The sequence below is a fragment of the Carassius auratus genome, chromosome 27, assembly GCF_003368295.1.
Source record: "Carassius auratus strain Wakin chromosome 27, ASM336829v1, whole genome shotgun sequence".
Lineage (NCBI taxonomy): Eukaryota > Metazoa > Chordata > Actinopteri > Cypriniformes > Cyprinidae > Carassius > Carassius auratus.
Window position 1 is genome coordinate 18,306,036 of NC_039269.1, and position 288,358 is coordinate 18,594,393.

Consider the following 288,358-nt stretch of genomic DNA (forward strand, 5'->3'; position numbering starts at 1 on the left):
TCCACTGCGTACAGTACCTGGTACTTTTTTCTTTTTTTTTTGTACCACCTCAGTTGAGGTTCCAAGTGAACTGTATCATTACCAAAACGTGATGTGTAAACTATGCTGATCACAGATTGGCGGGAGAGAATCGTCACTGAAATTGCAACACAAATACAAAAGAACCGCTAGATTTAAATCAGCACAGCCAACAAAGAATCAAAGCCAGCTGTTTTGAACAAATGCACCTTTTTTTAACAAGCAAATAGTTAAGTTGTCAATAGCGGAAGTACAGTCATTCCTCCCGTTGATAGCAGAGGAGCAGATCCAGCGAGAGCTTGATGGGTCGTCACGGAATGAAAAAAGTTTTCTTTGGAAACTTTTTTAGGAGATTATTCACACTATAACAACATGTGAAAAATTCCACCCACTTTAAAACGATACTAAACTGCATTGGAAACACAAACCGTACTGAGCCGAGCCATGCCGTACTGAGCTGTGCCGAGCTGTGCCGAGCTGAGTCATACCACACAGTGTAAAAGTGCCATTACTAACAACTGGGAAAGACAACACTTTCAGCTCAGAATTTCTCTGCTGCAGCTTATTTACAATGATCACATCTAGGGATGCATGCAAGCTTGTAGTTACTGGCAGAAAGTACCTACTTTTGCACTTGAATTAAGGCCCCTTCTTTCTCAATATTAAAGAATAGCGGAGTCCACACCAAAACTATAACGATAAAGGCACAGAGAAACTATATAGTTGGAATCACTTTCAGATCGATTTTTTTTCTGATGAACGATAAAAACATTGCCAACCAATCAGAATCAATCCTGCTGTAATGAGCTTGAGAATTTAAAGCAGCAGACGTGCGATCGCTTAGAATACACAGACAATATCGTTCGCTGGTGTGGATGCTAATATTGTTATATTTATAGTTATCTTTATAGTTATCGTTCTTGATGTGAACGGGCCTTTAGAGTTTAAATAGGAATCTTGCCATTTTATGAATTGTTTTTTTTTTTTTTTTTTTTTTTTTGAGAAGGGTTAAAGTAGCACAGGATGTGATTAAATATATGTAGTTTACCTCTAAACCAGCTGAGCTATGTTGAGATTCCTGCACATTATTTATTTAAAAAAAAACATGTAATAAACTAAATTAATTATAAAACTATAAAGTGTATTGATTTAAAAAAATTCAAATGTGATTTTAAACCATGCACAATACACAGCAAAGCTAACATGTTGTCCAAAATATGAATTAACTGATTCACATGTGCTTATTTGATGAAGATACATTTAATTCCAATCTGATCTGTTTCCTGTTCTAGAATGACAATTTATACAACTGAGCCAAATCCCCCGAAAGTGTATAGGCCAGGTGAAATCGCCTCAAAAATAATTATTGTCCCCCAGGCCTAATGAACCTAAAGCACATTTAATTTTGATGGTTTGTTACCCAATAATGGCAAATTATGTGCCTGTTCCTAAAAGGGTTAAATTACATTAAAAAATTAATTTAAAATAAAAAAATTAATTGTTAAATACTGAACAGAACTGATGAGCTGATGCACAGTTGGATATAAGGCACAAAACATTGCCCCATAAGACCCATAAACACAGTATGCGCTGCACCTGAGCCCTCAGGAATACTGCAGTACTGACAAGTATTGCACAACAGGAACAGTAAAAACTAACAGGCAACCACAGGATTATTCATGAATGATGTATGAATTATTCATGAGACTACATCTTCAAGGCAACAAGGTTCATTTTCTTGAATAATAAACCACACCTTAAACACCTGAGGTCACCTTCACATTCTGATACTAAGACAACAAAACGCAAAGAAAAACCGAGTAAAGCAGATTTATACATACAGAGAACTGAATTAAGGAAGACAAATGCTGTGATAAAAAGGATTGATATAGAGTGTCTAAATGGAAAAAGAAAAATAACACAAGAGCTGACCTTTGTGTGAACTGATTGTTGTCGCTGTGGCAGCAGCTGTTAATCTGCCCAGCTCTCTTTCAGCCTCAATGTGAATGCAGTTATTTTTAAAGAATCTCTTCAAAGTAACTGATTCTGTCCTCAACATCTCTGTGCTCGCTTTTTGGCACTGATGGGTAATCAGTCCCTGATGATAGGCCATACACTTTAAAGGAAGGGTTGAAAAAAATTAAAGGCAACTGAAAGTGTTGAAGGAGGCTGAGAGAAGAGTATACTTTCAAATCAGTGAGCCAGAACAACTAAGAAAGGCTAGGCTTAACAGACATTGTTAGAATCAGAAAAGATAATGCAATGGGCATTTGTATCGCTGTATTACTCAGTTGCTTACTGCAAAACTAATGAAGATATCATCTTAATCGCCTCATCAGATAGCAAAATAAAGTCCTATATAATAATAGTATAAGAATTCTTAATATATAAACAAACCGCTGTATATAGTCATAACACTGGAAATTGTGTAATTACTGTCCCAGAATAAAGTGAGCCAGGGTTCTTACCAGTGACCAGATTTGTGTACACTATAGGCTATATTTATTTTAGCTCCTGAAATTTTAGCACATGAGTTTTTATTATGGACCTGAGTTTTGCACCCCTGCAATAAATTATGATTTAACAGCACATACATTTTTTCCCCTTTACACATGATGTATTCGTGACGAGTGGGGTGGGGCAGAGGGCCGTGGGAATGAGGAGCGAGGCCGGTGGAGTGATTGGAGATGAGCGACACCTGCTCGACCCACTGGTCTCGAGTCCCACGGAGGAGATGGAAGGATATAAAACTGGAGTGACGACAGTGAAGGATGAGAGAGGACCAGGCCTGGGCTTTTAGTTGTGTTTGCTTTTTATTTGTGCACATCAGTTGTCCGTGAGGGGCTGATGCGCTGTTTTGTGTTTATTTTGATTATTAAAGTTTCGTTTTGATTGTCCGCCGGTTCCCGCCTCCTTCTTCCCGATGATTAGGAAGTTTTATTATTACAGTATTATTTGCTATATTTTTTTATTTTATTATGGCTTACATTTTGAGTTATGTATATAGGTGACATACTTGCATTTAAAAAATTAAGATAAATTACTATTTGTGTACATCCATTTGTAATTAAATTATGTTTTATTAACAAAGTATATTAACAAACATATAGTGCAAGAGAGAGCCGCTCTGCTGCACAAATGCGTACTACTACCATGTGTTGCAAGTTTTTATGTGTGGTTCGGTAACTTACAGTGATGGAGAAATGAGCTGTGTGTCATCTGAAAGTTTTTGATCCAGTCAGTTTTTCTTCACCGGGGTCTTTCCCTTCAGTTTTGTGTGCACAACTCAAATGCTCCACTCCCCATCCAAATATAAAAACTGCTGTCAGTTAATTAAGATCTGAAGGAGTATTCAAAATGCTACTGTAAGCTGCTGTGTGAACGGGGCAGTAAATGTAGTTGTCTAATTCCAAAAGCTGACAGGGTTAACGTAGCCTATGTCAGTCTGCTTGCTCTATCTGTTGCTGTACAGCTCGCTGGATATGGACATGTGCTTGATTCCAAACTGCCTCACTTCGCTGTATCCAATCACTAATGGATGGGACCTCTGAAATTCTCCAGACCAAAGAAATAGCAGAGATTGGAAAGGAACACACTGGAATGGAGTGAGACCAGTGGAACATAAATGATGACAGTCTAATGTTTTCCATAAAAAAGCATGTCAGTCTAGCCCCATACTGCCTGCCAATGCTGGCCTGTCCAACAGACAGAGCCATCGAACTAATTCTAGAAGTTTGTTATGGATGTTTGCAGTATATATTGTTATATTCATAATCGTTCATCATAACCCTGCACAATAAACTTTTCTCTGTTGATGTGTACACTGGCACAAGGCTGCGTAATATGGCTGTATAATCTGTCCCCACCAGCAACCTGGCTCACACGTTTTAGGAAGAAAAACTAATTTTAAGGTTGTTTTAAAAAATATGGATGCAATCAAGTTTCATTTCTTATTTCAATGTTTTTAGTGTTCTATAGCCCTAAACACACTGCACGATTTTCGACTATCCCAGACAAAAGATTGGCATCGTGAAACAATCGTGGCCATTTCTGTGACCATGGATCCTAATTGGTGGTCCTGTGTTGTATAGTGAGAAAGGTTCAAAGATGATCGTTGTTACGGTCTTGCGAGCAAAGATACAGCATGATCATTGCACAATGTCTTTGCTGGTATGATCCACATTAACTAACCAACCAATAAAAATGCAACATGAAATCAATGTGACATGACGCTAAAATATAAAACTGCTTACCTCAAGCTCTTATCCCTTCCACTTACACCGCTTCTAATTTTTTCAGCACACATAATAAATAAAGCTGTTAAAGTGTGATTTATCATGTCATTTTTTTTAGCACTAACGCATGCTGATGACATTTTACTCTTTTATAGTAACGTGCATCGTAGTGTACAATAGGTGCCAACATCGTACAGTTTACTCATATGTTGTAGCCAAGTTTATTAGATCCATGTCACACAGTGTGAAATGCAGTTATTTTATAGGATTGCTAAAATCGTGTGCTTTTAAATTTGGGCTTTTAACATTTTCCATACTATATTTAAATAGAGTGGGAAATGTAAAAAGATTTTGGGCCCTATCTTGCACCCAGCGCAATTGACTTTGTACACCGACGCATGTGTCATTCCTATTTTGCACCTGCGCAAAGCGCGCTTTTCCCTCCACAGAAGCACGTCGCTAAACTAGTGAATGAACTTGCGCTCCCTGGGCGGTTCAGCGCAAAAAAGGAGGCGTGTTCCGGCGCAAACAATCCCTGGTGCTATTTTGCTGTTCCATTAAACAATTGCGCCACTGACCAGAAAAAACCTAGTCTAAAGTCAGTGGCGCGTTGCGCTTTGTTTCTTATGCTATTTTAAGGGCGCATGCTTGACCATAATGTATAGCGTGCACAACGCGCATACACTTTGCTCGTGTAATCTACACAGATGCAACAGTTATTTTTGCAAATCATAAATTGTTACACTTAAAAAAATATTAACACATGAGATGACGGAAATCATTGTGGTGTGCCACGAAGATGTGAAAAAATAGGCATAAATCTAGCTCACAAATTATTCAGGCTAATTGTAGTAATTAAGGATCAGACCTGTTTGAGGTCATATATGTATATAAGGACATCTGACAAATTGGTTTGTCCGTCAAGAACCAGGAAAAAAAATCGATGAAACAATTGTGGCTATTTCCTCCCACGCCTGTTTAACCGACGCTATTTTGGGTAGGTTTCTCCCATCCCCATACAACACAACTTCTCTGTCTTTCATTGCTCTTACAAGAACATCAGTCTCCTCGGCTGTGAACCGCTCCTGGCGTGCGCCTGGTAAATACGCCATAATAATAGCAATCCATAATGGAACTTGCGCACCTGCTTTTAAAGGGAATGTTGGATGACGCTCTGATTGGTTTATTTCACGTTACGCCCAAACCACACCTATGAATAATGAAGCTACTTCAGACCAACCCATTTTAGATTTGCGCCGGGCGCAAGAGCCATTTATCCCGCCGGGAAAATAGCAACAGCGCCGAGACCCGCCCACAAAGTTACTTGCGCTTTGCGCTTTGACACTTGCGTTTCAGATCGTTAAAATAGGGCCCTTTACCTGCGTCTTAGACTTTTTCACATAAATCAAGTCAACTGGCCTTCAAAATATTTTACTAAAATGAGTGCACAGCTTGTGTAAAATAATTTAGCCTCATTACCTTTAGGATTATAACAAAGTGTCAGTAATTTCTTGAGCTGTCTTTGCATACCCTTGGCAATGTGCTGATTTTATACTCATTAATGTCAGTCACAGCTCATATTGCCTTGGCAAAACGGGACATTAAGACCCCATTGTGACAGGCAGTTCTGTTTACGGCAACCCTTCAGTCTGAAGGCAGCCGTTCAAATTGAGTTCATTACAGTTTTTTTTCAAATTGCTTACAATTTAAGAAACTATGGCTCCATTTCTCTAAACTCTAATTTAAAATAATTTGAACTCGATTTCTGTATAGTAACCACACATACAAACATCAAATTCATAGCCAAACTACTGTTCCAATGGGATCTGAAAAATGTAAAGCATTACACTGTGTCTTTTGCTTGTTCAGTGTGCAGTGGAGTGCACAGGAGTTTGTCATAGCACTCATACAAACATTTATGTACACAAATACACTGTATATACAGTATGCATATTCAGTATATAAGTTAACTGTTAACAGAAACACAGAGGGATTAATATTTTTCATTGTATTTGAATAAGGGATTAACAGTAACAGACAACAAAATACATTTGAAGACTATAAAAAATAGGCCTGTTACTGTAATGTAAAGAAAAAAATCTCCTGTTTGAGTCAGGCCACAAAACCTCATTAAAACCACATGCAATGTGCTCTCTAGCTAAACAACGGGGGAAGTAGCATCTGGAGTGGCATATTCATCCCTGGCAAGCTCCCTTGTCTGTAACCACAGGCCTCCTTCATTTGTATACCTTCCAATATCACACCAAAAGGAACTCGTCTATTGGGTTTAAAAATGGAGAATGTGGTGGCAGATCGTGCATCAAAAGTTGTGGATGGTCATTACACCAATTGTGGACCAGAGCAGCCCGGTCGGTGGAAACTTATGTTGTCCCAGATGTCCCAGCACGGTTGTTTCAACGCAAAACGTGAAATGTATCAATATGGACGTGAGCAGTGACTATGATCAAATCTCACATCTGGTCTCAACTCGTGTAGGCAAGTTTTTGAATTACCTGAACTTGCGCACAGCATAGTAAATACGGTGGAGAATTGTAGAATGACAGCATTTTTATTTTCCTGACCATAAAAGGAAGCTCATTTGTCGATCGTTAACCAGTAAGATTAGAATGTGTTCTCTTTTTTTTTTTTTTTTTTTTGGTTTTATACAGGGCTTTAGCTTTATATGCATGAATAACATAAAATATATAATAAACACTGTACCACAAGTATAGGCTACACTAGTTTTTGTGACACTATTAATGAATTGTATTTCATTTCTATATATCCTAATTTGATTCATTTAATCCATTTGATCGCACAGGCACCTCACTCACATACAAACAACAGAAGTTCTACAATTGCCTGACATTTCAGCCATTCATCATGAAACTAAAATGCAGTTAGCCAAACAGAAAAGTTACAAAGTTTATTTTAAAAGGTCCACTGTAAAACAAGCGTGCAGTGCCCTAACAAACATTTCTGCACACTTGAAGGATTTTACATGGATATTAGAACATGAGGGAAGTATAAAGCCATGTTTAGACTACATAATGAATAATAGTTATGCAAACAAATGTTACAAATATGGCAAAATGGAGACATTTGTATTCTTGTGGTATGAGAAATGCTGTTTCAGTTTTTTTGACATTTGTATACTGTTTATAATGAATCCCACAGTAGCCTAATTTGTGATTGGAGTAAGATCAATTTCTCTTTCATGAGATAACTTCCTCTTTTTGGCCGGGTTTCTTGTCATAAACTCTAGGACGAGGCTTCTAAACCAGGGTGTGTGTGTTTTTTTTTAATAAATAAAAGTCCAATCACAATATCAACAAAAGATACTTTAACTTCAAGCAAAAACAAAATCAGTGCAATTTTATGCATCAAGTAACAAATTAGTAAACAAAATAATTACATGGAATCTGTTACTGCAAATATAAGCAGATTTTCTCTACAGAGGTGCTATTGACAAACATTTCTATATACTAATGTTATTTTCCAACTTTTCAGATTTTGAGCTAGGAACATGTCAGTGTGCTCCTCTGTAAGTTGTGCCCTTTTTGCACTGCAAATGAGCCCTGATGTACTAAATACATGCTCTGAAGATGAACTTGAAGCAGAGATGCACGGATACTTCTTAGAAAACTGGGCAAGGTGTGGTAAAGTTATCCCATGTGTTCTCCACCATGTGAATTGGTCCTCTTCTGCAATGATTTCAGGCATCTTTTTATATACAGAGAACTCATTTTTGAGTTCCATTTCTGCAGCCCCATGTTCTTCTCTGGATGATGAATCCTCTCCCTGTTCACTCTTTTTCCCCCCTGCATGCTTTTTAACAGTCTCTTCAGAACTGATTTAGGTTTTTTTTGCTGGTTGTTGTTTGTCATCTGGAGATGATGTTTGCTGACTTTGGCCCCCTGCTTCTAGCAAATTGACACTAACCATAAGATTCTGTTTAGCCTCCTCTCTTATGGTTACAAAACTGTCCTTGAACCTTGGGTCAAGAAATGTGGCTGTTTTTAATATCAGCTGCAGGTGTTTTTATATCTCTGTCTGCGATATTCCTTGAGGTTGTCTTTAAGTTGACGTTTTAGGTTGCTATCCCCTATTCTAGAAATCTCTCCAGCATTTCATAGGCTGAGTACCAGTGTTTAGGCTCATCATAGATCATTCTGTGTTCAGGCAGTTGGAAATCTTTTAGTTTTTTCTTCAGCTGTCAACCTCGACAGTGATCCAGACACACGGTCTATACCCAGGCCCTTGTTAATGGCTAGATGCAAGTTATGCCCAAAGCAGGGGACCCATGTGAAGTCTTGATTAAATGTTTTCTTGCTTGCTGAAGCATTATCAGTGGTGATACCAGCCATGTATGACATGTCCAGCTTCCATGCTTCTTGTATAATCTCTTCCAATGCTTCCCTCAAGCATTCTGCTGTATGCTATGAGTGAGCTATGAGTGAGCCCAACACAGCCCAAATACCAGCTCTGCATGTACCAGGTTTCAGTGACAAATTGAAGAGTTACTGCCATGAATGTGGAAGTGGCCCTGCTTGCCCACAGATCAGTGGTGCATCAAAAACAAAAGGTTTTTCTTCCAAGATGGTTCATGGCTAAAAGTTCTGTGAAGGAAGGGTATACCTGTTGTTCAAATGTTCAAAAAGTTGTTTAAAGCCAGGTTTCTCAACAGTGTACACAGGGATCTGATCCATTCATACAGGTACATCTCAATAAATTAGAATGTCATGGAAAAATTTGTTTATTTCAGTAATTCACTCAAATTGTGAAATGTATGTATTAAATAAATTCAATGCACACATACTGACGTAGTATAAGTCTTTGGTTCTTTTAATTGTGATGAATTTGGCTCACATTTAACAAAAACTCACCAATTCACCATCTCAACAAATATGAATACTTCATAAGACCAATAAAAATAATATTTGTAAAAAATGTACATGTACTCAATACTTGGTAGGGGCTCATTTTGCTTTAATTACTGCCTCAATTCGGCATGGCATGAAGGTGATCAGTTTGTGGCACTGCTTAGGTGGTATGGAAGCTCTTTGAAAGTGGCCTTCAGCTCATCTGCTTTTTTTTGGTCTCTTGTTTCTCATTTTCCTCTTGACAATACGCCATAGATTCTTTGTGGGGTTTAGGTCTGGTGAGTTTGCTGGCCAGTCAAGCACACCAACACCAAGGTCATTTAACCAACTTTTGGTGCTTTTGGCAGTGCGGGCAGGTGCCAAATCCTGCTGGAAAATGAAATCAGCATCTTCAAAAAGCTGGTCAGCAGAAGGAAGCATGAAGTGCTCCAAAATTCCTTGGTAAACGGGTGCAGTGACTGGTTTTCAAAAAAACACAATGGACTAACACCAGCAGATGACATTGCACCCCAAATAATCACAGACTGTGGAAACTTAACACTGGAAGTCAAGCAACTTGGGCTATGAGCTCCTCCACCCTTCCTCCAGACTCTAGGAACTTGGTTTCCAAATGAAATACAAAATTTGCTCTGATCTGAAAAGAGGACTTTGGACCACTTAGGACTTTGGACTGTCCAGTTCTTCTCCTTAGCCGAGATGCCTCTGACATTGTCGATGGGTCAGGAGTGGCTTAACAAGAGGAAAATGACAACTGTAGCCAAATTCCTTGACACATCTGTATGCCTTGAAACCCAGCCTCAGTCCATTCCTTGTGAAGTTCACTCAAATTCTTGAATTTGTGCATCTTTTTTTTCCCCACTTTTTCCTTCCACTCAACTTTCTGTTAACATGCTTAGATACAGACCTCTGTGAACAACTTCATTTGAGTTTGCTTTATATATATATTTTTTTTTTTTTTTTTTTGCTGTTCAAATACAGCTGGAAGTGTAGGTTGTAAGTGCATTGTTTTTGTTGCATGTAGAGGCTCATTTTATTTCTGGTGCTACAAGAGAAAAACTTTTTTTTTATTTTTAGACCACACTTTTATAATGAACTGCACTATCTATCTTAGAACTTAAGTAAATGGTAATGGATATTTGTTAACATTAGTTAACATGAATAAACAATGAAAACCTTAGATAAAAGTTCATTTAAACTAACATTTACTAATACATGTAATAATTAAAACCCCAAATTCTATCTGTTAATATTTTTTTCATTGGACCAGATCTAACATGATCCGTTGTATTTTTATTACCTACTGTTATCAAAGATTAAAATATACTGTAACAAAAGCATTGCTCAACATTCATAAATGCTGGTTAATACATTAACATTATTTGATGAACAGATTTTAATGCCGGATTCACATATAATCACTTATCCATGGACGCAAATGTGCGTGCACCCAATGCGAAAACAATGCTCACTGGATCGACATGAAGACAAATTGCAGAATTCAAGTAAGAATTTTGTGTATAAAGTTAAATAAGCACAAGTTATTTTTATATTTGACCACAAGTATTTAATTGTCTTAGATTCCTCAGTAAGATTATATTAACTTTAAAGGCGTGCTATTATGCTTTCTCAACTTTAGTTAGTCTGTAATGTTACTGTTTGAGCATAAAAAGATCTGCAAAGTTACAAAGCTCAAAGTCCAATTCAAAAGCATACATTTTATTTAACAGAAATCACTTTTCAAAAACGTTTGGACTACGCGATAGCTTTCCCAAGACAGATTAACTTAGAGTGGTTACAGTCATCAAGGTTTAAATCGTGCTCAAATTTATTTGATTTTGACGCAATATTTACACTGAAGCTCGCAGCAGGCGGCTTTGGTAAGAGGCAGGGCATTTGCCGACCAGGCACCGAGTGCTTCCAATCACAACACAGATTGGCCCAGCTAACCAATAACAGCACATCTCATATTCCAGTAGGCAAGCCAGCCAGATATTCATGTCAGACTGGGGAGAGAGGTGTTGTAATAATGTAAAATGTGTGAAAAAAATATGTTTTTCAAAACAAGCTAGTATGTGAGACTGTTCGACTACAAAACAAAACCAAGACCTTGTAAAAGAGCATAATAGGACCCCTTTAAAAATTACAGTGAAAAAAAAACTAGACAAAACTCAAATCAGCAGCAGTACTAGGCTATCTTGGTTAATGTTTCAGCAATGTTAAAATGAGAACAGTTACCAACCTCTCGAAATTCTTTATATAGATCTGTCTTTCGGGGTGCTTTGTTAGCGCCTTTTGATAGGACTGCTCTGTAGCATCTCTTGCATATTGTCTTGCTTGTGTCCTTCCGCTTTCCATGTTCATTTGCTTCAAATCCAAAATATTGCCAATGAGCACTCCTGCTGTGTTCTTTATCAACCAAAGCCGGTCGCGGGGCACCTCAGTCGCCATCTTTCTATTCACTTCACTTTTGCTATTTAACCAGAGTGAATGAGATGAGACGGGCACTGCGGTCACTTGTGGTTTTTGTCAACGCGCCTTTGGAGAGAATTGAAAGTGACAGTTTGGCTAGTTATTGGTGAATCAATACTTCGGGAAATTATTGGTACTGTTCAGATATTTTAGTATCGATATTTATCGAAATATCTATATTTTTGACAACACTACCATGGACAGCTGAATTTTTTTATATTCTTCAATATTCTATGTGGTCCGATCACAGCAGTAATAGAAATTAATGATTTCTGTCAAGTTTTAAGAGCATTTTTACCTTTAAGTAATTTTTTTCTAAAAGTGTGCACCACATTTTAAGTCAGATTCTTGCATTTGGGTTGTTACCAAGTAAATTAAATAAGCATCAACAGAATTTATCTTTGCAATGCAGAGGAAACACAGAAGCTGCATTAAAAGTGTCATACTGTAGATGCATTTACACACTGTTTAATGCAGCTCAGAGGGACATGGAAAACCTTAACCTGCAGTTACAAATGCATGAATAATGTTTTGATATATTAAACGTAAAATATTGAAAACTGACTTTTGGAATAAAAAAAAAAAAAATGAAAAGATACCTTGTGAAATTAAAACCACCAAGTAGGCGGCAGTAAGTCACTGTTGATAAGTGAGTCATTACCACACAGACGCTAAGACAGAGCGTGCAATTGGCATGCTGATTTCAGGAATGTCTACCAGAGCTGTTGCCTGTGAATTGAATGTTATTTCTCTACCATAAGGCATCTCCAAAGGCGTTTCCGAGAATTTGGCAGTACATCCAACCGGCCTCACGAACACAGACCACGTGTAACCACAACAGCCCAGGATCTCCATGTCCAGCATGTTTTTGTTGCATTCATTGTCACAAACAAGAATGAAACTACACAGTTAAAAAAAAAAATCTAAAACAATTAAAAGAAACGCATAATATAGTTTATTTGAATTCTGGCACTCTCCCCGTGAAGGCTTGTGCCGTGCGCTGTGAAGCACCTATCATCTGATGGGAGCATAACTTAGCAATAAGGGTTTTTTTTGCACAAATAATGCTTTTTTTTTTTTCTTCAACATTTTTAATGTATGTGTCTGTGTTTTGTGGGAAATGTGGCTAAATCTGCATGATTACCATCTCTATGAGTGCAAATCATTGTGTGATTACTGTGTCTCTGACAGCTATCAGTGTAAATAAGTCTGAATAGAGTGTGATTACTGAAAACATGGCGCATCTGTATGACCAGATGTGAACCAAGATGCAGTGGGGGCCCCAGGCAAGATTAAAAGATGAGGCCCTTCTAAATGGTTATATATATATATACACATTACATATATAATATATTATACATATATAAAATTATTGTACAACAGGGGCGGTAGAGACAGAAAATACACTTCACAATAAAATCAAAAGACAAAGAGAGGGAATCTATGACATTTGCAATGTAATATTTCAGGTTGTTTTTATAGCTGTAATTAATTTGCATCATCACAAATATGTCATTACAGTGTATGGAGCATAATTTAATAGCATATTGCTACAACATAAAAATTTGGGGGGTGGGGGGTAGGCTTGTGTTTCGAGTATCGAGTATTGATTGGAACTGGGACTAGCTTTACGATTTTCCCGGAATCGTTCAAAAGTTAAAATTTCGATTCCTAGTCTGCCAACCGGAAGAAGAAGAAACCACTGAACACCAACAAAGAAGTTTCCACCGGAATATTGCCATAAAAGAGCGACATGGATAGCGTGCGTCGGCGGTCCTAAGAATGGCCTCACTTTCCTAAACAGAATGAAATCTCGGCAACATGCAACATTTGCATCAAGATTGTTTCATGCATAGGAGGTTGCATGTCGAACATGATAAAGCACCTCCAAGTTCATGGAGTAGAAATAAATATGTGCCCCCTCTTTGACTTGCTGTGCTGACCGTCCTCCGCTGCCTCTTCTTTCTCCTATTTATGCGTTCAAGCTTCTTCTTCTTTCTTCTTCCCAGCAAACGTGTTTTCTCCACAGCAGGAGATAATAATGTTATCTGTACAGAACGCTCACGCATTCTGCCTGAGAAGGCAGATATGATCATTTTCCTAAGCAAGAACGGTTTCTGATTTTATACTGTACCTGCTGCTAATCCTAGACTGGGTTTTATGAGTTTTTTTTTCTTATTGTAGGGCCCTATGATTTCTGTGATGCAGAAAACGTGTACGGAATCGTGGAATCCAGTCATAAAAACAGAATTTACAATTTAACGCGGAATGTCACAGAATTTGCCAAATTTTTTATGAATTATTCAAAAGTTTGTCATTTTGCTCTTACATAAAATCGTGATATGGAATTACATCTGTAAATATTAAGCCGGAAAAGTCTATTTAAATATGAATCCTGCATGTTCTGCATGTCTGTGTAAATGAATGGCGCAGAACCGTTTCTTCGGTCATTGTAAAATTTATGAAAAGTAAAAAGTTCATAGAATTAAAATTGATGGAGAAGGTCAGACTCTTTCCTTCAGAAAGACTGTTGTTTAGCTAGATCGTGTAAAATATCCTAAACTTTTTTTTGACCGTGCCTCTTCGGAATCGAGGATCGTTAGGAACCGGAATCGAAACAAGGAATCGAAATTGGAATCGTTCAAATTCAAACGATACCCCTCCCTAGTCGAGGTGGGGTATTTTATTTAAAAAAGTATTTTATTTGTATTTTATTTAAATATGATTGTTTCAAAGAACAGGAAAGAGAATTCAATAGCTGAGTTAGCTTGTGTGAGTCTCTGAACATGCTATCTATAATAGGCCATATGTGTTGATTAATCCAGAAGTGTAAAAATAAGGGAAAAAATAGTTTGTGACTTTCTATTGTCTTGTTAGGTCGTATTTGAATTTATATTCGGACGGGACTAGTTTTACAGGGGGTCGTTAGAGAAATATGTGTTTCACAGACGTACTTGGTGATTTTAATCCCGTCCGAATCTGCCACGTCTGTGTTTTTCTCACACAACCTCTGTGATAATTCCAGAGCAAATTACCTACTGTTTTTTTTAGCAAACTCAGTGATCCTCTGAGAAAAGTAATCCCGTCCGAATGCGAATGTCTGTGATTGCTGGTGATATTTTATTTCACAATGCGTTTCCTTGTGTGTTTTGGCCGACGTGAATTACCGTAGATGCTCTTACTGTGCGCATGTTTGATATATTTTCTTACCGGCAAAGAATTAATAATAAAAAATAATAATAAAAATAATAAAATCAAGAGCAAGATCACGTAAACTGTTAATACCGGCTATTGTAATATCAGCCTCAGGTAGATTACTCACGTTCATTTATGCACTCAGTTACATAATGTTTCAATTACATATGTACCTTTATGAAAATTAAACATACAGTAGGTTTAACCTACTACACACACACACACACACACACAAAGGAAAAACAAGTTAAACTAAAGGAACCACATATTAACATGGTTTGCTATACTAGCCATTTAGTATTTATTGTGTAATAATACTAAGGCAATCATTCTGAATGAATGCAATGCACGCATACAGAGCGCGTGATCTCTGTGACGCCCAGATCCACAAATCAGACCCTCCCACCTCTGTAATAAACACGGAGATGTTAGTCCCGTCTGAACTGGTACATGAAAATCGCAGACGTCAGGTGGTAAGAATCGAAACTCAAACGTAGTTTAGAAAACTAGTCCCATACGAATAGGGCTTATAATAGGCCCTATGTGTTGTTTAATCCAGAAGTGTAAAAATAAGGATAAAAATAGTTTGGGACTTTCTATTGTCTTGTTAGGTCGTATTTGAATTTAGATAGCAATAATTTGCAGTGTGGTTAGAAGTAACACAACATGTGTAACCGTATCTTCACCCTGTTTCCAGTTGGAGTGGGACCTGAAAAGTTAATTCATACAATCTATATTACAATGAGCTATATTACAATGAGCTATATTACAAAGTCTGTTACCACCTGCAAAAATCCAGCACAGCAAAAACAATTTCTCAGGGGTTCAGTGGGGGATTCTGCAAATAAGATGGTTTGTGCATGCTGTAATAATCAGTGTTGCAAGGCATTAATAATTTGCTGGGGGTGTTGGGACACTGAACAATAGCCCAGGACAGAAAGATGAATGGTCTAAGGCTCTGAGAACCTGATCAACGAGCAGCCAAAGCAGAATATTAAGAGAAGAAGAGACCTAGGAACAGACTGTCCTCTACAGATGCATTTTAAAGGCTTGTTTGATACTTCATGTGGGTCCTTGTGTTATATACAATAACAAAATCATACAAGTATTGACTCCTAAATCAATGCACAATATTCTTCATAAATATCAGTTTTTCCCTGAGGATCTGAAAAGTAATTTAAGATAAATGCCACAAAAATGTGAGCTTCGTATATTCTTTATTTCAGTCATCATTCAATCCATTTGTCTTAGTGATAAAGGAATAGTTCAACCAAAATTAAAATGTAAAAAAACTGTAAAATGTAAACTGCATTATTGCATAGCTCTGTTTACATAAAGTTGGATTTTAGAGGTGTCGCGATATACCAGTATTGACGATAGCACGTATTCAAAGCAACAATTATCGATATCATGTTAATTTAGTGTGTGACCGATATTAGCAATAACGCAATATTTAAAATGAACAGTTCTCTTATGATAACACCACATGTAAATACTCCATCGACAGTACCTGGTTGAGCTCCCAGGTGGCAGTCAGAAACATTGTATTAACCTTTTAACAGCGGTTTTCTATGTTCATATATTTAAGAAAAGGGTGATTATTTTAATAAGTACCACGTTTTCTTTACTCTTCTTATTTTTGTATTTGCAATCAATACGGCATGTGTTTAGTAACACTTTATTTTTTTTGTTCAAATCTATTAACAGTTACATGATTAAAATTGATCTTGAAAAACTGAGCAACCACATTGCTACATTAAACTTGTAAAATGTTAAGCTGGTCACAGTGCCATGCACTTAATGTCTCATCTGCGGTCATTCTTCAATACGTTTCATTAGTTAACATTAGTTAACATATATAATTAACAAACAATAAATAACAATATTTTTATTAATCTTAGTTCATGTTAATTTCACAATTTACTAATGCATTATTAAAATCACAAGCTGTGTTTGTAAACATGAATGCACTGTGAACTAACATGAACAATTAACTGTTTTTATTAATATTAACAAAGATTAATAAATTGTGTAATAAATGTGTTGTTCATTGTTCATTCATGTTAGTTAATGCATTACTGTTAACACATGACATCTTATTGTAAAGTGTTACCATTAATATTCAAATTGCAGAACTAGACAGTATTTTCCCTCGTTATATCATAGTAGCTTCAAAGAAGATGGAGAAAGCCAGAGTGTGGTGCCCTGCGTTTATCAGTACCCTTATGTTCGTTGGGTGAAAAAGAAAAACTCAATAAAGTAAAAAATCCATTGATATTGTGAATTCATTTGGCCACAATAACCGTGATATGAAAAAACTAATATCGTGACAGCACTATTGGATATATATATAGCTTTATCCTATAGTACACTCAGGTAAAGCGTTATACTACTATAAATAACAATGTCAACTTTTTTGTAACCATACCCAAATGGATGCACAAAGGAATTATTCTTCTCTACCACTTATTCTAAAATAACCAATTTGTATCATTTAACACACTAGTTCAGATATATGGGGTTGGGGGAAAGCAGTTTCTCCATTATGAACAACTAAAGTCCATAGTTAAATTAAAGATTAATACAAATACATCCCTGTCAGATAATGAAAGAGATAACGCAAATCACAACCTCTAGAAAATTAATAACCTAACTACATAAACGTACATCAAATACCGATGAAACAATAGCACCACGAATGCCCAAATGGGAAATAGTATTGGCTTTCTCCCCCAGTCTCAACCTCTGGAAGGAAATATGTTTTCTTCCTAATGGATCTGTAATTTTATATTTGACAACGATAAATATACCATCATTATGGGCTTTAAAATCTTCATCTATTTGTTCATTTGATGACAACATCATCTTTATCGCTAAAAGAATTCTGTTAAAAGTTCTGTTAAACTGGAAATTATATATAGAAAAAGAGAAAGATCTTCTGCCGCAGACCAGAGTTCGACACCCGAGCCACATGTGAGTGCCATCTCTTACCATGGAGTCAAGCTTGCCAACATGTCCATCCGAGAGCTAGAGCCAGATGCCACTTTAATCCCGAGGCCGAAGCTATCACTGGACCCCTTGGCTTCACTGCTGGATTCCAGTCCCCTGGCTCCACCTTGGCTCTGTGCTCCCTCAACTCAGCAGAAGTCCATTATCACTAAAGCTCCACCAGTCTCCCCTGTCCGTCTGGCTACACCTTGGGTTTCACCACAGACTTCTGGCTGCATCTCAGCTCTCCAACGGGATCCTCATTCCCTCTGATTCCACCTTTGTCCTCACGCCCTCTTGAGTTCCCCCATTCTGCCAGTACCCCATCACAGGTTGTTGCCTCTGCAGTTTGGCGGAGAATGCACCATGTCCCCTGTCAGTTCTTGGCTTGTATTAGTGAAGTGCAAGTATTTATTTTCCTTGAGGATATATATACAGTATATACAGTATATATATATATATATATATATATATATATATATATATATATATATATATATATATATATAATATCCTCTTCAAATGTTTACTGGTGTTAAATGTTAATGTTAAGATATAAAGACAGCTATAAATGTTAATGCAGAACCATTAACATTTATAGCAGTCTTTATATATTAACATGCGGATCATCATGCATTAACTCCTAAATAAATTAAAACCTTCCTAAAATGTTAGCTAAAACTACATGGTATTTGGCACTTCACCCCTGTAGGGTCTTTAAAAAAGCTTCACCAGACTGGGGAAACTCAATGTTTAAGAAGGAGAAAGAAAATATTAAGACTCAAAGATAAAAAAAAAAGATAAAAAAGAATAATTTTAATAAAAAATACATATATTTATATCATATACTGTAAATTGTGCATTATTACAGTTTCTTAAACATTTAGGATATCAAGGTTCTAATTGTAAAGCTATTCAGAGCAAACCTTTTGAGCACATAGACTAGACAGAAAAAAGAACTAATGAACATGAACAAGAACACATTGTTAATGGGCAACTCACTTCAGTTTTACTAAAACTATAACAGAATAAAGGAAAGACTAGGACTAGCTTCCACTCTGGGCTAAATCTTCAGATGGTTAGCATTGTAGCAGGATGGTGTTTGCCATTGTAACAAATACTTTAAGTCCCATTCTCAGATTGCTAGGATGCAGGAGAGGAGGGTAGACAGCATTCTATCATGAACACATGTTAGCACTGAGCATTCACAATGCTGCTAATAGTCAACACACACCACTATTGCACTGCTATTCAGTTGTACAGAGAAAAACATCCCTGTGGGTTCATTTGCATAAATTAGTCAGAATTGTGTTATTCATTGGTCATTTTTCAGGCAGATGTATTTATAAAGACAGGCAGGTTTAAAAAGAAAAAAAAAACTTACTGCAAAGTGTTATGCTACCAACAATGCCACATCACCACTGTACAACTTTATACTATTTGAGACTAGTGCTGTTCCAGAAAACAATGAAAATAACATGTTATAAGTTGTGCTTTGTGAAAAACAGTAAGTTGTCCAATTAAAAATAACATAAGTGCAAGAAGAAAAGGTTCACTTATCTAGCTTTGGTGGTATTTCGGATTGATTTTCAAGATTTTGACTTTACTTTAAGATTGGAAGCAGCATTGTGCAAATCAACATAAAACAGTTTTGTGACTTTACTGATAAATCCAGCAAAGTCAGTTGGCTTGTAAGGAGTGATTCATAGTGATTTGTGAGCAAAGTACAAAAGTTATAAAACCAAACATGGAAGAGAGAGGGTCTTAAGTATATGTCAAAATGGGTGACAAAGCTGATAGTACAACATGAAGTTTTTTTAAATATACATAATTTCAACATATATACAACATCTGAACTAGGTCAATAATTCTTACTGTTACAGGTGACCCACACAAAACAGATTAAATTAAAAAGGCAAATGTAAAACTGACAAATATCTGATAAAGACCAACTCAAATCAGATGCATATGTATAACCAAAACATCTGAAAATATATACATAGAGGCTTTCATTAGACTGTTTATTCACCTCTTGTTTGTAAAATTACAATGAAAAATCACAAGCAGCACCTTGTTTTCCATCTGTTGCTATCAACTGGAAAATAAAAAGCAGGTTTCTTTAAATGTTGACCTGTGAACTCTGTATTGCACCCTAGAGAAAGATTTCAGGAGCACAGTCACTGCCTCATGTATGGACACACACACACACACTCTCTCTCTCTCTCTCTCTCTCTCTCTCTCTCTCTCTCTCACACACACACAAACACACACATCAGATCTGGAGGTAAAATGTGATATGATAAAGTCCTGGTTGGCCCACCAAGTCATCTCAGTGCTCTCAACATTGTTTTAGGGTAAGGGGCTTTTACGATGCATCATTGTCTGCAAAAATGAAAAGAAAGAAAAGATGATTAGATACATAAAATTCATACAGCACTTGACAATAGGAAGCTAAACTAATACATACGACAGAATAAAAAACAGGAAACAGGAAAAATAGAAAAAGAAAAATGGAAAGATTTGCTTTATAATTAAAAGCTACACAAAAATGCCAGTAAAGCATCTTGAAATGCAGTCCTGCACAAGCAAATAGTGAAAGTATACAATTTTATACACATTTTTCACACAAGTTCTGACTTTGGAATAACATATACACACACGTCTACTTTTTTGCAGACTCAGCCCCATCTGGAATTTTTCTTATAGCAAAGTGTCTACAACAGATTGCAACTGAGCACAAGAACTAAAATTTATTTAAACTAAGGATGAGCATGCCCTGAGGCATAATCAGTATGTATATTGACTGAAATTAATTTTCATAAAAGGGGTCCTATTATGCTCTTTTACAAGGTCTTGATTTTGTTTTGGAGGTGTACTAGAACAGGCTCTCAAATTATTTTCCACATATTTCCAGTAGGGGGTGCACTGAACAGCATGACTTATAACAGTTTTTTCATAACAAAGAACAAACTATGTGGAATATGATTTTTCAACTCAATCAGATTATTTTAAATGAAATGATCACAGATAATAGTTTTGATGTCCCTGGCTAAAACCAAATAATTATATTGGTCTAAATGAGTCTACTCCACCAAACTACAAACACTTTGGCTACTGTTTATAGACCACCAGGGCCGTATAAAGAATTCCTAAAATAATTTGCAGATTTCCTCTCAGACCTATTAGTTACCGTTGATAAAGCGCAAATTTTGAGAGATTTTAACATTCACTTTGATAATACAAATTATGTGTTAGGACTTGCATTTACTGACCTAATAAACTCATGTCAAGCAAAATGTCACTGGGCCCACTCATCGTTTTAATCATACGCTAGATTTAGTTATATTGCATGGAATCGATTACTAATAAAGATATTGTACCTCAAAGTGATGATGTTACTGACCATTTCCTTGTATCAGGCAATCTGCGTATTACTGATTTTAACTATATGGCTCCGGTTTACCATCTGGGCAGAACTATTGTTCCAGTCACCAAAAACAGATTAGCAAATAACCTGCATGATTTATCTCAACTGCTCTGTATACCCATAAATATACATGAACTAGATGAAACTAGAGAAACTTCAGACCCGGATTGAAATACAGCAGACAGAAAATCCTGCCACTCCACAGAGCGCCATTCGCATAGTTTTCAATTAAATTACATTATATTTGCCCGAATCATTGTTAAATGTACATAATAAATTGTATATTGAGCATTTTCATCTAAACATTTTTCTTTCTGTGGCTCTAATATAGTCTGTATGCTTCATTTATAGAGCTTTAATATAGAACGCTCTTTCCATTTGCTCTGTATTTTTAACAGTGAACTTCAAGAATGAACAATGAGGCATAGGTAAGTTTGAAGTAATCTTGTGTCCATTTGGTGCATTAACAAACAGTTTTAGACCGCTGCTGGAGTTAAACGCAACGTGTCCGGAGGGTGTGTGATACCGGTGAGTTCTCCTAAACTCAGCGCTGCTCTTTTATTTTAATTATATCATATCACATGCACAGAATTGTAAAGGTATTCACGGCAACCCGTCAAAATAAAAGTCAGATTTTATTTGAAGTCTATTGTTCAATGTACATATCCTACTACTAAAACAAAAATTAAACAAACATAAAAGAAATAATCACACATTTCTTCCATGTTTTAATTTTAATAGTAAATACCCTTTGTTTACAAAAAGGTTTGCTTAATTTTTGAGAAATTAAAAGATAAATTAAATGAATTTTTCATGCCTTGATTTGACAACAACACAAATGTAAATACACAAAGATTTTTTGAGGGGAAAAAAATCATTAGGCTTCTTTAAGAAAAAAAATGAAGTTTTGTGTGTATAATAATTAGACATGGTAAAACAGAATTTGGTAACAACAAAAAAATATGGCGAGAAAAAAAATTAAACATTTCATAGGGCCCAAACGTAATTTGTAAATGTATTTTTTGTTAAACTTTTATTAAACTGATGTGAAAATGTATAAGTTTCATGATTTTAATTAATTAGACTTGCTTTATGCTGAATAAACTTTAATTTAACTATTGGAAAGGAGTGGATAAAAATTTAAAGGAAAAAAACTGAATCCAGAAAAATTAAATAACAGAATTTGGAAGTAAATAAAATGTCATTGGGCCCTATTAGAACATTTACTATTACTATTATTATTATTAATATTATTATTATTATTATTACTTTTACTATTACTACTGCTACAAGTAGGGTTGGTTCAGTACAGTTTTTTATATGTAAATAAATCACTATTTTAGTTTTTGTTCAGTATCCATTTTAAAAACTATCAGGTGATCGTTATCGGCCAGTATGGTCCAACCTAGCTATCGGTATCGGCAAAATCCACTATCGGTCAACCTCTAATACCCACTCTGTCAAGAAAGAAACTCGTAGTCTTGAGCGCAAATGGATCAAAACTAACTTGGATGTTTGTTTTTTTAGAATGGGCTAGTTGCACAAGATGGTGCCGGTGAGCTTCAGCGACGCGAGTGTGTGCGTACTTATTTCCGGTCTTGCGACGCTCGCATTGACTGTAAGGGAAACTTACATACGAAACTTGGCTAGATGTATATAATTAATGATTTTCAAATTTAACAGCCAATAGTGGTATATCAAAAACATGGGGAAACATCCTCCCTATATTTGTGGAAATTCATCAAGCTACAACGCGGAGATTGCTTTATTCTTTTGTGTTGATTATGCGGATCAGCGTCAGGTCCAGGACAGGGTTTTCTTTTTTCAAACACAAACCTCTCAAATATGCGATACTTTTCATTTTCGAAGAGCTGGTTTTGTTCTGTTATGTAAGATAAATGTTTCTGACTGTCAAAAGACGCACAGATGTCTGATAAAGCATGTTTTATTAACTTTATTTGATAACATAATTTATAACTAACTGTACAATTAAACGTAATATAATTATGGTAGGTTTGCCTTAAATAAAAGATCGCTGTTTGCATTCATGTGTGTTTTTATCTGTTTATTTGTTTTGTGAAAGATCTACAGCATAAATCATTATCTGTATATGAGCAGCCATGTATATTTTTATTTTTTTGCATTAATTATCAGATTAAACCGATATTAAAATTAGTCACGTATTTTTTACTGTGTAAAATAATAAAATATGTTGTGAAAATAACGATGAAACAGACTGATGTATGTGTACAATTGAGAAATGGATACTTCTGAAGATAAATCGCAGCCCACATCTCACGAGGTAAATATTTAATATAAAAAATAATAATAATAATGCAAACATTTTCGAGAAATAAGTAATTTGTACATTTACATATTTGGTAAGATAAACATACATTAGCTGTGTATACAAACCATGAGTTCAACTTTCATTTCGTGAACAGTAGTGAACATTAGTGTATTTAATTCATTCACCGGACCCAAACATTCACAAGTTTCAAATCCACAGGCTCAGTTAACATTTATAGTATAGTGATAATAGCAGTGTATATCTTATTTGCATATGAAGTGATATTATAAATCTCTGGTTCTCTGCACTTTAAGCACAATCGGAAATATTTACGGACACACTCACAAGACCGGAAATCCAAGATGGCGGAGATATGCAACTAGCCCATTGTGTGTACAGTATGTACAGCTATAGACAGGTTCTAAAAACTGCCAGGGCCGAGCATATCCACAAACTCATAGAAAATAACCAAAACAATCTAAGGTTTTTATTTAGCACAGTGGCTAAATTAACAAATAACCAGATGCCACCCAATCTAAATATTCCCTCACAATTAAATAGTAATGACTTTATGAATAGCTTCACTGATAAAATAGATTACATCAGAAATACAATAACAAATGTAGATTCTACAGATTCTAATACTTCAGTTTCATCCATCACACCCAAAGATAAACTGCAGTGCTTTACAACTACAGGACAGGAAGAGCAAAATAAACGTATCACTGTATCTAACCAAACAACGTTTATTACTGAAAGAGTTGTTATCTGTAGCAGAAGAACTGCTTCTCAATATTATTAACTTGTCGTTATCTTTAGATAATTGATATCAATAATAGACACTAAATCAGGTCATTACATCGTGCAATGTTTTCCACTAAAATTGCGTTATTTACAGGGGTTAGAGCAAAACAAAATCCTGAGCCTGAACTTTTTTAAGGGGGTTGAGGGTTGCGGGGTTGTCACATAAACAGGGTTATGTAGCAAACAAAAAAGACCATTATTTGATTATTTTCCTTGAAACTAACTAGTAACGTGTCTGCCACTGCCATTAGCTCATGAAAAGGCTTAGACTACAGATTATGGTGGGATATTTGAAACAGCAATTCCAAGAAAGTTTACTCATTACAATAAGGTGCAAACACATGTAACATTTAGGATGCTTTTGATATCAAGTTTCCTAGTTAGCTTTGTCCCTGACAGGGTAAAAAATGACCTACAATCTAAAACATGATATTTCTTAAACTGTTTGGTTCAAAAGAAAGATTGGTAAACTAAATACTAGGAAATGAATATAAAATAGTAAATATACAAAGACAGTTTACTACAGAAATCTACAGTTCAGAAAAAAAAAAACATTCAAATAGTCAAAGAACTAGTAACTTAAACAGGGGTCATACAGAAGATACCTCAAAATAAAATTCCAAGGACATGCACTACTTTTTTGGTTTTCAAGGACTAAAATCAGATCTTACTTATTGTAATTATCTTTCAATTTTTAATAAATAAACTAATAAAACAAAATGGCACACAAATAAAGTGCAGCACATGCAAAGAATGCAATGACTGTGGCAACTTCAACATTTGAAAGGATATTATGGCAAAGTTGGGGTGTGACAATGCACTTGGGTGAGACAAAATGCACATACTAGGTTCACTAGAACGAAGCAATACTTTTAAGAAATTTTCAAATGACAAAATATTTGTGCTTTAATGATCATTTGTTTTCTAATGATCATTTGGCTAATCAAGTAATCTACTGATTATTTTGACAAGTAAATAAGCTGATATTTTTTAGTAATACAAATAGAAATAAGTCAAAAACAGGCTTTAATATGACTATTTATATATAAAGTAACGATGAAGCAATAATAATTGGCCTCAAATAAAGTATCAAAACCAAGTACATGGTTTTACTGAACAACACTGTTAAATACACAATGTAATATTCCAATGCAGGTGCATCTCAATAAATTAAAATGTTGTGTAAACTCAAATTGTGAAACTTGTGTATCAAATAAATTCAATGCACACAGACTGAAGTAGTTTAAGTCTTTGGTTGTTTTAATTGTGATGATTCTGGCTCACATTTAACAAAAACCCACCAATTCACTATCTCAATAAATTAGAATATGGTGACATGCCAATCAGCCAAGCAACACAAAACACCTGCAAAGGTTTCCTGAGCCTTCAAAATGGTCTCTCAGTTTGGTTCACTAGGCTACACAATCATGGGGAAGACTGCTGATCTGACAGTTGTCCAGAAGAAAATCATTGACACACTTCACAAGGAGAGTAAATTGTAAGTTGTCTTCTTCCCACTCCCTTTCAGGCAGAATTCGATCCTCATATTTGAATACTGTATATTCTGTGTTTTTTTTTTTTTTTTACTATATTTGTCTACCTTGTACTTTTTGTGCCATTTCCTGGAATAAAAAAAAAAAAAAGTAAGCCACAAACATTAATCGCCAATGAAGCTGGCTGTTCACAGAGTTCTGTATCGAAACATGTTAACAGAAAGTTGAGTGGAAGGAAAAAGTGGGGAAGAAAAAGATGCACAACCAACCGAGAGAACCGCGCAGCCTTATGAGGATTGTCAAGCAAAATTGATTCAAGAATTTGAGTGAACTTTTTGAGTCCACAAGGAATGGACTGAGGCTGGGGTCAAGGCATACAGACGTGTCAAGCAATTTGTCTACAGTTGTCATACAGTTGTATGTTTTTGTTAAATGTGAGCCAAAATCATCGACTACTTCAGGCTGTGTGCACTGAATTTATTTAATACACAAGTTTCACAATTTAACTTGAATTACTGTAATAAATGAACTTTTCCACAACATTCTAATTTATTGAGATGCACCTGTAGATGTGTTTAGGAATCTTTAATATTAACTAGAATTAAAAGTTAGTGAACTAACTTTGATGTTGGCTTGGCCATCTTGGCCAAGGGGCAAAAGAGCCACAGTACTTGTGTGCCCAACATTCTTGAGTTGCCCCACTGCAAAAAATAAAAAATAATAATACCATAAAAAATACACCTGCAACAGTCTTTTTCCATGGTCCCTTGCTGTTTTCTTTTTTAATAAAAAGCCTAGGCTATGATAACAGCTACGACAGGGTTGTCTAGCGGAATGCGAAATAAGTCATGCAAAAACCATAATCTCCTAAATACCATTCAATTTAATGTTATTTTAATAGTACTGACAACATATTTTAAGTTATCACACTACTGAAAAATTAAAGAAGGGACAGTATATATAGTATACTTCGGTGAGTCAAGAGCTAAACAAAAAGTCCTGTTTCATTACAAAATACTGTAACTTTTATAAACGTTATACTATCACCACAAAATTTTAATTAATATTTATAAAAAAATAAATATTTCATAAACCTGAAACTTAAATATATTATTTCTATAGGCTATACAAAACAGAAAAGTAAAAAGACTAAATAATAAGGCTGAATAAGCTGATCTATAGCATGTTAAATGGTGGTTGCATGTCTATGAATGGTACACCCCTCTAAGCACACAGAAGTGGTTTGACCCAAGTCCTCAGCAGCCAATGACACTGACCTGTTCAAACTGATTTTTAAGGCATACTTCACGTGTATTTCATATGTATTTAACGTGTATTTAAAACGTGAAATACAAGTTAAATACACGCTGATTTTTCACGAGTAAACAACGCGTATTTAACGTGTATTTGACCCTCTTGGCCTTCCATACACATTAGAAGGGAGACGTGAAAAAAGGACATCGCGTACTTTATCACAGAATATTTGTTCGGCAGCACTTGTTTAGTTTAAAAGTAGACATGTCAAGCTTTCTATAGATATATCTCTCATGTCTCTTCGTTGAGTATTCATGGAGTTACAGTTCATTTTAATGACGTGTTTGTAAATGAAGATCAGCGCAGACAAGGTTGAAGACAGCACACCTTGTTTGTTATCTTTATTTTATAAGTGCACAAATTTTTGTTGTTATTATGTTTGTATCCAAAAAAAAGTAGACCCTTTACAGATTCGATTGATGTATTGCTCTTATCTGTACGATTAAAACTGAAAATGTAATTTAAGTAATTGTCAGGGTTATCAGCAGAAAATGACTCAAAACGCGTATATGCGTTAATCGACTCCAGAGTTAAAAGGCTGTCGTGACTTTTTTCCTTCCAGTATTCATAAGCTGTATCTCGCTGTCAAATTATATGTCATTTTGCACACATAAACATATCAAAAACACCTGAATTCTGCTCTTGTTGTGTTCTAATGGATTAGTGCTGTGATATTATTTTTGGAATCTCTTAAAAAATGCTGATGAAGTGCTCATTTCTCTCTCGTCTTTCTCTCTGTTCTTTGGTCAGAGACATAATTTATTAATGAGATAGCTGACCCGGTAATAATAACATATGTTGATTTAGGTTGTCAGTGGGAATGAAATGTGTAGCCTATTTATTTGTCTGATCTCGCCCTAAACGCGGCTGTCATGTGACTTTTTTTTTGTCAAATATTGCATTTTGCACACATACACGGCTCAAAAACCCCTGGATTTTTCTCTTAGTGTGTTCTAATGGGTGGATTGTGTGCATTCGCAGGAATATTTATTTTAAGAAGCTCTTAAAAAATATATATAAATGACTTTACCATGTTGTGACGATGGATAACAATTGATGTGAGGTTCAGCCTGACAGATAAAATCTCACAATTACATATAAACACTCATTTTCATGTGTATAATATATTCTTCTAATTGTTTTGTGCCGTTTCGCTGCAGTGTTTTAATGTGACAGGCTGTAATTCTCTTCAAGTGTTCAGAGAAATACATCGCGAGCTCGCGGGCAGTTGCGCTGCCGCGAATATATCATGTTATTACTTTAAACAGTTCAGAAACATCTGAATTTAGCTCTTGGTGTGTTCTAACGTGTGGATTGCGTGCAATCGCCGTTTTAAAAGGTCTTAAATAAGAATGAATTCGCTCGTTGTGAGCTCCGTGGAGACAGCAGCAGTGATTCTTCTCTCATCTATCTGACTGCTCTCTGCCCAGAAATCAATTATTAATGAGCCCTGACCCCTGTTATAATCAGATATGTTGGTTTAGCTTGTCAGTTTGAGGGAAATTGTATTATTTACTTGGTATTTTTAACCGGTTTAAAAGTGAAACGAAACCCGGCCGACTCCTCCCTTAATCTCGGGTATTGCAACTAGGGGCGCAATTTTTCTCAGATAATGTAAGTCTATGGGTAATGTTTTTGACATTTAAAAATTAATAAAAAAAAACTTTAAGTCTGATCCGTCTGAAAAGATATAGCAACCAGCACCGCTCTATCCCGCAGGTGTCTGCCGAGTTTGGGGCTTGTGGCTTTAAAGCCCTAGGAGGAGTAGCGTTCAGAATTTCTGTCAGAAAAATAATAATAAGAAAAAGAAGAAGTTTAAATAGCATAACAGTATGTTGGCTTGTTGCCAAGCCAACATAATAACAATAGAAGAGCAAGGCATTTTATGGACTACAGCTTTGTGAACCTAGGAGAGAAGGTAATTCTGACTGCTATGAAAATCTGGTGCTTCTGATCAGCTTCCGTAAGTATGTTTTGTTATTAGTTTAAGTATTTGCTATTGAATGTTCAAATGCAGAGTTTTGTGCATCGTGTGTGTGTGTGTGTGTGTGTGTGTATGTGTGTGTGTGAGAGAGAGAGCGAGAGAGAGAGAGAGAGAGAGAGAGAGACAGGGTCACACAGTGGAGTCAGCTGTCTTAACCGTCCGTGGCTTGTGTACTACAAACATATACAAGCTTCATCACTGTGTCTGTCACACCACTAAGTTCCCCTTTCGGGCTTGAACTGATGGTAAAACTAAGGACATTATTAACTGTCTTTACATTTATTTTGAAAGATGAAGCGTGTAATTATGGAAAGTCGCATTACATTTCCGATGGGTGCTTGCGATGTTTGGCCAATCACAATGGACTGGTTCAGTTGGCCATTCAGAGCAGACTGCCCATGTCTGAAGGAGGGACTTTGTAGAAAACTACACGTTTGAGAGAGGTGGGGCATAGAAGACCTACAATAATGTGTAGTATTTGAAAATAATTAGTGTTTTTTTTTTTTTTTTTTACATTAGACCATGTCAACATTTTCTGTTACACCAAATACACAAAATAATGCTCTTTTAAAAAGCATCATATGACCACTTTAAATGTTTAACCTAGACATCTGTGCAGAGAGTGGAAGCTGAAGCTGGCTCTGCAGGACATGGAGACACCAGCGTGATCACTTGCATTTTTTTCCTAATAGTGGAAACAACTTAATATGCAGTCATTTTTGCTTATAAAGGTAAGAGTAATACCTCATTCTAAACTGTAAAGGGGCTAGTTTTATTTTTTTGTGCACTCACACAATATCGACAAAACATTGTGCTTTTATAAAAAAATTGCCTCAAAAAAAAAATAATAATAATAATTAAAATAAAAAAATATATATATATATATATATATATATACACACACACACACACACACACACACACACACACAGTTCTCCATAAGTATTGGAACAGTAAAGGCAAAATTGCTTTCTCAGCTGCCAGAGGCAAATGTCAGAAGATCTAGCCGAGGTGAGGCTGCTCTCGTCGGATACATGATGACGGATCTCCGAGATCGGCGAAACACATTTTTTAAATAGACGCTGTCATTATAAATAAACTGCATATTTGAGTTTAAAACAACTACATTCTCGCCTGAAATACTTTAAAAACTACATTTCATGACACAATAACAGTAATATTTTGAAAATTATCCGAATAAAAATGGCGGTTGAAAATGCTGCGTGAACTCAGCTGGCAGAAGCCCCCCCATGACGCGAATTCGCGTCTGTTGTGAAGTTAATTTCACGCGCAAATGAAGCGAATGATCTCAAAATGGTCAAGCGGCAAACTAGACGCGGTAGACGCGAATTTGACGCTCTATTCGCGTTTGGTGCGAACACAGAATTACAGTACAGACATATACTGGTGTGCATTAGAGCCTTTAATTATCGTTCTGTATCAATGAGCTGCTTACTGACACACACTCATATCCGAAATCGCGCAGCTCACACATCCAGGAAAAATAAACTTGTCAACGCTGCCCCACGACTTTTACACTACATTATATTTTCCAGCGATAAAATAAATCGCTGTTTTTAAGTAAACTCACTCTAAGAAGATAAACACGCAGACGAAAAACACGCAACTTCAATTTCCATTTCTCTCTCTCTCTCTCGAATAGGCATTATTTGAGAAAATGGTTTAGCGATTTCTAATTATTGGGGGCATTAGCCCTCATCAATGTCTATGGCAGTTATCGCCCTGATCAGACATATGCTGTGGCACTATCACGCAGTCTGTAATGATATGACGTTAGCAAATATTGTGATTTTTTTGCAAACATTTCTTTGAGTAACATGACCGTTAATATGAACTCACAATTGAATGTAACAAAACAAATGATTACTCTTCGTCAAAATCTTTATTTATGCCAAAAAGCTCACATTTATGTGTCTTTTTGTTCACTGTAGCAGCCATGTTTCCGAGATAATTCATACCCCTTCATCTGAAGTGTGGTCCCATAAAATCTTTGTTTGAAGGGCTATCTGGCCCTTCCCTTACCCCTACCCCTCCAACCAAAAGAGAATCAAGACACCCCTACCCCTTCGTTTCACGCGTTTACATGAAGGGGTAGGGTGTCTCGATTCTCGAAAGGGGAAGGGCTAAGGGGTAAAATTGGAATTGGGCCTTAATGGCATGGCTGATTCAGTCAACAGAAATACGGGACACACACAGGCCTATGATAACAGCTGAAATGTTTGCAGGGCAAATCAGTCAGTCTGAGCGCTCATGGTACTCACAGTGCATACAGCCATATACCTGCAGGCGACACGGACTCGGATCGTGGTAATAAACACAGCAACCGTTCATGTGTCAGCGCTGTTCTAGGTTTTGTTATTTAGAGACTCTTCAGTCTAATTGGTTTCCTTTTTTTTTTTTTTAATCTAATTCTAACTCATGAGCAAATATGCATTTATGAATGTTAATTGTATAAGGAAATATTATTGTCTTAAAATCATGAATTGACATTTAAATACTCATCAAAAAAAATCATGATAGTATTTTTTGCCCAAATTGCACAGCCCTACTGTTATTCTAGCAGTAGGGGGACCAATGGAGACAAACTCAGCCTGTTCTGCATTAACCCTCTGGAGTCTAAGGGTATTTTTGGGGCCTTGAGAAGTTTTGTCATGCCCTGACATTTGTGCTTTTTTCAGTTTCTTATAAATATCTAAATGGGTAAAGTCTAATATCACTGTAATCAGCACAAACTGGGCTATAATAATATGTGAAATGCATGCATGTACATGATTGTATTTTTGAGAAAAAAAATGTTATGCATGGTTAGTGAAAAACTAAAAATGTTAAATCACTTGAATAAGGCAATAAAACACATACATAAAATTGGTTGCCGGAAAAGTTGAGAACTGGAGCTTGTAGCCTAGAATTTTTCTTTCTGAATGATGTGAAAATCATCTTGTTCACTCACTCACAGAAAACAATATATTGATTTAAATTTTCTAAAACACTTTTTGTTGGTAAAAGTCATATGCGAGTAGGCGTCAACTATCATGAATATCATTGTGATTTACACCTGAGAAGACAAAGGCCTGCATAATGAGCTGCATAATGAGCCTCCCATTCAACTGTGCCACTGTGAGGGAGGACTTACAAGAAAGAATGTGAGAACAAAATAAAAGTATATAATTTTATGTTTGTAGTTTATTAAGAATATATTTAATTATCCCACAACATAATTTAATATCCACTTGGGGGAGCAGTTAAACAGTTTATTAGGAACAATCAAAGCTGACTTTCAAATTTTTTGGCATCCTTTCTCTAGTCACACAATCCTTCAGAAATCCTTTTAACAATCTTATTTTCTACCAAATAAACCCCATTTATTATCATCATTATTATTATTATTATTATTATTAATGTTGAAAAGAGCTGATAATATTTTTCAGTTTTTTTTAGGGGGAATAAATCGAAAGAACTGCATTGTTTTTACATTTGTTAGAGTTATCTCTATTTGTCACATTTATATTATTTACATCAAGCTTTTGAATGGTATAGTATTGTATATTGTTATTGAAACTTCATAATGTTTCACTTGATTATACATTTAGTCAGGAATTATAGTTTGGAAAAAGTATTTGGAAAAAGTCTAACTAGTAAAATGTTTACACGTTATGTGAAAACTAGTACAAATAAATAAAAAGAGACTTACTCATGTTTATGATCTCTGCTGAATAAAGTGCTTCATTCTTTTTTCTGAGGAAATCCATTTCTCAAATCCTCAACCACATCACATCTTTTTGGGGTGAATTATGTCTTAGTCCTCTCATCGCGAAGCAAACAGTAAAATAAAATAAAAACTTGAAGAATAGTCTTGCTGCTTTTTCTTCTGTGTGGGCGTATTCAAGCCGCGCGCTTCATTTTGAATCTGAAAAGCGCGTTAAGCGCGGGGGCGTGGTCACATTAGATATAATGAGCGGAGATATGAAAAACAGACATTGCGTTGTTTTCATATGGATTACTTTATCTCAGAATATTTGTTTTCGGCAGCACTTGTTTAGTTTAAAAGTAGACATTCCAGGCTTTCTATAGATATCTCTCTCATGTCTCTTCGTTGAGTATTCACGGAGTTACAGTTCATTTTAATGAAATGTTTGTACATGACGATCAGCGGAGACAAAGACTGTAGACAGCGCACCTTGTTTGTTATATTTATTTTATGAGTGCACAAAGGTTTTTTGTTATTATGTCTGTATCCAAAAAAAACTACACCCTTTACAGATTCGATTGATGTATTGCTCTTATCTGTACGATTAAAACTGAGAGTGTAATTTAAGTTCTTTTCGGGGTTATCAGGTGAAAATGACTCAAAACGCATATATGCGTTAATCGACTCGAAAGGGTTAAACTAGAACTGTAACATTTGGAATCAAAAACGTAGAACTTGGAACTGAGAACAATATAAAACACAGCTTGAGTAGGTTGAAAATTAAAGAGTAATTAAAAATAATAATAATAACAATAATTTACATTATTTGTATTTTATTTACTTTTTTATAATACATATTCTTGGTGTCTTCAGTTTTATGATTCAGTTTTATGATTTTATGTGTCCTCCGTGTTTTCAGAATTCAATACTAAGGCCTGCAGTGTAAACATAGTTAAAGATCACCCTACCTCAGCTTCACTGAGCCATAGGAATCTAACAGTTGTGTGCTGGCTAACTCCAGATTCCAGTCACACATCTCCAGAATCTTATGACACTCCACCCTTGTCTTCAGCCCCAGGCAGAAGAGCTGCTCCACCTGGGCACCAAAAGAAGGGAAAATTAATAAAAGTAATTTAACTCATCAGGTCCACCAAGAACATTATGGACACACTTCAAGTCCCTGTATAATTAATGTGCTAAAAACAGAAGAATAAGATTTACAATGTATTTGTGTGTCTGATTACTTATTACAATTAGATTACCCCTAAACAGCCAGTGAATTATGATTACTGTGGTGACAATTACCTTTAAGTAGTGTACAGCCTTCTGTACATTCCAGCTGTGATTCTGTAAAGCCGTCTGACATTCTTCAATCGTTACTCCATGCACAGCCTCCTGCACCTAAATAGGGCAAATCCAATAACTATAAATCTATAGATGGACTTGAAGGAGTGGCTTTGGAATAATCAGAGATAGTGAGTTCTGCAGTGCAAATCAACAGTGTATTTAGCTTTTGATGTGACTGAATCAAGATAAAGTCTGTACAGGTATGCAAATACAATAACACTGTATATAGCCTCTTCCTAAATATAATTGTCATTATCTTCTGCCATATTGGATACATTTTCCCATGGAACTTATTACTATAAAATCAGGAATCATCTTCACCCAAAATGATTGTTTAGATCAAGCAAGTAAGCCTTCATAATGGAAAGTTTCTGCCCTTAATGGAGTTATCCATGTAGAAAAGGTAGGTTTTGGAAAAGTACTCTACTTTTGTAACCTCGGTTCCCTGAGATACGGGGGATACAGCATTAAATGCTTAAGGAAAAAAAAAACTCCTCTTCCTCTGAGGACTGAAGACTGAAGATTCAATCACGCAGTGTAACTGCACGCACATTGTTTCGTGCAGAGATTATTTAACAAACCAATGGCTTTGCAGTAGTACTGCACGAGCCAACGGCGGTGAAGCCCGCCAGAATGGGCAGGCCTATCTGGCTATATAAGCGGGCATTTGGCCATAGGATCTAAGGTCAATTTGACATAAGCGATGACACGGAGTCATTCAGTACTCATTCCTGTATTTCAGGGAACCGATTATGAAAGTAACTGAGTACTAAAGCTCCACGATTTATTGTTAAAAGATCACAATCTTGATTGGGACACCCACATGATGACAACAATTCCCACGAGTCTATTAAACCTTTGAAAAAGGATCATTCAAATCTATGTTTGCACTGCCATTGACACAGAGAGACTAGTTAACATGTTTTGTAAAGAAATATCATCTTCACAAACTGTCTTTTCAACTACACAGTATTATTTCTGTCTTACAGTCATTCAAATTATCACAGAAATACTGGGGTAAAGTTTATAGTTCAGATATAAACTCATGTCTACAGCAGCAATCAAAATAGAGCAGATCACCTTTTGAAGGTAACTGCAGTTCAAATAACGTTTGTGTAGATTGCATTGTTTCACCACTAGGTGGATACAAGTGACATAAAAACGTATTTATCAATGAATTAATTATTCATTTAAGAGTATCATTCAAAAACGCTGATTCAACCAGTAATTACATTTTTGAACATTTGAAATCATTAATTCAAACAACTTTTTCATCATTTTAATATTAAAAATGGGTGTATTAAATGTATTATATATACACAACCAGTAAAATATAAAACCAGTTTTTGAACCCTAAGATGTGTAATGCTTTTAAAGAAGTCTCAATTATTGGATCCAAAGTATAGCAAAAACAGAAAAATTGTGAATTATTTTTACAATTTAAAATAACCGCTTTCTATTTGAATGTATTTTAAAATGCTAATGTATAATAAAATGTAATTTATTCCTGTGATTTCAAAGCTACATTTTAAGAATCATTACTCCAGTCTTCAGTGTCACATTATCCTTCAGAAATCATTGTAATATGATGATTTGCTGTACATGAAAACATTTATTATTATTATGTTGAAAACAGTTGAGTAGATTTTTTCAGGTTTCTTTGACAAAGTTCAGAAGAACAGCATTTATGTAAAATAGAAATATTTTGTAATATATGTCTTTATCGTCACTTTTGATAAATTTAAAGGATCCTTGCTAAATAAAAGTATTAATTTATATGATCCCCCATCCCCACACTTTTCTGAAGGATCGTATGACTCTGAATAGAGGGAGTGATGCTGAAAATTCAGCATTGATCACAGGAATAAATTACATTTTAAAAATATATTCCAATAGAAATATATATATATATATATATATACAGTACAGACCAAAAGTTTGGGCACACCTTCTCATTCAAAGAGTTTTCTTTATTTTCATTACTATGTAAAATTGTAGAGTCACACTGAAAGCCAACAAGTGTAAACAACAAGTAAACAAGTGTAAGTGAAAAGGGCCAACAAGTGCTCTCGGGGAACTCCCTCAAGACTGTTGGAAGACCATTTCAGGTGACTACCTCTTGAAGCTCATCAAGAGAATGCCAAGAGTGTGCAAAGCAGTAATCAAAGCAAAAGGTGGGTAAGTCTTTGAGAAGGGGTTTATCAAGCCAGGTAATGCATTAGAAAAGGGGATCATCTCCTGTTTCCAAAATGCATCACAAAGTGCTTGAAAAAGCTGTAAACTAATTCCACATTGCACAAGGTGCAAACAACCTTACGCCTGTTTCATACATACTCCGTCTGCAGTGCGTATGCGTTGCATATTTTTTTACGCACCCATGTTGACGAATTTCAGTTGCGTTCCAGGAGCGTTGTGTCTGCAGCAGTGCAGCGATCGTTTACGTACCCAGTAGCGAACTGCAAACACGTCCTGTGTGAAAGCACATCGAGTCCGTGCTGCACCACATACGTAACGCACACGGACTGCAGACGGAGTATGTGTGAAACAGGCGTGAGCAGGGCCGTAGCTGGGGTCAGCGGGGCCCCGGTGTAGTTGTACCAGTGGGCCCTGTTTGAAATTGTTTCATTTGCATGTTCGTTTATTTTTATTTATTATTATTTACACAATGTTTAAGTTTTTTTCAAGTTTGTAGGTGTCAAGGTACAAAAACCAAACAATTAAATAATTAAATGTAAAATAGCACTGGGTAGTCTTCAATGTAAAAATGAAATATACAATCAAACCTACATTTATTCAGACACCTTCAACATTTCTCAAATTTTTACAGTTTTGCTATATATATATCAAAAATTAGATCTAGTGTCCGAATAATTTTTGGCTTGACTGTTAAAACTATACACATATATATATATATATATATATATATATATATATATACACAGTACAGACCAAAAGTTTGGACACCCCTTCTCATTCAAAGAGTTTTCTTTATTTTCATGACTATGAAAATTGTAGACTCACACTGAAAGCATCAAAACTATGAATTAACACATGTGGAATTATATATGGTATTATATACATAACAAAAAAGTGTGAAACAACTGAAAATATGTCATATTCTAGATTCTTCGAAGTAGCCACCTTTTGCTTTCATTACTGCTTTGCACACTCTTGGCATTCTCTTGATGAGCTTCAAGAGGTAGTCACCTGAAATGGTCTTCTAACAGTCTTGAAGGAGTTCCCCAAGAGATGCTTAGCACTTGTTGGCCCTTTTGCCGTCTGTCTGCGGTCCAGCTCACCCCTAAACCATCTCGTCTTTTTTTTTTTTTTAGATACTAATGGTGAAGCAATCAACACTCAGTGGCTTCTCTCTGTCCCAACAGAATGGTGTTTTCTAGTTTTGTCATGTGAGTAGAAGTGTTTTTGTACGTCATCATCGCGTCTACCTGTCTTTAAGTGTGCATACAGTCGTGAGTTTCTGCTGGATGTTGGCAGAAACGCATTTTTACATTTAAACTCTGCGCACACGGAACAGCTGCAGGATCACTGACTGCTCCGGAGGCCTATGCCATCATTGACCCCCACAACTGCATCTCGCACACAGCGGAGGTGCCACAAGCAGCGTGAGAGGAGGGGTAAGCGTGGAGGTGTCCAGGCTAGGCTAACGGCTTACCCACACAAGCCATCCATCCCCACCATCGTACTGGCTAACGTACGCTCTTTGGACAATGAAACTGGACTACATCCGATTACTACGTTCAACTCAAAGGACTGTAAGAGACTGTTTTGTTTTTGTGTTCACGGAAACATGGCTCAGCATCAGCATTCCAGACTGCGCTATTCAGCTTGACCAGCTGACGTGCTATCGAGCAGACAGAGCTTTCATTGCGGGAGGAAAAGCCCAGGGCAGAGGGCTTTGTGTTTACATCAGTGACGATGTTGATGTTGATGACGATCAATGCTGTTATTATCTGCAAACACTGCTCACCCCTGGTGGAGTTTATAATTATTAAGTGCCGGCCGTTCTATCTGCCAAGGGAATATACTGCTATACAGCTCGTTTCCGTTTACATTCCCCCGAACATCAACTACAACAGGAACGATGCACTAAATGAACTGTACCAGCACATCAGTGAGCAGCAGACAGCACACCCTGATGCTTTTCTCATCATAGCTGGGGATTTAAACCATGCTGACTTAAAGAGTGCATTTTATAATCACTGCACAAACCAATGGCTGTGTAGTCACACTGCGTCATTGAATAAGTCTTCAGTCCTCAGAGAAAAATGAGTTTTACCCCATAAGTGTCTACCAACTAGTACGAGTGAAGTATCAATAGAGAACTACGATAAGAATTATGGTTCGCCTGCATGCCACAATATAAATAAATTATAATTACTCTGGTCACAAAGCAAGTTCCTACAAATAAGACACCACAGTCAGCCCAAGCCACACTTGAATAATTCTGCCATAAAAAGTACATGAGAGCTTATATTGGAAACATACACAAGTTTCAAGAAAACAACCAGTAATAACATGGATCAGTTTAATATAAATCTCCAAATCTCTTACCAGTTTGACTTTGTCATGGTTGCTGGTGCTGTTAAATGAGCCACCAGGGCTTACTCGGCACAGGCTGAGAGAGTTCTTCAGCCCCCCTCTAAATCCAGAGCCCGTCAGACTGCTGTTGTTATTGGAGGAGAAATTGTACTTGAGTTCCCCTTGTTGATGAACCATGGGCTTGACAGTGGCTGTGTTTACCTGCTTCTTTTCCTCACCACTCTCTGCCTCTTTGAAGAACTTATCGAAGTGGTCAAGATATGGAGGCCTCTCAGGCAGGAGGTAGTAGTGCGTGTTGCTAACCTTCTTACCATCACGTACAATAGGCAGAATACAGGGCCCTTTGCCTGGCTCCTTATCTTTGCCCTGTGCCTGGATGACCTTGGGAGCAGCATATTTGGGATCGGAGGCAAAGCTCTGAGTGGTTGGCATTAGTTTAGCAGGTGAAGTGGAGAGGTAGGATGGGCCATAGATGGAAGAACCTGAGCAGAGGCTGCTGCGAGTCTGAGGGGAGCCCACGTGCGGACTTGGCGTGCGAGACCCTGTCTGAGAGAGGGGATCTCGAGGGGGAATCTGGGGTGGACGCTCCTTATCGTCCTCATTTCCAGAGATTGGAGAAAGCTCACCAGACCAGCGAGCATAATCGCCACCTGCACGTTTGACTGGACGGGGTGGTATGGGAATACGTGGTGGTATCTGTGGTTTGTCCTCAGAAAACGTTAAGACTATCTGGTGGTGTGGCTCCAGACTAGGGCTGGTACAGCTCACAGGTACATTGAGGTGCCTCATACACTCCTGCTGCAGCTCTTGGAAGATCTCAGCAGACTGAGAGAAGGTGCTGGCATTGCTCTGCCTACAGGGCAAAAATAAATTGTCTTCTACATGAGGCTTACACTCTCCAGTAGGAGTACAGGACATATGTGGAGAGCATAGTTCATCAGCTCCTCGTTCTGCACTGTTGATGGAGCTCACTTCAAAGTCATCCTCATCTTGTGCTACATCATCATAGGCTGGGGGTGGAGGGAGAGGCCGGGCATCCCAGTCCACCACAGGGGTAGGGTGAAGGGGGTGGGGAAGAGAGCGTGCGGGGCTCTGTGGAGGAGTTCTGTCTAAAATGTTCTCTGATTCAAGTGCCAGTTTAGCCAGGGTTGGGATCTGAAGCTCCACCACAGGAGAGGGTGAAGGTGTGGCCGATGGAAACTCTTCTCCAAAGTCTATAAGAGATACTTCTGTGGGAGTGCTGCCCCCTGGAGTCTGCACATTGTGTGTGGAGCAGTCACCTAATTTGGTAGCACAGACCCAGGCAGCTGGTTTGAGCTTAAGGCCCTTCTTCTTCAAAGATAGCGTCCGCCGAAGGCCTAATGAAGTTTGGTCCTCATCCTCTGAAACAGCATCGTAGGAAGATTCTAGTCAAATGATAAAAAAAAGGTAAACAAATGTTTGATGAAATGTCCGTTGAATGATATTTACTTTAATGACAGGAACTGTAAAACATAAGAAATATTTTGGGGGGTTTAAATATAAACCACTGAGCACACATTTATGGAAGCATATGGGTAGGAATATTCAATTTGGGATATAATATGCAAAATGACAATGCAATATGTAAAATAGCAATGCATTTCTGTATTTACATTTACATTTTCCAATACATTTGTGCAACGTTTGGTGCAAAATGAAAATGAAAATTAAGTTACATAATTTTCATTTGCCATTTAATACACCAGTTTTAATATGTAAAATGAATACTAATTTTAACACTTTATAAGTTGAAACATTCAAATGAAAATGTATTACAGAATGATTAGATATTCATAACATGTTCAAGCTAAAACTGTGGCAAAATTATCATTTAAATGCTATTTTTCTTAAATGCAATAACACTCACTTTCAAGACACTTACGATTGCATTTTCATTCAATGTTCCATAATGAATGTAGCAAAATACAATGTGCACATTGAAAATGCATTCCGAGCCGATCACGTGTCCGCCCCTCCCACCATGTCAATCACTGCGTGAACAAGGCGGGGCTTGCAGAAGGTCAAGAGAGTCAAATCTCAAGAAGAGGGTTCAAGTGAGAGAACATGGACAAGACAGTTGGACCGTGTACGTTTTAATCATTTCCGTTCATGGCTTCAATATTTCATTCGCACTTGTGGGCGGAGCTGAAACGCAGCTTTCATCTGATTGGTCGAATAGCTCCACCTTCAGCTCGGTCTTTTCAGCTCGGAATAAGAGTCAGTGCCAGTGAAGCACTGTAATGTCTGAAACCACCGCTCACTGTTAATTAGCATAATAATTGAATCAGATGTAGCTGGGCACATAATTCGTGCTGCCGTGACTTGCAAGTTAAATTATTTCTAGGTTATATTATTGTATAAATATTGTCACACTGATAAAAACGGTGCAAATAGTTCTGTCTCCTTGGATAACAGTGAAGTGGTAATAAATATAATTAAATTTATGAAATAAAATTAAATATGAATTTTTGGGAAGGTAAGTCTGGCAAATTAAATTAAATTATTTCTAGGTTATAGTATAGTATTGTATAAATATTGTCCTACTGATAAAAACAGTGCAAATAGTGCACGAGTCAGACGAGTCTGAAGATCTGAGCTGAATTTTTGTAACATTAAAGTTCTAGTCTATTGTCAATTACTCCCATAATAATTAATAATGATAATGTTACCCGTATTTTTCGGTATAAGTTGCATCAGTCCAAAAATATGTCATGACGAGGAAAAAAACATATATAAGTCGCACTGGACTATAAGTCGCATTTATTCAGAACCGAGAGAAAACATTACCGTCTACAGCCGCGAGAGGGTGCTCTGGGGTAGGCTACAGGAGCACTGAGCAGCATAGAGCTAATTTTATTATTTTTATTTCAGAAATGTAACTATATTAATTTTTACAATTATTTATTAATGTCAAACACACATACCTAGTGCCTTATGACTTAAAAGATGAGAGTGGTAAATGTTACAGACATGGAACTGTTCAGTCTATTATTGATTTTTATTTCCACTTCACTGTTATCCAAAGAGACAGAACTATTTGCACTGTATTTATCAGTGGGACAAAATTCATACAATACTACAACCTAGAAATAATTTGCAGGTCACAGCAGCACGAATTATGTGCCTAGCTACATCTGATTCAAATATTATGCTAATTAACAGTGAGCGGTGGTTTCAGACATTGCAGTGCTTCACTCGCACTGACTCTTATTCTGTCTGAAAGAATGAAAGGACCGAGCTGAAGGTTATGGAGGAATTATTGAGTCAGATTATAAACTAAAAGTCTAAAACTAAAATTTTTGATCATTTGATCCCAAATCATTTGACCCCAAATCCCCAATCCCCAATCCTAAATGGCTAAATGATTAAATGCCCAATCCTAAATACCGAATTCCAAATCCTAAATCCTAAATGGCTAAATGACCAAATGCCAAACCCTAAATAGAAAATGCCCTATCCTAAATACCAAATGCCCAATCCTAAATACCAAAAAAATGTTCGACTTGGACTTTAAGTTTCTAATTTAGATTTTTAGTTTTGTTTTAAGACTTTTAGTTTAAGATTTTTAGTTTATAATCTGACTCAATAATTCCTCCATAGAAGGTGGAGCGATTCGACCAATCAGATGAAAGCAGCATTTCAGCTCCGCCCACAAGTGAGAATGAAATATTGAAGCCATAAAACTAAATGATCAAAATGTACACGGACCGACTGTCTTGTCCATGTTCTCTCACTTGAATCCTCTTTCTTGAGATTTGAGTCTCTTGACCTTCTGCAAACCCCGCCTTGTTCACGCAGTGATTGACATGGTGGGAGGGGGCGGACACGTGATCGGCTCGGAATGCATTTTCAATGTGCACATTGAATTTTGCTACATTCATTGTGGGACATTGAATGAAAATGCAATCGTAAGTGTCTTGACTGTGAGTGGTAATGCATTTAAGAAAAATAGAAATTGAATGATAATTTTGACACAGTTTAAGCTTGAACATGTAACACTAATGAGCTGATGGTATTTCAGCCATCTGTTCCATATTAATGAATCCTGACTCTAACACATTCTCCACTCAAAGACCAGAACGTGAGTAAACAAGGACCTTCGTTGTTTACATAATTCACCATTTTGGGCGCCCTGAAGTCGGCCACATCCTGCCTTGAGTGACAGTTATTACACCTATTAAGAAATTCCAGAGTCACGTGGGCGAGCCTCAAAGGGGACATGAAAACCCCCACAGTTCATACACACATAAGCACACACACAAAAAGGAACCTTTCTTAAAGTTCTTTATCTTCGTCATTTTATTAATATGTATTTTGAATGTTTGTGTATTGCATAAAAATGGTTAATCCTGGTTAAATGGTTATAATTTTACTAGCTTATAAATTGGAAATGTTTCTCCTCATTTTAAATTTCTCAAATAGAGTCATGTTTTCTGTAACCCCACTCCTGACCAGGTCGTAAAACTTTATGATCCCACTGGGAAACAGGACAGGAATGCTATCTCGTATATGCTATACGTAGTCTAAAAGTATATAGTTTTGTTTTTGTTGGTGCATTGAGATGTTTCCCATATAAATTGGGACTATCTGCAATTTATTAGCATGTGTTAATCTTTAAATGTGTGTAATTCTGCATTTGAATGTAACTGTGTCTCTATCAGTTATATATGTACTGTTTGGTGTTTTTGGAATTGTCATGTTGTGACCCAACTATTCCCCTGTGTAAAATGTGTGTAAAATCTATTAATCTTGAATTACGAACTTGCTAGAATATCACTGATGAAATCTGATAAGCCCTAAATCATTAGGGTGGATGTTTCCACAGAGACAAAGGAACTTTTTCCCGCTTCAGATCGCGGACGTTCATTGGTTGTTCACGTGAACAGAGGTGTGAACCATCTCAAGCCATAAGAGCTGACCGAACAAGGTCCGCTCTCTCTTCGTTCTCTGACACGCTGCTCTCCAGTCGACCCTGGTCGCTTCCGCTCGTCCCTCCGAGCGGCCTCGGGCCGCTCTAACATCGCCGTCCCTCTCAGCAGGGAGGTGGAGAGGACAGCCATTCCCATGGCTCCTCCGGAAGCTTTTGTTTTCGTTGTTTTGTTTTGTTTTCTTTACTAAGTTTATTCACCTATTCGCCTCTCCACATGAGGAAGACGAATTCTGAAACACTGCCTTGTTAAACCTTTCGAATACCGCGCGATTCCGCAGCAGCCCCGGGCTGGAAGACAGAACAAAGACAGTTTTAAAAGACCAGCGCACAAAGCGTCACAAAAAGACCACGCTCACGCACACTGGACACTTTGCAAGTATAATTTTTCTATGGAGATTTAAATGCTGCTTTAAAGTTGGTCTATGATTTGATTCGTTTGGTGTCTTTCAAGTTTACTGTCTGTGAGTTTACATAACCGAGCTCATTCTGTGACCATGCTGTCTCTCTCTCACCTCCCCCCCTCCCCTCTCTAATTCATTCTCTCTCTCTTTCTCTCTCTCTCTCTCTCTCTCTCTCTCTCTCTCTCTCTCCCTTATTTGGATTCCGTTATGTCTTGTACAAAGTTTACTGTCTGTATTGTCATACACGTATTTACTTTGTGTGATTTGTAGTTTGATGTATTAGTTCAATTATTAAAAACCCATATATTCATGATTGCCTTTGCCTCCACACCGCTCACATTACGAGTCACTGAAGTGTCTGATCTTTAGCTACAAGCTTTATTTTGAGAAACTACATGTATCATAATGATAGGATAATGTTTTCATGGCCAGAGAATATTTTTCCTTGAATTATAAGAAGTGATAACTTTATTGAAAATTGATAAGTTAATCTTAAGGCCTTTTACTGGACAAACCACTGTTTGATTTGCAGTAATTTACAGTAAGAGATATCACAATAATTCATATGAAGAATGGAATATTGACATATTAATGAGTAAATAACAGTGCCCCGTAATGAGTTATTGATAAATGCAATTGAGCTATTTTTCATAATCAATAATATGAATGTAACTGTCATATGAGATATATATTAATCATATTCCTGATTAATTATTCAAATTCCCTATATATCATTTGAGTTATTTATTATGTACAACCCAATGTTGTTACAAACATGTTATACATATCTAATCATTTCTGTAATACATTTTCATTTTAATTTTGCAACTTAAAGCGTTCAAATTAGTATTAATTTTACATATTAAAACTGGTGTATTAAATGGCAAATGAAAATTATGTAATTTCATTTTCATTTTCATTTTGCACCAAAAGTTGCACAAATGTATTGGAAAATGTAAATGTAAATACAGAAATGCATTGCCATTTTACATATTGCATTATCATTTTGCATATTACATCCCAAATTGAATATTGCTACACATTAGAACAGTCATGTACTGTAGATGCAGTATATCTTGCATTTATCCAAAGAAACTATTGAACACTAACATGTCTCATAGTGTGTCTAAGTGATTTTATAAAGGTGAAGGTTGTGTAGGTTAATATGGTCTCACTGAGACAGGTAAACAACTGCCACTGATATTAACAGAAATGCTAACAGAGATCTTTAGCTTCTACATACAAAAATGGTGGTTCAGTCTATAACTACAAGGGTTTGTGAAACTGTTGCCGGTATCTACAGATTATTGTTTGATCTCAAACTAAATGTTTTTGTGAAAAATAAAAAAATAAAAAAATAAAGGAAAAACAAAATACTACAAAATGTATGGTAGGTCGCTAACCAAAATGCCTAATATTGCCGTGTGTACCACCGCTGTCACAGGGCCACAGCATTAACTGCAAGTCAGTTGCATGTTAAAGTCATTCACAACTACTGCCAGGTGGCACAAAGGGTCAGTTTGCAAACTGACTGGAATTATATTTTGTTTTGCAAACAGAGATCAAATAATGAAATAAAACAAAATAACATGAAAATATAGCATTCTTAAAAATCATTAGAAAATTTTGTTAACATTTATTTTTAGAAAGTAAATTTCAAAACGTGAGATACTCACATAGGCTTCAGACTAATGCATCAAAGAAAATAAATGAATGAATTTACACAGAGGCTCTTACTGCATGTTGTGGTTACTAAACAGTCATTATGAAAACCATTCAAACTACACTATTTCCTTATGTTGTGTTAAGGGGCTTTCATTTCGATCTACAAGCTAATGAAAGTTTTTGAACGAAAAATCCTGACCTTGGTTGTTGTTCCCTCTTTCCTTCACAAAAACCGATACAAAAAGATAGCTGACTTGGAATCACAGCTCCAGAATCTGACTAGATATAATCAACTCCAGGGTTTCCCCATTCATTGATTTATTTGTGGTGGGCCGCCACAATATCAAAACTGACCGCCACAAAATAGATTTTCCAAAAGGCTTTGACTTCATTGAATGAACAAAAACTGGTGCAGGTGTTTTTATATCACTGTATTTCAGAAGGTAACCGACTGTATGTAGAACATTTTCGATGTCATTTTCATTTTATCTTGCATGTAATGCCTGATAAAGCAGTGTGAGCTCCGCGCTGCTTTACAGCCATTAGCGGAGAAACCTCTATCTCTCCAACTCTCAAAGTGCCTCCTGCTGGCAGAAAATGAATTTGGATATGGGGGCCGGGGAGTACCGCCACAAATACAGTGTAAGGCTGTGGGAAACACTGAACGTTGTTTCTCAGACAATAAACTCAGCAAAATCATGGCAGTTAGGTCCAAACTCAATTCATTACGGAGATCCAGGGCAGAATAAAATATCTTGAGCGGAGGTCTTACGGGTTTGGAACGACACGTGAGTCATTAATGACATAATTTTCATTTTTGGATGAACTAGCCATTTAATATATGCTGCTTTGTACTATTTTCAGTTTTGCACAGGTTTAATTGTATGTGGCAACGCTGCAGTCATTTTACAATAAAAATGTAAAAAATATATTGCAGTTATAAGAAACTGTCCCAAGATATCATGTAGGCCTAATCATTTTTAGTTTCATTATTGGGCAGTTCCAGCATTAGTGACGTGACGGTCAAAATCTGAAATATAATATAGAAATCTGAAATAAATATAACCAATATAGTGAACCATCCTCTTTATATTTTTCTAAATCCCAGAGTCCTGTAATTTACAATGCACAAACCAGAAGCAACAATATCTGCAGAATGGAGGTTTGACTATTCTCAAAAAATAAAATATGCCTATAAATTTAATTAAAATATTTTGTGTTTCAGAGGAAAAATCAATGTTACGTTTTGGACCATTCTGAAAGAAGAATTTATGCAAACGTGTATAAAATGCTTTAAAAACTTCAACCGAGATGTCTACACTGTAAAACCGAACAGTGAAATTAATCAAATGAAATTAGTTAATTGCACTCAAATAATAATGAAACTTCATTGGACTTAATTTAAATAAGTTCTGTTAACTCAAAAATTTGTTGTAGTGAGGTGAACTTAAAATTATTGTGTTTTCTAGTTCCCAGCATGCTTTGCATCAGAAAACAAGGAAAATAAATTTAGAAATTAAGTGTTATTTTGTGTGTTTTTACACAAGATTAACATAGAGGGACATAAGTTAATACATAAATGTTGTGTTATATTAGATTGTACAAAGGTTTATGTTATGTTGGATTTGTAGTGTTACCGTTGTGGACAGGATGGACAGCAAAAGCCTAATTTTGAGTGTATTTCCCACATTATAGGAGTTTAAAAATAGATAAAATTATGAGTGAATTACTCCCTAATTATAAGTTTAGAAATATAATTAAGATAACTCTGAGATAATTTAAGGCAACTGGAATTAAATTTTTTAAGTTTATGTAAACTTAAAACATTTAAAAACATCACTTAAATGTTTTTGTGTAATCTGTTACAAAATATTTTTTGAGTTCTGTGAATTTATCAGGGTTTACGGTGTAGCAGGAATTTAATAAAGCTGCCCCCAGTGTTATATTTTTTTAATTACTAGTAGTGGTTCATTTAAGGCATTATTCAACTAATCATACATTTATATTAAATTAACACAATCTAATCCAGTGGTTCCCAACCTTTTTCAACTCGCGGCCCACACAACAAAACACATATGTTTGCGCGGCCCACTTCAAAAAAATTAACTGACCCCGCTATTGTTGGGTTAATAACTTAGTACTCAGAAGCTAGATTTTAAACTATATTTATTGAAAAACTAGGGCTGTGCGATATGGAAAAAAAAAAAAAAAAACTATCGCAATTTTTTTGATCAATTTTGCAATTGTGCTTTTACAGTCATAAATGCATTCAGGATTCATTTGAAACATATTTCCAAAAGAAAACCAATCAGAGCTTTATCAAAAAGTTGTAACATCTCTAGAACAGACATAAGTCAAAATTATCACTATAGTGAAGATGTAAAAAAATGTATAGACTTGTGGCAAAAAAAAAAAAAAAGAAAAAAAATCCTGTATACAGGGACTTTTTTTTCTTTTTTGCCATGCATTGTTCATAGAGCTCATTAATTGTAGCGGTGCCTCAGGTGTTTGCAGTGTGTATACAGTATGTGTATGCGGTCAGCAGTGAGAGCGCATAAATATAACGCGAAAGCACATTAAAATAATGCACGAGTGCGAATCTCTCTGTTCGCAGCAGATTTCATTTGCTCTGTCACAAAACCGGTCGTGCTTGCTCAGATACACGCTGCTCTGCGCGGAGAGAGTGTGCAAACTTAAAACGTGTCTCCTCTCACTTAAACTGCATCCTGTTCACTAACAAATTCACTCTATGCTCATGTGTTAGACATGAATTATTTTCGCACGTTTTTATTTCTAGCCTTTTACCGCAGTGAGAACGCTCTGATCCGTCAACATTGGCTCAGAAAAAAGGCGCATCACAGACAGTGTGTGAACCTGGAGTTAGGCATATGCGCACGATCAAATCGTGATTTTAGGACGTTTTCTTTTAATCGCACAGCCCTAGAATGGACTGGAAATGAACAGAAAATAATTGGCGGCCCACCTGCAATACCACTGGGCCGCGGACCACAGGTTGAAAACCACTGATCTAATCCATAATGAGCCATAATATATTCTGGGCTCAGGCACACACATTAAGTTTGCCACAAAGCAAAGGCAGAAGTAGCCTATTAATTGTGAAAAAGGAGACATTGTAATTATATATTAATAAACTGTTGTTTTCTTGTAGGCTGCAAGATGACATTCACGATGCTGACTCTCATCTCCACAGTAGCTTATACTCGACGTGCCTTTGGAGAGAAATGCAACCTTCACAGATTAAATAATAGTATTTGCTTTAGTTTTGAATTTGTTCATTTAAAAGTAGACATTTTAAGCTTTCTGTAGATATATTTCTCAAGTATGTGAGGCACCCCAATTTTAAGTTATTTTATTATCAGGAAAAAATCAAGTGGTCGCGTGGGCACCTCCCTGTCGGGCATGCGCATTAATAATTTTCACAATGAATAGAACACATTTCTTTTAGGTTACAGTATGGGATCCGCATTAAAAATACATCTTCACAGGTCTACAACCAAGACAGATGCAGTTATAATTTGTAAATTGAAGGCTATTTGATATATATACAAATTTTGCTACCTATATATATATATATATATATATAAAGGTAGCAAAATTTGCTACCTATATATATATATATATATATATATATATATATATATATATATATATATATATATATATATATATATATATATATATAGGTAGCAAAATGTGGCAATTGGCTATTTTATAGACTAACTTGAGGTGCTGTGCATTTAAGTTAGCCAAACAAATGTTTACATTTACATACTGATTTTTCCATATTTGGAATTATAAAAACAAGTAGAAAATATGTTGATTTCATTCTCATTTTTCCCAAAAGAAATCAACAGAATTTCTACGTAAGGTTAGAAAACCAGGGAGATTTTGCATTTATTTTAAATGACATGAACAACATTGATTCAACATGATTTTAGCATACATACCTGACGTAGATGGGGCAACAACCAGAGACGAGCTAGCTAGGCAATCGATACACATAATGCACTTTTGAAAGATGCTTTGACAGATTGCTTGTGTTTCCACCCTTACATGCAAATATTGTTTTGCACTTATGACAACGAGCGTTGTCAGCATTAACTCTAGTGGAGTATAACCACACTTTGGAACATTTTGCTCTCTCCGCCATCGTCACTCTTTGTATTAAGCGGGAGTTTTCATACTGTTATGCGTGTACCGCACTCGTTCATGTTGTGTGTGTGTGTGTGTGTGTGTGTGTGACTGACAGACAGCCTCCGCAGCGCGCATGCGAGTTCTTGCAGATCTCACAGACAAACGTCTTAATAATATCACAAATTAGAAATGTTTGGTAAGATAACATGTGCACGATAACATTAAGCAAATCTCTTCGCCATCGTCACACTTATTATTAAGCAGGAGTTTATGTACAGTTAAGGCATGTGCGTGCGCTCGTTGTGGTGTGTGTGTGTGAGTGTGTGACTGACAGACAGTCTCCGCGCCGTGCATGAGAGTTCACTCAGATATCACGGACAAACGTCTTAATATAATCGCACATTAGAAATGTTTGGCGAGATTAAATGTGCGCGACAACATTATTAAGCAAAAATACATAGCACATTATTTTTTTTCCTCCAGTACCGAAAGCAGAACCGATACCGTCAGATCTTACTGATACTACGGTCTTTCGTAATTTAGCCCTGGGGCCAGTTTAATACCGGGTTTCGGTACCCATCCCTCTTTTGTGAACTATCTCCTCATTGGTCACAATGTCTATTAACCATTTCTGTTCTGGGTTTTAGCTCATAGCAGCATTTACAAATTTGAGTGAGAAGAAACATTTCTTATCAATAAAACAGTTGTGTTGCCTAGTATTTTTGATGAATCTATGATAAATTTTTTTACATTACATTTCTTCAGGCCTAAAAAAACACAATTTTAAAATACTTTAACATTTCTAGTTTTTCTATGACCATGGGAAGCATGTTTAATAATGTTTGCACTTTAATAACTGAAAGGCATTTGCTCACTCTTAACACGTCCAGGGAGTTGAGTTGGTCTGGCAGAGTTCAGCTCCAGCCCCAGCACATCTGGAGGATCCATGGGATTCCCAAGATAAAGACTGCAAAAGAAACAGAATGACACAAAAGCATTTAACAGCCAATCAGTGTATATAAGAGACCATTTATTAAACCTTAGTTTTGAGAAAAACAGGCTCTGGAACTCTTGCCAGACTAAGATTTAATGACAGTGTATAACCAAAGTAGTAAAAAGACATTTCAGATTTTAACAGCAGCCCTTATATTTCACTGGATATTTATGGAGGTATTTACAGCTGTGATTTCAGTGGATGCAGCCAAGTATAGGGCAGAGATCAAGTGTAGTGTGTTCTGCTGCCACCTTGTGTTGATGGAGCAAAGTGCTTATATGCTGTCCTCGTGCAAAACTTGGGCCTTGGCTTCAAGTTAGTGAATGTAGCAATTTACTAATTGGCCATGACAGAAGTAACTGTCCATCCATTGGACAGGCCTACTAGTCTACACAGTTAAACTTTGCTTTTTAGTCCTCACTACAAACAAACTCAAGCCCGGCTCACACTGTGTGATTTTTTAAAAGTCTTTTAGGATTGTACTTGTCAGACTGTACGAACATGATGAGCATGTCACACTATAGGATCTCAGTTAAAAATGGGTACATGCATGAAAACTTGTCCAGAGTTCTACGTTCAGTGACTGCGAGCTGCAATGCACACAGGGTTGTAAAGTTGTTTGTCATTAAAAGTATATGAATGGTGGCAATACCGGTGTATTTATGCAGAATAGTGCAAGCAGCACTACACACCCACATAAAACTAAGGCACAGCCGGTGTTTATCAAAGCGAAGGCAACAAATCATATGAATTCTGTGAGCGACGAGAGCGCAGGAGTTTATGCGATTAGAATAAATGTCTAACATTAATTCTGATCATGGTATGTCTTTATGAATATGGCATTTATTAAAATGTGCTGTAGTTTTGTGAGCAGCTTATTAAGAGAGAAGCATGGTTCTGTGGGAGGTTAGCAGAACATAAACATGTTTTGTGAGATCACTGGTTACATACAGTAGGTGGGCAACCAGAATGGGTAATACTGCCGCATGTAACGCCACCGCAGGGCCACGGCGTTAACTGCAAGTCAGTTAGTTAGGTGTTAAAATTATTCGCTAAACTTCCGCCAGGTGATGCAAGTGACGGATTGCGTCTGAATGTTACTGAATTATAACTGAATGTATATTATAAAATGTTGGTTTGTAAACTGAGATGAAAGGAAGACATAAACCAACAATGACATCAAAATATAACATTGTAACATCCTTAAAAACCATAAAAAAATGTACAGTGAGTTAATTTCAAAGTCTTAGGCTACAGTCTACTCATAAAATTTTTTAAGAAAGACCTTTACACAAAGGCTCTTATGCATGCTATTGTTATTAAACAGTCATTACACATAAGGCCTATATATATATTTTATTATATTAAAAGCTAAATGTTTTCATTTCGGTTCATTCTTGGTTAAAAAAAATTCTCCTGGTTCCATTTGCAGAGCAAATAGTTATTATTCTTGATTTTTCAAACTGCTAACACTTTGAATTTTCTAAATTATGCCTTTACTGTGTGACTAAAAATGGAGTATTATCTGTTTCAGCTGTTTGATCGCGCTGGTGCCTCGCGCACAGATTCAATGGAAACAGCAGTCGTTCAACATGCCATTCGGCATGAGCAGCGGTCCACTTTGGCATATTTTTGCTCATTATGATTTTTTTCGTTGATTCTGAAACACGTGTGAACTACAAAGCCTATTTTACCTAATGAATAATAGTTAAGCTTCAAATGGACAACATCACGAATATGGAAACTTTAGGATTTGTCCCGATTGAGAGAGATAAGCCCAACCTTACCTCATGTTTAGACTTAAATTAATTAATAAATAATTTTTTGTTTGTTTATAGCTAAGCCTATATTATTATATACTGCAATTATATTGATCCATTAGAATTCTATATTTTAATTCTTGTTCTGTTCTGATAAATTTGTTAAATTTAAAGGATTTGTTGCAATGTGAAGGGAACTAAAAATATCCTGTGGGTACATTAGCCTATAACATTATTATGCCTACCGTTATTATTTCTAAATGTAATAAAATACAACTTATGCAAACTTTTTTATTGCCTCTGAAAATTACTTCAATGTGCATCACGTTCACTTCTCTGGCACAGAATCTGCCTCCAGAGTTTTATACAGGAATTGTTCATTTTAAAAAAAAAATCTAATTATATTGTTAGTTTTATGCTAACAGGCAATCAAGGTCTTCGGATACTATACAAGATAATTTAGGCTATTTAACGTGCATTGTAACATTTTACCCTTTCAACTAGGGCTCGCTGTGAAGCCCTTACGGACCATTTTGAAAGCAGAATTTATGCAAACACGTGTAAAATGCTTTAAAAACTTTAACAGAGATGTCTAGAGGGTATTTAATAGATCTGTCCCCCATGTATGATTTTTTTGTTTACTTGTCGCAGGTTTATATCAAATTTACATCTATAATCCATGATAATGAGCCTTAATATATTCCGCGCTCAAGCACATACATTAAGTTTGCCACAAAGCACAGGCAATAGTAGCCTAATAATTGTGAAAAGGGAGACATTTTAATTATTTATTAATAAACAAATGTTTTCTTGTCAACTGCAAGATGAAATCCACAGTGCTGACTCTCTCCAAATGGACACGCCTTAAAAGAGAAATGCAACCTTCACAGATTACATAATGCTTTTGTTTTGAATTGATTAGTTTAAAAGTAGACATTTAAACTAAAGCTTTCTGTAGATATATTTCTCATGTATGTGAGACACTCCAATTTCGTGATCGAGAGGGCGCCTCCCTGTCATGAATGCACATTAATAATTTTCACACATACACTTGAATATGAATAATAATTCACATTTTGCATATGCATTACGAAGTAAATATTTTTTTACATGCAATTATCCAAAATAAAACCAAACAATATTTGTAATGAAGATAAATATGTACACAAATAAGAACATACAAATGCAAGAATAATATATATATATTTTACTTTACTTAAATTGTATGAAAGCAAGTAAAGAAGGCTCCCTTTAAAATCACTGAAGTTGTTAATTAATGAAGCTCTTTTTTACAAGGTGTGCATTGTGTTGATTATAATGAGAGAACTTGAGTTTAAACGCAAGGACGTTTTATTAATCACTCCATTCTTTAGCATTTCAGTGATTTAGTTATATCGTGTAGGTTTAATTTATTCATTTCTTGTTTTAATTAGGCCTAAATAATGGGAGCGAAATTATACAGTGCCACACGTTTTACTAAAATAAAGGAAATCATTTATAAAACACACAACAATTTCTTAACCAGTGTACAGACAAATATCTTTTTCACAATAAGTTATCTGCCAAAATAAAGAACATGCAACGAATAAAGTAGTGCGTGACAAAAATGCATGTTGTTTTATTAAAGGAATTGTAAAATCTAAATTTAAATATAGGCTTCATATGTAAGAATATTGACATTTTGCATATAGATCCATGTATGTAGCCTAGCTCATTAAATAGGCTACCACTTTTAATGCTCCGATGCAAAGTAAACAACCATTTCTTTAGAATAATATAACACATAATTAATATTATATAAATACTACTGCACACCTGTTAAATGTTTTTAAAATCTAAAATATGGTGTAATACTGTGTAGCTTAGAGAAAATATAAGCACAGGCTCATAGGCAGGGCCGTAGCCAGGGTTTGTGGGGCCCCGGTGCAGGTCGTACCCGTGGACCCTGTTTGAAATTGTGTAAATAGCACGAATAAACAATAATAACAACATTTAAGAAATTCAATAAAGAACAGTGAGTGGTTTTCTCCTGTTTCATTTCTTGGGGATACTCGCAAAGACGAGTTTTTGTATGTGTCGTTTCAAGAGCAAGAAGTGACCAAACTCAATTCATTGTTCATGGACATGGACTGGTGGATCTCTGTGCGTGCTGTGATTTTTAAACTATTTTGTGTTTGTATGTTTAAACTGGTAAGGTGTATTTTTTTTTTCAGGCATGGTGTGAAGCGAAGAAGAGCTCAGTTCAATGTTTGCCACCAACATACAAATTGCCACTAGCATAAAAAAAAAAAACCTGGAGAACTGTCAATTAAAACTCATTATTTCAGAGAACACAATAAAAACTACAGAAATTACACAATGTACATTTGAGATTACATTTCAGACACTCACTCATCGATCCTGTCAGGAAAGCCCCAGCAGCGGTGAGGGTTACTGTCTCCATGGCCAGTGTGAATAAAGCTGTTCTTCAGTGGACGGCTTATGTCATGGGCAGAAAGACCTGCCACTGACGTGACTGTGTTCCTGGGAAACTGACCAACCTTCAGGGTACGCTTATTCTGACCTCTCCACCAGTAGTTCTCTGCCCTGCAGGACACACAGAGACCGTTTAAAGACAAAAACATAGCTTCTCTCTTATTTGGCTACTACTAAGGAGGGCTAGGAACTGAGAACTCATTTTTATTCGCTTTTTTTATTATTATAATTTTAACAGTTTTTGAACAGTTTTTGCAACCAGTACTGAATAAATCCAGAGGAGTGAATTATATGAGCATATTATTGTTAGTATATCAATAGCACTGAACCAAAAAATCAAGTCTCTATTTTATTCACATTTTGTCTTATTTTTATTATTTTAATTAACTCCTCAACAACTGTTTCCTTTGAAGAACTAGGATTTTCACATTTACTCATTTTCACATTACCTCATGTTCCCAACCCTAAATATCTTTCTTCTGTTGTGCACAGAAAATTATATTTTTAAGAATGCTGGTGAACAATAGTTGATGGTAGCCATTCAATTGTTTGGAAAGAAACCCATACAGGTTTGGAACTTGAGGGTGAGTAAATTATAATTTCTTTCTTTTTTCTTTAATTACTTTTGGATTAACTGTCCTTTTAAATTTAATGGCCATTTTTATGATGAACATAAATTTTTCTAATTATGCCAAACAGAATATTTTTTTTAGATAATTGTGAAAATTTTAAAATCCACATCCTTAACCGTTATATAATAAGTCATAAATGTGTGGCAAAATCATGTAAATTCACTGGTTAAAAAGATACAGAAGAACTTTCTGCCATTAAAGCGTATGGATTTCTTAAGTCAAAAAAAAAAGTCTTGATTTCCTTTGGATTCAGAAAGCTACTCCTAACCACTGGGGTAGACTGTTGTTTTCATCTTGTCTGTCCTAAAATCATTAGTCGCGTTTCCACTGTCACTTCCGGGGCTTGATCATGCCTCATCAGTGCTTCCTTGGGGCCAATGGCCCGGGTTTTTTGGCCTGACAAAAACCTTGGGCCAAAGAAGGCCAGCTGAGGCTAGAGGAGTGGTTATGAACAAAGGCAGAGTTTCTCCACATCTGGAGAGCATCAGTGCCATGGATCATTTCAGAGGGCTAACAGCTATAACACCAGCGTTAAAAACTTTTTAAAATAAGTTGAGCTAAAAACTCACTTCCAGTCAGTAGCAAATGTTTGAAATAACTTGATCCGGAGTGGATTATAAACAGCATACAAGGCAGAAATATTTAAAGCGATGCAAAAGACTATGCACGCTAGGCATTAATGTTACTGCAGTAAACATGGTAAATATGATCGCTGGAGAAATCAGCCGTTAGCTTCTTATTCTCGATCACAATCGTGTATTTATTTAGTCAAATATTTTATCTTTTATAAGTCTCGTCTCGAGAGTTTAGCTCCACTTAGCACGTCATCAAAATATAATAATGTTTTTTATTTGGGAGCTTTTATAAAAATACATAAATAATCATTCTTTATAAAGTGATGTATATAGGCTATTGTGACTTCAAATAAACAGAAACAGACTCGACTGAATAACATTTGTGTGACTAATTTTCAATTATGATAAGTGTATCACTTATTATAGTAAAACACTGATGCTTTTGGATTTAAATATTTAACAAAGCATGCAAACAACCAGCCGCTTTTATCATATTCGTTTTGTTATCATGTTCGTTAATTCCAATGACTTATTCCTCATTTGTTTTCTGATAACTTCTCTTTGTTCTGATAACTTCTCTTTGTTGGTGAAATGATGGGGTTGCATGACGTTGTTCCTGAGAGGTGTGGATTCCAGTGACACGGAGCTTTTGCCCGATGATGGAAACGCAGTGCTTTTTTGGCCTCGGTGCTACAGGTCCGAGGCTATTGGCCCCGCCCAACCCATTGTGAGCCCTGGCTCGCACTGGCCCGACAGCAGAAAAACGGCTATTCACTATAAAATAAAAGTGTCACATCAATCATGGAAGTCCCATTACATTCTATATAAAAGCTCACCTGCCCTCTATGATGGTAATGACATCATTCATCTGGATTTGAAGCTTGTCATGTTCATCAAAGTCTTGCAGGGCCCTCATGTCTGTAGGCATGGTCTCCACTAGAAATTCCCTTAGAGCAATGAAGGTGGGCCTGTCATCTGGTTTCTGAGCCCAGCACTGCATCATGACATTATAGATGTCCTGAGGACAGTCCTCGGGCTTAGGAAGCCTTTCACCCGCCTTGTCTATTTTGTGGAGGATCTGTCACAAACAAATTTTTTTTCCTCATGATTTTCTTAACCAGAAAGTGAACACAATCACTAATAGGCTCAAAATGTCTTGATTTTTGGGATTACAGTATTTTCCGGACTATAAGTCGCCCTGTTTTTCATAGTTTGGCTGGTCCTGCAACATATAGTCAGGTGCGACTTATCAAAATTAATTTGACATGAACCAAGAGAAATGAACCAAGAGAAAACATTACCTTCTCCAGCCACAAGATGGCACTCTATGCTGCTCAGTTCTCTTGTAGTCTACCACCGAGCAGGGTAGAGCGCCCTCTCGCGGCTGTAGACGGTAATGTTTTCTCTCAGTTCTTGGTTCTAATTAAATGCGACTTATAGTCCAGTGCGACTTATATGTTTTTTTCCTCATCCTGACGTTTTTTTGGACTGATGCGACTTATACTCAGGTGCGACTTATAGTCCGAAAAATACGGAACTGTTAAATATTTCATTTGGCAGATGTTTATGACTAAATGGAAGTTCAGAGTGGATGAGGAGGGGTACCTGACTACCATTTAGACCCAGCCATGGCTCCTGACCATAGGTAAACATTTCCCACAATGTCACACCAAACATCCATGTGTCTGTTGCGTGTGAAAACGTGCGTGTTTTCAAGCTTTCTGGGGCACACCTATGTAAGAAATAAAACAGCATGCAGAAAGTAGGTCAGTTAAATAAAATGCCTGTAAATAAACAATTAACCAAGGGAAAATGACACGAGGATCATGGACAGTTCAAGTAATCAAATCAAGTACCACAAACAATGACCTCATTCAAATTCAATTCGAATACTGAGTTCTGGCCTGTCACTGCATACAAACAAAACCAACCAAATTATTTAAAGCTCTCCGTATCCCTTATCAACAAATTCAAACCACATGCAAACAAACTTTTCAGTTGTAAATATATATCCAGTCACTCCAACCCTCTCCCTCACCAAGCAAATGGGACTTTGCGATGCTCTTGCATGACGTAATGGTCATCATTCTTAGGCAGCGCCCTCATCAGTCCAAAGTCACCGATTTTGATCTGCTCACTGGAAGCCAGGAGGATGTTTCTGGCGGCCAAGTCTCGGTGGATGAAGCGCTTGGACTCTAGGTAGGCCATGCCATTGGAAATCTGGATGGTGTACTGACACAAGGTGGAAATGAGGAAATGGCCCAGGGTCTTTCGCAAGCGATCCAGCATTGAGCCGAGAGGTGCAAGCTCAGTCACCTTAGAGAAAGAAGGGTAATAAAGAGGGTCATTTAGGGAAGGTAGCAGGGAAAGAAGAGAGGCATGATATTAAGTTTCATTTAATTTCACAACTGAAAAACTGGCAAGAAGCATCTTGCTGTCGGAGACAATGAACACTGCCAATCAGGAATAACTTGAGAAGTCAGTGTCAGAGTCTATGAGAGCACGCAAATGTCAAGCCTTATTTTAGCTCACCCCTCCCTTCTCAAGACCTTGATACTTTAGCACCATGTCTTTGCCACCAATTTGATGTAGACGTTAACACGCACACTCACTCACCATCTTCATGGGGTGTGTGAGGACGACTCCGTAGAGACGGATGAGGTTCTGGTGGTCAAGAGAATGCATGGCATTGACCTCACAGATGAAGTCATCCAGAGCATCTGGTTGGTTGAGCACGTCTGTCTTCAGACACTTCACTGCCACATTGAGCTGAGGAGGACATGTTGAAAGAACAACTCAGACAGGACATCAGCACAAATACATCACAAGTCCCTGCATGAGAACACATCTGCCTTTGCTGGGGAGAGCTTCCAGCAGCTGGACTAACCTGTACACATCACAATCCCACACACGATAATGACCCCCTCTGAGACCTGTGTCTACACTGTTGCTGGTCATCACTGAAGTTCAGAGCATAATCACAGAGCAACTTTATTCCCTGTGCTTAGCTTGAACTCTGGCTGAAGTTCCAACTTTTGGAAAGAAATCATGAAACATCTGCAATTACTCTGACTAAATTATGACCAGACCCATCTGCATTACTTCATTAGTTTAAATAGATTTTAAATGGTTAAACAGGTTTTCTATTTTCAGAAAGAACTAAATAGTGCAAACAAATTGCATCTTTCTGTATGCTATCCTTCTATAAGTTTAAAGCAGGTGTCAATCAAAAAATATTTTGGGAAACTACGTATGAATTGACCTGGTAGTGTCGTCAGTAATATGCATACATCGTTAGAATGTATTTCACACTTTATGTTGTCCAACAGTTGCTTCTGTTGTGTAGGATATTTTCTTCATCTGCTTATTTGCCTTGCATGTGAAAACTGATCAAGTCCAATTCAAGTCAGAAATGTAAAAGCTCTCTGCTCATATCAATTGAGGTGATAAACATGTACAGTGTAGAACACGAATGCAGGACAAGTATCGTACTGAGGGTCAGGGGTTTGTTCAAATCTTAATTTCTATGTTTGAAAAACAGTAATAGTGATGCTTGCCTTAATGCAGTGGTCTCAAACTCAATTCCCAGAGAGACACAGCTCTGCATAGTTTAGCCCCAACCCTAATCAAACGCACCTGATCTAGATAATAAACGTCTTCAGGATTACTAGAAACTTCCAAGCAGATGTGATTTGGAGTTGGTTGGAGCTAAACTCTGCAGAGCTATGGCCCTCCAAAAATTGAGTTAGAGACCACTGCCTTAAAAGCTATAATCATTAAGTTGGATGAGGGTGTTTGAATGTTACATGTATGAAAAGACCAGTTGACAAATCTCAGCTTGGTGCTCACACTTTTCTGTATAGTGCAATGAAGCAGTGTTTGATTTGTACAGATGGCCACAGGAAAGATGTTCCCACTCTAGTCCCATGTGGAAAGAACCCTTTGGTGTGCAATACACACTATCACTTCAGCCTCCGGCTCAGTTCACACGACATCTGACCCCTCATCAGGTCATTAGAGGCCCGTCTCTCCCACAAACCTCCTCTGGAGAACACAGCTGCTACATTGACACATAGAGATCAGTCCTGAAACAGGATATTCACATGGAGCCCTGGAACACCACATAAACAAAAGTATCTAAAAGCTATTCTTTTGTTGGTCTCATTTTCTGAATGTGACAAACAATGTTCCTGCCAAAATGTGCCATTTATGGCATTAATGGTCACACTTTATTTTAAGATCCAATTCTCACCATTAACAAACTATTGACTACAGCTTTTTCCTAAGAAAAAATTGTAAAAAAAAAATTGCAAGGTATTTGTTAAATTCAGGTATTGGGTAGGATTAGGGATGTAAAAAATTTCCAACAAGAATATGTGCTTTATAAGTACTAATAAACAGTCAATATGTTAATAACAGACATGCAAATACGTAACTAGTTAATGGTAAGACCTGGTGTTGGAGATAAAAAAAAAATAAGATTAACAGATAAACATATCACTAAACTGTCAATAATACAATCTGACTCCTCATCTTGAGTACATCCTAGTGCATGACTGAGATGGTGGCTGAATTCTAACTCTGCAAAGCTGGTATTTAAAAAAAAAAGCTCCATCTGTTTTTCCAAACACTTGAACCTTTCCCTCCTCCTCAACTCACCACTAGAACTCTGAATTATTCTGAATAAATTCATTTTTTTTTTGTGATTCTCCCATAATTCTGATGACAAAATGTAAATGACTAAATTTATAAATTGTATTTATTTATTTTTATTATTATTGAATGAAGGAGTCAATGTCTCATTTACAAAGACCTGCTTTTATTGGAGGAAGCAGCATTTGTGAATGAATCTCTGAATGAATGATTCCATGACAAATAAATGTTTTAGTCAAGTTGTTGGCACCTCCAGGCATACAACACAAATAATAAAAATAACTTTAAAAGATGATTGACTCTATTTTGACTTCTAAACTAAAATATTTTATCCCAGTACTTCTGTTATATTGTAACACTGAATTTTTTGTGTAATGTTTATAACACAGAAATAATGATAATGTGTACTATTTGTGAAGCTGTTTCACTCTATACATATTCATGGCAGCTGCTCTCTCCTGATCAACGGTAGCATGAACGACGATTTGAATGATTTCAATGTAGCATGAGAAGCACGTTAATAAATGACACTGGTGCAGATAGTGCGGTTTTAATTCTTTTAAAGGCAAGTTTATTTATATAGCACATTTTGTACACAATGGTAATTCAAAGTGATTTACATAAAATAAAGTAAAATAATAATTAAAAAAACAATAAAATAATCACAAAAATAAAACAAGGAATTAAAAAACTTTGAAAATGATTAAAAGAAGTTAAAATGAATTTAAGACCATGCAATCATTTCGAGTAGCATAAAATAAAGTGCAATTCATAAAATTCAATGAACTGAATTTCAATTCATGTTAACCCTCTTCATATTAATCAAAAATTAGCTTTTTGAAAGATCATTATTTTGTGTATTTGGTGTAACAGAATATGCTGGCATGCTTTAATGTAAAAAAAAAAAACACATTCTTTTTCAAATACTGTACATTATTGTAGGTCCTCTATGCACCGCCTCTCTTAAAGAGTCAGTAAGATGAAAATTCTAAGCTTCCTATCACTGTTTATAAGTCCTGTACAACAGATTTAAATCCATCCAAGGTTAAAAAACATTGTCATTTTGTCAAAATATCATTTTAAAATTACCTCAATTCTCAGAGATCCCCAAACGGTTCGCGAAAAGCTGTTCAAAAGATTCAGTTTCCTGAAACCCCACCTTTCGGGGGCATATTGTGTTCTGATCGGTCAACTGACATAGTCAGTTTTGATTGGTTGTTCCGCACATAACTTCACGTTAAACAATGCGTTAGCATCTTTTTGGGTTGAATTATGTCTTATTCCTCTCATCGCGAAGCAAACAGTAAAATAAAAAACTTGAACAGTCTCGCTGCTTTTTCTTCTGTGTGGGTGTATTCAAGCTGCGCGCTTCAGTTTGAATCTGAATAGCGCCTTCAGCGCGGGGGCGTGGTCACATATTGCGTCTTTTGCGCGCTCAAATTCGTTATTTCCAATGTAGGCGCATGGCATGGGCGTAGGTTTGGTCTCAGCTTTGGTGGGGACACCCCCATACACCCAGGAATTCTTTTGTTGTAAGATACCAGTGATTTAATGGTGATTTCCTTTTTTATTTCAGACTGTTGGCAATATAGAATATCAAAATACAGAAGTGAATCTACTTCATTTAATTATATTGTATCCTGACCCTGATATACCATCCTGTATACTGTCCCTAAAGAGCTAGTATAACTGTATAATCTCAAAAATGCACTCTCAAAAAATAAAAAATAAAAACCTGTAATGCTGAACAACCAAACGTTTTATTAGTCTATGGTCTTAACGGAGAGAGCGCGTCATTGTTGCTTAGCAACGGCAGACGCCTCAGGAGCGCTTCTGCCCGAGTGCTTTGGAAAGAAGGAGAAAGCGCCACGCCTAGCGTTTTCCACGCATTTTTAGGCGCAATATGTGAACGGCCTCTAATTCATTCATTAATTATTTTTTTGCTTGCATACATCTTCAAATATGCCGTAGAGAATCACAGAAAGTGACCAAATTAGGTTTTATTGTTTATGGTGTATATATTTTATTATTAGTTTTTTAATTCGAATATAATTTTTATTTATCGAATAATTAGAGCAAAACAAATATTCGAATGTTCGACTATCCGTGCACACCCCTAGTTACTCTCTATTAGTTTTATTGGATCTTAGTGCTGCATTTGACACAACTGACCACAACACTCTTTTGCATAGACTTGAACACTTTGTTGGCATTAATGGAAGTGCATTAGCATGGTTTAAATCGTACTTATATGACCACCATCAGTTCGTAGCAGTGAATGAAGATGTATTATATCGATCACAAGTGCAGTATGGAGTAACTCAAGGCTCAGTACTAGGGCCGCTACTCTTCATGTTTTATGTTAGCCTTGGGAGATATCATCAGGAAACATGGTGTTAGCTTTCACTGTTATGCTGATGATAATCAGCTTTATATTTCTTCGCGGCCTGGTGAAACACACCAATTTGAAAAACTAATGGAATGCATAGTCGATATAAAAAACTGGATGACGAGTAATTTCTTATTGCTAAATTCTGAAAAAAAAACAGAGGTGTTAATTATAGGACCTAAAAACTCTGCATGTAATAAACTAGAACACTGTCTAAGACTTGATGGCTGCTCTGTCAATTTTCCGTCATCAGTTAGGAACCTAGGTGTGCTATTTGATTGAAATCTTTCCGTAGAAAGCCACGTTTCTAGCATTTGTAAAACAGCATTTTTCCATCTCAAAAATATATCTAAATTATGGCCTATGCTCTCAATGTCAAATGCATGAATGTTAATCCATGCATTTATGACCTCACGGTTAAATTATTGTAATGCTTTATTGGGTGGTTGTTCTGCACGCTTAGTAAACAAACTACAGCTAGTCCAAAATGCAGCAGCAAGAGTTCTTACTAGAACCAGGAAGTATGACCATATTAGCCCGGTCCTGTCAACACTGCACTGGCTCCGTATCAAACAATGTATAGATTTTAAAATATTGCTTATTACTTATAAAGCCCTGAATGGTTAAGCACCTCAGTATTTGAATGAGCTCCTTTTACATTATAATCCTCTACGTCCGCTACGTTCTCAAAACTCAGGCAATTTGATAATACCTAGAATATCAAAATCAACTGCGTTTAATCCTAAACTCTGGAATAACCTACCTAACATTGTTCGGGAGGCAGACACACTCTTGCAGTTTAAATCTAGATTAAAAGACCCATCTCTTTAACCTGGCTTACACATAACATGCTACACATAATATGCTTTTAATATCCAAATCCGTTAAAGGATTTTTAGGCTGCATTAATTAGGTAAACCGGAAGTGGGAAAACTTCCCATACCACCCGATGTACTTGCTACATCATTAGAAGAATGGCATCGAAGCTAATATTAGTCTGTTTCTCTCTTATTCCAAGGTCACCGTAGCCACCAAATCGAGTCTGTCTCCAGATCAGAGGGTCACTGCAGTCACCCTGATCCAGTACGTATCCAGACCAGATGGTGGATCAGCACTTAGAAAGGATCTCTACATTCCTGAAAGACAGCGGAGACCAGGACAACTAGAGCCCCAGATACAGATCCCCTGTAAAGACCTTGTCTCATATGACCATCAGGACAAGACCACAGGAAACAGATGATTCTTCTGCAAAATCTAACTTTGCTGCAGCCTGGAATTGAACTACTGGTTTCGTCTGGTCAGAGGAGAACTGACCCCCAACTGAGCCTGGTTTCTCCCAAGGTTTTTTTCTCCATTCTGTCACCGATGGAGTTTCGGTTCCTTGCCGCTGTCACCTCTGGCTTGCTTAGTTGAGGTCACTTCATCTACAGCGATATCGTTGATTTGATTGCAAATAAATGCACAGACACTATTTAAACTGAACAGAGATGACATCACTGAATTCAATGATGAAATGCCTTTAACTGTCTTTTTGCATTATTGACACACTGTTTTGCTAATTGAATGTTGTTCAGTTGCTTTGACGCAATGTATTTTGTTTAAAGCACTATATAACTTAAGGTGACTTGACTTGACATGGCTTTAACTACACCTTCTTCCTTTGCATAAATATTTGGACGGCATTATGCAAATATTTCCACAAAGTAGACATGTGAGGGCATGTTTGAATGAGCCATTTTGGGGGATGTGGCAGAGTCTTAACTTTAATAAAAATAATATTTTGGGATTTGAGACTTAAGTCTTTGCAACTGTGTTACAAGAGTTTGTAACACTCCAAGTGCAAGTGTTTGAATCGAGATCGCAATCTTTTAACAATTAAGCATGCAGGTCTACTCACCACTTTTCCATTTGGCGTAAACCACTCTCCGCGCTTCACAACGCCGAAGGAGCCATCGCCCAGTTTCTCAAATAGGGTCAGGTCTTTCTCACTAATGAGACAGGTGAGGGCCTGCTGCTGGCCGTCCACTGGAGGAGGTGTGGTGGTGAGTTTTCTGAACGTACTTGCTGGCTGGGGACTGAAGTCTCCTTCTGGTCTCTTGCCACTGAACACCTGAGGGATAAACAACAACTAAGTAAACATCTAGAGGTAACAAGTAAAAGCCCTTAGCAACCTTTGTGTAAAAAACATTTTAATTGTGTGCAGACAAACTGCATCAAATGTGTACCAGGAACTTGAGGACTCCTTGGACAGTCTCTATCCCACTATGGTAATGATATGTGCTAAAAGGGAACATCCCAAAACCTAAAAGAAGGACAACAGTAGAAATCACAATAAAAGAAAGAAAGAGAAAGAGACAGAGAGAAAGAGAGAGAGAGAGAGAGAGAGAGAGAGAGAGAGAGTCCATGAAGAACTGCTCTCTCTAACTGCTTATCAGCTTTTGAGGCACTTTGTATGAGGGTTGGCCAAGGAGAGCTGAGCTATCGAGGACCAAAGTGTGGGCTGAGAGAAGTCAGGGGCTACAAACTCAAGGGACAAGGAAGATGGATGTGAACAGAAGGTGGAGGAATGAGAGGTGACCCTGATTTTAACCCATTAAAAACAGACAGAAAGATCAGTTTATAGAGAGTGGTGACACTGCAAAAAAAGAGAAAACGGAAATGGAGAAGGCCGGAACGCAATGTCTGTAGCCTTGAGAGTGAGAGCCTGGATTTGATGGACATGCTGAAAATAGATGAACTGAACTGGGACCAGAGTGAATATGAAGGTCTAGACAGAACCTTGAACCCCAGACTACTGTCTGATAACCATACACATAGCAAACATATATTACACACTGACAAATGCCTCAATGAGTAACAAATCCAAACTCATCTTTCCATCTCAGTTCTGGACTTTCCATATATATTTTTTTTTATTCTGAGCCAATTATATTTTTGTTTCCTGATCCTCACAATAGCTTTTTATAGTTTTACATCTTCATTAAGACATTAATTAGTATGCTTATTGAGCGTCAATTGTTCCTCTCCACAATACAGATGATTCAGGTTTTACTGTCTACATAGTAATTGCCACCAAAACTCTGTCACAAAACACATTCATTTCACACACAAAACTATATAGGCATCCACACATATTTGCATTAAAGCAACATTTGAAACAGGAGAACACTTACTAAGGACAAGTGTCAACTAAAGCATGCTCACACACACTAACAGTGGAGTGAGGAGGCAGATTACTCGGTCTGTTCTCGATGCCAGGAATGGAAACAAACAGGTGTAATTTTAGAAAGCTCTCATCCTCTCAGGCCACTTCCTGTAGGCCCAGGCCAAAGCTGAAACTAAAGCCTTCACACAAGGGAGGAAATAAGTCTTTGTATGTGTGTGTGTTGGTTTAATTATTTGACGTATGAAAGAGCAAAGAGGAGGCTAAGTAGATGGTCACGTATTGAACATCTATATCAAACTGTGTGCATGTATTTCATATGTGACTTTATAGAAGTAGTTAAATTAATCATGTACACTTTCAGATGTTGAAAATTTTACCTTTAACGATACAAAAGCCTGATGCTTTTTAGCATCAAAGGGACAACTCTATACATTATCTACACCTAAAGGTAATATTACTACTAACATGCACCTTTTAGGGTTAAATAAGGTACATTGTTGTCCCTTTAAGGACACCAATAGCAAGCTGCTGTACCCAAAAAGTTCATATTTGTATGCATTTTTCTTGACAGTTTATGGGAGTAGAGGATATCTGTGTGTGCTGCATTTAACACAAGTGTGCCATTTCTGGTGCCAAAGGTCAAGATGTCCTCATCCCACAGACAGAGGAATGTGCCCTACAAGCTGATGGTTTAGACAAGAGCAATCATTTGTCAATCCTGTGTGCAAATCACTCCCACATACACACTTCCTCTCAACACATATTGTAAAAGAGCACACATACATACACAGTCTATTATGTAAATATAAGTGAGAGTAGGAGATTAATGACGTGGCAAGTCAGATGGAGCTGGAAGAGCCAGATTCAATCTATGGTCTCTCTAATTCTAGCCTTGGCTCTTCTAACACTGTTAGGCAAACACAGAAACAAAACACTGTAGTGATATTTTAAATATTAAAAACAAAGTAGCACAGGCCAACATAAATATAAAGAAATTAATAAATGTGTCTGTCATACATCCAGCTCTATGAAAACAACTCTCACACTGAGGACACACCAGCCGTACAGAAACAGATCAAAGAAAAGTATACTTATGAATTGATTCAGGTCAGTTTATTTTATGCAATAAAAAATATTCTGGGGAAAACAAGCTGCTCCTTTTACACAGTCTAATATAGCTCCTATATATAGTTGTAGTCAAGACCAGCTCATTCGAGTCCGAGTCAAGATCGAGTTCAGAAAGGGTTGAGTCCAAGTCAAGACAGAGTTCAGAAAGGGTTGAGTGCGATTCAAGACCGAGACCAGAGAGATTGGATCTGAGACCAGACCTAAATGAATCTTCAATAGTGTGTAAAATGTTTGGTGGAAACAGTGAAATTGGTACCATACTCAAACAGTATATAAAATATAACATGGCATGTACACTGTATTTTATTTACTTGATATAGGTTTACAAAATATTATCAGTTAAGGGTAAAAAGGCCACGTATCACAGAATGTTTGTTCTTTTTTAGAGTCTTACTGCACACAGACTCTTGGTGGCTCTTATATGCAAACTGAATAATAGATTATGTAACCGACATTTAAAAAAGTTCATATGCTTTTGATATGATACTATGACAGTGTTTTAGTGCCACATTGAAAAAGAAAAAGGAAATCTAAGATTATGAGATTAAAGTTGTAATATTATGAGAATAAAGTCATAAAAGTACTAGAAATAAAGTCGAAATGTTTCTAGGATTTAAATAGTAGAAATTAAAGTTATAATATTTGGATTTTTTTGGATATATTAATATTTTGGAGTATGCCTTTATTGCGCATTCAAATGGGAGAGATTGAGAGAACCGGGATAAATTGCAGGCCACCGGGATTGATTTAAATGTTGTGTCCGAGCGGCAGCAGCATTTTACTGGGACTGGGAAGAGTCAATTTTAAGGTTTCGCGGAAACAGCTTAATATCAAGAATATGATATTTATTAACAGATTGAACAAGAACAACTTTTTAGCTTAACATCAGCTAACACACCCAATCTACATTCCTTCAGGGGGCGCTGTAGCTCTCTTATTTAATGCTTTTTTTTTATATACACTATAAATATATGTGGGATTATTAGCAGAAATCATACCAAGTGTCATATTCGCGGGGACAGTATGTCTGGAAATAATATTTCATATCTTCCATTGCATTCATTATCTGTAGTGTGCCGGCAACCCAATAGCAATAAGATTTGTGCTTTTGATAGACTTACTTTTAATGTTTCAGCTTTCAAAGTCAGTTTTATGGTTAAACACAAATTATCTAGAAAAAAATCTAACTAGCTTTCTAATCTTTTTGTATTCTATCTGTTTTCTTTTCATTTATTATACAATTAACAAAACCCCAAAAAAATAAATAAATAAATAAGACCTCTAACACTAGCTTGCTCTATTCTTTTTCTGTTCTATCAGTTTTCTTTTTATTTATTATATTATTTAAAAGCCCTTGCTAATTGTACTGTGTCTAAGCTAACTGAGATTTGTTATAGCACTTGTATACAGAGACGTCGGACTGGGGGTAAAACCAGTACTGATTACCAGGGCCCCACAAGAAGAGAGGGCCCTTGAAAAGTCTGGAAAATATTTTATTTTATCTGGATATTTTCATTTTCTAATTAAATTTCACAATGAATGTCAGATGAAACATACATTTTGTGTATTGGCAGAATAACTTGGTTGATTGACTGACGGTCTCATGATCCCACCCCCTCGCTAATGCGCCAAATGTTTTAGTCCATCTGCACACAGTTTATGTTAGTTGAGCATCTGGTGGAGCGTTGTAGACTTTTCTTTCTCAAAGAAAGCCAAATCAGGCCACCAAAAAAGAAAGGAAAGACAGGAGAAGGAAAGAAAACAAAATTAGGGGAAACAATTGGTTACGGACTTATTTTCAAAGAAAGGTGAGCACAAATTAGAATAAGAAATTTGTAGTGCTAAACTGCCTGAATATTCCCACGATTGTTAGTGCTTAAAATGAACTGAGACAACCCATTGAAAGAGCAGAACATACACTTTCAGATGGCAATTTGGTTATAAATGTAATCTCAGGTAAGGGCTACATAAACTAACAAGGCTAAATACACTAACAATACTGTTTGCATACAACACACCATTATAATAGCGTAATTTTTAAATGTTTAATTTTACATTAATAGGCTATAATATTTAAAATTAGCAATAGTAGGCTAATCAGTGTCATAGGTAGCTTGTTAGCTCATTGGTAGCTACAGGTGAAACTCAAACAATTAAAATATTGTGCAAAAGTTAATTTATTTCAGTAATTCTAATATATAATATAGTTAATATATTAATATACTGGTATAATGATATAACTTATATATTATATAGACTCAAAGTGAGATGATTATTTATGGCTTACAGCTTATGAAAACCCTAAATTCAAAATTAGAATATTGTGAAAAGGTTTTCATAGCTGTAAGCCATAATCATCAAAATTACAACAAATAAAGGCTTGCAGTATCTCACTTTGCAAGTAATGAGTCTATGTAATATATTAGTTTCACCTTTTAAGTTTAATTACTTTAATGAAAGTTTACATTATGTACACAAATGTTTACAAATTAACAACATTATATTTGTCAAATTTAGTAGAAGCAGATCTTAACATTGTGAAACACATTGCCCTCAGTTTCAGAAACTGTCACATCAGAGAGTGGAGTAGCAACAGACCCTACATCCTCTTCCTTGGTTTGCTTTCATTTTGAACTACATTAGCTCACCTTGTCTCAAATCCATGTTAAATCATTCCGACTGAAAGGTGTTAAGTGACACTAACATTGTAGTGTTTTATTATAATAGGTTATAATAAGGATAAGAGGTTAATATGAAATGTATCCTTCATGTAGAGAAAGATAGAGAAGAAGTGATTGAGGATGATGGTGGAAGTGAAGAGAGCAGGGAGCATGAGTGTTGCTCTGAGCACAGTGTGCAAATGAGAGATGGAAAGGGACTGGAAAGTAGGCAGAGCAATTCAGACCATTAAGATTTTTTTTTGGTTATCATATAGTACGCAGTTTGTTCATGTAGGGATTAAAAAACTAATACACTATGGGAGGGGCATGGGGTTCCATCAGGATTGCCTATGCATAGAGCCCGGGATCTTGTGCAACGCCTCTGCTTGTATATCATTGCTCTTATGTTGATTTTGATTGCTTCCATTGTCCTCATTTGTAAGTCACTTTGGATAAAAGCATCTGCTAAATGACTAAATGTAATGTAATTTGACTCCATGACATAATTTGTTTGATGCACAGTTAAACAATACAAAAACCAAATGTGGGTCAGTTTGCATATTGCTTATAATTATTGCATTTAAAAAAAGAATATATGAAGAACAAATGGTGGCATTTACCATGTTTACTATGCCATGCCGTAGCGTGCATAGTTAGTTTTATGAAATTATCTGTGGGGCTTTCACACTTCAGATGGAAGTGAGAAAATCTTCTTTTGTTCATAACCACTCCTTTAGCCCCAGCTGGCCCTCTTTGGCCCAAGATTTTCGCAGAGCCAAAAAACCCGGGCCGCTGGCCCCAAGAAAGCACCAACAAGCCATGATCAAGCCCTGGAAGTGACAATGGAAACACGAATGGCCCTGGCACGCACTAGCTCGCCCGCTTTTGGCCCAACAGTGGAAACTCAGCTAATGTATTTCAGCCTGGCCTACAGAATCAGCTATAAACTTCATTTCCTCTGCATTCCGAGTCTAACGTCAAACACACAAACTCTAGAGAATGGCATTGTGCCAATTTATTGCTTGCGACTGCACTGAAATTTTTGAAAGAATTTCAAAGAAAGAAGATTTCAGTCTTCCTGCAGCATTTGATGGACCATTAACCTGGTTAGTGCTTCAGAGAGGGAGCAGCAGGCCTGAGTCAACACTTCCTGCTTAGGCAGTCAGAGCAGACGTTTCAGTATTATGTGTAAAAGAGAGAAAATAAGTTGTTACATTTCAGAGGGGTGAATCAACAGGCCTCACTTAAATTTAGTTTCATTCACAAAATATGTTTGCTTACTCTACCTTTAAAGAAACTCAATTCTGAACTGCTCAGCTCCATGAACAGGGAGTTACCTTTTGAGAAGCATCACAACCTCGGTTTGATATTTAGGCTGTTTGAACAAAAGACGAAAGGCTGTGGAAATGGTCTAGGTCAAGTGCTTAAAATTTTAGTTCCTGATTTATTCCCTTCAGGTTCAATAAGGCACTTTGCAAGTTAGAGACTCTAAAGCACTCGAGGGAAAATGTGAGCTGAATGACCAAGGAACAAAGCAAAGCCCTTGTCTGGGTGCATGAGTATAGATGTGCTTGTGTGCAGGACCTTATCCTGGACTGGAAGCCTCATTAATCTGTCAGTGCATGCGAAGAAGGCTGATGACATACCTTGCTCATCCATGACTTGCGCTTGCACATGGTTTTCCTCCTCTTTACCACCTCCCACAGCCGTCTTTGCCCTGTCAAAAAAGCGAATGAGAGAAATATTATTACTTAATGAATTTTGCCGGTTAAAAACAAGTTCAGCTTTATCAACAGTGTCATCTGGAGCAAACCAATTTACTTGAATAAAAATTAAAATAAACATTTAAGTACTAGTGCAATAAAAATGCTTACTACCCATGTCAAAAGAAAACTGCAAACCATGGTAAACCTTGTAACTCTTATGATATGACAGGATGACAGAAAAGTACTCATTTTATAGAAAATAAAAAAACCTAGTTCCTAGGATAGCAAAGTCCACTAAAGGAGGTAGAGCTTTCTCACATTTGGCTCCCAAACTCTGGAATAGCCTTCCTGATAATGTTTGGGGTTCAGACACACTCTCTCTGTTTAAATCTAGATTAAAAACGCATCTCTTTAGCCAAGCATTTGAATAATGTATCTCTTAAATTGTGAGTGTAGTTGCATCTGATCAAATGTGCATTTTTATTCATTAGCTCGGGTTAAACTAATTTTACTTTGTTGGATCAGCAGCAATGCTAATGATGTCTCCATTTTGTTTCTATGTTTTGCCACAGGATTTACATCCCGTGGTAACTAGGATTTATACAAGCTCCAGTCTTGGATCCAGAACACCTGAGAAGAGATGATGCTGACCCTCAGAGGACCCCAGATGATGCTAACCTTGAACCAACAAACAGAACTAACAAATATTGCTACAAGTGTGACTGCATCATATAATAATGATTAATTAATAATTTTAATAATGTTCATCATCTGGCTGACTACGTCTTATTAATTTTTTCTAAAAATCCTGTCAAACATGCACAAACTGACAGTCACCACCATAAGCTACTACTAAATATTGTAGAAACACAATTTTCTGTAAAGTTGCTTTGTAACGATTTGTATTGTAAAAAGCGTTATACAAATAAACTTGAATTGAATTGAATTGAATAGAGAAAAACCCAACTAATCTAACTAGGGATGTGTATTGTTAAGGTTTTAATGGTTTTACTACTCATACCGACACGATTATCAATTTGGTACTTTAACGGTATTCTTATCGGTACTTTTAGTTATACATGAACAGAATCTATGAGCATATATATGTCTGCATCGGAAATTGTTGCAGTGCACACAAAATAAAATCCCAGACTTATAAGTGCATTACCATTACCTATCTCTCAAGTGGAGCATTGACACTCTAAAATCTTAGTTAGAACTGTCAATGGTCCACTTGAAATATAGGTGGTGGTAATGCACTTATAAGTCTGTGAATTTATTTTGTGCGCATTGCAACAATTTCCGAGCCAGACATCGCACATACACATGCTGAATTGAGTGCTGTGCCTGCTTGTGATGAGGAGATTTTGAATAAAAAAATAAATATTAGTAAAATGTAAAATTTGCATTTGAATGTTAGGAGTGTGTCTGGGAGCATCATCAGTGGCGTGCAGGATGCAGTGATGATGTAAGTGACGTTCCATTTTAATGTTTTGTTAGTCTATCTCACAAGTTGTGTCGTCACTGTGTTATGCATTCAAAATATTAGAGAAATTTAGAAGCTCAATGCAGAGAAGATCTTGATTAGGTGAATACCAAAACCAAGCCATTCACACAAAACACATATATTACTGTATTTTCCGGACTAAGTCACACTTTTTTTCATAGTTTGGCTTGGTCCTGCGACTTATAGTCAGGTGCGACTTATCAAAATTAATTTGACATGAACAAAGAGAAAAGAAACAAGAGAAAACACCATCTACAGCCCCAAGAGGGCGCTCTATGTTGCCAGAGATGCTGCTCAGTGCTCCTGTATCCTACACTGAGCAGCATAGAGCGCCCTCTTGCGTTTGTAGACGGTAATGTTTTCTCTTGGTTCTTCGTTCTAAATAAATGCGACTTAATAGTCCAGCGCGACTTACATATGTTTTTTTCCTCGTCATGACGTATTTTTGGACTGATGCGACTTATACTTAGGTGCGACTTATAGTACCAAAAAAATAGTAAGCGCATTTTAGATAAACAAATATGAACTCAAATCTCACACGAGATGTAGCCATGCAAAGTTAAAACAGTGTAAACTTTTAGAAAACATGTCGCAAATTTGACTCCAAATTTGGGACTCCATTCACCCTGCGTTAATAACATCACTTTTCTCTGTCACTGTTTGAATGAATGTTTGTGTGTTTTCGTTAGTTTAGTTTGTGTGTATTGGAGTAGTTCAATAAAGCCTTGGTTGATTTTACATACCAGTGTCTTGTACTGTGTGCTTACAAGTTACTGCCTTAAACTGTAGATTCTGTTAACTTGCTCATAATCAGTTATCATAATTTCATGATATTATTACTGTAGGCCACGGGATAATATTTTGTCCAGAATTGATAAAATACCCTAATCACAATTTATCGGTGGACGAATAGTTGATAAAGTGTTAAATATTAATTCTGAATAATTTGCATACTAATTCAGTTCTTATTCACTGTAATTCAATCCCCTTTGAGTTATATTGATCTTAATCCCCTTATTAATCTTACAGGTGTGATTTGAATCTCTGTATTAATACAAATCTATGATACGGTTTTGTTCATAATTGTTTATGCAATTAACAAAATAATTTGTTTTATATGAGTTAATTTAGATGTAATGCAGGTTGTTATAATAGACATTTATTTCCTTGCGCTGATTTACATGTAATGCGTTATTTTGCTCATTGCTCCCTCCTGTGGCCTCGAGAGACAAGACAAAAGTTTCCTTAAAGGGGGGGTGAAATGCTATTTCATGCATACTGAGTTTTTTACACTGTTAAAGAGTTGGATTCCCATGCTAAACATGGACAAAGTTTCAAAAATTAACTTGTATGTTTGAAGGAGTATTTTTGTTCCAAAAAAACCTCTTCCAGTTTGTCACAAGTTTCGGAAAGTTTTTTTCGAGTATGGTTCTGTGTGACGTTAGATGGAGCGGAATTTCCTTATATGGGTCCTAAGTGCACGCTCTTCCGGCAGAAGTATAGCAGAGCACTGAGAGGCTGAGCACAGCCTGATCAGAGCGAGAGCGTCGCGAAAAGTCACAAAAGAAGTGTGTTTTTGGTTGCCAGGGCAAGACAACCCTGCACAGATTACCAAAAGAGAAACAGCATTAAGGGACCAGTGGATGGAGTTTATTTTTACAGAGCATCAACAGAGTTGTGCAAGTGTTTTTGTTTGTTCCCAGCATTTCGGATTGCACATCGTTTATTTCTTAAGGATAATGCAGTCCCAACGTAAAAGGGTCACGATTGTGTGTTGGAACCACATGCAGTGAGTAAAACTGCTTCAAATATCTCTGTGTTGTTAACTTAGCTATCAGCGCGTAAGCACATCAAGTAAACAACATGCGATGTTGTCATCAAACTGCACTTTCCACATGTACAGCTTAAAAAAAAAAAAAAAAGACAACATAAATTGGAACTTAGTCATTTTCCAAAACCGCTAAGCAAATATATACAGTTTCAGTACATACCACATAGCATACCGCCTTTGCTGATGCTGCTCTTGTTAAATTTCAGCCTCTGGATCTGTGTCACAGCTTCCAAACGCTCTCAACTCAAAAGCCTACTGGCGCTCTTGATTCTTTAGCTCCGCCCACACGTAACACCTCTAGGCGCTCGTGTGTTTCCGGGAAAAATCGGTACAGACTATCTTTCTCTTATAAATAAAATAAAAATACAGACTTTTTGGAGTTATGAGGGATGCAGTACTACTCTATAGGTACTCAAGATTAACAGGATATTGAGTGAAAACGAGCATTTCACCCCCCCTTTAAGATCTATCTTATCTGCATATAAAACATTGGACATCAGATATGTTTAATTTTTTTTTGGGTGTTTGAATGTTAAAACAAACAAAAATATGTATTGTTTGTCTTAATAAATTTGGTTAATTAAAAAATACAGTGGTAAATATATATATATATTATATATATTTAATATATATATTATATATACATAATATATATATATTTTTGTTTGTAAGAAATATTTGATTAGATTTCACATCGCAATATATATCGCAGAAAAATAAAATATCGCAATGTCATTTTTTTTCCAATATCGTGCAGCCCTAATATATATATATATATATATATATATATATATATATATATATATATATATATATATGTCAACCCATTACTTTTCTAAATTAGTCCAGGGCTTATTTCATGTATTTTTATATCAAATAAAAAAATATTTAAGTGTGGTAAAAAAAATTTTTTTAAAACAAGGCACTTCAGTCTCTATAACTTTTAATATTTTTGAGCATTATCAAATCTGATAATATTAGATAAAGTCCAAAGGGTCTTAATATTTTCTAAATATTGTATTGTAATACAATAAAATTATATTGGTCTTCACCATTCCTCTGTTTATCACTATGTCAATTACCACAATTTAAATCAACAACATGATTTTTTTAATCTCTCTATGTATAAGCTGATGCTTTTCTTTGAGTACACTGCCTTTTGGAAAGCATTATATGTAATGAACCTACAAGCAAAACACCTTGGTTAGACTCACCAGGCCGGCCCATACCAATCTTCTCCAGGTCCTCATTCTTCACATAGTCAAAGTGAGAGAGTCGTGTAACGTTGAGCTCATCACGGATGCGCAGGAAATACTGCTGCAGTTGAACTTCCATCAGCAGCTCCAGCAGCCACTCAGTGCCCTCTTCACACTGCATACTGCTGCCCAACTTCTGCACAGACAGACACACACACCAATCAACTCCACAGAGCTATTCCCCATAGGAAACTCTCCCAAAACCCCAGAAGCAAGCATGTTCATGTTATTTCCAGAAAAATAAACTAACAAACAGTCAAAATCAAAAAGTAGTGTCCAACAAAACAGGACCTAGCGACCAAGTCCAAAAGTGTGATTGAACTGAATACATTTGATAGCATGCTAAATGTTCAGAATGTGCAGCCAAAATGAGGAAAAAAAAAAAAATACAGTTGGCTTTCACTGTTTAAACGTGGTCCACATCTGGTTAGCACACACACACACAGACCCAAACATGAACATGCACACCTGAAGTTCATAAAACACTGATGGCAATGGCCATGGCCCAGGCCACATGTACTAAGCTGCTCTCTAAATCTATTTAATTACTCCCAAAAGGAGCATCTCCAAACCTCAAAAACTAACCAGATTACATGGGCCTTACCTTTTCACGGAAGCTGCTGCATGTCTAATTCCATTTCGAACCCAATTTACAATGTTTTGACGTATCCATAAAAATCTAAATCCTCTTGTCCCAAAGTCCTTATCACGTTTCAAACAATGAACATCAATAGTCTCTTTATGCTTCAGTATAGCAATAAGAGGAACAGATGAATGGTGCAGCAAATGGATAGAAGAACACTGACACTGATGCTTGGAAGCTCTGGGACAAATAAAGTGTGCTACTGTTTTCCATGGTCTGCTTTTGTGCTTGTGTTTTTTTTCTTCTTCTATTGGAGCATATTGGACATCAGCTGCTTTCAATTTTCAATTTATCCCTCCCCCTGCACTCATTCACACTGGTGAGCTCTCTCTGACACACTTTCTTTCTCTGGAGGTCTTGTGGTAAGTCACTTCTTAACAACATTAAGGAAAAACCCGGGATGGTAAGGGGTAGGAGTTGGAGAGCATATCTTGCGATCAGAGAGATAGCAGTTTCAACTTGCCCTTTTGAATGGCACTGCGTGTTTGCATGCATCTGTGACTTAGCAACTTTTAAGCTTTTGTTTTTTTGTTCATGACACTTTCTTATGCAATGCATATGATGTGTGCTACTATAACAAGGCTGCTAAGGGTGCAAACTGCAATGCAACTACAGACATATGTTTGCGCTTTTAGTTTAATACTAAATTCCAAAGGGGAAAATTGTGCTTCAAACTCTGTTCAATCAGATGTAATCAATCAGTCTGCACTTCCAAAAAAAAAAAGTGATGAACAAGCAGCTGCGAGGAATTAAAGGGTAGAAGTTCCCCTTGATGTGTTGAAATTAGGGCTGTCAATTAGTTACAGACTGTACACAAATTATTTGGCCTGTATGTAAAATGAAATGTAAAAAATTTTTGTGATGGCAGATGCCATAGAAAGCAGGGTGTCTGCAAATTTTTTTTATATGCATCCTTCAGTCTCAGGAGACCATGGATCAGGCTGGATGAGTATCACCAGTACATCATTGGTTGTGACTCAAGTAGAATTTAGGACAAAACACATGCATACAGTAACAGGTTTAGGACTGTTATGGACAGCTGAATCCCCAAGCTTTTGATATTTTTTTCTATCTGTCAATATCTATTGATATCTGTGCTGTGTTGATTTTGCCACATTTGCCACATTTGCCACATTTGCCACATTTGCCACGGGGAAGTCGTGGCCTAATGGTTAGAGGGTTGGACTCCCAATCGAAGGGTTGTGAGTTCTAGTCTCGGGCCGGATGGAATTGTGGGTGGGGGGAGTGCATGTACAGTTCTCTTTCCACCTTCAATACCATGACTTAGGTGCCCTTGAGCAAGGCATCGAACCCCCAACTGCTCCCCAGGCGCCGCAGCATAAATGGCTGCCCACTGCTCCGGGTGTGTGCTCACAGTGTGTTCACTGCTCTGTGTGTGTGCATTTCGGATGGGTTAAATGCACAGCACAAATTCTGAGTATGGGTCACCATACTTGGCTGAATGAATGTCACTTCACTTTGACAGAAATGTACTTTTTTAATGTTTCCCTATTTTGGGAAATTGTAACTTTTTAAGCCCAATTTTTCCTAACCTAATTAAATACATGCATTAACGTGTTGAATTCTTACTTTTAAATCAAAGTCAATTCAAATAGTAAGACACTATGTAAACACTTTACTTTAAAATATACTTTAATTTTAAAATTAAAAATGCCAGTAAGTGGCAGCAAATGAGATACTGATTCACCTGATTCATTCAAATGGCTGATTCGTGCAGTAACAAACAAAAACAGTTCTGTTGTGGTTTTGTTTGAAACACTTTCGCTTGTGAAATAGCAAAAATGGGAGGTAATCTCTAAAATATAGGCCTAAGTTACTTAATATTAACTTCATGTTTATTTAACTTTAACAAATTTGCAGTTTTAGTGATATTTGGAGGGGGAAAAAACTTCAGTCTTTGTGAGATTTTCAGAGTATACTGAGTGGAGTGGAAACAACTCCGTGCTTCAAGTATTCATTAATCACCCCACTCCAGCTCCACTCTGGGTTCACCATTTCCCACTCACTGATATCAGAAACAGTGCTCCATCTTCATTTCCGGAGTTAAATTTACGGCTGAAGTGTTTCATTATGTTTTAAAATACAGCAGAGTTTCTCTTCATAACATACATTAACTTAAAATTAATTACAGTTGCTTAAAAGTGGCTTATTGGAACACTAGTGTGCGAACAATATTCCTGCTACATGCCAAGCTTATTACATGGTTGTCGCAAAAGGTATTATTGCTGCTTTATGCAGATTTATTTGGAGAAGAAAGAAAATAAGTATGTTTTCACCAGTTATATTGACTATGGATTGCTGCATTTTTTACAGATTTCTGCTACAGATGATGTAGCACTGTAAGATTAAATTGGTTTAAATGCATTATTGAGAGAGCTATTGCATGCTTGCATGCATGCTTTCACCCGAAAATATTCTGGAAGGAATGTCCATTACTGTTCTCATAACCTTCACATTCTTTCTGATTTGAGTAATCCATCTGCCAAACAGAAAAACTTATAACCAATAATAAAAATAAAAAAAAAAGTCAATTATCGGCCAAAGCCAATATATCAATCAGCCACTACACATAATAATATATCAACATTTGCTCAAACTAAGATAATTCAAAAGGCGTTTACATTACTGTGGAAGAAACACACATTCAATAGACCAAATATACACACACACACACACACGTTTGTTTTTGTGAACAGTGGGGACATCCCATAGGCGTAATGGTTTTTATATTGTACAAACTAGATATTCTATGGCCCTACACCAACCCTACACCTAACCCTCACAGGAAACTTTGTGCATTCTTACTTTCTCAAAAAAAAACTCATTCTGTATGGTTTATAAGCATTTTGAAAAATGGGGACATGGGTTGTGTCCTCATAAGTCACCCTCTACTTGTAATACCTGTGTCATACCCATGTCATTATACAGAGTTGTGTCCTGATGTGTCTCACACACACACACACAGAGACACACACACACACACACACACACACACACACACACACACACACACACATATAATTTTTTTTCTGTTCTGTCAGCTCCTTTTTAAATGGTTGGTCCCTGTTGAAGAGTTGTAAAAGTGGCAGAAGCTTGCTGAGATATTCATGTAAAACAAAGGGTTACAAAATGGACAGGTTTCTTTTCATGATGCAGAAATTGAAAAATCTGTCATAAAAATATTTTTAATGAATGCATTCAAGCATTTATTTGTTTATATAAATATAAAGTCTGCATCAAATTGAATGAGCTGTGGTGGTGATATAAATGATCATAACTGATTTGTATTCAATCATAAAATACAGAATCTAAAAAATTAATAAAAAATTAAACAGACAACATAATTTGGAGAAAAACCTGATTAAGTATGGTCTTATTATTTCAATGGCATTAAACTGTTAAAGTTTTAGAATTTTGAAAAAAATGTAACTACGTATAAAGCCTAATTATAGTGATGCATAGATAAGCAAATGCCACTGAAAGATTGATTTGCTATTGTTTGATATCAATTAAGTTTATATTGATAAAATAGTTATTTACATCTACAAATAGCCATATCCCTTCCCCCATACTGAACTTCCCAGCAACCTTTCACACTAAAACTGGGAACAGATCCAACATCATGTCCAAATATGTCTCAATAGTTCCAATCTAGCCTGCTGGCTTGCAAACTAAGTTTAGACACTGTATACCTCTGAACATACAGGAAACGTCTCTCCTGTGCAAAAAAGAGGAATGTGTGAAAAAGAACGAGAAACCCAGGCCTCTTCAGTGACTGATGATAGAGGAGGAAAACACTTGTCCAGTGGGTGAAATGAGCCAATGTGTGGTTGTATCAAGGAACATTAAATACTATCTACAGACAAATCAGTTACAGCTTTCTGTCTTTGATATGAAGGCTGGGGCTCACAGTCTGACAAATCTAACTACCAAAACAAGCAAGCGATCTGTCCTCACAACCACAGTGGAAAAGCATCCTTGACATGTCTGGCTCAATTGTGATCTTGATATGTGATGTGTTGAGGGAAGTCGTGGCCTAATGGTTAGAGGGTTGGACTCCCAATCGATGGGTTGTGGGTTCTAGTCTCGGGCCGGATGGAATTGTGGGTGGGGGGAGTGCATGTACAGTTCTCTCTCCACCTTCAATACCATGACTTAGGTGCCCTTGAGCAAGGTGTGTGTGCATTTCGTGAGTGCTCTGTGTGTGTGCATTTCGGATGGGTTAAATGCAGAGCACAAATTCTGAGTATGGGTCACCATACTTGGCTGAATGTCACTTCACTATTCTTGATAAACCTGATCCTCATGATATGTGGTCATGTATAGCGTGCATGCATCTTTTACAATGCTAAAAAGGAACTGCTTTTGGTCTTAATACAGTATGGTTCAATAAATTTGTAAGCCCTCCAAACAAATCAAGACCCTTCTATAATATATTTTAATATTTGGTACTTGACATTACGGTATTATTATTTGAAAAATATGGTGGTACTGGTAACAAGTATTACCAAAATGCAGGTATACTGAGCAATGTTGGAGGCAATGAGTGAAGCTTGTGCAATTTGAAGTAATGCTTATGGTGTTACAGGATTGTAGACTTTAAGCCCAATTGAACTATTGCCATGGCCCTTGGACAGAGTCCATGTGTTACAACTAAGAGTGGTTACACCCTTCAAGCAAATTTAAGAAAGAACATTACATTACATTAAGAAAGAACATTACAAATGAATTGCCATGATGAGGCACAACAAATCAGCTTCAAAGACTGGCAACAGTACGATAATAAATTCAACAAGAATGCATAAATGGACGCAACATAATACTATATAAATGGCAAATCACCTGACTTCTGACAATGTGTGAGAAATACATTGTTAGACATGATGCTCTCAAGTTATGCACTGTGAAGGTTTCATGTATTGTTAGGGTCAGGCTCTGGTATGGTCTGATGATATCCATGAACACAGCTAAGCTCTAACACGTGTATAAAAGCATGGTGCGGTTTCACACCAACACAGATGCTAACATGAACCAGCACACACACATATGCTCAAGCACAAGTCCGTCCTTAAATTCCCAGCTCTATTCCTCATACCAAAACCTAGCATGCGCTGCTCAAGAGAATGAAAAGCAGACTTACTCTGTAGACATGAAAATGAGCAAGAAATGGAAATGATTTTTTGAGCTTGTCAAAACGACGCATATTGAGTTCTAAGAGAAAATCCACAAAAAGACAAGTTCAGCCTAATCGTCTGAGACTCTTTTGCTGGAAAACAGGGTTTGAGATAGAGAGACAGCTCCAGAACTGTGAAGGTCTCCTCAGTTGGAAAGTTTCCTGAACTTGTACAGCTGACGTACTACATTCCATCGCTTGGCAATCCACATTAAGCTCCTTTAACCAAAGCTCAGCACTAGCATGGAGAACTTGTATGTGGAGGACTGTACAGGGCAAGGCGAGAAAACACCAGAGAGGGAGGTCTGCCAAAGGGAAATGTTCACTTGGCAGCTTAGTTAGAACATCCCAAAACAAAGTTCACACTGCGTGCACTGAAGAGATTCACAAGAACTGTGAGGTGATGTCCTCCTTGTTGTATGTCTGAAAAAGATTTTTCAGAATGTGTTTGAGTCATTTTCCTCAGTTTTCCATTCCTCTATCCATCCGCTCAGTCCAACGGCCAGCTATTAATAGAACAGTTTCTTCTATTCCCAATTCCCTCGCTCAGATGACAGCCACAGTGGAAGTGATAAGAGAACCAGAAGAGCTGCAATGTCCAGACAACATTGTCCCTTAGTGCTTCTGGGGTCTGCTGAGATGGTTTTTTTTTTTTTTTTTGGTCAGTGCGTGCATGTTTGTGTCAGAGGGGCCGTGTTATTCTGGAGCAGGAGGAGCGTCTAGGACTCTCTCTCCCCCTACTGCATGACTGTGTAATTCCTGCAACTCACAAACAGACTCTGGGGAAGTGCTCCTTTTCTTTCTTTCCCTCCCTCCTCTCTCTCTCTCTCTCCATCAGCCTGTGCCCGGGACAGAGACTCTATGGTATTCGGATGGAGGAGCATTTGATCATGAGCCAAAAGGTCAGATTTAACTGCAGGATGGAGAGCTCATTTCCTGTGTTCCTCCCATATGTTGGGCTCTTAACAAATCCCCCTCCTGCACAGCACCATATCCCCTCCTATCTCTGACTCTCACCACATCTTTCTTTTATATTCACTCTCTCTCTCCAACTCTGCTCTAAACTCCCACATGACCTGACTTTTCCTTCTTTATTTGGATTGCGGCATTATCCTTCCTCAATCACTCTACAAATGTTATCTCGACTTCTTGTAAACAAACGCATTCAAAATGTGTCCCCTTCCTCTTCCTCAGTCTCCTCTAAATGAAAAGGGGACATTTTGGCTTCATCACCCCTAGCAGGATAAAGCATGTTTTATTTACGTCCCTTCCCCTCCCTTATTCCCCACTGATTCATCAAGCCTACAGACTAAACCAGACGTGCGGCATTTTGAGTGATAAACAGAATGTACAATGTCGGTGGAGGCATGTGTTTTGATTTTTTTCCCCCTAGAGAAAGAGGGAAGATGAGGTGAGCAGGGACAGAGGCAGTAAAACAGGGCCCTGCGTGTCATGAACAGTCTGCCTCCAATTACTGCCCGACACAAAGAATTTCCAACGCTGTTTAAGACCAAGCAGCTAATGCAGCAGGAATGTTCCTGAGACTTATCGAAAAAAGGAGCTTTATTTAAGAGAATGAAAAAAAAAAATGGTTATACTAGCACAGCTGTGAATAAGGAGAAAATGCGGGTCCCTGTGACCGAGCTCAGATATTTGGCTGAACACTTAAACCAGCTGTGCACTGTAGACACTGTCGGTGCCGTAACGGTCTGGTTAATTCATTTTAGGAGTTCTTTCCATAGGGGGGTATCAAGGCAATATTTTATGTAAAGCAGGTATAAAAATATTGAGTTTTGACTTTACAAGCAATTCGATATGAGGCAATACCATTTATATCGATATGCAGTAATTTGATACTAGTGCATATTAAAATATAGCGGACGACACAGACTGAGCTGCAGTGGAGAAAGTGCATATTCCAATTTGTTCTAAACATGTGACAAGATTCATATTAAGGCCTTCAAAATCTGGTAAGACAATTTATAATTTCGTTTTGCATATTAGTTTAAGCGGCTGGGCCTATCATATGCTCTGACAGAAAGGCTGTGTGTGGTGCTGACAGAGACATTAGGCTACTTGCGCTGTTTAATGTTTTTGAGATGTGCCATCTTCCTGAATGAATAACTTAATTTCACAAGTATATTCTCCATCTGTAAATGTTAGAATGCCATGGAAATTTTAACATTTTTCAGTCAGAAGTGCATGAGTCTTTTGCTTTGGTATCCTCCGCTAAACTTCACAGACAGACTTAATTTAGAAAGAGCACCACCACGCGCATGCATGCCAAACAGACAGAGCTCAATTAAATAGGAGCGCAATAATTCTGACTAAAATATACAATTTCGCTGAAATATTTATAGTTTGTACAATAAATGTGACGTAGAATTGTAAACCCTACAGGTAAGTCTTTATGATAGCAATAGCACTGACTGTTAATGGGGTAATCAAAATAGCCTAACGCAACTCTGTGCTTTTGTTCTCATTTATTTTCTTTTTTAGTTTCGTGAATTTAACTTAATATATATATATATATATATATATATATATTAGGGGTGTAACGGTTCACAAAATTCACGGTTCGGTTCGATACGATACACTGATGTCGCGGTTCGGTTCGGTACGGTTCGGTACGTTTTAGATAAAGCAAAATGTAAAACATCTCAACTTTTCAGAATGCCGCAAGCGCACCGCGGATCATGTGACAAGAACAAACCAATCAGCTTCATCCTTTCCCATAACAACGTTGAAAGCTCAGCCAAGATGAAGGAACAGCTGATCATAGTTGTATATGGATTGCAATTTTGAAATAAATTTAGTAGCAGAGCTAGCCTACTGCAAGCGATTTTTAGAGCTGCAAATCCATTTATCCTTTGCTGAAATTTCTGCGTCTTTATGGAGAGAGCACGTCATTGTTGATTAGCAAAGGCAGATGCCTCAGGGGCGCTTCAGCCCGAGCGCTTTGGAAAGGAGGAGAAAGACACGCCTAGAGTTTTCCACACGTTTTAGGCGCGATATGTGAACGGCCCCTAAGGCGCTCACTCACTCAGCACACGCTAAAGGCTCGTTGCAAAATGCCTAATGCATTTAACAGACCAGAAATAGAAGATCCTCCAATAACCAACAGATCTGGTGTTTGGGAGCACTTTGGATTCCCTGTAAGCTATAATGGTGATGACAAAATGAATGGTAAATAGTAAGGTCTCATATCCACGGCTCTAATGTAAATGTAACGCAAACGTAGCCTACCAATCGTCGCGTTGATGTCTTTTGCCCTGTTTGAGTCAGTTGGAAATGTCTGTCTAAATGCTGCGGGGATAGTTTGTTGCGTGTATGTTTCTCCTTTTTTTCGTCTTTTCCCAGATACTGACACACTAAAGTTATGTCGGCGTAAATGAGTTGACATGTTTCAAGTATTTCCGCTGTTGTTGTTGTTGTTTTTTTTTTTTTGTTTTTTTTTATTCCCCGCTGGTGTACCCTATTGTCATGTAGCAGTATATTTCACTTTTTTATATATATATATATATATATATATATATATATTAGGGGTGTAACGGTTCACAAAATTCACGGTTCGGTTCGATACGATACACTGATGTCACGGTTCGGTTTGGTTCGGTTCGATACGTTTTAGATACAGCAAAATGTAAAAACATCTCAACTTTTCAGAATGCCGCAAGCGCACCGCGGGTCATGTGACAAGAACCAACCAATCAGCTTCATCCTTTCCCGTAACAACGTTGAGAGCTCAGCCAAGATGAAGGAACAGCTGATCATAGTTGTATATGGATTGCAATTTTGAAATAAATTCAGTAGCAGAGCTACTGCAAGCGATTTTTAGAGCTGCAAATCCATTTATCCTTCGCTGAAATTTCCGCGTCTCATGGAGAGAGCACGTCATTGTTGCTTAGCAAAGACAGACGCCTCAGGAGAAAGACGCGCTTAGTGTTTTCCATGCGTTTTTAGGCACGATATGTGAACGGCCCCTAAGGCGCTCGCTCACTCAGCACGCGCTGAAGGCTCGTTGCAAAATGTCTAATGCATTTAACAGACCAGAAATATAAGATCCTAAAATAACCAACAGGTCTGGTGTTTGGGTTGGATTCCCTGTAAGCTATAGTGTCTAAATGCTGCAGGGATAGTTTGCTGCGTGCATGTTTCTCCTTTTTTTCGTCTTTTCCCAGATAGTACTGACGCATATATCCCAGATATTCCCGCGGGTTTTTTTTTTTTTTTTTTTTAATCCCGCTGGTGTACCCTGTCATGTTGCAGATGCGACATACCGTTGTTTATTTATCCACCACTCTCTTGCCATCACCATTATAGCTTAAAGGGAATCCAAAGTGCACCCAAACACCAGACCTGTTGGTTATTGGAGGATCTTCTCATTTCTAGTCTGTTAAACGCATTGGCTATTTTGCAACGAGCCTTCAGCGTGTACTGAGTGAGCGAGCGCCTGCTGAGTAGCCTAACATAAACATATAAGATGGTGTTTTTTTCTTCTTCGGGAGTGTCAGGGGCGTTGCCTGTTACGTTGTTTGGGTTATTGGGCTACCTTGTTGAACGCATATCATTATATTTCTTTCTCTCTCTTTTTTTTTTTTTTCAAATATAATTAATTACTCCAACGAACCGTTCGGTATACATAATGCGTACCGCGTACCGAACCGAAAGCGTCGTACCGAACGGTTCAATACGAATACGCGTATCGTTACACCCCTAATATATATATATATATATATATATATATATATATATATATATATATATATATATATATATATATATATATATATATAATTCATTAGTCTAACGAACCATTCGGTACATAATGCGTACCGCGTACCGAACCGAAAGCCTCGTACCGAACGGTTCGATATGAATACGCGTATCGTTACACCCCTAATATATATATATATTAGTACAGATGTTTTTAATCCAAATACAGAAAAACGAAAATACCGATATATATATATAATGTATTTCACAAATTGGCCAAAAAATACAGAGATATTCATTTTTGCCCATATCGCCCAGCCCTAATAAAAATGCATGGACTGTGAACAGTGCTATACAAAATGACAACCTTTATCGATATACTGTAAACTAATTTATCATATACTGCACTGCACACAGATGAAAAAGGACTTGATTTAAAGAGATAGTTCATCCAAAATTGAAAATATATGAAATATGAGACTTCAGACAAGAACAAAACTAATTGGGTCCTATTCATCAAGCAGTAACATTTCAGCTTTCATGTACTGTAATATAAGTGCACTGTCCATGTGCATTGATCAATGTGTATATATACAAGCATAATTAAATCTGTTCAGACTTGGAATAAACCACTTCATTAATATGGATTACTTTTACAATATTTTTATGATATTTTAGAAGCTTGAAATGAAGGAATGGATAAAAATTAAAACAATATTAAAAATATCTTCATTTGTGTTCAGAATATAAACAATGCCTTATGGCTTTGGAACAACATGAGGGTGAGTAAATGATTTCAAGATTAAATAATTTAAACTGTAAAAAAAAAGCAATGGAGGTGTCATCAAGGAACAATTCTTTCTCTTTGCATTTGGTCACCTGTAGTTAGCACAACAGCTTTGCAGATTCAGACCGGATGAGCCAAGGTCACACTACACCTCCAAATGTAGCACCACATGGAGAAGACAAATCCACCCTCACTCTCATGTCTGCCTGCAGGATTCAATCAAGGTCTATGTCAAAAAGCACAAGTAGTCAAATCTGATTAATGAAATTCGAGATAACGTCATTAAACTCATGAGACGTTGGAAGTACAGTATATAGTCAGTTCATATATTTATAATTTTGTTTTTGTTTTTTGTATGCACTGTTCAGCTGGATCACTTTTTTCCCAGGCTGCGGTACTCTAATGAACCACCAGAGGGAAGCAGTCACACTAAAGTGCTTGTACCCAGTGGTATTTGAATGACACCTGGTATCATCCATATTCCAGGCCTAGAAGATACTGTACTTTACACTTACTCCAACAAAAATCATTTTTAACATTACAAATATAACAACAAAGTATGAAATCCTGCAGATAAAAAAGCCATAATCAAGTCTTCTCTCAAGTTCAGTGAGTGATTCCTAACACCTTTACTGATGGACAACAGCAGTAACAGTAACTGGATCTACTATTAAAGATCATCTGGAAATGTCATACAGACAAAAGACATGCTTGAACATGGCTTAAAAGACAACACGTGCTTCTGTTTAATAACAAATCACATGATTCTTTACAATGCAGCTTTGTAAGCGATACTGAATATGCAGCTAAATTCTTCAGCTTTCAAGATGTACAAGACCTTCATGAAACACATTTGTCTCATAACTTCTGTACAGTATTTCAAAGAGAAACATTATTCTGATGGAAATAATGTAGAGCAATACTTTATTTTATCCACTAGGATTTGTTCGAACTGAGCATGTATAGTGTATCAAGTGGCATGGCAAAAGAAACAAGTTCCCCTTTCAGAATTGATGTATTCAATGTATTTTTGCATTGTTTTGTTCATTTACACCGCCAGTGCTTTCCTGTGTTTTGTGCTTTCATTTACAAGCCTGGATTTCATATAAAGACACACTGACATCTAAGTACTCATCAAGAAGTGCTGCTCTTTCATTTTTGTGCTATCTCTAGGCTGAAATTAAAATTAAATTAAATTTATGCTTTTAGCAGACGCTTTTATCCAAAGCGACTTACAGTGCATTCAGGCTATACATTTTTACCTATCATGTGTTCCCGGGGAATCAAACCCCCAACCATGCGCTTGATAAGGCAATGCTCTACCAATTGAGCTACAGGAACAATTACAGGCTTATACTATTATATTGTGTAATGACTCACTCGTTTTCTCAATGCATTGATTACAAAGCCTGACCATTCATATGCATCAATCTTTAAACATGATTTTTGAATCGTGAATCACCAATCTCGGACAGTAATCGATTCAAAATGCTAAGAATTGAATGAATCGCAATTTCTATAGTGATTCAGTGCTTTCAAAATATATACACATTAAATTACTACACGCACAAATTAATGGAGACCTTGAAGAGTGTTCGTGAATCGTGCCTCTGATCTGTCCTTGATGCGCTCCAGTATTACCGCTTGAGACTGTCACAGGATTGTCATTAGGAAAAAATATCATTACAAATGATTGATTATTGTCCAACAGTGTAATGATTTCTTACAGCTAATTAAAAGTAATAAAAAAGAAGAGAATTCCTTGAAAAAAAAAAAAGTTTTAAACATTTCTAATAATTATAATAATACATAGGCGACATACATAAAATGATTGTATTTGACATTTCTGTCAATCCTGAAATGATGGCTACACACGCCCCTGGTGTGACAAAATGTTAGTCTATACATAATACTCTTAAAGCTCTTTTTTTAAATCTTGGCTTACATTTTTATGTATGCCAATTTTTCGGATCAGCAAGAACAGAAAAATATTTCAATTTAACTTGCTTTCCATTTATTACTTAAAGCAAAGTACTTCAATACCACAGCAAATACTACTAGATTAACTAAGCAAGTTTAAACATGATTAAAGATACAAGACAACAGCCAGTAAAAATAAGAACAAATAAACAAATTTTCAAGCATAGATAAATACAACACAATATGTTACGAATAAAATAAGGCTGGTAGTATCCAAATACAAATTTCCCTTTAAGACCTGATGCACAGATGCCATATAATGATAAACATCACATCCCATTTAATTCTCAGCTGTGTTCATTCATTTGAAACAAAAATGACTGCATTTACCTGATTTATTGTCGAGATGGGTATTTTGTCATAATTTTATGTGTACGTGTCTGTTCAGAGGATTCAGAAGAGGATTCAGTTCGGGGTTCGTGCGCCGTCTGAAAGGCATTTGCGTCTTCATGTGTGTGCGGCTGTAAGCCTAGAGAACAGCGCGCGAGTAACAAAGTTCCCTTTCGTATTTTCTCTCTTTAATTGGTTACAATTCACTTCCGTGTGTATAAAACAATTATAAACTTACTTTATTATGGTTAAATTTAGCAATTAATCCGCGGAGCATGGCACGCTTGTCCTGCAAATGTTGCAGTTCACTGTATTTTCCTTTTCGAAGTGTTCCCAATGATATTTCAAGCAATTTAAGATCATCATGGTGAACAGTGCGCATCTGAAGTGTCTCTGCAGGAAATAATGCATTATTTATCGGCTCTAAGATATCGACCAAATTCTCTTATTGGTTTGATAATGATAAAAGAAAAATGTACATTTATCGGCCGATATTGGTAGTGTTATGAACCCACATGTACATTTTATTTCTCTATTGTATTGTTTTATTTTGATTTGATTCTGTATTTTATTGTCATAAGGTCATCTATTTGTCTGATTAAGTACATGGCAATAACATAAAATAAGTAATACACAGTGGTAAAGATGTTATCGATGTTTAATCCTCTTATGCTTTGTTTGCATGGAGAGCAGAGTTTAAATAAACATAGAAAAGAGTTCATGAGCAGGTCAACGAGTTTGGATATGGTCAAATGGCTAGTGACCATCTCAGCATGTTTTGTGATTGGGTCATTCTTGTTCACACGCGATAGCGCGTGAATTCGCGGAGGAGAACATTCGGGAAGCGCGACTTCTGTGGGATGACGAACAAGCTTCGGATGCAGTCCGTTGTCGCGAGGGACATGGTTGGACCATATTTCTTCTCACTTTTTAGATCCCTTTCTTTGCACAGATCTCGTGGACTTTCTCGGGAGTGGATACCATATCTTTTGGATGTTTTCCAGGATTTTTGCGCCGTCACCCTTTTGAAACAGTGACAGAGACACTACGTGCATGCATGTGTGGTAGGATAGTCGAGATGGCCATGCTTAAAGGACAGTGAGATGTATCAACAGGCTACCAGTAATGTTAATATGTTTTGGGGGTGCTTTGAATGTGAACCTTTTTTTTTGTTTGAGATAAAAAAACGACTGTGATATAGTGAGCTGTAAATTTATTTCAAATGGGTTTCAGATAAATGCTTGAAACGGATTCATGACTCCATGCCTGTATTTGCTGCTGTCCTAGTACGTAACAAAAATTGGGGGCTGGGTCCGGGATATTTACCATTTTGACGAGTCATTTGCATTAAGTTAGCATTTATTGAATCCAAGTGATTGTTTTTTGTCCCTCTCGTAATTATGGCAGCAGCAGTAAAAGAGTTTTTGGAATTACCTACTGTTAAGGGTCTGCAGCAATTGAGAAAAACTGATTTATTGGAAGTTGCTAAGATGCTAAAATTAGCTGGTTTGAATGTAAGATACAGAAAAAAAAATGAATGTACAAGTGATAGCACAACATTATCATGATGAGGGTGTTTTTACAAGTGAAGACTTGGCTCAATTTGGAGCATCTGATGTGGAGCCTCAACCTAAAAGTGGCTCAGACATAGAGTTAAAAATATGACTGATTCAGTTGGAGAGAGAAAGAGAAAAAGAACGTGCTGATGAGAGAGAAAAAGAAAGACAGTTTGAACTAGATAAATTGAAATTGGAAAGAGACAGAGAAGATAGAGAAAGAGAAAGACAGGAACGAATGGAAAAGGAAAGGATGCTGATTGAAAGAGAAAGAATAGAGCTGGAAAGAGAAAAAAAAAACAGAAAAACAGCTTCAGTCAGCAAAGCTAGGAAAAGCAGATCCATTAAATACAAACGAATTCAGTGCTAGCAGAGAAGTGAGGTTAGTTCCTCCTTTTGATGAGCTGGAGGTTGACAAAAATTTCCAGCATTTTGAAAAAGTGGCTGAGAGTTTGAAGTGGCCCATTGAGTATTGGTCTTTGATGCTGCAAAGTGTTATAAAAGGAAAAGCTCAACAAGCTTATTCAGCTTTGTCTGTTGATGATGCTTCGAACTATGATGTGGTTAAGCAAGCTATTTTGTCAGCTTACGAGTTGGTTCCGGAAGCTTACAGACAGAAATTTAGGAGTCTCAGAAAGATTGATAGTCAGACATATGTTGAATTTGCTCATGATAAGGAGGTGTACTTTGAGCGTTGGTGTACATCTAGAGCAGTCAATAGTGATTTCAAGAAATTGAAAGACTTGATGTTGGTTGAAGAATTTAAGCGGTGTGTTAAGGATGATATTAAGTCTTACCTGGATGAGAAAGACGCATCCACACTACATGAAGCTGCTAAGTTGGCAGAGGAGTATTCACTCACTCATAAGTCTAAGTTTGGATCTCATGACAGGCCATATCCACCTAAAAAGAGTAGTGGAAAATTTAATTCAGCCCAGACCACAGAGGTTAAAGACAGAAGTGCTGATGTTAAGAAAAAGTTTGGTGATACCAAGAAGGAGGCACCTACGGGTCCTACGTGTCATTATTGCAAGAAACCAGGTCATGTCTTGTCGGAGTGCCTAATTCTTCAAAGAAAGAGAGAAAAGGGGCCCTCGCCTAATGCTTTGGTGAAGTCTGTCACAGAAATGCCTATTGAGTTTGGTTCACGTGAATCATTTTGTCCTTATGATGCTAAAAAGGCTGAGTCGTCTGATCTTCTGAGGGAAGAGTTCCTTCCTTTCGTGTCAAAGGGATTTGTTTCTCCAAGTGAAAATTCTCCTTCTCAACCCATTCGAATTCTCTGTGATACTGGGGCTTCCCAATCGCTTTTGTTAAAAGAGGCATTGCCCTCCTGTGGAACTGAAGACAAGGCGATAGGGGACTTTATTCTTGTTCAGGGTATTGAGGGGAAAATTGTGACCGTACCTTTGCACTCCGTGTTTCTGAAGTCAGACTTAGTAACAGGACAAGTTAAAGTGGGGCTTATGTCCAGTCTCCATGTCAAAGGGATATCTCTTTTACTCGGCAATGACTTAGCTGGTGGAAAAGTCGTTCCCTCTGTTCAGTTGACCTCTAAGCCAAGCATTGAAGATGATTCTAAGTTAGACTTGGAGTTTTTCCCTTCATGTGCAGTGACTCGAGCTATGGCCAACCAGGCAGGAGAAGAGGAGAACTCGGTACAATCTAGCACATTGCTGAAGCATGACCTTGATCGTTCAGGTCATGGGTTAGATAGTGGCTCTAGTAAGAGTTCATGTTTTAATGAGTTGTCAGATACTTTTCTTGGAGCAGTCTTTGATCACTACGTTATTAGTTTGCCACAAGAAGTTGGAAATGATTTGCATGTGTCTGATGGTTTATCTTTGTCAAGAAAGCAATTAATCACTGAGCAAAGCAGTGATCCTGAGATTGCTGAATTGAGAGAAAAAGCTCTTCCTGATGAGGAAATTGTCAAAGTGCCAGTTGGGTTTTACCTGAAAGACGGGGTTTTGATGCGGAAATGGCGTCCTCCTGATATTCCTGCCAATGAAGATTGGGCAGTTATTAACCAAGTTGTTGTACCTAAAGTTTATAGGAAGGACATACCATGGCGCATAACTTACCTCTAGGTGGTCATCTTGGTGTTAACAAGACTGTTAACAAGATCATGAAGCAATTCTTCTGGCCAGGTTTGCGCAAAGATGTTGCAAACTTCTGTCGCACATGCCACACTTGTCAGGTGGTGGGTAAACACCAGTTTGACCCTCCTGTGGCACAATTGAAACCTATGGTGTAACCTAACCTTTGGTGAGCCTTTCTCAAGGGTTATTGTGGATTGTGTGGGGCCTTTACCCAGGACAAGAACTGGAAATGAGTACATGGTGACTATCATGTGTGCTTCAACAAGGTTCCCTGAAGCAATTCCACTCAGAAATATTAAAGCAGCCACCGTTTCTAGGGCCTTGATAAAGTTTTTCACTTTGTTTGGGCTGCCAAAAGAGATACAATCGGATCAGTGTAGTAATTTTACCTCCGGATTATTCCAGCAGGTTGTTTACCAGTTGGGAATCAAGCAGATTACATCCAGTGCATATCATCCTGAGAGCCAAGGTGCTTTAGAAAGATTTTATTCCACCCTGAAAACCATGATTCGGACATACTGCTTTGGGAATGAGAAGGATTGGGATTAAGGTGTTCATTTGTTGTTGTTTGCGGCTAGAGAGTCGATCCAAGAGTCTCTGGGTTTCAGCCCTTTTGAGCTGCTTTTTGGACACCAGGTAAGAGGACTGTTAGCCCTGCTGGGTGAGCAGAGGACTAACAACGACATTCATGGTAATTTGTTGGATTATGTCCTTAATTTCATAGAGAGACTTAATAGAGCCTGTGCACTAGCCAAGGAGAATCTTGAGGGTACTCAAGGGAAGATGAAAACTTGGTACGACCGCAAGGCTAGGGCAAGAACATTTAAGCCAGGAGAGAGAGTGCTTGTTTTGTTCCCACTGCAGTCCAATCCCCTACAGGCTAGATTCCATGGACCTTATGAGATCCATTCCAAGGTTAATGATCTCAATTACATTGTGACAACTCCAGATAGGAGAAAGGCCAGACAGTTATGTCACATCAACATGTTGAAACCCTACCATAATAGGTCTGTGCAGATTGTCTCAGTTGTTAACCAGGGTGAAAGTGCTGTAGGTGATGATTGTCAGGAGGAGGCACCCTCCATCAAACCCGAAATCATTTCCTGTAAATTGGCCAATTCTGAGATACTGCAGAACCTTGATGTGAAAATGCCACATTTAGAGCTTTGGCAACAAGCTCAAATGATGGACTTGGTGCTTCAGCATCGAGATGTTTCCTGATGTTCCTAAAAGAACTCATGTAGCAGTTCATGATGTTGATGTAGGTAATGCTCAAACACTCAAACAACATCCGTATAGGATGAGTCCTGAGAAATGTAGGCTAGCTGAAGAGGAAGTGGCTTACAAGTTAGAGAACAACATCATTCAGCCATCACACTCCAATTGGAGCTCTCCGTGTGTGCTTGTACCCAAGCCTGATGGTAGTACAAGATTTTGTACAGACTATAGAAAAGTCAACGCTGTTAGCAAGACTGATGCTTTTCCAATCCCAAGGGTAGATGATTGTATTGACAAAGTGGGACAATCAAAGTTCCTCACTAAGATCGATTTGTTAAAAGGTTATTGGTGTGTTCCATTAACTGAACGAGGTAGAGAAATATCTGCTTTTGTAACACATTCTGGGCTGTATGAATATCAGGTTCTCCCATTTGGAATGAAAAATTCACCAGACACATTCCAAAGAATGATTCATGACTTCAAAGAAGTCATCTCCAAGATGTTGGCAGACTGAGAAATTTTCAGAAGCCAACCTAACAGTTAACTTGGCTAAGAGTGAATTTGGATGTGCTCATGTAACTTATCTGGGACATGTTATTGGTCAAGGTCAGGTAGCTCCAGTTGATGCTAAGGTCCAGGCAGTATTGGCCTTTCCTGTTCCCACCAATAAGAAAGCTTGAGGAGATTCTTGGAAATGGTGGGATATTATCGCAAGTTTTGCAAGAACTTTGCTGATGTCGGCTTACCCCTGACAAATTTACTTAAGAAAAGAGAGAAGTTTGTCTGGAGCGAATCCTGCCAAAAGGCATTTGACAAACTTAAGTCTATGTTATGTCATTACCCTGTGCTCCAGTCTCCTGATTTTAATAGACCATTTTCAGTGGCCGTAGATGCTAGCGATGATGCTGCTGGTGCAGTGTTGTTACAACAGGATGAAAGCGACAAAGTTGAGCACCCTGTGGCATATTTCTCAAAAAAGTTAAATCAGCATCAAAGAAACTATTCAACCATCGAGAAAGAGCTATCAGCTTTGATTCTAGCACTACAACAGTTTGATGTTTACTTATGTACATGTCAGAAACCCCTCATTGTTTATACTGATCATAATCCATAGTGTTTTTGAGTAAGATGAGGAACAAAAACAGAAGATTGTTAAACTGGAGTTTAATTTTGCAAGAGTATGACATGGTGATAAAGCATGTTAAGGGTAAAGATAATGTTATTGCTGATTGTCTATCTCGGTGTTAAAAAGTTATTGATAGACCTGTCTGAAAATTTTGATCCCATAGATCCCTTTTAAGGGGGAAGGTGTGATGAACCCACATGTACATTTTATTTCTCTATTGTATTATTTTATTTTGATTTGATTCTGTATTTTATTTTGTCATAAGGTCATCTAATTGTCTGATTAATAACATGGCAATAATATAAAAATAAGTAATACACAGTGGTAAAGATGTTATCGATGTTAAATCCTCTTATGCTTTGTTTGCATGGAGAGCAGAGTTTAAATAAACATAGAAAAGAGTTCATGAGCAGGTCAACGAGTTTGGATACGATCAAATGGCTAGTGATCATCTCAGCATGTTTTGTGATTGGGTCATTCTTGATCACACGCGATAGCGCGTGAATTCGTGGAGGAGAACATTCGGGAAGCGCGACTTCTGTGGGATGACGGACAAGCTTCGGATGCACTCTGTTGTCGCGAGGGACATGGTTGGACCATATTTCTTCTCACTTTTTGGATCCCTTTCTTTGCACAGATCTCGTGGACTTTCTCAGGAGTGGATACCATATCTTTTGGATGTTTTCCAGGATTTTCGTGCCGTCACCCTTTTGAAACAGTGACAGAGACACTACGTGCATGCATGTTTGGTAGGATAGTCGAGATGGCCATGCTTAAAGGACAGTGAGATGTATCAACAGGCTACTAGTAATGTTAATATGTTTTGGGGGTGCTTTGAGTGTGATATAGTGAGCTGTAAATTTATTTATATTTGGGTTTCAGATAAATGATTGAAACGGATTCATGACTCCATGCCTGTATTTGCTGCTGTCCTAGTACGTAACCGTATGGTGTGTCGGTTGCCCCCCGGGATCGCTAAATCAGTCGGCGCCAGACTGGGAATTTAACCACTCTCAAATCACTGGGGCTATCGATGCGGGGGTGGCCTCATTCTAAATTGGGCCATTAGCAAAAACAAAAGAGAGCTGAAAGCATCCCCGAATCTGATGCGGATTCGCTGCACCATTATGGAGATATGGCCATTCAAAGTTTCAATGGTTTTCCATTGACTTAAGCTTTAAAGTGTTTCATCCAGGTCACCAGTAGCAAACAATGGAGTGCGCTCTGCTGGACAAACTAATTATACCATTTCAAGCATTTTATCTGCGTTATATGTTCTGTAAAAGAAAAAAATAATAATTTCGGCGGCATATTGGCAGTTTAATCAGCCGATTATATAGGCAAAACGATATGTCGGTTGGGCGTTAATTTGAATTGGCCCAATTCATTTGAATGGATGGTGAGTAGTTCCCTGGTAATTATTTTGTCTGTATATAAACTTTCTTCTTCTTTGCTATTAAGATGATCACAACGAAACGCATCTTAAATAGAATAAAGCTCCTGTTCTGCTTAAACATGCATTCTGGAGTTAATCCAAGTAACATTATTCAAATTTTCTGAATTCCTACCTGCATTTACACAGAATGTATTCAAATAAAAATAGAGGTAAAAGACAGAAAAGAGGTCAGGGTGGCAATCCAGGGTAATAATTTAAAGAGAAATAACCAAAGACCAGTAAGTGTATTTAAATCCGAAAGACAGAGGGAAAAAAAAAGATACTGAGATAGTGAAGTGTGATGTCACTTTTGTTTCTGCAGGACTAAAACATTATCTGCATTTCTCAAGGGGTGGATGAGGTCACAAATGCCCGCTCTGCTATAAATTCATCATGAGTAAAATTAAGTTGCAATGGCAATGCCCCAGAGTTAGTTTAACTTTGTGTCACAAACTGTCAATTAAACATAAGGCCTAAATTTAAGTGAAATTAATTAAATAAAACTTAAATTAAAAAAAATAAATGCTACATAAAAAGGACTATAAAGGCCTATACACTAAATATATTTCACTTAAATCATTAATAGATTAACGAAACGAAAGAACGGAAAAGAAAGGTGTTTTCTTTCTTTTTTTGCAAAAGCGTTCCAATATTGAATTGCATTAGCAACTCATGCACGCTCATATTTTGCTAATTTGACATTGCAGCCCGTTCATTATCAAAATAAATTACAGTTAAATATATATAAAAAGTTACACTGCTCAATTTTAATAGTCCATACAGTCTGTGCCATTCAGCATAACCACTGCCTCACTATGCTGATATAGCATATGTAAAGGATGATGTTTTATGTCCAAAATGCGAGTGAAGAACAAAGCTTATGGTTTACATAATAAATAATATTTTAGCATTCAGATACGTTGTGAATATGGAAACATTTGGATTTGTGCAGAATGAGAAAGATAGGCTTTATTTTAGCTTTTAAATTAATTAGTTTTGGCTTACAACTTTAGAGGATTTGTTGTGGAGGGAAGGGAATTGTGATTGTAATGTTTGTAAATATTTTGCATTATATACCAGTGTTTTAGCCTACAATATTTCTGAATGATAATGGTAAAACAAAACATATATTAATAATTAATAGGGATGCATCGATTCTGATACTCGGGATCGGTATAGGCTACAATACTGACATTTTCTGCCGGATCAGGTATCGGCCAGACAAACTGATCCAAATCCGATATTGTGCGCATAATGTTCTGTGTTATTGTTGAGCCCCACAAAAGGCACAAAAACATTATAAAGCACCTAAACATTTTTGTGCACTATATTTCAAGTGATCTGAAGCTGTTACATACATCAATGTGAAGTACAGATGAATATTTAAGTCATTAAATTCAAGTTCACATAAACTCTTTATTCAGAAATTCTCCCTGCTGCGTCTTGTCTGTCATCCTCCATTCAACAATCAAACTGCATGTTGCGTTTGGTTACTATAGTCAAAATGGTGAAACTCTCTTTAAGAGTGCACAGTAACTGAGATTTAATACTTTTAAAAGAAAAGACTCAAACTAACGCATACATTTAATGCACTATGTATCAATATCTCTTCCCATCTTCCCCACTGTCCAATGAAAGATTATCAATAATAGTCTTTCTTGTTGTCCTACCTGTCATATGTTGCTGCCTTCATTACTGTGCTATACATTTAAAATAAATCTTTAAATTTTATAATATATATTTATATATAAATGCATTTACTTTACAAAAATACAAAGAGCAATGTGTAACATTTTACCCGATGTAGACTTATTCACTTTTATTTGTAAATAAAAATGTTTCACTCGATTTTATACAATTATTGTGCACCCATGATTTTTCTCGAGTATCTTTTGCTGCTAAATTATCCACTAACCTAGTTTATAATAGTATTTTTAGTCATACATTATTATATATATTTTTGATTTGTTATTTTTCATTCAAATTAAGTTGTAGTAGATTGTTTTTAACACAAAAGGGTGGCAATCAGCTCAACACAGATAAGTATAGCAATACTACATTGATTAAAAAAAAAAAAAAAAAAAAAAACCTGCACTGGTATCGGATTGGATCGTTATCGGCAGATACTCCGAATTTTCAGTATCAGATCAGATTGGTTCTGAAACATGGTATCGTTACATCCCTAATAATCAATTGCAATGTATAGCCTACTAATTTAGGCTGGGAATTTTCTCTCAAAACGCTTAGTTGACAGTATTTTATTTTGTTTAATACATTTAGTCAAAAGAAGAAAAAAAAGCTGCTGTATTGGCTATGACTAAGCACAAGATTTTTTTAAAAGTTTTTTTCTTTTCTTTTTGAGTGAAGAAAACGCTGTCCTTCATTATTATTATTATTATTATTATTATTATTATTATTATTATTATTAAGGCAAAGAAAACATTTTAAAAATAAAATTTTTAACCAGTATTTTTTTTTTTCACCGGTTTCAGAATGGTAATAATTAGAGATCGGCTGATATGGGATTTTCTATAGCCTATGCCGATGTTTAGAGGTCAGGGTCAGCCGATGGCCGATATGTGCTGCCGATTTTTAGGGCCGATATCTTGAAGTTTTCCACTTCATTTGCATGCTAAAATGAAACACTAATAATAAGTGGATGCACAACATTTCTAAACTTATGATTTATTGAGCACTGACTTGAACCATCTCTCGAATCTTAATTTTGTGCACTGCACGGTATTAATATAAAAAATGTATCCAAAGTTAACCAAACAAATCAATAAACTGACCAAGTATTAAATATATAAAACAGGTAATATATATATAGATCATTATTACTTATTTACTAGCATTTTATTCATACTAAAACCCCTTTAATTTGGGTGAGAAAGCTTTTTTTCCAAGTGGCTTTTGCACATAATAATAATACCGCTGCAGACGCATTTTGCAGCATTAAGGTTATTAATTGATCATTAATTTAAACGACGATCGATCATGGAAATTATCTAATATTGACATCCCTAAATACAAATGAGTTGGATGGAAAACTGGTTATATTGTCTGCATCCATGCTTCCAAACAAATATCATTCACCGTTCTGGGCAGCTCCAGGACAGCTGTCTCTCCGAACACGTGAGTAACGGAGCCCTCAATCACGCTTTAGTGTTTGTGAGAGCTGCCAACTTCTCCACTCCATTTACAGAGTGAAGTTCTCTGACTACCTTTATCTCCCAGGACTGTTGTTGAATCTTCCAAAAGTTTTGGCTTGGGGTGCTTCACATGCAGCAGCAGCACTTTCCACTGCACCAACAACACGGGGCTGCCCGCCAACGTGCCTGACTTGGAAAAGAAACTTGGTGGAAAAGAAACATTCAAATACCAACTCTGCTCAGAGTGAACCAATCAATTTAAATTTTTAACCCCTGCTTTACACAATTGACCAATATCGGTATTGGAATCGGCCAATAGTTTTTTGTTAAAATCTGCCAAAAACCTATAGGTGCATCCTTACTAAATGTGACACTGAAATGCCACCAAACACAGACAAACAGTGTTAACACACGCACACAGCTTACATGCTTACTAGGGATGGGAAGATTCCCCGATTCGCTCGGTGCATCGGCTTAAAAAGTTAAAGATGCGATGCATCTGTTTAAAAAGTGTGCATCGGATTCAAATTGGCTTTTGTATCGCGATGCATCGTTTCTAACATATCTGCATCGGTAAACCCAGATTTATTTCTTTATAATTATTAGTAGATAACTATACTTTCATTATTTTGAAAAGGAATAATATTTTTAGATTGTTTTCACCCTTCTAAACTGTTTTTCAAGCACGTCTCTCTTCACTGTTGATTGATGACGTAGCCTTTCACAACACCACAGAGACCGGGGCGTGTCAAGAAAGTCACATAGATTAACATGGCAGAGGTAGAGCAGCTGCATCCTCCACCAAGTAATTACAAATCCAGTGTGTGGAAACACTTTGGCTTTTATAAGAAAGCTGGAAATCTTGATAAAACCCATGCAATTTGTAAAATATGTCGTGCCGCTATTAAATATACAGGCAGCACGACAAATCTGACAACACACCTGAAGCGCCGACACGGTGTGAGTTTGGAGACGCCGGCCGCCTCCTCCTCCTCCTCCTCTCACTCGGATTTAGCTGAACCTGCCACTGCTAGCGGGACGCCGGGTGAGCAAACGATCAAAACTTTTTTTCAATCGAAGTTGCCTAACATTTCTGCTCGGATCAACTGATATTTCTTAAGAAAAACCTTAAAAGAGCTTATTTAAGTTAAATTTAATCTGATGAGTCTGGTTTACAGCAGCCTGTGACTGCCTATACTAGTTTTTTTTTTCATTATTTTTTTTTTTACATTTGAATACAGTTATGAAATAACTGACAATTTTTTTTTTTTTGGTACTTCATATTATTATTGTTTATGTCAAAATAGCACCTGTTTTCTGTTCACTGAGTAAGCCAGTCTGCTGAAAGCACATTCATCTGCTAGCATGTTATGGAACATTTCTTCAGTTTACCTCTGAGCAGCATCCTTAAATTGTTTCACTGTTAAATGTTTGAGCTTTTAAAAGTTTAAGTAGGGACAAAACAGGAAAAAAACATTTGGTTTTATTTAATATTTTTTTGCACTACCAAAGCCTATTTGTATAAGGGTCATGCACTACAAATCAGAAGGCACTTAAGTTAATTTATGATTTGTTGTCTGAAACAAAGAAATAAAAGTATCTGTAATATAATGAAATGCGTATCATGATTTGTTTCATTGCATCATACCGCATCGAATCGTGTTGAATCGAATCGAAATCGGATCGCACTGCATTGTAACAGAGGTGTATCGTATCGTATCGCATCGCTAGCTGCTTCATGTATATTTAATGTATCGTATCGTTGGCTATGCATCGAGATGCGTATCGCATCGGCCTCAGTTATGGAGATGCACATCCCTAATGCTTACCTAGCCTAAACAACTACTAACATATACCCTAAAGGCAGAGCTAAGATGACTCACAGAACCCCAGGGTGTCACGAAAAGATCTACAGACAACTCTAAAAACATTAAGTATTTTTATATGCATCTTAAAAAGATGTATTTAAATCAAACTAAAATATTCATTTATCATTTCATCATAAAATGTTGTGTACACTTTTTAGTCTAAATTAAATCATACCAGTCATAAATGAATAAATTACCAGTCATAAACCAATAATAAATTGAATCATACAGTCTTTTTACTTTAACCATTTTTGTGTTGCTTTAAACAAGGCTTCAAATGCTGTGTGGCGAAAAGAACCCCATACCACAGTGAAGCACATAAGGGAATTGTTTGGGAATGAGTGTCACATGATCCTTCAGAAATCATTCTAATTAGAAGGTGACGCAGGAGTGGACCTCTCCCATCCCACTCCCACAAAAAAATCCCATCATGTCCCAATCCCACAAAAAACCTGGGGGAAAATCCCATCTCGTCCCAATCCCAGAAGAAATACTCCAATTCCCTCCCACTCCCGTGTTGTGTTTTTTTACTGTGCCAGAATCTGTCACAGTAAAAAATAAATAGAGTGCAGATTACAGTATGCCCTCTTTAGTTAAAAGGAGGGTACAATGGTGTTTCGTGTAATCAGAGTTGTACACAATGTTAAAGAGATGGATTCTCATGCTAAACATGGCCAAAGTTGTAAAAAATTATTTAGAAGAATGAATGAGAATCTTACTTTCGGGTTGGTACAAGTTTCGGCTGTTTTTTTTTTCGATCATGGATCTAATGACGTAGACAAGAGCGGAACTCCTTATATGAGCATTCATGTAAGTACAATTGCATCAGATTTCTGTATTTTTTTGGAAATCAGCGCATAAGTGAAACAACTCGAAACATCAGTATTATAGCTCCAACTATGGCACGCCGCCAGGAGCTCGGCTTTCTGGATATATGAAGGTTGCAGTACTACTCTATAGGTACTCAAGATTAACATGAGATTAGGTGAAACTGTGTATGTTATGTACCCTTTAAATAAAAATCTAATTTGGTTTTTTGTTATTTTATTGCACTGAAAGCCAGCATAATCAATAGACAATTCACAGTGTGCATTGCACACACATTAAATTTCATGTAAATCATCCATGCTAACACACACGTTTTCGATTTGAATTTGGAAGTACACATTTCACTCTCTGTAAACATATTTATCACATGGAGTTTTGAAGTTTCTCGCTCAACTTCACAGAGGCCGAGATGGCAGAAAGTGCATCCTGTCTTCTTAAATTATTTTACAGAAGCCTAACGTTTCATTGTAATTCTGAGTGCACACAAATAAACGTAGAGTCTTTACAGATTCAAAAGATGTATTTATTTCTTTTATCTGTATGACCAAAAATAACGGAGTATTTTAAGAGCAAGTGAGTGCACTGGCACCTTCATCTGTCCCAAAGCGAGCGAGCTGTTGTTCAGCTTCCACAGACACTTGAATAGCACACATTTCTAAAGGTTAATATTAGATTGAGTGACCATGTAAAGTAATGTAAAGCCAAATACATTATTAGAAACCATGACACATTTTTACAGGATTCTTTGAATTATAAATTCAAAATAGCAATAGTAATTTGAAATCTGCTTGCTATCTATTGAAAAAGTCAATTTATTGTGGAATTTCTGAATAAAAGTAATTTCTTCACAAAATAAAAAAGCACTGCCCGCAAATTACATCAAGTCATAGCAAGCACAGTTGAGCACCATGTAAACACATATGCTGTTGATCAGACTTATGAATGACATTAACAGTAGAGCACAGGCTGGTTAATGTATGCAAAGTTTGAGGAAAATTAGTGCACCCGCTACCACCTAATCAGAGTACTACGTGATGATTCAACCACATGTGGGTTATTGTACCATCTTACAGACACACTGACACACTTACAGACTCACATTTCTGGCATGGTTACCAACCGATGAACATGTCACTATTACTGTACACAGACTGAATAAGCTATCTGTAATGGACATAAAATTTATGACCACAACACTAAACATTTGATAAAGATTAAAATAAGTTACACACCAACAAAACAGTGGTAAATTATCTGGATTGTCTGTAATACCTTATCCTCATCGCAATCGCTGGGCAGCCGCTGGTATTCTGCTGTGTCCCCCATTTTAAGGTCAAACGAAGAGTCCAGCTCCACTATGCAGTTCAAACAGACATGGATGTGGCCTGTTCTTCTGCACACAGGTGACACCGCTGATTTTTGCTCCTCATAACAAGCTGCTGCTCCTGGTTCTCTGATGGCTGGTCAGTGTGTATTTGTGTGATGCCACACTATTAGTTGAAGTCCATCACATCCATACGCATTTCCTAATTCTATTGTTGTACCAAAGAGATCACACATCCTCTCTCGCTGAGCTGCTTTTCAATCGTGCTCCTTCATCTGAGACACTCCATCCCTCCCTCTCTCCCTTTCACAAACATCTGTGTGCGGTGGGAGGTTATTTTTTTAATATACGGAGTCCTGATGGCTTGGCTGATGCCACAGGCTAATCCCTTGTTTTTGTTGTCATGTTTTTCCCTCTAATTTCTCCCTCTTTCCTTTTCCCTTGTTTTTTAAGTCCAGGCTGCCGGTCTCTGCTGCTGCAGTGAGTGGTTGCCCCCGACAACACAGTGGCTACCTCGTCAAGTGCACTCACCAGTGAGCTGCGGGCATGAGGCTCTAAGCCAATCAGAATGCTCACCAGCTCTGCTTGATGAAGAGGCTTTAATCCGGCAAGCAAGTGCATTTGAGAGAGAAAGAGAGAGAGAGACAAAAATCAGGGCCATCTGGGAGCCCATAGTCCATGCATTTAGATAAATGAATGCAAAGGGGTTAAACGGTAGTCTGTTTGCCACCTCGTGTCTCCTGATCTCTCCGTACTCTCTCTTAGCAGGCTTAATGTGTGGCCAATCTGCTGTTTTTCAGGCCACCCAACCAGTGGTCTTTGCTCTTCTGAGCCTGTGAGGCAAAGTCTTAACTAGGATACCAAAACAGCTGTGTCAGCTAGGGATGGCTCTATACAAGAATTCTGGCTTCAGTACGAAACCAGAATCGAATACCTCGCTACCGATATTAAATCAATTATTAAATTACACAAAAGTGCAATCTTCCTATGAAAAAATAACATGTTTACACATTAGGTAGAACAAGTGGCAGATCTATCACAGGAGAACACATCAATATATTTCTCATTATGCTAAACGTTCATGGCAATTTCAAAATAAGTGTTTAAACCCTCGCTCTGAGTTTACATGTTTGATGTCCACATATTTAAGAAATTACAGTCGCTGTAGCATTTCTGTCGTAAAGAAATGCCCAAATATTAAAGTTTAAGATGACATTTGAATAAAATAAAATGTTTACTCAATTTTAAACAAGGATTAGATTAAAATGAAAAAACCATCATCAGGCCGTTTCCGCCTTCTGCAGTCATTTGTTATAATGCCTAATGTACATTAGCTCTATTGTTTATAATACATTATGCATTTAACAAATTTTTCAATAAAACCATATGATTACTTGCGTTTGATACTTTATTTGAACTTAATTTGTTATTGCCTAATTTTAAAGGCAGTTGTTTGCTTGGGTATTTTTTTGTTGCCACAGAAAAACTTTATTAGAATAACCTGATAACTAAATTTATCATCAGAATAATCGCTTGATTACTTAATTACCAAAATAATCCTTAGTAACAGCCCTAGACAGATGTGTATGACAGTTGCACTTGTCTCGTGTCTTTTGCACCATCTCGCGCATGAGTGTTGGATTAGACTAGGCTTGATGCTATGGTTGTTGTTTGCCTACCGAGGCACCAAACCCCCAATGTTTATATTTTTTATAGTAATAAAAATAATGTAGTACAGTTAGAGAACAGACACGACAATTAAAAAACTGAATGTGACTGCTCAGTGCATCGTGCAGTGAGAAAGACAAGACTATGGCAGAAATTTAGTTTTGAAATGAAATGCAGTGCTTGTTTTTCAATATTATGAATTTTGAAAAGCCTGCTGACTTTTGCGGTTTATCTAAGGAGACTGAAAGTTTTTTTTTGTTTGTTTGTTTTTTACTTTTTAAAATTAGGCTTATAGCATGGTGTAAATTTTTATTTCTTGGTTAATAAAAGTTCTATGAGATTGATGTATTTTGTTGTTGCTTGGATTGAATCAATGCCGAATTGCTGCTAATTTGAAAGTGAAAGCAAAATGTGCACGGTGCTTTTAAAAGATATTTAAAAGTGAAGCAATGTGTGGAAAAGAGGTAAAACTCACAAGAACAATTGCTTGATGCCGAACTGCTGCTAATTTAAATACAACCTATTTAACCTGTTAGCCAGCTCCCCCCATTTTGGGACTCACAGCTGAAAGTGCTCTACCTAACTTATAATTGTAACAGTTTCCTACTTCAGTGTGTTACAAACATAATTTTGATGTCTTTGGAAAGAAAACACTTTAGGCTTTACTTTTCATCAACCAGATTTGATAGTGCTCAAAAACATTAAAAGTTATAGACACTGAAGTGCCTTGAATTTGTTTTTACCACACTTAAATATTTTTTTATTTGATATAAAAATACATGGAATGAGTCCTGGAGCAATCTAGAAAAGTAATGGGTTGAAAGCCACATGTCTTATGAGTTTCTATTTCAAATCTGAATAAGATAACATGAAAAATGAGATTGAAAATATATTTCCCAATAGTATTGAAGGCTTCTACAAACTATTAAGTCAGTAAACATACCACTGCATAGTTTTTTTTTTTCAATTATAAAACACTAGACAGAAACTTAGACATCATATAAGTGATTTATTTGAGCACTAGAAAAATACAATAAGAATAATTTGAGTAAGAAAAATAAGAATAAGAAAAAAAAAAAGATTTAACTTTGTTTGCCAATTACAGAAAATCCTGAGATTGCTAGAAATGCAGCATTTGCAATGAATTGTGATGCAAATAAGTGCTGATGTGACCACTTATACAAGTGGTAATAACACAAATGTGCCATAAAGTATATAATCCACTCTCTCTATTCATATAGACGTGTTCACTTTGATAGCCGTGATCATGCAGTAATTATGATCCATATAACAACGTTTTTGCTTCATTGGACCAAACATGCTCCATGAGATTTCATTCAGTGGACCCTTACCTTTCTTACTAAACCGGGATTTACAGCTGTGGATGTGTTTATGACTCGTTATTATGACGGAACTGTTTATAAGCAGTATATATTTATAAACACTGACACGTGCAAGTTGAGAGGCGTTCAGGACGAGGGCGTCAGCGTGCTGACTAAAAGGTTGAAAGAGAAGGAAACGTACATGTACACGCACGTACTTTATAACAATTTTTTTTCCATTCGCTCTGATTTAAAAAAAATTTTTTCTGTGCATTTTTATTAGTCTGGTGGGTTTCTTTGCACAAATTGTGTTATACATTAAATTATGTAACATTTGTGCAGATTTAGCACAAATACTTAACTTGTGAGTCATCATGATATAGGGTATACATACCTAAGCTAACGTACACATTAAGCACTCTGTCATTTTTGAACTCAGATTATAAAAATAAAAAAATAAGTTTAATTATCCTACTTGATGTCTTAACCAACTGATATGTTTGTTTCTATATACATCCTACAATTTCAAGTCAATCAGATCATTGCACACTGATATATGAGTCTCCATGTGTTCACACTAGGGATGTCAACGATGATCGATTAACTGTCAATAAGAGATGGTCAGTTAACCTATTTAATACTGGGCTGCGTGCGGTTCGTGCGCAAAACACGTGCGAGCGGCTTTGAGTGACGGAATATAAATGCATCATCATTATTCATAATGTACAATTTAAGCTTTTAATGTGTTGTAAACCTCAAAAGTACATTAAAATAGAAACAGTGCAAAGTTCTTCAACATGGAAAGCAATAGAAATGTAGTAACTAAGTAATTTCACCAGATAATTATATTATTTTATAATATTTTGTTAGTTAGTTCCTACAATATTAATTTGTGGCAACTGTTCATGTTTCATTAATTTTATTTCTTTAAGTGAATTGAGGAAACATCGAATAAATTCTATATGATGTTTTGCTCCTAACAAAACTATTGGTTCCACATAGTGTTGTCTATTGTTGCTCGCTGCACCGATACTTCAAAAGTATCGCGATTCTCGGAAATTAAAAATGTCACGTTTCCTAAATGTATTAGTATCGATACTTCAAAGAATGACTGCGTTCCAGATTTGTAAGAGACTTATTTCATTTTGGTGTGTGCAACGCACGCTTCCAGTGCCTCCCTATGGACGTCTGTGTGTTTTTTCCTCATGCACGGAGCAAAAAAGCACTATAGCGAGATGGCTGCATTAGTGGCTTTACTAAACTGATTTGGCTTTACTAAAATGTGTGCATAATCGCATTAAATAGTTTAAATAAGTTGTTCAGATGAACAAAGCACAAGGTTTTCTTGCATAATTAACATTTTAATTGTTTGGTCAGACAGTTCATATATAATATTCACATTAATCTGGGATTAAACGTGGAGTTATGTTCTGTATGCTAAATATGAAAATGAGCGTATCTGCACAGCACCTATAACTGCGCTTTGTATCTGCTGATTGCTGATCGAGATTTACATGCTTGGCTCACTGACCCTGTATACTCATTCATTTCATTCAAACGAGATGTATCAGTTCATTCAACTCTTTCATGAATGAGAAGATCTCTCGATCTCGTTTAACAAATCACATGCTCCGTCACATTTTGTGTAACTCTTCGACAGGATGAAACAGTTCACAGAGCTGTTCACGAGCTGCACATGCGCTGCTAATAGCACTGTGCTCGCGCGCTGCTGTGAACTTCAGTGAACGAGAAATGTGAAAATAAATGTTACTTTATTTGCGGGCTGGGACGGACCAAATAATTTCATAAAAGCGGGACCCGCGCATCACTAGGCTGCATGAGCGAGCACAAATGTTACTGTGGCTGCCGGTCCACAACTGGTAGAAAAAGATGACGCTTAATAAAGATGACGTTCATTAAGGCTCACTGGCTGAATTTTCTCCTCTTAAAAAGAAAAGGTTGCACAACTGACAGAATAAGTTACAATTTCTGAGATATTGGTGATAAATTTTATTTGCTTTTTTTTTTTTTTTACTTGAATGCAATTGCTTAAATTGATATTTATCTTTTTACATTTAATCTTCTGAGTTCAGAAACATTGTTTAATATAATCGCTGTTCATATTTTAATTCAAAGTTCAGAGACAAGATAAATTTATTACTCTTATGTTTCTTGTGATAACTGAGATAATGCTGCTAAATGTATTCTTTCTTTACCTTGAATGTCATTGCTCTAATTTATTTTTTATATATTTTGATATTTCATATTTTGTTCAAATGTTTAATATATCTGCTGTTCATATGTTCATTTATTAGTGTGTGTAATATGATCAGAATGCTGTCCCGGGTTTAAAATAAAGCACAGCAATGATATTTGAGAGCGTATTTTCCCTTTTCAGGAAAAGTATCGAAACCGCAATTCTTGTCTAGGTATCGGTATCAAAACAATAATTTTGGTGTCATGACAACACTAGTGTTGTCAAAAGACCCGGTACTTCGGTACCAAGTAGGTACTAAAAAAATGAAAATGTACCAGGTTTATTTAAGTACCGGTGGTACTGAGGACACGGTCAACCCAGTTCTTGACGCATACAGCGCTATGATTTCCGCGAAGCAGAAAACGCGGATGGAATCTCAAAATCCAGTCTTGATAATGAAACTTACATTTTAATATGGACAGTCATGGAATTTGTCAAAGTTAGCATAAATTAATCAAATCAAATCTCCGTATGGACCAGTATCTGTAAATGTTAAGCAGCAAAAGTTGGTTGAAATATGAATCCTGCATGTTCTTCGCGTCTCTGAGTGAATGAATGAATGGTTTGTTTACTACATAGACTGAAGCGCGTGCCGCTTGCAGTAATTTCAGCATCTGCCGTCTCAATAAGGACATAGATACATAAACAACATAAACAGAACTGTTCTGAGTCACTTCACAAGCATTTTACCGTTTCATTTGATTAAAACCAGTGTCAAAATAAAAGTAGCCCGTCAAAATAAAAGTAAATTTTTACATAAAGGCATTGTGCTAGAAATATTACTATTATTTAGTAGAATGTATGTACTGCTACTACTGTTGAAAAAATTAATAAAACTTTTTTTAAAGAAATAAATCACACAATATTTCTTTCATTTTTAAATTTTAATAGCAATTCCCTTTTATTTATAAAAAAATAAAATAAAATGTTTACATTTCATTAATTAAAAGACGAATTAAATTTGGGTGAAACTTGTTTACTTTTTTTCATAATTATATTGCTTGTAGAAAAACTTTAAACATAATTGTAAATAAGCATAAAGAATGTTATTGTTTTATTTTTAGAGAAGTTTTTTTTTGTTTTTTTGTTTTTTAGAATATTTTTGTGTTTTGCTTTGGTACCGAAATCCGAGAACCGAGAATCCGAGAACCGTGGATTGTCACTGGTATCGTACCGAATACTGAAATTTTGGTACTGTGACAACACTAGTTCCACGTGAACACTACAGTCTCTGTGCTAAGAGAAATATTTTCCATCCAGGTGTGAACACAAGACAGTACACTCGGTTTCTCTGACAACCACCACAGTCACAGTGCCAAGCCATTCTCTCTCGCTTATGTTCCCTCTTTCTCTCTCATCCATCCAGAAGTTTTCATATGCAAATATCTGGGCCCTGCCTTTCCCAGGAAAGCTCAGTTGAAACCACCCCAACTATCCATTCAACAAATGGGCAACAGGATGCAAGTAAGTGCTTTTCAATGGCACTCATTCCTATGATTCTTCTGTGCGTTTTTTTTCCCTACCTTCTACTCTCAAATGGTATCAAAGGGCTGTATTCACTAAAAAATTGCTATTGATCCTATCTACATGCTAAACTACATAAACAAAACACTACTTTTTATAATATTTTAAGTCAGGATGCATAGGATATAGGCCTGTCACAACTATATCAACTTTTTGCACAATATATGCACGTAATTGAAGACATGGACATCTTAGCCGATCGCACTGCCTCTGTCACCTCTTCTGCTCTCTGTGTCAGAAGGTAGAGGCAGAGCTCAGGAAGAATGAATCCATGTGTCCCATCTCTGCTCATCTCATCTCTATCATAATTTTCAATGAGAAAATAAGACATTAAATAAGACATACATTTTTAAATGTAGAACAGGGAATCTACCCTAAGGTAATGTTATACACAAACAAATTCCTTCTTTAGAATAGGGAACATGTTTCAGTTTTCATAATTATAATATGAGATGGCCTACAAAGAGGAGGTGAGCACCCTGACTAAAAAGGTGTAAGGAGAACCATCTCTCAGTCAACATCGACAAGACCAAGGAGCTGGTGGTGGATTTCAGGAGACAGAGCAGAGAACACACACCTATCACCATCGACAAGACACCTGTGGAGTGGGTAAACAGCCTGACGGGCTGTATCACTTCCTGGTTTGGAAACAGCACCGCTGGCAACCGCAAAGCTAGGAAAAGGGTCATGCGAACTGCCAGCCACATTGTTGGAGGTGAGCGTCCCTCCCTTCAGGACATCTACACCAGGCGGTCTATAAGGAAATCCCGGAGGATCATCAGTGACTCCAGCCACCCGTCCCACAGACTGCTCTGTCTGCTGCCATCAGGAAGACGTCTCTGCAGCATACGATCCCACACTAGCCGACTGAAGGATAGCTTTTTCAGGCCATCAGACTAATAGTCAAAACTAATTAGCGTATTTGTAGCCCGGACACTGAATTGCTTGCTGTGGGACTCCGGCCATATTATCTGCCACGGGAAATTTCACATGCCATTGCCATTGCTGTTTACGTTCCGCCCTCTGCTAACCCGACGTCGGCGTGTAATGTTATTTACTCCGTTATTGCTGAACTTCAGACTAAACACCCGAGTGCCCTCATAGTGATCTTGGGTGACTTCAACCACGTCAATATGAATAACACACTAACCAACTTTACCCAGTATGTGAGATGCCACACTAGAGAGGAGAGGATCTTGGACCTGCTGTATGCTAACGTCAAGGATGCATATAGCTCTTCCTCCCTCCCCCCCCTGGGCAGGTCAGACCACAACCTGGTTTACATCAATCCCTGTTACGTGCCTCTGGTGAAAAGGCAGCCTGTGATCACAAGGACTGTGAGTAGATGGTCTGATGAGGCTTATGAAACACTTCAGGGATGTTTCGAGGTGACAGACTGGAGTGCACTCTGTGAGCCACATGGAGAGGATATAGATGGGCTTACTGAGTGTATCTCGGACTACATAAATTTCTGTGTGGACAGCATTGTCCCAGCAAAAATTGTACGTTGTTACCCAAACAACAAACCGTGGGTAACTAGGGACATTAAAGACATTCTGAATGCCAAAAGGAGGGCTTTTAGAGACGGGAATAGGGAGGAGATGAAGGCCATTCAGAGGGAGCTAAAGATGAAGATCAGAGAGGCTAAGGATAAGTACAGGAGGAAGCTGGAGCGTAAACTCCAGCAAAACAACATGAGGGAGGTATGGAGCGGCATGAGGAACATCACTGGCTTCAGATCGAATGGCTGCAGTGGAGTTGAGGACAGCTTGGACAGGGCCAATGAACTTAATCTGTTTTTCAACAGATTTGATACTGTCTCTCATGCACATGTACGCACTAACTCTGCGGCTGTCTCACCTATTATCCAACTACTCACTTCTCCTCCTCACTGTCCTCCCTCCTCATCTTGGGACATCCTTTCACCCGCATCCTCCACCCCACAGGTTAATAGCACTCTCCAGCCAAATGACTCATCTCTTCTTCCTCCTCTTCCAATCTCTGTGTGCCTCACTTCTGAGCAGGTGAGAAGACAGCTGAGGAGACTACACTCAAATAAGGCTGCAGGGCCTGACGGTGTTCGTCCTGGGGTGCTTAAAGCCTGTGCCTCCCAGCTGTGTGGAGTACTTCATCATATCTTCAATCTGAGTCTGAGTCTCCAAAGGGTCCCTGTACTGTGGAAGACATCTTGCATAGTTCCTGTGCCAAAGACGCCACGTCCTAGTAACTCCAGGGACTACAGACCCGTGGCACTGACCTCTCACATTATGAAGACCCTGGAGAGACTGGTCATGGAGCAGCTGAGGCCTATGGTTAGTTCCATCCTGGATCCACTCCAGTTCGCATACCAGCCCAGAATTGGTGTTGAGGATGCTATCATCTTTCTGCTCAACCGTATCTACCCCCACCTGGACAAGCCGGCGAGCACGGTGAGGATTCATGTTTTTTGACTTTTCGAGTGCTTTCGACACCATCCGGCCGGCCTTGCTGGGTGAGAAGCTGACAGCGATGCAGGTGGATGCTCCTCTTGTGTCCTGGATTGTTGACTATCTGACTGGCAGACCACAGTATGTCCGCCTGCAACACTGTGTATCAGACAGCATAATCAGCAACACCGGGGCCCCGCAAGGGACTGTCCTCTCTCCCTTTCTCTTCACTATTTACACCACGGACTTCAACTACCATACAGAGTCTTGCCATCTTCAGAAGTTTTCTGATGACTCTGTTGTGGTTGGATGTATTAGAGAGGGTGATGAGACCGAGTACAGAGCTGTGGTGAGGGACTTTGTCACATGGTGCGGGCAGAACCATTTGCAGCTCAACATGACAAAGACGAAGGAGCTGGTTGTGGATCTAAAGAGAGCAAAGACACCGGTGAACCCAGTTTCCATCCTGGGGGTCCCTGTGGACACTGTGGAGGATTATAAGTACCTAGGAGTGCACATTGACAAGAAACTGGACTGGGCTAAGAACACTCAAGCTCTCTACAGGAAGGGCCAAAGCCGTCTCTATTTTTTGAGGAGGCTGAGGTCCTTCAACATTTGCAGGACGATGTTGAGAATGTTTTATGAGTCGGTGGTGGCCAGTTCTATCATGTTTGCTGTTGCATGCTGGGGCAGCGGGATGAGGGTTGCAGATGCTAACAGACTTAATAAACTGATCCGTAAGGCTAGCAACGTTGTGGGGGTAGAGCTTGACTCTCTGGCGGTGGTGTCTGAGAGGAGGATGTTGTCCAAATTACATGCCATCCTGGACAATGTATCCCATCCACTTCATTATGTGCTGCTCAAACACAAGAGCACTTTCAGTGAAAGATTTATTCTTCCGAAATGCACCACAGAGCGTCACAGGAAGTCATTTCTCCCTATGGCCATTAAGCTTTATAACGCCTCCCTCTAATTGCCTGATACACTGACATTTAGTTAATTTTTAACTGACAATATCCCTGTTTCTGTGTAATATTATCTTTAATACTTATATGTGAAATATTCCATGTTGCTTTTTATATTTATGTTTATTTATACTTTTATACTATTTATATTTTTATTTATTCATTTCTTATGCTTGAAAGGCGGGCTATTGTGACAAAGAATTTCCCCTTGGGGATTAATAAAGTATTCTGATTCTGATTCTGATTCTGATTCTGATTAATACACCCTACAGCACACTCCCACAACACGCTATGCCACACACTGCACTTTAACTTCAACAGTTCAGTACTGGACTATAAATACACACTGCATTTAATACAATAATCTACCTGCTACCACTGGATACCATCCAGTGTACATCCATGATATTTTCTGTATCTAGTTAATGTATAATCTGTTGCACCTTGGCATATTTGTAGGTATATATATGTCTACATAATGTAGAATGTGTACATAGTGTATAATGTGTAGTGCTAACTGTTAGTATGTCTAATTGTACACTTTGTGTACTGATTACCGTATTTTCCGTACAATAGGTCACACTTTTTTTCATAGTTTGGCTGGTCCTGCGACTTATAGTCAGGTGCGACTTATCAAAATTAATTTGACATGAACCAAGAGAAATGAACCAAGAGAAAAAATTACCGTCTACAGCCGTGAGAGGGAGCTCCTGTAGCCTACCCCTGAGCAGAGTTAACCTCTATATTCTTGTGCAGAAGCACTATACTTTTCAGATCTGTATTTATTTTACATATATAATCTACACTTTCACAAAGAATCAAAACAATGATATTTACACAATAATGGCTATTAGTACGTTATATCTAATGGACTCATTATTAGGAAAAACACAAGAAATGGAGCCCAGCTGTAAGGAAAGAATAAGAAAGCAACCAATTTTCAATTACCTATAAATGCATATACATTTTTAAGTAGATACTATCACTAGTCACACGTTTAGTTATTAGTCATTAATAGCGGCCTCGTTTCTGGAACTTAGAATATAGTGTTATAGTATTATACTAGTTATAAAACTATTTATAATAGTTTTATAAAAAATATATATAATAATACTGACCATTTATTGGTTTTCAGTCTTATATGTATCAACCAGAATTTAAGTATTTAACGGTTTACTTACCTGAATTAGATAAAAATAAAAGTGTGTATCTTTAACTACATCCATGTAAACACCTTGTCAGTGACTAATTAATTCATAGATTAATTAGAATTTGCTAATAGATTCAAGGAGTAAATCAGTGATTCAAGAAATAATTGAACAATAATAACAATTCCAAACAATTCAATCCTGATAACGGCTACAAGTCACCTTTATTTATATAGCGCTATAAACAAAATACATTTCATCAAAGCAAAGGCTACAGAAACATGTGTTATGTTGTTAAAATCATCAAAATCAGTTCAGGCAACTGAGAAAAAAAAAAAAGGAAAAAAAAAGATTTCTGTGTTGAACAGGATAAAAGACAACCAAATACAAAAAAACACACTGAAAATGTACCACTATAAAAGATGTGCAGATATTTACATTTCACAAGCTAGGACCACACCACAAACGAGCTAAGAAACTGGGGAAGAGTAGAAAGAGGATGAAAGGGTCGAGGGAATGGGATGATGGTCAGGTTTATCAGGGCATCTTGAATTGATGACTCAGAGAAACTCAGGGTGGGGGTACCATCTCTAGCATATATTTAGGCCAGACAATGAGGACCCCCAAAGTTGGGATGAGCCGAGTTAAGTGTGAGCTCAGAATGCCTGATGATACAGAGAGGATGCAGAGGCTGATTAGTTCAGGCATTAAATGGTTAACGCAGGTTCTTGTTTTCGTAAGCCTTTAGAAGAATGAATGAGTGAGAATGAGAGAAGCTGGGAAATCGCAGCCAATGGTTATTCAAAAGGAATAGTTGACCCCAAGTAGGTTTAAGATGCATGTTGGGATCTGAGGAAGGAATGACTGTAAGATGTTAAGTTGTAGATGGACGGTGGCTCGGTTGATCGGAAAGAAAGCTTGAGACAGTTCCAGCCGGAGTGGTATCCTGGAGATCATGCTTGGAGCAAGGCAATTAAGAATGGCTTCTTGGAAAGCCTATTTGGTGTTTGGTCTGTAGAATGACCGGCAAGAGATGCGTTTTTATTTTGGAGCCAAGCCTAACTTCTGAAATGGGAAATGAAACGAAGAGTCGTTTACGAGATTAAGGAGTCATGGTATAGGAGTTGCTCGGAGGAGGAACTGTTGCTGAGTAGATGAATTGCATAACTGCCAAACATAATCATCTCTTGATCATGGTTTCAATTTCTACTGCATAGTCTGAGTGGATGAGCAGATTCTGACTATTCAAACCCCAAAGAATGACTTTTATGACTATGGGATACGTTTCATTATGCTGTGGAGACTGCTCTTGACTGGGGATTGTAAACTGAATTCCGGAGGCTGTTCAGAATCAAACCACCAGCCACCATATTAACTGCTGAAGTCTATTTAGGGTGTTGCATCCGTATACAGTTGGATGCAGCCGGCATGAGAGATAGTGTGGATATCCTCATTATGGAGGTGCAGATGAAGGATCAACTATCTGAAGTCTTCGAGGAGGTGAAGAACGCAAGGAGACTTTGGTTGTTAGTAAGAATCCTTTGTAGCTTCAGAAGAGAGTCCAATATGCTAGGGCTGCTTCTGCAAACGAATGAGGCTCACGATGAATTAACGGCACCATCCCAGAAGCCTCACCGGATTCATAATAGGCAAGATTTGGCATTTAGTGGTATCGGCTTTGGCCGGCCAGCTCCGTGGCTTGCTAAGTGAATGAGTATTCTGTGGTTGTAATATGGTTAATGGTTGGAATGAGAGTGTCACGGAGAGAAGATAAGTTGATTTAATTCAGCCTCTTTTGCTAGTGGCCTGTCGACTATGTCAGGTTCTTGATAGGAGTACGGAGGTGCTTTGCAAGTCAGTCTGCTGGTGTCGTAGGGTTATGAGAGCAGGAGTTTCTTGCATGGCTCCATCACAGAATGTACAGGTGTGAAGGCGCCTGCAGTTAGACGAGAGGGAGTCCTGACAGAGGCTGAAGGAAGGGTGGAAGAAGGGATGTTGGGATGAAAGGATGTTTTTTTGAGTGGGGATTGTTACAAAATGCAGGAAGGGAGGGAGGGAGGGAGGGAGGGGGAGAATGGAAAGAGGTTTTGGAAATAGAATTGGAGGTTGAAGGAGACCGGCTGGTCTGTGTGAGCAAACACTATGGAACATGCAATGCTCAATAGGTCGCTTAAATCGCAGGTAGCCTCAACTTCTGAATGAAAGAGGCGAACAATAAGTTAGCTCGTCACTGCAGATGCCATTAGAAGCTTCCTGGTTGCTATTGAAACAGTCAGCAGGTGGTGCTATTAGCTGCAGGATCGTCCACTTGAGGTGCTGCTGTGGTGGTGCTATTGTTAGCTGTGGGATCGTCTACCTGAGGCGCCGCCGTGGTGGTGCGGTTGGCTGCAGGCTCTTCCGCTGTGGCGCTTCCTTGGTGGTGCGGTTGTTAACTGTATGATTGTTCATCTGAGGCTCTGCTGTGGTGGTGCTGTTGTAGCTGAAAGAATGTTCACCTGAGGCACTGCTGTGATGGTGCTGTTGTAGCTGAATGATCGTTTCACCTGAGGCGCTGCTGGTGTTGCTGTTGTAGCTGTATGATCGTTTCACCTGAGGCGCTGCTGGTGGTGCTGTTGTAGCTGAATGATCATTCACCTGAGGCGCTGCCATGGTGGTGGTGGTGTTAGCTGTTTTAATAATGCTATTTGAGCAGAAGTAACAACAATATGACACGGTGGATGTCAGATTTGTTAGAGATGATTAGAAACACAGGGCCATATTCCTGTAAACAGCTGAAGTTAGGGTGGAAAAGGATGTTGGGATGAAAGGATGTTTGGGAGTGGGGTGTGTTGCAAGATGTAGGGAGGGAGGGAAGGAGGTTGGGAGGTAGAGAAAGAAAAGAAGATTTTAAAATAGAATTGGAGGCTGAAGGGAGACCGGCTGGTCTGTATGAGCAAAGACTAGAGAATACCCAAGACATGTTGCTCTTTTAAATTTGAATGGTGTGAGGGACAGTGAATGGGCATCTGGAATTTAGAAGTAGCTGTAGAGAATTATTAGAAAACATGGAGTCATATTGCTGATTTTTTGTTTATTTACTTATTAAGCCATAACAGCATATGTGGCTATATTTCATGGCAAAATCAGTTAATACATAAAATCAATCCGTGCACAAGTCTGTAATACATACGAGTCAAGGGAACAATTTAGCCTGTGTGTCTTTGGGCTGTGAGCCGTATTGCTGTAGTCAGCTTAAAAAGAAGGGTATAGGAATGGATGTTGGGATGAAAGGATGTTTGTAAGTGCAGTTTTAAGAACAAACTGTGAGCATAGAGAAGAGAGATCAGGTTGAGTGAATGCAGGTGGAATTACGTCTTGCCTGCCGCTAGGGTAGCCTATGAGTAGACGCTCGTGGCCCAGAATGTGCGCGATCGAACGCAACCCGCTCTGAAAAAGACTGTGATTGGAATGATGAGAGGTGATCGTCGAGTGTCCCCACTGACACTGAATCAAACAGAGCGTCGTTCAAACCAGTCAAGTAGACCGGTCCTACAAGAGAACGAGACTAACAGTGCGGTGTGACGTGGCCCAGTATATATGGAGGTTCTTAGAAGTCAGGTGATTGTTTGAGGCGTGCCACTGCCCCGAACTTTAGTTAATACCAATTAACTCCATTAAGTCAAATATTCTAATCTGTCTATCCTGATCTGTCTATCTATTGTTTACTCACAAATTAGTTAAAGAGTTAAAGAACAAATTAAAGAACACAAATTATCCTCATCAGTCTCTTTCGGTGTGTTTCTAAGCTTTGTTTGACTATTGCTCAGTCTCTGAGCAGATGGCTAAATCATCAACAGCAACGTCATTAAATCCCACTTCACCCACATACACCCCTCCTCCACCCAATGTTAGGGGATATTCTTCTGCTGCCATACCATAACCGCACACGTTAACATGACACAAAGATCAGCGTTCACCCCTACATTGTCTTAATTCATGGAAAAAATCATGACAGAGGCCCAGTACCATGTTTCACTCTCAATCAATAGAGTGGGTTTAACTAGACTGATTTGTAGTACCATGTGGCCATTCAGAAGAAAAATTCTTAATTACATGATCCAATTCATAATTATTAAACAAAAAGCCTAGTTGTTTAATGCCATATGAACTCCTCACCCAACACCAAGAGAGTAGCTGCTGTAACAAAGGGAAAAGATGAAAAACATGAGAGCAATGGGAAAGAGAGAAAGTTGGTTTATGTTACAGTCCATCACCATGGTGCTTCTAACGCATTCAGATCAAGCTTTAAGACAGGGCTATATGATATCCCATATGACCACTCACACAGGTATGGAAAATGGATTTAAAGCCTACAGCCGCAGTATGACGCCTAGATATCTGATTTTCAGAGGTTGCAAGTTACACTGGAGATTAATTTTCTGTATGTGCAAAAGTAATCTTGTGTATTAAAACACAAACATGTAAAATAAACCACAGAAGGTCATTGGCCAAATTATTTGATGATAATGCTCACGCTAGACCTGTGCCTCAGTATCCTCCAAAACAAGACCTGTTCTAGTATACAAGCTACTAAAATGCAAGTGCCGGGACTAAAAATCGTCTCTGATCGTCACACGTAAAGGGGATTTTTATCCTTTCTGCCTGTGGGGAGGGTGTGGGGAGAGATGAGTACAGTATATGTGGGAGATCCTATACTGACTAAAAAATTCTAAATTGTGCTCAACTCAAATTTCACGCAACCTTGCATTTTCTCAGGCTAATGCACTTTTCTTTATTCATACCTCTGACTATGTGCAGATGTAAACCTGATGCAACCCTGTTGTGACAGGCCTGTGTTATTGTTCCTGACAGATTGGCCATCAACAATTACTTAAACCGATATACTTATTAGTGATGCACCAAAGTGAAATTTCTTGGACACACTATACCAAAAAGACAAACAACGTTGCTTCAAACAAAACTAAAACAACTAAAATTCTATTTTGCATACTTTTTTTCCTCGGTAATTACTATACAGCAATATTTTAGCTCCCACATGCTTTATATATTTCAGAACTGAAATTAGGCACCTCACATCCTACCCAACTAGTTTTTCAATTATATTCCACTGTTAATCCCCATCAGTATTAAAAAAGAAAAAGAAAAGAAAAAAAAAGAAACTTAATGTGGCTGATGAAAGGAGAAATGGAGTGTCAGTATTTCCTCATAACACAACAAACAGATGGAATCACAGAATACATGCAGTTAGCTTATGTATACCAAGGAGCAGCTCTCATGTTTTTAAAGATATGTGCATTTTTACATGGTTGGTCAAGGTATGAATGTTTCAGACTTATGTTGGATATTAAATGTCATTTTTCAACACCTTGCATCAGGCTCTTTATTGTAATGTTTGCATAATATGCATCATGGTACTGTCGTTTGCTAAAACACTGACAGTATTTTGAGACTAACTACACTACTGTAGCACTAAAGCGCAACATAATCAAATACTCACAAAAAGGGTTCAGTTTTTCCCCTAAATGTACTTACCCTATTTAATCAAGAACACACAAGCAAGAGCTCTGCTATAGTGTTGTTCTAATATAATTTTACTACATTCCATAGTTCAAATTCGATGAACTTTGACCTGCAAATTCCTATCATATTATACCAATAGTGTGACCAATAGAAGATCAATATGTCATGGCATTTACCTTGGAGCTGAATTAAAAGAATGCACATTTAAAACTGCAGTTCTACAGTAAAGAATGTTTCTGTATGAAATGCTGGTTTTAGAAAAATGATGTCTCCACCAACACCATTACTACCATCCTCATCTGGCCCCCACACCACCTTCATCCTCCTCACCTATCTTATTTTATGTATTTTAGTGTGTTTTGTATGACTGATTCGAATTATTACATTTTTTAAATGTTCCTTTAAGTGTGTGTGTGTGTGTGTGTGTGTCTATATATATATATATATATATATATATATATATATATATATATATATATATATATATATATATATATATATATATATATATATAGACACACACACACACACACACACACGGTGGGATTTGTGAAAAAAAAAAACAAGAGTGGGGGATGTTTTGAAACATTTTAATTCATTAAAATAAATCATGAGAACATGAACTAGATGACGTCATGCGCTAATTAACATTTATGACGTAAGTGCATCGTATTGTATTGCCTCCCTATGCTCACATACTGCAATTTAATTTAATCATTCAATTAAATTCTCAATAAAACTCTTTTTATTACTATATTTTAATGTTTCTGTTGTCAGACAAAGAATGAATATTATAATGACTGAAACGCGGTCCATTAAGACTACATAACCAGCTCTCAAACATTAATCTGCACTAATGAAATCAAATACACATACGATAAAGTCAGTGGTTTTGCTGTGACTGATGTCGGCTATACTTGCTTGTAAAATAGAGTTAGAATATATATACACACACAAACCTGATTCCAAAAAAGTTGGGACACTGTAAAAATTGTGAATAAAAACAGAATGCAATGATGAGGAAGTTTCCAATTTCAGTATTTTATTCAGAATACAACATAGATGACATATCAAATGTTTAAAGATGAGAAAATGTATCATCTTAAGGGAAAAATAAGTTGATTTTAAATTTCATGGCATTAACACATCTCAAAAAAGTTGAGAAAAGGCCATGTTTACCACTGTGTGGCATCCCCTCTTCTTTTTATAACAGTCTGCAAATGTCTGGGGACTGAGGAGACAAGTTGCTCAAGTTTAGGAATAGGAATGTTGTCCCATTTTTGTCTAATACAGGCTTCTAGTTGCTCAACTGTCTTAGGTCTTCTTTGTTGCATCTTCCTCTTTATGATGCGCCAAAAGTTTTCTATGGGTGAAAGATCTGGACTGCAGGCCGGCCATTTCAGTACCCGGATCCTTCTACGCAGCCATGATGTTGTTATTGATGCAGTATGTGGTCTGGCATTGTCATGTTGGAAAATACAATATCTTCCCTGAAAGAGACGACGTCTGGATGGGAGCATATGTTGTTCTAGAACTTGGATATACCTTTCAGCATTGATGGTGCCTTTCCAGATGTGTTAGCCGCCCATGCCACATGCAGTCATGCAACCCCATACCATCAGAGATACAGGCTTCTGAACTGAGCACTGATAACAACTTGGGTTGTTTTTGTCCTCTTTAGTCCAAATGACATGATGTCCCAGTTTTCCAAAAAGAACTTCAAATTTTGATTCGTCTGATCACAGAACAGTTTTCCACTTTGCCACAGTCCATTTTAAATGAGCCTTGGCCCAGAGAAAACACCTGAGCTTCTGGATCATGTTTAGATGTGGCTTCTTTTTTGACCTATAGAGTTTTAACTGGCAACGGTGAATGGCACGGTGGATTGTGTTCACTGAAAATGATTTCTGTAAGTATTCCTGAGCCCATGTTGTGATTTCCATTACAGTAGCATTCCTGTATGTGATGCAGTGCCGTCTAAGGGCTCGAAGATCACTGGCATCCGGTATGGTTTTCCGGCCTTGACCTTTACGCACAGAGATTGTTCCAGATTCTCTGAATCTTTGGATGATATTATGCACTGTAGTTTATGATAACATCAAACTCTTTGCAATTTTTCTCTGAGAAACTCCTTTCTGATATTGCTCCACTATTTTTCGGTGCAGCATTGAAGGAATTGGTGATCCTCTGCCCATCTTGACTTCTGAGAGACACTGCCACTCTAAAAGGCTCTTTTTATACCAAATCATGATGCCAATTGACCTAATAAGTTGCAAATTGGTCCTCCAGCTGTTCCTTATATGTACATTTAACTTTTCTAGCCTCTTATTGCTACCTGTCCCAACTTTTTGGGAATGTGTATGTCTCATGAAATTCAAAATGTGCCAATATTTGGCATGACATTTCAAAATGTCTCACTTTCAACATTTGATATGTTATCTAAATTCTATTGTGAATAAAATATAAGTTTATGAGATTTGTTTACTCACAATTTGTACAGTGTCCCAACCTTTTTGGAATCATGTTTGTATATACTAGGGATTTAATGATTCACTCAACTCACGGTTCGATTCACGATTTTGATTTCACGATTCAATTCACTTTTCTTTTCTTGTTTTTACAAAATTATCTTTAAGAAAAATTGTAAATTAAATGTCCTTTTATTATTCCTTGAACAAAATGCTGCACATGAAATTAAAATATAACACTATAATCAGAGTTCTAAATTAACTTTTTTGATCACCAGCCAAGGTGGCTGGTAACTTTCTAAAGTTACCAGCCAATAAGATTTTCCACTAGCCATTTTTTTTTTTTTTCGGTAAAAATAACAAATTATGAGTGCCACTGAATGCATTTGATCATTTTATTAACATTGTTGGCATGAAAAACACACATATAAAGTACAATGCATACAACAAAATATACACTGACTCAAATGTAAAATTATTAAATCTAATAATCAGAATCACTCAGACTGTTATGATAATAGAGATATATAAACTCAAACATAAAAACAAAAATAAAAATATTAAAAACATATTTTTGAATGTATTTTAAAAATTGTTGATGTAGGATATGAGTTTAAAAACACAATGTAGCTAAAGCCACAAGTCTTCCAAAACTTCATAAAAAATTTCATAATCGAATCTGTAAAACTGTGAATTTTATGAAATGTTTTCTAATGCCATGTCATGTGTGTTTTTAGAGAAGGCTAATCAGATTGATTTATGGCACTTGTCATCTCTGTAAGATCTCACATGTAAACACTCCAGTGTGTTGGCTTTGAAAACTCCCCAATTCATAGTTCTATTGTTCTCACCAAATGAGTCTTTCACACCTCCGCCAGGTATGACACATTATCCACATTATTCTTGTTTCATTATTCTTTTGTTTTTATTCCACCTTTATTAGCCTTTGTTGTGGTTTTTCAGGCTTTACAAAAGACACAAAGCTGCAATCTCGCTTTAATCTCAGTGTGCATTTAGCCCTTATTTATCAAAAGTCTTACTATAAAAATACAACAAAGCATTTTCTTACGACCTTACATGAATTATTGTGACAGAAATGCATTATGAAGAAGAAATGCACCTGCTATTAGTAGCATTAGAGCTAACGTTAGCATCAAGCTACATCAGACAATTTCTGAAATTATTAGTACACTTTGGGCCCTATCTTGCACCCAGCGCAATTGACTTTGTACACCGACGCATGTGTCATTCCTATTTTGCACCCGCGCAAAGCGCGCTTTTCCCTCCACAGAAGCACGTCGCTAAACTAGTGAATGAACTTGCGCTCCCTGGGCGGTTCAGCGCAAAAAAGGAGGCGTGTTCCGACGCAAACAATCCCTGGTGCTATTTTGCTGTTCCATTAAACAATTGCGCCACTGACCAGAAAAAACCTAGTCTAAAGTCAGTGGCGCGTTGCGCGTTGTTCATTATGCTATTTTAAGGGCGCATGCTTGACCATAATGTATAGCTTGCACAACGCGCATACACTTTGCTCATGTAACCTACACAGATGCAACAGTTATTTTTGCAAATCATAAATTGTTACACTAAAAAATATTAACACATGAGATGACGGAAATCATTGTGGAGTGCCACGAAGATGTGAAAAAAATAGGCATAAATATAGCTTACAAATTATTCAGGCTAATTATTCTCCCATCCCCATACAACACAACTTCTCTGTCTTTCACTGCTCTTACAAGAACATCAGTCTCCTCGGCTGTGAACCGCTCCTGGCGTGCGCCTGGTAAATACGCCATAATAATAGCAATCCATAATGGAACTTGCGCACCTGCTTTTAAAGGGAATGTTGGATGACGCTCTGATTGGTTTATTTCACGTTACGCCCAAACCACACCTATGAATAATGAAGCTACTTCAGACCAACCCATTTTAGATTTGCGCCGGGTGCAAGAGCCATTTATCCCGCCGGGAAAATAGCAACAGCGCCGAGACCCGCCCACAAAGTTACTTGCGCTTCGCGATTTGACACTTGCGTTTCAGATCGTTAAAATAGGGCCCAATTACTCAAAACTCACTTTAAACCCTGATCGAGTGTTTATAATAACTTCCTTTAGCGATCAGGGGTGTAATTTGGTCATTTACTGTTGTAAAATTATGCTATTTATAGCCTTTTACATCACTGCACAAGTCAGCATTTCAGATGTACATTTTCTATTTATTTTATAAAAACGCCCCAGATCTCAAGAAAATCTCATACCAAGCTTTACTATCGTAATTACGGGTTTATTATTCGGATATTTTGTGTGTACAGAGGTGTTTCAGTGTTGTTATGTCTTTGTCTGGAGAGCCGTTGTTTATGGACCACAACCGGTAAGTGTATTTTATTATTTAAGTTGGTGCGTTTAACAGTTTCTGTAACTTATTACACAAAGGGCAACGCTGTTTACCTTTGTTAACTAGATGTTAGGGCTGTGCAAAAAAATCTAATGCGATTTTCATGCGCATCTCATCAGTAAAAACGCTCCTGTGATTATAAGTACATCTCCAGCACATGCTCCTTCCCACTTGCTTCTCAAAACTAGCCCAATCGCGTTTCCAGGAGGGCAGCGCGTGCTCAGCTGGTGTCGTATCACAACACAGGAACTGCTGGCACAATCAGAACTCGATACGTATTTCTGAAGGAGGGACCTCATAGAACAAGGAAGTCATCAGCCCGTTTTTATGACAGTGAAAACAGCGATATACAGATTGGTGAATTGTGTGAAAAATACTGTTTTATGTTAAATGTTATATTGCACACTGTAAAAACAATCAAAGCTTCAAAAAAGCGCGAAAAATGGGACCTTTAAAAAAAGTAACAACACATAAATCACTTTGAACAAATGAACAATGAACAAATGACAAACAAAATTACTTTTTGTTAGCATATTTACTAAAACAATAACATTTACCAATAATGTCTGGATTTTAAATGACAATGACAACTTGACTGACAACAGTTTAATAGCATGTTGAAATATCTAATGTAAATGTTCAAATAAGGGAAAGACTGTACATCGTGTTGGTTTCATTCAGATTACTTTATCACAGAATATTTATTTTCAATTTCATTTAAAAGTAGACACTTCAAGCTTACTAAAGAAATACTCTATCTTATGTCTGTGTATTAATTATTTGCTGAGTTTCAGTTCATTTTAGTGACACGTTTCAGAGAGCAGCTTCACAGAGACAGAGAGCACACCCTGTTTCTTTATTTTACAGAAGCACAAAGTTTTGTTGCGATTGTGAGTATACACAAATACAAGTATACACTTAACCATTTCAAATGAAGTATAACACATATCTGTTACCTTTTGCACTGGTCATAAAAAAGCAAGCTGGCATTGGCAACTCGACTTGAAACCCCCGGGAGCTGAAAACACAATAATAATGATTTAGCTTATGAAGAGTTCAGAAATCAATTTGGTGGAATAACCCTGATTTTCAATCAAAGCTTTCATGCATCTTGGCATGGTCTCCACCACTCTTTCACATTGCTGCAAGATGACTCCTGGTGCAAAAATTCTAACAGCTCAGCAGCTTGATGGCTTGTGACCATCTATCTTGCTTTTGATTACATTCTAGAGGTTTTGAATGGGGTTCAGGACTGGAGAATAGGCTGGCCAAGCCACAGTGTCTCTCGCCCAGTGTTTGTCTCAGCCAAGCCACAGTGTCTCTCACCCACTGAAATTTCATGGAGAATGTGTCTTGATCTTGGTCCTCCATCCACACTTTGATTGCCATGGCTGTGTGGCATGAAGCATTGTCCTGTTGGAAGAAACAATCCTCAGAGTTTGGGAACAGTGTCAAAGCAGAAGGAAGCAAGTTTTCTTCCATGACAACCTGGTAAATGGCTTGATTCATGCACCATTCACAAAGACAAATGTGCCTGATTCCAGCTTTGATGAAACAACCCCAGTTCATCACAGATTCACCACCAAATGTCACAGTGGATGTGAGACACTGTGGCTTGTAGGCTTCTCCAGGTCTCCGTCTAACCATTACATGACCAGATGTTGGGCAAAGCTGAAAATTGGAATCATCAGAGAAGGTCCAATCCTTACGGTCTTTTGCAAACCTCAGCCTGGCTCTTCGATGCTTATTCTTTGCTTTTTTTTCTAGCTTTGCACAACTTCAGCTCTGCCCCTAAGAGCCTATTTCAAACCGTCTTCATCATGCACTTCATCCCAGCTGTAACTTGCCTTTCTTTTTGTAGGTGTCTTGATGTCATCCTATCGGTGTTGAGTGAAATTTGAATGAGTTGGCGGTCATACCGGTCAGTGGAAAGTTGTTTTGTAGGACAACCCTAAATATGGGGACAACCCTAAATATGGTTGTCCCCAACAGTCGCAGAGCCAAAGGGGTGTCCAAAATTGTATTCACTACTGGCAGTTGCTGATTTAGGTTCTTGCCGGTGCCTGTTGGTGTCGCTGTTGGACAGTGTTTTCTCTACTTCCTGTTGGCCTTCTGTAGCTAATCATAGCTCCATGTAGCTGTTTTTATTTTATATTTTTTCTCTATAATCTTTCTTACTATCACTGTCTGTTTGTTTGTTTTTTTAATTGTAAAATATAACTTAATTCACACCATATTTCTGATATTACCGATCAATCTTATCAGATTAACTTTGATCGTTCACTCTTCCGTGACTGCAGCACACCTGCAAAGCGTTAGCACTCGTTAGCTTGTCATTAGCGTTTTCTTTTCTCCTCTCCTCTCCTCTCTCACGCTGCAGTTTTCCACAAGTTCATCAAACAACCGCAGTAAGAATATTTCATCAAGCACGGTGAGTAATGGCTTCTCCTACAATTGTTATTTGCACCTCTTGCCACATGTACAGTTTATCTATCTCTGTCGCTGATGAGGGATTCACATGTGATAAATGCAGGGAAACAGTTAGGCTGACAGAGAAGATTTCAGAATTAGAGACACGCATCCAAACTTTAATTGAGGACAGTAAGAATGTTAGGGCTCTAGATATGGCTTTGGATGCGTCTAGCTCAGGGATTCCTGTACATTGTCCGGTTCCAGCAGAGCCCCTGCAGCAGGGCAACTGGGTGACGGTGAGGCAGCGTAGTCGTGGGTCAAAACACCGCTCTTCTGTTCCGATCAAAACATTAAACAGGTTCTCCCCACTCAGTGATGCACCCACTGAGAAACCTGATGAAAGTGCTCTAGTTATTGGCGATTCTATTGTACGGAACGTGAATATAGAGACACCAGCCACCATAGTCAAATGCTTACCGGGAGCCAGAGCGCCTGACATCTTGGCAAATTTAAAAGTGCTGGCTAATGCTAAACGTAAATACAGTAAGATTGTTATTCATGCCGGCGCTAATGATGTTCGACTTCGCCAGTCGGAGATCACTAAAAATAACTTTAAAGAGGTGTGTGAACTTGCAAGCACGATGTCAGACACTGTAATATGCTCTGGTCCCCTCCCTGCTTACCGTGGTGATGAGATGCATAGCAGATTGTCATCACTCAATGGCTGGATGTCTAAGTGGTGCCCACAGAATAACATAGGTTATATAGACAATTGGACGAGCTTTTGGGGCAGACCTGACCTGTTTAAAAGAGATGGTCTTCATCCCTCCTGGGGTGGCGCCACTCTTCTGTCTAGAAATATGGCAAATAGTCTTAGTGTTTATACTTGACTAACTGGGGCCCAGGTCAGGAAGCAGACAGACTGGCTAAACCGACCGTCTGCTAGCTGCCTCCCGTCACAGAGGTCAGTTAATTCTCAGCACATAGAGACTCTTTCACCTAGATATCACAGTATAGAGACTGTGTCTGTTCCACGAACTAGAAAATACAAAAAACGTCCAAACCAAGTTAAGGTTAACAATTTAATTGAGGTTCAACAAATAAAAAACAAATGCAATATGGATAAACAAATGATAAAGATTGGCTTATTGAATATCAGATCCATTTCTACGAAAACACTTTTTGTAAATAATATGATAACTGATCATAATATAGATGTGCTCTGCTTGACAGAAACCTGGCTAAAACCTGATGATTACATTATTTTAAATGAGTCCACCCCCCAAGATTATTGTTATAAACACGAGCCGCGTCTAAAAGGCAAAGGGGGAGGTGTTGCTTCAATTTATAATAACGTTTTCAGGATTTCTCAGAGGGCAGGCTTCAAGTATAACTCGTTTGAAGTAATGGTGCTTCATATAACATTATCCAGAGAAACCATTGTTAATGATAAATCCCCTGTTATGTTTGTACTGGCTACTGTATACAGGCCACCAGGGCACCATACAGACTTTATTAAAGAGTTTGGTGATTTTACATCCGAGTTAGTTCTGGCTGCAGATAAAGTCTTAATAGTTGGTGATTTTAATATCCATGTCGATAATGAAAAAGATGTATTGGGATCAGCATTTATAGACATTCTGAACTCTATTGGTGTTAGACAACACGTTTCAGGACCTACTCATTGTCGAAATCATACTCTAGATTTAATACTGTCACATGGAATTGATGTTGATAGTGTTGAAATTATTCAGCCAAGTGATGATATCTCAGATCATTATTTAGTTCTGTGTAAACTTCATATAGCCAAAATTGTAAATTCTACTTCTTGTTACAAGTATTGAAGAACCATCACTTCTACCACAAAAGACTGCTTTTTAAGTTATCTTCCTGATGTATCCGAATTCCTTAGCATATCCAAAACCTCAGAACAACTTGATGATGTAACAGAAACTATGGACTCTCTCTTTTCTAGCACTTTAAATACAGTTGCTCCTTTACGCTTAAGAAAGGTTAAGGAAAACAGTTTGACACCATGGTATAATGAGCATACTCGCACCCTAAAGAGAGCAGCCCGAAAAATGGAGCGCAGCTGGAGGAAAACAAAACTAGAGGTATTTCGTATTGCTTGGCGGGAAAGTAGCATATCCTACAGAAAAGCATTAAAAACTGCTAGATCTGATTACTTTTCTTCTCTTTTAGAAGAAAACAAACATAACCCCAGGTATTTATTCAATACAGTGGCTAAATTAACGAAAAATAAAGCCTCAACAAGTGTTGACATTTCCCAACACCACAGCAGTAATGACTTTATGAACTACTTTACTTCTAAAATCGATACTATTAGAGATAAAATTGCAACCATTCAGCCGTCAGCTACAGTTTCGCATCAGACAGTGCACTATAGACCCCCTGAGGAACAGTTCCACTCATTCTCTACTATAGGAGAGGAAGAATTGTATAAACTTGTTAAATCATCTAAACTTACATCATGTATGTTAGACCCTATACCATCTAAGCTCTTAAAAGAGGTGCTTCCAGAAGTCATAGGTCCTCTTGTGACTATTATTAATTCCTCATTGTTATTAGGACATGTCCCCAAAACCTTCAAACTGGCTGTTATTAAGCCTCTCATAAAAAAGCCACAACTTGACCCCAGAGAACGTTAATTATAGACCAATCTCGAATCTCCCTTTTCTGTCCAAGATACTAGAAAAGGTGGTATCCTCACAATTATATTCCTTCTTAGAGAAAAATGGTATATGTGAGGATTTCCAGTCAGGATTTAGACCGTATCATAGTACTGAAACTGCTCTCCTTAGAGTTACAAATGATCTGCTCTTATCATCTGATCGTGGGTGTATCTCTCTATTAGTTTTATTGGATCTTAGTGCTGCGTTTGACACAATTGACCACAACATTCTTTTGCATAGACTTGAACACTTTGTTGGCATCAGTGGAAGTGCATTAGCATGGTTTAAATCGTACTTATATGACCGCCATCAGTTCGTAGCAGTGAATGAAGATGTATCATATCGATCACAAGTGCAGTATGGAGTACCTCAAGGCTCAGTTCTAGGGCCGCTACTCTTCACGCTTTATATGTTACCCTTGGGAGATATCATCAGGAAACATGGTGTTAGCTTTCACTGTTATGCTGATGATAAGCAGCTCTATATTTCCTCGCAGCCCGGTGAAACACACCAATTTGAAAAACTAATGGAATGCATAGTCGATATAAAAAATTGGATGACGAGTAATTTCTTACTGCTAAATTCAGAAAAAACAGAGGTGTTAATCATAGGGCCTAAAAACTCTACTTGTAATAACCTAGAACACTGTCTAAGACTTGATGGTTGCTCTGTCAATTCTTCGTCATCAGTTAGGAACCTAGGTGTGCTACTTGATCGCAATCTTTCCTTAGAAAGCCACGTTTCTAGCATTTGTAAAACTGCATTTTTCCATCTCAAAAATATATCTCAATTACGGCCTATGCTCTCAATGTCAAATGCAGAAATGTTAATCCATGCATTTATGACTTCAAGGTTAGACTACTGTAATGCTTTATTGGGTGGTTGTTCTGCACGCTTGGTAAACAAACTACAGCTAGTCCAAAATGCAGCAGCAAGAGTTCTTACTAGAACCAGGAAGTATGACCATATTAGCCCGGTCCTGTCCACACTGCACTGGCTCCCTATCAAACATCGTATAGATTTTAAAATATTGCTTATTACTTATAAAGCCCTGAATGGTTTAGCACCTCAGTATTTGAATGAGCTCCTTTTACATTATACTCCTCTACGTCCGCTACGTTCTCAAAACTCAGGCAATTTGATAATACCTAGAATATCAAAATCAACTGCGGGCGGCAGATCCTTTTCCTATTTGGCGCCTAAACTCTGGAATAACCTACCTAACATTGTTCGGGAGGCAGACACACTCTTGCAGTTTAAATCTAGATTAAAGACCCATCTCTTTAACCTGGCATACACATAACATACTAATATGCTTTTAATAGCCAAATCCGTTAAAGGATTTTTAGGCTGCATTAATTAGGTAAACTGGAACCAGAACACTTCACATAACACCGTACTTTCTACATCATTAGAAGAATGGCATCTACGCTAATATTTGTCTGTTTCTCTCTTGTTCCGAGGTCACCGTGGCCACCAGATCCAGTCTGTGTCCAGATCAGAGGGTCACTGCAGTCACCCGGATCCAGTACGTATCCAGACCAGATGGTGGATCAGCACCTAGAAAGGACCTCTACTGCCCTGAAAGACAGCGGAGACCAGGACAACTAGAGCCCCAGATACAGATCCCCTGTAAAGACCTTGTCTCAGAGGAGCACCAGGACAAGACCACAGGAAACAGATGATTCTTCTGCACAATCTGACTTTGCTGCAGCCTGGAATTGAACTACTGGTTTCGTCTGGTCAGAGGAGAACTGGCCCCCCAACTGAGCCTGGTTTCTCCCAAGGTTTTTTTCTCCATTCTGTCACCGATGGAGTTTCGGTTCCTTGCCGCTGTCGCCTCTGGCTTGCTTAGTTGGGGTCACTTCATCTACAGCGATATCGTTGACTTGATTGCAAATTAAAACAGACACTATTTCAACTGAACAGAGATGACATAACTGAATTCAATGATGAACTGCTTTTAACTATCATTTTGCATTATTGAGACACTGTTTTCCAAATGAATGTTGTTCAGTGCTTTGGCGCAATGTATTTTGTTTAAAGCACTATATAAATAAAGGTGATTGATTGATTGATTTATTTATTTTTTTTACGTTCGCCAGCAGCGCGCGCATTTTTCAGACGGACGACAAGCAGAGGATGAGAGATTATCAATGCAACACCGAAGAATTATAAGAAAACATATTTGAAGTAAGTTTTTAAGGTTTTTAACATCCGGGTTGTTTGCTCTGAATACATTTTATGAGATGATGTGTGAGTTAATAAGGCTGCAGGCTACCAGTTAATCATAGTAGAGAGATCAGTTTGCAATTTTTAACAATCCGTACACTTACACCCGTGCTGTGTGTGTGTGTGCCTCCATCCCCTGGCCACCCCACGTATAAAACTCTAGTTCCGCCACTGGTCCTCAATGTCTACAGTTTGTCTTTGAAATTGATGCTAACTGTCTGCAGAATTGAACCCTACTTTTGGCATAGTCACTAATTATTATTTGATTCCAAATGACCCTTTGCAAAGACTCCTGTAGTAACTATGTTCAAGCGGCATGTAAACCAATCATCTCTTCCTTTTTACTAGTTCTAGCATAAAAATAAACATTAATGAAGATCAGAAGTTATCCTGTTTCAACCACAGAATGACACCAATACAAGAGGGGGTGGAACGATACATGTATTCTTACCAGACTGTCACGGTACGGCATCTCGGATCGGTGCATGAGACCTTACAATGGATACAGTAAATTCACCCCCAAACCAGAAGCGGGCGCCCACAGCAATGCAACACTGTTTGAGTACCAGCCGCCAGCAAAAGATCAGCGAGTTGCACTTGAAAACAAAGCCCACTAGCCTGTGACCATGCTGATTCTGAATGCTTCCCTCACAAACTGACAAATTTGTATACGTTAAAGGCTTATGAACTCAAGTGTTTGGAGCTCTGGAGTTTTGTGCTTGTGTATCCTACCGGTCTTATTCGGCACAAATTCAAATATCAACTGCGCTGTCGAGTTAGCAATGCTGGAACTGATGCGTGTGTGCATGCGTGCGTGAGTATCCTTATAACAGAAGAATCAACTTTAAAAACATAATGTTCTTTTTAATAATACATGACTGTATAAACGTCTGCTTTGTGTACACTCACAATGAAAACAAAACATTGTTCTTTCTGCCATTTGAGTTTCCTGTCTATGAACAAATGAAGCCTGTCACAAAATGAACTGAAACTCTGCATATAGGCCATGTACAGTACATGTCACAACCCCCCCCCCCCCTGTTTATCTGTAAACAAAATCAAATATATTTAAATAATTTATTAATTGTACGTATAAATGTACTGCAGATTATATACATATATACACACATATATATATATATATATATATATATATTCCCTCATTATATATATATATATATATATATATATATATATATATATATATATATATATATATATATATGCACATACACACACACACACACACATATAGTGGGTACGGAAAGTATTCAGACCCCCTTAAATTTTTCACTCTGTTATATTGCAGCTATTTGCTACAATTAAGTTCTTTTTTCCCTCATTAATGTACACAAAGCACCCCATATTGACAGAAAAACACAGAATTGTTGACATTTTTGCATATTTATTAAAAAAGAAAAACTGAAAATATCACATGGTCATAAGTATTCAGACTGTGACACTCATATATTTAACTCAGGTGCTGTCCATTTCTTCTGATCATCCTTGTGATGGTTCTACACAGGGTGCAATTTGTGAAAAAAAAACAGAGGGGGGGGGGGGGGTGTTTTGAAACATTTTAATTCATAAAAATAAATCATGAGAACATGAACTAGATGACGTCATGCACTAATTAGCATATTTATGACGTATTGCCTCCCTATGCTAACATACTGCAATTTTAGACATTTAATTTAATTCTCAATAAAACTGTTTTTATTACTATATTTTAATGTTTCTGTTGTCAGACTAGGGCTGGACGATTATGGCCTAAAATCAAAACCTCGATTAATTGAACATTTTGCCTCGATTATGATTATTGAACGATTATTTTGTTTTTTTTGCCCTCATAGTTCACTGACAAGGTTTGTACTGTACATATGATTGACTATCAGCAGTTATTTTATCCATGTTCTTAACATTTCTTACTAGGGTTGGGTATCGTTTGAATTTTATCGATTACAATTCTTATCCTGGACATTGGCATAGCCAAACTTAATTTTTTTTGTATATTGTAAATAACTTTGAATTATTTCCATATTTTTGTTTTGTTTTTTACTATTGCTACGTTGCACACTCTCGAGAACTATATGTTTGCACCTTGGGGATTAAAACCACTCCGAAATGTGCAATTTGTTCCCTGCTGTCTTATTTACACCTGGCTGCCTGTACATCCGAACAGTAACATTGGCCAGATCTGTGCTTTGCCACAATTCTGTCTCTGAGCTCTTCAGGCAGTTATATAGACAGATGTCTGGCTTTTCTAATAAAATCCAATCAGTATAATCAAACACAGATATTATATATATATATATATATATATATATATATATATATATATATATATATATATATATATATATATATATATATATATATATAAAATCTGCAGTATATGTACATTTATTCATACAATGAATCAATTATTTAAATATATTTTATTTTGTTTACAGATAAACAAGGTGGGGGGAAGTGTGACACGTACATGGCCTATATGCTGAGTTTCAGTTCATTTTGTGACAGGCTTCATTTGTTCACATAAAGGAAACTCAAATGGCAGAAAGAACAATGTTTTGTTTATTGAGTGTACACAAAGCAGACCTTTATCAAATGAAGGTGTAAAACCATCTCAAGTATGTTCAGAAGAAATGGACAGCACCAGAGTTAAACGAGTGTCACAGCAAATGGTCTGAATACTTATGACCATGTGATATTTCAGTTTTTCTTTTTTAATGAATGTCCAAAAATTTCTGTCAATATGGGGTGCGGTGTGTACATTAATGGGGGGGGGGAGAGAAATTAACTTAAATGATTTTAGCAAATGGCTGCAATATAACAAAGAGTGAAAAATTTAAGGGGTCAGAATACTTTCCGTACCCACTGTATATATATCATCATCATCATGTAATAATAGTATTTATTTAAAAAATTCAAATTTGTACTACTGTGTGTTGAAAATAATTTAAATGAAACTGAGCAAATTCATTTTTTTTCCCCGTTGTACCGAAATCATATCGAACCGTGACCCCCGAACCGAGGTATGTAACATCTGTGTACACGTTCCACCCCTAAAATACATACCATTTTTCAAGTTCAAATGCACATTTACAAAGGGCCAGTTACTTTTGATGTACTATTAGAACTGTTTTTTCTATCCAGCTGGTCTACTGCAAGAGCACAGCGATAACCACAGGAGCATTTTTATACTTTTCATGACTTTTTCCCAGAGGTATATAATAAAACTTGCTGTAATTTAATTTGCAGTTCACTGGTGTCACGTTTTGACTGTCTTTGTGTACACGACAAAGATAAGCTAACCATATGTAAAAATGGCACTGATGACTTTGATTTCTTCATTTTAATAATTTTCATTTTGATTTTCTGATAGTTTTTTAAATTTTTGTTGATCTGTTGATTACTAAATAAATTTGATTCATTCAATTATTAAATGTATAATTTTAAATTTTCTGTTAAATGCACCACTAATTAAGAAAAAACTAAGTGAAAGATCCACAAACGGGAAAAAAATATACCAAGATGTACTGTATTTGTCTATACTACAAACACACCATATAATTAAACGCAAAATTGTAAGTGACAGAAATTTTTGCATTGACAGCAGCATGCAGAAAAGTCCATGCAGGAGATAAAAACAGGTGATCATGGTATGAAATCCAGTCTCAAATTAAGTATTTTAAATTAGTAAAAAATGCACCCCAAAAAATCCCTGCAACCTAGCATAGTCCTAACATGGGCTATTACTCCTACTTCCCAGAAAGCTTTACAGTTACCTTTAGTCAAAGACAGGGGCACATGAGGTGAGAATCCAGGTTAAATACACACATCGAGAGTGTATGTGCAGGCTGTAGACTAATCTGGTTTTGTGGCATCTTTCTAGGAAGCCTCGTGGCAGCCATGTGAGCCAAACTGTCATTAAAGCAGTGTGTGTGTGTTTGACAGGTGTGGTTTAAGAGGGGATGCAAGGCGAGAGGATTACTGATCTCTAGTGAGGAGTGGAGGGGACTGGGTGACCCAGGTGTTTCCTGGGGTCATCACACAAATCCACTTGAGGCTGGAGTGATGGAACTCATGCTTGAGGGCAATGAGACAGTAAGAGTGACCGACCTATATGAGGTTTTCTGTACAGATCAGACAGAAGTTTCTAATGCAAATTAACTTTCTGCGCTTAAATTAAAAGAAACAATGCAGTGTAATTTTAAAATGCTTCTTTAAAGTAATTGTTTTTTCTACTGTAAATTTTTAGTCACAGTCTGGAGCCCTGCAACACCCATTGTTCCTGACCTGATTTTGGTTGTCTGCCCTAACATTAGTGACTTAAAGGAATGAAAAACCTTCAAAGAATGCCTCAGGTCAACAGGGTAACATACCAACTACTTGTTGACGGTGTTTGTTCATACAAACTCACTCTCAAAATTGAGAGCTGAAAGATTTTTGATTCAGCTGAGAGATATTTAAGGGAATCATGTCAGCAATAAAATGTGAAAGTCAATCTCTTTTATAACCAAACAATGTTTGAACATAACTGTCTTTAGCACTACAAATAGGACTGACTACTACACTGTAAAGATCTGAATTGTAAAACGCTATAGAAATACATGACCTGAAAATATGATACTGTTTGACCATAGCCTGAGCCTCTGTGATTTGTGCAGTTGTTAATGATTTCTGCTGTAGTCCAGAAAACTGCCACCGGAGGCAGCAAAACACTGAAACAAGCAAAACAAGCAAAAGAAAGTCCTGAGCTGTGAAAAGCTTCACAGGAAGTCAAGGAACTGGAAACTTTTTCCAAAAACTTCTCACAAATGTTGAGATGCAATATAAAATCAATCTAACTAATATATTTATCCATAAACAACATATTTAGATCTATATAATATTTTGCAGTTAACAATTTAGTATAGAAGAATTAATTTATAAGAAAGTTTTAAAACATGTGATTTGGTGTACTTTGCTTTATGGGGAAAAAAGTTTTCACAATTAAAATCTGGCCAATTCCATCACAAAATATTTTCCTGTGCCGTTTCACACAAAATAAACATATACTGACACTTATGAAATACACTGAATCACATCTAAGCCTGTTTGTCCTAAGGTTGGGTGTCAACCAGGCACCTCTGATCACTGGAGACCTAAAAATAGATCCTCAGTAAGACTGAGCATTAGAGTGTGTTGCTCTAAAATCTCTTTTCAAGAAAAACAAGGTGGTTAAGTACATGAATAATATGTATATTTTTGAATAATTTAACAGTCAAAAGTAGTGTAACTATGCGTGAGTGTTAAACACAGAAGGATGAGCTCATGGGCTCTGTGTTTACTCAACTAAGTTAAACCAGGTCCTTAAAGACACACCAAGCCAGGTGAGCAGACAGTCATCTGACAGGAAGTGAGGGTGAGAGACATAAAAGGAGAGAGACACAAAGTGAAAGACAAAACATACAAGATTTTCAAGATGATTTTTACTATATGCTTTCAGAACTGGAACAGTGATTTTCTCTGTGGTGCATAACCACACAGGAGCACAGCTTTTATGAATGGATTTCTGACCATGTGGGTGGCTATTATTGGCATGACACACTATATTTGAAGTGACTGTGTATGTGTGGGTGTGTGTGTGCTCTTCTCAAAAACAAAGGTGTTCTCTGTAAGAGACCTGTACTATTGCATCATGTCCTGCTCTGTATTATATGACACAGTGAATAATCTTGTCATTCTGTAACCCGCTCCCTCCTTCAGACATGACGCTGAACTACACATTGCAGAGAATTGTGAGCTATTAAACATCTCAGCCCAGTTTTTGAAACTTCTGGCTGGTGTCCTCTGTCTTCAATTCCACAGTCCCAGTCTGCCAAGGACCACATTAGGAGCACTCCAGGAAGCCTTGTCACCACTGACATACGTCCTTGGGGTATGAGCACTGTAAGGTGATGCTGGTCCATTTGAAGAAGTGGAAAGAGAAACGGAGAGGGGGGCAGACATAGGCGACACACAGGAAGTGACAGATAGAGGAGTTAAAATAACATAGTGCTCTAAGCTCCTTCATCGTACCTCTACAAAGAGCCCCATAGTGGTCAGTCTTGGCTCTCCAGTCTCTCCAGGCATTCGCGATACCACTCCACAAGAAGCACGCTCGCAGCTATTTCGGCACACACAGACATACACTTCCTATGCGGTAAAAATAGCCACCCCTGATGGGAGCTAAACCCCCAACCTCTGCAAGCCTCCCTTCTGTTCTGACAAATACTCATACACATATTCTTATCAGCAGTTGGAGCTGGTGTGAACTTGACTGAGTTTACCACCTTGTTTAAAAAGGTACACTGAGACCACCAAATCAGAATTGAAAGCCTGTTTAAAAGATTTCCTGGAAACACAATTCCAGTAGCAAGCCGAGACAAACTGCACAACATATGAATATAGTCACTAACGCTCACACACACAAAGTCATTTTTAAGCAGGTGTATGTCAGAACTGCTCCACCTCCAGATAAATATCTAAAAGTGTTGGTAATGAACTCTTTAAAACCCTGTTCTAATTATAGAACCGTTTGACTAAGATGGGAGCCGTGCAGAGTAGATAAGCATAAAGTAATTACATTTAGCCTGGGATAATTTCCTCCCAGCACATAGTGCTGAATGCTAAATGCACACACAGATGTTTTCACTGACTGCTAAATTTTGCCAGGCACACAGACAGTTACACACATGTGCTGAGCTTAACTCAGCCCAAGACAGCAGTGTACAGTCTCTGTGGTGTTTTGAGAAAAAATAAATCTCATCAGTTAGATATCTGGGACTGACGTATTTGCCTCCTATTTATGAAGGAAACAGTTGAGCACAGTGTTTTTGTATGACCCACAGTAACCACTGTGGCCTACAGTAACATGACAAAGCACAAATTTTCATCATGGAATTTAGTGTAAGTACATCCAAATCACGTAATAGAGACGGATCTCCATCAACTACAGGGGGGCTACATGAGGAGGCAGGTCTAGGCTGCAAACCACACAGAGGGTGCTTGATTCTGCACAACACGGACAGAGAGTCGAATGACGGAGTTCCAGGCACTGGAGCACACAGAGTAATAAGATACAGAGCGCTCACCTTTGTTGTCAGTTTGCCCTCCAAACAGCTAATGATGGATGTCACAAGGGTAGAGAGCCGAATGGCATGTGTGCAGTGCAGTGATACATTTGCAAGAACACAAGTGCATAGACACATGATAGTGCCTAAAATCAACTTTCAGCCTTCATTCCAAAACTTAAAATTGCTTAAAAAGAAAACATACACATTCCCCTAGACAAAGAGACACTCTTCAGTACTTTTTGAGGTACTGACACACCTTCATGATGACATGAACACAACGCTGTATGAACTTACCAGCTGTCTGATCCGTAGGAGGACTGTTGGTCACTTTAATTTTAAGGCCAGTGTGTTTTTGTATGAGCGTTGCACAGCAAAAGGTTCACACGCAGCATACAGGCAGTCTGTCTCTGCAGTGGCTGACTTCACAGTCTGTTAAGTCCATCACACCATCGTGCACATCTCCATCCATTGGGATCCACTGAAACTGTAAAAAAATAAAAAAATAAAATAATAATAATAATAATAATAATATTACATTTATATTGAAAATACATACAATTAATAAAAATTAACAAATATTACCAATTAAAACATACTGATATTTTTTCTGGATTTATCATTTTTAACTACATACTGAAAACGTAAACTTAAACACTGCATCCAAGTACATCTGCTCAGTGGAACTGGAACAACACTTTCTCACTCTTTCTTCAGCTCTTTCTACCGAAGTCACCAGTCACCACCCTGAATGCCTCTGACGTTGCTGTATGTATTTCATGTATTTATAATGTACTCTTATGAAAAAGCCTGAACTGATCATATCACTCCTGCAGACTACTGATTGTACTCTGACGACACTCTGTATGAATACAATTACACACCCACACACAGCTCAGGCCTGCTGGGAAGGAGTACAGCACTAAAAGAGTCATAGCATTTAAAGTTAATTTAAAGGGGGGGTGAAATGCTATTTCATGCATACTGAGTTTTTTACACTGTTAAAGAGTTGGATTCCCATGCTAAACATGGACAAAGTTTCAAAAATTAAGTTGTACGTTTGAAGGAGTATTTCTGTTCCAAAAATACTCCTTCCGGTTTGTCACAAGTTTCGGAAAGTTTTTTTCGAGTATGGCTCTGTGTGACGTTAGATGGAGCGGAATTTCCTTATATGGGTCCTGAGGGCACTTCTCCCGGAAGAGCGCGCGCTCCCGTATAGCACAACACTGAGAGCACAACAGACTTCACTGATCAGAGCGAGAGCGTCGCGAAATGTCACAAAAGGAGTGTGTTTTTGGTTGCCAGGGCAAGAAAACCCTGCACAGATTACCAAAAGAGAAACAGCATTAAGGGACCAGTGGATGGAGTTTATTTTTACAGAGCATCAACGGAGTTGTGTAAGTGTTTGTGTTTGTTCCCCTGCATTTCGAAGATGCTTGTTTTACAAACAATGCCCAGTTTGACGACGGATTTGCACTTCGTTTATTTCTTAAGGATAATGCAGTCCCAACGAAAAAGGGTCACGATCGTGTGTTGGAACCGCATGCGGTGAGTAAAACTGCTTCAAATATCTCTGTGTTGTTAACTTAGCTATCGCCGTGTAAGCACATCAAGTAAACAACATGCGATGTTGTCATCAAACTGCACTTCCCACATGTACAGCTTAAAAAAAAAAAAAAGACGACAAAGTGGAACTTAGTTATTTTCCAAAACCACTAAGCAAATATATACAGTTTCAGTACATACCACATAGAGACGCTGTTGTTGCTGCTGCTCTTGTTAAATTTCAGCCTCTGGATCTGATTCTGGATCATAAATATACGCTGAATCTGACTGCTAGCCATGGTTTGTTTTGGTTGGTTTTGTCCTCACGTAATGTCACAGCTTCCAAACGCTATCAAAGCAAAAGCCTACTGGTGCTCGTGATTCTTTAGCTCCGCCCACACGTCACACCTACAGACGCTCGTGTTTTTCCAGGAAAAATCGGTACAGACTATCTTTCTCTTATGAATATAATAAAACTAAAGACTTTTTGGAGTTATGAAGGATGCAGTACTACTCTATAGGTACTCAAGATTAACAGGATATTGAGTGAAAACGAGCATTTCACCCCCCCTTTAAATATGCTACAATTATCAAGGGCCTATGAAATCCGTTTTATTTTTTCCCAAATTCTGTTTTATTTTTTTCCAAAATATATATATTTTTTTTTCAGGATTCCGTTTTGTTTTTCTGGACTCCTTTTTAATGGTTAAATTTAATTTTACTAATCAAAAAGCATGTCAAATGAAAATCATGAAAATGACTATTTTACATCAATTTCTTAAAAGTTTAATAAAAAAAAAAAGATATGTTTATGGCTCTATGAAATGTTTTATTTTTTTGTACGTGTCGTATTTTAAAATAGTTTTTTTTTTTGGCATGTCTAATTATTTTAATGCATATGTAATTTATTCAAACTTATTCTTAAAATAGCCTTATGAATTTTTTATTAATTATTTTCACAGATATTCTGTGTTGTGCATTTTCTGGTTCTAATATGAAGGCATATGAGATTTATTTAATTTATTATTGAAAATTAAGCAAACTTTATTTTTTGGCAAAAGATTTTTCATAGACAATTAAAATGAAAACATGGAAGAAATGTATATACCCTAAAAAATCACGCGCGTTTCAGGATCTGTGTAGTAAGTAGTCTGTGCCAAGTAGTAAGTAGTCTGTAACTGACAAGCTGCACAAATCCACATTCATTATCACCACTGATTTGCACAGCTTGTCAGTTAACAACGGCTCTGTGTAGAAACAGCTGCTCTATGGGAAAATCACGCACCTGATGGAATTTACTGCTGAGTAGAGAACAGGCTAAACTGACGAGATGCGCATTAATTATCAGCTGATATTTATCATGCACCCCAAATAGTATTTTTGCGGCTTAATCTTTACAGATTCTAGACCATTTTGTGGTCTGAATTAAGTGTAATGACCTACTTTTGATTAATTCATTCCAAATTTGATATTACTCGTTATTCAGTAAATTCTGCTTTTATGACTGGATTCCGTGATTCCGTCCACGTTTTGCGCATCGTGGAAATCATAGGGTCCTTATTATCCCATTGAGACACCATACAACTATTCTTTTTTCATAACCTTAAATTGGGAGGCAGGTAACATATAGGAAATAACTCCATTTGTTGCATACTGCATCTGTTTAGGACAGGTACAGAACAAAAAGAGAGAAATTCATCCAATGGTTGTTGTTTTTTTCTACTTCATTTCTGTTACTTATAGCCTTACAAAAGACTGGTAATAATATTCTATGATCTGATTTCGGCTAGGGAAAAAGCAACATACATGCAGGTTCAGACATTTGATTACAGTTAAAATAAGGGAAAGCTCTCTCTAAGCATTGTAAGCATTTTTATAATCACTCCTTATCTAGCATGGATGGAGATACAGAGATTCCATACGCAGGATATCTAATTTCCATCATTATCCTACACCACTCTGCAATCCATATATATATATATATATATATATATATATATATATATATATATATATAAACAAATGTTACTGTTCATGCGCGCTTTTGTGGACCTAACATAACTTCCGGTAGACTTCCAAATAGAATCAATAACAACAGCCAAGTCCCTGTAGAGTAGATATTTTTTGATAACAAACAAAATAGGTTTGCTGCGTGGATCAGGCAGACTTAATGAAACTGCAAATTCATTCTTTGCCAGCAGATGTTTTAAAGCATAGACAAAGCGCGAGAAATAGAGGTTTTCCCAGTAACAGCTGTAAAAAAAAGCAGAGCTGGTACGCTCACACACTGCTTTATCAGGCATATAACATGCAAGTCTTCCTTCAGAAATACAGCGATATAAAAACACCTGTGCCTCGTTTTGATATTTAAACATATAAATGTAAGGAATTATTATTATTAAACGTGCAGCACGTAACGTTACTCATGTTTATTCAAAGAAGCCTTTTTGAAAATCGATCAGTTTTAAAATTGTGGCGAGTCTCCAAAAATAAATGTATGTATGGGAAACACATCCCGCAGCACAACCACCTGAGTCCAACTTCAGTCTACTCATCACCTTAACTTTAACTGCGTTTGTAGAAGGCACTGCAACCAGACCAATATACGTATATTATTTATTTATTTTTTTTGCACTGAAATGAAAATTCTTGGCTGAAACGTGGCATGTTACATGAACTTAGTTTCAGTATAGGTTATGAGTCGACACAAAAAAACAATTTTAACTTGAGTTAGATCAGGTTTAGTGGGCTCACAACACTCGACAAACTTTGTCAACTCAGCATTTCATCCAGAGTTTGTGATTAGTAACTTTGGAGCACGTACACCTGAAAGTGTGACACAAGCAGTCAATCACACAGAACAGCTGAAAGAAAACAAATGACTAGCCTATATCAATGCAAATTAAAGGAATTTAATAAATTATATAATACATTTATATAGGTTCACAAGGATCAAATATACAGTGGGGCTCGCAAGTTTGGTCACCCCTTGCAGAATCTGTGAAAACTTTTGAACACAATGAAGATGGCCAAATTTGTCTTATTTTGTTGAAATATAATTTTTTTCCATTTAGTTCTGCCCTTCGTAAGCAACAGAAGATACTTGTATGTTTCCCGGTACACAAATTAAGTACAATTTACCTTGATCTTCAAATTCTGAAAGTTTTCACCCCCCAGCTCTTAATGCATCTTGTTTCCTTCTGGAGCATCAGTTAATGTTTGAATCTTTTTTTAATAGTTGTATTCGAGTCCCTCAAATGTCCTCAGCATGATAAGGTGCATCTCAAAATCATAAAGTCACTGCTGGAAAGGGTTCAAATATGTAAAGATGTTGGAAAACTGAAGAATCTGCAGGACCTTAAAGATTTTTCTGAAGAACGCTGCTCAGTTTAACTGTTCAGAACAAACAAGGAACTCATGCACAACCATCACAAAACAGAAAGACAGTCATGGATCATCAGGTAACAGAACACAGTACTAAGAACCAAGGGTTCCCAAACTTTTGAGTAGGGTTATTTTAATAACTTCAGCATTTTGTTTTGTCTTGTGGAATAAATGTTAAAATATGTTATGTACAATATCTTACTCAGGACAGTACTAAATAAAACATAACATGCATTTAGTATGATCGCTCTTATTTTTAGAAAATTACTCATATTTTCACAGATTCTGCAAGTGGTGCCCAAACTTTCGATCCCCACTGTATATGAATTATATTTTACTGTAATCCACGTAATATAATATTTAGCAATAGATGGTGAATTTTGTCTGTAAAATTCTTTCATAGTAAACTCCTTTAATATGGAGCAAGAAATATATGGGAGTGACTTTATTGCATCCTGTGTCAGTTTGCTCAGAGCTGTTCTGACCTCTAACCCAGAGTAAAACATGCTCTGGAGCAGTGTAGCCTAAGTTATTATGGCAAAGAACACTATTAAAAAAAGAAAATAAACTACCTAATTGAACTTGAAAACAAATGCTCAAACTAATCTCAAACATACTTTCCTACTTGACTAACAAGCTATGGACACTTGACGGCTTTCCTGAAGTAAATGTAAATGTTACATGACATGATTTATTGCCATCTTTCTGAAACTGAAAGGCTGATTAAATGATTACATAAGACATGATACATTTCAGTAAGTTGTATTGTTTCTTCCATACTTTCATAAGTTGTCATACTTTACTTTATGAGGTTCATTCTTGTTTATTTAGTGCTATAGCTAGAAGTAAAGAGAAAGAGACGATCTGTTCACTTATGGCTGCTGCCCTCAACATCTCAATGCCCTTTGAACATGAACTGCTTGAACTGCAACCACTTGGGTTAAGACTTTGTTTCATATTTAAATAAGTTAAAAAAAGTATATTATAATTATTGGGTGGAAGACATGCTACAAATAATGTTTAGGGAGGGTTTTGTGCACACATCATCTGAAAACATTATACGGTAACACTTTAGAAAAAGGTTCCATTAGTTAATGTTAGTTAATGTATTAATTAACATGAACAAACAATGAATAATACATTTATTACTGTATTTATTCATCTTTGTTAATGTTAGTTAATGAAAATACAGTTATTCATTGTTAGTTCATGGTAATTCACAGTGCATTAACTAATGTTAACAAGCACAACTTTTGATTTAAATAATGCATTAGTAAATTTTGAAATTAACATGAACTAAGACTTATAAATGCTGTAGAAGGATTGTTCTTGCTTAGTTCATGTTAACAAAAGTAGTTAACTAACATTAACTAATGGAACCTTATTCTAAAGTGTTACCCATTATACACTAAATAAACCTAAATAATCACATTGAAATACCTATATTATTCACAGACATATCAGAACAGAGAACACACAACACACCAAAAATTTTGAGAAAAGATATTTCACTTACTCACATGAAATTGCAAGGGGTTGATATGATTTCCCACACAATGACATTAGCAACTCATAAGCAAAATGCATGTAAAACAAAGCTTGTATCGTGGTACTCTCCAAAATGGTGCTAGAGTGAGGTTAAAGAAGAAAATTGCTGAATAAAAGCATTATTTTAGTTTTCTTTACACAACAAAAAGTATTCTCATTGCTAAATTATGGTCGAATCTAGGCATGGACTGGTATGAGATTCTGACGATATGATAACCTTAGATTAAAAAAAATAAAATAAATAAATAACGGTTTTATCACGATATTGCAATTACAGCTCTAAAAGGTTATTTTTAAATGTCTGGGTAAAAAATAACAATAAAATTCCACTGAACACAATATATTTTATTGAAACATAGAACATTTTGGAACAGTATACATGTCAGGCTAAATAATTAAAATAAATAATTAATTCTTCTTAATTAAGTGCAGTCACTTAAGAGAGCCTAAACCTGTAGCTCAACAATAAATCACAGGGATCCAGACTGCGACCAAATTTTTCTGCCGGTGTGACTAATTTTTGTGAGCAGTTGCACTGGCATGACCACCGCATTGCCAAATCATAATCTCTGCCATTTCTGTAGCATTTTGAGAAACATCAAAAGCAAACAAAACAAAAGTGAAACAAAAACGTGCTACATTTCAGCTGCGCAGCATGGACCGTTTATCAGACCGCGACACAAACAAACTTGTCCGAGCTCAGAACAGCTTTACCCGGGAGTCATAGTTGATTTCGCGACACTGTTACTGCACAGATGAAACAGTGCTGCGAGATCCATTTAGAAGCATATGAATTTGCCACACAATGTTAAGGTTACCGCAAAATCTAGTGAAAATCATCTTTGTACAGAAATCTCTGTAATAAACAGCGCTGACATATATCAGGAAACCAGAAGCAGTAACGCTATAACTGTAAACATGTGTTGGTAGAAATATTGGAATGCATGAAATCTATAATTTAGGCTTTGTACAACCTTTTGATAGAGAGAAATTCAAGCACTTTTCAATGACTTGCCAGTCCAGTTTGAATGTTATTTTTAAAAATGGTAGTGGTGCCTAAACCGATACTAAAAAAAAATAATAATAATAAAATAAAAAACACAAAAACCTATGGATAACATTAAAAAACATTTTTAAAAAATTATTTTAAATAAATCCATAGCACATTTTAAGCACATTTTTGCTGTAGTGTGTCAGTAGGAAATATCAGTTTACATTTCTAAACATTCATTTTGTCATTAATTTCAATAATAACCTATAGAGATTTTTTTAATGCACAAGCAGTCTGACAACAGCCGGTGCTCCACATGGAGATCTGATCTCACCATCATCGAATCTGTCTGTGATTAAATGAAGAAACAGATGAAACTGAGACAAACTCATTTATATTTTTAAGTTGTCCTTTACTTTACTTACAAGAAAGAAAGAAAAAACAACAAACCAATTTATTGATTTTTGTTGTTGTTGTTGTTGTCCCTAAAAAACTGTGAGATGCATACTCTATTTGCAGTGCGAATGTGGTGCGTATTTTTTTCTGCACCCATGTTAACAGATTAGAGTAGGGCTATTCAATTAGCTCCATTTTAGGGCGTGATTATCGAATAGAGAATTTGAAGAGGGCCAAGGGGGCCCCATCTGAATCTCTTTCTGAAGGACTTATAAAATTTGAACTTAAATAGAATAAAATAATAAATAAAATCTATAAAAGGTTGACAGTGTTGTCTGTCAATCAATTAAAAATAAAAAAATTTTTTTTTAGTTTTTTTGTAATTAATCATGATTGATCGCTTATTAATATTGTCAGAATTTCACATTGAACCTTCAAATTAATGTAAAAACAGCATAACGATAGTATACTTTGAATGTTTTTAATAGTATCTTTGTTTAGTATTTATGTTTCATAAACTATAAATTGTATATGCATAAACTATACAGATTCACCTTTATTCAATCCACAAAATCTTTGATCTTATCAGTATAAAGTCCCTTTCACACTGCGATTCCGGCAAATACACAGGTAATGTGTCCTGACAATTGTTCCCAGGGTCGCTAGATTTTGCACTTTCACACTGCCAGTGATTACCTGGAATATGTGCGTGCTTTCACACACAACCTGTGACGTTTAACCAGGGCGTGACATGTAATGTACGAGTCGAAAACGTTCTACTTTCACTGAAGCTAGCGGACCAGCAGGAGGACCGCGAGAGGTTCCGGAGCTGGATCGATTGGGAGGTTCGCGCCGAGGCCGCCGGGCAGCCCGCCGCGCCCATGCACCTGCCGCTACACAAGATGGGGCACAAGAGGCCTTCCTGGAGCTGTTCTAGAAGTCGGCGGAGGCGTGCGGCTGGCCCCGGTGCACCTCATTCCCCTGCTCTCCAGCGAGGCCCAGGTGGCTGCGCAACAACTTCCGGTGGCGAACCTCCTGGTCTTCGACGACCTGAAGAGGGCCATCATCCAGCAGGTCGGCCGGTCGCCCGAGCAACATCGTCAGCGCTTCCGGTCCCTGGACTTGAGCGAAGCCGGTCGGCCCATCGCGATGGCCCAACAGCTCCGGGACTCCTGCCACAAGTGGCTACGGGGGCCCCGCCCAAATGGGAAGGGGACAGTGCTTCCGTTTTCCGCTCTCTCTGCAGCAATTCTCCAATCAGCTCCCTGCCACTGGGGCGGCGGGTAGGTCTGGGCTGGCCTGTTGGCGTTGCGGGGACCCGGAGCATTTCATGGACAGGTGTCCAGTGATGGAGGTGGGGACGATGATCCGGGTCCCGGATGTCCCACAGGTCACCCCCGGTCAGGCAGGCGAGTACCAAATACCTGTGAGTATCGAGGGGGGTACATATCCGGCCTTGGTGGATTCAGGATGTAACCAAACCTCAATCCATCAAAGCCTGATTCAACCGGGGCCTTGGATACAAGCAGCGTGGTTAAGGTGCAGTGCGTACATGGGGATGTGGTGGAGTATCCGGTTGTCCCAATTATTATCCAATTCCAGGGACAAAAGCATAGTGTAGAGGTGGGGACTAACCGCCACCTCTACACTATGCTTTTGTCCCCGGAATTGGATAATAATTGGGACAACCGGCTATTATTATCCGGTAATTTTGGGAACGAATTGGCCCGCGTTTACGGGTTTATTGGGGTCGTTATTTGCGGATGCCTCTTGGGGAAATAAGGCACGGAATTAATTTATTAATTTAATTTATTTTATTAAAGAGGCAGGGAGGTGCGTCTGTTACTCGGTTCATGACATCCTTTTACGGGAAACGGCAAATACTGAGAACAGCGGCGCAAGGCTGCTCACAGCGCTTGGTCACGTGTTGCACAAGAACCGTTTTCAGAACCGAAACTTAGAAATTGCTCACGGTTCCGGTTCTTTTAAAAAAACTAAACTGCTGTTTATTTCTCTCAATGTGCACACTTTTATAGCATTAAAATGTGTATTGTTTCATTTGGTTAACTGCAAGTGTTTGTTTAAAATCTCTTAACTCGTGGGAGGACCCCAGCACACAGAAGCGTTCTTTGTTTACATTAGTTCAGAGGAAAACACAGCCCTGAAGAGTTTTGTAAATCATAGCCTATAAATGCCCGACATGCCAATAAAGTTTTGATTATTGAATTTAATTATATTTATTTGAATTTAACAATAACTATATAAATATCCTAACCCTATAATTATAAATAGTAGAATTATAAATTAATAATTCGCTAATTTCATTTGTAAATAAAAATAACTCATTTATCACAGAATGTTAATTAGGGAAGCAATACACAAATTGAAAGGGGAAATAAATTAATAGATATGACCATGTAAAATATGTATTGCAAAATCATTGCTTTCGCGCGGTTTCATTTAGGTTTTGTAATTCTTAATTTTTGTTTGCAAAAAGCTAATTTATTTTCCTCAATACTTTAATTTTTGTTTGCAAATCTTTTATTTTCTTTTGCAAAACGTAATTTTTTTGCGTATATATACGGCGTTAAATTAACTCCATAGTCAATGCTCTCATCTCACTAGTTTGCGTAACACACTGTACAGACAGAACAGAACACAATTAGCCTAGGGAAGAGTTCTTTTTTATTGAATTGTTACATTTAAATAAAACATACATTTAAAAAGAATTTGCAGCATGTTTTCCGATAAACGTTATTATTTATTTCTCGTGCTTAACCACACCCAGATCTACCTTGAGAGCAAACTTCATACAGTGTAGAAACTGTACATACAGTTGTGCCAGAGTAAAGACCTTGGAGATGACATGAAAAGGATCCTGGACAATTTTGATGAGCAGGTATGATTTCTATACTTGTGATTTATTTTTATATATTTTGTTTAAATAGGGGTTATATCTTTAAATATTTTGTGAGAATTATTTAATCTTTTTGAGAAACCAAAGATGATATATATCTTCAGGTACTCAAAAAGATTATGATTTAAAGATATAACCACTAATTTCAAAAGATTGTGGAAGTTGATTACATTTTTGCTGTCAGTTTTTGTAGATTATTTTTGCCATTCCTGACCCTTTGACCATCCCTAATACATTTTCAGTGACACCCTCTTTAAGTCTCTTTATATGATCTGTAAGGAATCATGCAGAAGTAAATCATAATTAAAATGATTTATCTCCCTAGACAACAGACATCTTATCACTCAGACACGCTACAGCTCTACGGGCTCTACGCTAGACCCCTTGTACCCTCATAGAGTGCGATGCAATAAAGATTTGCTTGGTAAGTTTTTAGCTTTTGTTCATATCATATTTCCACTGATCACTGTTATTTTATGAAATGTGTGGATATATTTAATAAAAGTGCTGACATAGTTTCCATGTGGCTTGTTTTCATCAAGTATTTACATCAGGTTAGCACATACTGTGCCTGTGGCAAGCAGTACGATACATAGTCCTCTGTGGGGGGCTGCCACTTTTACTGTCATTTTGTGTTTATTTATAATTAAAGTTTTGAACATTCGCCGGTTCCCTCCTCCTCCTCCCTGGGATTCAGCTCCAAATGTAACACAGTTAAAGGATCAGGGAAGGAGAAGTCAGAAACCGGCAAGCGTTCAAACCGAAATGTAATCATATAAAATAAACAAACACAAAATAAAATTAAAACAGCAGCCCCTCACGGATGACTGCCAGACACACTTTCTTTCAGGAAAGAAAGAAAATGGTTAAAGAAGCTCAGAGGAAGAAAAGAAAAAATAAAGTGCCGAAGCATGAGAAAAAGCGCAAGGAAAAAGTTGCCAAAATGAAGAAAGGAAGATGAATTTGGTTGAGATGAAGGTGAACTGAGATTATAGCAGAAATGCTACTTGACTGATGGTAGCAGTATTTAAGCTGGGAACTCTTGCTGATGAAATGTCAGTCCCTTAAAAGTCATAAATCCCTGATATCAGCATCATATTTTTGAAATGTTTATTAAAAGTATTCTTTTTAATTAACTTATACTTTCTTTGATATACTGCTTTAATGGTGGGTAAAATATGTTTTGATGCAGACTGACAATTCAAATACATTTTTGCTTTAGTGGAACATTTAAATTTACATAGTGCAGAACAGTTTACACAAATATTCATGTTTTACAAGGCAACATGCTGTTAAAAATAAAGCACTCTTTCATATTTAAGTGACAAAATCCTCTTTACAATCCTCTATACATCTTGTACATTTAACTTTTTTTTTATGTCAATGTCATATTGGTACAAAGTTGTTATATGCACATTGCACAACCATTATTCATGAAATTTATATAATTCATAGGACACTGATTTGGAGGAGACCTACACAAGAGGAGTGAAACTGTGCATCCTTGAGGTCATGGAGGACGATATCTCACAGACAAAAAAAGTAATGTCTAAACTACAGCATCATCCTGGAGGAAACTGTGGTCATGGAGGACCTACCTGACTTTACTACCGTTTTCATGGTACTCTTTGGACTTCTCTATGCACTGAACATTGAGTATTCAAAAGGACTAAAATACACATTTGGGGCAGTGCAGAACATGTGGGATTGGGAAAAAAACATTTCAGTTCAGTCCCTGAAGAATAAGCTACTTACTGTATAGGGAGTTTAAGATGCTTTTAGTGTTGGTGGGTACATTTGGCATAATGGTGTTTGTTAGGATGTTACTCTATATTGTGGTGAAATTTGAATTTTTAAGACAGTTTTGACATCTCTAAAAGTAAAATGCTTATTCATTTACTTGATGTTTTTTGATTGAAGTTTGTGTTCCTCATATGCTATTGTTTAGTCACATTTCATATTCAGTGTTAGTGCTTTGTAATATTGTTTTAACAGCAATGTTTAATTTTACATGCAGTATTGCAGTATTTAAAATTGCATTGTTGAATCGCTTAAATATTTTGAAATGTTTTATTCATTTGATAATTAAATGTTTCATGTTTAGGTGAGTCATTGCTTTGTAGATTGATGGTATTTTAATTTTGGAAAGTGTTCCTCATATATTAATTGGCAGTGTTTTGTAAAACTGTTTTACTGTGTTGCAGTATTTCATTTTGTAGTGTTGCAAATTACAATTACACGATATGCCTTCAACATGAATAAATGTTTTATTAACATGGACTCGCTATTTTCAGTTTTTGACTTGGGCAATGTTATTGTAGTTTCCAGTAGTAACATATTATTACTTAGTACCAATGTCCAATAGTATTTTTTTGTTCACTCAAATCCAGACACTGAGCTCTACAGACCAAACATTTTGAATTGGCTCAACTTAAAAACGTTTGTTAAAAAACAGTTGCACCTCTCCACAAAACTAACAATCTTAAGTTAACCCAATTAAATAATTTTTGTATGACTGACAACTTCATTTCAGTCAGTATAACTGTTTTTTTTTTTTTTTTTTTTTTTTTTTTAAAGTTGAGAGAACAAGAAAAAGCTTAGGGAAATTAGTACCAAGTTTTTTTTGTTGTTGTTGTTGTACTGGCTTAATTTTTTTTACAGTGTATATATATATATATTATATATATATATATATATATATATATATATATATATGGTCTTTTTATAAAATACATATTATACATTTAACTAAGAATCCTGCAAGCACTTTAATTACCAACACCCCCACCCTTTATTCGTACTGCACAAGAACAGCACGTGAATGAAAAGTTTAACGGTTCAAAAGCATATGCAAATAATGTACTTTTGTGACCGCAAATAAGTGCAGAAGAGAGGAACTCTATCGCTGAGTTAACACCGATGTAAATGTATGTCACATTGTACAGTATCTTGAGACGCAGGTGCTAGGACTGCAATTGACAGAATGCACTGTAGCATGATATTTCTTCAAAAACAGATCGTGGAAACATTATCCATGATCAAAAATTGTCAAATCACACACCCCTAGCTAGTGGTCAGTGGGTCAAGTTTGTGCCCAGTCACCAGTGGGAATTTTAGGAATGTCACCAGGCGCCATGCCTTGAATGAGTCTGATTCATATAGCCACCAAACCTCCACCTACAGCAAGGAACAGGCAGTTCATACACACCACCCCATTCTACTCTCCTGCACACAAAGAACACTTTTGTCCACACACACAAATATACACAGTGGTACATTTCCCCTGTAGTTCTGGGTAGCCAGTTGTGAAAGCAGATGACTGACTCTTCCAGCCGAAACACAAACATTATGCAATCAGAGTTCAGGGAAAGGGCTGTGTTTGGGGAGTTGTGGGAGGAAACTGTCTTACCAAACTATCAATAATCATCTCATCACTGTAGGCGATGTTGGTTCCACTAATAGTTCCAACTTATGACACAACCTCCAGATAAAATGACAACACATAGGGATTGCGTGCCTGTGCAAATTTCAAAGCACTGAGTGCCATTGACATCATGGCACCACGGTGAGGGCACAGTGCCATGGTGCTCTGCAATCTAACAACATATGCTCCCATCCAGACATCGTCTCTTTCAGGGAAGACCTTGCATTTTCCAACATGACAATGCCAGACCACATACTGCATCAATTACACCATCATGGCTGCGTAGGAGGAGGATCCGGGTACTGAAATGGTCAGTCTGCAGTCCAAATCTTTCACCCATAGAAAACCTTTGGCGCATCATAAAGAGGAAGATGCGACAAAGAAGACCTAAGACAGTTGAGTAACTAGAAGCCTGTATTAGACAAGAATGGGACAACATTCCTATTCCTAAATTGAGCAACTTGTCTCCTCAGTCCCCAGACATTTGTAGACTGTTATAAAAAGAAGAGGGGATGCCACACAGTGGTAAACATGGCCTTTTCTCAACTTTTTTGAGATGTGTTAATGCCATGAAATTTAAAATCAACTTTTTTTTCCCTTAAAATGATAAATTTTCTCAGTTTAAACATTTGATATGTCATCTATGTTGTATTCTGAATAAATATTGAAATTTGAAACTTCCACATCATTGCATTCTGTTTTTATTCAAAAAAAAATTTGGGAATCGGGTTTATATATATATATATATATATATATATATATATATATATATATATATATATATATATATATATATATATATATATATATATATATATATATATATATATATACACAAACACACACACACACACACACACACCAGGGATGCGCAGATCAATGTATAAACAACCTGCACCCGACCAATGTTTTCAACTAACCTGCCTGCTACTCGGACCGCAAAAAAATAAAAATAAAATATTGTTCCCGACCTGCTTTCCTGAGCATTTTTTTAAAGTTGTAAATGCATCGCCCCTTTATATTAATTTTATTAGATAAAATAGGCTATAGCCTACAGGATAATACGTGTTATGACCCCACACATAAGGCTTGTCACAAAGAAATTGTTAAAGTAATGATTATGAATGTGTCTAAATTAGCAAGGAGACATTTAATTGTTTAGAAGTAAACTGGTGTTTTCTGTGTATCTGCTAAGATGAAGTTGACGATGCGGACTCACCAAGAACGCCAGAGAGAAATGCACATTTCATATGGATTACATAATCAGAGAGTATCCTATTTATTTGAATATTTTCGTTTAAAAGTAGACATTTTAAGCTTTCCGTAATATATTGCCTATATTTCCTTTTAAACCCACCGACTAAAAGATTAAGACACTACCTGACCCAAAATATCACCCAAAGTTTCTACAGCTTTTTTCTTAGCTATTTCAGAATCTGGAAAAATTACTGGGGCTACCTTGTTACTGCATTCGGTAGAGCGATATGAATGTGTATGATGTACAGCATGATAAATGCTTGTCACTTCCGCTGCCAAAACTGTCAACCTGTGGGTCATTTGGTTTATTGACAAACGATTGCAAGGATGTGATGATGCGCTTTTTTTCTGTGGTACTCACATGCACCATGTCGCTTCACATCGTATTCTCCACCATGTCCCACAGAAAAACTCATTTTGCATAAAATGCAAAAAGCTCTTTCTGCTTCGCCATCTACAGGTCTTGACAAAGAGTATGTTGCAGTCCATTCACTATTAAAAGTGCATCTTCTCCTGATACGCCTATGGACATGTATCAGTGTATTTATTAGGCAGGGTCGAATGAAAAAGTGGGACAGATGCTCAATTTGCGTGAGGCGGGACAAAGGGTAAAACTGCTGTACAGTACAACGTAAAGTGGGACAGGTGGTCACTCTATAATCTAAGACCGCAGGCTAATTTTGGATCAACCTGCGCATCACTGACACACACTGCTAGTGCTGTCACTTTTTATTCGATATTTGAATATGCATTCGAACATGATGTGAAATATCCGTAATCGAACTATAAATAAAATATCCGGTTTTTAAAATGCCATGTGTAGCGCATTATTTACAGTCTATGATTAGACCGTTTTTTTTTTTTTATTATTCTTTGCCATCTTATCCAGTAGAGGGCACTCTAAACATATTGTAGCGTAGGCCCATGACCAAATCAAGTGAATAATACCTAGTAGCCAGGCAGGCACGTCTGTGCGCTCTGAACGTGTGTAAACGGGGAACATTGTAAATAAAAAGAGAGCCGTACTTAATCCAGATCAAGTTGATAGACTGGTGTTTCTTGCAAACTAGAGCTGCAACTAACATTTATTTTTTTTGTTGACTAATCTAATGATTATTTTTTCGATTAGTCGATGTGGCAGGGGGGGCATGGTTTAGCGAAGTCTGCAGTGGGAGAGAGAATCAGGAGACGAGTGGTGAGTGAGTGGTTTGGAGTGAGTTGGTCCCACAAAGCTGGACTCGGCGATCCATCTCACGGAGGACCACATGGTGGCGCCTTCCATCAATCTCTCTCTCTCTCCCCTCTCCATCTCTCTCTCGACCTGTCCCTCTCCCTAGGTCCCGTCTACCCAGCCCTCCTCGTGTCCCGCCCAGGGGGGGCAGGGCTGATGGCTGCTGGAGGGGACAGTGCTTCGGTTTCTCCGCTCTCTACACACCAATTCCCCAATCAGCTCCCTGCCACTGGGGCAGTGGGGAGGTCTGGGCTGGCCTGTTGGCGTGTTGCGGGGACCCAGAGCATTTTGTGGACAGGTGTCCTGTGATGGAGGTGGGAACGATGATCCAGGTCCAGTATGTCACACTGGCCACCCCCGGTCAGGCAGGTGAATACCAAATACCCGTGAGTATCAAGGGGGATATATCTCCGGCCTTGGTGGATTCAGGATGTAACCAAACCTCAATCCATCAAAGCCTGATGCAACCGGGGGCATTGGATACAAGCCGCTTGGTTAAGGTGCGGTGCGTACACAGGGATGTGGTGGAGTACATCTGATAATTCTGGGAACTAATTGGCACATGTTTACTGTTTTATTGGGGTCGTTATGTGCGGATGCCTCTTTGGGAAATAAGGCACGGAAGGGGGATGCGCGTGTGCAGGCGGGAGAGACTGAGCCAGGACCGCTGAGTTCTGCTTCAGGGGAACCGAGCGAAATCGAGAGGCTGGTTCTCTCGGAGCGTGATGACTTTCCTCTGGGGCAGTCTCAGGACGAGACATTAAAACATGCTTTCCAACAGGTCCGCTCTATTGCTGGTCAGCCTCTCCATCCTAGCCACCTGCTCACCTATCCGTATTTTGCCATTCTAAGAGATCAGATTTATCGAGTGACCCAAGATGCTCGGACAAAAATACATAAAACCCAGTTGTTGATTCCAATGACCTGGAGGGAAATGCTTTTCCATGTGGCTCATTCTAATCCTATGGCGGTCCATTTGGGACAGGCAGCAACACTGAATCGACTCATGACCCGTTTTTTTTGGCCAGGCATTCATGACAACGTGCACAGGTGGTGCGCATCTTGTCAGGAACGTCAGTTGGTGTATCCACCGGCCGCCCAAAAAGCGCTCACTTCCCTTAATGCAGGTCCCCTTCGAGAGAATTGGTGTGGACCTCATCGGGCCATTAGAGCGATCTGCACGGGGACATCGCTTTGCATTAGTCATAGTTGACTATGCAACCCAATATCCTGAAGCAGTGGCTCTCCGCAACATTTCCGTTAAGAGTGTTGCGGACGCCCTGTTTCATCTAATCTCCCGGGTGGGGGTTCCGAAAGAAATGCTCACCGACCAGGGCACGGCGTTTATGTCACGTACGCTACACGTACTATACGGATTATTGGGCATTAAATCGGTTCGAACTAGTGTCTATCATTCACAGACCGACGGCCTGGTCGAACGATTTAATCGCACGCTTAAATCCATGATCCGTAAATTCGTCCAAGAAGTTGCCAAGAATTGGGATAAGTGGCTAGAGCCCTTGTTTTTCGCTGTGCGAGAGGTCCCACAAGCCTCCACGGGGTTTTCCCCCTTCGAACTTCTCTACGGTCGTCAGCCCCAAGGGGTGCTGGATGTCCTGAGAGAAACTTGGGAGGAGGGGCCATCTCAAGGCAAAAACGAAATTCAATATGTGCTGGACTTGAGAACAAAACTCCACACTTTGGGGCGGCTATCAATGGAGAATTTGTTACAAGCCCAGGACCGCCAGAGCAAGCTATATAATCAGGGAACTAGATTATGCAAATTTGCACCGGGAGAGAAAGTACTTGTATTACTCTCAACGTCGAGCTAATGGCTAAGTGGCAGGGACTGTTTGAGGTCGCACAACAAGTCGGAGATCTCGATTATGAGGTAATACGGTCCGATAGGAACGGGGCACGTCAGATTTACCACCTCGACCTCCTAAAAAAATGGAATGGGGCGGAATCAGTGATGTTGTCAATGGTGATTAGCGGAGAGGATGATCTCGGGCCTGAGGCGAATGTCAAACCACAATCTTTCGCCCTGGCCCCAGGGGGAGATCACCTCTCGCCGTCCCAACTCACTGATCTAACAAAATTACAGGCAGAATTTGCCAATGTGTTCTCGCCCCTACCAGGCCATACCAACCTCATTCAGCACCATATCAAGACGGAGCCGGGCGTGGTAGTTAGCAGCCGGCCGTATCGCTTACCTGAGCACAAGAAAAAGGTAGTTCAGGCTGAATTAGGCGCAATGCTGGAAATGGGAGTAATAAAAGAATCCAATAATAACTGGGCCAATAGTATCCAATGCCGAGGGTTGACGAGTTGCTTGATCGGCTAAGCACGGCTCGTTTTTATTCGACATTGGACTTAACGAAGGGATATTGGCAGATCCCCTTGTCTCCATTATCCAAAGAGAAGACAGCTTTCAAAACACTGTTTGGATTACACCAGTTTGTTACCCTTCCGTTTGGGTTGTTTGGGGCACCGGCTACTCTTCAGCGCCTCATGGATAAGATTCTGAGGCCCCATGCGCCATATGCTGCTACCTACTTAGATGATATCATTTTATTTAGTAATGATTGGCAGCGGCATATGCAGCATCTGAGGGCTGTCCTGAGGTCACTGAGGGGCGCTGAACTCACGACCAACTAGTGTTGCACGGTGCAACGATACTTCAAAAGTATCGCGATTCTCGGAAATTAAAAACGTCACGATTCCTAAATGTATTAGTATATTTACTTCAAAGAATGACCGCGTTCCAGATTTGTAAAAGACGTATTTCATATTGGTGTGTGCAACGCACACGCTTCCAGTGCCTCCCTATGGACACACAGCAAAAAAGCACTACAGCGAGATGGCTGCATTAGTGGCTTTACTAAACTGATTTGGCTTTACTAAATTGTGTGCATAATCGCATTAAATAGTTTAAATAAATTGTTCAGATGAACAAAGCACAAGGTTTTCTAGCATAATTAACATTTTAATTGTTTGGTCAGACAGTTCATATATAATACATGTTTTCTCCTCTGAAAGAAACTGTTGCACAACTGACCGAATAAGTTACAATATCTGAGATATTGCTGCTAAATTTTTTTTTTTTTTTACTTGAATGCCATTGCTTAAATTGATATTTATCTTTTGACATTTAATCTTCTGAGTTCAGAAACATTGTTTAATATAATCACTGTTCATATTTTTATTCAAAGTTCAGAATCAAGATAAATTTATTACTCGTTTCTTATGATAACTGAGATAATGCTGCTAAATTTATTCTTTACCTTGAATGTCATTGATCTATTTAATTTTATTTCGATATTTTATAGTTTGTTCAAATGTTTAATATATCTGCTGTTCATATGTTCATTTATTAGTGTGTTATATGATTAGAATGTTGTCCCGGTTTTAAAATAAAGCACATCAATGATATTTGAGTGTATTTTCCCTTTTCAGGAAAAGTATCGAAAAAGTATCGAAATCGCAATTCTTGACTAGGTATCGGTATCGAAACAATTTTGGTATCGTGACAACACTATGGCCAACCCAAAGTAGTAAGGTATCTGTGCTTCCACTTGGGGCATGGACAGGTGCATCCCCACATTGACAAGACAGCCGCTGTTGCTACCTGCCCATGTCCCAAGACCAAAAAGAAGGTAAGGCAGTTCTTGGGGCTGGTGGGATATTATAGATATTATTATTTGTTCCTAATTATTCGGACCTCACCAGCCCTTTGACTGACCTTACTAAAAAGGAGGCACCAGATACGGTCCAGTGGACAGAGTCGTGTCAGCAGGCCTTTACCCAGGTAAAGGCTGCCCTGTGTGGCGGGCCGTTATTACACTCTCCTGATTTCTCTCTCCCTTTTCTGTTGCAGACTGACGCGTCGTGGTATAGCAAAGTCTGTAGTGGGAGAGAGAATCAAGAGATGATTGGTGAGTGAGTGAGTTGAACGGAAAAAGATCAACACCTGTTTCTTGTTGCAGTAATTGGCGTGGAGAGAGTATAAAACGCCAGGAGAAACGGGAGCAGTTGAGAGAGAGAGACGGACTGCTGACGTGACCTTAGAACCGGAAGAAGTAACCCGGAAGTGCTATGCTTTAGAGTATATTGTTGTCAAAGTAAAAGTCACCATTGGTGTTTGCAAAGAATATTTATTTTTAAATCATAATAAACTCGTCAGCAGTCCAGCCGACCCTTGTCCTCTTCCTTTCCTCACACAAACTCACTACAGTCGACTAATCTAACTTGGGATGTCAACGATTAATCGATGATCGATTAATTGTCGATAAGAGATGCAATCGATTAAGGCTATCGATGGTCGGTTAACCGATTCAATGTTGGGCTGCATGCGGCTCATGCGCACTCAACACGTGCGAGCGGCTGTGAGTGACGGTGACGATATATAAAAGCATCATCATTCATTCACAATGTACAAATTAAGCTTTTAATGTGATTTAAACTTTAAAGTACATTAAAATAGAAACAACATAAAAGTTCTTCAACATTAAATGCAATAGAAATGTAGTTACTAATCATTTCATCAGATAACTGTTTTATATCGTGCGCTTTGCAGGGCTGCGGGACACAGTGACAGGACAGGTAGTCTATTCATTCCTACAACTTGTTAATTCATTCCTACGAATTATTAATGTGGCAATTGTCCATGTTTCATTAATTTTGTTCCCTAAATAACCCATGATTTAAGTGAAATAAGGGAACAAATAATAAATCGAACGAATTCTTAATTCATGAAATCTTTAATTTCCCTTCCCATGTTTACCACAGTAAGAGATGCGAAAACAGTTATTAAAAGCGAAAGATAATAAAATAAACCTGGGAAATTAGAGGGTTAGACTATGAAGATTTAGGAAAAGAAACAATGCCTAAATATACTGAATTTGTGGAAATTCGTGACCAACCGGCAAACCAGAACAAAGCCGCGTAAATGAAGACTATGGGGTCCAAAAGCATGGTCGCGATCTAACATTTTCCAGTTAACCTATTATTCCTCTAATAAACAAAGCTTTTATACCACACTTGTCATAATCAGATCTTATCATTTCTAAATAAATAATTGCTGGATTCAAAACAGCGATTAATAGGCGCTGTGACCGACACATTCCTGGAGCATTCAGTTTAAATAGACCGTAGTATACCGGTCCACTCTGCTGTTATGCCAAGGAAGTTTTTGCTCATATGAAGAGGATCATCTTTTCCGTCTATATGCGAATGCGTGTTAAGTACAAGCCTAGTTTACATTATAAATAATAGTTTAACATTCAAATACATTGCGAACATGGAAACATTTCGATTTGTGCCGAATGAGACATGAGCAATAACCTCCAAATAAATCTAGCCAAAGCCGCGCTCGCTCATCCTCGTCTGCACGCATTTACTGTCACGATCTAATGCGCTGTATGCCAGATTTGTAAAAATCTGACATTTTCTAGGACAGAATCCAGCAGGATCAAATTAATGTGAGCAACTGTGTTTTGGTGCAGCAGCGCCGATGTAGTTCACTTAATGTGCAGCGCAGTCACACGCGCTCCACATTTCGGATAATTTTATACAATAATGTCAGTTGAAAACATTGCAATTGTGCTTTAAAATACAACAACGAGCACCACAAAACCATTTAAAGATGCGCGTTCAGCGTTCTCCGTGCGGGATTGGAAACTGTCAACAAAGTAAAATGACCTCAAAAGTATGGCGCGCTCTCTTCATTTTATCAAATGATCATAATCGCATCTATTCATTTTATAATCCTGCTACTAGCATTTTATTCAGACTAAAACCTCTTTAATTCAAGTGAGAAAGCGTTTTGTGTGTGTGTGTGGCTTTTGCACATCCTGTCATACCGCTGACTGTGTGCCTGCAATAGACGCATTTTGCAGTATTATGGTTAACGATTAATCGATTAATTGATCGTTAATTTAAACGGCGATCGATCATGGAAATAATCGAAATTTGACATCCCTAAATCTAACGATTATTTTTATTACAATAAATAATTAATCTAATGTTCTTTTTTTGATTAGCTAATGAATCCTTTGGATAACTTTACGAAAAAATATAAGTACAACTTCTAATATAATATTTCAAACTTTATTCATTTTCAACCAATGTGGTTGAAGTTTTTACAGTATACAAAATAAAGAGGCAAAGAAAATTATTTTAATATGGTAAATATGAGTTTATGGTTTACGATAGCGTTTAGAATTAAACCACAGTAGCCACAAATTTACAGTTGTCTGAGACGTCATGAAATGTTCTTTAGCATCACAAATCATAAAATGTAGTCAGGGTTCGCTATGGTATCATAATGGAAGTGACACGGTCACGACGCGCACTCGAAAATAGGCGCGTCCGCACCGCATCGAGTTTAAAACATCTCAACTTTTCAGAGAGCCGCAAGCGCAACCGCAGATCATGTGACAAGAACTAACCAATCAGCTTCATCCATTCCCGTAACAACGTTGAAAGCTCAGCCAAGATGAAGGAACAGCTGAACATAGCTATATATGGATTGCCATTTTTAAATAAATTTTGTATCAGAGCGATTTTCAGTGCTGCAAATCCATTTATCCTTTGCTGAAATTTCCGCGTCTTCATGGAGAGAGCAGGTCATAGTTGCTTAGCAACAACAGAGGCCTACAGAGGCCTCAGGAGTGCAACTGCCCAAGCGCATTGGAGAAGGAGAAAGTGGCGCGCCTAATGTTTTCCACGCGTTTTTAGGCACGATATGTGAACGGCCCCTTAGGGTAGGGTGTTTTTTTATGAGCCTGGGGGTGTGCACATACAGGGGCGTAGCAAGCTTTTCAAAAGTGTGGGGGATGGATGTGGTTTGTTTATAAACAATAAAAATGATGAATAGAGTGACAGAGGGGTACAAAATGCAGGGCTTAAAGTTCTCCGGCAATTTGCCGGAATTTCCGGCTTGCAGCGTTTGGCTGGGAAAAAAAATAATCCAACATTTAAAAAAAAAAAAATCAGAAAAGGGAAGAAAAAAAAATGCCCACATAAAGCGTTTTCTCTGGTGGTATAATGTAACTATTTACTGTTTTTAAACATTACAATAATATACACTTTTCTTTCATAGTTCTTCAACAGGTATGCAAACAACAGCTATAATAACAGTATCCCATAATAGCAATTAGCATTAGTCTAAAAAACTAAATATAATACCGAAAACACTCGACATGTCAACAAAACAATAACAGAACATCTTCCCAAACACATATCAAGCTTATTTAAAAACCTCGAAAGCATAAACACTCATTCAAAATACCTGGAAAAGGGAGACGTAAATAAGCATAACCATAAGTTCCCGCCTCCTCAGCACGAGATGACCAATAACACCCCAAGAGAGGCAAGACTTAAGGCAGAGCAGCCAATTATCAGCCGGTCACACTCAAAGCAAGTGTCAGAGAGGGAGGGGGGAGGTGGCAGCCGCAGCGAGCGCAGACACAGAGCGGCCAGAGAAACAGTAAGGCGTTTGTGCAAAACTGCGGAAAAACGGCAGAAAACGTGCGGGTGGTGAACCCTCTCACCGGGAAAACGCCCCGTGCACATAGATATTTGAATATATTCGAACACATTGCATGACATTCGATATCCATTCAAATTAGATTTTTCTCAAAAGTGACAGCCCTACACACTGCTCTCCATACGCATTGGAACTGTAAAGATAAAATTATTCTGTTTGAAAGATGAATAAAAGATGAATACGAGACAAAACTACAGAATGTCACATTTTATAATTGGGTGATTCAACACAAAGATGTTTTACCAGCTAAGAAGATCAGCCCTTTAAGTTTCATCTCCCTTTCTGATGTGAATATAAGTATTGGAGCAGTTGCCTCACAGGTCTTTCTAAGTGTTCAGCTGTTGTCCTGCATTAATTATTCAGATATTAAAAGCAGGGAATGTGTCTTATCAGTTATATCCATTGCTTCGGCATTGTAAATCTTGCATTCGACAATGACATACACAAACCAGAATAAAGAGGAGGAAGCTGACTCTGAAAGAAAAGCAAGCAATTTCGATGCTACAAGAAAAGTCGTTGTCAATTGGAACTATAGGAAAAACAAAGGGTATGGTAAAAAAGTCAATGGTTTGGTAACTACCACCGACATCAGCAACCAACGACGACCTGATCGACTGAGAAAAACAACAGAAGTTGTGAAAATGAACCCTAAGTTCCATGTCTGTAAAATCACCAACAACCTCCAAAAAGCTGAGGTGCTGCTCTGTCTATCTACGGTCCGCAGGAGAATTGGACACAGAATTACAGAAGCTACACAGCAAAATGCAAACCTCTGATCAGCACCAAAAATACAAAGGCAAGATTCTTCACAAATGTGAAAGAGTAAAGTTTTGGAACAGAGTTGATGGACTGATGAGACAAAGATTAACCTTAAGCTAAGTGATTGGAAAGCAAAAGTGTGGAGAAAAAAAGGGAACTGCAAATGATCCTAAGCATTCAACCTCATCCGTAAAGTTTGGTGGAGGTGGTGTCATGGCTTTGGCATGTATAGCCACATTTCCTCCGCTGGAACTTTAACCAGGAACTAGGGACTTTGGCCTGGTACTCTGTGTGTTTCCACAGCAGGAACAGGTGGGGGTGGGTAGTAATGGGAACTGTTCTTTCTTTCTTGTTTGTTCTGTTTTGCTTTGTGTTCTTATTTTATTATTTTCTTTGTTTCTTATGTTTATAATGAGGAATCATAAAAAGTGATGTAACATTGATTGTCAATTTGTTGGATTCCCTAATAAAGAAAAACACAAAAAAAATGCCCCTCACAAAGTCCCTGCTGCCGAGGCAGTACTTTTTCAATGTTCCGGAACTCTCGGGGGTGGGACTTGGGCACTAAACATGCTGATTGGTTGAGTTCACGCAGCATTGTGATTTCAACCACAATTTATTCGGATCATATTCAAAATATTACTGTTATTGTCTTATAAAATGTAATTTTAAAAGTATTTCAGGTGAGAATGTAGTTGTTTAAAACTCAAATCTGCAGTTAAATTATCAAGAAAGCACCTATTTAAAAATATGTTTTGCCGATTTCGGAGGCGGTCAGCTCCACACGATCAGCAGGAGCTCAGTATGACATGGTATGTTTAATTTGTATTTTATATATTTATTACATTATTTATATCATCATCATCATCTCACACATGGATCTGACTCACAGGTCTAAACTGTAAATCAAAATATATTCCTCAAATATATATCTGATATGATATATAATTATAATCAAACAATATAATAAATATTCTCAAGGATTAAAGATTAAACATAAGAAGAAAGAAACGGCATGGTGTGCTTTTTCTTAGCACCCGTTTCCATAGTGACTCAATTTATTGCTCTGTTGAGAATGTCTTAAGTCTTAACTAGGAGCAAACTGAATGAGTCAAGAACCGTTTCTGTCAGACGTGTCCGATTCGAGAACTGAGGAGCTGATGATACTGCACATGTGTGATTCAGCGTGAAGCAAACCGAAGCTGTCTGTACCGAACTGATTCTTTTGGTGATTGATTCTGAACTGATTCTGTGCTAATGTTATGAGCGCAGGTAAACCGAAGGCTTGCAATCATCGCCAACGAAGCCATTATGTCGAGCGCAAAAGAACCGGTGAACCGTTTCTTCAACCGGTTTATTGAATCGAACTGTCAGAAAGAACTACTGGTGATCCGAAAACCGATGTAACCGGTTCTTGACTTGTGAACGAGTCATTATCTGGCTCGGCTCGGTGTTCATCTTCAGTTCTCTCTTCACAGTGCAGTTCAGTCAGTGTACTGTTTGAGTACATGAATTACTCCGGGATATTGGTTTGTTTGAACTCAGAAGAAGTGTCAGACACATTGTAAAGGTTAACAGCTTAAGTCATTTGTGGATTAATGCGTATTGGAGACGCGAACCGTTTAAAACGATTCAGTTCGAGTTGGTGAACTGGTTTCAAAAAGATCCAGTTACATCAAATGATTCATTCGCGAACCAGATATGACAAACTGCTTTGTTTTCAACTGTCTTAAAACAGACACGGAAGACAATGCTGAATAAAGTCGTAGTTTTTGGTAGTTTTGGACCAAAATGTATTTTCGATGCTTCAAAAAATTCTAACAGACCCTCTGATGTCACACGGACTACTTTGATGATGTTTTTCTTACCTTTCTGGACATGGACAGTATACCGTACACACAGCTTTAATGGAGGGACTAAGATCTCTCGGACTACATCCAAAACTGTGTTCCAAAAATAAACGGAGGTCTTACGGGTTTGGAACAACATGAGGGTGAGTTATTAATGACATAATTTTGCAAATTGGGCGAACTAAGCCTTTAACTGTTACCATCCCGCATTTACTTTTGCTAATATAGACGTTTACTTCTATATTACTATATTATTTTACTACTACATTACAGTTAAATCCTAATCCAATCATGACAAACTATATATCGTTGGAAAGCTCTAAGACTCCACAATAGATATTTTTATCACTTTTTGTTACAAATTATGTACGAACAGTAATATTTTAATTTATTACAAGATTGCGCCTCAAAGCATATACTACACCATAATAGGAGTTCTGACCTTTGTCACAAAAATAATTTTTCCCGGTCACTTTTTAATAATCAGCATAAATTATATATAATTTTAGGGCTGCAACTAACGATTATTTTGATAATCGATTAATCTGTCGATTATTTTTACGATTAATCGATTAATCGGTTTATGTACTTATATTTTAGTTTTTTCCATTTTTTCCCCAAGTAAATTATTAATAAAGGGTCTTTATCATTCAGCATAGATTTTTAAGAGATTTTAACCATTTTGCATTGTCATATCCTCATCAAAAATATACCTGGAGTTGTTTTATTATGTTAGTAATCCTTTGTCGAACTCTTCTGCAATCAAAACACTGATCCATACTCTAGCAAAATTCACAAGGAGATTTCAAATATTGTTTTCACCATGGCAGTCCTTAGAGCTCCTAAAGTAGTTTAACATCCCAAACAAAGCTTAAGGAATCTTTGAGAACATATTTTCACGAAGTATAAGGATAAAACAGAATAAAATTGCAGTGCATTGTATTTTATTATTTACTGGGAAAAAGCTTTATAGCTTATGCTGTGAAATTGTAAACAATCCTTCGAAAAAAGTGCCAATGGCATGAAACCTGAATGGAACTCACAATTTAAAGTAAAATTCATCAGAAGGTTGTCCAGAAAAAAAAATTGGGACACACACAAAAAACCTGCTGTGTGAAAAAGAGCAGTGAATACTTAGAAAAGAAGTGCATTTTAAATATACTCAAACATTTACCTCTCTCATTCAGTCATAATTAGGCTGCAAGTCTGAATTATGAACTGGCAAACGACAAACTGATCACATAACATGTTTGTAAAGCTTTAAATGTTAACTGTTAAAAAGCAATGTTATCAGCTTTTACGACTAAACATTTGCAAACAACCTTGTACTGGAGAATCTGCACAAATAAAATTCTTAGGGGCCGTTCACATATCGCACCTAAAAACGCGTGGAAAACGCTAGTCGCGCCGCTTTCTCCTTCTTTCCAAAGCGCTCGGGCAGAAGCGCCCCTGAGGCGTCTGCCTTTGCTAAGCAACCATGACGTGCTCTCTCCATGACGTGCCCTCTCCATGAAGACCCGGAAATTTCAGCAAAGGATAAATGGATGCGGTGTGGACGCGCCTGGAAAAACGGGCGCATCGCACCGCGTGCGTGTCGCGACCGCGTCGCTTCCATTATGAGAGTGCATACTGCGCGCCTACATAGGAAATAACGAACAAAGTAAAGTACTCCCACTTCCCGCTGAATGCTGCAGAGACGCTGTTCGGGAAGCACGTGACATAAAACGAGGCCAGCTATTGGCTATTCGCTACTTCACCTGCTGTACTGGCTGAGTAAAACCTCCGGTGGCTCATTACTGCCACACTTTGGTCACCGCAGATTTGAAATATGCACGAAATGAGCCGCTTATGGCAAATAAAATTTATTTAGCGACGAATCGATTACTAAATTAGTTGACAACTATTTTAATAATCAATTTTAATCGATTAAATCGATTCGTTGTTTCAGCTCTATATAATTTGAAAACTTAAATCTTCAAAATTCATCCTGTGAGAACCATTTTGAAATTGGACATTTAGCGGGCTCCTCCCCCTTAGTTGGGGTTGTCATTTTACAAAATGTATTTTGTAACTTTTAGAATCAAAACTTTTTATATTCTTGACAAAAAACATAGTTTGAAAGGTCTGATTCTCAAGATTCCATATTTGGTGTTTATTTTGTGATTGAAGTAATATTGAGAGAAAAAAATATATTTGTGACAGACAAAATCTATGGAGTTTGAGGGTGCTTTCACATCTCTAGTTTGGTTCATTTGGTCCGAACCAAGGGCAAATAATTATACATTGTAGCATTTTTCAGCTTTTTTGGTTCCTTTTCACACCACACTGATTGCTTTGGTCCGAACCAGTTGAAATGAACCAAAATGCAGTCACATGGCAACATCCACATCACTCATTGGCCATGACTTATTTCCTAAACTGCTTTTACATTGGTCAGAATTTACGTGTGGGAAAATTCCGACATAAGAGGAAAAGCCAGCAAACAAAACTGAGACAACACAACTATGGAGAGTTGACTGCGAGGGCTGGTTTTGTCCCTGGCCATAATCTATGACATTGTTTGTATACACCACAATATGCAAAAAATACATTTCCATAATGAAGCGTGGATGCGGCTTGAAAACAACGTTCTAATGCACTGCAAACATCGAGCGGGCATCGCTCGTAACTTCAAGCGGATGCGTGCATTAATTCTTCTTAACTCTGACTTCTATGAGGCTCCGCACCTCCTCACTACTCCAAGTTTGTTCACGAGCTGCCATGCTGAAGTGCAAACTGTCAACAAACACTTCCTCATTCCTTTATGATTACAGCAGCTGGTTTAGTCCAAAAATGATCAGTACTTTTTGCAGTTGTGTCCGTTCGAGGTCGGATCACGTTCTCACCACAAACGAACCGCTCCAGAGTTCGTTTGAAAGGGTACCGAGACCACCTCTTCAAGCAGGTCTCGGTACGCTTCTTTGGTCCGCTTTTGGTGCGCACCCAAGTGGCCATTGCTGCTTTCACACCTGCCCAAACGAACTGCACCAAAGGGGAAAACGAACTCTGATACGATTCAACCGAACTAAATGAGGCAGGTGTGAAAGCACGCTGAATGGCACCCGGTGGCTAGTTTGGGTATAACATCTAAATAAAATTGCATTGAAACCTAGTGCTAGGCGGTCTGACCAAAAACTTACATACCTTTTTTTTTTTTTTCAAAATTATACTGGTTTTCCGGTCTTAATGAACACAGCCAAAAACCCATGTGACTGCCTTTCCATGTCAATCCATGTAAATTTTTCCTGCGAACAATGCGCTTTCACTTTAATTCAGCGCCTGCAGCACAGCAAAAATAGACTCAGTATGTTTATAATAGCCCTAAATGAGGAAAAGCCACAAAATATCAAGAATAAAATCACAGATTAGCTCAAAAATCGAAATGGGTCAAACTGACCCGGAACATAATGCAAAGGTAAACATCTGGTACTGAAGTCAAAGGTCAAAGACCAAGTTGATAAAAAGTTTAAGACACTAGAAATGATGACACTGAGGGAATGGTCTAGCTCCAGTTACATTTAAATGGAATCAGACGGCTAATCTGCAGGTATCGTAGAACAAATCTTCCTTGGGGTAAGAGGGTCAGGGCATATATTTTGGCAAACTGTTTACCAATCATGTTTCGCAAAAAGGTTCTATCTACAAAGACGAACTCTAACTTGGCTCTATAAGGTTCTATCTGCATGAGCCAATCAGCATTTCGAATTCACAGAAGAGGACCAATCAGGATCAACTTTATATGTTGTGTCACCGGCTTTAGATTGCAGTTTGAGGATTATGGCACGCAACAAAGTTTTTAAGAAACCTAAAGATCTACAATTTTATTGACGATCTTGTCAAGGACTGCAGCTCGAATTCCAGGCAAGTTCACTCTTTATTTTTTTAGGTCTTGCTAAGAAGATTGTTTTCATAGTTAGACACCACACTAGCCAGCAGCGCTAGCTTTATAGTTCCTGATAATAAGAGGCAAGCACTAAGATTAAAAAAAAAAAAAACTAACGAACCTATCTTACTCAAAATAGTTAGTTAACAGTAAGTTATGATCGTTATGTGAACATGCGAAAGATCGTAAAGCAGTTACCTCAGTATTAAAACGATTTAAGAATGATTGCAGACTGTGTAGCTACTCAATGGTATACATGCTAAATATATATAATGTAAATATTGTGTTTAAATATGTATTTTTTTTTTTCACATGTATTTTTTTCTCCAGGCAAGTGACAAGGTAGATGCAGCAGGGCCTAGGGTCTTACCAGACAAACCAGTGGGGAGCCAGTGACTGCACCTACCAGTTTACAAATTAAAGAGCTGGAGGCTACTCAGAAAAAAAACAGGAGAAGTGTCTCAGACAGAGAGTATTATAAAGCTGTGTTTTAAAAAATGAGTCAAAGAGAGTATAATAGTTCTGTGTTTTAAAAAATGAGTCTGACATTTTTTTGTGATTTATATATAGTCAGTGAATCATTTTTCAATAATTATTAAACTTTATGAATTAATTTGCTGAAACATGTTTTTTTTTTTGTGCAGTTTTTAAAGTCTTAAAATGTCAATATTAAGCCTTAAAGGTCAAATAGTCAACAATTTAATTGATTGGGTCTTAATTATAACAATAAACATTAGCATGTTATTTCAGCCATACTGATGTCTAGAGAGAAAGCCATTTTACCTGGCCCACTTTAGGTGGAATAAAGTCCTGCTCAGATATATTACTGTAGCTTCTTTCGGTCTAAACAAATGAAAGATTAAAGTAACAATTTCTGCAATAATGTGTTTAATTACCCACCAAATTGTTACTAAAATTAACATCTGCACTCAACAAAATATTTAAACCTACCTTGCTTAATTTGAAATGTCCTAAATACATGAAAGTGCTAAAAATATAAAATAAATGTCATAGAAAGGATACAATTTTACTTTCTAACACATGTTGAGACATTGTTACAACATTAAGTTTATATTTAATGTTCAAATAATGTTTAGGCAAATGGTACCCTATAATTCTAAGTGAAAAGTGTTTTTTTTAGAATTAGAAGGTTCTATCTGCATTTGACCCATTCCAAAAATCCCCATTTACAAATTTGATAGGATTTTGATATTGTATATTTAGAATACATTTAGGGTCCCTGTTATTTTCATGTTTGAAAGAAACTTGTTCCCCATATACATTTTCCTATATGTAATGCAAAAACTTTGAAGCTCAATATCTCACAACTGCTCAGAACGCAGATAGAACCTTATAATTCCAAGGGGACGATTTGTCATATTGTTGAGGGTTTTGTTTGTATTATTGTTACCCATCACGTGTTGGTAAATAGCCAGCACCACACCTTGTAACACAGTTTGCTTTGACGACATGAAATGTAATTGGTAAATAGTTTGCCAGAATATACCCTGACTCAAGAGGATGTGTCTCTTCAGTCAGCTCATTTCTTCACAAGCATAAAAGAAGAGCAGAGCAGTAGCAGGTATTGTGACCTGGCTTGCCTTTACATGCAGGGATACTTATCACACCTAGAGCAAGATACAGGGCCCAGGGGCAGCACTTAAGGCAAACACGCTGAAGGTCTGCAGCAAGCATCTTTCTCTCTTAGGAAAAACACACCCCTACCACTAGGCCTGGATGAGTCACGCTGTGCTGCCATAATACAAATAATCACGCTTTTAATGCCAGTCATTATGCAACCCACTCACATTTACATGCTGATGCAATGTAGGTTAAGAGAATCAGCTGCAGTTTATATGTGTGACCCTGAGCTCTAAAGCACCCATACATTCTCCATCTGAATCAATCTTTTGTCCTGCGTGACAGTAATTCAGCATTGATCACAAGTGAGTCTTTCTTTGTTCACAATAAGAGGCAGTAATGCCAATAACAATGGCAGTGATGAGGCTGATGCTTTTAACGTCACAAATTAATGAAGATACAACAAGCATCTTGGTATGAAATGGAAAAACACAACAAAAAAACATTTCTGACATGGATTGAGAGTGGGAAAGGATTCAGACTCATCTTTGGAAAAGTGACGCCAGCAAAAAAGCCTTTCAGTAATACACATTTGAGCCCTCCTCACCCCTAAATGAGACGCTTTAAAAAATGAAAATAGAGATAAATCTCCCATAAGGTCCACAATAACATTTAAGTTACATTTTCAGTACAGTCAATCGAATAACGTTACCACTTACTAGACTATAAATTATGCCTCTCAAAGTATCATAAACTTAAACACCAAACATGTAATAAAAACTGAATGCCAAATCTCTACCATCTGAACACAGGTAAAGACACCAAGTTACTAGACTGAGACTGAACCAATCTTTTAAGCCTGTAAGGACTTTCCTAACATGCAGGTGAAATCTTGAGATCAGCGCGAGGACCGAGATATGAGGAAACGTTAAAACAATTTACTCTCTTAATTTGTGTTTATATATTAAATTCCAAGCCATTGTGAAACTTATTTTTACAGCAGCGCTAGGTAAATTGTTAGAGTAATCCGTGTTACACACTCTTTTAAGTCCTACCTGTCAGACTCGGTGTTCACTCGGTAACGCCAGGTGTCTGGTGACTGAACAGAACTTCACTCTGTGTTGGTCCTGGGTGTATACGGCAAAGTTCACCGGAGTTCTAAAGTTGTATAAATTTGTTTTAGTGTGTAATATGATTTGCTCTATAACTGCTTTCGTTTTCTCGCTGATTACTGCCTCGCGTTTCTGTCGCTAAATTAACTTACAGCAGAAATCTAGCGTCATTACTCAATTTCACTCGCGCTCTGTCCATGCTCGTGGTTCTATTGACAACCCACTCTTAAAGAGACAGGACACTTTAATTATGACGGCACCCCACACGGCAATAAACAACCATAATAGCTAACTCTAAACTTAATTTTAAACTCTACATGTTTAACACCAGATAACTGGTATGGTTTTAAGTTTGTGTTTAATCTGTTTTATTCCTATAGGCTTAGGGCAAGACGTATTTTGTTTTTAAAACGCACCTATTACTATAAAGCCTATCGCCATCAGGCTGTTTGAAGAACGAGGGAAAAATCAATTCGACAGCTGTTAAGATGTAAGCTAAATTTACAGATCCTCTCGCTTATGTCAGTCATACGATATTCAAAGAGAATTCTGCAAAGTACTCTAGTTCTACCATGTGGTCATTTAAAGAATTGCAAACAAGTCCATGGTACATTCAAACACTGTCATACGATTTCATAGTGCAAGGAAAACATCGTGTGTGCATATTTAATACATTTAAAATCATAGACTTGACCTAGGACGTCTACGAGTGTCACTGTCTACTATTTGTATATATTTTCTTAGACTTAGCTGAAAGTAACCAGCTTCTAAATGATCATTTATTTAATTTTACCCTTTTTAATTGACTGAAATCATGTTATTTTGAGAATCATTTTTAAGCAAAAACATATTTAGCAATGCATTTGTTTTATTATTGTGGCTTGCCATTATACATACATGATTACAAATTGTTTTTAAAACATATTTAGCTATTATTTGCTCAATTGAGTCAGATGTCCAGGTTAATATTTGAGGTTCAGTAAGTGATAAATAGAACATAATTTTAGTGTCATTTAGTCAGCAAACTTGGATGAGAATTGGTGTACATTATGCCACGGTTAGGTAATTTTAAACATAAAAATAAAAATAGTCACAATAGTCTTGACAAAGGAGTTGTTAAAATTTTTAATTGATCACTTGCAGACTTATCATAAAACGGAGAATCAGCACACTTGCAATGCTATAAACCAATTTTGTCTACAACAAAACTACTACTGACATAGCATTCTTCATAAACATGTTTTAAGATATGGATGTACATAGACAATCATAAAACTGCAAGTCATTACAAACAGAGTATTGTTAGAATAGACTTTAATCTCCATTTTCATCTCTTCCACATATGTGTGTGTGTGTGTGTGTGTGTGTGTGTGTGTATAGGACCTGTACAGGACCTATTTCAAAGTCTTACATGACATGAGTGTTTCCCACTTTTGCGATTCATATTGACAAGTCTTCTGACAACCATGGTATAATGATAAACAGATGACACTGGCATCAAAAGGTGAACATTAAAACCAATTAGCTGAATAGTTTTGTAACTTAATCTCACTTTTATTTGCAAGTAAAACAGCAAGAGTGAAGTTAAATTCAAACAAAGAAATGAACAAAGAAGAGGAAAAAGAAAAAGTATTTTAAAAGCTTTATCATAATCTACAAGGCACAAATATCAATATCCCAGAAACAAAAGAACTATGAAAACCGAACAGAAGTGAACAACAGAATACCACGACAGGATCTTACAGAGAATGTTTCTATAAATTACATTTCTGCTGTGATCCTCACCCACTTCATATTTGATTCATCCAAGGCTAAAGTAGGTAATAGCACTACACTGTGTATGAAAAACTGACAGATTACATGACTTACTACAGATAACTACTATGGTAAGAGTGTGTGAATATAGATGATTTTTTACATCATGGGAAACACCGTTCCCAATAATTACATCCACATCACAGTGAAATATGAGGGGCACTGCCCTCGATATCAACACATCGGTAGGCAAAAACTACCATCATCTTCGCATTATGGAAGGCACTGCTCCCGATAATGATTCTGGATCAGGTATAACATTGATTAAAAAGGAGGATGCCATAGACTGATACATACCAGTAACTTACTGATTTTTTTAATTATCATTTAGGAAATACAATGTAGTCTGTGGTCATATCCTTTGAAAACAAGGTTATCTCCATAGCAGATGCTGCTTTCTCATTTCGACAGTATAACTGTCATAATTATGGAAGGCACTGCTTCCGATAATTATACATTTGTTAAAAAAGGTGTTACAAAATGCTATTTATAGTGATCCCTGTCACTGATAAATAAAAAACTAATAAACAGAATTTCAGGGCCACAAAGGAAAGCCTCTTTCTATTATTTGACAAAATTGACCTGAAGAGCCCCTGAAAAAGTTTATCCAACCAGAAAATTTGAGAAAATACTGTGGTTTACGAGGTGTTTTAAGATCACAGGTTAAGTAAGGATACAAACATTAAAATGTCTATGGCTGATTGTTTAACTGGAGTCTGTATAAAAAAAACCTCTAAATCAGTGGTCTCAAAGTCAATTCCTGGAGGGACACAGCTCTGCAGATTTGCTCCTACCAACTCCAAAATCACACCTGCTTGGAAGTTTCTAGTAATCCTGAAAACCTTGATTAGCTGGACCAGGTGTGTTTGGTTAGGGTTGGAGCTAAACTGTGCAGAGCTGTGCCCCTCTAGGAATTGAGTTTGAGACAAATGCTCTAAATCCAGACTGTTCAGGTATTATGCAAGTAGTTCCTTAAAGGAGTCTGAAAATTTGGAAAATAACAAACCAGTAACACATTCCCAATTTGTATCATCTAAACTAGATCTCAAAGAAAAACTTCCTCCAAGAATAGAAATTCTGGGTTATCTACCTTGATGTCAATCAAACCCCTAATAAATAATGATCTGTATGGATTCAGAATACAAAGTATAGCACATGAGTGATATGAGTTACTTTTATAATATTTTATGCCCTTATGTCTTTTTTGATGTTTGATAACTCCAATAATTTCATGGAAAAGAATGAATAGTACATTCTTCAAATATCTTCTTTTGTGTTTCACAAAAGGGGTCTGGAATGACATGAAGGTGAGTAAATAATTACACAATGTTCAATTTGTGGATAAACTAATGCTGTAAATACTGATGTAAACCACTTATCCTAAATTCATGTTAATAGAGCACCAAAATCATTTTCTGCTTTAATTTTCCTTTTTTCCTTGAGTGAAGGTTCAAAGTTATCACACAGTTAAAGAGGTGAGCTGAATCTGCTTGTCTAAATTTCATTATCCATATCCCATACTTCCCCTGCCAAGGCATTTGCACAGCCCTGGATGGTCCAGGTGGCAAGAGCAAACTGATTCTTGAATAGGTCAATGTCAGCAGAATCAAGCCCTCCTTTAATGGCTTCAAGGTGATCCACCAGAGCTGCCAGAGTGTGTGATCCAGAGCCCAGCAGAATGTGCCGGAAAAGACTCTCCCGTGGAGACACATAGGGAGAGAGAAAACTGCCTTCCACCTTCAAACAGACACATCATGTTAACAAACACAGTATAAAACAGCAGAACTACAGACAAACTACAACTGCCGCTGTTTATAAGGTTGTACATCCCAAGAATGCAATCTGAAAAATCTTTCAAAGCGTTTTAAGGCTGGCATTTTGTTGCTTTTAGCCCATGTCCATTAGCTTTGAGGAACTATATACTGTATGCTGTTGCACCCCAGTTGACAAAGTATATACTTAGCCATTGCACTCCTTTAATATGTATCTAACACAATTACTTATTATATGCATTTCAAATGTATCTTGCTGTTCTGAGAAAGTGAAATAGAACTATTGATGATTTATCATCATATCCCAAATCTTTTTCCAATAAAATGTCCCTCTTCCTAAAACCATTTGCTTTTAACTATCAATAGCAGCAAATCAGAAGCAAAGGTTATAGGATATAAAAAAAAAAAAAAAAAAACACAAAAATTGTCAAATCCATTTGACATATTCCATCTGTTTCCTTTATCAACAGGAAATATGTCAGCACAGGAAAGAATGATACAGCTTGACCATTTTTTACCCTCATAATGCGATTGTTGATGATGCGACACTGCTCCATGTCATCAAGATCACTGTTCCGGATGGTGGAAATAAGAGCGCTGGCAGCACGATCGTATGACCCCTGAGCTGAGAGAAGCCACTGCATCGTCACAGTGGAAGGAAGGCGACCCGACTTTAAAATATAAATGCAGAAAGTTAATTTCATCTCCCTTGAGCATTTACAGAAATTCATCACACATCAAGCATAAGAGAGCTTCCTTTAGCAAAAAGACATAACGACACCGACTCACCATTTGCCGTGATTCAACTTTAGACCTGATTTGGGACACATAGTTGCGGATGACGCTGGTATACTTTGCCACGTTCAGCTTGAGCAAGTGGTCATGTACCAGCCGGAGAGTAACAAGTCCGACCACCTCACCTGCTGCCTTGGCAAGTTTCAGGGTGTTGTAGGAAGTGTACCGTTCCAGATTTTGATCCGTATCCTCCATAGTGCCAAAAGGGTATGCTTTTGTACTCTGAAAAAACATCAGGAACATGATTACTTCTTTTCATTATGAAACAAACTGCACCTGAATCTATTTCACATTATTTTGAGAGCTTCAGTAAAACCTTAATGCTTACTGAAGTAAATCGAAATGAAAGTGACGGGATGCCTGAGAAGGTCTGGAATGGATAAGCAGACTGAGACAAACCCATAGGCTCCATTCTGTGTGGGGGAAAAAAAAAAGAAACAAAATTATATGGATATTCTACATATATATTATATATATATATATATATATATATATATATATATATATATATATATATATATATATATATATATACAATTTGTTTGATCAGAATGTGTTTAACAGCTTAAAAGTATATATCTAAAACTATAAAATATTTTGTTAACTGAAATTAAGCAATAATAAAATAAAATATAAATATTCGCTGAAAAACTTTTTTTAAAATTTACATTTTCAATTGAAGCATTAACATTAATAAAAGATAAACAGATACATTTAAAGTAATAAAATGTCAAAAGTACATGAAACTTACTACAACTTAAACTTGCATTCAAAAATCTGAATAAAAATAGTATAAAGTGGTTATATAGTATTTAAATAATACCAAAAATAAATTATATACAGGTCCTTTGACACATGAAATTACAATCAAACTGTGAAGCATACAGACCCTGGACCACAAAACCAGTTTTAAGTCTTAAAAATATTGGGGTATATTTTTAGCAATAGCCAAAAAAAACCATTGTATGGGTCAAAATTATCGATTTTTCTTTTATGTCAAAAATCATTAAGATATTAAGTAAAGATCATGTTACATGAAAATATTTAGTAAATTACCTACAGTAAGTATATCAAAACTTAATTTTTGATTAGTAATATGAATTGCTAAGAATTAATATGGACAAATTCAAAAGGAAATTTTCACAGTATTTAGATTCCAGATTTTCAAATAGTTGTCTATCGGCCAAATATTGTCCTATATTGTCCTGATGTATGTAACCATACATCAATTATTTATTCAGCTTTCAGATTATGTATAAATCTTAATAAAAAAAAAAAAATTATACTTAAGACTTGTTTGTGGTCCAGGGTCAAATATAAGCAGTCAGGGATGAACTTACACAGACTTCTCCCAGCTGGATCCAGCAAACTGTTCATACAAGGATTTAGTTGCATCAACTGGAGATGAGACCTGCATGGGGGGAAATATTATTTATCTTTTTAGGACAGACAAAAAAAAAAGGTGTTTTTTTTTCAGATAATAAAAAGATTGATGCTGAAGATTTAGCATTTGTGATACAGCACCTGTTTCATAGTGCTCTCTATTAACTCATACAGCAGTGGACTGGCAGCTGCTTTGAAAGTGTCAGAACCTAAAGAGAATGTCAGATGATCAGCATCAACTCAAGATCAAAGTTCTTCCATTCCTCAAGAAATTACTCTTTACAAACCTGAAATAACTTCATCAAGGCTGACATAAGAAAACATTTTCAAATTCAGGGAGGTCAGGTAGCCCTGAGGGTACAAAAACACATATATTCACAGATTTACAGTAACTGCTGAATGCACAGGCTTTTAAACTTTATGCTAACATACTACAGTACTCTTGCTATTTCTGCAGTATATAGTACAGTGTGTGTATTAAGATATATTCTGTATATTCCATTTTTTATTAGATCTCAAACGAAAAGATATTTTGCACAAAATTTAATATTTGCAAGATGACATGAACTACAATGCAATGTGATGTAACAGTTTATTGTTAAATAATCCCCAGTGTTTAAATCACTATTTTTTTTTATAGTAGGCAGTGTATACTGTGATGGTACTCCAACAATCCATACATACTGCAATTAAATACAGTTAATATTTATAACTAAAATCTTCATATTTTCGAATGACTTGAAGTCTGTTTTAATGTTGACAAGAAAGGAATGGAAATATGTATGATTGTTGGTTTAACATACTGTATGTACAATTGTTGTTATTTACTTTTATTTGTGTTGGTATTATTATTTGTTGTTGTATCATACAAACATCTTTAAAATGGTTATTGTTTAACAGAAAGCAGCTAAAGATGCATGCATACCTCCAACCACTCAGTGGCCCCAACACCGCCAAATTCACCAGCACTCCAGCTAGCGAAAATGATGCTCCTCTTTGGCTTGAATCCATCTTGGAAGAAAAAAAAAGATGCACTTGAAATGTACAAATGTATTCTTGATTAAAAGTTAATATTTATATTTTATTATATAATGACATTTATCTATGTATTTAAAAACATCCTTGCTTGTACTTAATGTACCATTCTTGATCATATCTGTGATCGTTCTGGCCAACTCCACCAGTAAACTAGTGCCAACTGTGCTTCTGGCATATCCAGGGCCCCATGCATCTCGCTGGGCGCCAATCACCATATAACGATCTAAATCACAGGAAAACCAAACTTAAGTCATCAGTGACCTGGACCAATTAATTGTTTGATATACACAGCTGTTTAAACCACAGTATAATGGAATATAGTACCTTTATCCATATAACCTTCAATCACCCCAAACACATTGTGGATTTTTTTCTGAATAAGGACATTCTTTACTTCCACTGTAATATTGTCGCCGTCATCACCGAGTTTGTACATGGTATCCCGAAGCATCCCATCACTCCAGGCATCAGGGGAAGTCCGACCACCTAACTTACTGTTTGAGGGGAGAAGCAAACAAATGTTACAAACATGTAAATACAGGAAATATTAACAAAGTTCATTGACAGAACGAATTCATTTTCTGAATCTTCTGATTAAAATGTAAGTGGTGCTTGCACTAGCTGCAAAAGTTGCTGCCAGGATGCTAGGGGCGATCTGGGTGAGCTCCAAGACTGAATGTTTTTAAGTGCATTGTTGCATGGGGTTGATATATAGATGTTTTGCATGGTTACCACTGTATCTCATTGCTGGCTCAAGTAAAAAAAAAAAAAAATTCCCACCATTAAGCATTCTTAAGAAAATATTGCTATAAAAAAGGCTTTTTTCTTATTATGTTCTAACTAAATAAAGTTAAGAAAACATATTGTATTCCCAAAAACATTTCTAGAGAACTTTCATATATTTTCTTTTAAAACTGGAATTTAAATGACAAAAAAAAAAAATTCTTAAAATTATTGTAAACTTCTAAAAGTTATAATAACCTCGAATTTGTTTTAAAAACCCAAATTTTAAGGTGTTTAATATAGTTCTATTCAACTATTAAGCATTTAAACTCTAGGTAAGTATAATATATGTGCAAAAGTAGACTGACCATTAATGTACAGAACAGTGATCGGTCATGATTAATCGTGATGTGCCTTTTTGCTGAATTCGCAATTCAGTAACAACACAACAAGACAAATAGGGACAAATCAGTAACACCAACAGTGACCGTACATAGCAAGAGAAATTAATGACACAACAGCACCTCATGATCTCAGTAGCCTGTCTTATGGTTATAGTTTGGGCCGGAATACTGGGCAAGCCAGAGGACTGAGCCGGGGGAAACTGGGTATGATTGAAGGAAGGGAATCCTGGAGTGTAGGGATCCCCAGTGCCGAGATGGACCTAGGAAAAGAGCGTTTTAAAAGATCATCTGTACATTGATTTCTAAATGCACTACTATTCTGATAAAAGAAAGGTTCCATAACTTACATGGCCAAAAAGAGCAGTGTCCTCTTTAATATTGTAGTTAACAGGATCTGGATAAATTAGCACAGCACTAGCATTCAGGCTAGCAGCATTAGCAACCTGTATAAACCAAATATAAACAAAAGGATAAGTAAGTAAATATCAATAATAACGGTCTTAAAATATATAAACGCGTGAGAGAACCAACCTTTTCAGCAAAACTTAAGAGTCCAGCTCTAACCAAGACGACCTTTCCATTTATGTCAACATTTAGCTCTTGCAGGCGCCTGAAGTCTTCTGCTCGTCCATAATGGGCATACAGAGCTGCACCCTATACAACACAATAAATAATACGGAGCAGGATGAAATGTGTTATTATACACCGTATCCTTTTACTTCAACTTGTATCTCAAATATATTCACATTTTAATCGCAGAAGTATGACGTTCTTTTTTCAGTGGAACACAAACTGACATTTTTAGAAAAAAATTAATCTGTTAGTCCATAAAATACAAGTGGATGGCCCTCAAAATTTACGCATCAAAAACTAAGCAAAAACAAACACAACCATACAACCCCACCTTAAGAATCAATATCTGCTGATGTGAAATGTTAAGTGTGTGTGAGAGAGAACACCTGAAACACCTTGTGTGTTTAGAAACAGATTCATTCTGCCCAGGTGCAATTTTTCTCTCCTTGATTATTTGTAATGTAATAATTACAAGACATTCTCAAGAAAGTTACAACTTCTCTCAGAGTTGAATTTTTAACAAAAGCTATTTTTAATTTTTTTACTTAACCTAATGCTGCAGTGGGCTATAATTGCTCACGAGTTGTATAAACTACTTTTAGGATACCTTTAAGGTGTTTTTTGTCAGGTGGTTGTCAACAAAAATTCTTTTTCAAAACTAACCTGAACTTTTTTAAGTGCACTGTATGCCAAATAGCCCTCGGTTGTTCCCACAACGTTACCACGGAACAGGACTCGGTTATTTGAGGAACCAGGCTCATGGATTTTCACATAGTGCTCATCGGTCCAGGTGCTCATTCCATAAGTTTTGAATTTCCCCATGATTTTATTAGCAAGTGCCTCATCTCCTGTGCTTCCTGCCTGGTGACTGGCACTAGAGAATTCCCTACAAGGAGGAAAAATAGAAAGGCAAAGCATACCATCTTTAATTTGAATACCTGCTCATCTTTATGGAAAAAGCAACAGTGCAGTTGTGTGTATTTACTTGAGGTTGCTGTTAATGTTGCTGGTTGTCAATTTATTTTTCAGCAATGCCCTGAGATCACTCCAGTCCAACGAATAAACTGCTTCTGCTTTCACTGGGGCAATCTCATTAAAGACCGGACAATCGGACTTGATTTCTGTTTTTTCTGTGCTTCTATTAGACAGGTAACCAATGAGGTATCCTGAAAAACAAACATATGATTTGTTTGTGTGCATAGAAATTATTACAGTTTAGTTATCATTGTACAAAAACATCTGACCAATCAGAATAAAGAATTGCATAGGGCCACATAATAGGCTTGAATTGTGCATTCCGCTGAAAAATAATAACTGTTTACCAATAATGAAAAGGATGAGAATGCCAATGACATATCCACAGATGATTTTGGGAGAACGCTGGTTTAGTTTGCTGGGGTAATATGGACCATTATGTTGGTTTGTGTTTTCCCCAACACCGTTAGCCTCCGCTTCATCATCCATGTCAGATGAGAGCTTCATCTCCACATGGCTGTTGTCACCCTCCATGTTCTGGGTCAAGTTAAAGCGAGTGTAGGAGCGCGGCTCCCCATTGAACTGGAAAAATACAGATTACAAGACACCATGATAAAATACTGTCCTGGGTTCTCCTCACTGTAAGAACACTTAATATGCTGGTCCTGTTTAAAGTCAAGAGGTTTCAGATTTTCTCATGAATATTGAAGGTTTTCAGCACAAGTAGTAAAACCAAAGTCGAGATATCAGGAACAGATTAAGTTAAAGTTTTAGTTAAAGTGCCAAAAAATCTTCTTAACATTTAAACCACAGCAGTCACAGATCTCATGTCAAAAATTGTGCTTGCTTTGTTACCTCTCAAATGGTTAATGGTTGGTTCAGATGATAAATTTGTATGAAAAGTATGTCTTACGATTTTTGAAATTGTTGTCCTGGCTTGATCCATCGTGGCCTCAAATAACTGCTGCAAGAGAATCAGAACTGTTGAACTCTATATCTCAGGGAAGTAGTTATATCATAATCAGGAAACAAAGTTAGATTCCTTGTGTCTAAAAAAGGATGTTATCTTAAACAGAGATATTGTATTGTAATGCTGGTTTAGGTACACCTGTGTGTGTCGGCGCTGCATCACACTTTTCTGTTACATATATCATTGTGGAAATACTCTATTCAACAGGGATTATCAGTGAACATATCACTTCATTATCAGACTTTATATTATCATATGTCTTCAGAAAGCTTGTATTATAACATATTGGTCATACTGATCACATTTTTGGGAAGTGATAAATGTTTTTTTTTTTTTTTTTTTTTTAGAAAAAATATAATGTAGATTTTTTGTTAAATGTAGATAAATTCTCTATCTGCAAAAATTAAATCCTGACAGTAACTTCATAATTATATATATATATAGGATTAATATATATAAAATTATGAAAGCTTAAAAATCATGACTACGGACTGAAAGATATCTCAATGACTACATTTATTTTTTATTTTTTTCAGAAGTTGAAGGTAACAAGTTAATCTAATATTCCAAAGCATAAGAGGAAAACACTGCAGGCAAGATAAACATGCATCCTTGAGAGTCTCTTCCAACAGATGAATAACAAAAAGGGTAATAAACGCTACATTTCAGATTTGTTGAGAAATAACTAAAGGCATTAGAGTGCACATTAAAAAAGTGTCACACTGAAGCAATGCACCAAACGTGCTCTGCGAACTTGCTTGGACACATGCAAGCTAGAGATAGGAAAAAGAACTGGGTTACACCCTACCGGGAAAGAACGTACACACAATCATATCAAACCAATCCTCATGTCCGTTAGGTAACCCTTACTGTCTTCCTGAGAAACTGCACTGTCTGCTGGGCTCCTCAAGGAAGCCCCACTAATCTTTATTCCTTGTCTTAGCAATTCTATAGGCAAGTAAGCCCTAGTCCTTTCCTATTTACTTCTACATGTTATAATAAGAACAATGAGAGCCAAATACACCTCTAAACAATGGAAACGTATCATTTAAGACTAAAAAATAAAAATTATAAATAATTGCACTAGGAGAGAAAGTAAGCTTAAGTTCACGTACCAAGGACAAGCCAGTCACATTTTTTATAATGAAAAAAAAGAAGCTCTCCATTAGCGGCTATATAATCCCAAATTATTTCATAAAGTGCTGGTTTAATCCATTCAATACACTCAGAATTTAAATTACTATCTGAAGCTACTTAATCATGTGACTATGTGCCACCGTCTCTTGAAGATTTTTTCTGAGAAGTAAATGGATGAAATAACCTCGTGTCATTTACTCACATTTAAAAATAACCTCTGTAGACACACGTTATAAATGCACAACTGCATTTGTCTGACCGTCAAACTATTTTGAATCATAATCAACGTTCACAAGAATTCCAGCCATTGTTGATTAATCTTTACAGAACTGGCAAAGAGGATTAAAGCCTCACTGGAGCAAATCATGTGATGGTCACACAGTGTGGAAACATGGTAAAAAAAAATTTTGCTAGACAACTTTTTTTTCCAAGTTAAATTAAATATTAAATATGAATTCATTTTGTAGGGTCAGATCAGCTTTAATGAAGTAACAACTGCACATTTTCTCATAAAAGCCAAAACCAAAACATGTTTGCAACACTTCTTCTTCTTCTTCATCTTCCGCTTACGCAAGCAACACTCAATTTTAATACAAAAAAAATAAAAACTCCTGCAATGTAAATATTGTTCCTTTCAAACTAATAATGATACTTAATTTAGACAGATGAGCATGGTAACAGGTGACACGCACAACACAACCCAAAAGGACTGGGGTTAACTGAAAAGGACAAGTGTTTATAGATGACCCCGAAGAAAATGTCACATCCATTTGCCAGCAAATCACAATGCAAAAATGTTCTATTTAGTTATAGCTACTAAAACAATAATTTGAAAATTATACTTTAAACACAACATTATTACTTAAGTTATTAAATACTGATATTATATTTATATTGAAACTAAGAACTTTTAAGGCCATTTAAATCATCACAAATAGTCAGGAGCCTATTTTGTTACTAATCTAATCGTAGAAGTGAAACAATCACTATCTAATATCAGTTTGACACGATCTGCGTGAAGGTCAACAGAGAGGGGTTTGCAGAGCATGTGCATGAACTCGCTGAAGTCAAATAAAGGCTAAATCTAGTCCGCACCTGCTCTACACAAGCAGCTGTCATACGATTATTATTATTATCGTTTCACTTTGGAACAAATTGTGAGGAATATTCCAAACTGCAATATTTGAAAAAAAAATGTCTCAGAAAGAAGTGCAGCGCTACTCTTAAAGTAGAAATGGTGCGCAGTCAACATTCAGAAGCCAATGCATTTATATTAGCAGACCATGAAGTGTATGATGATCTTACCAATGCTCTCAAGCTCCTGCCTCACTGAAGGCGAAAGACACAACCACCTCGAGCGCAGCACACACACATAATAACCTTGGAGACCCTGGCTGTGAGATTGTGATGTGTTCCTATGGAAGGGAGGCGGGTGCTTTGGTGTCACTTCCTGTTTTTCTATATTAGGAATTTATTTATTAAGTATGTCAATCGGTTCAAGTGCTGACGAGGATTTACTTTTTATTAAATACTTTGTTTTCAATTTAGCCTAATCTAGAATTTTCATTTACATTCTGCGAGTATTTAGTATAAAATGTGGTACTGTGAAATTACATAAAAACGAGTAAAACTAATATATTTATTTGTATCGCTTGGAGCTGGTTATTATTGTGCATTGAGTTTTTATTGCTAGACAAATTAATTATAAAAACGTACAATATGTAAAAGACAGGGTTATGTAAAGTCTTCTACCCCATAAAAAAAAAAAGATTTTAAAAATTCTTATTTTTTTAGGTAATGAAAAGATTGCTTTATTTTCAAAGTGCCTGCTCAGCAGACTCACACACCAACATCTGTAGCTGAGCGGGCAGAAGAAGAACATCTGGGCCAAAGTAATCTAACCTGGGAGACATTTTCCAGGAGGAGCTCAGGAAAGTAAAGGACAGAACCAATGTGGGTTTTCTTCTAAATGCAGCAGCACCTGTGAAAATACTGTGAATAATATGGTAATTCAGATGTTGGAGAGGCTTTATTCTCTGACAGCCACACAGCAAAAAACGTGATGGTGTCATGTTCATCAATACACTGATTAATATTGAAATTATAAAATGTAATCAATTAGCAATAAGCATGTTTAAGCTTCTGCTTAGACAAGTAAAATAAAATATATGGTGTAAAATTGATTATATTAAAAAATTCAGTTCAGACTGCCCCCCAAAACAATTCTCTTTTTAGTCGAAACATCTTCTGCCATGACGAGTCACCATGATGTTATTAGGTCTAGCTCAAGGGCACAGTGATAATATGAGAACTGCAACCACATTTTTCTTTATCGATTTGTATGCATTTATTTATTCGTTTATTTATGTTTGTGGATATCTATATTATTGCTTGATTATTGTTTAGAGTGACTCATGTTTCAAGTCTCTTTTGTTGCTAGTATTAAGGTAAACCCCACTGAGTCCCCCCAAGACTCAAAAGCAGGTTTCTTTACAATCAGTCTCAGACACAATGGGTGGTCTATGATTTATGCCTCTATAATTAACTATCGCTGTGGTTTAGAGTGAATCCCTCCATTTCTGGTGCTCAGCTGAGCCATTTCTTCCAGCTTTCATAAACAGCCCATGCACGATAACTTATTTTTTCCTTCATGATGATAATCACAGTAAAGAAATGTTGTCATGTACTTTTTCGGTGAAATTCAAGAAAGCTGTAACAAATGTTTGGTGAGCTTTCAAAGTGCTTTCTTTCTTTGCAGCAAGTCTCCACAGAACAAAAGGACACTGAAATGTTATTTATGTGTACAGCAAAGCTTCATTACCATGGTCTTTTTCTTGTACCTAGTCTCTGAATTCGTTTCAGTAAATCACTGATATACAGACTGTGTAGTGCCCTGCTGTTCAACAGCAAGCTGGTTTGCGTTTCTTATTTTTTCCCCCTTTCCCATGAAATAAAATCCATGTCCCCACAAGCACTTCTGACACTCTCACGGTAATTCTTCATTCTTGAAAAGAGAATTCCATTTCTGCCGTTAGACAAGCAGATCAATAGAGAAATTCTCAAAAACAAATACTCCCACTGCTCTGTTTGATAGTAAACACTGCTGCAGAATATGTGAGAGTATTGAGGCAGGATATCAGAGGATGAACCCGTCAGAGAAACTCATAACAAGTCTCCCCCACATCCACCTGTGCAACATTCACACAATGATCACATAAACATCTGCCCACAAATCCTGAACCTGCAGAGCAACACATTAACGGTTTTCATTTCCCATCTGCGGTTGTCTGCTGGTCCTGAAACAAACCATAATTATGAGGAATTATACATTTTTCAATGCCTACATCATTTGAAAGATATATAGGGAGAAGTGAAACATATAATGTTGAGTAAAATACCATACATTAATATAAGAAGAGTCTTAGAAAAAAAACAGAGAGATGCAAAAATGTAAATTTTGTATATGAAAATAAATACAGGATGATAATTCTACATTATTTTCATGTCTGATAGCTTACTACACTTTTGGTTTTAATGTCTGATGCTCTTTAGTTAAGAAGAAATCACTCTTTCTTAACTAAATCATTAATTACACTCCCTTTTTTTGCTGTATGACACGTGCGACTAGTTTAAGGCTAAAGTCAGACTCTTGTCTCTTGTCCTGCATGTGATGCACAGCTGTGGTGGACTCTTTTCAAGGCCTTTGTGTACTGGATATGAGCACCAGACACAGCTGACATGCTGCAGAACGCCATGACCTTCAGTTTCAGATCCTCGCCATGGCCGCACACCTCAAATATGAACATTTCCTACAGCAGCTGCACACACGTTTTTACACACAATTCTTTTGCAAGTCTTTCTGGTGCGGCACACACCCAAGGCCTGAAAGGACTTCCTCACTTTCTCAGAAGATCCTGTTATCAGCGTCCCACACACAGGGGGAGAGGTCTGGCACACAACGAGAATGAGATCAGAGAGAGAGAGAGAATAATGGAAGAGATCTGCTTTGCCCTTCTCTGACCCCTTGATATAACCACCTCAACTGCAGTTTTCTCATATTGCAATCTAATCTATTATTTAAACAGCATTAGCAGATGAAGCAGAAAACAATGCAGCTCTGACTGAAAACTACCCTTGCATGTTAGCTACAAAAATGAACATTGAATTTCATTATTTTATGGTGCATGTTTGAAAGCTCCAGTAATTTCATGGAAAAGAGCCACGGATGCTTTCTTCAAAAAAAATATTTTTGTATTCCACAGAAGAAAGTGAGAGGATAATGAAAGGATATTCTTTACTTTTTCTTAGAGGGTACAAGTGACAAATTCAAGTGTTGGAAGTTCAAGCACTAAATTCTTTGAGACTATCTTTACATTAACATCTTATTCTGTGAAAAAAAGATTATGGACTTGAAGAAACAGTGTTGCTCGGTCACTGTGTTATCTGAAATGATATTTTGTTGTTAAGAACATTTCAATTTCTTTATGTTTGGTTTGGTCAAAGGTGAAGCCATATGAGTGTTTCACTCACAGCAGAAAGTGTTATTGTTACAGTAAATGTGAGACCACAGTGACATGCTTTAGCTTCACATGGAGCTTAATGGAAAGTGCATGCGAGTATGTCAATTCAGCATTGTTCAAGGATAAAATTATTCTTATTTAAAGGTTTTCCTCTTTGGATATGGCAGATGAAGTAGGAAGTAGTGCACTTCCAGCATTCAATCACACTGTCTTTGTTTTCCTCACATATGTACAGTACACTTGTTTTTTTACACCCTATCTTGCTACGCCATTAAAAGGGCACTTTTAATGTTAAATAAATGCTTTACTTTAAAGTACATTTTAAATATTTTAAACTTTTTTAAATAATCATTTATCATGCTTATAAGAAGTGCACTTATTTGCTGTGCTGACCAACCTACTAAAGTTCTTGTATACATTTAAATAAAGTATGTTATTCAATTTTACATTTAATATGAATATATTTTAAATATACTAAATTGAAACTTCATTATTACTAATGTGTATCATTTTTATCACAAATGTGTTACAGATATATTTAGATACATAACATACAAGTTTAAATAGAAATTACATTTAAGTGTATTTTAGTTACCATTTTACATTAAGCAGTACACTTCAAAGATAATAAAAGTATTTATAAAATTACATATACATTCCATGTATACAGTCTTATTTAAGAAGGTCATAAAACGCATGCTTAACTAATTACATTATGAATTTAAACAAATGCATTTTCTTTTAATCATAAATTACATGTAGTTAAATTTCCGAAAAACTTTACATTAATTTCAAACTTGCAGTATATCCTCCTAAAGCATAGTTATTTTCATTAAAAAAAGATTAAAAGATTTTACATTTTTTAATATTTTCAAACTTAAAAACAAAGTATTTGTTATTTTAATTTTAACATTTTTGTTCAAAAACAACACTATGCCCCATTGAATTTCAACGTACAAAGATATATTTTGTGCTCCACAAAAATCATCTGGTGGATATTTTCATAAAAGTGAAAAAAGGCCAAAGCCATTGTAATGCTGTAAGGCATGAAGAGCACTGAGCATGAAGAAAACAGTGAAAGAAATGATTTTTGCATAAACAGGTTATAATTTAAGGACAATTTCACAAGAACTGTTGAAAACCTTAAAATAAAGAAGGAAGATAAACTCTGCTTCCGTCAATGCTGAAAAAGTGTGTTCATTAATTCAGCCCACTTCAACGTAAAAAGACACCCCCAAGGATGATGCAATTCCCATTAGAAGTGAAGTGTACTTGGACGTGTGTGCGTCGTGCTGACAAGTGTTTCTAGAAGATACACTATCAGCTCTCTACACACTGAGATCACAAAGACAGCTTTTTATCAATGAAAGCATGGTCCTCCAATGCCAAATTAAATACTTCAATTAAATTGCTAAAAGGATTATACCAGTATCTATCTATTTCTATATCTATCTATCTATCTATCTATCTATCTATCTATCTATCTATCTATCTATATCTATATCTATATCTATATATATATATATATATATATATATATATATATATATATATATAGTCTGTGTGTGTGTGTTAAAAAAATGGTTTTAATTCAGTAATTTCTATCTTTTGCTGTAGTGTGTCAGTAGGAAATATCACTTTACATTTCCAAACATTAATTTTGAAGCATCTTGGAGACATTGCCACAGTTATTCTGGATTGAGTCTGTCTCAGTTTGTTCTGTTTCTTCATGTTATTCCACACTGATGATGGTGAGATCAGATCTCTGTGTTGAGCACTGACTGCTGTCAGACTCCTTGTGCAAACAAAAAATCTCACTGGATTATGTAAACTGATATTTCCTATTGACATACTACAACATAGATAAAAAAGGACTTAAAACTAGTTTTTAGCTGGTGAAAATATAATGTATTGTTATATAATGTAAAAAATTACATTTATTACTCCCCGCGCCTGTAGAGGGCAATGTGCTGTGTGTAAACGGCACCAAGTCGCGTAAAAAAAGACACGCTCAGTAGCGTGCAGAGTAGTCGATTGGGGACCTTTGAAGGTAATGTGTTGTTTACCTAAGAAAATAATATATACTAAATGTAAACCTGATTAATATCAGTGAAATCTAACGTATATATTTGTGACAGGTTCAAAATGGTGCTGCGGCGGATCTTCCATGCTTTGATAAATAACGCTCAAGTAGTAGAGAAGCTCTCGGAGTCTCGACCCATCAGACGCGCGGCGCAGATCACGGCCTACGCCATCGCTAAAGCACAAATCGCCGGGAAAGACGCCTCGACCAAGCTGCTCAGATCCGACACTATACGCCAGATACGCGAGGAGACGTCAAAGATGCCCAGGGATGTGGAAGAGTTGGGTCGGAGAGCTACTAGACTGCGGGATACATTTGTAAAGGATGTGAAAGAGGGAATGAGAGACGCCAACAGACGGATAAAAGACAGAAAGTGACTGAATGAGTGAACCTTAACGTTATATTAATGACGTTATTACGATTCCACTTGTGAATACAAGGACAGCGTTATTAAATACTATTTATAACGTTCTACTGTAAGACTGGGGTTTTGTGGCCCTCAATTAAATGAAATTAAATGAACTGTAAAGTCTCTGAGTGTTGGTAATGGTACTTGAATGACTATGTAAGTGCCTTGTTGTTGTGAAATAAATGGAGGATTTGCAAGTACTTATGCCAATTTATGGACAACATTTGAAGCCAGATTATTAAATGAAAACATTTTAAACCTACAAAAATTGAGCTCGAAAATTTCGAAGCGCGAGAGCTCCAGTTCACAGCGTGACTGTACTGCAGATATGACGTTTCTGTGACGTGACATACTTATGGTGTATAACCATAAAAATATCTGCAGCTTTTTTTAAATCAAAAGTATAAATAAAAGGTAATGTAGTTTGCTACGCTTGAATTGTTTTTTTTTTAAATTAAAAACAAAAAAATTTAACCGCGCAACTTTATATCTCAAAATGTTATTTTGTTTTCAAATTTTAGTTTTTAATCTGAAGCGAAAACGGGTTTCCATAATACATAAAGCGAAATAAATACTGGAAGAAGAATTGTTAGAAGTCCAACTGAATTTTATGTCAAAGTACTAAATAAGTGGAGTGGAACTATTTGACACATGGCATCTTGGTACACTTATCTAAAGAAGCGAATACCTAAAAAAAACCGTCCAAATATGATTTAATAAGCAGCTTTCCAATACTGTTGATATTTTGTAAAAAGTACTGGATTGTTTTAATGTTCCTATGTTTGTTTTCCACAGAATTACAATCACATGGTTGAAAATACTGTAAACATTTTTTTTTTCTCAACCAAAATTAAAAAGTATTATCCAAAAATGTAACCATGTGAAAGAAACTATTTTATGAGGTGGCATGAATACAAAGCCTATTATTTGATCTTGGCCCAAGGCTCTCCAGCTCTGCTCCTATAGAGCTACTGTCCTGTAGACTTCGGCTCCAACGCACATGCCTATATAATTTTCAAATGACCTCGATTATCTGACAGAGGTGGGAGACTCGAGTCAGACTGAAGTAGCAAATTTTAGGACTTGACAAATATTCATAAATATTTCCCCATCCCCACCGTTTTTACATGCAAATATAGCCTAAATCACCGCACAAACATTGGTTTTATATTGTGTATTTGATTTCATTGGATGATGTCATGATTATGAATCAGGATTTTTGTGCAGATTAACATCTAACGGAGAACTGGTAGTCTTAATGGGCAGCTTTCGGTCACTATTTCATATTCATCCCGTTGTCTTACAACAGAAACAGAAAAATATACCAGTGAAAACAGCTTTATTGAAAATTTGGCTGCTTTAAAATACAGTTTGTGAGCACTATTAAATGTTTTTTTTTTTTTTTTTTGCAAGTGGAATGCATTGTAAATGGTTATTCACGGTTTATAAGAAAATGTAAGCTTTTTTTCGGCAGTAGCATGTGTACAGTACAAAGTCTTAAACTTGGTCTTCAGTGTTACTCTTTGAGTGAAAATCATATGGATAATTTATGGGGATGCATGAAAGAAGAAAATCATACAGTTCACTAAACTTCACATTCACTCCCAAATATTAATAGGGGCATCTCTCTCTCTCAGTGCACAGATTAATAATGTACATTATAAACAGGTGCAAGGTTTGTGTGATTCAATTCTGAATATTTTTTCTTGTTATTCTTTTGTTAAAAAACAAGGATCTAACTTAAAGGGATACTCCACCCCAAAAATGAAAATTTTCATTCCTCAATTACCCCCACACAGTAGAGCATATGCAGTTTGAGTTTAGCTCATTCTCCAAAATTGTACTACGCTGATGTGGAGACACAGAGAAGACTTGTTGAATAAAAGTCATTATTTTTGTTTTCTTCATGTACAAACGGTATTCTTGTCGCTTCATAACATTACGGTTGAACCACTGATGGCAGATGGAGTATTCGATGTCTTTCATACTTTTCTGGACCCTGACAGTGTAACTTACTTGGCAGTCTATGGGACAGTCACTGGCCTCCTGGTTTTCATCCAAAATATCTTAAATTGTTTTCCGAAGATGAAAAAGCTTTTACAGGTTTGGAACGACATGGTGGGAAGTGATTAATGACAATATTTTCATTTTGGGGTCGAGTGTCCCTTTAATGTTGTGTTCATGCTTGTATACCAACAACCACTGTATACTTATCATGCTTTTATGTTGGACTAATTTCAGTTACATTTACATCTTAGGCTATGTAGTTTTAATTTTTGAATTATCAACTCAGCTGTATGTGAACAATTTGAGTAGAAAGGCATATTGCAATTTTGTTTTGTTGCAAATAAAACTCACATAGTCCATGACTACTCCAGTTTTAAGTTGTTTTAATATATTAATTCAGTTAAATCTTTAAAAAAAAATTGTATGACTTGACAATGACTTGCTTGAACCAAGCAACGACTTGAATTGCTTGACAGAAGCAGTGACTTGACTTGATTTTTTACAAAAATTGACTTGGACTTGCTTGAAGGTTAAGACTTGAGACTTACTTGTGACTTGCACATGTGTGACTTACTCCCACCTCTGTTATCTGGTTCAGGTGTATTTGATTACAGTTGGATCCAAGGTTGGAGAGCCCCAAATTAGTTTCATTAATTCACAAAATAAAATAGATAACATAAATCGAGCAAGTGTGTTGGAAAGTTCTGTTGTCATTTACTCACCCTCATGTCAATCTTAGCTTGTATTACTTACTCTTATTTGAGAGTAAATTAATTGTATGAATGTCGATAACCTAACAATTTTGGTGACCACTGACTTCTGTTATACAGCATTCAGGTCTCAAAAATATATTTAATGTTCCACAAATTAAATTAAATCATACAGGTTTGGAATGGCATGAAGATGAATAAAATAAATTTTATGTTTTTGAGTCGATTATTCTTTTAAGGTGCCATATGGCCTAACAAAGTAACAGCTGTGACAATCAACATGACAACTTTTCAGAAGTGCACCGATGTGTACAGCTAGACAGAATAATGTGTGCCAATCTCACACCTTACAAATATACTTAAGGCCTTGATCTGAAGGAAAACTCACACCAGCACTGTGCTGTATGAGAAAGATTTTGTTTTATTTTTCTTGAATTAGCCATTCTCTTGTTCGTTTTGATCAATGGAATGAAACAGATCAGTAGGTTATTTACATGTTTCTTTTTTCCAGTCCCAAAATGTCCCCGAAAAGCAGAGGTGGTGAGGTGGTAGAACAAGCAGTCTTCGTATACAAAACAATCATGTCATAGGAAGAGCAGGCGAGACCCCCTCTCCAACGGGTTTAGAAAAAAAGGAGTCTCTGTGGAGCTTCTAGCTGGATAACATCAGCTCTGCGCAAAAGCTTCGTCAGCCCTGTGAGACGGTTTGTGTCTGAGAGGGGGACGGATGGAACGTTCTTCTCCACACATGACGACTCTGATGTAGCGCTCTTAGAGCAGATGATGTTGAAATGGTGAGCAGAGGAGAGGAAGAGACAGAACTAGCTTCAAATAGCATATGAATCATCCGCTAGGCTGTTTTCTCCACATTCCCCTCACTGCCCTGCATCTTGTCAGTTGTTTCAGTTTAGGAAAATAAAGGGTGGTAACAGAAAAAGGGGAAAAAATATATTCATACTATATCATTTAAATCTCTTGCTCTAATATACATTTTACGATGTCAAGAAAATAACTCCCATCATAATAGTGTTTAAGTAAAGCTCAATACAGACTTTTATTATAACAAAATAGGCAGTTTATGGAGGGTTAAATATCTGTTAAGATCTCATTGTACAATAAATTTCTTCCACATATGCGGTGGCATTTTATTGCCTCTTAAAAATATCAGTTCCTTACAAATGGCAGACTTTCCTAAATGTAAATCAAAGTGTTGAAAACACATACTTTGTGTAAGACACTGATTGTAGACTCTTGGAACAGACATTCTAACAGTGGCGGCACACGTCTCACATCTGTGCAACGGGACATCATCTAAACACAATGGCTCCATAACGCAGACAATCAGAATGATAATCAGAACAAGAAGCATGCCAATACAACAGTCAAGGGAGAGGTAAAAAGAAAATCAACAACGTGTGGAACATACGGGACTATGATGGAAATGAACAATGAGAAAAAAGGACTGAAGAACACCTGGTCTTAGAAGCTACAACGTGCAAAGTTTTGCTTCTTTGTTTCTCATCATTGTAATGAATCCGATGCCTGAGACTTGAGCTCCATGTTACCATATCCAAAAAACAAGAGAGCGGGTAAAATGAAAAGAGACTTATCAGAAAATCCAGATCGCTGTCTTTGTCCTTACAAAGTAACCTCCCTTAAACATTAAGGAACTGTACCGTTTCCAAACCCCTGGTAAACATGCTGGTCTGGCATAGCTTTGCTTTCTGTAAGCGTGGAAGCAGTAAAGATCTGAGGAGGACAGATCATCTTCTCTTGAACTATAAGTAGGAGGTGAAGATATAGGACTGAACAGAGATTGAAGTATGCTGGATTAAGGAATTAATCTGTTGAGTGAATTCTGTCAGATGGAGCCCAGCTGAGATTACCAAAAAGAAAAAAAATACAGAATCAATAAATAAACCAGGCAGAGAAAGGGGGATGATAAACTCCTGAAGGCGTTCAAAGTTTCTCCTTGGACTGTACCCATATGTATGGCCCAGACTGTTCCTCAATTATCTGCTTTACTTGATCGTAGATCTCTTCCAAAGTGTCCCCCTGAACAATAGCTGTAATGCAGAGATGATCACAGTGAGGAGACAGCGATGATGAGAAGAAAATATCACACAACAGTCACAAAACCCAAGATTTGAGCTTCTAAATTATGGTTTACAAATACAAAATATGTTTAAATATGCATTGTTTATCTTCATGATCTTTCATTAAAAATTCAATTTGTCCAGGCATTTATACTCATGTTTGACAGTGCTATCAAATGATTATTTGCGATTAATCACATCCAAAATATAGGTTTTTGTTTACATAATATATATGTGTGTGTACTGTGTATATATATATATATATATATATATATATATATATATATATATATACACACACACACATACAGTATATACTTATAAATATACAGTATTGTTCAAAATAATAGCAGTACAATGTGACTAACCAGAATAATCAAGGTTTTTAGTATATTTTTTATTGCTACGTGGCAAACAAGTTACCAGTAGGTTCAGTAGATTGTCAGAAAACAAACAAGACCCAGCATTCATGATATGCACGCTCTTAAGGCTGTGCAATTGGGCAATTAGTTGAAAGGGGTGTGTTCAAAAAAATAGCAGTGTCTACCTTTGACTGTACAAACTCAAAACTATTTTGTACAAACATTTTTTTTTTCTGGGATTTAGCAATCCTGTGAATCACTAAACTAATATTTAGTTGTATGACCACAGTTTTTTAAAACTGCTTGACATCTGTGTGGCATGGAGTCAACCAACTTGTGGCACCTCTCAGCTGTTATTCCACTCCATGATTCTTTAACAACATTCCACAATTCATTCACATTTCTTGGTTTTGCTTCAGAAACAGCATTTTTGATATCACCCCACAAGTTCTCAATTGGATTAAGGTCTGGAGATTGGGCTGGCCACTCCATAACATTAATTTTGTTGGTTTGGAACCAAGACTTTGCCCGTTTACTAGTGTGTTTTGGGTCATTGTCTTGTTGAAACAACCATTTCAAGGGCATGTCCTCTTCAGCATAGGGCAACATGACCTCTTCAAGTATTTTAACATATGCAAACTGATCCATGATCCCTGGTATGCGATAAATAGGCCCAACACCATAGTAGGAGAAACATGCCCATATCATGATGCTTGCACCTCCATGCTTCACTGTCTTCACTGTGTACTGTGGCTTGAATTCAGAGTTTGGGGGTCGTCTCACAAACTGCCTGTGGCCCTTGGATCCAAAAAGAACAATTTTACTCTCATCAGTCCACAAAATGTTCCTCCATTTCTCTTTAGGCCAGTTGATGTGTTCTTTGGCAAATTGTAACCTCTTCTGCACATGCCTTTTTTTTAACAGAGGGACTTTGCGGGGGATTCTTGAAAATAGATTAGCTTCACACAGACGTCTTCTAACTGTCACAGTACTTACAGGTAACTCCAGACTGTCTTTGATCATCCTGGAGGTGATCATTGGCTGAGCCTTTGCCATTCTGGTTATTCTTCTATCCATTTTGATGGTTGTCTTCCGTTTTCTTCCACGTCTCTCTGGTTTTGCTCTCCATTTTAAGGCATTGGAGATCATTTTAGCTGAACAGCCTATCATTTTTTGCACCTCTTTATAGGTTTTCCCCTCTCTAATCAACTTTTTAATCAAAGTACGCTGTTCTTCTGAACAATGTCTTGAACGACCCATTTTTCTCAGCTTTCAAATGCTTGTTCAACAAGTGTTGGCTTCATCCTTAAATAGGGGCCACCTGATTCACACCTGTTTCTTCACAAAATTGATGATTGATGATATTTTTTTGAACACACCCCTTTCAACTAATTCAACTAATTGCCCAATTGCACAGCCTTAAGAGCGTGCATATCATGAATGCTGGGTCTCATTTGTTTTCTGAGAATCTACTGAACCTACTGGTAACTTGTTTGCCACGTAGCAATAAAAAAATATACGAAAAACCTTGATTATTCTGGTTAGTCACATTGTACTGCTATTATTTTGAACAATACTGTATATAAATACACACACATACAGTATATACTTATATATATATATATATATATATATATATATATATATATATATATATATATATATATATATATATATTTATAATATAAATTATATGCATGTAAATATATACAAGTAAATATTTTCTAAATATATACTGTATGTGTGTGTATTTATATATGCATAATACTATACACAGTACACACACAAATATATTATGTAAACAAAATCTTTTATTTTGGATGCGATTCATTGTTTGGCAGTGCTAGTATAAATATAAGGTAACACAAAGGTCAGATTCTCTTAGTCATCCATCACACTGAGTAAAACCAAAGAAATGGTTCTGGTGTACAACAAAATAGAACGTGGCTTTAAAAAAAATAGCTCATACAGTATATGAGAGCCACAAACAGACCTGTGAAGTGCTCCATGAACTCCTGTTCCAACTTCATGGCTCTGTCGTATGTCTTCCTGCCTTGTTCCTCTGTCAGTCTTTTATTCATCTCCCTGAAGAGAGACCAAACAGCATTACAGCATGCATTTTATATCAATGTGCTTGCAGGAGACAGAAAAAAACCTTTATGGATAAGTGATCCTTGCATACCAATCTATTTTGAGAAAAATCTAATTAACTGCACCCCAAAGAGTTTGACTGGGTACAGTTTCCAGAATATGACATAATGGGAAACATGGTACACTGGTCATTGAAAGCGTGACATTGTTTTTAATAGACAATGATCTTTGTAAATACTAGTTGGATTCCTTGTCTTTTACTTACATGATGTTCTCCATTGATTTTGGTTTGATGAAAATAGCGATGGGGTAAAGCACAGCAACTTGCAGTCTCTTTATGGCATTGCCTGATACATCTAGAATGCAATGTTTGCCCTGAGGAGAGCAAAGACAGTGTTTCTATACAATAAGCAATAAGGCTGCATGTTATGCATTACAGTCCTGTGTTGTCAGCAGTTGTATCGTGCCTATTTCTCCAGAAACAATACTAAGCTCTGTTCCTTAATAACACCTTATGTAAACATTGGGTAATGGCATTCAAATCTTTTCCTTGTACATGTAATCTTTGTAGAATTAGGGCCTTATCATGCACCCAGGCGCAATGTGGCACAAGGCATGGCGCAAGTGTTTTGGCTAGTTTCAGCCTGACGCATTTCTAATTTTGTTTAAATAGCAAATGCATTTGCACCCATGGGCATGCTGATCTAAAAAAAGAGGTGTGTTCAGGCGCATTGTTGGCACGTTGTTATTTTGATGAACTGAAAATAGACTGCGCCATAGACTAACTCAAACCTGGTCTAAAGTCTGGCACAATATTTGTTCTTTGTTATTTAAAGAGCACGTTAGTAATATGTGCCTATAGGCGGGTGCACAACACATGTATACTTTGTTTATTACACACAAAGGGACGTGCAGCAGCACACAAACATTTTTCAAAATGAAAAACTATATTCCACAATGTAAATAGCAAAACTGGCATGGTGCGAGCACAACTGGCTTTTAAAGGGGGTGGTTTATTGCACGTTATGCCCAAAAACACCCATTTCTCATTAAGAGAATAGGGACGACTCGTTTAGACCATGTGCACATACAAGCCGACCGTTTTCCCATCATTAAACTAGCAAAAGTGGATTCAGACAAGCTTTGAGTGCACCCGTGCCATGAGCTTTAGACCATGCACTTAAATGGTTAAAATAGGGCCCTTAGTGTTGTTAATAAAACACTGGATCTCACCTTTTCTGCCACCTCTCTGACAGACTGCACACTGGTTCCATACAGGTGACCGTTGTACTGGCCTGCCTCGATGAACTTGTGCTCCTGTATGTCTTTCTCCATCTGCTCTCTAGAAACAACAAAGTGGTAGTCTCTCCCGTCCACCTCATAATCTCGCTTCGGCCTTGTTGTATCTGAGACAGAGAGCAGCATATGTTACAGGTTATGCTGCCATGGTTACAGCAGAATTAACAAATGTAGTTTACAGTGGTTTGACGATTTGTAGTTTTAAATGCAAGTATATATGCATTAAATCCTGATAGCGGCTGCATTTATTCTGCCCTATGACTTTTCCAGGTTTCTAGATAAGGATTAGGACAAGGATTTTTGAAAATATTTTTTACAATCTATACCTGATTTCATTTTTTTGAGATCGTCATAACTCGAAAAATTAATTTGTGGATTTTTTTTGTTCTTATTTTGAATCTTTTTAAGTGGTATGGTTGCTTTGGTCACCTGGTTAAGAACCACCGTCTTTTTTGTAAGCTATTAGTACATGGGACTTCTTCTCTTGTCTACTATCAAAATGCTTACAAACCTATTTGTTTGAATATAATATTCAGAAATATTTGAAAATGTGAATTTTTTTAAAATAAAGAGAACATGGGGTTTTTCTGTATTCTTAATGCACATTTTATTTAAACCTCACCATTAATTGTCTGAGACTATTACATTTTGAAGGGCACAGTACCAACTTACTTTTAATTAAATAACAGTTATTCACAGTTTAATAACCTCGCTAAACTAAGTAGTCAGATTCATTGTGGATCCCTATCAAACAGACCCCTGCAAATAATAATTTACATCACTTACAGAAATAATTAATCAATTCAAATGTCAGAATAGAGATATTCAACCATGTCAATGCAGTCTTAAATGCCTTTTATACGACATGCTTGCAAACGACACTGTCATTTTCACCAAGGTAACTGTACTAATGTGTCCCTCATCAGGTTATCTAATCAGTTCATACAGTGTACAGATACTTACGAGGAACACAGGAACCAAATTTGTCAGGGAACTCCGAAATCAGGTCATCGTTTACTCTGTCTTTCATCGGACCCAAGATAATCACTGGTCGTGAGTAGTTCACTGTTGAAAGACCATTCAAGAAATCAAATACATTCACCCTGATGTGACTTATTAGCTGAAATCTTATGGGTAATGTTGCTGATACAGACAATCATTAGCATTTTACCTTCCTGCTGACAGACTGGCTCATAAGACAGCACATATTCCTCTTGACCACCTTATATATGAACACACACACACACACAAAGTTAAGCTTTAACAATTCATCATTTTATGTTATCACACCCAGTCAAGCATATTGAGACTCTGAAATCGATGCAATGCTTTCTGCTCATGCATTATTATTAAATGTGAGATCCACTTGTGGCCACTAGAGGACCTGTAAGCCACACATATGATTAGTGAATAGCAATGGAGTTCTCTGTCACGGTTGGTATGAGACTGTCATAATGATTAAAGTGGAGCTCTTTCTGTGGATCTCAGTAGGCCTGATTGCCTAAGGCTGACTGCCCACATGTGCACTATGAGTTAGAGGCAGATACGTGCAGTAAATTAATGAACACTGTTCTTCAAAGTTAGGGGCAGAATTCCTAAGGGCCTGTGACATGCTAGTGCTGTTTACTACATCAAAGTGTAGCATATTGCATACTTAAAATACCAAATATTAAGCATTTATTCCAAAGAAATAGAATTAACTTGCTGTTTTGTTAGTTGTTCACATGTATGAGAGATCATACACAAACTATTTCTCCTGCACAAATGTGTATCATGGAGCTACATTGCAATATAGCTATAGAATTTCCAATGATTGTTGCGTAATTCAAATGTATTTCTTAAAGCATATTTATATAAAAATAAATAGCTGCAGAATAAAATGTATTTATTTAATTTAATATTACCATTCATCAGTTTGGGGTCATTAAGTCTCATGCTCACTATCGCTGCATTTATTTGATCAAAAATACAGTAAAAATTATAATATTGTGAATTATTATTACAATGTAGAAAGTGTTTTTATATTTTAACATTTAATTTATTCCTCTGAATGTAAAACTGCATTTTCAGAAGCCACATGATCCCTCAGAAATCATTACTGATTTGATGCTGAAGCAATATTTGTTATTAGCAAAGTTAAAAGATGTTGATGTTTTTGTGTGTGTGTGGGGGGGGGGGACCATGATAATATATATTGTTTTTTTTACAGGATTCCTTGATTAATAGCAAGTTCAAAAGAAAAGCATTTATTTTCAAATAGTTGAAATCATTTGTATCATCATAAATGTCTTCACTGTCACTTTTGACATTTTTATTTTGATGAATTTTGTTTCTTTTTTAATATGTTTTGTTTCATTTAACGTGTCCTCAAGCATTCTTATTGTAAAAAATCTAACCGACCCCAATCTTTTGAACAGTGATTTAACAGCCCAGTAAAAATAAAAATAAAAATGTACCATACATTTTTTATTGTTTATGTCCGCATTCATATCGTTTTCAAATGTTACTGGACATAGTGGACAAAACGTATAGAATAGTGACACAAAACTACTGTACCATGCAGTAGCTGGTAATGCCCTGCACTAATGCACAGTCTGTACTGCTGATCACAGCGGTGTGTAATATCTGACTCCCGTGAGACAGTATATATCTTTAGAGTGGCTTTGATATAGCACCACTGTGACTCTGACTGTCACTGACAGAGCGAGGGCAAGGGCTGGGAAGTGATGGGGGGATGTACTGTTGCTATGGAGACTGAGCCAGGGGCTGGCAGAGGGCTCACTGATTGATTTTGCTATTGTATCTGTGTGGCTTCTGGAACATTACCCAGCCTGTCTCACTGCAGTGCTGCTCAGTTGAGGGGCAGGCATTCAGCAATGTAAACACTTGATAAATCCACAATAGCATTACTCTGTAATTTATTAACATTACTAATTTATTTATTATGTTGCATTATAAAATGGATCTCCCATACATGTTAATGCATAGCAGAGAGGATAGGAGAGAGAATAATTGTTAAATATGTAAAAGAAAAGCAGACGAGAAAGACGGATGAACGGCACAATGGAAGGAAGAACTTACGGTAACTACTCTCACTATCACTGGCATTAGAGGTGACATGCTCTGAAATCATAACAGAGGGGGAATGGATGATGAAAACCAAGAATAGGAGCACATGATGATGCACGAGGTTACTTCAAATAAGCCAGAAAAAACAGTCCTAAATCTCACCATAGTGGAGAAATAGTCACACCACTAAGGGACACAGTCCACCTTCTAAGATGAGTTTTGTGGCTTTTAGTCCACATCTGGTAGTTTTGAGGTCATATGCTACTGTATTCTTATTAGCTGACAAAGTTACCTAGCACAGGTCATAATAAAATAAATAATAATAATAATAATTCCAAATAATTTCATTAATATGTTTTCATTCTGCTTTCTAAAGTCACCATTTTTTTCTACTATCAGTCATTGATTCATAAATCTCTTAAGGTTGAATATCTGAAAGTACTTCAGTAAAATGATAATGAAATAGAACCTAAATATTTCAGCAAGCGTGCCCTATTTTATTTTTTGTATCCTTCAATGCATTAAGAGGTCTGTGGTAATGTTTAAAAATAACTTAACTGGCAGATTTACGGATTTAGAAAGTTAAAGGGATAGTCCAAAAATCTATGCAACCACAATTTTCAAGCTTCAAAAAGTTCATAAAGACACCATAAATTACTCCATATGAATTTGAATTCAATTGATTTTCTTAGAGACAGAATTGCTTCATATGATGAAAAAATAATTTATATATATATATATATATATATATATATATATATATATATATATATATATATATATATATATAGGTTTAGTTATTATTTTTGGTTCAAAGATGATAATCTTAACATGAGGGTAATGTAAGTTATATAATTTTCATTTCTGGATGAACTAACCCAAACTTAAGTCTTTATCTTCCATCAAAAATGACTCATCTTGCATATACAGATGCATTCAAAGTTTTGTTCAATGAAATTCAATCACACATTAAAGGGATAGTTAACCCAAAAATGAAAATTCTGTCATTAATTACTCACCCTCATGTCGCTCCAAAACTGTAAGACCTTTTTCATCTTCAGAACCAAATTAAGATATTTTTGATGCACTCTGACCCTCCCCTAGACAATAAGGATCCTTACACGATTAAGGCCTAGAAAGATAGCAAGGAGATTGCTAAAATAATCCATGTGACATCAGTGGTTCAACTGTAATTTTACGAAGCTACGAGAATACTTTTTTTTGGGCAAAGAAAACTAAAATAGTCACTTTTACAATTTGCGTTTTCCTCGCGTCACCCTATAGCGCCATTTTGGAAAGCATCAGATATGTAAACAATGTATCTGCATACATATGTTGTTTACGATGTTATACTCTCCCAAATGGTGCTATAGGGTGACAGAAGGAGACGAATTGTTGAATAAAGTCTCTATTTTTGATTTCATTTGCACATGTTGCTTTGTAAAAGTATAGTTTAACCACTGATGTCACCTAGATTTATTTTAACGATGTCCGATGTCTGATTTTAACTTGATCGTGTTAGGATCTTTGCGGTCTATGGGAGGGTCAGAAAGCTCTAATAATTCATTAAAAATATTTTCATTTGTGCTCCGAAGATGAACAAAAGTCTTACAGGTGTGAAACAATATGAGGGTGAGTAATTAAGTAATTAATACAACCTCCAACCAGAAACAGCAAATCACAGTTTGTTTTCAGCCATGCTTAAGTTTTATTTCCTTTCCCAAACCTAATTTAGTTACAAAGTATTTGGAATTAATTCTGAAGGTGTCTTTGCCTGTTTAAGTGTGGTTTTATGGAGTTAACCAAAAACTACTGGATGATGGTCACTGTCCATCCAAAACATGTCAACTAGTAAACAGTAAACTGTAAACTAGATAATAATTTGACTATCTAAAGTATGATTGCAAATAATTATATAAAAAAAAAACAATCAAGAGAATAGAAAATATGCAGATGCTGAATAAGAGATTCCATACATTTCAGCACAGTGAAACAGTGGAGAAAAGAAAAAGAAAAAAACAACAAAGTTTGACCTCCACCATCAACAGCAGAAACAGAAAACTCTTTGTCTGGTACTGTATGAATTATGAGAGCAAGGAATTAAATATGTGAGAAGAAGACAGATAGCATGGAGGTCTGGTCCAGAGGTGACCGAGTGGGCATCTACATGGTGAACTTACTCTGGCCTTTGGATAACATGTCATCTGGGTTGTCCTGTGGATCGGTCAGGAAGGGAGCAACAAGAGAGACAACAACCACAAGAGTACAAGGGTTACTGAGACACTCTAAGGCCTGGTCCAGCCACTGAACACAGCAGGCACCAAGCTGTCTCTGTCCACTGGTGTTGCATTATCTAAAGTAGGCTCTGATGTCTGCTGCGTCCAGTGGAGCAGTGCCCACCTCTGTCCTTATGACCTGCTGCTTCCCTATTCTTGCCCAGCATTGAACTGGAGTGCTGATTTCTGTACTTACGGTCCACATCGCTTGTTTCCTGCTCACTCGCCTCCTTGTTCTTGTAGAAAAGGAACTTGCGGGAAAACAGATTCTTTTTACGCTTGTCATTGAGGGACTGTTGAGGAAGAGAAGGAAAGGGAAGGCAAAAGAAAAGAAGAGAAGGGGAAGAGGGCTGTCTAATGTCCATATGGAAAAAATAAAAGATGATTGTTCTGCTCTCGACTTTGTGGTCCTCTGAGGGTTTAATCAAATCCCACTGATAAAATTTATACGAGTTAACTCAATTAATGGAGGATGTCACAAAGTCAGAATTGTACATGAAATGCATGAAGAACTGAAGTGGACAAATAAATGGATTTGAGTCATAGACTCAAAAAACAGCCAAGCAGCAGGAGATCTCAAACACAAGAGAAGCAGACGGACAGATTTGCATGCAGAGGGTAAGAAACACTGTGAGTGTGCCAGAAGCATGTGGAGGCCTAAAACTGCATTGGTTGTGGCTGCTTTTCTTATCAGTAGCAACATGCAACAAAACAAAAAAAAGCAAGTTGGCCTGATTTCCTTTTCTTTCGTTCAAGGGCAGGTGAATATAGTATGAAATCCTTTGCTGTAGAAACAGCTTGTATGTAAAATGATTTAAGCATAACTGTATGGCTTTTTACTTCTGCAGAATTTCTTTCTGATGCAGCACCAGGACTACAGGTGCATTTTCACTCTTATGCAGTGATCAGTTATAAAACTGGCTGGTTTACACTGCAGCACTATGGATTATTGGAGAGCATTGCAAGGTAGGCAAAAAGAGGAAGGTCTGAAGATGAAGGACAGGAGAGGAAGAGGGGTGGCATACAGAAGGACGAGCAGTCCGACATCAATGGCAAGCGTATTTGTCCTTCGTTTTCCTGTCATGCATGTTTTCTCGGGCTGTTAGATAATCTGGTGTTTTGACTTCTATGCCTCATAAATGAGTTATAGATGTATTACAGTACTGTTATATGTGTTTTTTGGGCCTGCAACACTTATAGCTACGCATGCTGTTAATTTAGACTGGACCATTCATATGGCAGACTGATTAGTATAAGAATATTAAATTCTACTGAATGCACTGAGCATTATTAATTGTGAGTTAATATCAAATGGTCAAACTTTCACAGAGGTAGGAACATTAGCAAATACTAACTTGTAAAGCAATTTGAAATGCATTTCATTGTCATTCTAGATACATAGTATAAGCAACATACTAAATTAACTTGGTTCCAATCCCTAGTGAGTTGCCAAATTCTTAAGCATTTAAAACATCATACTCCTGAGGAAAAGGTTGTTTCAAGAAGGAAGCATGCTGCTTTCTAGGATGCCTAATTTTGGCCAAAATCTAAGGGAGCATGCCAATAAAATTAATCAGATGGTTGAGGTCAGTAAGATTTTTTTATTTATTGAAAGAAATGGCCGTCTTTTTTATTGATGATGCATTAAATTATAATTTATAATGTTACTAAATATTTCTTAAAAACCAAATTTACTTGTGAATATATGTGCGTGCACAACACTGGGGCTGTCAATGCAAAGTGTTGCAAATCATTTACTTACGATGCTCCAATTCAGTCAAGATGTGGTCTTAAAAAACATATACTGTAGCTAGTAGACAGCAAAGCAACTCACTTGGTTTTGGAACAGAGTATTGTTCAAATCATTGTAGGTATGCATGTATAAAAAGATTGACTCACCCCTTTTTCTCGCGACTTGGGGTTGAACTTAACTGTCTTTAACCTTGCTCTCTCCTTCTTCTCCACTCTTGAGAGAAAACATAAGGACCACGTATTACCTTAGCTGTTCTTCACTATTAATCAGTTACACTGCATTTAATGCTCCTTCATCTGAACATTTCTAAGATAAGCACTTAATGCTACTCAGCTAAATGAGAACGATGACAAACTCAGGTCTGGTCAAAGAATTCTGGAGTGGTGCTGGGGGTCTTATTTATACTATTTAATACAAACACAAGTCAGCATGGACAGCATCCAAGTAAACCTACCAGCCTAAATTAACCTGCAAACAATGATAATAATTTTTGTAATTTAATATCCTCTATCTCTCACCTTCTCTTGCTGGGGATAACACCCATTTCCTCCACCTCTCCTTGAGGAGTGACCTGCCGTGCCTGCCACCACTCATCATCTGAAGCATTCACCACGTGCAGTATGTCCCCAAATTTGAAGTTCAGGCCTTGGCTGGGCAGCCCAGAATCCTTAGTTTTATCATAATCAAACAGTGCCCTGCAGAAAACAGTCAAAGTAAGACCAAAGGAAAAATAAACTTGCTCCTTTAGCTGAGAGCATACGGTAATATTGGTCTGACCAGAAGCTTCGAAAATTGCTAAAACATTTTGATAGATGTGTGTAAACTGCAAATATAAGATATTTTATTGCCAAATATGAAATTTAGTAAAAAAAAAAGTTGGCAAGTAATAGAAATATTGATCGTCTTTTCTTTAATACAGTGACTTATATCCATGTGAAAGAGTTTCTTGAATATAATTTTTTTTTTTTAAAGTAAAAATTTAGGACTTGATTTCATCCATCAGGAATCAATTGGACAGTTGAATTGTTGTTGTTAGCTAATGGCGGTGATCTTATGTGAGTGACAGGTTGCTGGAGGGGAGGTTTTATTGCCCAGCTCTTGCGGTGGTACTCATATCATCAGAAAAGGGACGTTATTGCAAGGTTATTGCAATTTCAATTACAAAGAAAAAAAATGAATGGTAAGAATAGTCAGTTCATTATATATTATATAATTTTGATTTCATAGTGACTTTATATGCAGTTTTTTAGTTCCTTGTAGAATACAGTACCTGACATATAGTGATCTCTTCTGATTGGTCCTCAGGGACCCTGAGCCTGAGCTGATGCTGCTGTTCATCATCTGCTCTCTTAGGTCATGGATCTTGGCTTCAAAACGGCTGTACTCTGAAACACAAGGCCACAAATATCACCCTCATAAGGCATTGTGCGTATGAGAGAAGAAAGAGTGTTGCGGAATATTTGTGCATAAAAACAATGTTATCAAAGCACATTATCAAAGTTATACAAATATTCATACACATAGCATTGTCATGATATGTAGCAACTGGACACCAATTTATGTCCTATAAAGGAAGTCTTTTTCAATCTTATATAAATATAAATGTAAGTGATGCAGAACAACCATTGACTCTAAGAAAAAATTCTAAATGTCAGAATCAGTACATTAAAAATATAAGTCTACCTACATTTATCAAGGGGAGTGAAAGACAAAGCATCAAAAATGTACCTTCATTTTTAAGAGTATGATAATGATCTGTAGGACAGGTTGAACAGTCAGACCCGGATGACTCAATATTGAAGTTAAATTTTTTATGAGACCTGATTGATCTGACCTAATGGCAATAGAAGGCTGTAAAATTGGAGTATTGGCTTATTAGATTTTTACTTCTCACAATAACATAGCTAAGAGACTCCTGCTGTACATTGATTACTTTCTGGTTTGTTTTTAATGAGTGGATAAAATGATTGACGTGGAGCAGGTTTTCATCAAGCAAGTCTCACCCTCTGGTCTGTACTGGGCAACGATGGTGACTGTTTGTCCGGCGTTCTTCAGGGTTGCAGCGGCCTGTTCATGAGTGGCACCGCGTAAGTCTATTCCATTCACCTAAGAATGGGACAGCCATTTTTATGTCAATAGGATAAGCAGTATGGTCTGCACACTGTTTAGCACTGAGCTCAGTATGTCTGCTGAATACTGTTAGAAAAACTCCTGATTTCATCTTCAGTGTGACAGGACATGGTTTCAGTGCCAACTGTAATACTCACAGACACCAAGCGGTCTCCTTTTCTCAATTCTCCACAGAGGTCTGCAGGGCCTCCGGCCAGGATGAAGGAAATAAATATGCCCTCTCCATCTTCTCCACCTACTATGTTGAAGCCAAGCCCTGTAGAGCCTCGATGCAACACCACCTTCCTGGGTTCCCTGCATAAGCAAAAAATAAAAACGTCCTCAGACAACCACATTAAAAAAAATAAACTTACAGACTCACAGCATCAAATGCCAACTGTTCATTTTGTCTGAAATAGCAAAAATGATTACATTGTCCTATTTCAGGAAAGTACGCTGTGTTCTCTGTTTTGTACATGTCATACAGCATGATTCTATAAGAGTCAGACATACTAGTTTGTAAGATCACATTTAATGACAACTCTCTTATACAGTAATTCTGATGTAATGTTTTCACACACACACACATACATACACACATGTGATATAGAAACTAAGGGGCAAATTAAAAGTATTTTTTATATAATTCCATAAATGAACAGAGTGCAAGGTCAGTGTATATAACTGACCTCTTGGAGGCACTGCTGCTCTAGTTCTACTACACACAGCCACAACTTAAAATACTTATACTGTAAAATCAACCACCATTATATCACATCACCTCTTGCCCATTAAATAGGGCATTGCTATAAAAATCAACAATGAACACAATGACATCCAGAATGGGCCACATGCTCCTTTCAGGCTGTACTGGAAGTCTGATTGTTGTGCTAAACTTCACATCCTCCTGTACACCTAAATGGTCAGATTAATAGAATCGTTTGTTCTGCAGGATTACGACAATCTTGTTTATTCATTTTCCGGCAAGCTGGCTAAGAGGCTTGATGATGCGCTGCGGTTTTTCTGAAAATGAACCCACACATGACGTGGATGGGCTAAATTTGGAGCTTATCAAATTTCTAAATCTGCAATGATGTGTCGTTTTGGGTCAGATTTCTCTATCTGTCTAAGTGTCTGGTGTTACATCTGGATAAATGGTATAACCACACCCTTTTTTTTGCAACCAGTCTATTTTTTGATTGTGCTCCGTCAAGTGGGCCAATTCTAAAAATAAAATAGATAACCTTGTAAAATCATCACATATGTCTGACATGGATGGCATTCTGAAATGGGAACTGCCATCTGCCCTCACAATTGACAACTCCCTCAGTGAAGCATTGCAGCTTTGGCCAACTGACCTGAGTAAAAGTAAACAGCAAATCGATACTCCAGTGAACTAAATCAAAAAAGTTCAGAGCATCTCATCTTCTAAACAGGTCATGATATCATCCTGAACATCACACAGGAGACACAGAGCACTGGCTTGCTATGGCATCACATTATAAATGAACAGCTTGAAGCTCATCTTTTGTTGAACTCAAACATCAGGCTTACAAGTACAAGATTAATCTGGTATTCATCTGATGATACTAAGTGTACCACAAAACAATGGCAGGAAAACACATTTCTATTGAGTTGCACAAAATAATATACAACACTATCAACGCAGTAAAAAAAAAAAAAAAAAAGAATATTATGAGCCATCCAGACTATTTTTTCAATAAAGATTTATTAAATCAGGAAAACTACCAATACCCAGCCATAATAAGGACTATGATCAGTTTATTTATTTAAACTGTAAAAGAATAAAACATTATCTATAACGTTATACATCCACACAGACAGCAAAAAAATCTTGAGTATGAGCATCATCGAAGATTTATGCAGACAATTTTTGACAATACCTGGTTACATCATCATCTCCCACCATGGTTTTTGGGGTCGGGGAGTAGCGTCCGGAATGCACCGGAGGCAGCGGCTGGCTCAGATAGCTTGGAGGACTGATATGGTTTTCCATGTGTTGCGAATAGGCTGGGAAAGAGGAAAACATGCACAAATATTAAAACAGTTCACAAAAACAAGTCTCAAACACCCTGAACTGCATTATCTAAAGCTCGCACCAAAGACTTCCAAGATCTCTTTTTACCTAATCTTCCAGACACACACAATGCAATTCAGTTTGCATCCCTATGAGAAACAGACACATGCTGACAGTAAATGATACCCTGGGATGAGCTTTTAGCACACGGGCCTCCACTGTGGCTCCGTTTACAAAGATATCCATGTGGGGGGGAAAGAGACCTAGGGGTCAGGGTGAAACTGAGCCTAAACTATCCATATTTTACCTTTCTGTGTCTCTTTAAAGGTCTCATTTGAAGCAGACAGTTAACTGAGCTCATAAAAAATGCTTCTTGGGTATCCGTGCATCATTATATCAGCTCTGTTGACTGGAAGTATGATCCATACTTGCATAATCAAAAAATGATGGTTAAATGGGCAAAATAGGTAGTATAGGTATTGAATGATTTTCCCAACTATCACAAAGAGCTTTTATGTCTGTTTGTCAGTATTTGCCAACTGCAGTTACTGTTGTAATGTCACCAGTGTGGAATGCATGCTTAAATGTGTTAATTGTTGCAATGGTGAAACAAAACCCTTATCTTCCCTGTAGTGTCCACTTCATGAAACACTGCATTTACGCATGATAAAATGTGACATCTTTAGTGGGATGAGACCACACAATACAATACAATACGATACAATACAATACAATATAAAATAATATAATACATTATTGCTGAAATAAAATGAGCACTTATTTTATAAAATATTTACAGGAAATTCTTACTCGACCTATTACTATACAAAAAAATAAAAAATAAAATAAAATGTATATTATACATTATAAATATATAAAATATATAATATAATCAATATGATTACATTTCCCTTGAATGAGATTAAACAATGAATGATTTGAGTGATATTAAACTAAACTGAGCTGATGAACAACACTTATCTTCTTTAGAGCTGCTTTACACCCATGGTTAGGTCTTCACTAACTATCTGTGCATCCATTCAGGGCTTATTCTACAATTTGTTCTCTGATATGAGCTCTCTGGTTAGGAGATACATATTTGGGTCCAGTGGGCTGGGAGCAACAGTGGCAATAGCATTCTCTCTACAGCCTATAACAGAACGAGAGGCTTAGCTGCAGAAACCTTGTTTTACCCTCAGGCGAAGCAGAGTGGAACAGAGTGGCACGATAATTTTTTTTTTTTAAAGGCCAACAGATGGTAAAATGCATGGTTTATGGCTCTCCATGGGGACAAAAATATAATCTACTAACAAGAAGGCTCCCCCTCTGCAATACTCTAACCAAATCAAGCAGATCAGTGTGTCCAAAAAGCATGCTCAAATAAAGAACAACATTTGAGCACTATCTACAAGCTATAAACAGTGTTATTTCCATTCTGAGTCAGGCTGCTGAATGATTGTAAACACTTAACAAAATTATTTCTCATTCATTAAATCCGACTCAGGTTCGCTTTCTGAGGCCCGTGTACCTTCGTTCCACAGGCTGCCTTCTATGCATTAAGATATTGCTGTTTGGATTAGCAATACAGACTTGACCACGTGATCCCAGCCATGACTGAATTTGTGATTTGTCTTTCAAGTCAAGTAGAGAAAAGCAACCTTGTCAGCTATTTTTCCATTGAAAACTTTTAATTCAGCTAAATGGTTACGCTATGACATATCATCTATATTAGTCAGATGGTGCATCAGAGTACACCAAACCTGAACTCTGTCTAGTGGTTTAAACTGATTTCTGTGTCTAGCAGGTCATAAACTGTGACCTATATGGGGTGGTTCTGTCTAATTGCCCCATACACAGGGGGGATCAGTGCTAACAGCAGAGTTGTGCAGGATTTGACTGAGACGGGAGTCATCTTTCATCATACTGGGGTACATGGCAAGCATCCTGTTTAAGGATTAAAAGTGAGTGTGTCTAAAGGGAGTTGTGTGGGGCGCATCAGAAGGGGCAGAGAGATCAAGAGCTTTTTATGATGAAAGCATGTCTGATTTGGTGGTGTGGTGTTGTGTCTGTAAGTGTGTTACTGTGTGTCTGGGGTCAACAGCCTTTAAAGAGCTTAGCAGTGGAGAATGACGGTGGTTGATTATGTAAATGTACAATAACTTAAAGGTAACTTTCTTTGACAGGCTTGAGCTTACTAGGAAATTATTCTGTCTTCAGAAGTCTAAATGTTGTAGGTCAAAATCTGTAGTCTCCACAGTACTGGGGGCTTTGAAGCTACAGTACAAAGCTAAAGTCCCTTTCACATGACTTGCGTCAGGCTCACATCTCTCAAAACAAGCATCCTTGCAGTGCTTTGAGATCCACATGAACAGCACTTCAGAAAAGGGCTGTTTAGTCATGTTTTTGCAGTGCCAGTGCCATTAAGATACTTTCAGTCAGATGAATGTGGAGAAAAGAAGGTTTATATTTGCAATTCATGTGTCATAAAACTTCATGTATATCAAAATGCACAGGATCAGGCCACCAGCTACATATAATTAATCATTATTTGTCTGACAACCATTTAAAGGTTTTTAAAAAGTCAACAACAAATGATGTTAAAATTGACATTGACATTAATCATGTTTTAAAAGCGTTAAAGACATTCACCTGGGTTCATCCTGACTTTTACATAAAAAAGACATAAATCATGTTGACTGATAAGTGAAGGGTTAAGGTTTAAGCACTCAGACATGTGCTATGCAACTGTTTTGATTGAGGGAAACAAGCTATAATTCTAGTTTCAAAATATTTTTTTCACTCCCCTTTTAATACAATAAGTATCAGCTGTATAAAATGTAGGGCAGGATGATATTGGAAAAAATTCACATTGCGATATGAAGAAAAATACTTGAATAGCTCTATTTGGAAAAATATAATCAATGATTTGGGTGAATTGTAGGTTAGGTAATCAGCATAGAAAATAAACAAATTACAATCATAGATAAATATAATATTACAAAGATACAAATGAAATTAAATGTTTTACATTTTTCAGGTAAGTCTAATAGTATTCAGGTACAGAAATTGAATAATCAAATGTAAATTAACACTACATAGTCTTCAATGTATAAGGAAAATAAATCTGTGTTAAAGCTACAAAAGTAAAAATTCAGTATTCACGTGCTTCTGCGTGGCTCTCACCATGTATACCAGATGCGAGCGGCACGATGCGACAAAATACTATAGAACCCATTAATTATCAGTGATGCGGTCACTAGATGCGGCGTGGCACGTCATGACAAATCACCTGCTACTGTGTTTTATTTATGTGGAACTGACACTAAGTTCAAATGATTTGCAATGGTCACTTTTCACGACCAGTGTAGACAGACTTTAGCTGTTGTGGCGCGTGGCACAACCCTCTGCATTACCGAGTCATTAGTGCTTTTTTAAGGGCAGTAAGACACACGGAGGGGCATTCACCTTCGCCTGTACTGCACAACATACCGTATTTTCCGGACTATAAGTCACACTTTTTTCCATAGTTTGGCTGGTCCTGCGACTTATAGTCAGGTGCGACTTATTTATCAAAATTAATTTGACATGAACCGAGAGAAATTAACCAAGAGAAATTAACCAATAGAAAACATTACCGTCTACAGCCGCGAGAGGGCGCTCTATGCTGCCAGAGATGCTGCTCATTTCTACATTGAGCAGCATAGCGCGCCCTCTCGTGGCTGGAGACGGTATTGTTTTCTCTTGTTTCTTGGTTCTAAATAAATGTGACTTAAAGTCCAGTGCGACTTATATATGTTTTTTTCCTCATCATGACATATTTTTGGACTGATGCGACTTATACTCAGGTGCGACTTAAAGTTAGAAAAATACGGTAAGCTTTAATGGCTGCGAGGGCAGCACGTTCAGACAAGAGCAATCGATAGTAGTTTAGTCCTCTTTTCTGTGGCCTATTAGTGCTCCTGCTGGCAAGGCTATGAACAGAGCACAGATCAATACGACCACTGCTGGGCATGGGTTTCACACACTGCAACAGTCTGTACAAGTTAAACACTTTATCCTACCACCCATACCCCCCACCCAATATAGAACTCACAGTTGGTGATGTCAGGAGGGGCAAAACTGTCATTCATGAAGACACTATTGGGTTTAGCCACTTTCAAGTAGACCACGTCTGGGGTATTTTTCAAGGCAGTCACGGCATGCTCATGGGTAACTTCCTCCAGGCAGGAGCTATTCACCTATGAGATTCACAGACATTAATTTGTTTAACAAGCACACAGTCATCAACAACAAGCAATAGACTGTTTCCTTACAGCAAGAAGTTTGTCTCCTATCTGCAGCCTCCCATCTTTGTGTGCAGCTCCACCTTCAATAATCTTAGTGACGTAGATGCTATTGTCCCCTGGGATGTGCTGATTCCCAACACCCCCTGCTATACTGAAACCCAGACCTGGCATAAACCAAGATACAGACAAAAAAAAAACATTATTTGATGGTGACAGAAAAACTTAGATTTAGCTGCATCTCATCTTTACACACAAAAAACAGCTAGGCAGAATAAATATTAAAAAATATATATTTGTGCAACATGGCTAGACCACAGAAATGGTCTTTTTATGGTCCATGGTCTCCAGATATAGCAACTTTAACACTCTGAACTCCGATCAGACATTAATCCCAATAAATTATTTAGCAGCACTCTTGTTTTCTCAGTGTAAAGCAGGGAAGAATTAGAGGATAAAAATGTCAAATTTGGTTGGGTGAAACTGAAACTGTTCTTCACCATGCTATTCATCTTTTTAATAGAGCAAGAGCTCACAATTACAACTTAATTCATAGAGCCAATGGTGAAGGGTTTGCTGCCAAGCATAGCTGCAAATTGCTGTGCTTTGCTTTGAGTTGACTGTAAAGATTTGTAGCATTTACACATTGTTGCCACTTGAGATTTACATGTTTTACATATAACTTCAGTCTACATGTGGTCATCTCTTTTAAAACCAAAATACTGTCCTATATTTGAGGTGCCTCTTAATTTTGGCACTAAATCATCATCGGCAGCTGTGAGTGCCTCTGGCTGCCTCATTTGATCATATTTGCTCGCTATGAAAATATCACGGCTTGTTGATTGTCTTGCACGAGAGCACGCGCACACTATCATGCACATGCCCACATATCTCAACTAACATCTAAATGTCAGATGGTATATTATCCACATCCACTTAAAACTTTGACCATACCTAACTTTTTTAAAGTCTTAAATTACTCATTCATTGCAAACCATTGTAATATTCATACCAGTATATGCACATTTGCAATATTTCAATAATTTCTATATATTGTGTAGCCCTATTCACATTTTTTCCTGTATTTTCCTGTTATATAGATCATACATATTTACATTCAAACTAACATAACATTTAGAATTGGTTTGACTTCAAATCCCAGGTATACTGTCAAATGTCAAAAGCTACACCAATGTAAAATCAACAGCAATAATGAGGAGTTGGCTGGTGTTACTGTACCTTTGGGTCCTTTGATAAGCTTGATCTCCATGAGTTTCTCTGATGCAGACTTTCTCCTCCTAACATACAGTCGGACCAGTGACCCCGCTTCCTTCAATGCCTCCACAGCCTTACTGTGAGTCACATCCCGAACATCAACCTCATTCACTCGCAGAATCACATCATTCACCCTGCATGGAGTAAAGTACAGATCAAACATGCACAAGCAACAGTGCAGAGTGCGGATATATCAATCCCATTTAACTGCACAGTATACGCTGTCCATCAACAGCAAATTCTAGAGACGATATAACTTAGCTTAATACTAGTGATGCACCAAAATTTCAACAACCAAAAATATACTGAAACCAAAGAAAAAACGCCTACAAAGCAAGCACACAGAAGAACTAAATGTGGAAGATGGCGATGATATATGAATATGACTGTGTGAGATTTAAATGAGAGCACACAGCTCTGAAAGCACGAGCACTGTGCATGATCTCACACACACTGTCTGACAGCTTACAGCTTGTTCATTTGTTGTGTAGCCGTACGGAGATTATCCATATTAACATTTTTGGCTAGTATTACTGGCCAAAAATAAATTCTTGTTTATGTTAATAGCTTAAAAAATATATTCAGTATTTCAGTAAATTTAAACTAATGCTTGAATTCAGAGTATAGGTGGGTGTGTGTGTGTGCGCATGCGTGAGTGCGTACAAGTTAATTTGAAGGCCATTATAGTTATTTTTCCCATGGTACTGAGTATTGTTTACTTACCAACTACTAGATTTTTATCGTGACATCCCAAAGTCTTTATGACATTCATGACAACATGAACTCTCTTTTTCACACAATTTAATTTACAAATAATGCAAACAGCCGATGATAGAGGTCTTTATATTCTCTCTGTGTGTTTGTGTGTGCATGCAGAACTGTCAGTGTGATGCTGTCAGGACCTCAGTAGTGCTGCTTTAATGAGCCTCTGACAACACTGAGACACTGGAGGGCTCTATCGCTTAGTAACACCAATTCAAAACAGGACAAATCCATCCTAACACAAACAACAATGCATGAGGAGGAAATCTATTACTATGCTCAATGGTCAATACAATACAATCTCAATCTCATATAATTTTTTCATATGATTTAAATCTCAAACTGGTTAAAAGGGACATGTTGAAAAGAGGTTTATTGAAAGCTGTCCTCATATAGATCGAGTGAAACCTATAATTGGTGTTCAGCAAGTTTCAGCAAGTGTTGCTGATTTCCAGTGACGTGTGCGAAGTCAACTTTATGCAAATGAACAGCAACGCAGTGTTCTGATGACTCATAAAGTTGGAGACCGCATTCAAGGAGGAACACCTGCGAGCATCATTGCATTAGATAACTTAACATTATCATACTATTTAGAGCAGGGGTGGGGAACGTTGATCCTGGAGGGCCTGTATCCCTGCAGAGTTTAGCTCCAACCCTGAAAAAAAAAAAACCTACCTGTATCCTGAAGACCTTGATTAGCTTGTTCAGGTGTGTTTGATTAGGGTTGGAGCTAAACTCTGCAGGGACACAGGCCCTCCAGGATCAACGTTCCCCACCCCTGATTTAGAGTATGAACAGCAACAGGAAGAGAGCAGGAAACAAATGAGAACCGGAGCATTACCGCAATCTCCCGTCCTGAGCGGCAGCACCCCCTGGAATGACTTTGGTGATGAAAATGCTGGGGTCTTCACCAATGTGAGGGTTATCTGTGCCACCGGCGATACTAAAGCCCAGGCCTGAATTACCCTAAACAGCGGGTGAAAGAAAAGCTGAGTCAGGGTTACAGTCAGGAAGAACATCAATTAAAACACAACTCTATGCTTTACTCAATTTCCATTAGAGCATAAAGCAGGTTCAAATTCAACTGGAGTTTGAAATGCTAAATGCTAAATGTCCTTTCTTGCATTTGAATTCACAATGCCAAAAATTTAAATTGAAGTATAGGATTTCAATGCATTGCAAAATGTGTCATTCTTCGTTTATTAATGCAATAACTATTACATCTAAGAAATAATCATTATAACTGTGAGTAGGTTTAAACTAAATGCTACAAAAGTGAGTGCTACAGCTTGTGCTGCTCTGTCAGCTAGCTTCATATCGATTTGCATTGATTTTTGCTGATAAATTGTTGCAGCCTTAGAAAGAGAAATAGCTCTAAACAAAAGTTAAAGTCAACCCACAGTCACTAACAATGCTCTGAGCTGCATATGTAATAGCACTAATACAAGAGTAATTATTTGATTATTTTAATCTTTTACCGTGCAAATCAAAACACGTTTAGATGAATGCTATAATAAAGTGCATTTTCAGGCAACACATACTAATTACTATAAGCCAACATGCAAGACAAAGAGCATGAAGAAACAATGCACAGACTATAAAACACTTTTAGTCTTCAATTTAGTTTTCAGTTGTGGATTGCAATGACTTGTTACATTATTGCAAATAAGAAGCAGGTTTTATGCTGGGCTGACAACAGCTTATGGAGAAGCATTGTTTATTTATGCAGAGTTAATAAATGTGCACTACAGAGCAGTGCAGAACTGGGTCACAAAAAAGCTGATAAGAAGGGGGGGGGGGCCTTAGGCAGAGTCAGGGATTAAGACATGACAGTGGAAGGCAAGATGGTGCTCTTTTTCCTCCCTGGTAAGTCTGTAACGAAAGAGTGAGTTAGTTAGGCAGAAGATTGTTTCTCATGCTTTCTCAAGCGCTGAAAACTCTGATGTGTTGCATTTTAATTGACAGCCTTTGACCAGGTAAATGGAGTCGCTGCAGAGGACTATTAAAATATTTGGCTGTGTGCCTGCTTATATTTTAGCAGTGGGTCAGTGTTATACACAAGCTGTTCAGAGGAAAAAAAACAAGCAAAATCTGTGAAAATACTAATAACATTTAGATTATTATTGCCCTGTATGCAAAGAAAATTGTCATTAGTCAATACTAAATCAAATTTTGATTCTCCATTTCATGACCCCCTTAAAGAAATGCATCTGTTCATCTTTGTAATATTATATCAAATGAAAGCTGACATGCAGTTGTTGCCATTTAAGCCAAAAAGTCATCCCTCTTCCAGCAATCTGTAAATAAAATACTACTTTTCACAAATACAATTAATTTCCAGTTGTTATTGCAAAGAATCAGTAACAACAGCACCCCTCTAGAGTAGATTTCTGGTTACAAGCAATGTTTTCTGCGTAAATAAGTTGGTTGTATTGAAAATTCAAATTAATTCTCTGCCAGCAGGAGGTGCTTTCGGAGCTGCAGAAATAAAGGTCGGCCTAGAATAACTATAGGAAATCTTAGAGAGATTCTACATTCTACTCACCCTTTCCAGTGTAATCTCCTCATACTCAAAGTCAGCCTCAGTACCATTAACCTGTGAACAAAACAAAATGTCAAAGACTATTTACATATTTCAATACTCAACAATTTATTATCTTCAACAGGAAAAATGAATGAGTGTAAGTAGGCTTTCACATGTTAGGTACAAATAAAAGCAATGAGATACAGTGTCCATTCAGGTAAAACATAAATGCAAACAGGCCAACCTAACTCTAGTACATAGGCAGCTGACTCATCATCACTTGTCTCACAGCACTCAGTTTCTTTCACATACGCAAAGAGAAAATCTTATATACCACAAAAAAACGACACACTACATGTTAAATATTCTGTGTTGTTGTTTTTTCCTGTCAAAATGAGCTCATTTATAATTATTTATTTAAGAACAAGAACAAACAATGGTCATTTCCTTCCATAGTGGGCAATAATTATGAGTAGCTGGCAATCTCATTGGCTAGCACCAACCTATTATTGCCACATTTCGATTTTAGGAAATCAGAAAGTGGTTACTAGTCCTTAATCCAGCAGCTCCTCACACTTTTGCTAATTTTATAATGTTATTAGTTGTGGTAGTATTATCATATCAGTATTTTTTTTTTTTTAAGAAAATCTGAATGACCAACAATGTATGAAGCACGACCACAAGTCCATAATTTAGTCCATAAAGTTCTGTTTAATAGGGCAAATATGCATTAATTTTCATTCAAACATAGTCGCCAGGTTTCAGTTCTATTTGCAAGTTTTATCATATAAAATATTAAATTGACTGATATTTTAGAAAACTGGTAATTTATAATTGATGATGTTATGCTTTCAGATCATCTAACAAATGAATGTATATTTGTAAAAAGCTGTGGCTAATTTGTTTTGGAATGTATATAGTCCGGCGAGTAAACAAAAATATACATGCACAATTACACACTCACCGGCCACTTTATTAGGTACAACTGTTCAATTGCTTGGTAACACAAATTGCTAATCAGCCAACCACATGGCAGCAACTCAGTGCATTTAGAATTCTAGATTGCAGGAACTTGCTGAAGTTCAAAATGAGCATAAGAATGGGGAAGAAAGGGGATTTAAAGTGACTTCGAACGTAGAATGGTTGTTGGTGCCAGACGGGCTGGTCTGAGTATTTAAAAAAACTGCTGATCTACTGGGATTTTCACACACAACTATCTCTAGGGTTTACAGAGAATGATCAAAAAAAAGGAAAATATCCAGTGAGCAGTAGTTGTGTGAACGAAAATGCCTTGTTGATGTCAGGAGAATGAGCAGACTGGTTAGAGATGATAAAAAGGCAACAATAACTCAAATAACCACTCGTTACAACCAAGGTATGCAGAATACCATCTCTGAATTCACAACACATCGAACCCTTGAAGAAGATGGGCTACAGCAGCAGAAGACCAGTTGGGGGCCACTCCTGTCAGCTAAGAACAGGAAACGGAGGCTACAATTAACACAGACTCCAAAATTGGACAATAGAAGATTGGAAAAACGTTGCCTGGTCTGATGAGTCTCGATTTCTGCTGCAACATTCAGATGGTAAGGTCAGAATTTGGCATAAAAGAACATGAAAGCATGGATCCATCCTGCCTTGTCTCAACGGTTCAGGATGGTGGTGGTGGTGTAATGGTGTGGGGGATATTTTCTTGGCACACTTTAGGCCCCTTGGTACCCACTGAACAATGTTTAAACGGCGCAGCCTACCTGAGTATTGTTGCTGACCATATCCATAACTTTATGACTACAGTGTACCATCTTCTGATGGCTACCTCCAGCCAGTTCACTTTATTCAAATGGCCTCCACAGTCACCAGATATCAATCTAATAGAGCAGCTTTGGGATCTGGTGGACTAGGAGATTTGCATCATGGATCTGCAGCCGACAAATCTGCAGCAACTGCGTGATGCTATCATATAATATGGACCAATTTTTTTTTTTTTTTTTTTTGGCACAAATGTAATTTATTCTAAAGCAGTCTCATCAGTGCTCTATCAGGTATTACTTTTATCAGCATATTTTTTTATATTTGCCTTTAATTGATTGCTGTTACACTTTTTAACTTTATGAAGGACAATATTTCCCTAAACTGATTAAATGTACGTCGTACATTAAGTTAGAACAATAAGACACTATATGGTTGTTACTATTCAAATGAAATCAGTATCAACAAACTCTATTTGTCCAAATGCATAAATAATGTTATTAGATTCATGTTTTACTATTTTGACATACAAATATAAAATGTTGGAAAAATGCAATGATACTTTTAAATATGAAATTAAACCACCAGTAGGTGGTGGCAAGTCACTTTCTTAATGAGTGAATCATTGATTCAACCAATTCATTCAATAAATGAAGCAAGTAACTGTTTTTATAAACGGCTCACTGAATTACTGACTCATTCAAAAATTAATCATTTAGTAATGAATGACTGTTGTGTGTTGGTCAGAGATGCGTGACTGATGGCTGTGGCTTTGCTTAGAACACTTTTTGTTAGCAAAATGGAGCAAAAACGATCCATAATGTGTCTAAAATGGAAGTAAGTTAACCTATTAGCCAGCAACCCCTATTATGGGACTCACAGGTGAAAGTGCTCTACCAAACTTATAATTGTAACAGTTTCCTACGTTAGTGTGTGTTACAAACATAATTTTGGTGTCTTTGGAAAGAAGACACTTTGGGCTTTACTTTTTATCAATCAGATTTGATAAAAAAAAATAAAAATATTAAAAGTTATAGACACTGAAGTGCCTTGAAATGTTTTTACCACACTTAAATATTTTTTTATTTTTCAAATTTAAGAAAATATTCATATAGACACGTTCACTTTGATAGCCGTGATCATACAGTAATGGCGAACTGATTTGGGCTGATTTGCACTCAAACAGATGGTAATCACACAGATACATTCACATTCAACATAAAACATACTCTCACATATATAAAAACTGTTGAAAAATAAAACAAACAAAGAAAAAGGCGATCAGTATAAGTTCCGCCTCCATCAGGTGACAAGTGTGTCAGAGTGGGTCACGAGGGAGCGCCAAAATTCAAATATACTATATTTCGCCTATCTTTCATTCATTCTTTTTTCCGGTGGATCGTCTCATTCTTTTTGTGACATTGTACGCTGCAAAACCATGCCATTTTCCGACCGGGAGTTATTCCATAACGGACGCAAACAGTTATGTCGCTGAAGAACTGAAACCTAAACAAAGGAATTATGATCCATATTACAACATATTGCTTTGTTGGACCAAACGTAATCCATGAGATGTCGTTCAGTGGACCCTTACCTTTCTAACTAAACCGGGATTTACAGCTGTGGATGTGTTTATGACTCGTTATTACAACAGATCTTGTATGTACAGCATTTCTAATGTTCATGTTTTTATGTGTACTGCTTAAACAAATGTAGCAAATACAGTCTTTATAAGCTTTCCATTGAAAAACAGCGATCTGTCGTCAATGCTTGAGGCTTAGATCTTTATAATGATACATAGTTTTGTCAAGATAAAATTTGTCCCGTTTCATTTAATCTATTCATAAACACTGACACGTGCGAGTTTAGGGGTTTTCAGGACGAGGGCGTCGGGGTGCTGGCTAAGAGGTTAATACTTGTTTAACTAAAGTTGTATAAAATCAATATCACATTTGCAATTGAGCTGAAAGTTGGGAAAACATCACTCCTGGTGGTGTGATGTTGCATATATTATATCGAATATTTATATTTTTTCTACCGCAGTATTGTTCATGTTTTTTTCTTGGTGTGTGCTGTTGCACTTATAGTGTTGATTTCTCCGCAAGTCAGATTGCACGTGCCTCAACTGACGCGACCTTGATACTGTCAATACATTATCTGTCATTAGTAACCATTTACACATTCTCTTTATACATTATCGCCATTATTTTTTTGGGTTACTTGTCTGGTCGGGCAGGTATATCACCGCATCGAGTTAAAAAAATCTCAACTTTTCAGAATGCCGCAAGCGCACCGCAGGTCATGTGACAAGAACTAACCAATCAGCTTCATCCTTTCCCGTAACAATGTTGAAAACTCAGCCAAGATGAAGGAACAGATGTTCATAGCTGTATATGAATTGCCATTTTGAAATAAATTTAGTAGCAGAGCTACTGCGAGCGATTTTTTAATGCTGCAAATCCATTAATCGTTTGCTGAAATTCCCGCGTCTTCATGGAGAGAGCACGTCATGGTTGCTTAGCAAAGGCAGACCGCTCAGGAGCGCTTCTGCCAGAGCGCTTTGGAAAGAAGGAAAAAGCGGCGCGCCTAGCATTTTCCACGCGTTTTTAGGCACGATATGTGAACGGCCCCTTAGTCACCCATTAGGAGAAGCTCTGTTATAGATTCTCCTTTGATTTAAACCTTATGACACCAAACAATAAAAAGAAAAAGATGACCTTTAAACTGCAGTGTCTATTCAGTGATGGTGTAATATGTGACTGCAGTCAAAGCAATTTTCTAGAATAACTCTGCTTTGATTATGTAATGCATAGAGGGATTGTGCCTACGTATTCATTAGCACTGTAGCTGGCTGCGTCTTGTTTGGTCTCCATGGACAGTGCCACACTGCCGGAGTCCAGAACACTGAGCTAATGAGCAAGGACATTGAACTCCACTCCGTGATTTCTACTGTAATAATATTAAAAATAAAAATACGTTTATTTTATATAGCACCTTTCTGCAAACTCAGTTGCTTTACAATATCAAAACAGATAAACATAACAGCAGACAGAAAATTAAAAAATAATGAATCTGAATCTGATCATGCAGAGTCAGAGAAAAAAGAAAGGAAAATATCACTTTCAAGGTGGGTTTTGAAATCCTGTAATGAAAAGACCATGAAGTGCTTTGAAGGTAGGACAAAAAATGGGTAGGCAACGAAGTCTGTGTAGGATAGGAATAATGTGAGAAGTGTTTTTTTTTTTTTTTTCAAAAGTAAGAACCCCTGCAGCAGAGTTCTGGATATATTGGAGCTTAGTTAATGTTGTGTTTGGTAGACGATAGAAAATAGAATTAAAGTAGTCGAGTCGAGAAGTAATGAGGGCGTGAACCAGTGACTCAGAATCACTGATATTTAAGAAGGGGTGTAAACGAGCGATATTACAGAGAGAGAGGAGACAAAGATTATACCCATGATTTTAACGGTGGTGGAAGGTCTAACCAAGATACCAGCAATGTTAACATTGTCAGCACAGAAAGGAGCAAAATTTTTTGGTGAAACAACAAGTAGTAGATCTGTTCTATAAGTGTTGAGTTTGAGAAAGTTACTGGTCATTCAAGCATTTATATCATTAATACAAGCTGATATGGAGGTAGGGAAGGAAGAGTTGTGTTGAGAACTGATATAGAGCTGGGTGTCGTCTGCATAGCAGTGGAAATTGAAATTGTGATGACAGATGATGTTAACTAAAGGGAGTATATAGATGATAAAGATTAAAGGCCCAAGAACAGAACCCTTTGGAACACCATGAGAGACAGGAGCAGTAGAGGTGGACAGCAATGTAATGGCGATGGTCAGACAGGTAAGAAGTGAACCAAGATAAGGCAGTTCCAGAAATACCAAGAACGGAGAGTCATGAGATAAGAATACTGTGAGAGATGGTGTCAAAAGCAGAGGAAAGATCTAACAGAATACATTTTTTTTAATGGATCCTGAGTCGGTGGCCATAAGGAGGTAATTGACAACCTTAAAGGCCATGTTGCAGGGTTAATTTTTCAACGGATTTGTGCAATTTGCTTGTTGGTAATAAACATTTAAACTGTTATCCATTGTATTTTATGTTGCTGGGTATCACAAAACAGAATATAATAAGGAAAAGTAGGTACTATCTTACAACGGTGTGCAACGATTCTCCTTTCCCCCACCAATGCATTGCATTACGTCACGTTGGGGAGAGAATTTACCAAAGCCCGCCTTGAGAGCAGAGATGTATAGTAACGAAGTAGAACTACTTCACTACTGTACTTAAGTACTAAAAGGCGGTATCTGTACTTTACTATAGTATTATTTTTTTCCCCTACTTCTACTTTTATTTCAGTACATATTTTCGATGAGTTTAATACTTTTACTCCGATATTGTTTTTATGTGCTGCATCGTTACTCGTATACAATTATAAAAATGTTACGAATCATTCCATTAACAACCCACATTACCACTGCCAGAACTGTAGATGGCAGGTTTGATGAAGCCGGCACCTCATTGAGCGAATCAAGCGATTAAGAAGACTGCACGTGCTGACTGAACTGTTGTGAAGAGAGAGATGAACACCGAGCCGAGCCAGATAATGACTCGTTCACGAGTCAAGAACCGGTTGCATCGGTTTCCGGATCACCAGTAGTTCTATCTGACAGTTCGATTCAATAAACCAGTTGAAGAAAACAGTTCACCGGTTCTTTTGCGCTCGATGTAATGACGTCATTGGCGATGATTGCAAGCCTTCGGTTCACCTGCGCTCATAACACAAGCACAGAATCAGTTCAGAATCAATCACCAAAAGAATCAGTTCGGTTCAGACGCTCTGTGTGTCGGTTTGCTCAACGCTGAATCACACATTCATCAGCTCCTCAGTTCTCCAATCGGACACGAATTTGTAAACGGTTCTTGACTCGTGAACGAGTCAGTCTGTTGTTCGTTATCTGGCTCTGCTCGGTGTTCATCTTCAGTTCTCTCTTCACATCAGTTCAGTCAGTGTACTGTTTGAGTAAATGAATTACTCCAGGATATTGGTTTGTTTTAACTCATAGGGCGTGTCAGCCACATTAAACAAGTTAACAGTTTAAGTCATTTGTGGATTAATGCGTATTGGAGACGCGAACCATTTAAAACGATTCAGTTCGATTTGGTGAACTGTTTCAAAAAGATCTGGTTACATTAATGATTCGTTCACGAACTGGATATCACAAACTGCTTTGTTTTGAACTGTCTTACAACAGACACAGAAGAGAAGACAATGCTGAATAAAGTCGTAGTTTTTGCTTTTATTGCTTTTTTTTTATAGTTAACTGACCCTCTGATGTCACATGGACTACTTTGAAGATGTTTTTCTTACCTTTCTGGACATGGACAGTATACCATACACATAGCTTCAATGGAGGGACTGAGAGCTCTCGGACTAAATCTAAAATATCTTAAATTGTGTTCCAAAAATAAACGGAGGTCTTACATGTTTGAAACAACATGAGGGTAAGTTATTAATGACATAATTTTGCAAATTGGGCGAACTTTTTTGTTTACAAAAAGTTACAGTCAAAGGAATTGTGATTGAAACTTTTGACTACTTTCTTTAATAACTACATAACACAATACTTGTACTTTTACTTTCAGTACTTGAGTAGTACATTTTTAAATAGAGTACTTGCAATACTTAAGTACAAAAAATGTTGAATACTTTAGTACTTCTACTTAAGTGTGGTGCTTAAAGAGCACTTCAACTTCTACTCAAGTCACTTTTTTGATAGAGCACTTGTACTTTTACTCAAGTATGGGTCTCTAGTACTTTATACATCTCTGCTTGAGAGCATTGAGAGTGACTAGAGAGACGAGAATATTCAGATAGCACATATTATAGATATATAGATAAATACATAGATGGAAATAGATAGATAGACTAGATATATAGATAGACAGACAGACAGATAGATAGATAGATAGATAGATAGATAGATAGATAGATATCGACCAACAGTGACAGAAACGCACTCACTTCCCTACAGCACAAGCTTTCCAAAGCAGTTTCCATGGGACGACATCGCCCATACAAGCACCTGCCAAACACAGCGACAGACACATGGCTACGTTTGCTACAACATTTTCACCGGAGGAAGAGATAAACTCTTAGAAACGCCCATATAGCTAGCATGATTTCTAGATGACAAAGACAAAGTTTACCAGTAACATTACTATGACACTATTATAAAGATTACCGGTACTTATCTGAACTAACGTCATGACCACTGCCAATAGATAAAAAGAAAACGTTGATTTTTCACTCGGTGCTATCCAATGACAGAAATATATATATATATATATATATATATATATATATATATATATATATATATATATATATATATATATATATATATATATATATATATATTATATATATATATATATATATATATATATATATTATATATATATATATATATATATATATTTAATTGTGTGTCGTTATTGTGCACTGCTGACGTAGACTAGCTCCAGTGCTCATTGCTGCATTGCTAAATAATAGCAAGCTAAGCCAATTTCTCATTTGCCCCCTCACGTCTGGCATGTTCAAAATTATACGTCTGCGGGCTATCATACATGTTGGTCCTTGCCACCTCTTCCTCATACCAGTTTTTATCGCAACGATACATTGTCCTAAACCTGTTTTTTCAACGTGTCCCACTTGCATAAACACTGCATCCGTAGGCAGTATTATCAATAGGAGGTGTCATTGTTGTCTCGCGTCCTGTGTGACGTCAGAACTAGGAGTACATTGATCTAGTACGAGTTCACAGATTGGTGTGACAGCTGCAGTTTTTAATTCAAGAGGAGAAATGAGTTGAGAAATGAGAAGTGAAATAGGGCAAGTTTTTGAGTAGAGCAGTAGGAACAGGATAAAGGGGATGACCAGCAGTTTTCAGTTTGCGAAGTGCAGGGGTAAACCAAGGAGATGTATGTGCAGAAGATACAAGTCTGCATTTAAGGGAAGCATGTATATTAACGGCAGTATAAATACAGGTATTATAATTGGCAAGGATATCAAGGGCACTAGTGTGTTCAGTAATGCCAAAAATATATGTTTGTATAGATTCAGTAAACATTAGGGGGGGCATTTCACAGTTTAGTTTGATGAAGAAATGATCAGAAAATCCAATCTGAGAGACAAGCACAAAAACATTAAGTTGACCAGTAGTACAGAACCGGTGTGTGACCTTTGAGGTGTGTATGAAAGTCTATACGCTGTACGAGATTGAAACATACAAAAACTGACATGCATTCATGGGAATCAGCACAATCAATATTAAAGGTGCCATAGAATGCAAACATCACTTTTATATGGTGAACACAGTAGTGTGGCCACAATGTGTGAAAATAACCAGCCTATAATCTTAAAAATCCACTCATTGTTTTATAATTTCAAAAAAATCATAAACAGTCTCTCCACACGAGTCGTTCCAGACTATGATGACATAGTTGGTGAAAGTCCCTCCCATTTGTGATGTTCTCTTTCCTATTAGCATATTTACAGCCTTAAGTGAGAAGCTGTGGTCTGCCATTACTTTTCTCTTGCTGTAGCTGCTGGAGGTACAATGTCGGCGCCAAAGAGCCATTAAAAAATTGTTGTGTGTTGGGATGCACCAACGAACATAGGAGTCTCCACAGACCACTGAGGACATGGTGGTTAACTTTTATTTTTGAAGGAAATGTCCCAGAAAAAATTGAAAATTCCTACAGTATACTTTGTGCTAACACTTTACATCGGACTCAGCGCTGGAGTTGTGCAAAGATTGCTTCTGAAAGAGGGATCAATACCAACGCTTCGTGTGCAAACGTCCAGACTCCAGACAAAGTAAGCATCAAGCATAGGGCTGCTAATTTGAACCGGTTAACCATTAACCGACCGTTTAAATCTTCGACCGATTAATACAATCAGTTAAACGGTTAAAAAATTAATTTATTAAAATATTTAAAAAGGTTTGCTGCATTGTTAAAATAGGCTAGGCTATGCATATACATTTTTAGTTTTTTTAGAAAGAAAAAAACATACGTCTCGTAGCTTATAAATAAGTTGCATATTATTATTTAATTCAGAAACAGGCCTAATGATGTAAAATGTTTACAAACATTATAATAAACACTGTAAACATAGCTATGCTATTTTAGTTCCCCTCACTCCACAACAAATCCTTTCAAAAAACAGTAGCCTATTTAAAAAAGAACCAGAATAAAAAATAGCAACATTAACGACAAGCCAAAACAAAATTAATTTAGGCTAAAACGAAACTGAAACCAACGTTGGGTTACTCATTCAGCACAAAATCAAATGTTTCCATATTCGCGATGTATTTGAATACCAAATTAATATTTATTATAGCCTATTTCACTCGCCTTCCAATATCCACATAAAACAAAATGTTTTGCATTACATCACGGTAGTATGGTGACATTTAACAGCACAGATTTATATTACATATTTAAACTGAGTAGTGTGTTTTTTCCCCATAAGTTTGACTGACTGTATTTATTATGATAGTGAACAGGCTGCATTGTAGCAAAAGCTTAACCCTCTGAAGTCGATTAACGTGCATTAATGCGGCATTTCCTCCTGACAACCCCAAAAAGAACTTAAATTAGACTTTCAGTTTTGATCGTACAGATAAGAGCAATACATCAATCGAATCTGTAAAGGGTCTACTTTTTTGTATACATACATAACAACAAAACTTTGTGCACTTATAAAATAAAGATAACAAACAAGGTGTGCTGTCTGCGCTGACCTTCATTAAGACACGCGTCATTAAAATGAACTGTAACTTACTGAATACTCAACGAAGAGACATGAGAAATATCTATAGAAAGCCTGACATGTCTACTTTTAAACTAAACAAGAGCTGCCGAAAACAAACATTCTGTGTTCAAGTAATCTATATGAAAACAACGTGATGTCTGTTTTGCATGTATCCCTTCATTATCTTCTAATGCGACCACACCCCCGCGCGCCCTATTCAGATTCTAATGTTTCACTGAAGCGAAAGGCTTGAATACGCCCACACAACTGAAGACAACGCAGCGAGACTGTTCTTCCAAGTTTTTTTATTTTACTGTTTGCTTCACGATGAGAGGAATAGGACATAATTCACCCCAAGAGGATGTGATGTGGTTGAGGATTTGAATTTCCTCAGAAAAAAAAGAATGAAGCACTTTATTCAGCAGAGATCATAAACATGAGTAAGTCTCTTTTTATTTATTTATATACTTGTACTAGTTCACATAACGTGTAAACATTTTACTAGTTAGACTTTTTCCAAAGACTTTTTCCAAAGTAAAATAACCTGACTTAATGTATAATCAAGTGAAACATTATGAAGTTTCAATAACAATATACAATACTATACCATTCAAAAGCTTCATGTAAATAATATAAATGTAAGAAATGTAACAAACAATGCTTTTCTTTCAATTTATCCCCCCTAAAAAAAACTGAAAATAATATTCTCAGCTCTTTTCAACATTAATAATAATAATAATAATAATAATAATAATAATAATAATAATAATAATAATAACAAAAATAAATGTTTTTTGCAGAAAATCAGATTGTTAAAAGGATTTCTGAAGGATTGTGTGACTGGAGTATTAATGCAAAAAATTCAGTTTGAAAGTCAGCTTTGATTGTTCCTAATAAACTGTTTAACTGCACTCCCAAGTTGATATTAAATTTTGTTGTGGGATAATTAAAATTATTCTAAATAAATGTTTGTCCTCACATTCTTTCTTGTAACTCCTCCCTCTAAGTGACACAGCTGACTGAAAGGCTCATCATGCAGCTCATTATGCTGGCATTTGTCTTCTCAGGTGTAAATACAATGATATTCATGACAGTTGACGCCTACTCGCATATGACTTTTACCAACAAAAAGTGTCTTTCGAAAATTTAAATTAATATGTTGTTAAGTGAGTAAACAAGATGATTTTCACATAATTTAAAAAGAAAAATTCTAGGCTACAAGCTCCAGTTCTCAAAAGTCCCGGGAACCAATGTTCTGTATGTGTTTTATGGCCTTATTCAAGTGATTAAACATTTTTAGTTTTTCACTAACCACGCATAAATTTTTTTCTTCTCAAAAACACAGTGATGTACATACATGCTGCTCACATATTATTATAGCCCAGTTTTGCTGATTACAGTGAGATTACGCGAGCAGGGCTTACATGCGCCAAGAACGAACACTGCACTAGTGATACAAAACACACAGGTCTGTTAACCCTCTCAGGCTCAAATTAAGTTTTAGTAACTTAGTAAATTTAGTAACCTATAGTAAAGTTTTTAGTACTCCAGATTCATAAAATATGTATCTGGAGTAATAAGGTTTTTAGTTACTTTACTGTTGCAAATCTGCAACGCCTGCCTTGAGAGGGTTAAGAGCAATACTTTCAATATAGACAAATTATTATTAGGCTGGGCTACTGTACATTTTTTTTTTTTATTCGCAAGTATTTTCTGGGCTACTGTAGGTTTTTGTAATATTCACAAGTATTTTACAAGCAAATTAAGTGCACGACAGAGTCATTAGCCTTATTTAATTCTCATCTTAACTGAGCCACAGCAACAATGCCCACATAATGTAGTTTCCTCTTAACCAGAGCCGGACAGTAACGGAGTACATTTACTTGAGTACAGTACTTAAAGGTGCTGTAGGGAACTTTTGTAAAAAAATATTTTTTACATATTTATTTTACCTGTCATTATGTCCTGACAGTAGAATATGAGACAGATAATCTGTGAAAAAAATCAAGCTCCTCTGGCTCCTCCCAGTGGTCTTATTGCCATTGGCAGAAACTCCATCGCTCCCGGTAAAAAAAAAAAGAGCTGCGGTCCGTAACCTTGTTTGTGTTCAAAAAATGTATCTGTAAAATGTATATAATAAGCGAGTACACCATGAATCCATTTTCCAAACCGTGTTTTTGGCTTGTCCTGAATCACTAGGGTGCACCTATAATAAGTGTTTATATTCGGACTATTTTAGATTGCTTCGGGGATACCGCGGCGGAGTAACCCAGTACCTTTGTGATTCTTCATAGACATAAACAGAGAGAAGTAGTTCCGGCTACGATGTTCTTCCGCAGGACAAAAGCAGTTCTGTTTATTAACCGCTAGAGCGTCAAAAGTTCCCTACCGCAGCTTTAAGTACAATTTTGAGGGATCTGGACTTTACTCGAGTATCATTTTTGGGGAGTACTCATGACTTTACTCAAGTACATTCAGGAGGCAAATATTGTACTCTTTACTCTGCTACATTTCTATCCATAACCATAAGTACCCGTTACTTCTTCGGCCCCGTCCACACGGAGACGCCGCTTACCCCAACCTGATCTTTTTTTAGAAAAAAAAGAGAAAAAAAAAGAAATATCCACGTGCGCACAAAACGATGTAGTATACATGCCAGACCAGCAAGTGGCGCTGTAAATCTGCCACAGAGATACACTTAAAATGGAGAAGACATGGACTTTGCTCATAAACCTTGTGCATGGTAAACAAACGAACATGGAACAATACATTTGTTAATCTGTGTTAATGTTAGTTAATAAAAAGACAATCGTTCAGTGTTTGTTCATGTTTTTGTTGCTGTTACGTGACGTAGCCGTGTCTGATTAGGGGCGAGACATGGGTTGATGACGTCTTAGTTTAAAAAAATATACGGATTCGCCGTGCAAATGAAAATGCCAGATCCGCGTGGAAGAAACAACCATCCAATTAAAAATGTGTGCATATTCACAGAAACGCGTCTCTGTGTGGACAGAAAAAAAAGAAAAAAAAAATCTTGGAAATCCTCAATTTGTTGTTTCCCTCTCAAACGTGATTGGATTGTGCAGGCGCCACTGATTGGGACAGCCTATCAGCAGTCAAATTCAGCTTTTCGCCAAACACTTCATGACATCTGATTGAATTGAATTAAAGTACACATACACGCACTCACGCACAGTGGTGTTATTCAGCTGAAAGTATTTTCTTCTGCCTTTGCCTGTATGTCAATGTGAGAGGAAAGGGCTTAATACTCAAATGAGCTGAATAAATTTTTTCCTTCTTTGTACACTGACCTAAACACAGCTGATTAGCTGCTATTACTATTTTCTCTTCCATGCTGTGTGTATAACACGGTCAGGTTCAGAGGTGTGTCAGAAAATTGCTATATTGCATTCTTTGCTGGTTTAGGTTTATTGATTTGATTGATGAAAAAACAGAGAAACTCATGTACACACAATTATTAGCTGAATTTTCTTTTCTAATATTACACATTAATGTAAGCTGAGCATTTGCTTTGATGTTCTTGAGTATGTGGTGTGTTTAACACAGTCAGGTTCAAATGTGGGTACAAAAAAAACATTAGACTCTAGCATAGGTTTGTCAGAGCGTTGCCATTGTGCTATTGCCTTGTGGGCAAGTGAGAAATGTTAAATAAAGCAACATGGTAAAAAGATGAAAATGACTGGATTTAACTTTCAATTCCTTTTACATTTTCCAAGGTGTTTCATATTTTTCATAACTCCATGTAGGACGTTTCTGTACATAAATGTAAGCACTGTGGCAGTAGTAATGCAATATTTAGAAAATGTACTCTTGTACTCAAGTACTTTTAAAAACAAGTACTTCAGTACTTTGACTTAAGTACACAACTGACTGTATTTGTGAATGAATTAAATACACGTTCCCTAGTAGTCCCTAATGTTCACAAATAAAAGTTGAATTCATGGTTGTGTATACACAGCTACATGATGTATTTTTATCTTGCCAACCATATAAATGTACAAATTACTTATTTCTTGATAATATTTGTATAACATTGATTTTTTTTTTTTATTAAATATTTACCGCGTGAGACATGGGCTGCAATTTATCTTCATAAGTATCTATTTCTCAATTGTTCACATACATCAGTTTGTTTCATCATTATTTTTACAACATATTTTATTACTTTAAACAGTTAACCAATACATGACTAATTTTAATATCTGTTTTATCTGTTAATTTATGCAAAACAATAATAGCAATATAAATGCACTGCTCATAGACAGATAATGATTTATGCTGCAGATCTTTCACAAAACAAATAAACATTGATAAAAACACATATGAATGCAAACAGCTATTTTTTTATGAATACAAATCTACCATAATTACATTACGTCTAATTGCACAGTTACCGTTATAATGTTATCAAATAAAGTTAATAGGGCTGGGACAACGTGTCGAGGTCATCGATGATGATCGTATAAATATGCGCATTGATTCGTCAACCTGTTTTTATTTCTCTAAAAAACGTTTACCTTATTTGCGCTGAATATACGCGATGGCTGGATCAACATTCTGTCCAACGTTATATAACCAATCCAGGGGGTTTTCTGCATTGATCTTTTTTTGGCGGCTGTCAAAGCCTTATTTGATCGGTGAGTGATGTAGAATAGAATGACTGCTGCGCTTGATAGGGAGCATACGAGAGATAGCCCCGGCTGCGCGCGCACACTTACAGTCTTCAAACAACAAGAGCGCTTCTTGCTCTCTCTCTCCCTTGTGCATATTAATCAAAATCATTAAACAATATAGAAATAGGGTGAAACACCAAAGGTTCACGCGCGCTCGCGCACTAACGGACTTCAAACTACACGAGCGCTGTCTTGCTCTCTCTCTCTCTCCATCGTGCATATTAACCAAAATCATTAGACACGACAGAAAAAGGGCGGAACGCCAAAGTTTCACGTGGAGCATTCTGAGATTTTTTTTTTTCTCCTTAACAGGTTGCTGGCTCTCACTGTTAATTTTTATTTATTTCTTTTTTTGTAAACGCACTCTCTGTATTAGCTTAAAGCCCTCAAGTTTACATTGGTTACTGTATTCTTTCAATTGCTCTAAACAAGTATTTTGGGTGACCTTTTTTATTGAATGCTAGACATCAAGTTGTTGTTATTTTCATCTGAAAGAAGAACTTTTTTCAGTAAGCTAGGCCCTATGTGTTCAGTAAGCTTGTTTCAGTAAGCTATGTGTTTTCAAGGCTGCAAGGTTTTATTGAATGCTATCTCTATACAAGTACAAAGTAATGCATTCTTAGTCAGTCTTTTATTTTGTAATTTTAAGAGCAATGAACATATATTGAAATGTTAAGGAATTCATGTTTTTTTCATTCAGATATGTAAATCAACATGTATAAATTGTTAGTAGTCAATTAATGGGGAGATAATCGAAATCGAATCGGTCTGAAAAAATGAATCGTTAGATTAATCGATGCATCGAAAAAAATCGCTAGATTAATCGTTTAAAAAATAATCGTTTATCCCAGCCCTAAAAGTTAATAAAACATGCTTTATCAGAAATCTCTGTACGTCTCGTTTGACAGTCAGAAACCTTGATCTTACATAACAGGTTGAACAAAATCAGCTCTTTGAAAATGTAAAGTAGGCTATTGCATATTTGAGTGGTTTGTGTTTGAAAGAAGAAATAGCTGTGGACTGATTAACCTAATCCGCATAATCAACAGAAGAATAAAGCAATCTTCGCGTTGTATCTTGATGAATTTCCACACAGAGGTATGCAAAAATGTAGCGAGGATGTTTCCCCATGTCTTTGATATACCACTATGTGGTAAAATCATTAATTATATACATCCAAGCCATATACCAGCCAAGTTTCATATGCAAGTTAAATGCGAGCATCGCAAGACCGGAAGTCCGCACACACTCGTGCCGCTGAAGTTCACCGGCGCCATCTTGTGCACCTAGCCCATCACATAAGACAAAACAATGGTAAGTCCTGTGAGAATCTGTATGCTACCCAGAACCTGTGCCACTGCTGATACAGCATAAAGGCTAAAGTGAAGGTTGAATGTGTGGTGCTTGATAAGAAAAACGGACGTAGTGCTCCCGAGTGACACAATCAAGACTACTGACCTCGCTACTCCACAGGCAGACTCAAGGGAAATGAAGCAGAAAACAAACCCAAGATATGTAATTTCATTACAGTGCTGAATGAACACCACCCTTGACTAATGGGCCTCACAAATTATATTCCAGACTCTACGCTAACATGAGGTCCAGAGGTACCCTGTTACAAGCAGTGCAGTGAAAAACATGACTGAATTTTGTCAACGTGTTTTAAATATTGACTTCCTTAATAAACATTTACAATAATTTCCATGCTTAAAGCACCTAAGATACCAGTGAACATTATCCCATTTTTGACTTCATAGTCTTTCAACAAAATTAAGTAATCTGCTCCGACTCTGAAGCGACTTTTTGCTCAAGTCACCTATGCCCCATAAGCTACTGGATCTAATAATTAGGGATGCACCGGTTGACTGGCCATAAATCGGAACTGGCCGGTTTTTGCTTAAAATACGCGATCGGCAATCGGCCGGTTTTTGGTCTTTTTCCGGCCGATTTTTCCAGAAGTGCGCTCGCGTGCACAGAACACATTTGTGTGGAAGAGTATTTCGAAATCTGTGCGCAGGACACAGACAGCCGATCAGCATTGGAAATGCAGAGTTTCATGTCTGAGGCACAGATAACAGGAAGCGAACAGCCGTTGGTGTACTGACACACAAAATAAGAGTCCCTTTCCTGCGCGCACTGAAGCTGCGCGAGCGTATGCTGTACCAGTCCGCAACCTGAACACGAGTAGACCGTGAAGAGATGTTCAGCTCAACTTCTTACATGTTGGCTGAGAAACGAAACGGACTAAACTGTGACAAAACTTAAATGTTTTTTTTTTTTTTATTAGAACTTGCATACATGTTTGAAAAAACTGAAATAAACGTCAGTTCTGCATTAGGATGATTATTTTTATTTTACCTTAAAATTACATAGACTTAATTTTATTTAAAAACCACCTGCTGTAGCACACTGAAAAAAAGTGTTTCATTATTTGATTTTAACATTTTGGAAAATGTATTTATATAGCATACTTTTATTTAGTCTCACTGGTAAAGACCTTTTTTTTTATTTAAAACCAAATTTAAAAACTAAAATACTGAATGCTGATCAAGAAACAGCTTATTGAATGTGTGTTGATTGTGTTGTTTGGATTGTAGAACTATGCAGTCGTTGCCTTTAATTTCACATGGTTACAGTTAATCTTTTATTTAAGGCCAGTTGTATGTAGTTTCAACCCAATTAAAAAACCAAAGCTAAATGCTGATGTCTGTACCATCTGTGTTTGTATTGAATGTAGGCTACTTACTGTGCAGATACTGCTGTTAATTTCAGATGGTTACGGTTATTGTTTTCAATAGCCAAAAGCAAGTTTGGCCTATTAAATACCAAATATCTTGTTTATGCACACTTTCCTTCTTTCTTGTTTGTTGCTTAAAAGATTTTTAAAAAATCGGAAATCGGTATCGGCCAGTTTGCTTGTAAAAAATCAGTATCGGAATCGGCCATGAAAAATCATGGTCGGTGCATCCCTACTAATAATCCAATAAAACAAATGGGAAAAAAAATTACTTTAAGGAGCACAACAGTTTGTCACTAGGGCAGTGTCCTTAATGGGACAACTCTGAATCTTATTTACTCTAAAAAGGTGCAAATAAGTAACCTTGAGTAGTAATATGTACTCTTAAAGACCAACTAGTAAATAAGGTACTACTGTAAAACAATAGAAAGTTTCCAACTTTCTTGGCCAGTTCAGATTTCCAATTCTAAGTGGGACCTGCTGATATCGATTTTCTCTCTAAGAACTATAATTGACAGCATATACAAAAAAATAATAATCTATGCACAATTTCAATGCAAATTTTTTTTACATAATAAAATAAATATTACCCACAATTCCCCCAATCTGGACTTAAACAGCTCTCAAAATAAAGTGCTCTGTGACTAGAAAGAAGTAGGAATAACAATTAACTTAAAATTAGTTACTGTATGTAACAAAACATGTCATTTCCAACTATGCTTTTTTAAATGGTAATTTTCCCCCCTCAAACCTTATTAACCCTTAAAGACCTAAAACATTTTGGGGTACCTGACACACCTGCACTTTTCTTAGTTTTTTAAGACCTATTCTAGAATTCAGTATCAAGCGTCATATATCAACATAAACAGGAGAATTTGAAGTTTCACTCTAACTAATTTAAAATCCCAGTTTTCACTTTGTTTTCTCTACGAATGAATGAATTCCCAGAATTTTAAAACACTAGCAACCATTGGGTGTTTTTTTTTGTTTTTACTGTATACTCAAACAGAAACCCCTGAAGTTTGGATTTTTCTTTACAAAGTTGTATCTGGGTGTTTTACAATTCCAAAAAAAAACAAAACAACATTTGTCTACATATAACATTCCCCAAAACATTTATAGCCGTTTATTAAAATTTTCTCTATTTTCAGCTATTTAGTGAAAACTGTTGTTACCATTCAAATGAAATAAGTATCAACAAACTTTTCACCTTTCCACTGCATGCAGAAGCTGCACCTTAAGTGTCATTAGATTTATTTCCACAGACTGTTTGATGAAGCTGAGGTGACAAATGCATTTACACCACAAAATGTCAAATGCATAAATAATTTGTTAAGATTTTGTGTTTTACATATTTTTTTAACATACAAATGCAATAATACTTTTAAATATGACCAAAGTACCAGTAGGTGGCAAATAACTGTTTTAATTAGTAATTTTGTCATTCATTCAACCGATTCGTTCAGACAGTTGATTTGTTCAGAAACGATGGAAATGAATGGCCTGCTGAATCACTGATTCAATAGATTCATTCAAAAACTTGGATTCATTCAGTAGAAAAACAATACTGTGTTGCTCGGACACACACTGCTGTGGCTTTGATTAGAATGATTTTTGTCAGCGAAATTGAGCAAAAACTGTCAATCTTTTGTCTAAAACCTTTTGTCTAAAAGTCACTTAACTTTACTTGTTTATTGAACTACTGTAAAATCAGTGTCACATTGCAATTGTGTTGATATTGATATTAGAGGAAAAATCTTGGTCGTGTTGCTTACCTAAATCATGTTTTATAAATATATTCTCTTTTTTTTTTGCATGCATCTATAACTTTTGTATGAATCTTTATATTTCTTTAAAGTTACTTTGTGTGTGCAGTTGTTCTGCTTTGTTTTAGTCTCATCTGGCACGTCATAAATAAATTATCAGTCGCCATTTACACTGAATGCAATTAAAATCAGAATCATTGTCTCCCAAAACTACATGTTTACAAGTGGATATGAGCGTAAGTGTGACGTCAAAATGGACCGGCTTGGGAATCGGCAGACCAGCTAATTCTTGTTCCAGGCCAGTCGATCGGTAAATCTTTACTAATAATATTTCACAATATTACTAGAAAATAGGGAACTACTAAGATACCACTACAAAAAGGTTATTAGCTCTTGCGGTACTTTGACGTCATACACAGAGCAGTCTGAGCAGGTTCAAGTCTTACACACTTGTTTTTAGGCATCACATTCTTTCCACCATCCTCCAATTTCTCAATTATGTTCCAAAGATATAAAGTGCCATCTATATATGTTTTTCTTGCTAAATATGCAGTTTCACTTTAAAATACATGACATTACGTAAGTAAAAAGTAAATGCTACTTCATGTTGAATTCAAACTCCCACATAGCAAATCTCATCCTATAGCAATTTTTTTGCCTAAAGTTTCACCTAAATTACCTTAAGTATCTTGACAATAACTGCTATAAAAATGAAACTGATAGAACTATGTGGCATGCTGCTCTGAGGGAATTCAGAATTCCAAAATATCAAATTTAAAAAAAGATAAACAAGTGAAAAGGACACTTACATATGGAGCTGAATCCAAGCTCTCTGTATTTACGACAACAGGGGGAGGATTTGCCTGCAAGAGAAAACAGTCTAGTTAAGGCATGGATTTCAGCACATTTCCCATTCCATCCATTTCCATTCATTGCGTTTCGCAGATAAGGTGAAAAAGCAATGTTAAGCATCATTCTATATAGCAAAGGTATGTTCACTTACTCTCCACATGACGTTACATATACCACCACTGGCACTCACACCAGATTAACACAGCACTGCCAGGATACGTACGTACATGGCATTTTATACTATAGAACATGCAATGCTGAAGCATGAATGCTATTACAAGCCAAAAGTAACCTAAAATTAAATCCACTCTCTTCTCAGCTCAATCTCTCGGTCTGTCTTTTTGTGGGGCTTTCCACTTCCTCCGGCTGGTTGACACGCAGATGCTATTAGTCAAGGGGAGCCGTGGTACTTTACCCGACTCTGGGGCTGATAATCCTTCAGGCCCATCAACGAGCAGTGGAATGGCAGGGATCAAGAAAAAATGACCAACAGGAAGAGAGCACAAAAATAAGGGAGGGAGGGGGTGTAGAGGGAAAATAGAGAAAGAAAAAAAAAGACCTGTGACGTTGATGAAGAGATGACAGCGGGCTCCGCAGGGACAGTGGAGATTGGGATCACAGGGATTATGAGAGTGGAGGGTGGTACAACATCTGTCTGCTGAACAATAGCATGGAAGGGGAGAGGTCAAGTCACATATACATACACAACAACATAACATTGCACAACACTGCATTGAAATCACCCATGGGGATGGGTGCAAGTGGGTGTCTGTATGAGTGTGTAAGCAAGACTGAAGAAAATCTGAGGGGGGGCGGAGGTCACACAGAGGGGAGCTGCAAGACGCTTCATTTGTGATTATTGGAGAATGGAAGGAGAGAATGGAAATGAGCATGTGAATGATAATGAGACCATAATCCACATAGCCACACATGGTACAATTATGAAAACAAACAGTGGCCGTATACATCTGTGGCTGGACTGTGCAATACAACTTCCACAGTATATCATTCATGTTACTGTCATTGTGGCCGTCTTTGTGAAAGCTACATGAGTCTCTAGAAACTGCTTTCTTACATAAACACTCCTGACATACAAAGTTACTCAATTCCTTGAGTTTTTATAGTTGCAGATTAAATTTTTTCAGCTTGTTATAAAATTGTCAAGAAAAAGATTGCATCAAGTAAAATATTGTAACAAACATCTCTTATGAAAAAAATATATTAAAAAGGATAGTTTTTCACTCATAAAGACATTGTAAAAGTAACCCACAAGAACTGAGCGATTTAATCCCAGTTTAAGTCTACTGAAGAGACAATTACTTTATATGAACAGATTATAAACCTAGATCAACACGTATACATAAAGCACAGAAAATATGGCAAGAGGAAGCTCAAACAAGCTGGCTTGACACACAGGAACTAATGAGGTTTCTAATGGGTAATGCAAGTGTAGCTGAGCTGCCACGGACCATATTTTATGTGTTCTCTGTATGTGCATTGATTTATGATTATAATGTGAATTAAAGCAAAATTAATTTTGTTTTAAAAAATAGAGAATTATTACATGTTAGAGTAATTGATAACACAAGAATTTTCATTTTTGTGTAAATTATCCCTTGTTGAGCCACAGGATACTTTGCTATGGAACCTTATAGTCTACATGGATGTAGATGAAGTTGATCTGAAACCTACTCTTCTAGCAATATAAGCAGAACCCAAGTCATGACACAACGCAAACATGCTTTGCATTCTCAAAGTTACAACAATAGGTTCCATAGCAGGAATTAGCATTGATTTCTTTTTAGGTCAACTATTCTTGGGAGAAGTAGTTCTAAAGAGTTAGTTCAAAGTTGAAACTGTCAACATTTATAGTAAGCGGAATACTGGCAAGGACATTTGATGTCAACTCTAATGCCACATTGAATATTGAGGTTTGTTAACCCCAAAAGACCAGAGGAACGCATGTTGGTTACAAGAGGCATTTGCTTGCCAAGCGGCTGCATTTGAGTACCTGCATAAGTTTGTATAGAGTTATTAAGACTAGTGCTACTTGTTTTCTGAGCTTGGTGACAACAAGCAAAGGGATGAACTGTCTCTACATATTCATGGGTGAGAAACTACACATTGTAACACTATGATGGCATAAGTCCATGTCACAATCTGACATCCAGCCTGGGTAATGGCTTGGAGGAGTTTGCCTTTCTCTGATGCAACATTCGCACACCACAGGCAATACTCAGCCAATGATGTATAATATGCAGACATTTCACAATTTACTCTCCATCTATAAAGAAAGCTTGAAGTGTGGCCATACAGGATTTATATGCATCCGTTTTAATTCTTAGTTAAATAAACTGACATTTTACCATGGAAAACAGCTTGGACTGGCTCAATGAATCCCTTTGGACAGATCTGAATGCACTGATGTCATTTTTTATGCAGAACAACAACATCTAAGTATTGTGAGTGTTCAGGAGTAACTACTTTAGTGCTTGGATAGGAGTATTAATATTTTAAAAAAGTTGATTGATTACATTGATTATTGCAAACAATTTTTGTATTACAAGTTTTCAAAAATGTTATGTTTAAATATGCAAATGAGGCATTATTTAATGAAATATGTGCTAATTTGCATAAATGTCTAGTACAAAAAATTGAACACTAGATGAAGTCAGTTTCAAAAATTTTTTTTAGTTTTTTTGACATATTAGAGTTAAATGTTTTTACAGAGGGAATTCTGGGTATCTTTTTTTGTCACAATACTTTGAACAGCCAGAAAACAATATATTTTCACAATTTTGGGGGGAATAAAATGTTGTATATAATCAAGGAAAATATATATGAACAAATCCCTCTGTAAAAACCTTCAGAATATAGACAGGAATAAAAATGTCAAGTTTGGTGTGTGTAAGTGCTTCTGAAGTGGAGATTTATGGCTCAGTGTTGAAGAAAAAACTCATTTTGAGGAAACGGCCTTTAAAAATATGTATTGTAATTGAAATCTATTGACACAAACAGATAAAGTGCTATAAAAGAAACACTTAACAGTGTCTTTTGGATGTTTTCCTTCCACTAGATTGAAAAAGCACTTTATGAAAAACCAAAAAGCCCAAAATCTCAAAATTGACAGGTGCTTGAAAAAAACTGTTTTTGCCTGCAGTGTCTCACCTTAAAATATATAAAAATAGAAAATTATTTTAAATTGTAATATTTCCCAAAAAAACGAAACTACTGTTTTTATTCCAGCCTGAGACTTTCAGAAATTGTATTGACCCCAAATGTTTTAACTGTATTGTATAAAACGCGCACATTTGATTTACTTGATTTTAAACAATACTGATGGGAATTTAAATGTTGTGGTACCAAAACCCCAAACATACGATCTGCACAGAAACTAAAATTAGAGCTTGTCAATAGCATTGACTGGAGTCCCACTTAAACGTTCCTCTACAGACCTTTAATTGTGGGATTAATTGCTCTAAATGATTTTACCATGGAACAAAACACATTAGCGGATAAAAAGCTTGGCATCGACCAGACAATAACTGACATTCAAAAAGGAAAAAAAGATTCATATATAATACACAAGAATACAATATGCTAAGACAATTCAAGGAATGCAGGACTGGAAAACCACAATGAAATGGAGTGAAAAAACAGAGGCACTCTGAGACACTAAGGTGATGACAAACACCACTCCATTATTGTCAATGCAACTAATGAGTAAAAATATCCATTGGAGGACCACAATTTCCACAGAACCAGTGAAAGAGATATGTCTGAGTCATAAAGATCAACAAAAATGTAACCGAGCACACCAATCATGAGTCTAAAGGAGGAACCCGATCAAGATGCAGAAAAGCATCCTGAGCAAATGATCAAAGAATGTCTAAATGCAGAGCTGCTCCTTTCTCTACTCTAACTTACCTTATCAAATGACACAGAGGGCCAAAGAGAAAACCTCTCCCCCGGCCCGCTCACTTTGGCTGTGCTCTTAGTGGGGCTCTTCTTCACACTGTCACGCAGATTGAGAAACTTAGTCCTGGTCTTTCCTATGTTTAATGGCAGGGTGCAAGAGTTGTAGCGTATAGGTTGGATGGAGCCCTCCTGGGTCACCATCTGCTGAAGATGCGTTTGCTTAAGGATGGAGGTGGACGGTGGGTTTTGCCTGAGGTTGACCCGTGCATGAGAGGCGTTCCTCCTCTCACAGCTGTCTGCTCTCCGAAATCCATACTCATGGTCGGAGTCGAAGGTCGTCATGGTCGGCAGGTGAGCTAAATGTGAGGAAATGGCGTTGAATTTTAGGACAACCAGCTCAATGGTGAAAAAGCGGCGGTATTTTGGTGCAGTGCCTTCGCAACAAACTCAGTCCGGGCTCTCACGCGTTTGTGTGCATGATGATCCTCTCGCGCTCTCTGTATCTCTCTCATTCACCCATCCTTTCATCTCTTTGTCATCAATTAGAAAGCACCAATGGGCAAATGACATCAGGCACGGAGTGGCTTTTTCCTGGCATGAATAATCAATGCTGAGCTCCGATTCACATACAAAACCATCCTGCTGAAACAGCGCCAACACACAGAGCAACTGTAACCTAGTGTGAGGGGGATCCATATAGTAAACAGCTCCTCACCTACACAATTCATAATATCTGACCTCCCTGTGTTCCTTGAGTCAGCATGACATTAGAGGGGGATCTTTTTTGTGTTGCTGTGTGAGATCATAGTCAAGTTGACTTAAATATTATATATAAATTAATCAAGCTGAATAGATTTCGATGTTTGAAATTCATTTTTGCTCAGTAAGAAAATAATTCATATAAAGCACCACACAAACTAATGCATATTGCATATGACCACTTTTGTGACAGATGGCTTGTCATAGTGTATAGATGCAAAGGATCTTTCCTTTGGGAATATTATGAATGGATAAATGGCCTAGAATAGCTGCGTTGACATGACAACTCATGGTGATTGGAGGCTGATTTTATAAGTGGATTTGAATTAATGAGTGTGAGTGCACCAAGCTGTTAACAACCACTGCTTCAGCATTTAGAGTAGTACGTATGTCAGCTGGGATGAACTTGAGTACAATGAGCAGGTTAAAGTGCATTTTAATCATGTAATATTACAGTGCCAAGCACAACGCATTAGATTTCAGAACGAAGAAGAGAGAATCAGTCTATAATATAATAATAGTAAGATGGTAACATTAATAATAGTTCTATGGCTCTCTGCAGACCGTGTTTTAACCAACTTCCGGTTATTTCAGGTGCAGAGAGGTTTTAATCCAAAACTGCAAAGATGTAGTCAGGATTTGGATCAAACGTACAGCACGCTATTTCACCTCAAGAAACAATGCAGTTCTAGTGCCATCTACTGGCTACACAACCAACAAAATGTTCTTGGACAATAGATGATCACAACTATCTACAGATAATATCAACAACATTTGGTATATTTGAGATAGAACATACCAGGTATGAAATACACAGTTCCCCATTTGCTAGGATCATGATTTTGTTAGGAATCACTTCAGATGACATAGCACTAAATAATACCTATATATCTGGGTTATTTAAAAAAAAATGTATCTTAAAGATCAAACCTTAACTAAAAATTATTTGTTTTATATTGCACCTTTATAATACAGTAATGAAACTCACTGAGTCAAGCAATGATTTTTACTTTATATAAATACTTTAAACATGATACTGTCATCACTTAATTAATTAAAAATAAAACATTTTTGAATTACAGTAATGACAATTAATTTTTTTACTCATAACATTACTAATACGGTTGCTGCTAATACTATTATAACAAGATTCACAAGTAAATTTTTTTGTAAAGCATTTTTTTTTCACAATATATATATAGTTTCAAAGTAGTTTTATTGAGAAATTATTGGTGTTGACGATCACAATGCCTTAATGCATTATATAGTTTGGCAAAGATAAAAATAATAAAGCAGTTAGTTTTATATGCGTGCGCTTGTATGTATGCAGATAAATTTGACATACTTGAAGCTGTATGTTGGTAAGATATTTGTTAATGTGATGTATCACCAAATGAGGGATTACGAAATCTTCAGTTCAATTTATAACAATTTGTTGCAGTGACAACCCTAATAATTTTGTGGTGATGATGTGTATCACTGTCACAGTTAATAATACACACAGGAATAACAACATTTAAGATTCTGGTCATACTGTCCACCCCTAAGAAGTTTAACTGAAAAGTTATTGGAAATCAATTACTTAACGGCCATGCCATAATATTAACACATACATGTATGCTTTAGAGACTTTAGAGACCTTCAGCTGAACTGCTGCTATTATATCAGTTCATATTCAGCTGACTACAATTAGGAAGGAACAAGAGTTTGGGCAAGAAATGCTGCTACCACATGTATTGGCATTATCTGTGCATATTAGCATATGCACTGATCACACAGTTTAAGGTAAAGCTCACTGATTTAAAACAATTATTAGAATAACTAATCATACAGCCTGTCATCTGACAACTAACTTTCTCCGCTGCTAAGTTACTGTTAAACCGCAGAGCTCTGACTTGAATCCATGGAATGGAACTAAGAAGTTTTAATAGAAACTACATTTTGACATTTAAGTATTTATGCAATTAAAATATTATGCAAAACACTAAAACTGCTAGCTCAGCTGTAACAACCATGTCTGAAAACCGTAGACTGGCAGTAAACTAGCACGCAAGTTTATTTGATAGACAGAATTAGTCATTGCAGTTGAAAGCTAACATTATGACTTGAAGTCTGTATCCCATGGCACCTCTGCATGAGCCTGCAGAACTTACCTGACTTGTCCTTGATACGATGCAATCAGTGAAGGTATTGAGCCGGGTGAGGTTAGAGAGAACACGGCGCCAACGGGACGGCGTCTGTTTTGCAGTCTCCTCAGAGGAACTACGTATGGACCACTGTCTGAGCTTGGGTCCAGATGAGCCACCATGGGCCGAACTGGTGCTGCTGCCTCGACTTCCCCTGGAGTACAGGGTGTTTCCACCGAAGATGTAGTTCATCACTGCAAATGCACTATGGATGCACGTCAGTCACTTTTCCAGGAGCGTGTTCATGACAAAAACAGGAAAACATTTCTAGCAAATGTCTAATAACTGTTCCAAACAACTTCCTTAATTATGAGCGTGGCTTCCTGTGCCAGACATATCGGCGGATTTCATCAGGACATAGCCTCAAGTGTGCCATGTAGTCATGACCCTAGATACTCCATTCCACCCAAGACTTAACTCCGTGAAACAGCAAAAACCATCAAACATTGCTTCAAATCAGACGCACCAGAGAGATTAAAGTAATGAGAAGAAAGAAAAATATTCTACACACAGCTAGCTGCTGTCTTTTAGTCTCAAGATGATGGGTATACAAACTCAAAGATGCCGATCAGTTGCAAGACAAATTATGAGCTGGCACTACTTGGTTCCACTGAAGCCATCTGTGCAATTCAAAGACTGTCCAAGATAGTAAATTTAAAGGCCATCAAAAAAATTTATAGTTGCCAGTCCAAGTGAAAACTGCATCCAAACATGCTTCATTCTACAATGACATTCAATCTCCAGTCTTCCAAGAAGGTTTTCCCATATTATCAAAAGAGTAGAAGTTTTTGTTATTTTGTCAATAACTGAAAAAAAAAAAAAAAAAAGGTTTGAAGTATTCTCCTGGTACGGATTACCATTTGATGTGGATTCAGTGACCGTCGTTTAACAGTGGCACTCTGAAGATACCTCTTCCATACAACAGTTTCGTAGATGTGCCACAGGTGCCGGATGAGTAGGCTGATTTTGTCTTCACTCCCTTGGGAGCTTAAAACCATGGCAACTGCTCGCACATCTAAGAGAGCCAGCAGGATTTCCCGTGCAGGCTCCGGTCCCCTGTCTTGCACCAGAAGCCACAATAAACACGCTCTTCTGCTTCATCTGTTGACATATTCATTAGTGCACTAGAGCCTACAGCAGAGACTGGATAGTACAAAAACACTATCATTCGCATGTCAACACCACACTGGCTTGAGCACTGTGATAGTCGTGCATGTCTCCACGTAATCAGCTAAAGCCCTTTGCACATAAACACCAGTGAATTAAACTGAAGAAGTTGCTTGTTAGACTTAGCTAAACTATTGATCTAGAGGGTAAGATGGCATCTCAAACAACAATGCTAAAGCTCCTCCCTCTGAAAAGATTGCCAATAGATATGGCAGGACATCAATAATACATTCCAAATTACCTCTGAATACACAGTGTGCATGTTTAATGAGATGCCAGCAAAACCTTGCTAATTGACATTTAAACCAGCACTATGCAGCACTGAGCAGCATGAAAAATCCTCATAAGTAATAATAATAGATGCATCAGACCAGGTTAACATGTTAAGATGTGGTGCAATGGTAACAGCTACTGCACAAAGGTACCGACTGACTTTTTCTACAGCAACAATGGGCAACTAACACTGGGTATCAGTTTTCAAATCTTCCATAGGCCACACAATGGAACACAAATTAAGCTGGCTATTGACAGGGTCAAACTGCTGGTCAGTTTCTCAATAGATTTTGAAAGCAGGGTCAGAATCCATAGATGTGGTCTTGGCTATTCCTGTCACCACCTTTTCTCTTGATTCGGTGTCTGATAAAAGCCTGTTCTGTTTGGGAAACATGAAAGAACTGCTGCTAATGATAACCTTGCCCACAACTGTGACCCATGAAATTTACTTTATCAAAAGAGAAACTCGATCCATAAACTCAATCCATAATTAACAGGTTCACAACTCAAATAATAGCAATGTCTAATATTGTGTCTTGAAGACATGAAATATATTGAAGAGCAATGTGAAAATATCATTTTATCTGCTTATAAAATTCAACTCAATTTTAATGTCTTTTTTTTACATTTGACATCACATGAAATCATCCTCGGAGATCTCCTGAGCTGGGGCACTTTCTCCATTAGGGCGATTGGGTGGTGCATCACCAAAGCGCAAAAGGAAGGGTTGTTTTTCCTTTCACATTCAACCACAGTGTTACGCTAGCTATGCTCTGGATCGGCATATACAACAGCGTGTTCCAGTTCCTGTTCCAATATCCAGCAACTTTGCTAAGCCATTGAAGAGGAGTGGACCAACATTCCACAGGCCACAATCAACAACCTGATCAACTCAATGCGAAGGAGATGTTGCACTGCGTGAGGCAAATGGTGTGGTCACAAAAGATGCTGCCCCCCACCCCCCCCCCCCCCAGACCCCCAATACAGTAAAACTGTTTTCCATTTTAGAGTGGCCTTTTATTGTGGCCAGCCCAAGGCACACCTGTGCAGTAATCATGCTGTCTAATCAGCGTCTTGATATGGCACACCTGTGAGGTGGAAGGATTATCAAGGAGAAGTGCTCACTAACCCATATTTAGACCGATTTGTGAACAACATTCAAGAGAAATAGGCCTTTTGCGTACACAGAAAAAGTCTTAGATCTTTGAGTTCAACTCATGAAAAATGGGAGCATAAACAAAAGTGTTGCGTTCATATTTTTATTCAGTCTATATTCGGAACTTTAGCTTTAACTTTACCTATCTGTAGCTTCACCATCAAAGCTCCTTTGAGGAGAGCATTTTGAAGACAACATTTTTCAGGTATTAACTGGATGCAGATTCCACCAGACAGAATCTGCAGACTTGTCTTACATTTTAAAAATTGGCATTCACAGTTCTTTTAACTAAGATACTTATAGATATTTCTACATGCTTTTCTTGTGCATTGCACACAAAAACAAACATTGAATGTGATCACTGATTTTTGATTTATGAATAAATAAATGTTTTGAGTGGTGCCTTTTTAAGTGAAAAAAAACATGCTATGTGAGCAGTGTAGTTTGATTCACAAAATTAATGCTTTATTACTAATATACTAATAGCATCTTTTTTAAAATGAGATTTTTGGCTTTTTTCTCCTCTACTTGAGAGGACTGTCGATAAAAAACAAGCGATGGAGGAGAAGAGAAGGGAGCACAATCAGGAAAGGACAACAAGCTACTCTGACTAATGTCATCTGAAGAGCTGTTGTGCTGTCAACAAGGCAATGGCTCAACCAAAAAAAAAAAAAAATTAATTAAAATTTTTTTTATTTATAAGTAAATAAAGTAAGCATTAGTTGAATGCTACACCTATACAATATTTCCCTGAATCGTTTACATAACTAATATAAAGAAAACCTAATTATTCCCATTAAATGTTAAATAAATAAAATAGCATGAAACAGAGAACTTATAAATCAGAATTAAACAGAGAAACCTGTACCAAGCCCTTAACGACGCATCCCAATTATGTGGGTATTTATTGAGTTTCGTAAGGAACTCTGAGTGCAGAATCCACAGAGGCCTGATGCTAACAGATCATCTGAGGACAGCCAAACACTGGGATTGTTTATTACCCCTTTTGTTAATTAAACATATTTAATCTATCCTCTTTGAAAACCCACTAAGATTACATTTACTCATGTCTTCAACCTGAATGATGACTTGTTACCTGCAGGATTTTTATCTACATAATGTAGCAGTTACATAATTTAAATGACTAAAATGTAAAGAGGCCAATTGCAAAGTATGTGTGTCTTGATAAAGACTGGAATATTTACTCCAAAAAACAAACAGTGCCTTCTAACAACCCAGCAACAGATATGGCCCAAGCTGTAATGTGGGCTGTATTTGCTACATTTGTGAAAGCAGTACTCATAAAAACATGAATAATGGAAACGCAGTACATACCAGATCCGTCGTAATAACGAGTCATAAACACATCCACAGCTGTAAATCCCGGTTTAGTTAGGAAGGTAAGGGTCCACTGAACGACATCTCATGGAGCACGTTTGGTCCAATGAAGCAATAACTTTGTAATATGGATCATAATTCCTTTGTTTACATTTCAGTTCTTCAGCGACAGAACGGTTTGTGTCCATTATGGAATAACTCACGCTAAGAAACTGCACGCATCTTGGTAGTGAAAAAAACGGAATGGTTTTGAAGCGTATAGTGTCAAAAACGATCCACCAGGAAAAAAGTGAATGAAAGATAGGCGAAAGATAATATATTTGAATTCTGGCGCTCTCTTGTGACGGCTCGTGATACGCTCTGACGCACCTGTCAGCTGATGGAGGCGGAACTTATAGCAATCGCCTTTTTCTTTGTTTCATTTTTCAACAGTTTTTATATGTGAGATTGTGTTCTATTTTGAATGTGAATATATATCTGCATGATTACCATCTGTTTGTGTACAAATCAGCTCGCTATTACTTTATGATCACGGCTATCAAAGTGAACGCGTCTATACGAATAGAGAGAGTGGATTATTTACTATATGGCGCATTTGTGTTATTACCATCTGTATAAGTGGCCGTCAGCACATCAGCACTTATTTGCATCGTAATTCATTGTAAATGCTGCATTTCTAGCAATCTCAGGATTTTCTGTAATTGGAATACAAAGTTAAATCTTTTTTTTATTTTTCTTATTATTATTATTTTTCTTACTCAAATTAATCTTATAGTGCTAAAATAATCACTTATATGATGTCTAAGTTTCTGTCTAGTGTTTTATTATTGAAAAAAAAAATTATGCAGTGGTATGTTTAACGACTAAATAGTTTGTAGAAGACTTCAATACAGTTGGTAAATATTTTTGTATATTTGAGGGGGGGGGGGGGGTGTGTAGACAGTCTCATAAAAATATTAGCAGGAGCCACATTTTATATTTATATTTTATGATATCTTACTCAGATTTGAAAAACTGATTTCATGTATTTTTATATCAAATAAAAAAATATTTAAGTGTGGTAAAAAAAAAAAAATCAAGGCACTTCAGTGTCTATAACTTTTAATATTTTTTAGCATTATCAAATCTGGTTGATAAAAAGTAAAGCCCAAAGGGTCTTCTTTCCAAAGACACCAAAATTATGTTTGTAACACACTGAAGTAGGAAACTAATAATTTTAAGTTAGGTAGAGCACTTTCAGCTGTGAGTCCCAAATTGGGGGGTCAGGTTAACAGGTTAAGCATTCCAATGTGCTCAACAGCCATGATCGGATCAGTGGCAAAGCACCGCTGCCATTCATGTCTGGAACATACACATTTTGTGCAGTACGCGCTGTGTGTGTGTGTGTGTGTGTGCGTGCAAGACACTGCAAGCACTGCTGCATGACAGAGGCATGCAGGTTGCCAGGCAGCAGCGGGAAGAGATATGTGCTTTCACATTTTCTCATTGAAACACAACGAGGTGCCAGACATCACATACTCACGTAGGTGACTGCCATAATGTAGTGCAGAACAATGCTCATATTTCAAAACAAATTACTTTACTGTGGCCTTATGAGACAGTCTGTCAATCAGTGCATTTTGAGACTCCATGACGTACTAATAAAAAAAATGACGCACCTCTGTTTTGTTAATGCACCTAGCTTCTCGATCTTAGGCATGATTATATAGTCTATTCAGCCTTTTGAGTGAAAGGGGATTTTACTTGTTATGAATCAGATAAATGCAGTTGCAAGTTATGCACAACAAATTGTTTTATACAAAGCAAATCAAGCAACTTAGAACTTCAAGCAAACGTTGAAAACTAATTTTAAGCATTTATCATTTGCTTTACCGAGAGCAAGTTGTGTATTCACTGCAATGATTGACACGCAGCATTTTCTTGTTGCAGAGTTCCAGACCTACCAACAAGTGCAGACGTCGCCTCTTGGTTCTCCTTAGGGTACCCATTATCCGGCGACCCATCTTTTTAGCATACCACACCGAGTTGAGCATTGTGGGCTGAGGCTGGAGTGTGTGTATGTGGGGTTCACGCTTCGGTGAAATAGACCTTGTTTCCCGACTCTGACCTGCCCCCCTCCACCTCTTCTTACGCAGGCATCTCAAAGCCAGTTTCTGCACATAGTGCGTGCCGGTGAGGAAAACATACGGTGCAGGTAGCTACAAAGAGCAAACGCAGGGCAAGAGGAAAAAAATCAGGCTGCCTGACGTACACAAACTGCAGCAGAAATAAACCACTTCGCAATCTGTGCAGCCCCCAGTAACACTTCTCGTTTCACCTTCTCTCTCTCTCTCTCTTACTGCTGTGGCTGATGCAGTTCCTGGCACGCTGATGCGATCACGGCTGTGCAGTGGTGGGATGCAGGCTCAGTGTAGACAGCTGCAGGTTCCTGCGTTCGTCTCTTCCAGCTCAAAATGAGTCAGCAGGAAGCTGAGAGAGTGAGACTGGGTGCTTGACTTGGCTAGCACTGACTGCGCTCCTCTCTGATTGCCTGAAAGAAATTAGTCCAAAGATTTGCGATGTAGACTTTACTCCAATGCTGTGCCTCTCTGACAAACAGCTGCAGTGTCGATTTGCTACATTGTGATAAAAGAGAAGACGATGTTTTCCTCACGTTGTCTCGGAGATGAGGCAGGGTCACATCCTTCCCTGTGTCTTTTGGAAATTCCTGGGTTGTAGGGGACGGCGCTCTGACACCTTGACCTCTTCGCATTCGTCGTGGTCTCTTGATGCTTTCTTGAATGTGCGATCATGCCATTCAACTTTGCCACATGGGGAGATATATCAGGACTGACGTCACCGACGGGAAATGGGAGGCAGCTCAAGGCTCATGATTTGTATGAGAAAAGTGACTGAAGGACACAGCTTCACCTCAAACCCATACTAACACTGCCTCATTCTTAATTGTATGTGGCAAAAAAATGCAAACCATTTTCAGGCCTGAACAAGCACATCCACCTCATAAATCCCAAGACCAGAAAAGTCATTCAGAAAAGGAGTCAATGAGGAATTTGCTATTCATCTTATATAATGACCATTTCATGCAGCAATCTGGCTTTAATTGAAGTCTTCAGCACAAGGTCCTGAAGATCGAAAAACATTGGCCATGAGCTGTGGAAGCAAAGGTGCTTCCATGCATGACGGCATGCACCAACAGATAACAAATGCAACAGCAAAGCTATCGCTGCAACATACGAAGCCGAACAACTGTTGCATTTAAAAACACAAGCTTATCATTTAACTAGAACCCATGTTTGTAGATTCTAGCAGGCTAATGCAACTATCAAAATGAAATTTTGCATACATACAAATTAAGGACAATGAGAGGTACAATGCAAGAGCTGTACTGTACCCTCTAGTGCAGCATTAAGCCTGTCTGATCAAATGTATTCAAGTCATCATGAAATGATGAAAAGCTGCATGGACCAGTCACGCTGATCACATGGAGATGACCGACACCAGACCGCAACATAACTGACAGCCATACAACAAACACAGAAGTGGCAAGCTGCAGGTACTACATCAGATGCACATAAAGATGCTTGCCAAGTCAGACGAGTGACTGTTACCTGGACGGTCACAGGACTTTGAGCGTACGGGTTGGAGAGAGGAGTAGTAGGAGGCGGAGGACTCTCCTCGTTCCCTACAGTGGACGGCCCATCGAAGATGCATTCCAGCGACTCAACCTACAGAGGGGCATGAACTCACTGTATTACAATACAGGCTTGACTTGAAAGTGCGAACAATTACATCATCACGAGAAGAAGATAAAGAGAGACAGACAATAGAACAAATGGGAAGTAGGATCTAGAGCTAGTGAAATGTTCACTTTGACAGAATTTTGGGGCATCATACTCATGTTTAACAGCCTATGATACCCAAAAAATGCAGTCCCTAGACTAGGCAAGCTCACTAGGTTCAGACAAAGCCTGAGAGTCACCAAAACAGAGAGTCATTGGTATGATAAGGATGCTTAGATTAATGAAACACAGACCATATATACATACAATCACCAGGATGGAAACATTAATCCCAAATGGCAACTATGAGGACCACGAAGACAAAAGCATACTTTAAAACTCAACGCAAAATACATTTATTTATGAAAAGACTCTTGGAACAGAATGCCATCCTATAACCTAATTGGACCATGCCAATATCACTCCCACCTCCATGAAAACCATTAAGAACAACTCAAAAACAAAATAAATTAATAAATAATCTGATTCCCCACTTTCTTAAAAATATATCTATTTAAAAAAATCTTGTTTTATGTTCAACGAAAAGTAAGTTTGGAACAACCTGATGACAATTTTCATTTTGGGGGGTGAACTATCTCTTTAATGCATGAACACAAAGCAAATATGAACAAGGTATTTTATATTGATATTGATACATCATGACGACTAGAATGCAATGACTTTTACAGAACACAAGGTGGCAACAGAATGCACCACAGATTAACTACCCTCTAAATGTTTCCTCACAAAGTATCCTCTTCAAATTCTTATATTATAAATTAAAGAGGTAATAATACCCAAGAATGTCTACAATATAAAACAAAATAAAATAAAACAAATATATTATTTTATTATATATTTGGAAATGTACTCTTTTTATTTCATATGGTTTTGAAGAACTTTTACACCATTTTTGTAACTTTACTGCACTTTAATATCGTTAAACAATATAGATTTATATCACTATCATGAATTATTAATTATTTACAAATGGGGAAATCCATCACATGACATTTCACAACCTGAACTAATCTATAATTATTATATTTAAAAGAACTTTACATACTTTAACAGTCATAAGGGGGTGAGGGGCAATGGTCTATGATACGTTTTATTGTTTTATGTTTTTTTTTCTGTATATTACTCCTTTTTGCTTGACTCACACTGCGTTGAATATTAATAAGCAGTAAAGCAGTTTTGTTAATGTTTTTCTCCAAATAATAAGTATGGAAAACTATTTAATAAGCTTCTAAGAATTCTTGTTATCGGTTAATTAAATGATTATTATAATGATTAATCAAATTACTGTCAATTCTTTCACAGACTAACCAGTAGGTTTTGATAAAATTTTCAGCTTTTGCAATTCATTAAAATTTTGAGCTATACAAAGGGCTGCAACTAACAGTTGCTTTGATAATTGATTAGTTGGCCGATAACTTTTTTTGATTAATTGGATTAAAACCACTATTTTCTTTATTATTATTTTAATCTCTGTTTTCCGTCTGTTTAATGTGCGCAACTGCCGCTCTTTCAGTAAAGATTTCAACTTAACGCAGACGGTCAGGGCGGGTCTTTATGCAAAAATGGAAAGGTTTGCATGAATTTGTAACATTTACAGATAAGGATATAACCATTAACAAAAAAAATTTTGTACACACATATCTGTAAAGGCACCTGATAGGCAAGCCATTATGCTAATGCATCAGCTTGAAACATAAAATAAAGATTTCTCATGTTTTGGGCAGCTTGGATCACATACTTTTCCTGCAGGAGCTCATTCTGTTTCTTCCAATATATGTAGATGCATTTTTTCCATAGAAATGCATTATTCAGTACTGTAATTTGATGTGACCGGCTGAAGTTGTACGTGCATTGTGGGCAGACCCGACTGATTGATAATGAGAATCGTCATTAGCCACTAGGTGGCGAAAAGTACTGTTATCATTGAATTATTGAAAATTATCATTGAATTACACATTCATTCAAGAGATTCGTTCAAAAACGCTGATTTCATCCAGTAATAAAACAAGGGAAGTATTTACAAGTGAGTCATTGAATCATTAATTAAAACCACTTTTGTATAATTTTTATATTAAAAATGTGTGTATTAAATATATTTAATACATATTGAAGGGATCATATGATGTGATTCCAAGTTTTCCTTTCTCTTTGGAGTGTTACAAGCCCTTGTGCATACAGAAGATTTGTAAAGTTGCAATGACTAAAGTCTAAAAACCAAAAGAGATATTCTTTATAAAAGTTAAGACTCGTCCACGCCCTCCTAAAACACCTCGTTTAAACACACACCAACATGTCATGATGTGGGAAGATTTGCATAACGCCACCCAAATGTTCACGCAAAGAAAGGTGTAACTTTTAATTCTCGCTGTTGCCATGTTTTGGAGACATGTTTCATTGAGAAAGCGAAATTACATTCTTTGTTCTTCCAAAAAAGGACACAACAGTGGTTAAGTATTTACAACACTGTTCCAGAAGAGTTTATCCCAAAAATCCAGATGTGTGCAGCACATTTTATGGAGGACTGTTTCCTTATCCTCGGGGAGAAGACTACAAAGCTGGCTGTTCTGACTTTCAGTCTGTAAGTACGTTTACATTAGGGCTGTGCAAAAAATCGCATGCGATTTTCATGCGCATCTCATCAGTAAAGATGCTCCTGTAATTAGAAGTATATCTCTAGCACGTGCGTTCAGCTCAGGGTTGCCAGGTTTTCACAACAAATCCTGCCCAGTTGCTTCTTAAAACTAGTCCAAAACTAGCCCAATCACGTTTCCGGGAGGTTCCCTGATAAAAATTGCTTTCCGGGGTTAAAATATATGTTTTTTTAGCAGGGTTGCCCTGGTAAAATTTGCATTTTAGGTGCTAAATATCACATTATTGGTATTGGGATTGCTTCAAACCGTGGACATGAAAATCAATCGCAGACTTGGCAACACTGGTTCAGGTGGAGCGGCAGTTACTACACAGAGTAATAGTCTACCGACAACTAACACAAAATCGGTTTCAATATCGACAAAGAATCGCCTGCGATTTTAACATCGATTTTGTGTAGATTGTCAGTGAATTACGGCTCGGTGTAGTAAATGCCAACCAGTGTTGCCAAGTCTGTGGTTGTTTTCGTGTCTGCGGGGTCAAAGCGACCCCAATTCAAATAACGTGACATTTAGTCCCTAAAATGCGAATTTTACCAAGGCAACCCTTGGTAAAAAAAAACCATCTATTTTAACTGCGGGAAGCATTTTTTTAATCAGGGAACCTTCTGGAATCGCGATTGGGCTAGTTTTGGACTAGTTTTGAGAAGCAACTGGGCAGGATTTGTTGTGAAAACCTGGGAACCCTGAACTGAACGCACATGCTAGAGATATAATTCTAATTACAGGATTTACTGATGAGATGTGCATGAAAATCGCATTCAATTTTTTGCACAGCCCTAGTTTACATATGTAAAGGATTTGCCACTGATGATTCAAATGCAAGTTTTGAGCAGTGTAGAGTAGCGGCTCAATTCTAGCTCTCGCGCCCCCCTGCTCTGCACATTTTATAGGTTTCTCTTATGGCTTGAGATGTTTGTTCTATTCAAACGTAAGTGCCCTGTGATGTGGATATCACAGAATATTCTGCCATGATTCCAGTGCGGAGCGAACATATATGTTCCATTCAAAGTGCATTGAAGTGTGCAAATTGTATTTATTTACAGAGGTATATGATGTCACACTTGTCTGAATGTGAAAACGTTGCACAGTGCAAATCTGTGAATGAATGTTCTGAAGTAAGGTAAACTTCAAACGATTTCCCTGCTCAGGGAGAAGAGAGCAATGAACATAGTGTAAAGACCATGTCAATGGGAACACAGTTCATGGACGGAGCTCACTTCTAACGAGCTGATTATCTGAATTAGGTGTGTTAACAAACAGAGATATACAAAATATGCAGAACTGGGGGGCGCTAGGTCTAGAACTGAGAACGGCTAGTATAGAGTAGCGATTGTTATTTGTCGTTTCTCCTATCAAAAATGCAGATATGGTTTTATGAGATGCAGTGCGATGCATAAAAACTCAGTACAAATTATTATAATCTGTAATTATGTCCCACTAGATGCAACAAATGCCTCATTTGTAATGGGTTTTACTGTTTTTGTCTTGTAGCGCCAGTGTTCTAACCGGGACACACACCACAGTTTTGGCAACATCATCTGACCCCATTAAAATGTTTAATAATTAATTCAAATTAAACACTTTCTAATAGACTGCAGCAATAATAATGTCACACATTATTTTTAGTTCTCTAAATGATTATTTTAAAATGTATATATTATTATTTTAGAATTATTGTTATTTTATATTAAAAAATTATATTTATGTAGAATTGTGCAATTCCATCCGATGCTGTCATTTTTGTTGCATTTATTTTGTTACTGAGAGGAAAGCACAAAGCATATATTTACACATTCGTCTAAACGAATGCCATTCTCAGCATCAGGATGTTCACTAACAGCAAAAAGCTGCTTGTTCATATCGAACTTCTTATTACCCCAAAGCAAACAAAAAGAACTTACACCATGAGTATATCAGGACCCGTACATGAAAGCATTTTTTTCTTTTTAGTTTTGTAAAAAATCTGATTTGTTTGCAATTCTTATAAGCATGTCTCAATTGGATTGCAGCTGGGTGGCCTGAATTACAGTTTTGGGTCACATTAGTCACGTTGGGTCATATGAGATATATCAACTATTCAACAACAGAAAAATGTGTCAACTTTTTTTTTAAATTGTCAACATTGTCAATAATAATTATTTTATCCCTATTCAGTAGACATTCACCACAATGTTCGCAGTGTTACGATATTAAAAGACCAGGGTAACCAGGGTAGGAGCACTATTTAAAGCAGTGGTTCTCAACCTATGGTCCAGGGCTAACTATGGGGCCTAAGCTAATTTCCAAGGGACCCGCAGGATAACTTAAATATGCAAGTTAATAAGTTGATATTAATATATTTAAATAATCTAATTTAATATTCTAATAATAACAAAATATTCTTCCATATTTTGAGTTTCTCATATTGTCTTTTTATTTTACCTTAATTTTTATTGAAGAACATGATTACTGCAGAAATAACCGAAATATCCGCATACAGTGTGACCTCATATGGGGGGATGGATTGGGTGCTGTTAGAAGGTCTCTAAAGAGATGCGGTGGTGACTTACAATAAGCCTGGGCCATAACAGTATTGCAAGGGTGTGTCTGAGATGGACTGATGGAATGAAAAGGTGCCAGTTTAAGTGTGAGCAGTAAAGGTTATGAGAAGTGGCAGGTGTTATTTCTCATCTGGGTTCTTTTTTTTGTCTGCTACTTGTGGCTTAGGTTCTGATCAGGACTGAGGGGGAGCTCCCTCGTTTTATTTACTCACACATACACTGTGCAGAAACTTTCAAATGAACAACAAACAACATTTCAGTCTTTTTCAGATATCAGAAGAGCTGGAATATAGCGCTCAGGTAATATGGACAATTTTTTCTTCTTCATTTTGTAGCTCGACAACCTGAGAATCAAGTTCTAAGTCATTCATACAGGTTTGCAATGACATTAGGGTGAGTAAATGGTATCAACTAAAAGTATACATTTTAAAGAAGCTCATCTAAAACCATTAAATACATGTCCTATATCTCATGTATAACTCTAATAAACGTTATGTCTTGGAAAGAAGTGAGAGCAGCAATACATGTCTTTTTATCCACTATGCCAGTCTTTCATATTGATCGATGTCCATTCAGCAATACAACAGATTAGCCTATCATTCTACTGATAGAATTACTTTTTTTTTATCCTGACTTAACAGTATAATTAAGACAAAATTATTCCTTTTGATTGCATGTGGTAAAGTAAAACAACAAACATATTGACCATACAAAAGCAATTCTGATGGCTGCCTGTTTGTATTCTTGAAATAATCCAAAGAGGGGACACCATTCTAAAACCAGGGTGTGTTTGTGTGTTGTGTGTGTAAAAAGTGAGGAAAACACAGTTATAACAAACTGAATGGTAGAATTTGGACACTGAGGTGATCGACAACACAGCAAATGTTAAAAAATGTGAACCGATCAGGAAGTCTATATTCCAAGATCAGGCCCTACCTTCATTGGGGAGATGTGTGCATGTGCCACATAACCGTGGACGTTTTCAATCTGGGAGAGGTTCTTCTCAGCCACCTGAACCAGCTCTGGCCCAGGAGCCTCATCAGTGATCTGTGGCGAGCTCTGCTCCTGTGGAGATCCTGTGTCTTCATCATGGTGTCTGTACTTCTGCAGAGAACAACAGAGACCAGTTAGACAAGATGAGATGAATACCATGTTGTAAGGAGATCTGAGACATTTTGAGGCTTTAGTTTCCCTTTGACACCTGCTTGGTTTGTACTCATGGTTTGTGATTGGTTTGAACTGCACTCACAAAATCCCTATATTCCAAAAAACAATAAGAATCCTACAGAGACAGAATTTTAAGCCACACGCCAGATGTGAAAGTTGTTCCAAAAGGTAGTTTACTTAAGTTTTGGAAGTAACAGAACTAAAATATCTGAGACATGTAGCCTATAGACGGTCATAAACATGAAATCTGGAAGACGTTAAAGACTGGAGGTTTATGTTTTAGTTAATTGTAGTAACCAGTAGTCAGTGCAAAAGGATGGAAAAGGAATTTGGCTTTGGGGATGGCAGATACTTTAATATTGAAATTTATGGAAAGCTTTGACTGAAAGAAGAGATGAATTGAAATGTTTGGTTGAAAAACTGTAAGATAATCAGCAATCTCATGTTCAGCTGATACAAATACTTATGACCTTACCCTATTAACCTGGATATGATCTGAAAGTAAACATACTAAAAACATAATAAGATTTAAGAACTGCAGTGAAGGAGAGACTTTGAGGATAATAAGGACTTGTATTCACAAAACCTAAGATACCCAGGACAACTTAGACCCAATAATGAGCCTAATATAAAGTTGTATAGACTCTTTAGAGCCTGAAACATTCTGTTGCTGTATGATTTCTATACATGGGAAAAATAAGCATCGGCATTTTTCAAAGGTGTTCCAAAAAGGTCACTTAATATTAAGCATTACCACTGTGTCTGGATAGAATGGTTTGGGGAAAAATAAAATCATCCAGTTCTAAAGGAATAAAATAAATACAAGTAAATAATTTATACTCCCTCATTTTTTATTTTTAGCTGAACTTTACACAATATATACATTTTGAAGTGTCATATATGTTGTAATCAACTAGCCTATACTTATCCACATTTTTATTCTAGAAACACAGAAAACTCTCAAATCAAACCCTTGCACTACAGTAGTGCTTTCACATGACAATGAATGGGTTTCCCTTCCTCTAAAATAAACATGCTTGCACAGAAAGGTAGCTAATGAGCAGTTTCCACAGAGGCAGAGAATGGCCACAGTTGCTATGGCAACAGCTTTATCAGATACAGTCTACTTCTCGCTATAGGTAAGATGGTGATTCAAGCAGCCTTATTTAAAGCTAACACAAGGGTCAATTGTACCGGCTACCCACTTAGATTTATGCATTTACATGAAAAAAAAAAAGGTAATTAGGAGTTGACACTGAAACGTGTTTGGTTTTCTTCCCATTAAACATGTATAGGAGAAAACTTTATATATCATCCACAATATTTTGCAAAATGTAACAATGGGCTTTGAGGTCATCCTAGATAACAATCTTAACTCTCATTCTAAATAATCATCACATTTGCTTATTAAAAATCATCTGTCCATCAGACAGTTATCATTCTTAAACAATTTCCTCTGCTTTCACTTATCTGTGCAAAATGTGCACATACATTACTTCCTCCCTTATGATCAAAGACTCAATCACAAATAAATACATTATGTCAAGAAATGAAATATGTTGTCCATTTATTAGAGATTTTAACAAATTATCCTGAGAGAGTATCCAGACAAACACAATGTATAACAACAGATTTTCAAACCAGAGCTCAGGGATCACAAGAGGGCGCTGTGGTTTTCATATTTTTTGGGGGGATATTGTAAACCCTTAAATTTGGAATTGTATTTATTTAACATATTTATGGAACATTATTTTACATCTTTATGTTATCATAGTATACATTATTTATATGCAGAAAATACATAGCTGTAAAATGAATCATTTTAATGAATATAATTAATGTTTGAATGCTTCGTCACAAATCAAATGTCCCCCAAAATTAGGGGTGGCACGGTTCAACTTTTTCACGCTTCAGTTTGGTTCACAGTTTTAGAGTCAAAGTTTCGGTACAGTTCGGTATGTGCTATGTTTATGGAAAAACTATAATTAAAAAAAAAAAAGAAATATTCTATCCAACTACAAGCAACAGCACAAATAAATACAAGAGTAAAGATGCAAAAAATAAACAGTGATTCTCAGGTTGTTGTTGTTGTTGTTGTTGTTTTTTTAAGGTAGCATTACTTTTTAGGTACAGAAATTGAATAAAGTAATCAAATGTAAAACAGCATTGCATATTGGACTGTATAAATTAAATATTATTCTTTATTAAAGTAACAAAATCTTTTCAATCAAGAGTAGTGAGTGATTACTTTTTTGTTGCTGTTCGACTGATATAAAAACTGTCACTTTAAGAGAATGCACTAATCCGGCTACGTCTGCTATAGGATACTTACCAAGATGGGCATTTTGACATAATTTTTGTGTGAATGTGTCCATTTACACAAAATACTTCATTAGTACGCATTCTAAGGCGTGGGTTTGCGCGCTTCGGATGAGTGCAGGAACAAATCTTCTCACTGCTCATGCAACCTTGCGTCCTTTGGCTCTTAAATGTTTAAACTGACAAAGCTTAAATTATTTTAGGTTAAACACATATTAAAGATCCCGTTCTTCGTGATCCCATGTTTTAAACTTTTGTTAGTGTGTAATGTTGTTGTTAGAGTATAAATAATATCTGTAAAATTCTAAAGCTCAAAGTTCAATGCCAAGCGAGATATTTTATTTAACAGAATTTGCCTACAAAAAAAATCTCCGATTTTTTCACACCAAACCCGATTTTCGATTGTAATCGATTTTTTTCTATTTAAAAACAAACTACAACCGACAAAGAAATTGATCAAAACAAATGTACTCTTTATTTTGTTCTGATTTTCGCTTATGCAGTTTAATCTAAATTTCCCCTTTGTGCATAAGTGTAACAGGAAACAAGCCTCAAAACATGCTTGTAAACGAGATGGCAGGCACTATCTGACACTAAAAAAGCAAACCAATTCCAAACAAGGGATGAAACGGTGCCTTTCTTTGGAACGAGCTCTGCACTGTTAACTGCAATGTTGTCTGTGTGCGGCTGTAAGGAATGCGGGGGGAGGGCGAGCACAACTACGGAAGCCTTAATTAAGCCTGGTTCACACCGGACGCCGAAGTGGCGTGTAACGAAAAATCACGCGCTGCCTGTTCACACCAGACGCGTATTCTCCGCGGTGGTCGACAAGCGCTTCTGCTCAGACACCCATCCCCCCGGAATTGATGCGGATTGCTCGCGGCTCACGCAAAAAATAGACCAGACGCCGAAACTGGCGCTTCACGGCGCGAGCCGGCCGCGGAACGACACCATATGTTAACATGTGAATCAGGGTTTTAAGGGGAGAGCCGGTGGTGGAAGTTAAAGAGAAAACCGATTTTCATTAAAAACAAATCGCCCTTAACGTCAAATTCGAGTTAATCGATAAAATCTAATTATCGCCCAGCCCTAGTTTGTGTTTGTCGCCATGTCGTCGAAACGCTGTTATTTTCATCTCAGAGTCCAATCACCTTTGTTTGGCCTTCCCAGGGACGCTGTACTTGGAGATTAATGGCTACAATTTATGTTTAATTCGGTTCCCGAAAATTATAGTCCACATGTAAAACTATGTGCAGCACATTTTGCTGAGGACAGCCTGCTTAGGACAGCTTCTTCAATCTCAATCAGTTTAATGCCGGATTTGCACAAAGATTATTCTTGAAAAATGGAGCAGTTCACTCTTTGTCTGGAGAAGGCGTTGTTTATGGACCACAACTGGTAAATGCTGCGTTTAACAGTGTATGTAACTTATTACACAAAGGGCGACGTTGTTTAGCTTTGTTAACTAAATGTTAGAGCTGTGCAAAAAAAAAAAAAGAATCTCGTCAGTAAAAACACTCGTGTGATTATAAGTACAGTACATCTCCAACACATGCTCCTGCCCACTTGCTTGTCAAAACTAGTCCAATCATGTTTCCAGGAGGGCAGCCTGCGCTCAGCTGCTGTCGAATCACAACACAGGAACCGCTGGCTCAATCAGAACTCGTTACGTATTTCTGAAGGAGGGACTTTATAGAACAAGGAAGTCGTCAGCCCGTTTTATGACAGTGAAAACCGCGGTATACAGATAGGTGAATTGTGTGAAAAATACTGTTTTTTTACACGCGAAACATGAACATGTTATATTGCACACAGTAAACACAATCAAAGCTTCAAAAAAGTGTGAAAAAGGGTACCTTAAATATGTGCTGCTCAGGTCTCAACTGTGCATGCCTGTGCTATCAGCACCCGGGTGATGACAGAATAAATGACTGCTCATATTCCAGCATACGACATTCGCATTGAACAAGAGTGGATGGTTTGTCCAAGTTATTTATTATTTGATAATTATTAAATAATAATTTCTGCCATAATTATTCTACTTTTCATTTTACAGAAATAGTGTTTAAAGAATAATGTTAAAGTAAACAAAATATTGGTAATTCTTACCTTACGCTCATAGTTTTAAATAGAATACATAGCATCCGGTTGGTTGGTCGCATACGGTCTAGCCACAGAAGTTTATAAATTTTAACGCATCCAAAGTTCAAATCAGATCCGAACTATACATATACTCATATGATCGGAACTCCATGCAGCTCCCGCACTACTATCCATTCGAAATTAATTACTTCCAGTCTGTCGCTAGTCATTCAAAAATAGTGGAGATAGTGGAAAGACGGCTTCAGAGATGTGGCTTACACATGAGGCTGTAGTGTGAATGTGTCCCAGCCCCCTTAGATGGTAGGCTACATTTACACTGGTGCGTTTTTATTTTAAAAGGGTTAAATTATGCTCTTTCACTTTTTTAACTTTAGTTAGCCTGTTATGTTGCTGCTTGAGCATAAAACAGATCTGCAAAGTTACAAAGCTCAAAGTCCAATTCAAAAGGAGATATTTTATTTAACAGAAATACATTTTCAAAAACTACAACAAACGACCCGTTTGGACTACAACGCATATTTTCCGGGATTTGTGATATCACAAAGATTGACGAATGGGAAGAGACCTGGTTGAGCTGCACTAGAGAAGGCAAGAGTGTTATCACTATGTCGAGGACACACTAGCTTTCCAAAGACAGACAAGCTTAGAGTGGTTACAATCATCCAGGTTTAAATCGCTCAAATTGATTTGATTTTGACGCAATATTTAAACTGAAGCTCGCAGCAGGCGGCTATGATAAGGGGCATGATATGATGGGAGCTGCACAGAGTTCTGATCATATGGAGATGTCCGCTCATAATACATGACCGAAAGTGTGTGTTGCATGACCATTCATGCACAATGTAGCATCATGCTACATAAGACAATAAATAATTTACTCAAAACTTACTTTAAACCCCCATTGAGTGTTTGTAATAACTTCAGATTGCCATCTAATGTGTGTTTTGGCCATGTAATGTTGCGGAAATTAAATGTTATTACCTCCGAGTCAGACCAGCAATCATGGTAGAGAGAACACAGGCAGACAACACTGTTATCTGCTAATGCTCATCAGTAAATCAGTGGAAATAAATAGAAATCCTGATTCTGTCTGAGCTATGCATTTTAAGATGTTTTTGAGTCTGTATAAACATCATCAAGCTGAAAAATAAAAAGTTTTTTTTTTTAGATAATGTAATCTTGTTAAAATTGATTTCATAACAATGGTATCGAAAAAAAGTATTGTTCATGAACTGGTATCGAAAACTTTTGAATGATACACAGCCCTACCAAAGACGTAGCTCTTTCTTTGTGCATCTGGCCACAAGTCTTTCCCTTACAATACTACCATGTTACGTAATTTTACTTCAACATCCATAAAAGGAAATATCAGCAAGACCTGCATGAAGAATTGCTATCATTAAGACTGATTTGTAGGTGTTCAATGTGTAGAGCATGTGGGCAGAAGCACGTGATAGAAGAGGAGAGCTCACAGTCTTCCCTGATGAGAGCATGAGGAGGAGGATCTCCTGGCAACCACAACCACTCACTATTGAGTCATGGCCCTCTGTGGCTGAGGTAAGCAGCTCACTATTCAATCTGGAGCTTTCCTGGGATACACCGGATACTTCACCTCTGCAAACTGGGATCCAATCTGACTTCAGTCTTTGACTCTAGTTTCCACCTCTGCACATTTTGCCAATATTCACAGCTTTAAATAAGAACACACTGCCATAACCTGGTTTACATGGCAAATTGTCTGCATTACCCACAGGTTTAAATTTCATGTGAAGAAATGTCAAAGAAGTGTTGTATCCTTCATTAACGTGGCACAAACACAGCGAGACACGTTATGCGCTGATGTTGTGCAAATCCTAACCTTAAGTATGAGCATTAGTAATAGTGAAGCTAGCAAAAACTTCTAAGTAGAACTGAATTGAAAAAAACAACAAACATATATTTATGTTTTAGAAAGAAAAAACAACAACAGTAAAATAGGTTTTAAAACAAAAGAAAATGGAAAATCTGTTCTATTTGGATGTGACAAGATTATTTGAGAACGTCAGGTAAATTTATGTGGCACAAACACTCAGTGATTCAGGCACTCTATATGTTATTAATCATACAGTCTGATCATGGACTATTCACAGGGGGATGTATGACAATTGTAATTATATACATAATGTAAAAAAAATACAAAAATAATAAATATGTAAAATATAAAAATACTTTCTATACATTTTTATTGGGCATTTCAAATAGTTTATATTTCAATATTTTCATTAGAGTGCTAGTTAGTTAGTTCTGCTATTTGAGAACAAATGATTTTTAAGAAATGTTTTTAAGGTGTTAGAAATATGAATTCACAAAGACATATAGACAAATAACTAAAGGATCTTTAGTTTCTTTCGGCTTACAACACTTATCAGTTTGCAATCTCTGAAGAGAGTTGGCAGGTAGTATTAGAACAAGTTTACATGTGCTTCAGAGATATTTTCAAAATTTTACTGTCAACATTCCACTCACTAGAACATAAGCTCATCCTAAAAAGTTTTAGAATAAAAATAATCCAGTAGACACTCTTCTTTTCTCCTTAATAATATAGGACAGCACCCAGGGTCAATGCTAGAACAATAAGGGGGCAAATTTGATCATCTAAATCTGCATTATGTAAAATATCCTGTGAAGGTCTACTGTCATATTCTACTGATAACCACTATAAACACGCATAACCAGGAGCTACAACCAAATATGTATAATTTCTTGTAACAATTACACAATGCATTTTAGTTCTACATTTGTCTTAATGCATTAACCGGCAGGATAAATGTTGTCCTGCTGTTATTACATAGTGATCGTATGGCAATGTTGTAAAGCCATGCCTGTAACTAAATCCTCACAAGTTGTTGGCTCCAGTTCTTTAGGAGAATCACAGGAAATGGTTCTAACAACAAAATCTGGGGAGACGTGACATGGCACTTGGGCAGTCATCCCATCTGTGTGATCAGATGCTAAAACTGTCACTAAAACTGTCATCAATCTGACAGTCCAGACAGCAGCAAAAGCTCCTCTCCTCAGTCACCATTCTTTCATATGTTGCCCTTCATGTCATCAAGAAAATACAGAGAAATGACTAGTATCAATCATTCTAGTCCAATTTGAGTTTTGTCTAATGTGCCAGCCTCTCTCTATCGAAGTCCTTAGATCGCAAGGAGAATTTGCAAGCAGTAAACCAGAGAAATTGGACTCTACAGAACACAGAGATAGTGATAATTTTGCATTATTGACAAACTGTTTTCCTAATGAATGTTGTTCAGTTGCTTTGACGCAATGTATTTTGTTTAAAGCGCTATATAAATAAAGGTGACTTGATAAGTGTATGTGTATCTCTAGTTTAACTGCGAGTGTGAGGTATTGTAACCCTGACAAATTTTGATATATAGCTTGACTTGCCATTATTACATCAATGGATCATGACAGAAATTGAGAGCAACAGCGACAAGAAACCTACCAAAGCCATCATAACCTTCCATGTTTTCTTAAGAAACTGCATTCAGCCAGTGTGTTCTAGAACAAAGGACGATTGACTAAGAAATTAGTATTTACAAGAGCAGCAGTCCAACAGCCAGCATAGGCTTCCTCATACATCACTGTCACACTGCTGTTTTCCCTCCAGTTTAATCAGAGAAAATTCTTAGGTTAAGACAGTCATTGCTTAAAGATGACCTAAAAACAACTTTGCCATGTTTAAGCCAATATAATATTTACAAGCGCTTAAATCCTTCTTTTACTCATCTATGGAAGCTAAGCATGTCAGTTACATTTACGTTTACATTTATGCATTTAGCATACGCTTTTATTCAAAGGTTACAGTGCATTCAAGCTATACCTTTTTTTCTTTTTTTTTACCAGTACATGTGTTTCCTGGGAATTGAACCATTTGAGCTGCTAAAACACTTCTTTCAAAATAAATTTCTTTCAGCTTTCAAAACTGGCTAAAGTTCACAATGTTCTTGCAGTACTTCTAGATCCTCTTCTGACTATTATTAATTTGTTATTGTCATTAGGATATGTGCCCAAAACATTCAAACTGGTTGTTATTAAGCATCTCATCAAAAAAACACAACTAATTATAGACCGATCTCGAAAAAATTGTATCTGTGAGGATTTCCAGTCAGGATTTAGACTGTATCATAGTATTGAGTTATTGTATTGGAGTTACAAATGACCTGCTCGTGGTTGTACCTATATATTAGTCCTATTGGATCTTAGTGCTGCGTTTGACACTATTGACTACAACATTCTCTTGAATAAACTTCCACTTCCATTAATGGAAGTGTATTAGAATGGTTAAAATCGTACTTATCTGACCGCCATCAATTAATTGCAGTGAATGAAGAGGTATCATATCTATCACAAGTACAGTATGAAGTACCTCAAGGCTCAGTACTAGGGCCATTACTTTCTATGATTTCTATATTACCCTTGGGAGATATCAACATTGAAGCACAACGTTAGCTTTCACTATTATGCTGATGATACTCAGTTCTATATTTTTTCGCCACCCAGAGAAACATACAAATTTGAAAAATGAATGGAATGCATAGTCGATTCCTATAAAACACCTATAAAATTGGTATGCAGATCTTGTCTCCTAGACGGCCTCCGGGACAAGACCACAGGAAAAAGATGATACGTCTGCACAATATGACTTTGCTGCAGCCTGATATTGAACTGCTGGTTTTGTCTAGCCAGAGGACAACTGGCCCCCCCATTGAGCCTGGTTTCTCCCAAGGTTTTTTCTCCATGCTGTCACCAATTGAGTTTTGGTTTCTTGTGGCTATCGCCTCTGGCTTGCTTAGTTGGGGACACTTAATTTCCAGCGATATCGTCGACTTGATTGGACAGATGCAATTATACTGAAATGAGAGGGATGATGACATCACTGAATTCAATGATGAACTGCCTTTTTGCATTACTGACTGTTTTCCTATTTAATGCTGTTTAGTTGTTTTGATGATGTGTATTGTTAAAAGCACTATTTAAATAAAGGTGACTTGACTTCTTCAGATTATCAACATTTTTAACAATTAACAATGAATTCCAATTGAATGTCAATCCTGAACAGAGCAGATGACATGTAATCCTATGGGCTTTGCAACAAGGATTTGAGAAGTTAATGCCATGATGGCATTGATGCCATTCGGCACCCATACAGACAGTAATCATGCCAAAGGCCAAAGGACAATGTGGTTAAACTACTCCCACGACTTTTTGAGTGACTACATAACAATTTAAATTAATTATCTCTCCATAGGTTTGATGTAAATAAAAAAACAAAAACAAAAATTGAGACACATTAATTGAAACCAATTCACCACAATCAGCTGTTCTGAAGCATGTACAAAAAAAATAGTTCAACCTACAATTTCACAATCAGCATAAAAATAAATTTCCACACATAAGATTCTGTAAGTGTTTGAAAAGTCGGATAATCCCAGAGCAAAAGCATTACTGTGACATGTTCTCATTAAGAACACGCAGGCTTTACCCTAAGCTAATACAATGAAATCTGTGCAATCTCCATCACTGTATAGAGCGTGATTACTGGTGAGCAGAGTGTTAACCACAGTAAGAGCAGAGATTAGCCAATGACTGGTTAAAGACGTTAAAGTTTCCACAGCAGGAACTTTACCCAGGAACTAGGGACTTTGGGATGGTACTCGGTGTGTTGCCACCGCTAGAACCAGGATCTAAATATAGTTCTGGGTAAAAAATTGCCCCTCAGAAAGTCCTTGCTTGCGAGGTAGCACTTTCTCAAAGGTCCAGAACTTTCAGGGGGTGGGACTTGGGCACTAAACATGCTGATTGGTTCAGTTCACGCAGCATTGTGATTTCAATCCCCATTTATTCTGATAATTTTCAAAATACTACTGTTATTGTATGCCATGAAATGTAGTTTTAAAAGTATTTCAGGCGAAAATGTAGTTGTTTAAAACTCAAATCTGCAGTTTATTTATAAAGACAGCACCTATTTAAAAATGTGTATCACCAATTTTGGAGATGATCGGCTCCAGGATACTCTTTTTGAGTATCCCTACTCAAAAAAGGCAACTGATATAATATTTTATTTCATTGTAATGTAGGCTGTATACATACACATTTCCCTGAACTACCTATCTGCGGCTATTAATTTGTTTAAATGAAAATGAAAGGAGGCAATGGTATTCTATATCATATTTAGTCTTATTATAAATACTTTAGACCGCAGAAAGCAACAGGTCTTGGGGGAAAATAGTTCCTGGGGAAAAAAGTTCCAGGTACAATTGTACCGGAGAGACACCCCAGACATGTGTATCGACAGCCCTAATACCAGCAGACAAGAAGTTGTAAACATGCTAGAAGTTAACATAAAATACCTTCAGAAAGTTAATATGTCGTGAGTTGTGATATGGAACATTTTATCTAAAACTAGTTTAAACAAAATCTCACAATTGTTTTATAATTATTATGCATCCAGCTTTTATGATCTCTTGTTAATACAAACTAGTGAACACAAAGCCTATATATACGATGTGTAAACACATGCATAGAGAGCTGATGGATCACAGGGCCCGGGTGCATCCTGGGTCATGCCCTGATCCAACTTTGATTACTAGACTTGACTTTTCATATAAATAAAGGGAAGAGGTTGAAAAAATAATCTAAAAGTAACTAAAAAGTAAGGACCCAATGTTTGCACCTTCCCCTATACATTCATATGCATTCATATGTGTTTTATGGCAGCACTCTGTGAGAATATCCCTACTCAACTTCTCTTATCTCATCAAGTTGACTGTATGTGCCTTGAAGACTCCTCAGATTTTTTCTGGCAGCTCTACAGAAGGAAATTTTGGCAGCAACACCTGGAAGCAAATGCTGGACAGATTCTCACAGTCTGTCCTCTAGATCTGACATAAAGCAAACCAGAGAAACTGAGCAGAGAGCTCCACGACCCACCTTGCATCCAAACATGAGAGAGATGGTGCTGTTCGTACAGGCCACTTTGCAGTGGCACAGCATGGGCGAGAAACAGTTCAACTTCTTAATGCTGGGTGACATTTTCTCGCCACTATGGCAGCTGAGCCGCTCAGCCAGCGAAGAACCGGAGAATCGCCTCCGTGAGCGAAACTTGCTCCTGCCTCTCCGGCCACCTCCTGCTCCACCACCTCCCCCCGCACCTCCTCCTCCTCCTGCCCCTCCACTGCTGCTGCTGCTGCCCGCTCTCACCATCCACCCTCATTCCTCGTCTCACTCCATCACGCCAGGGAAGGGACAGCCAGTCTGCTTCCTTCATCCAGCGAATTTTCCACACGCCCCCCTCTCTGTCACCACAGCTTCAGAATTCCAGTGTCTCTCAATGTTGTTCTTCTCCTGCTTCACTTGATTGAAAGAAGAATCAGTTTCTTCACCTTCCTAACGCTCTTCTACGCTCCGTCGCTCTCCTTCTTAAACAGCGACCTCTCAGCTGTCAGTCACGGTGGAGATGTTTACTCAGAGGCCTCGTTGGAGCCATGCTGCATGAAAAGATAATGCAACCTTTTGGCTCTTTTGGTTAAATCTTCTCTACCACACAAGACACCAGACAACCGTCTCATTCCCAAAAGAGAGGTGAAGAACGGCACAGTGAGCACAACGCAGTGAGTTGTGAGGAGAACGAGGGAAGAGGAGGAGAGATGTGAGGGGAGGAAGGGAGGGGACAGTAAAGCTGTTGCAGCGCGTGGTGTTTGTCACATGGGCTTCGTCAGACAGGAGTAGGGATGAGTCTCTCTCTGTCTCATCCTCAGCGTGGGTGCTCTACGTCATCTGATAGATTGAGGAGAAGGAAAAAAGCCAAAGCGGTTACCAGTGAGAGGAACAGCAAATGAACATCCTAAGGGAGAACAGTCTTGCATGGAGGAGGAGGAGCATTAATGGACTGGCTTCCTGCACGTTTACATGGAGGGGAAAAAAAGTGCAGAGGGAGGGGGGGGGGCTCAGAGACTGGCCAATAAGATGACAGAATGTCATTGGCAGCTGACTGGACAGTCTGGCTGTGACCTTCTGAGAACGGTGCCATTTCTGGATGGAATCCATACGGTGGAGAAAGTGGACCGTGACAGGGCCAGACAGAGAGCTACTTGAGCTTTACTGTAGTCTATTTTTTCCCATTTGATTAAGATGTCCGTTGAACATTCACACTGGACTAACCATTCAGGTCACTGGGCAATAAGAGGCAGTAACATGGGGGATGGTCTGCAATGACAAATATCTCTCCCATGACTTTGCTTCAGGAAAATTTAAATCAGCAGTCAAGCTAAAAGGGATGTAGCAAAATGCTGCCATACACACTAATCTAATCCTTAACGCTAATGAGATCCTGTTCGTACACAGCGTGCACATACATGTGCTATTTCCTGCCAGTGCTGCAATCCTAGAATAAAATCAAGGCAAAATAATATTGTTATAAGCAGCAGCACACTTTTTGTACAGTTCTTTTGACTTCCCTAAGATCTACGAGGTTCTTCTCTCATGCGTATCTACAAATTGTGCAGATGTCAAAGAGCTCCAAGCCAGTAGAACTACTAGCGTAAATTACCCCCATTTTATGTCATTTCGGCTGTCAGCATGCCTCATTGTCCAAGTGTGACTCAGATCTTGCCGTTTTTGTTATATATATGCATCACTCAACATGCAATACAACTAATGCTGGCAAACTCCGTTCAGGGTTACCGATCACCCAAATGCTTGTGTGCTATGACACACAGTCTGTCTCAGTTTGTTCTGTTTCTTCATGTTATTCCAGACAGACTGATGATGGTGAGATCAGATCTCTGTGTGGAGCACTGGCTGCTGTCAGACTCCTTGTGCAAACAAAAATCTCACTGGATTATTACATTTAATGGCAAAATTAATGTTTGGAAATGTAAACTGATATTTACTACTGACACACTAAGCAAAAGATAGAAATAAAACCATCTTTTTTTTTTAGCCTTTACGCCATCACATAATCCTTCAGAAATCATTCCAATATGTTGATTTACTATCAATTATGTTCTTTTTAGCTTTCTATTCATCTAATAATCCTAAAAAAATATTAAGCAGCAAAACTGGTAATAAATAAATAAATTAGAATGAATTCTGAAAGATCATATGACTCTGAAAACTAAAGTAACAGCTGATGAAAATTCTGATTTGCATCACTGAATTAAATTATATTTTAAAGTATATTAATTATGTGTTATATATGTATATACATCTGACATGGAGAAGAGTGAAACATCCTCACATGACGGCTAAGTTCCTGAACATACCAAACCAAATGGACATTGATGGATCTTCTTCTGTATGTTCTGCAAAAAGTCAACAAATGTATATTTCTGCAAGTGTAAATATTGTGGAAATATCAATATTAGTGGTGTCTATGCAAAGGCATTCCTTCTGGAACAGAGATAACGGGGGTTTTGGAGGGTATTCATTTCATACTCTGTGACAGCTTATTTAACATAAAAATGATACAATGTATTTAATCTATAAATTACATGTACAACAAACTGGTAATGTCATGGTGGTATCATGTACTGTAATCAAATGTAGCCTATCTACACCCGTTGAACTGTAGACAGCACACGCAGTGTTCACCTAATGAAGATCTTCATTGCTAGCAAACAACAGCCTATGTAGGTTTGCTTTCAGTTGCCTGTAGATCCAAAGATAGCAGAGAAGCTTTAGAACAACCTGTTCTGAGATAGCTTGAAAATTTCATCATCAAGTCTAGAGTTTCTTTACTTCTATTAATATTTAAAAAGCTACCATCTGTGATAACTGAACCACTTAAACCCCTGAAACAAAAATGTGTATGATTACTGTATTTTATGGATATGGAACTAACTACAATACTTGATCTTATTATTTTATTTGGGCAGATTGCTCAGACTGTTTCAGGGGGCTCTGCTTTACTACAAACAATTACAGTGAATCATTTCACAGTTTCAGCCTCTAATGAGCATGTGAGCACTTACTGTGAACCTAATTTAGCCCAATTCTCACTACTAGCTCAACACTGTGACACAGCAACCCTCATTCTATTAATCAGGTCCCTATGTTTTTTAAAAAAAAGTAACACACATCACCAATCTAACCAAGTAATTGACTTAATTGCAAATCTCCAACTCAAAGCGCTGTAGTGATTGGAAGAAAAGTATGTCGCCTTTGGGGAGCATGAAATAAATGCACACAGCTCCACCTTGTGGACTGTATCCATAGCTCAAGACTCTAATGCTGTGAGTCTGAGTTTTCATACGCTCTGCTGCACCTGCTGCACAGAGATGAGCATTTATCAGATGACAATGAGGGATTCCATCTAAGTTTAAGCTATAAAAGTAGATGATCTACTCTTTTGTTAGTTTGCTATTAGAAACAAGCATGTGCAGTACAGTTGAACCACACGCACACCTTTATAAGAAGCTGGATAGCCTTCCTTCAATTAGTTTTAACAATTAAAGATTTTCAGTATGTAATGCATTAAGCAAACACAGGAGAGGGATGCAAATTTACACACACACACACACACACACACAAAAACTTTATCTACAGTGTCCAATGACCAAATTAGCATGTCATTTAAGGACTGAATCAAGCTAACCCACTTTAGACTAGGCAACAAAATGTTTCATATTTTATGTTGAACATGCTATGCTTATGAACACAAATAGCCAAGATGATCAAGATGATTTTTATTAAACAACTGCTTTGTCTCTAAATAAAGTCTGTAATCACTGTTGCAACCGGCGGTAACTATTCATGCTGCAGTTTATTGTGCTGCTGTAAATGGGGAAAGAGATTTAAACTTCTTCCCCTTTCGGATGTCAAATATTTTTGCAAAGCATGTCTGTGTGACTTTCTAATTTACAGATGAGGATAAAAGTTTTGCACTGAGAAAAACACATCTTAAGCAGCATGCACATCTGTCAGGATGATAAGTCACTTTAAACTGTATGCTGATTCAGTTTGAAACTGCTGTTATAAAGTACACATTTAGGACATTTTTCCTACAGCAGCTCAGTCGGTGTTGTACATGTAATTTTCAGATGCGTTCACAACAAAGTATATTTATATTGTTACCCTAGTAGCCACACTACCAAAATCCATTCAGTTTAAACTTTTTTAATTTCATATTTTTTCATATTTCTATATGTTTCTTTAATGAGGGTGAATATTAAGCCTGCTGCGTCAAAGTGTTGGGCTAGTAGTGAGAATTGGCCTAAATTAGGTTCACAGTGTGTGTGTGTATATATATATATATATATATATATATATATATATGGTAACTGTTTGTATAACTGCTTATATTGTATTCTCCTGTTTTTCAACTAATTAATACAAGTAAATCTTTTAAGAATCTTTTAATTACTTAATATTCACAATCAGATTACTGGGGAGTTTTATACACAAACTAAATCTTCACTGTTCCACTAATTTAAATTAAATTTGAAAAGTAGTTAAGTAGTGAAGAGTTCAACACAGCTTCCCTTTTCCAACCCTTCTTTTCTCACTTTAAGAATGAAAGAAATAAAATAAATAATTTATTTTTTCTACATTTTAACTCATAAAACTATACACCACTCAAATCAGTGTGAAATAACCTCTATGATCCCTATTGCTAAGACATTGGTATCTGTGTAGTCTACTGTAAAAATATGAAAGACAATACTGTGTATTTGTGGTCTGGCCTCCCAATTTAATTTACTGATGTATCTAGATGCACTGGAACTAAGAATTTCTCAGTTTCCTCCACAAAAAAAACATCTCTTGCCAGGTTTGTTTCCAGAATATGCTTTAAAATATCTCCCCTTTAAACTTCTAATCCCTATAAGAAAGTATTTTAAGGCAACGTACTGCAAGACAATATAGACATACATTATATTATTACATGGATATTTACCACACCCTTAATATTTCTAAAGAAATAATCAAAATTTTGGGTTTACTCATAGTCTGTTGAAAGTAATTTGTTGATGCTTTAACATATAAAAAAAAATCCTTGTAATGTTCAGTGGCTGAAGGGTGATTACTGTACACCTTGTCACAAAGCAGCGTTTAGATATTGTTCTGTTTTTTGTTATAATTCAGAAATGACAAGGAGGCATTTTCAATAAAAAGTCTATGGAGCAGGTTGGAAACTTCATAATATCGATGTATAATATTGATGAGATCATGATATATGACAAGATGTGCATGAATATGACGTACGATTTATTGTGCAGCCCTAATAGTAATCTTTTTTTTTTTTTTTTGGATAAACATCAAAGTGTTTTCAAATGTTAAAGTTAACTCAACTGTTACCATTAGTAAAAGCAATATGAATTAACATGAATGATCATGGTATAGGCCTAATATATTAAAATATATTTGTATTTAAAAAGTACACTACATTTTTATGATTCAGTATAATGTTTGGACATTGCAGTCCAATCTAGATATCAGCATCACTTAAATCCACTTTTGGTCAACCCCTACTTTGAGACATTAAACAAAAATACATTAACTGATGAAATATATTGTTGAATCCTAAAGAAAACACTCATCCCTCTTTCAGCAGTGCCACACCTTTCGTCACGCTACACCACATCTCCACTGAGAGCTGTGGGTCCATATGGACTAACATCTGATGTGAGGAAAACATACATCAGAAAGTGGTTTTGTGAACTACATTTTTACAATTACTGAAACAGCCTTAAACCTAAGTTTAGCCTAGTAACACAGAGCTGACCGGTAGGTTTTTGGAACAAAAAACAACGTATTTTTGGAAGAGGAGATACTATGTTCCAGCCTAACATCGCAGAGCCACTATATGCATAATTCAGCATAAAAGCACAAGGAGGAAGAAAAAGCTTGACATCACCACCATGCATAAAAATGACAAGAGCAACGAAGACCTGAGAGACATGACACATGATACAGTACAGCACTTTACATTTAGATAACAATGGAGCCTCCATCGTTTATTTCAGTATATTAATGCTGCGAGACCTCCCAAGACATTATCGAGAACTAGTCATAGTAGACTAACATTAAAGATGTTGTGTATTTGGAGGAAGTGATTAACGCAGACTGTGATGCCCAGAGGAGAACAGTCCATATCAAAGCCAATGAGTCATTTATTTGCGTGGATAGAGATAATGTGACATTTGATGCAGGCTACGCTACAGTGACTTCCACACAGCCCCACTAAAACAGATTTAAACAGTGCATACACAAGCACAAATGAGTTGAATTACTTGTGTCTGTTTAATCCCTTAGGCCACTCTATGGCTAGTTTTTACTACAGAGCTCTTTGGCACTGCCGAGTTTAACAGGCCTGTAGACTATTAAAAGCATATAAACTGTAAACCCTGATTTAAATGTTTCAGAGTGCATAATCTTGACAAGCAAATATCACGTGGATGGTAGGGTCAGTAATTTGATGGGCAGGCAATGAAAATGTTTAAGAGGGTTATTAAAGGAGGAAAATGATACTCAACTCTGATAATATAATAAACTTTTGTGAGAAAAAAAACAATGTACAGAAAATGAGCTTCTTCCTGACTTTGTCTCCTGGTCCTGGGTGAAGTCGATGCAAAGCCCACATGGAAATCTATGTGCTTTTAACCGCAAGCCTGACATGCCCTGAGGCTGGCACAGACCAGAGGAGACATGAGCATGAGCAGTCATGCATGCAAAAAACATGCAGTCACTGCACACAACTGGAACCCATCCTCTGTGACGCCTCAAATCCAGGCACTCAGAACAAGGGGAGGGTGTGTCAGAGGTTAGGGAGACAGGGGAAGAGATGGAAAGCGAGAGCTCTTTGAGAATTCCCAAACAGGGACACAAACCCTGCTCTCTTGAGCAGAAATAGCCTCATCTGCAACATTTCTGACAACAGAAGCTCATAGGTTATTCATCAGTCTACTTGGAAATGTCATTTAGTCTATATTTAGGGATCAGAAATGTAAACGTATGCTGCAGCTAAAAAATAAAATAACCATAAACTCTTCAGGAATGAAATAAACAGCAGTTTGTAAGTTCAGTTCAATAAATTACTCCAGCCTGAGCCAAACTGCTTATAAACTAAGCATAAACTGCTGTAGCTTGCACTCTGCAGTGCAGTCCAACTTTTTTTTTTACATAAAGTCCAGATTACAGGTCTAGATCCCTTGTGAGACCAGCTTTCAAAAAATTTACCATTTGCCAGATTTACATTTGCTTGGAAGATTTTCATGGGCAAAATGTAGTAATTTCAATCGCTATTAATTACTTTACATTTTTTAATATAATAATACACTGGCACAAATCAGTTTAACATACAATAACACAATTTTATTATTACAGAATGGACCGAAAAAATACTATTCATATATTGTTTTGATAAATTTGAGTCACAGGCCAATACAGGGCTGGGAGATTTTCACGATTTTATAATTAATTTGAATTTATTGTTTTGTCACAATTTTATTTTTATGAAATCGAGGAATCGCAATTTCTAATAGAAATATTACCAAATGCTAGAATTAGACACTTTGACAATATGCCAGTGATAACAGTGAAGAGAAAAGAACAATCCAAACACATGTCGGCGCACGTGATTACTGCTAACATGTGACACGCTCTGAGAAAGACCATAAATATAGCGCTGAGCACCATTCACACAGAATGCGCTTTTGTTTTGACAAAGATGCGATGTGGGCAGCGGAATAAGTAAAACATGTAAGAAGATGGGAGTGAACTACTAACTTGAGCACAGTGTTTTTAGAATGGCGTTTTTATGCATGAGACACTACAAGAGACGCGGGCACAGCAGTCAACTACATCCATCTTTACAAAGAAAACACTATGGAAAAGCAGCGCAATCAAATAAAAAACCTATAAAGACCTACTACTGTATGTCTGATAATTCATGTTTGCATCATGGTGACAGGCTGAAAGCTGCTGTTGGTTTTAAAGAACATTTATGGCTAATTTATAGATAATAAAAGTCTACTGTTCTACAGCCTCCTAAAGGTCAAGATAAATGACAGCAAGGCCCATGAGATAAACAGCATTAAAGCAGTGCGGAAAAGCCTTTGCATACAGAATGTCAGATGTTGTACAGACGTCCTGCTGCTATCTTTCTTTCTCACAAACAAAACAGCAAAAAAATGACCTATTCAGCATTGCATGTTCAGCATATATTAACAGATATACATGACATGAAGTACTGAAATGAAATAACTTAATTAAGATACCATGAAAGTGTCGTGACATCACACCAGGGGTAATATAATGAAAGCACATCCCTAAAACGGTTTTATATAATAAATGAAAAATAAAGCATGAGCAGAGCACGGAGGCTGGAAATATGGGCATGCTATGAAACTAATAAATGAGTTTAAAAAACAGCACATCGCCTCAAACTTCTCAAACCATAAGGTGAGAAAAGCCAGTTAACCTGACAGGTGATAGAGAACTGGTTAAACACAGGGTAATGAGAGGGACACTGATCAGTGGTCAATATAGATTTTCAATGGCAGATTCTAAAACTTTTAATTAGATTTTGTTTCCACAATCTTGAATATTGAATTACAGTGTTGGTTAAACAACAATAATAAAAGGACAAAAAAAACTTCCATTATCACATTGTATTGTCTTGTGAGCAGAGGTTTATTGACTTTACATAAAGTTGGCACCAAGGTCTCAAATTTTATGCATTTTAAGGGGGTCCTACAGGAACAGTTAAGATCATAAAACTGCCATAACTATGTATTAGCAAAGTATGGCTATTATATTGTGTACACAGCAATAAACAGAATTAATAACAACAACATGCGGTAAATGCTTTCATTCAGATGGTCGCAGTAAATCACCGTTAATCTGTGCGCTTACCTTGGTCGTAACAATACAAATGCAATCCATTCTCTCATATCGGACAGAGACCTCGCGGCTCTCAGCATAGCATTGCGCAACTCTCTTCTTTTACGAGAATCACGATAAATTCGTTCATTAAGGCGGAGCTCACAGCTACTACTTAAAGTCCGAGAGTAAACAAAAGCGATCCACGTGTTAGTATTTGTTCTCCATGTTGGCCATGCCAGTGAAGTTTACAAAGAGGGAGAGAGAGATACGCACATGTCTCCAAATGATCCCGAGAGCGCATACAAGAGAGCGCGCTGCATCAAACCACGCCGCTTTCTCTCTCGCTGCTGCACCAAGCATCTCCCTGATTACACTTAGAGTAAATGCCTTTACTTCGCGACCATCAGATCGGTTTAAGCGCTGGAGAAAGACACGCGTTCTGGAAATCCGTGCCCGCATTTATGGATTCTGCGCAAAACTAAACCACAAGTAACGGGTCATTATCTAAAAACGAATGGTAGGTTTTGTTGATGTGTAATAAAGATAACAATATTCAGTGGCCCGTGACGAGACATCTTTAATTATAGCTCAATAAGCACCAGATAACAGCGAAAAAGACATCTAGGCATGTTGCATGCGTTGATATCCAGATCTAATTTTAATACTTTGTTAAAGACCAAATTGGCAAGCAAAAAACGTTATAATTACTTTGCATGGATCTACATGGATCTCGAAAAGGTAACTCATATCAGTGCAAACATGTTTCACGGCGGTCACTATTGTCTGATTAATGGCATTGCTGGAACGGAGAAGACTTTTCAGCAGTGGCGTAAGGTCTGGGTGCAGAATGGGGTCCCGCCGAGCAGGGGGGTGGGGGGTTTTGGGGTGGACTTTTAATTGAAACGAGGGAATGAATTTCCCTGCAATTTCCCTTGTCCGACAGTATATCAGAATTCTCAGCCATAGTCAAACTGGAGTCACTGTCTATTTTTCTCTCTCTTCCCAATTTCACAGCTGCTGTTGCAGTCATTAAAATAGTTCGGTTTTGATTTTTAATGGCAAAGTGCCAATATTTATTTTCGTTTCTTTAAATTGATTTAGAGATAGGTTTGGAACATTCAATTTTTGTTAAATTCAAGGTTTTGTTTTTTAAAGGAACAACCAAGCGGCCAGTGGCAGACAGTGAGTTGGGCATACACAGCAAAATTTCAAGTGTTAATTCAACTCTACCAGAGTTAAAATCAACTTTGAAAAAGTGTGCATATTGTCCCAATCTTTTCACATTTACATTAACACTCTTCAAAGAGTTACATGTTTAACACTATGAATGAGTTATATGTACATGGTATGGAGTTAAAAAACAATTCTGGTCCACACCACAGAGTGTTAATATATCTTAACACCAGAGTAAAAAGTTACAATTTAACACCTTTAAGATAGATTTTAACTCTTGATATTTTTAACTCCAGTGTAGTTAGCATTACAAAAACTCTCCTGCACAGCAAAAAAGCCAGTGAACAATTAACTCAATTCAAGTCAAATTCAACACTCCTGGAATGTATATATGACAATAAATAAATTAATCCACACATCAATACATGTTTACATTTATTTATTTAAACTGAAACATTGTAACTTTATCCCTGCACCAAAATGTCTTCACATTCAGTGTTTTCAATACATGTAAACAACATGTTCTTACAAAATTAACACAATGTTAAAGCAAATCAGTGTAAAGGCACAAAATACATATTCTTATTTGGTCCATATGTATTCTGAATTTCAATAAGTTTATCCACCTTTTTCCTGACGTAAAAATGGGTGTCGCCATTTGTAAATTCTATGGGTTTAGCTTCTGGGCTCATTTGTTATGTTATCTATATTAAGAACACACTTGTTTGTACTGCAAACAGTTTTACCATTTACTGCACGTTGTTATTCACCTCGTTATAGCGGCTAATGAAACCGAAGTCTCACCCATAGGCTTACTTCCGCATTGAGGAAAAAGGTGGATAGTGCTTAGATTTATCTGCTTAAAACACAGCATCTCATTCATTACCATCAACCATGAATGCCGGGCCGTACTTATCTGATGTGTGGCTTGGTGCAAAGTAGGGAGTGTTCCCAGGCGGGGGGATCATTCAGTCCATTTACCCCTCAAGTGTGGAGTCCGGTGAGACTGCACCAATTACACCCCCATAAGGACGGCCCTGGCAGAATGTATGTTACTGATCACTGAAAAAAGTCTGTGCCAATGGCGTTTGGACCTTCTTGGAGAAAGTAGTCTCTTTCTTTTTTCCAGGGACGACAAGACATTGTTCTCTGCATTTTCCAGCTAAGCAAGAAATCCACTCCTACTTGCAGCATCACAAAAGTGCTCCTGTAAAATGGGGGGGGGGGAGTGCAGGATAATTTCACATCCATTTATCAAGCTATTATTAACAAGTGAAATATCAGGGACAAGTATCAATTACAATGCAATAATAATTTAATCAAAACATTTACCCAAAAATTCTGTCATCATTTTTTTTTTTTTATCTTCCAATGGTTCCAATCCTGTATGACATATATGTCTTACAAGGTGTCTGTGGATCCGCATGAGTATAAGTTCATAACAATTCAGGTGAACAATTTGTTTTAAGGGTTATTTCGCCCCAAAAGATAAAAATGTCATAATTTATTTACCTGACTGTTGATCTCTGTGCATGAGTGTGCGTTCATGACACTCTATTAGCAAAGCAATTCAATCCAACTCAACTAGGAAAAGCACAAAAGTTGTGAACAATCAAGATGAATAAAAACACAAAATAAAATACAATCTATATACAGTACTTTTTTCTCTGAGGTAATTATATCTGTTGCGCTCATTGCAACAGGAAGTGATCACGTTCATCATCTGTCAGCTGTCATTTTGACCGTCATGACAACCGAAGCTCCAGTCCAGAGTCACATTTTAATTAATCTTTTAATGATTTTTTTATTGTGTGCAATTCAGAGTGAACTGAACTAATAGTGTTTCATGAACACACAGTCATTCACAGAGACCAACAATCTAGTCAGAATATTTGTTAAATAATATGAAAAACTTCAGTATGTTTCTAACCAAACCTTATAGATAAATAAATGACAGTACAAGCATACCAAAAAATCATATCTGATCTGAAGTTCATAGGGGTGTAACGATACCCTAATTTCACGATTCTATACATATCACGATACTGAACTCACGATACGATATTATTGCAATACTCCAAGACATATAATAAAAGGTTAAGAAAAAATGTAATGTTGATTAAATGCTGAATTTGATATAACATTGTGGGTGTAAATGAATAGGCTTGGACAATTGGGCACCAGAATAAATATTCATGATTCTGAACCTGAAAATACAGAATTATTTTAGACTAATATGCTTGCACTCTGTCACTGGCTGGTTATATTTAAAATAATGTAGGCCACTTTTTACTGGTAACATAAGACTTATAACATAAGCATTATCAGGACCCACTAATATTCCCCCATTATTATACATTATATTCAACATAATATATTGTAGTTTAATGTAGTACTGACTCTGAAAACTTCAATTTTTAACTTCAATTTAAATTTACATTTTTATTTTGAGTGAACTATCCACGATACAAATTGTCACTATCCACGATACATATTGTTGCATTTTTGTATTGCGATATATTGTAACACGATATATTGTTACACCCCTAGTAGTTCATGCTACCCATGTGTCATACTCCAAGTCTTGTGAGGGCACAAATTCACTTTGAATGGTGAACAATGAAGTATAGAGAGTTTGAGTATATTGAAAAGTTATTTTCAAATATATACAAATTAATATATATGAAAATATATTAATATATGACATATGAAACAAACACATACATTATATATGTGTGTGTGTGAAAAAAATAAATAAAAATCACACAAATCCAATATATTGACACATCAAGGCATGCGCAGCATACAAATATCAATATTAAATAATATTATTTAATGAAATACATGCATTAAATGAAGTAAAACACTTACTTTCTGTGTTTTCCTTGTTAAAACCAACTTCCCCATCTGTTCCGCTTCGAGTAAAAGAATCTAACGTTATCTCTCTGAGGAAAGTGTAGGAGCGCACAACATATTAATGTCGCTATAAATCAATATGTTATAAAATAGATATTTTAAATGAGATAAAACGCTTACCTCTGGTCTCTCCCCTCTCTAAGTTAGTTAACGTTAACCCGTGTCTGTGCTGCACTGCAGTTTAAATCTGTGGGAGACGGTTAGGCTCGTTTAGGCGCGCACAGCATTTAAATATCATCATAAAGTAAAATCATCTTATAAAATACATGTAAACGAGGTAAAACACTTACTTATGGTTCTTCTCCCCATCATGAGAGGAAGAAAATATCCTTCTTGAGAAAAAGTTGTGGAGAGAACAGCACATAAATATCGCTATAAATCAATATAATGTCATTAAACACATATTTTAAATGAGATAAAATCACTTAACTTACTTTCAGAATGCCCTTACAGAAAATAATAGACGTCCTCGTCTGTTCCGCATCGCGAGTGAAAGAAAATGAAATTGAGAAAAGTTTATGCGCACACAGCAAAAAAATATCATTATAAAACGATATGATATTAAAAAACACATTTTATGAGTAAGATTATACACTTTCTTTCGCCGTTTTCCATCCTCATATTTGCCGCATCACAAGCAAAAAAAAAAAGGCTGTTTCAGATGCACACCAGTAAAT

General features: G+C 37.1%; 4 protein-coding genes and 1 long non-coding RNA gene across 35 annotated transcripts in view; 1 reads left to right on the plus strand and 4 right to left on the minus strand.

The window, feature by feature from the left end:
* Positions 1-19,113: 19,113 nt before the first annotated feature.
* tnk2b (tyrosine kinase, non-receptor, 2b) lies at positions 19,114-174,685 on the minus strand. 5 transcript variants are annotated; one of them, XM_026206353.1, is made up of 15 exons: positions 174,421-174,685; positions 141,309-141,498; positions 76,564-76,756; positions 71,967-72,037; positions 65,264-65,476; positions 58,941-59,093; positions 58,363-58,640; positions 57,930-58,056; positions 57,161-57,402; positions 55,034-55,228; positions 50,764-50,855; positions 38,729-40,122; positions 34,115-34,210; positions 33,778-33,905; positions 19,114-20,170 (listed from the first exon to the last, which is right to left on the minus strand). In XM_026206353.1, exons 3-15 carry the CDS (start codon positions 76,739-76,741, stop codon positions 20,164-20,166), a joined length of 3,174 nt encoding a protein of 1,057 aa, XP_026062138.1. In that variant the 5' UTR covers positions 76,742-76,756; positions 141,309-141,498; positions 174,421-174,685; the 3' UTR covers positions 19,114-20,163. The 5 variants fall into 5 exon arrangements, with proteins under 5 accessions (XP_026062138.1, XP_026062135.1, XP_026062133.1 ...); XM_026206350.1 differs by lacking the exons at positions 141,309-141,498; positions 174,421-174,685 and adding an exon at positions 104,828-105,735; XM_026206348.1 differs by lacking the exons at positions 141,309-141,498; positions 174,421-174,685 and adding an exon at positions 82,425-83,821.
* An 869-nt stretch (positions 174,686-175,554) lies between these two features.
* Positions 175,555-187,502, minus strand: tfr1a (transferrin receptor 1a). 2 transcript variants are annotated; one of them, XM_026206354.1, is made up of 18 exons: positions 187,368-187,502; positions 184,869-184,919; positions 184,303-184,537; positions 183,966-184,146; positions 183,644-183,866; positions 182,939-183,061; positions 182,755-182,850; positions 182,528-182,667; positions 181,605-181,774; positions 181,384-181,503; positions 181,168-181,253; positions 180,530-180,593; positions 180,384-180,451; positions 180,200-180,270; positions 179,188-179,272; positions 178,854-179,081; positions 178,583-178,735; positions 175,555-178,029 (listed from the first exon to the last, which is right to left on the minus strand). In XM_026206354.1, exons 2-18 carry the CDS (start codon positions 184,899-184,901, stop codon positions 177,787-177,789), a joined length of 2,319 nt encoding a protein of 772 aa, XP_026062139.1. In that variant the 5' UTR covers positions 184,902-184,919; positions 187,368-187,502; the 3' UTR covers positions 175,555-177,786. The 2 variants fall into 2 exon arrangements, with proteins under 2 accessions (XP_026062139.1, XP_026062140.1); XM_026206355.1 differs by having other exon boundaries at positions 184,869-184,916; positions 187,368-187,469.
* Positions 187,503-192,720: 5,218 nt separating this feature from the next.
* ncbp2as2 (NCBP2 antisense 2 (head to head)) lies at positions 192,721-193,504 on the plus strand. The gene has a single exon (XM_026206380.1). It carries the CDS (start codon positions 192,728-192,730, stop codon positions 193,040-193,042), a length of 315 nt encoding a protein of 104 aa, XP_026062165.1. The 5' UTR covers positions 192,721-192,727; the 3' UTR covers positions 193,043-193,504.
* A 2,686-nt stretch (positions 193,505-196,190) lies between these two features.
* Positions 196,191-288,358, minus strand: part of dlg1b (discs large MAGUK scaffold protein 1b) — a 149,273-nt gene continuing 57,105 nt past the window's right edge. For 2 of the 23 annotated variants that reach the window (XM_026206356.1, XM_026206361.1), the window contains 24 exons: positions 263,070-263,237; positions 256,751-256,867; positions 242,905-243,003; positions 242,761-242,781; positions 242,303-242,356; positions 221,749-221,799; positions 220,045-220,169; positions 218,406-218,575; positions 217,197-217,333; positions 216,977-217,121; positions 212,750-212,876; positions 211,004-211,160; positions 210,740-210,842; positions 210,007-210,121; positions 209,255-209,431; positions 208,883-208,949; positions 207,180-207,276; positions 204,720-204,761; positions 202,810-202,860; positions 202,602-202,703; positions 201,573-201,745; positions 200,605-200,714; positions 200,242-200,333; positions 196,191-197,856 (listed from right to left, as the gene is read on the minus strand). In XM_026206356.1, the coding sequence (XP_026062141.1) occupies positions 197,750-197,856; positions 200,242-200,333; positions 200,605-200,714; positions 201,573-201,745; positions 202,602-202,703; positions 202,810-202,860; positions 204,720-204,761; positions 207,180-207,276; positions 208,883-208,949; positions 209,255-209,431; positions 210,007-210,121; positions 210,740-210,842; positions 211,004-211,160; positions 212,750-212,876; positions 216,977-217,121; positions 217,197-217,333; positions 218,406-218,575; positions 220,045-220,169; positions 221,749-221,799; positions 242,303-242,356; positions 242,761-242,781; positions 242,905-243,003; positions 256,751-256,867; positions 263,070-263,237 (2,607 nt within the window). In that variant the 3' untranslated portion in view covers positions 196,191-197,749. Of the gene's footprint in view, positions 197,857-200,241; positions 200,334-200,604; positions 200,715-201,572; positions 201,746-202,601; positions 202,704-202,809; positions 202,861-204,719; positions 204,762-206,887; positions 207,277-208,882; positions 208,950-209,254; positions 209,432-210,006; positions 210,122-210,739; positions 210,843-211,003; positions 211,161-212,749; positions 212,877-216,976; positions 217,122-217,196; positions 217,334-218,405; positions 218,576-220,044; positions 220,170-221,748; positions 221,800-242,302; positions 242,357-242,760; positions 242,782-242,904; positions 243,004-249,175; positions 250,455-255,085; positions 256,209-256,750; positions 256,868-263,069; positions 263,238-274,700; positions 275,679-288,358 lie in introns of those variants that run through there. The other 21 variants (XM_026206367.1, XM_026206369.1, XM_026206370.1 and 18 more) reach the window with 19 other exon arrangements.
* The window catches only part of LOC113045747 (uncharacterized), a 4,399-nt gene continuing 1,233 nt past the window's right edge, over positions 285,193-288,358 (minus strand). The window contains exons 1-5 of one of the 4 annotated variants that reach the window (XR_003276026.1): positions 287,972-288,358; positions 287,802-287,868; positions 287,637-287,710; positions 286,278-286,349; positions 285,193-285,972 (exon numbers count right to left, since the gene is read on the minus strand). The exon at positions 287,972-288,358 is cut by the window's right edge and continues 1,233 nt beyond it. This is a non-coding gene — a long non-coding RNA (uncharacterized LOC113045747). Of the gene's footprint in view, positions 286,350-287,636; positions 287,711-287,801; positions 287,869-287,971 lie in introns of all 4 variants that reach the window. The other 3 variants (XR_003276027.1, XR_003276024.1, XR_003276025.1) reach the window with 3 other exon arrangements.

Excerpts from the sequence above, each read along its gene's own strand:
- tnk2b (XM_026206348.1), bottom strand. The coding sequence starts at position 82,487 with ATGCGTCGTTTTGACAAGCTCAAAAAATCATTTCCATTTCTTGCTCAT. Across the intron at positions 57,403-57,929 it reads TGGGTCTAAATGGTAGTCAG|ATCCTCCACAAAATAGACAA; the intron begins GTACCCCTCCTC and ends TGTTTGTGACAG. Across the intron at positions 55,229-57,160 it reads ATTACCATCATAGAGGGCAG|GGCAGAGAACTACTGGTGGA; the intron begins GTGAGCTTTTAT and ends TGTGTCCTGCAG.
- tfr1a (XM_026206354.1), bottom strand. The coding sequence starts at position 184,901 with ATGGATCAAGCCAGGACAACAATTTCAAAAATC. Across the intron at positions 181,254-181,383 it reads CACAGATATGATCAAGAATG|ATGGATTCAAGCCAAAGAGG; the intron begins GTACATTAAGTA and ends TTTTCTTCCAAG. Across the intron at positions 178,736-178,853 it reads AAGTTGAATCACGGCAAATG|TCGGGTCGCCTTCCTTCCAC; the intron begins GTGAGTCGGTGT and ends TATATTTTAAAG.
- ncbp2as2 (XM_026206380.1), top strand. The coding sequence starts at position 192,728 with ATGGTGCTGCGGCGGATCTTCCATGCTTTGATAAATAACGCTCAAGTA.